Here is a 278,149-nt window from a genome sequence, read left to right as displayed (position 1 = left end):
TATCTATATGAATAATAAAAATACCTAAAAAAAAATAAAATATAAACTTCTTAAGTTTTGAATACCTAATGTGATAAAGAAATATGCGTTATAATCACTTTCTTAAATATTGAAATTATTTCATTAAATCACTTTTAATATAATATAAAATTATTCCTGCAAAAACAAAGAAAAATTAAGCAAAAATTATTGATTAGTAAGAATTCGATAAAAATAATATAGTCATTAATATATAGTCATATTATAATAATTCGATATACATATTATAATAATTAAAATTGTAATAAAAAATCAATGTTAACTAAATGTTCTGAATATCTGATGTTAATACATCAAAAATACTCTACGATATTTGATATGCAACATATATACATATGTAAAAGAGAGAAATGAAAAATCAATCTTTTATTAAATATGTTCCTTTTAATTATGCATAAAAAGAAGAAGAAGAGAGGGAAAATATACTATGATTAATTAAATTACTTGTAGCAATCATGTAAAAAGCAAAAATTTTATAATTATATATACATTAATTTCCTGCATGTCTACCTTTTTAACAGCGACAACTATTTTAATCTTTGTTACGAAAAAGATTCGATGGAGAATAAAATGACGGAACAAGAATAATTTCTTTAGGATATTAATGACGATAAAAAAAGTCTTATTTTATTCATGTACGTACGTGTCAGTATGAATAACCAAGGCATTGATTATTATCACAGATGTGAGATAAATGTGACAGATTTATCTAGTAAAAACGCAATAAAATTTATATTTCACAAAGTTATATATGTAAGAAATTAATAGAATTCTATAAAAACATTTGTATTGTAAAATATTATATTATTCGCATAAGGTAGAAAGGACACGTTATGTTTTTGCTGTCAGGTTAAAAAAATATTATCCTCATCATTTTTTATCAGTAACTTCCATCATTTTCCCGAAGGCGTTAAATAAACGAGGATACAAAAAGCAAAGACGCTCAAGGCAAAAGCGTCGCGACGAGTATCGGCAAACAACAGCGAAAGGGGAAGAATTTTGAGAAACGAAAACATCTACGACGAGAGAGCCAGTAACGGTAAGTTGTTCCTCGTGTCTAAAACCAACGAGATCAAACGCATTCACGCAGCCCGGATTCGTTTGACGTCCACCGTCTGGAAAACGGGGGTGGCTGCCGCGGAATCCGCGTCTTGACGTCCCCTCGGTACGGTACCGGGTTGTTGCAATATCTCTCCCGGACGTGTAACATACAGGATAACGGTGGCTGTGCAACATTGTTGAACGCACACTCAGTTTACGCGCGCCCATGTCGACGATACCCGTCCCTTTCCATCCCGGATCGAGCGTTACTCAGTCGTGAGGAATTCTTTGATACCTACCTACCTACCTCCCGGGGAAACATTTCACCAACCATCGTTCGCGAGATTCCGCGAGATACCTCTGGGACATGTATATATATATATATATGTGTGTGTGTCTGTGTGTGTGTGTATACTACATACTACATAACTAGTGTGCTAAAACGTGCATTTACTGCATTCAAAGATCTTTACTGTAAACAGATTCAATAAACGCACATGTGCGTACTACAATCCGATTGTAACAATGGAGACTGAAATTACTATTATTTATATAATGACAAAAGTGCGCCTTTATATAACAAAAATAATAAATGACGCACGCCTATATTATTGTGTAATCAGAATAATTTTATTGTCTGAAACGGTAAATTAAATTCGATATTTACAAGAGTATAAATTCCGTAAAACTTAATATTTTTTTCCTAAAAATATTGAATCAAATTGTAAAAATTTAATAAGAAAAATTTGGCTTGTAAACTCGTATATATATTGACATATTTCCGATACAAAGATAAACTAGAAGCGTTCTTGAATGCGCAATCCCGGTTGAAAGAAGTTATTGTACGTAAGAAGGAACAGAATTACGTGTAAATTCCAAGAAGCCACGATTATCGTCCAAGTTGAAAGCGAGTCGCGATCGAAGACGATTGTCGCCAGCAGCTCTGACTTCTCGTATACGAAATGTGCGGGTATTTCACGACGGTCAGTAGCACTCTATTTACCCGGGATTCCCCTCAACGGCGCTATACTCGGGAAAAGGAATTTGTGTCGTACCCGCAGAATGACTCGACACGTAACAACCGTTCCGTATACGATGGCGGATTTATTCGCCACATACAAGGGATCTCCTTGCGCGGAAAGTTTAGGTGAACGCACGTGTCGCAATAAGGCGGATCTACCCACAAATTGAGCACCTAAATCGGCAAAATGTTCCTTCTCGCTCTCTTTTTTTCTCTCGTAGTTGCGTACACAAAAATTAAATTTGCTTTTAATTTTTTAGCGCTATAGAAATCATGACTTTCATATTTGCAAAATTTATTTTTAATTTTGCTGTCCGATTATTTCTAATTTTTAATAATTTTTCTTTTTTTATATATATTCATTTATTGTCTTTTATTTTGTTTTTTAACTTTTATTTTCGTTTTTAATTTTATTGCATGTTTGCACAGCTGCTCGAAAGTGAATATATCACGTAACATCATTGCATTTTACACGAATATTTCGAATGAGAATATATCGTATAGAATTTTAAATTCTATTGTATTATACTTCTTGTTCGATCAAAATAAGTTAGAAGGGCAGTTAGAACGGAAGATACACATGTAATTGTAAAAATATTTTGACATGGAAGCGAATTACGAAGAAGTAACGATCCTTCTTTGATCGTTCGCGATGGTTTCGCGAGTGAAACGGATTCTATCTCGTCAAATAATACCGTCCGATGTTGTTAAATCCGCCTCGACTTTATCGGGCGGTAAATTCCCCAGCGTGACAGATTTCTTAAAATATTTTCAATATCGTCGAAGCGCGCATAATGCTGCCTCTCAAGCGCCTCCAGGACAACCCGTCGCGTAAAGTTGAATTTTCCGAGGATCGACACCCCGGCGATCGAGTTCGCTCGCTTGCTCACACGGACGCTCGATAATGTATCTATCGGCGGCCCGCGTCAAAACGGTTCCCGCGAGACCTTCGAGCGAACGACGATGTCTTTGTATACGGATACTGCATTGGCTAAATTGAAAATATAGTCGTACTTAGCACAATATATTCCTTCCACCGAAAGGTGGAAAGTTTAGAACGGTAAGAATATTTGCGAGAGAATTCGCAACTTTAATTGGAAGATAAAGATTCTACTCGCCATCAGGATGCGGGAAAAAAAAACGCGAGAATTTTTTTTAAACTGCTTTTTAACTCTTTAAAAAGGAGTTAACTATTCATCCGGAATAATACGATAACTTCGCGTAAGGAGAAGATACGCATTATTCTGCTTCCCTTGGGCGAAGAAAAAGGGCAACCTGAGACTCCGAGTGCGAAGGGATTGTATTTAGAGCGACAACTGAAATGATAAATGAATTTCTGCCCTTCGCAGCGGTTCGCCTGTAAAGTGAAGGCTTAAAACGGTGGTGAATTCGGTTGTGTTGGCTGGCCTAACTGATTGCAATTATTTCCTTACAAAGCAAATTGCCTGTCACGAAATCGTGTTAGTAGAACTTACTACGTTGAATCGCATCAGGTATGCTGGAAGCACTTCGAGACGCTTCTCTCGAAATGCCGCGTGCACACCTGTCTCTGTGTCTATGTTCGCAATACTAGGTAATACCAATTTGTGACACGTAATCCTTGGTTGCTGTGCGTATCGCGTGCATACACACATATACACACGCATACAGGCATAAATACTTATGTAAACACATACACGCGGACAGAAAATAGAAAAGCAGAAAGCGCGCTTCTGTGTAGATATGTTACGTGGACGACTGTGCACGTTCATGTGTGAAACGAAGCTTTCAATTTGAGCCAGCAAAGCACACAGACCCTCGTAACGAACACGGGACGAGACTTCGTCACAGGTCGCAATTAAATCCCGAAAGTACGTCCCTATTCCTAGAATGCACGTACGCGTATGTGAACCGAAGACAATTGGAGATAAGGTGGCAAAAAATGAATATACGAGAAAATGATGAGAAAACAGCGATCGGCTTCCCTTTCTTAATTAAATGTCAAATTTTTGTTACATTACGAAACTTTCGACTGCAGATTAAACTGGAGATTTTAAAAATTGTCGCATGCAAATATATTTCAAACAAGATTAATAAAACAATTGTTTTCTTTGCATATGACAAGTAATTTTTGAAAAATTATGGCTAATGACAAATTGTTACGCTTATGTAATAAATTTAAAAAAATATTTAACATTAATAGTATTAATAGTTCAAATTAATAATTTTTCTGGTTTAATTAATTTTTCAAGTTTTCAACTCTGCAGATTTGAATTGAGTTTCCTCTGTAAGAATTTGTTTTATATATATATATATATGTATAATCTTTTTTTTTTTAATCTTCTTTTCTCCGTTTTTTCGCGGTCCAAAATCTATTTACTTTGTATGATAAATGATTAAGAAAAATAATTGCCAATATTACCAAAATATTAATTGTGTAAAATTAAAATGTTTACTTATAAGATATTCAACAAATGAATAGTTTTGATTTAATATAAACTTTTCAAACTTTTAACAATTTTCCTAGTTTAATATAAATTTTGCAAACTTTTAACTCTACAAATTTAAATTGCGAGTTTACTTTATAAAAATTTATTTCATATGTTTGATGTTTTTTAAATCTCCCTTTCTCCGTTTTTCCATGATTCAAATCTATTTGTTTGTCATTTTGATTTAGGAACGAACCACATGTGGCGCATACCGCATACGCAAATATGATCTTTCCTTTCTGGCATACGTAAACGGTGCAATTTAATTCAAAATTTAACACTTTTAATGAATACGAATCATATATTATGACTCGTTACTCGTCTTTCACTGATATTCGATACTCATCACATTCATCGTGGTTAAAATCTCTTCATAAAATAAATTATCATTAGAGAGATCCATTTTCTCTGGTTATGGGCTTCCATTTTCTTTGTTCCACAGACGCATATTCAATTCTCTATTCCCCATCTCATTTACACGTACTTCTCCATGCATTCAATCATGAATGATGGGATTTTGGGAAGATTGCCTGTCGAGTAGCTTAAGTAGTTACAAGAATTTGAGAAGTACCAGGACTGATAAGAACGTAGCGTTAATTATATTGAATGGTATTTTATGTCATACAGTTTATTTTTACTTGTACATATGTGAAATTAATTAAGCTAAATATTAATGTAATGTAAATATTAAAATGACTAAAATAATCTTATATATTTAAAGTGAAAATTACATTGTACAAATAAACATTAATTTAATTTAGTCAAACTATTAAAAAATTTTTTACTAAAATTTTGAAGAATTCATAAATGCACTGCTCAAGGAGTCTTAAAAGCTTCATATTTAAATAATCAATATCCAATATTTTGATTAATGTAAAAAATTTTAACGTGAAAACTCCTACTTTAACAAATTGGAGATGCGTTTTGTTTGAAAAGTTCCTCGAATAGTTCAAACTTGACAGTAACGACAATTTGCAATTTTTTCTGAAAAGCATTGTATGCTGTCATTACATCTAAGGATGTTAATATCGCGATTATCACGTATTCTAAGAAAGTATTTACGTTTATACATGAACGTACTCGTGACTGTCCTAAGGAAAATTAGCACTATTTCACAATGATGGTAATAATTGAGAACCATTTTAACGTCAAGTTAACATAGCGAATAATTATGATTTTCGTCTTGACTTCACTCCCAAAAGTTCCTGTTAAACCTCTTGCTTGTACTCTCTCTCTCTTGGTGTAACTATTCTATATACTATACCATCTCCGTGAAGCTTATCTTCTACAATGCATCTTTCACAAGTATAGTTATTGATGTGTTAGTGAATGCGTAGCTTAAAACGCATAATATCTTAACATTGACAAAAGCGCGTAATAATTGCATAGTATTATCCTTTCTATTGCAAGTCTACTTGATTTCTCTAATTTCGCGAATAATGTATTAAATGTATATATACTAAAAAAAACTTCTCTAAATTATTAATAATTTATAAAAAAATTAAATAGTTTATATTTGTCTTTGTGTGACAATTTTTATCTTGCAAGTTTCTATTATATATTATATATTTGATTTCCATTTATGTATAATATGTGAAATTATGAAATTTATTAATTGCATCATTTACGTATTATCCTTCGATCGTTGTAAGCATATAAACTGGAACATGCGTGATAAGAAAGTAATAACACGTTCCGTTTTTTTATTCGATAGGTGTGTACAATACTATTAATTATATCTTTATTTCGTATAAGAGTAAAGAAATAAAGATTCTGTGAAAATAATATTACAATATTTTAGCGTCAGCATCGACAAGGAAACAGTAATATAATATTGCTGAATCAACAATAGTAATGAGCTAAAACAAAAACAAAGCAAAGACACGATTCGTTACGTGCGCAAATTACATAATGTGTATAAGGCGAGTTTGAGAACAATCTATGTATTATATCCTTGTCGTTGCTAGCAATTAACACCGAACTGACTGGCGACACTATTACATAAAATCAGTAACGCGCGCGCGTTGTAAATGAATACCTGACTGTAAAGCATTTCGCGTTTCTGCAAAAAGAACTACGCAAAACGATTTCGCAACCTGTTCGCAGACTGCATCTACCAGAAGATGCGAGTTGAAAATATTTGGACCGTCGAGACGGCATCGATGGAACGGTCTTAGGCACATCCGGCTGGACAATAATTCCTCGATGAAATAATTAGCTGATATGATCTGGAGAGATAGGCTGTCCCACCGAGACAAAAAAATGTTAAGCGTTCCATTACGCGCGCGGGCTCTCTTCTGTTTAAACCATTATTTTTTATATCACCTCATAAATCGTATCTTCATCGTAGAAATTTCTTAAGAAGCATATCTCGTCCCATAAGCGAACGCGGTAAGATCGGACCGGAGACATTAAGTGATACCTATGCTCAGCACACACACACACATATACATCACCACAACACACACACAAATACACCATCAAAGTTCTTATCTATTAATTATCATTTATAGTTCTATACTCTATATTAAAACGTGTCACGCGCATAGAAAATATTAAAGAAACTTGATAGAGTAATACAAACAACGATTGTTAAATGCAGATTCGGCCGGATCTCGAGATATATGCATCGTGTTTCTGTAAATATATTTTATATATTAAAATAATTTATCAATTATATATATCCTTCTTTTTGCGCGCAAAGTAAATTTAAATATACTTTATTTTCCACTGCGGCTGTAATATCGCACAATTTTTGAATTTAATTTACATAATTTTTTTCGTTGAAGAAAAAAAGAAAATATTTATTTTCCATTTATCTGTCTCAGAGTTTTGTCTCTTAACTACAGAACTTCTTTACGAGACAGATCTATCGCAGCGGGCGTGATCTCGATATAGACAGTTAACGCGAATTAAGATTCAACGCGCATGCCTCCGAAGTAAAGTACGATCATATACTCCAACATGAGCCACCCAACCACGTTGAAACCTGATGCCCTTACTAAAATCCGTGGCTAATTTCAAACGATCCCTTTACTTTATACCCGCGTCTGTTCGCTACTATCGTGGTCATCTAAAATTTCAGAAGTCCCGCAACGCAAAAACATGGATTAGGAAGTCCCCACAAAGCTACGCGTATAAATGTGAAAATCCAAAGAGTCTAGAAATTGTTAACATTATTATTAACAAATTTATTATACAAATTTTATAAAAAACGATGACATATCTCTGAAAATACATATATAGTAAGAATATAATATGTATTATTCTGAAAATACCGAAAATACATATAACAGAAATAAAATGAGAAAGATAATTTTACTTAAACAAATTTATATAACTTTTAATAATTTTTTAATTATTTTTCATTGGATAATTAGATTTATACAAATATTTCATACATTTACCGCAAATTCTAATTAATTTTGATCCACACTAGGCGTTGCTAATATTTTATCGAAATTATGTATGTAATTTAACTTGTGCAGCGCCAGAACTAGAAAGTTATCTTGGGATCCATTTCGATAAAGCTGAAATGCCATTAAAGAGACAATGTCACGAGAAATTGGAGAAATATCAGAAACGCGATAGATATTGACAGAACAAAACGTTTTAGGAGAATTCTAAAACCATGTTTCAATGCTGTCATATTTGAAAACGTGACGAGTTTTACGCATCGTTATGATCGCGAGCAATATCGCCTAATAGGAAGAGCCAATAACGGACTAGAATGTTAACGACGATATAGGAGTAACGTTCGTTAATTATTTACAAGTTTACCGATGCATCGAGTGCAGCGCAGCGTGAGGTAAAATTGACGCGGCACGGAAGTATATAATTAGCGAATATCTAGCACGGGCCAATTTCTTCGTTATGAAACGATGTTTTATCGATCCAGGAAGTGGGTGTCATAAAAAGCCACATGCGCTAAAAAAAGTATCCGCAAACTCTAAAGACGAGCATCGCGTTCGAATAATAATTTTCATCATATGCTTTACACGAAAAACGCGTAAGGATTTAGTATTCTTTAATTATTAAATTTCACAAATAATCCGCGAATTATCCTTATATAATTTTGCAGATATACCATATTTCAAGCAATATTTAAATAAACAATATACAAAAGATATTTACATGGTTTAAAATTTATCTTAAAATATCATTATACAGCGATAAAATGGATAATAAAATTTCTACACGTTATTATTTTTTAATATAGTAATATAAAATAATATTAAAAAAGCAGTATTTTTCAGTTCTTTAACATAAGTTATGTATGAAAGTGAAATTGATACAGCTATAGATGTCATTGCGGAATAAAAAGAAAAGTAAAAAAAATGCACAGCGTTGCAGTTTATGACGTAATGCTGAGACAGTCTTCAAAACTAAAAGGCTGTGGTAGATGCTGACAGTGTTCTAAGTAACAGATAGGTCTGAGTAATTGCTTCACTTAACGAGAAACACGTTCGATCCTTGCTCTCGTTCCCTCCGACAGAATTCAATATTAACCGTCGTGCTGTTTGATATAGTTCGGTATATTCAGCGCTACGTACATTTTGCAGGCTCTTTCGACCCCCCTCGTTTGTCTGTCGTGTGCCCTCCGTCGGCATTCAAGAGTCTTCCCTAACGATGTTCAAGAAATGCCACGGAGGGCGAGCACTTTGCGGTTGTAGCGTCGCACAATTTTTGAATATTTTACGTAACTTCCTGTATAAAAAAATGCTCATTCTTTCGATGTGTTGAGAATAACTATGCAACTAAAAATACTTTATATATATATATATATATATATATATATATATATATATATATATCATACGTTCGTCTTCGGTTTTCATAAAGTTTTCGTATTCGAGATATATTATAATATTTTAAAATTATATTCGAGATATATTATATGATCTCGTTTAATATTGCTCGAAAAGCGAACAAGAACCAAATGTCATAAACTAAACTAATAAACGGACGAATATTTTAACAATTGCTTTTTTGCATTGATCATTATAATAATGAGAGTATATAGGAGAAAAATTCGCTCATATAGTGAATCAACGAATAATAATAAAGATAAAATTCAAGAAAGTGATGAATTTTGATTTGACATGTGTTGTTAAAACACATATAAAGCGAAATATTAAATTTAAGATTCTTTACAAGTGTAGATACAAAGTAATACATGGAAGGAACTGACTTCTGATAGAACAAAAACGATTTTCGAAAACGCCTTAGTTAACTTTCTCTTTGAACATAATAAATACTAAAAGTGAAAATCACCTGGAGGACTTTGATCGGTGCTCCAAAGAGTTATTCCAAAGCTCTCTCATCTTTTTTTTCCTGTATCGTCGCTCTTCTCGACCGCGAAAGAGTCAAGAAAAGATTTTACACTCGGACAAAAGGTAGAAGGAGGTGCACCGGTTGGTACGATGGTTTTGTTGAACCAACAGAATCCCTCTGTTAGCACGGCTTCTTTTGGCTTCCGATATGTTACAAGCGAAAACATTCGTGAAACAAGAGTTTCACTCGCGTGCCATTACAACACAGTCTTATATCGAGAATCAAGATCGATGCTAGAAGGAAAAATGCATAACAATAGGGGAAAAATATATAATAATATAACTATGCAGTTGAGAACGTTATTATCCTGTTATTCACAAAGATAACTTGAATTATGATTACATCATTTAAAACTAAAATTGCGAATTTGAAATAAAATGGTAAATAGAAATGTTTGTCTAATGTCTAATACAATATAGTAGTGTACAAATACATAGATTAAAAATTCATTAATATTAAACCAACAAAGATGAAAAAGAAGTACACGATGATAAATCCACTCTACTTCTATGCAATTAATGGAGAATGTATAAAAGCTGTATTAAAAGCTCCGTGTGTGTCGTTTAAAAAATTATTTGAATAAATAATTTTTACATTTTTCCGATCTCTTTTAAACAATTTTGATGCATTTGCATTTGATAGATCATTTCTCTGACGTATATATTTTTGAAACATCTATATTAAACAAATTAGTAATCTTTATAATTAAAGCTACATATATATATTTTATACATTTCGAGAAATATATGTAAAAAATATTTGCGTTGTTAAAACACATTTGTCACAAAGCCTACTTTATTTGGAAACCAAAGTGACTTAATGTATCATAAAATATCAACGAAGCAAAAAAACCATCAAAAAAGCACAATTAATTGACATCGATCGCATCTTTGTTTATTGACCTACATACATCTATACGTGGCCAACGGCCACGTAAAATACGTTTGCACAATTCGCATCCCTGTTCACACAGCATGTTCGTGAAAATTTCAACAACGCGACGATAGGTAGGACGCGATAGATCACTGTGGAGAATCGAAACTTGTGTGTATCCTTACGCTGCACACGACCGAACGTGGAAGTGCGTGCTCGCATACAAGATTCCGAAACGCGTAGCCTAGCCGCCAGCTTGTGTGTACTCTCGAAGAAGATGGACGAGAGAGCACAGAATTACGAAGCGGAGATCAGAATATAGGACCGGGAGAAAACAGTGGCCCCGATACGAAGCGGGAGTTCAAAGCTTCGAGCCCCGCAACAACGCGTCTAATTACTTGCTTCCTCCTGGTGTACGGCACGGTGAATTTACATCTTGTTTGTTCAAGCAGCAGTAGCGGTGTAAACGCCCCCGCCGCTATCTCTGTCCAATGTAGATTGGATACTGCCTGTAAACAGGCGATTGCCTTTGAGTCGCAAAGTCCGGTTTCGATGGCAATATCTTGCGCGAAGAGGGTCGCATAGTATCTGACTTTGCTGATAATAGAATAAGTAAAAATACGCAAGATAAAGTGAAAGATTGAAATTTCAGAAAAATAAAAAAAATTTAGTTAAAAATTATTTATAATTGAATATATGAGATTTTACGAAGATAACACGGAAGATACGCAATTCAAAATTGAATGAAATTAAATTAATCAAACGAAAAAATATATGGAGATATACAGAAGAACTGTTATAATAGTTTACTAAGAATTCCCTACTTTTTAACAAACATCATATAATTTATAGCTCGAAGACTTTAATAATCGGCGTCTTAAGCGACTGCTTATAAATTCTTCACTGCACTTGATAAAAATGCGTAGTCGCGCCTTCGAAGCTCCTCGAAATTGGCTTCGTGGCCACTCTGTCCCTGGGTAGCTAAGACGAGTCTGACAACCTTCTTCTTGCTCGTATTAAAGACAGGTTTACCTCGGGCCATTTCGGTATTGAGTACCGACGTGAGACGAATAGATCTAACTCGTGAAGCGAAAGAGACATACAATCGAAGGAAGAAAATCTTTTGTCATTTTTTAAGTCGGCGAAAAAGAGCAGTCGTTATATCAGTTTAATGGATTATCAACGTGATAAAGAGCTTTATAGTTAGCACTTTGTACGTTATATACTCTCGACACAACATATACGGCTCGTTAAGAGCAATAATAAATGTTTGCTATGTGTAACATATACCATAGGGAAATATCGATAGGCGACATATACAATATGGATATTGTATGCTCTATACTTTGTATAATGCGCGTTTGTTTATTAATGAAAGTCCATTAAGTGTTTGTATGCAATAGGTGTTTATATAATTCGTATCTTGAAAACCTTTTTCGAATGGATAGCTTTTATGTCGTCGGGATATAATTGCCTCGTGGTATTATGCATTATTTGCTTTTTCAGCGAAATGGAAAATATTTCAAACACGTGAGTGATTGCAGTGAATTATTTATTAATTACTTTCTGTTAAATATTTAAATATATCGTAATAAGCATTTATTTTTAAATGTCAAAAATATATCTCCAAAATTTATATCTTCTAACTGTATTCTTTCACATCAATCATTCTTGGTAATCTAAAATTTAATTAATGTCTACAATGCAGATTGATAGATCGATGATAGTTTACAACATTTAATTGAATCATAGTTATGTTCTTCATATTCTTCGTTAAATTTAATACACATTATGTAATTCAATTTCTAATTATTTCAAAAATAATGATGTAATAACAAAAAACAAGTAATAGACGTAAGAACAAGTTAGTACAAGTCTGTATTTTTCAAATATTAATGTAAAATTGCATGAATATGCAATTATTATTATTATTAATATTATAAATATAATATGTATTCATATAAATTTAATCACGGTAACTAAAGATGTCAATACAATGTTATTAGCTTAATAAAGAATATTACAGCTAATGACTCAATATTATATGTATATATTCAAGATATCACTCTAAAATAACTAATATTTATCGCAATGATGATCACACGTGTAGCGTCTTGTCTGACAGAATCTCAACACTCCCGGCGTCTGGCAGCCATATGTCACAGTGAATATACGGATATCATTTCTCTTATATATCAGCTGACACTTTTCACACATCCTCGGCTACGTTTTACTTCGGACCTTTTCAACCTTTAAGGACATCGGACGCTCTTAGCAAATGCAACGTCGCTGTGAGATTGCGCGCTCGAGCAGCGAGTACCTCCATTTTTGCCTCTTTTTTTGCTCCTTTGACGATGCGAGGCACGTTCAAAGAAATCCTTCCCCAGCTATGCTGCAGCCTGATGCATCACACGCATTCTCGTTGTCGACATCTCGCGACCGTATTAGATGTCAGAACGTAATGTCTGATCTGCAGATCTCGGAGATCTCAGAGATATTGCATAAAAACACAAAAACTGTCGCATACATTCGTTCTCGATACATCTCGTTACGAAATACTGTTCTCCATTCAATTTGCGCGAAGAATACCTTATGGTTTTATATAATACAATACAAAGATGTACTTTAGATTGACATTCTCTCAAAAGATTCCCGAGACAGAACCAAGTAACATAAAGCCCGACTATGTATAATGTCATAATCAATGTAAAATGTTTCATCGTTTTACAAAGACATTTTTTAAATTTTGTAATGTATCTTATTCTTTATTGTGCACAATCTAAAAATTTAGCAAAAGACGAGAAGATATAACCATAACATAATTAAAATATTTTTTAATAATTTTAATCTAGCAAATCATTTCTTTAATTTATTTGTCTTTTATTCGGCTTTTTATTCTGTATCACTATTGCAATAAATTAATGATTTTTGTATAACTTTTTCAACATATTTAATGTTAATTCATTAGCTGCAATACGCTTTACGAATTAAATTATTAAATTCGAGAATTTCACATGTCCTATATGTAAGTCTAATTTATCATGAAATTTCAGAGAAATGCAAAGTTTAATGGATTAATCGAAATATATAAATGTCACTTGGCACATTTGAAATAACACATTGACACAATTATATGATACGTAAATTAGAATTAATCAGTTTAATATCACGTCTTTCCCGCAGATCCTGAACGCGGTCGCGATCACTCCACAATATTTCACGTGCGCAATACAGAAATCAATTTAAATATAATAATATCCGACATGACAATATCCTCATTATTATCTAATTCAGCAATATTCGGGAATAACAATGTGTGATGTGTGCGCGCGGGAACGAATTCGCGAAGCAGTTTTAACCCGACAAGAGTCTGCAATCGAGAATCGATCGATACAAAGTACGCGCGCACACGCGCGATTTATAGGATCCGCGTTGAATCGAAACGAGCACGATGCAGCTCCAATAATGTTATGAACGTTTATCGACACTGCGACAGTCCGTATAGCCCGACCACGATGGCTTTAACGATAACTTTTCTGATTTCCCAGTAGCAAACAGGTCGACGGGGTCTTAAATCACGCCAGAAATTGGCAAACAGTTAATACTCGATTCACCTTTTCGCCTTTGGGAGAAATGGTTAAACAACAGATGAACAAAGACAGAGAAAACAATATCCACAGTATCATGATTTTTTTGATCGACAAATGCAATCATGGTTCTTTCAATCATCGAGCTACATGGAAGCGCTGTTTACTGAAAATGTTCGACAGAAAGAGAGGAAAAGAGAGACAGAGAGAGACAGAGAGAGAGAGAGAGAGAGAAAGAAAAAAAGAGAGAAACGAATAGGAAAAAAATATTTTAAATAAAAAATGTGTTATGTGAAAAATTGCTATTATTGACACATTCGTGCAACTCTGATTGCAACGTTGGTTGTGTCAATGATCTGATTCGGTTAATTCGTTTGAACGTTAATTTATTTGTTTCTTTCGAATTGACAGTAAAACTTTCAATTTTTTGAGATGTTTACTCGATAGAATATGTTCATAAATTCAAAAGCAGAAAAGACTCATTTAAGTTTTCATTTATTATTTAAAGAATTATTTTCATATTTTATTTTACTCTTAATTTCATGCTTTGTTATGCGAAACATTTTTATATTTTTGTATTTCATATTTTCTGCAGACGCATATAATTATGTTTATCATATATATACAATATATTGTGTGTGGAATCTAGATAAAGCATTTTTAAAACTCTTAAAAATCAAGAAAAAATGTAATAACCTCTGCTTTGAAAACAGCAATTTAATTATCTATACATTGTTTAAGAAAATTACATTACTCTGGAATATTTTTTCCCATGTAATCTTTCTGTCATGTAAGATGAATCTGAATGACTTGCTATGAATGACTTCTATATTTGAAGTAAAACACGCAGTAGATGTGAACAAATTTAAAATTAATAACATTATCTGTTTAATAAGTAATTTAATAAATAATGTACGTACTAGACTTTTCAGCCAATTATACTCTTAATACAAATTTAATAACATAAGTAATAAAGTATAATATTATAATATATCCGAAGTTTTAGTACATATGTATATGTACAAGTGATATATACTTTGCATAAGTAATATTATCCATTACGATAATGTAATTCACCAGTTTTGCCGATTTTCTCCTCTGAATAATAGTAACATTGTTTATTATTATATCATACTACATCGGATTTGTTAATACATCAATTCTAATTATGTTTATTAATTAGATTCCGTAAATTATAATTTATTTATTTGCTTAATCATCAATGTAGAAATGCCATCAATCGATGAACAAAACAATATTGAATGAAAAAAAAATTTGCATAACATTGTACTTAAACATTAAGATGCTAGAAATTATATGAAAATAAAGCAACCTTTGTGAAGTTAGCACTCCATTTTCACATTTTAGATATAATTAGTTATTATTAGATTATAATTAATATAGTTCTAGTTCTTTCCCAGTTTTAAAAATTTCTGAAATTTTAGCCTTTTAATGCCCTTTAATTAGAGCACATTGTGGGGCCTTTTAAAGCTTTCACATTATCATTTCGAATAATTCTGATGAATAAATTAAATATAAAAAATAGAGATCTGAAGATATATTTATAGACATATATGTGAGATGCCAGAATTTCATAAGAGAAAACAATTATAATAATTTTTTATTTCACTCATAAAATCACTATTTGAGACATAATATTTTTGATACCTACTCTTAAAGCACTATCTAAAATTCTGAAGAAAAATGAAATAAAAAACAAATTTTACATTTTTTCTTTTGCTATAAAATTAGGACTTTCTGTATGAACATATGATTGAATAATACGGAAAATAAGTATTTAATAAAATTTCCAAGTGTTTTGAACAGCTTCGACTGTTTTCTTAGCATTTGATAAAATGGTCTCTTGATTGGTTTTTGCCTCCAAGTCTCTAATTTAAATAGCACAGTCAAGGGACTCGATCGGCAAGCTTCGTTATCGCAAAGAAACAACGTTTCCTTTTCCATCTTTCAGAGTTCTTCGCGTAATCCTCTAGTTTTCGTTCGGTAGATTTCAATGCGGAAAACGACATGCGAATGCGTCTGCAAGTTTCTTCCGCAAACTTCGTTCAGAATTGGAATTAAGACGTTATAGAAATGGATTATGGAGTTTAATTAAGTTGACTCAACGCCGGCACCACAAAATTTCACGGCTTCCTTCTCCCTCCCCCTCCCCCCGCCCCTCGGATTTGCGGATTGCCCTTTATCGTTGATTCGTCGCAGAATAGCGCATTTCTAATTTCAGAGTTTGCGTTGCATAAATTTTACGAGACCTCTAAAGCTTTCACACAATTGGCAAAGCTAAGTAATTATTGATATACTCTATAAGAATAAATGCCAGATTAACTGCTTAATTGTTTTTGTGATATCGAAAGTTTATAATTCTTCACAGACCTAATGATTAATTGTGATACCTTAATTTTTCAATTGAAATTTACACAAAACTGAATTTACTTCATAATTCAAACAATTTACTTTTTCTTTTGATAATGAAATAATTTCCTATATCCAGCTGTAACAACCGCGTGCAGCGCAGCGTTCGCTTCTCTGTAGATCCGCTCAATCTTTCGCGATTGTATCAGAATTTCAACGTTACGAGCGAAGGGGTTCGTAAATTTCCTACCTTGTTTCTCGCACGGTGAACAAAATCTGGCGTTTGGGCGAACCTAATCTAAAAACGATGGCGGTACTCAATGTAACGATCCCGGATTTTCTTTAGTTTCCCGCCGGTTTACGGTTCCTCTCTCTTTTCCTCTGCTCTTTTCCTCCCTCTCTCCCGCCGCCTCTCAAACGATTTCATCTTATATCCGGTAAGATTAGAGAACCTCTGTCCCTGACCGTTTCATTACTCATCCTATACGCGTTCCGAGATTCTACGTGTTCGTTTCGTTTGTCTCTCTCTTTTCTCATCCTATCCCTTTCCCCTCCGCATTTGTGCAACCCCACTCTTTTTATATTCTTCAGCCCACTTTGTCCCCTTTCGGGCCCTCCTTCCATTGCTGGACGACTTCGCAATATTGTAATGTGAGGCACAATACGATGCTCTCGAAAAGATGCGCCGTCATGAAGACGAGGATGCGCCAAGCGTAGAAAAAAAATTAAAAAAAGGAGCAATACATTTTGCTTTTGAAAGAAACATGCTGTACGTAGTAACGAGTATACGAGTATGTGTTTGTCATAAATGAAAAAAACATGATTAATTTTCGGAATCAAATGTAAAAATTATTTATACCATTAAAATAAATTTTATAGTGTTTCACTCAATCTCTAATTCATCAAATTAGAATTTTCCCTATATATGTATGTAGGAATGGTATTAAAACTTTTTTTTTCCTAGAAAACTATTGTCACAAATTGAATAATATACAATTATATAGAATGAAAATATACAGTATCTTTTCGCATGAATAAACAAAATAATTTGATCGAAAAAAGCGTGAAAATCATAAATGAATAGCAAGCCAACACATTTCTCATGTCAAAAGTTTTAAAATCTAAACTTATTATAATATACACAAACGCAATCGGTGATTCGATAAAGGAATGAATAAACTGAACAAAATAACGCTTACTTTTTTCCAATATTGCTTTATATAAGACTGCCTATGATAATAAAAATGTTATTCCAACCATGATAATAACTATTTGAAACGACATATGCAAGAGCATGTCCTGAATTACAGAGTTCGGTTCTGTCGACGTCTCTGAGGTGCAGTTATCGTTTGCCCGGAGAGTCCTATCTCTACTCGCGAAATCGTCTCGATCGTGTAGAATCCAGTTAGGTGTCCACATAGGCGTATACAGCTGTACAGTCTCACATGCTCCATTGGTTTCTTATTGTCACCTGCGCCGAAAGCTCATCCTGTAAATGGATCAAGTGCACGAAACATTTCTCCGATGGAACATCGATAGATACTCTTGCTCGACAGAAGCAACTCTGATCGCGGAAAATACATTTTCGCAATAGATTTCTCTTGCTGATGGAATGTGTTATATCGCACCTTTGAACGGATTGTAAAGCTGTTACAAGCTTAAATCAAAAGAAGACTGTTAAAATTGAATATCCTGCATTTTCAGAAATGTAATATCTCATATTGTATGATTATAATTCTATAAAACAGAATTATGTAGCAACACTAAATGAGTATTGAGTATATGGATTTTTTTACGTTTATTATAAATATAATTAATTATTTTAATAATTCCTAGATTTTCAGAGAATATTGAAATTGCAAAATTTAAATAGAAATACTAATTATATATTATAAGTCTATTATTTTTTACATATTTATTGTAGTATTCAACATGTGACAAATTTTTAAATGATTTCTAAGTAAAAAAAAAAACGAGATCTTGAAATGAAAAATCTCCGTCTCGCCAGTACGAATAGCTGAAATGAGAGTGAAGTAACGAGAGTAAAATATAGAGTCAAGGTATTAAAACAGTCAAGGTAACTTTTCTTTAGAATATACCGCAGAAAATTCCGCAAACACGAAGTACTTTATGGTGTATTACATGTCAGACCAGATAAAAATTCCATAACGCGTAATGGAGGGCTCGTAAATATTTATCTTTTTCTAACTCGACGATATGCTAAGTTTGCATGAGAAACGCACGCGCGGAACGTCGGATAACTCTTGACTCAACTCTGAAATGCAACAAGCTCTCGGGTCTTGATTATAATGCTCAGTGACCAGAAGTAATCTCATTAGTCGTGTCGTAAACTCATTTAGTAATTCACAAAGAATCTTTGCCTAAAATATGTACTTATGCGTATATAATCGAGTGCAAGTTGTGCTTCAAATTCGTAATTAATTAATTCTAAACAAGTTTTCGTCACAGAATTTACATGTTTCTACTCTACTCCAAATAAATTACAAATATACGTCAATATCATATGCATATTATATTTTAAAAGGATCAGATTTTAATAAAAAGAATGAAAGTTTAATTGTAGATTCGATCAAATTGTAATGTTTCTTCTCTAAAAATACATTGAAACATTAATAATCAAATTTTTAAATAATTCATCAGCTTCTTCAAAAATGAATTAATCGCGCGTAGAAAAAATGTCTACCAAGACCCTGAAGAGATATATCAAGCTCAGAGCATTATTTTGCCCTATAGGAGTGCAGTAATGACAAAATCAGCCGTAGGATTGCAATCCGGAACAAAACATTAGCGAGCGGCGAGGATTCGCGAACCGCGCGCCATATGGCGGGGGCTTTCTGTGCAGGAAACTCGCTAGGATCCGCGAAATTAGCCGCAGATACCCGAGATTCTGCTTGCATAAGCGCCGTCGCAAAAACTCAGAATTCAAGAGAAGGATAGCTTGTACAGGAGGCGAGGGAATTATAGCGACAGATTTGCAAGTGTACAATTGTACAGGGACGTATGGTGAGTTTTCGAGACTTGAGAAGCTAATAATCCTTGCGAATCCATAATAAAAATATAGTTAAACAAGTGCGTACTAAAAAAAAAAAAATAAATTCTTCAATTTTCTACAAATATTAATAAACTTGAAAAACTTATTAATATTTTTAAGTTAAACTTATCAATGTCAGTGAGACTTTTCGAGATTAATTTAGTGGTTTTTCTTTAACAAGAAATGCCTAAATAAATGAAAAGAATGTATTTCTTCTTATTTTACGCAATACATAAATTTAAAAATTGACAAATATTTTGCTTAAAATACTCTGTAAGATCTTGTAATAGTTGTGGCTCTTAAGTTTCATCTTTGAAGCTCAAGTTTCATCAATTTCCACATAAATGCGTCCCTGTCGTTGTATCTGTGAAACAGGACACGAAAGAGAAAGAGATACAAATAGCAGAGAGAGAAAGAGAGGGAGAGAGAGAGAGAGAGAGAGAGAGAGAGAGAGAGAAAGAGAAGAAGAGAAAGAGGAAAGGGTGGTGAGAAAAGAGAGGAGAAACGGGTAAGGCTCTTGCAAAACATACGCTGCTGAATCTGACACGTCCTCTGGCAGTCTGTTGGGTTTTCCAGGATGGTGAGGGGGCGTACAAATCTAGACGGTTACTTACTGACACACACAGCATTTTGCTGTCGTACCGAATTCTCTCTCTCTCTCTCTCTCTCTTTTTCTCTCGTTTGCACCCACAACTACGAGCGTAAGCTGTTTTCTCTGACTCTCTCCCTTCGGCTCACTGCCTCTCATCTCCACCCTCTCGACAGTATTGTATTGTATTGTATTAAAGCCGCGGCTCGTGTTGCGGCTTGACAAAAGCAGGCGCACGACCTACACCGGCGCATACTCAGCCTCCTCTTTCATCCCTCAGCCACCCCCTTCGTCTCGTAGTCCCCCCCTCCCCGCCTCGCTGTTCGCACACCCCGTGGCGTTGCAGAGTCCAGAACATATTGTATTATTCACAGAGTAATTTAAACCGCAAATGACAGATATCCTAAATGTCCTCCTGGTCTGTCCGATCGATCATTCGGATTCAGCCAAGCTTGGCTCCTGCCGTCTTGTCACTGCGTGACAGTCGCAACAGGCGAATTAACGCTCGCACGAGGCTTGTAGAAAATACATAGTATAATGTAAACACGTGCAAGTTGCGATAATCGAATCAATCGAATTTGATTATTAATACGCGGATAACTTTATTCGATATACATACATTGATATAACGTATCATATGTAACATGTTTCGTATCTTGTACTCTAATATTATTTTAGAAACTTGAAAACGCGTATTACTACATTATAAAAAAAAAACATATATATTCCATAAATCGTTTTTGCATCTGCGCTCGGAACATATATCCGGTTACATACAATTACATTTTTAAATAAAATAAAATGTTTAACACATAATATTTAACATCGCGATAGTAATGACAACATGATAAATTATCATACCAATCTAGATCTCACGTAAATATTATATAATTCTAACTCTGTCATACTAATGTCAAATTTTTTTAAATAAACCTCAATTTATTTTATTTATAATTACTCAAAGCACTATTTATTTTTTAAGCATACTTTGTCGCAAAATGGTCATTAGAGAGAAACTGTTCATATAAAAAAAGTTAAAAAATATGTAGAATAAAATGATATTATATTAATTATTTAATTAATATAATAAAATTATATTAAAATTATATTAAATTATATTAAGCTTAATAGATAACTTATAATCGCTTCAATATTACATTGACACGTTAAAAGTATTCATTTTCCTGCCGGTTGGTTTGCCAAACTTAGTTCCTAGTCATCACCTTCCTCATTCCTGTCCTATCATCAAGTTTCAAGATGAACCTCGACCGCGACTCCATTAAAAGTGCTTTTAACCCTTATCAGACGTATCTGACTCTGACACGTGATTCGAATTTGCCGCCTATCTGCAGCGTCTGCAAAGTTCTTTAAAGTTATAACGTAGCTCTATTAAATTTACGAAATCGTTTCGAGAAATATGCAAAGTCTGTAATGATATCTTAAACATGCAAATAGTAAGATGTAATCAAAATATATGCAAGTACAAAACAGATATACTTTTTACAAGGAATGTCATGTTTATGTTAACTTTATAAGTATGATATACTCACTGTGTATGATGTAAGTCACTGTCTTTATATTAACATTGTAAAGAATAATTTCAACAATATTATTAAAAAATTATATTTCGTAAAGATCGACATAATTTTATTTAAGTGCACCAGAACGGTTTAGACGCTAATGCAGAATATGAGTGGAAACCATAATTATCCGTAACGTATAATACGAAAGCATGGTCGTGTATAGTTTCAAAAAGCCCCTGCTTATAATTATTCTTAGTAAATCTCGTGCGCAGAAAGCGTGGCCTGGTCTGAAAGGCAACTTTTCGCGACTTTTCTGGTAGACAACGTCCATGATGCACTGCTCTCGGCTTTTACATCAAGGCGACGCGCACGCGGGCTCGAATTAACGAGAGGCTTTTCGTATCTCAGCGTTATTACAGCTCTAAGTAATGCGCCGTGCTTAAACTCGTATTTACGACAACCATGCAAAAATCTTTTGTCTTTGGGCCGGAATATTTCTCTTTACCGATCGCGCGATAGCACAGCGTCAGAAATTTTTAATTTATGTCACACTACAACACCGCACAACAAGCGCCAAACAACCAGACACTACAATTTTATTTCTATAAAATATATAAACACGATGAAAAGAAAAACATGATAATTTTTTATTGTATTCTCGAAAAGAATATTCTTCGCGACTATTTTGTTAAATATTTCGTCTCATTTAAAAATTTAATTTCTCGTAAACTTTTTTAGCTTTTTCCATAAATAAATATAACCGATATGCAGTACATGTTATAATAAAAAGTTGTCATAGATTGTATGACAAAAAAGGTATTAATTAAGTTAATGTAATTCCGTAAGAGCATAAATAAATTTTTTCTAGAGACGAGAATTTCGTTTCAAGAAAGAGCCACCGATATTTCTTCATTTCCATCAACAGCATTTACTTTCACGCTCAACTTAGAACCTCTTCTTCTCCAACGAAGAGAAAAGACGAGTCATATGTCGAAGATAATGGTGCGTTAGTGAGTGATTTGTCTCCACCCAACCATGTTTCTGTGCATTTATATTTTTTCGTCCGCTATCTCTTACAATCTTGCGTGTAATATTTGAATATTTTAATATAAGGTAAAAAAGTCGTAAAAATGAAACATTAATATAATGTAAATGTACACATCACAGTTGTGCGTATACCCACATTAATCTCGCGAAGATACCAAAATAAAAGTAAATTTGTTTATACATAAAATTTAACACAATATATATATATATATATATATATTAAATTTTATTAAAAATAGAATTAATATATACAGAAACAATAAATAAAAATTGGGACTTATATAATGTAATCAAACTGATATAATATTGTAATTAAATAAGATTCTTTACTTTTTTTATTGTGTCTATAAATTCCATTATTGAGTTTGACTAATTTGACATTTGTTAATAGAATATCACATATTTCTAAAGATCTCATATATACTTGTATTTTGTGCTCCATCACTTTCTAGTTTTTTTTTCACAATCAATTCCTAGCAACATTAAATTTATCTTGACGATAAAGTTATCATATTTGATTCTACTTTCATTAAGATAACTAAATAGATTTATTGAAACGCGTCGCTCATGTGTGAATGCCGTCTTTGTATTCTCGACGAAATATAAAAAGGTCTGCGCTCGCGTCGCGCACACGAGGCCTGAATTATTTCTCTCGTAAAGCTGAGTGAGAAGCATCCGACCAATGGACAACTCGTTCACTTATTTACCGTCGCCCCAAGCAAACTGATCGTGGAACATGTATTGAATTTTTCATACGTATCGCCCTCGTCTTTTTTCCGTCACTCGGGTTCTTTTTAAAAATTCTTGCGAGAGACCGGTAGCCTCGATTCTTCCCTGAAAGATTGAACGGCCGTTTCGCATCCACGAACGAAAGTGTTCTGTGCCCAAGATGCACGTTGTGACCCTCGTATTGCTATCAGTTTTGCTATTCCGCGCCTTGCAGTACACCCACGGATACAATATTCTAGGTATTTGTCCAAGTGTGAGTTACAGTCACCAACAACCCTTCCAAGCATTGATGAAAGCATTGGCAGCTCGTGGTCACAAGGTTACAGTAGTATCAACAATCCCTTTAAAGGTACAGAAATCTTTGTTTCGTTATATTTTTTTGCCTAACATTTTGTTAACTTGTATCTATTCACCAGTCTAGATACATACATATATATATATATATATAATACATATTACACAAATACGCGTAACTTTAAATATAAATTATCAAGTTTTAAAAAATGTCTCTTTAAATGTAATAAATGCTACAGTCTCATTTTCGAAATGTTTTATAATTTTAACTTACATTATTCACGATTAAAAAAAAATGTTGGCATTTATTATGTTTGAAATTTACATAAGAAATCTTTATCAACTTTTTTCCCAATTATCGCTGTAATTTAATTCTTATCGTCACATATAAAAAAGAATAACCATAAAACCTTATGTTTGTTGCGAAATCAAGACATGGTTTTTGAAAGTTCACGATTATTTTCTCGAAAAACTTTATAGCTTTAGCAACATTTTAGATATATTTCTCTGATCCGTTTAGACATAACCAATCTAAAATTACCATAGCTGAATCCATAAACGATGTATTATTCATTTTTCGCTCTTGGGTACATAAATCATTATTAAAATAAATTTTAACTTATGATAATAGAAAATTATCAATACAGAAGATTAGAGATAGAGAGATAAAGATATAAAAAATCGTTTTTTTTCTAATAGAAAACAAACGTCGAAATACATGTTTTTTTTCTTGTTAAAAAAAATTATTCTTATATTTTTAATATAATATATATAGTCATTAAAGTATATTTTTAAAATTTATAAACTGTTTTGGTATAATAAAGATAATTTATTCAATTTTGATTTGTTTTTGGAGAATTTACCTAATTAAAAATAGTAACTACATAATTATCGCATATATGGCATAATATAAATATACTACACATAGTAAAATATAGTATAATATAATAGTAATTACATAACTATAGCTAATTGGAATACGATCTACAGTTAAAATAATGTAATAATAATTGTTTCAAATCTATCATCTAAAAAATAAAAAATAATAAAAAAATCAACTTGCATTAATTAAAATAATAGATATTAAATATTTTTACAAAATTGAAAGAAACGTTTATTTTTTTCTTTTCTTCTCCAGAAAAAAAACCGTATTTTAGGAAAAAAAATTTTTTTTTTTATATATATATATTTCTAGAAAAAGATATTTTTTTATTCCGCTCATTTCATACTTTTTTCTACTATTATACACTTTCTTTACTCACTTTTTTTTCTGACACTGACATCCTTCTCTCAAGTCCTCTCGGATCGTTCCTCTGACATCTCACTCGTTTCCCCTATCTACCATCTCGTGTACTCTCTCTCGCTCTCTTCCCCTTTTCTATCTCTCTTTCTCTCTCTTTCTAAACTCGAGTTCAAAGTTACGCAAACTTCGTTTAGCTTCAATTTACTTCTACTAACATTTCTCTTTGCTGAATGTGTCTTCTCACGGCTTGATGGTCCTGTTTCTTTCGCGGCAAAATTAGAGATTAAATTATTCACGTAAACTGGATAAAACCTAACTAACGAAAGCATAATTGCCTTGCACACAGACTATCGCGGTACTGAATTGCTTTTTCCCTAAATTCGCAACAATTACTTATTTAATTTTTAAATGCTTTTTAATTAATTTCTTTTATAAGGTTTAAAAATAGCATCGCTATATTTGATCCTATTATATTCATGTTACTTTTATACGAAAAAATAATTGGCGCATAAAAATGCACTCTCTAGTATATTTTATATAATATTAAATATTGTTAAATTTCTTTTATATGAAATTATTCTTTCTTTTTTCAATTTTTTCATTCTTTAGAATCCTCCACCAAATTATGAGAACGTTGACTTGTCATTTTCCTATCAGAAAAAAGATTGCACAGGATTAAGGTACACGAACATATCATATTTATCAAATTTTGTTTAAATCAATAAATAGATTCTTGCAAATTTGGCAAATAATTTCGAATTTTATCTTCTATAGACATATGGGAGCCTATACGTTGCTTCATAAAAATATGTGGGAAGCGAACGAATTATGCAGGGAACAATTATTCAGTCTTGCCATCAACAAGCTTATAGCGTAAGATATTATTTAGCTATAATATATTCATAAACTGTATATATTCAATTTCTGTTTTTAATATTAAGTTACAATTGTGGGTAAAATATTCGGAGATTTCACAAACATTCTAAACAGGTCAAAGCAAGTTAGCCTCAAATTACATAAAACTCCGCGATGTAAATTATTAAAGCGTCTGACGAAACTCACAACGGCTTTAATAATCTTACTTTTTTCACTAAAAGAAATATAACTCGCGTTTGCTTGCAGGGGCAATAAAACATTCGACGCGATCATTATAGAGCAATTATGGTTCCAGTGTTATTATGCCCTCGTAAAGCACTACAATTTCCCGGTGCTGATGGGATTTTTGAGCGTAGGCAACTTGCCCTACGTAATGGATTCTGTAGGTAAGCATGCCGTGCAAGCCGAGGAGGTCGCACAGTTTTATCAGCCTAGGAATTTTATTGTTTGCAAAAGTCGCTCAGCTCGGGAATACGACACGATTGTTCTTTTTTTTACTGGGTTCGTATCCCCATGGGGTGGCACCGTCGACGAACGTCGTTACTGCACACGGAAATTGACGTAAATCGCCGGTAAAGCAGAAAGTGCGAGCAATCGGAGACCAGATCTTTGTGGAAAAGGATAGATTACTTGGTAGTGCTTTAACTTGTACCGGTCCGACCCGAGGAACTGTGGAGAAAAGGTGGCAAGGGACGACGCGACGCGCCAGTTCACCACCATTCGATTTCTTTACCTCGACGTAATTGAAGATACCCGAAAGTACTCTTTCGGATGAACGTAATAGACCGTGAAATGGATCGCTGTGACTGTTACTGAAATATTTCAATTAAAATCGACCGAGTTTCGAGAGAGTGTACTTTGCGCGTGTCGGAGTAGTAACGTTCTTCATTAATTTGACCGAATCACTGAGTGTTTCTAAAAAAATACATATTTGAACATAACATATCGAATTTCTCTCTTTTGACGAGAAAACTTATCGTAGTTATCGTAATTTTTATTTATCTGGAAAAAGTAATAAAAAGTTAGCATGTTGAGCATAATTGAAAGTAGCATAAAATTAAATACATCATACAATAAAATATTTCTAATATATATTTCTAAATATATATGTACTATATTCTTATATGTATTATATTAATAATATATATATATATATATATATATATATATATATATATATATATATATAAGGCACGTATATTTTTATATCCAAAAAATTCAATATTATATTTAAAATTTTTACACATTTTACAGTAAATGTATCTTTTTTTATATCCAAATAGATATAGTTTAACATCTTCTACATTTTTTATACACGTGATTTATATTATTGCAACAGAAATATTTTATTGTGCGATTTTTAAATAAATTTTATGTAGCTTTATTCACAAAAAATGCCACTAATGTTTATACATTTGCAGGAAATCCAGACGATCCTAATTTAAATCCAGACATGGCGTATCCATTCACGGACAAAATGACAATTATTGAGCGTACACAGAATATCCTTTACACAACGTGGACAAGATTATATTATCGGTACTGGCACTTACCGAGGGCTCAACGTATCGCTAACGAATGGGCGTCCGGTGTATCTGTTTATGATATCGATAAAAACTTCAGTCTGGTAATCTTGGGTAACAATCACGTATTCGGTTATCCGAAACCACTACTACCACATGTAATAGAAGTTCATAGTTTGCAAATTTCGGAAAAACCTGAACCCTTGCCCGAGGTAAAGATATACTGTATAAAAATATAAAAATATCTATTATATCGCGTAAATATGAGATTACACGAAAGAAAAAATTTTAGAGAATTATAACAAAAAAATAATATAGCTAAAAGTATTACGATAACAAAAAATAATAAAGCTAAAAGTATTAATTATTTTTTTTATATAATTAACGGAATTTAACTGCATACACTGTGTATACACAAAGTTATATTTATATCAATATAATGTAATCTCAGTTTTTAATATAGGTCCCAATATAGGTTCCAATAAAGGTCGCGATTCTCAATAATATATGTCCCAAAACTAAATATCAAAATCAAATATCCTTCTAATAAAAAATGTTATAATTAATTTGAAATGTCACAGTTATACTTAACAGTTTTTCTTTAGCAAGAATGTCATTAATTTTTGAGTTTTAAACAATTGAAAAAGAGAGACACTTTTCGCAAACTAAACTTTGTAGAATTAAAAGATTAACTAAACGCCTTTTTTTAAATTAATGTCTATTTGCTTTAAAAGAATTTTTAATTTGAGGTTTATAATTATAAAAATATATAATGAAAAAATGAAAACTTGCAAAAAATGATGACTTTTTTTGACATTTTTACTGAAAAAAATCGACTTCAAATTAGCCAGAAAAAATGCTGTAAAACAATATTCAATAGTATCGAAATCCATATATTTCAAATGTAAAATTGTAGACACAACTAATAGTAACAATGATTTTCTATATCGTTTTTTACTTATACTTCAAACCACTTTTAATTGCGTGAATTTACAGGGCAAAAGTAGATTATAAAATAGAACCGAGCAATTTATGGAGTTAAGTACACTCTGACGTTTCAAAATTTATCTTTTATCTAAAAGTTAGTTTTACATCGATTAAATCTTCGTCTTTCGTATAGTTCTAAATATGTCTCGGAAAGACAAAATAGATATATTGTACGAGAATAATTTCTCCCGGGGATATATATACTATTCTCACAAGTGACCAAGTAATAGTCAGTTGGCGAAAGTTTACCAACGACTCAACACAGCGACGTAAAACGTCACTACTATTTACCGCAAACCATTGTCTCCCAAGAGATAGTAAGAAAAATATTATCGAAAGAATATTTCGTTAAAAATCCTTTACATAAAAAAATCGCTTTTATATAATATTACAGTAACTCTTTGTGCTCTTCAATGTCAATCTAGGAACACATGGTCGAAAATATTTGTTTACAACAGTTATTTAATTCTAAGAGATTCAAGCCATGGACTAAATATATATGTATTGTATAAATGAATTATTTAATCAGATTGAAAATGTGTGAGAATCTACGTTTTTTTTATTTTAAAATTGAATTAATGTTGGATTTAAATAGTAGCAATAATATATTAATAATAATTTTATCTTAAATTTTTATATGTATAATAAGATATATATTTAATCTGAGATAAATTTTGTAAACATAAAAAGAATAAAAGTTACTATTAGTATTACTAATTAGTTATTAATAGAAGACACAAGTAGTTAAACGTTTTATAGCGGTCTTTTACCTTCAATGCAATTAAAGTTATCTAAGATTATCACTACGCGCGATAAGACATAAGGTAACTGCAGTTACCACGTGATTTCCGAACAATGTCGAGATGAGAAACGTGATCGCGGCAATGTATGTGTGCTCATCTTTATACAGATACACCAAAACGTATCGAAATCCATAAACACTTGTAATTAATAGGACAAAGCCTTCGGCTACACACTGCGCATATATGAAATTACCATCGCCATGTTTGCCAGAAAAGCCGGGGCAGGTTTCGCAATTAACAAAGGAAGTTGTATTATCAGTAATATCAGTCGCATTAACAGCACAATCGGTTCCATTTACGTCCTAGCATCCTAGCGTCGTAACAGTTGATAATGCAATTTTGCAAATATGAAGAATAATTGCAAATAGATATGTTTAATAAATTAATAATGCTTTTATATATATACAAAATGATATTCAATTATTCTAACCGCAACGAAATGTAGATACAGTTTATTAGGCAATAAAAAGCGAGATATATGCCGCATATATGTAATATTTTTATATTTGTTTTAGAATTTTTTTTATTCATATTTGAAATTAACTACTCTTTATTGAACAAAAAAAAAATAAGCGTAAAATCTCAATGAAAAATTAATTGTGTATTAAATACTTCAATTGTAATGAATCATGTATTAAATATTTCAATTTAACCAAATGCAGCATAGTAAAAAATATTTCTTTGTTTAATACATTTGTTACTTGTTGTTACATGTGATATAGCTACTTTAATTCAAAAAAAAGATATTGCATCTATTGTATCTATCGTATCTATGATATTTTTTAATCTATCTTATCTATTCTCGTCATTAAGATGTATCGAAATTTTCATTCTGGTACCAGGAAATCCGAGAATTTCTGGACAACGCACGGGATGGTGCCATTTATTTCTCCCTGGGTTCGAATCTACAAACTCACCAGCTACCCGCCGGGCCTTTGACCGCATTGTGCAACGCCCTAGGTTCACTCAAGCAAAGAGTTCTATTGAAACATGACGGGTACATGGCCATTCATCCGACCAACGTCAAATTTGTGAAGTGGGCGCCCCAGCAAGCGGTCCTCGGTAAGACTGCCTAAGGCTAAACTGACCACCTCTTTACTTCGTTCTCCTCGAAAGAAACGGATCAACCACCACAAAATATGCATTCACAAAGCGTTTAGATGAGGAGTATTTTATTTCGAAATTTCTCTGTGCATGCAAATCGGAAATCAATAAGATTACAAAAAGGATAGACTGTGAGAATTTACCTCACAAATCTTATTTCGATTTTTTATCTTTAGCTCCCCCTCCCTCCCCCTCTCTCTCTCTCTCTTTCTCTTTCTATCTATCGATCTATCTATCTATTTATATATATATATATATATATCTATATATCTATATATATATATATATAGATATATATAGATAATCTATATATATATATATATATAGATAGATAGATAGATAGATAGTTAATGCTTTATGAAATTTTTTCCAAGGAAAAAATAGCTTCTTGAAATAGTTTGTCGTATTTACTTGCTTATAAGTTTAATAATAAATGCTTCATCGAATTCAAAAGAAGCTATTTCTACCTTAGAAAAAATTTCACAAAGCATTAACATTGTTGTTGTAACTTTTTGATATTTATATCTATAATAATAATGCATATATTGAAATATCGTAATCGAATATGATATTAGCTTTTAGAAAAAATAAATTAAAAATAATATAATCTATTATATTTTTAATTCCATCTAATATAATTCAAAAACTTGATGTTCCAAAATTAAAAAATTAATTAATTATAGTATTTATTATTAAAATTAAGAGGAGGAATCATATCAAACTCTATTCTATATTCTTTTCTCAAAAAGTTTAAACATGTTATCGGGTTAATATAATAAACATCATTAATCAATTCAGCCATCGTCGTTAATCGCAAACGATAATCATTGAAGCCAAGTCTTACTAACTTTCTGGAATGTACTGGAACTTTTCAAGCATGAGCGAAATGCAAAATTCCAACTTAATTGTTCGATAACGATCTCGTAAGAACCTCGTATATTGCCAAAGCGCTCGACTTCTCGTTCGTTATTATACCATAAACGAGTTGGGAAACTTATACTTGAACCGCTAACGATTACACTCTTATTTCGTTAACATATACAACCACTCGGATTTGTCGTCCTTTCGTCGGGAATTAAGAAAAATTCAGCATAACGAAAACTGGAATAATGATAACGACGCCGTATCAACTGTCACTTGCAAACGTTATTCAACAAAGCTGCAGCGTTGACTTTTATGTCGGTATCATCCACAAAAGACATTTTCCTCGATTAAATGCAATATTCTTTAGACGTAATATTCTTCATAATCTTGGAATTTTTTAACGATTCAAACTTATAATTATATTCGCGGTATCGTTTGACGCGAAGCACAGAACAAGTTTCTCTTTAGATCCAGAAACACGCGACTGGATTTCAACCAAACAAAGTCTCAGCGATTGGAACGGCACAGTATCCCCGCGTTTCGAAATGATCATCAAAGCCGTCTCCCTCTCCCTCTCCCTCCCTCTCTCTCTCTCTCTCTCTCTCTCTCTCTCTCTCTCTCTCTCTTTCTCTTGATCGAGATCGAGATGACGTTACTCGAACGTTTGAATTGGACCAACGTTTGCCTTCCTCTCTCGCGACACATCAAAGAGGAAAGTAACGCGGAATATAAGAAAGGCCGATGCACACGTCGATAGCAGGACTACCTTTTGCACCTTTGGAAGAATGAAATCCGCTATTTTTGTGGAAGCCGCTTAAAGTATCGAAACAAACAAAAAAAAAGAAAAATTGCCAGCAACACCGTCGCAAGGAAAATACGACCACGAGCTCGTATAGCGGAACGAAGCGAAACGATAACTCATGACGCATGCAGCGGTGAAATTCTCGCGGGAAATTCTGACAAACAACTCCTGTTGGCAGTAACGCAACGGGCTCGATGCAAATGCACAAGCGTGCACAAAGTTTTATACACATTGATAGACAGGCAATGGTTGCCTCCACGAAAAACGTAATGTTGAAAATGCGTAAGTGAAGAAACGACGTAAGTGAAAGAAATGACGCAATCATATCAGAATATCAGAATTTTTCGAGATATAATGACTTACTTTTTTAGTATTGCGTTCAATATATCGATTTCTGCAATATTTTATTTAATCGGAAAAAAATTTTTTTATCTAATTTTATTAACAGATTTTTGTACTTAAATTTTATTTACATTCAAATAAATGATAAGATTTTATTATTTTAATTAACAGAGACTTAATTACACATTAAAAAACTCTCCCTTCCTATTTTTTTTTTAATTTTGATATATATATATATATATATATATATATATATATATATATATATATATATATATATATTGAGAGCGAATAGAGTGAATAATTATACATATATAACTGTTGCGCGCAAATTCCCAGTAAGAGGTAAAATATGTTTTTCTGATTGTGAAGTGTATCGCGTTATGTGTAATGAAAAAAAAATCTCACTCCGGTATTCGTGAATGCAAAAAAGTGCACATCGGGCAGAATTTCGTCGGAAATTCCCCACGTGCGTTGATACTCGAACGCGATCAATCGACCGTAAAGAGCGACGCGAAAAAAAATAAATATAACAATGCGGACATTTTTATGAAATCTCGCGCCGTATCTCCCGTGGTCGCTCGTGATTAACCGCTGCTAGAACTTTGTTCCACCTCTCGTAGCTCTCTTTTTTACTTTTCCCCTCCTTTTTTTTTTTTTTTCGTCACATACTTTTTTTTATACTGTCCCACATGCAATTCGCCTCACCGCTCGTAAATGCTCGGCGGCAAATAATCCGTGAAGCATCATTTTACGATACTTTATGTACTTACGCCGCTTTTATATTATATATACATATATGCAGCGCATCCCAGGGTGATGGCGTACGTGATGCAGGGCGGATTGCAGTCGTTGCAAGAGGCAGTACACTACTCCGTACCGGTAGTCGCAATTCCCTTTTTCGGGGATCAACTTTTCAACGCACGTAAAATCCTAGACGCCGGTATCGGACTGACACTGGACATCGACACCATGACCGAGAGCTCTATCGTACAAACGCTCCGAGAGATCGTCGAAAATAATACGTGAGTATGAACGTAGTTCTAACACAGAATCGCTTCGACAGTGTAATCCTTCAAAAATTAATCCCTGTAGGACTTTGTCATATTTTAATCGCTATTCTTGAATCGTATGCATATAATGATATATATATATATATATATATATATGTACCTAAAATTGAGTAACTTACAATCTACGCGATTGTTAAATTATTTTTTACGTAAACTGAAACATTATATAGTCCTTAAATTTTTCGCAGCTATGTAACAATAATATGATAACATAACTTTTAATAATATTAGTTATTTTTAAAAGTATATCAATAGCTTTTAAACTCTAATTTAAAAAGTACGATTAACTACTATATTTTGTAAAAATTCTAATTACAGATATCTGAACAATATCAAATCAATGTCCGCAATTGTGCAAGACGAACTGATAAAGCCAATGGAGAGAGCAGTGTGGAATGTAGAGCATGTATTAAAATTTCCAAATTCGAAACATTTACGGTATTATGGACGTGATATATCATGGATAGATTATTATGCAACATATCTGTATCTGAGTGGAGGTCTCGCTCTTTTATTATATATTTATTACATATTAAATATAAAAAATATTGGCACTTTTATTAAAAACAGATCAACAACTAGTTTGAAACAAAAGTTTAATTAATAACGATAATAATTAATAAACAAAAATTGATTATATGCAGACAAAAGAATTAATTTTTCAATATAAAATTACTTTTATGTAATGTTTATAATAAAATATACACATATGTAGATAAAATTTTAGTCAAATTACGTTCTTTGATTTTTTATTTAACATTATATTTATATCATTTAAAATCGCTTTCTAATATATATATATATATGTGTGTGTGTGTGTTTCAGAAGTATTTGTAAAGTTGTTTTAAATGATAGATATATAATAATGTTAAATAAAAAATCGAAAAATATAATTTGACTAATAAAATGTTATCTACATATATGTATATTCTATTATAAACATTACATAAAAGTATAATTTTGTATAATGAAAAAACAACTCTTTTTTGCATATAATCGATTTTTGTTTATTAATTATTATCGATATTAATTAAAAGCTTTCGTTTCAAATTATTTGTTTATCTGTTATATATATATACACATATATATATGTTTTTCGAATATTTTGTGAACAATTTTTATTATATTAATTATGATTAAAAAATATATTCATACATCCAAATTAAATGAATTAAACATAGATGATAATAAAATAAAAAAAAATTTACATTCTTATTCTAACATTAATTTTTGTATTATTGTGCTACATCGATAAGCAGAAAATATATTGATAAAGTTGTTTACCAACATTATTACGTACAGTCGATAAATCAGAAAGTTAGAAATCTGTAGTTACCTATATTTATAGTTACCGACAAATAATGATAAAACAAAAATACAATTATATATAAATTATTGTAATCATTCAGTTAGATCTCAAAATACAATTATATAAAATATTGTAATACAGTTAAATCTCAAAAAAAGCATACATTTTTCGATATGATTTTTGAACCTGTTTTACTTTATTTTTTCTCCTCGTTTATTTCTCTATTATTACAAAATATTATTTACTTGGTTTCAAGTTGAGATTTCTTTCAAGTGATAGTATCAAAAATACCTTTGCAATTCTTCGGTGAAAAAAAATTGTAGCTGCGTGTGCGCGAATAGTCGGTGTATCATTATATCACATAATGTAGATGAAAAATATTCAAATTTACATAAGCTGCAGTAAGTTCATCGTTCTGCATGTCACCAAACCAGCAAATCCGGAATTCGTCATCTTTTCGCCATCCCTCAAGCTGCGATTTCGACGATTCGCACATCATACTCTCGCGACACGATAATTCACTTCATACGCGGCACTTTTAATCTGACAATTGTCTTGATATTTTGTAACTAACTAAGTCTACCAAATATAATAGGTCCAAGAATCACTTCGATTCGAACTCCGATTAATTTCGACGACGATTACGCGGAGCGAATTTAAACTCCGACCAACACACTGCACTTCAACGTTCCGTTTGAATTATCTTAGTTGTTTTGAATTGTTAGCTATAATTGTTTGTCCAATCAGAAGAAAGAAATTTTTGCGCCATTTATTGTGATTGGTCAATCGCTTGATTAACCAATCAGAGCAAAGTAACCTTTGTCCTTTTCGTTCTGATTGGTTAATCAAACAAATAGAAGCATTTGCCATGCTCGTCTAATGTGGCGTCCTCTCGCTCATCCGTTTCTACACTGACGCATATTAAAGGCTGTTTCACATCGATTTAAAGAAGATAATAAAAATATAACATATAAAACATCTTAGCTGCTTAAATGGTTAATATTGATATTATTATATTATTTAATGGAATATATATGAATTATTTCATCTTTAAAATGTTTATATATATATATGTATTACATTTGCATTTACGGTGAGATAACTTTGTACAACAGCCTTTATTATGCACCAAAGTGTGATCAGGTGTGGTCAGGTGCAGGCAACCGAGAACCGAGTTTGGTAAAAGCACGCGAGTCAAAGTCGTAAATAATTCTTTCGCATTTTCAGTCAGATTTTATAATATACACGACGCTGTTAAAAATTTATTGTCTTCAGTGTAAAACAAGAGTGAAATGCGTTGGAGTTTTTATTATACATAACACAAATAGTTTCGAATAAATAATTTTAATAAATAATCTTGTTATATATTTTTGCTTACGTGCTTGAACAGTTTGTGAAAAAGATTTTTATTTTTAGCTTTTTCGTAGATGCAAACGAATATAATGTTATGAACATTTGAAGCTGTGTTATAATTGTGCCAAGTGCATGCTAAACGCGTGTGTCTGCCGGTCTTTTTGGATTTTTTATAATAATATAAGTGAGAGAATAATATACAATTTTTATACGCAATGACTACATTAAGTGGTTTTATAGAATTCTTCCAAAAAGGAAAGGTAGAGGTAGTTATTAATTAATTAAACAATTAGATATAAGATAAGCTAATCTAAAATATTGATTTCTTACATCTTGTAACAACCTATATGGGTCATAATTGTCTCTATGATATTATTTGTTGTTTGCGATATATAATACATATTACAAAATGTACTTTAAAAATACAAAAGAAATCCATTTTTATTTTTATATCATATAAATATTAGAAATATATTTGTATGTACACAATCTATATGTATTTAGATATTCATATATATTTTAATTTCAGACATTTAGACCGAAGAAGAAATTTGCTCATGGAACGTTACGTTATTCTTTACATAAACAAGCACAAGCTTCCCTTAATTCTGGTATCAATTTAAGAGCTGTTGTAAAATTACCTGCTGGAGAAGATTTAAACGATTGGATCGCTGTTCATGGTACATGAAATATTTAATAATAATATAAAGATTTGCTATTATTATATATAATAAGTTTTGTATATTGTAAAAATATTTGGAAATGCATTTGTATATTACTTATTCTCACATTATATTACATTTGATTAAAAAAATATCTTGCTTCACTACCATTTTTCATTTATATATTGAAATAATGGCAATAATAAATAATTATTTACTTTTTCTTTTTCTAGTTGTGGACTTCTTTAATAGAATAAATCTTATATATGGGACTGTATCAGAGTATTGTGATTCAGCATCATGTCCAACAATGAGTGGTGGAGCACGTTTTGAATATTTGTGGGCAGATGGTGAAAAATATAAAAAACCAACAGCATTACCAGCACCACAATATGTTACTCTTCTTATGGATTGGATTGAAGCTCAAATTAACAATGAAACAGTTTTTCCAGTATCAACAGGTTATTACATTTATCTTATATTTATAACATTGTTTAATAGTAAGTAATCTTTGTCATATAAAGAAGATATATAAAGAACATATAAAGAAGATATATAAAGAAGACATGTTTTTTTTTATTGCAGATGTGCCATTTCCTAAAACATTTATACCATTATGCAGAAAAATTTTAACACGTCTCTTTAGAGTTTTTGTTCATGTATATATCCATCATTTTGACCGTATTGTAGCGATAGGAGCAGTAAGTATTTCTTAAAGTAATTTTAGTATTTTACTACATTACATATAAATCTTTGACTAACTATGTATCACTATTATTTTAGGAAGCACATGTGAATACATGTTACAAGCATTTCTATTACTTTGTAACAGAGTTTGAATTAATTAATTCTAAAGAGTTAGAACCATTAGCTGAAATGACTGCCAAAGTTTGTAAGGATAGTGTTTCCCCTACTCAAAGCACAGTACCATCAAACAATCAAAGTAGATAGTTATTTTATATTTACTCGTCTAATAAAAACAAAACTAATTATACAATTTACGGTAAAATAGTAGAATCTCTAAGCATATACATAAGATTTAGTTATATAAGAATAGATTATATAGCTTGACATTTTTTGAATTGTACACATTTTTATGAAAATAATTTACTTCATAGATATTCTTTAATAACATTTTAAAAATGTTTTAAAATTTGTCTTAAGACAAATAACATTTTTCATTAATAAGAGCTAATTTGACAGTAGTTCAAGATACATGATATTATATTAATAGTGACATTTTATTCATCTTTATATTACTTGCAATTTAGATTAAAAATAATTATTACAATAACGCAATATATAAAAGTTTATATATCTTTAAATATTTTAAAAAATTGTCACATTAAAATAGATTTAAATTCAAAAGAAAATAGTCTTCTTTTTTCAAGAAAGTAGTTAGGCTTATCTTACAACATTTTTATTCTAATATATAAATATATATTTACAATTATATATAATTATAAACATATAACATTAACATACAACATAAGTGTTGTAATACTAAAAGAATAGGCAAACAATATTTCGCGAATTTTTCTTATTATATTTTGTATAATTCTTTTAAAAATTATAACAATTAGTAATATACTAAATCCAATAAATTATTTAGATATTGTAATTGAAGGACAAATCTCAAATATTTCTTTGCTGAGATTTAAATGTTTAACTTTCGTCAAAATTTTACATTTCTAGTCAAATTTGATTTGAATCTTATTTGAATCAAACATAATCTAATACATTCTTTTTCTTTTTTTTACTAAATATAATACTGTAACTCTTTTTATTAATTATAAAAAATTTGAAAAGTTTAATAAGATAGAAAAGTTGCAATGCATTTAATAATTAACACATTTTAAATATAGTTGCTGAATCATATATAAATCTCTCATTTAGATCTATATAATCAATTTATATATTAAAAATAGAATTAAAAGTAGCTTGCTATTATTATTCATTTATGATTATTATAAATTAAATATTTAATATTTGAAGAACCTTGTGAGCAAATTTTCGTAAATATATATAGAAAGTCGTTTCTATACTAAAGTTTATATTTTCAACATTTTTGTTACCAACTTTATGTTTATTTATATAACAAATTTATCCATCAATCAATATTTAAGAATAAAAATAACGATTTTAATATAAAATTAATGTACAAGAAAAGATGACAGAAATTTACATTATATATCTTCCTATGATCTACATATATAATAGGGATCCATCTCAGATCTGAAAAATATCATTTATGCCAAAGCTTATTATACTAATAAATAATATTAAGTATCTTTTATATTATACATTATATAAATAGATGAATGTAAATATTTTGTAATTTTAGGATTTAATCCTTAAGTACAGAAATTTAATCTCTCATACTTTATTTTCGCTAGTTTATTTGGCTTATTGTTAGACTTTTCCACTCTAGTTTGTTTCGTTAATAGTGATATTAATGTTTTATTTTGTCTTTATTTCTATATTTGTTGAGTTTGATTGAATAGAAAATTAAATATATGATATATAGTTGAAATTTATGCCTGTATTTAAGGTTTTATTTTTAGCATATTTAAAATAATGCATATTTAATATTATACATAACAATACTGTCCACATCAAATACAGTCCAAAAAAGTACAAAGATTAATTGGAATATTCCATTTTCTTTATATTTATTACTGCAAGATTCATGACAACATATATTGTATATGTATTATGTAAATAAAAAATATTATTAGTTATCTATGTTGTTTATATATATCACACTTTTTAATTAATAGAGATTAAATAAAATTACATTTAAATGAAAATTATTTTTTCTCTTCTTTATTACTAATTATTTAATATTTATTAAATTTTTAATATTTTGATTTATACTTATTAATATTTATTAATATTAATAAAACGCGATTAAAATTGTATAAATTTCAAATAAAGAAAATAAGAATTAAAATATATTTTTTATAATAAATAAGAATAAAAGACTATATAAATAAGAATTAAAATGTATTTTATTTATTAAAATATAATTTATCATATATTATTTTACAATGTACATAAATTTGTGTGCTTTGAATATAATAAATTTAGAATAAAGAAGAAAAAAAAAATATATATATATATACTGTAACTTTTATTATTAATAGTTGAAATGAAGAATGCTATAAATATGCATATTGATTTTTTACATTTAATTTTTTATAAATTATATATAATATTAAGAGATTAATCAAAATGTATTTTCGACCATTTATTTTAACCAGGTAGTATACATCAACGAACATTTGTTTCGTAAATGTATGACAAATTAAAACTACAATCTTTATTGGGCGACAGTATTAACATTATTATTAGAAATTATACTTACAACACAAATATTAATTTACATGGGTATTTTTGTCAGTTGGCAGACTTATGTGTATCATAATTTTTTACTTCTACTTGATGTGCTAAAATGACTTAAAATGATTACACCCTAAGCCAATACATAGCTCCACGAATATTATTATAATCTGGCAGATTTTCGACAGGGCCAACTGCTGCAATTACTGGACAGTGATCAAAAATATACTTCATACCAACATTTTGAATAGTTTCAGCAGTTACACTCTGAAAAGAAATACACACATTAATGTATTATGTGTTCTGAAAAGAATGAGAAAATCTTGTAAGAAAGATCTTATATCTATTTTATATTATAAACATTTTCGATATATTACACATATAAGCAAGCAAAAAAAAATATTGAATTAAATAAATTGAATAAAAATTTATGACAAGAAAATTTTTAAACATATATATAATTGAAGCTACATACATCTATTCTCGTCTCAAGTTCGTGAAGTGGAATACGGCGATTGTAACATAATATTTGACGGCCAATATCTTCACAAATAGCGGTAGTACCATCCAATTGTAAAAACATGTTAGTCTTAAGAATATTCTTTGCACGCGCTACATCTTTCTCAGTAACCGATGTGCATAATTTCATCCATTCATGTTGAACGTGTGATGTCATATCATCACATTGCATAGGATCACAAACGAAATATATACCCCAAAGTCCTGTATCCTATATAATTAAAAAATATTAATGTATTAAAATTACAATTCACACATACATTGATTGTTATAAGAACGTGTTATTTTATATATAAAACAATTAATATTTATATACAAGTACCTTGTAACATGTGTTAAAACTCTGGTAACTATGACATAAGCCATTTTCTGCACAAGCTTTAGCTAGATTGCTTGCATTATTTACACCTCCTCCTTGGCTACGATCCCACGCTCCTATAAGAGTATTGGCGACCATAAGAGGAATGTTGTCTGCTTCAGCCCATCCAGCACCTTTGAGCATAATATTTATTAATTACATTGCGTAAACTATTACAACTAGTTTATTTTGAATTATCTTAATTAAATGATTCTAAATACCCTCAACAGCAATCGCGATATGCGCAAGAGGGATCGAATCATCGCGAACTCTTATTTCAGAGCCAGTATAACGGCAGGATTTAATATAGTCTGGAATATTATCATAATCTGGTCCTGTCATTTGACCAAAATGCTTATTAGCAAGTTCGATTAATTGATTGTGATCTACACCACCAGCACCAGCTAGTACAAATCTAAAGAGAGAAAATAACTTGATTTTTGAAATATTACTGGAATTTTAAATATATAAACTAAAATTCTTGATGACAGGATTTTACCTAGGTGGTCCATAATGAGTTTTCACATAGTTGACAAGATCGTCTCGTGAAATACTTTTGATATTTTTAGTAGGCCCCAATATCGTTCGTCCCAAGGATGTACCTTGATAAGCAGCAGCATGTAAGTGATCAAATACAACCTCTTGCAAATTTGTTTCAACCTCTTGCATTTCACGTAAAATAACGCCTCGTTCTCTTTCAATCTCATTTTCACCCAGCTTAGAATTTTTAATAATATCACTGAGAATTTCAATAGCTTTTGGTACATCTTGTGACAAGCATTTTGCATAAAATACAGTTTGTTCTCGACTTGTGTAAGCATTCAAATGAGCTCCCATATTCTCTATTTCCAATTCTAAATCAGTTTGAGAACGTTTGGCAGTACCCTATAAAAAAAAAGTTTATTAGTATTAGTAGAAAACATAGTAATAGATAGTTTATTAGATATATATATATATATATATATATATATATATATATATATATATATATATATATAGTTATAATAAATTACATCTATAATTTATAAAAGTTATTTAAAACATTTATCACATATGTAATACATTGTAGTTATATTGTATCAAAACACAAATGTTCTATTTCAAATTGCAAGGTGTAAAGTTTTAAAAAATTTATTATACCACAAGCTTTATAATTACTATTCTTTATTAATAATACTAATTAATATACCTTAAAAGCCATGTGTTCCATAAAATGAGCAACACCATTGTTATCATCAGTTTCATATCGACTTCCAGAATCTATCCAAAGACCAACAGTAGCTGTCGCAGCTCCGCTATCTTCACTAGCAACTCTCATTCCATTATCTAAAGTTGTAACTCTCGTAGCTGGTTGATTGATAAGGGTTTCTTTCAGAGAAGCAGCAGTTGACTGCCATTGTTTTGGTATCTAGTTGACAAAGTTATCAACAAATTCTAAGTAATATGCAATCAATTTTAAATCAAAAATATAATAAGTAAGTGTATCACAAACATTCAGCTTTAATCATAAAGAAATTTATTAAATAATAAATCTGTACATCTAAATTGTTAATTATGACATGTCATGGATCTCAAATTTCTATGAACGTTATTTTTCTCAAGTATTTCTAAATAATTAATGACAAAATGTATATATATTGTTAAATATTCTTTTTCATAGTGCATACATGTTAAATCACACCTGTCAAAGGTATAACAAAGTCAACATTGAGTTTAGTATTATTGAGGTTAGAAATATAAGCATTCGAAAGCGTATCGAGCTTTTTCACTTTTTATTTCGTCTCGTCATAAATAATTTGTACTGTCAGACAGTCACATTATTTTCACACCATAAATGCCCTAAAACTAATATTTTACTCTTATTACGTAAGGACCTTACGAAAATGACAAATTTTTACGAATAAAAATTAAAAATAAATTGGTTGTGAAGTTAAAACCGGTATCACAATCACTATGACTGCATATCGTGAAATGTAATCGGTTTTACCTTTACAAGGCTGGTTTTATTAGTATATGTGCGCAGAGCGCTACTAATTTTTAGTAGACGAGTAGCCATTTTTCGAGCAATTTATCGAGTGAAGCCGACGAAACGGTGAAACAGGACGACCCACGAAAGGAAAATTGTAAAGATCCTATGTGTCATGAGAAGGCGCTGTATCTCGTAACTCGGTGTATAAAATCGATGTAGATACACCCGAGAACGAGTCGTCCACATAAACAATGTATGAGTAAACTGTGGTATGATCCTTACTCAGTGACCAATCGGCTCATCGCTTTTTCGAAAGCAATGCTATGTAATAGAAGATGATTGGCTGCCGCGTGGCTAGTAGCAAAATTACGCATGCGCGTGCTGAATCTTTAACAACTCATGGTTATATGCGGTTCAATATTAGTTTTGTAATCAAAGCTCAAGGTACACGTAATGAGTTTCGACTCGTTCTTCGCGGAATCGCCATATTTTACGGATCGAACAAGGAGCTTGACAACGCCATTGTGTGGATTGTGTTATTTTTTGGCAGTTCAACGTGCTTTTTCAGTAAAATAGCGAACGCCGACCGTTGTGAGTTTTTCTCTGGTCGTTGGGAGTTGGATATCACGCTGGAGCAACGAATCATTGCAAAGGGTAACGTTTATTCATCAACGCTACGACACTTCGCATCTCTCTGGTCGCGACAGAAATTCCGCGCGTCATGGCTTTGCCGACATGCACGCTTCAAGTATTTATTATTTTTATACTTGAGAGACGCATACGACTTTTACAGTTAGAAAGTCCGATACTCGCAATTCATTGTAGATATATCGCTTTTCTTGCCCCCTTCATAGAATACCGCGTTGGATGCATTGTAAAGCGCATTGCTATCATGGTGCATATAAAAATTGCTGCATAGAATCGATTTTTTTTTTCTTTACTGTTTAGGAACAAATAAGATTGTTGGAGAAAAAATTTGAAATGGATTCAAATTTTTGAAAGATCAAAATATTTTTCTTAATAAGAAAAACATCAATATTTATATATTTTCTTATTGTAGACTTAACACATAGCAATATACATAGGACATTTTCACTAATCTTATGTTATTATTATATATTTATCTTTCTAAAATTATTACTTTTAAAAACTACAATATATTTTAATAATATGTATTAAATAATAGGAGGAGTGGGAGAATATATATTATTCAGCTTACAAGTATACTCTATAAATGTTTCAAATTGTTTGCTTTATTCAGTATAAAGAAATCTTTACTCTTTTAGTTAATTAAACAATTGATCAAAATATTTGTAACATTAAAAGAAATATATTAAACCTTAATGAACATTGATACATAAAATAGAGAATTTAAATATTGTACACATATATGTGTATATAGATACATATATACATACATATATGTAATGAATATATAATTTAAATTTTTACATTCATAATATATTAGAAGAAAAATATATTTTTTATATAGAAAACAATATTGTTATGAAAAAAATAATAGAATTGAAATTGATATTACATCTATATATATATATATAATATTACATATAATCAGTTCCTTGACATATTATTAAATATAAAACTGCTGACTATTATTTTATATTATATGTTCAGAATATATTCTATATAGCTTATATATGCATACAAAACAAAAATTTTTTTATGATTATTGAAAAAATGTAAAAAATTTTTTTTTTTTGTTTTGCAGAAGTTGAATAAATGCTCAAACAGCATGTACAGCAATAGCATTGATCCATGGGAGCCTGGCTATGGGCCAGAAAGAAGAAGTCACAATTCTGATTATGATTATCGCAATGATTATGGAAGTAACAGATCACCAGAGTATTCAGAACATCGAGATGTTGATCATCGTGACAGAGATCATCGTAGTCCAGACTATAGAAATCATCGTGGAAGAGACAGAGATCGTGAAAGAGATCGTTCAAGGGATAGAAGAGATCGTAGTAGAGACGATCGAGATCGCAGTTATAGGGACCGCGAAGATCGTTACGGGAGACAAAGAGACAGAGACTCTGTAGAACGGGACAGAGATAGAGATAGGGACAGAGACAGAGATAGAGATCGTTCTAGACGTGACAGAGACCGGGATAGAGATAGGGATCGTAGGGGAAAACGGGAGGATCGGGATCGTGATCGTGACGATGATCATAGTCGAGAAAGTTTGGACTTTGAACACGATCATGGTCGTGCCTATAACTCGTCTATGGAAGGAATTCACTACAAATCACAATCGCCCAACAACACCATAATGATACGTGGGCTTGCTCAACATATTACTGAAAATGACGTAGGTTGTCAACTTTGTGGTCTACTATATATAGTGGCCACTCATTGAGTCAGCATTATAAAACATGACATCATTATTATTATGATATGTATATCACAGGTGCGGCAAGATATCCTCAATTGTGGTCTCATGCCTAAGGACATCAGATTGATTCGAAAAAAAGATACAGGTAATTATTACATTATATTAACAATTTTAATACATCCTTATGATGTAATAATCATGCATATGAACTGGACTGTTATAATATTATTATTCATTATGAGCGATTTATGATTAAAATCATACATAAAATTTCAATGAATTTCTTGCAAAAATGACTATTTATTTAATTTTAAGAATTTTTGTTTATAATATTGTAGTACCAATCATATATCTCAAAATTTTATTGATTTGACTATCGACTATTTATTTATTTTTGATAAAAGGTAAGTTACAAAAAAAATATGTGAGAGAAATTTTGAAGAGAGAATCTTATTGCTAGACTTTTGCAAAAAAAGATGCACAGTACATATATATATATATATATATATATATATATATATATATATATATATATATATATAGTGTGTATATAATTTTAAATTATATCTACCAACCAACGAAAAATATCACTTTTGTTACACTCTTTAATGAAAAAATCTTAATTGTTATACGTAAGATAATATAACTTGTAGTAATATAATTATAGGGATACATAACAATCAATTCTTCAATTAGAGTACCCTTTTACTTTCAGACGTTATATCTGAAGATGTTATTTTAATAGTAATACATCTATTTTTTTTATTTCTTTTGCAATATGAAGAAAATCCTAAAAGAAAAAATAAGTTTAGAAAATAAAAGTATACATTTTATCAAGGAAATCAATATTTGATAGACAAATTTACAAATTTTTCTTATCCTTAACTCTAAATCTCCATATTTCAAGTAGAAAGAAAATTATTTCTCATATTGCTATTAAAATAATATCTTTATTATTAAGCTTTAATTTGATTTACTACAACAGATTACGGTATATAAATAAAATTAATATGTATCCGGGATCGCGATTTTAATTATCAACATCATTTTGTTCACAAAAGTCTCTACATCGGTCTCGTTCGTTTGTGTAATAAAAGGATAAAAAAGAAAGATCAATAAATTTTGCCTCAGCTAGGTTTGACGTTTGAAAAATTCTCCGTAACGTTAAATTATATATACTACCGGTTCACACACGAAATCGATGAACTGCGGTCTCTCGCACGGGATTCGTTCTGCTGAGATATAGGTAAAATGGAAAATGAAAGCGAGCGACGAAGCGAAGAGACACACTTCGTTTGAAAGTCGGTCTGTCACAATGGTTGGTGCTGTGATTGCCTGCCCTCTCAGAGTAGAGACCCCCAGGCAAAAACGTGGATTAACTCTGGATATGTGTGTATTTGCTCTGTATAGGTGCTTCGCGAGGTTTTGCATTCGTCGAGTTTAACGCGACTCAGGAGGCCGCACGGTGGATGGAGATGAAACAGGTAGAACGAAGTTCGGTCCAGATACCCAACCGATGCGTTGTCGCACGCGTGCCACCGACTGCCCCGTGGCGGCAAGGCACGGTAACGCAGCCCTCTGGCCCTCCCCTGGCCACGGCTGTGCACCTGTAAAGCTAACTCTACCGTATCTAATTATTTATCTAGGAATCCCCCACATATTTTGCAGACTTTTTCTTAACTCGCTCGCAATATTCGCGCAATTATAAGTTTACTGAGGGATTTTTGGCCGCGTCGCGTGCTTTTACTTGTCCCTTATCATAAAAGACTTCATCAACTAACATTACGAAGAAAAGGGTCATTCCAGTCGTCTTATATCGCATTTTGATCGCGCATTGTATTCGGGCATGTGATAGATTAATTTCAAAATCATGATTTTTATGCTAATCGCGTCATCCGCTTTTCTGTCATATTATTTGTATCTTTGCTTCTTCCATTTCGCTTGATTCCTGATGCGATTATTAATAATGTTCTCGAAGTTTTTATAGAGATTATGCACGAATTTTTTTATTTACATAAAGTATTTACATATGCAAGTGATCGCGCGTCATGTTGCTTGCTTGCACTTTCTTACGGAAATTCAAATATTACAATTATTTATATGAATCGCGCATGATAAAGTAATTCGGTCTGCAAACGGTGTGGAATGGCCCACGTTAATAAGCCAACGAGGCTTTGTTCGCTCGCGACAGAAAGCTATGAAGTAAAAAACTATAATATTTCGTCAACCAAGAAGGAAGTTTACGGGAAAAACAAGAGGCCTTAGGAAGACGTTGGACGGGATAACACTGAAATTCTCTGTTTCAGGGAGTGCTGATGCTGCAGGACCAGTATCGTGCATTGATGCAATACAGTATACCGAAAGAATGTCATGTGGATAAACCGCCAGCTAAGAATACGCAGGATTGGCACTGTGTTAAGGTTTGTTTCTTGTTATATCGCTTTGTTTCTGTCTCTTCTGTAGAAATATACATATTCACGAATAACAATACATTCATTATACGTACAGTGTGGAGCACACAATTTTAAACGGCGCGAGACTTGCTTCAAATGTTCCGCTTCGCGAGCGGAGAGCGAGGAAGGCGGAGAAGGCAGTGACGAAATCAGCCCACATCCCACGAACACCGTACTTCTACGGGGATTAGACGTATTAACGACCGAGGATTCCGTTCTACAAGCGATGAAGAATCTGTCATCAATGCCGATACGCAGTATTCGCATCGGTCGCGACTCTCTTACAAATACATCTCGCGGGGTATGCTATTTGGAGATGGGCAACGTAGTAGATGCAATGTATTTGCATACTGCACTCACGAAGCAAGGACTGGTAGTCGATGGTAGAAAGGTTGAGATAACGTATTGTAAGCTTCATCAGATTAATAACGCGAACGCATGGAAGTCCAACGATACCCAACCGCAGAGATATACCCTCGATGACGTCGCCCAATTGGCCGAATACAGTGCCAATTTGTATGCCAAAACGCCTGCACAAAAGGCCCATTATCTTCAGTATTATACGCAGTACTATCAGAATCAGATAATGCAGGGTTCGGCAATCACATTGCCATCTCTGAATCAGACAGATAGAGTAAACGCGGCCGCGGCAGTGGCACAGTCCGCTATACAACAATTGCAGGCGTCCAGAAAATTAGGAGGCGATGCTGATGACGTGAAGGGACGACCGACTCCTACAGCACCATCTAGTACAACGTTAGCGAGTGGGAGAGTTCCTGCACATTCCAGCGATGGAAAAGTATACTGTGAGTTTTCTCAAGAATAATATTATTATTTAAATTTATTTTAGATAATTGAGCTCTATAAAACCTAATTGTTCATAATTATTATTTCAGCTGTACCGGACGTCAGCACTTACCATTATGACGAATCATCTGGTTACTATTATGATCCTAGTACCGGGTTATATTACGATCCGAATTCGCAATATTATTACAACAGTCATACACAACAGTTTCTTTATTGGGATGCCGAATCATTCTCTTATCAACCAGCTAAGGTAAAATCTTTAAGAAAAGATTCACATGTCATAAGTTAGTTTAAAATATTACTAATGCAAAACACATTTTCGTTTTATAGACTACTGCGAGTACGACGCAGGGCGCTGCAAGTACAATAACAGCGACGGCAAGCGGTACAGATTCCGCGAGCACGATCAGCAATCAGGCTACGACTTCATCAGCCGCTAACGTGACTCAAGAGGCGTCGAAAGAGGATGAGAATAAAAAAAAAGATACTAAGCAGGATAAAGTGAAAGTAGCAAAGAAGATAGCAAAAGATATGGAACGTTGGGCTAAAACATTAAATCAGAAAAAGGAAAACGCCAAGAATAATTGGAATTCAGAATTTGCCGGTGCGGACGGCAGTCAGGGTATCGGTGGGAGCGGTGCAGCGGACGCAGGATACGCTATTCTGGAAAAGAAAACTATTGCGACTCCTTATCACGAGGATGAGGATCAAAGTAATAATGGATTGGTAGCCGCTTACGGTGGCGGTAGCGATACGGAGGAGGAGATAGAAGATGTGCAACAGGAAGAGAAACAGCATACTGATTGGAGTAAGCTGGCATGTCTACTCTGTAAACGACAGTTTCCGAGTAAAGAGGCGTTACTCCGGCATCAACAACTGTCTGATCTGCACAAGCAAAATCTAGAAAATTGGTATCAAGTACGTGGTCTAGATCCTAACGATCCACAGCAAAGGAACAATAAATATAGAGACCGCGCTAAGGAAAGGCGGGCCAAGTATGGCGAACCCGAACCACCGCAACCCAATAAATTGAAAGAGAAATACTTGAAAACCAGAGTGGAGGAGATGTCAGTGTCTTACGAGGAACCTACGCGAGCCGGTATCGGATCAGACAACGTTGGCAATAAATTACTGCAAAAAATGGGTTGGAGTGAAGGGATGGGCTTGGGAAAATCTAATCAAGGTAGAACGAGTATTATCGAAGCCGAGAGGCGCGTCCCTACGGCTGGATTAGGAGCGAAGACTTCGTCGTATAGCGCACTACCAGGCGATACTTATAAGGATTGCGTAAAAAAGATGATGTACGCACGATATCAAGAATTGTCTGACACGTAATAGGTAAAGTATATATAACACACATTATAATAGGTTTTATATATACATAAGTATACAACGTACTCGATTTTCCATAGACACGTAATTATACACGCTCGTATTGTTATCATTCGAATATTGTAGTTACAATAATTGCACAGTGATAGGAATTCTTGAAACTGTGTATACTTTATGCAATATATATGCACTTCATACATCCTCGTATAAAGTTCTGTTTTCATATGCTTCAAACTAAGGCATATTGTACACATTTCTTTTTTTGTAATATATAAAAATACAATGTGTTGTCAAAGATTCATACATATACACACACACATATGCCATTTTTTTATTTTTATTTATGTAACAGCAGTATCACATTTGCGAAAAAAAGAGTAACTCTCTTCTTTTAAGCCTTTTAATTGTATTATTTGATTTTTTCAAAAATTGTGATTTTTATAGAAAAAAAAGAATACTCTGTTGAAATAGTCAATTATGAGTTGTTATATCATTGTTCAATGCAATAATGTTCTTTGCCAAGAATAAAATATGTACAGTTAAGTACATCATAAGTACATTGATAAAAAAATTGAATTGGCGAACGAATCTAATCATGAAAAATTCTCTTTATAGATGTAAGCAATACAGAACATCACAAGTTAAATATTTTGAAGCATAATAAAATATTCATTGATCTAACAAACGAGTTGTATGAACAGTATCACTTTAATATGAATATTTGTTATACATTATTAGAAATACTCGTACTTTTTTAATATATTCATGAAACGAAATAATATGGCTTGCTTCGCAAAAATACTATGTTAATTTCATGATGCTTCTGTGAAAAAAATACACATGACCTGTTCCTCTGTTATTCAAAATATTTCAATTTATCTTTATTAATGCAGCTTATATTTATTATATCATAATGAAATATAATAAATTCCTTCAATTTAATTATATCAAACTGAATATAAAGATATTTTTTGACATTACATTTATTCACGTATACATACATTTTTTTTTCTTTTTCTTTTTATTATAATTTTGTCATTTTTGGAGATAATGCATTTTACACTTGTCATATATATATACACATTTCTAACGTCATTCTTACAATTTATTGCCATTTTTCTAAAATTATTGAGCGGGATTCATGTATTTAATAACATCAAGGAGAATTAATAAATGTACATGCGACATATATTATTGCTCGCATATTGGAAACGGAATATTTTTTATACATGTTAAATTTTCTAACTTATGTTCTTGTCTGACTAGATTATCATTCTCATTCAAAATCTTTTTTTTTTTTTTTTTAGGAACAGTTATGATCGAGTAACACAATATGAGCAATAAAGAGTAAAGAGTATACTGAATCATAAAGTTTGTCAGAGAGTATATTAAAAGAAACAACTCGATTTAGTGGTTTTAGTGAAATTATCTACAGAAATATATATATATATATATATCAAGATATTTTTTAACATATAGTTTATAATATTTAATCACCTATATTAATATCTTTTGGGGTTATTACAAATCTTGAATACGATGAGGAAATATATTTGGAATAGAAATAGAGATATGTTCTTAATAGAGTGTGTATATATGTTATATATAATATACACTACAATAAATACTTTCACAAAAGTCAGAAAAGTAGAACACACTAGAATGTTAAAATGTTAAATATTATTTTTTTCTTTTTTTTTTTTTTTTTTTTTTTTAGAATAATACTTTAAGCTTAGTAAAACAATACAATTTTATACTCCATTATTTTAAATATTCTTATATGTAATTATTATTTTTTTTGTAATATTCACAAAATGTAGATCAATACCGGTATACAATAATACTAGTTGTCTTATTTATATCTACAGTTTCATTTCTACAGTCGTTTTCTCTTTACTATTTAATAATAATAAATTAATACATGTTTTTTATTGTTTCATAATACTTCATTGTAACGACACACATTATATAAAATTATTTTATTACTATCATCTCTTTATTTAGAGATACAAAGCAAGATATTTGATATTTTCATATTATATGATTTACAATTTATAGAAAAGCGAAGATTTGTAACAAGTTATTACTATAATCACTAGTAAATTGAATATTCGAAAAAATTCTCTAATTGAATCATATTTAAATATTTATATAATATTACATCAAACTTTGTTTTATAACAGAAGAAGGTTATTTATTTTATATCTAAAATAAATAGGAACAATCACACAGTGTACAAAAATTACTTCGTTATTATAAGATAAGAAGTATATAAAGACCAGAGAATCTCTTGAGCATGTATAAGGTAAGTATTACATATCTTAAAACCAATTATTCTGTTTCTATACTGATTATATGTCTATTATAAAATGAATTTTTGTACCATTAAATAGCTATAATTCTTTTATGATAAAAAATAAGAGATTAAATAATGAAAGTATGTTAATGTCTTTAAGTGATATTGCTTCTTATTTTGATGAATCATTTGTAAAAAAATGGCTTTTCTGATTACAGTCTTTAACCCTTATCAATTATATAACTAGATTATCTTTTATATAAACTGTTAACTAATAACGAATTACAATACTAATGCTATTAAAAAAGCATTATTATGATTATAAAAAATAATTGTCAATATTTCAAATTCTAATACACAAAATTGCAGTACTATTTTAATAATCACTAAATATTGTAAGATTTAATCATAATATGTTCTATCACAGCATACCAGCAATTATATTTGTTCATTAAATGTACTTTGTATAAGATAAAACTTTTTTGATGCTACCAGAGAAAATAACAGTATGCTATTGTAATAACTAATTGTTATAGCTAATTTATAGAAGATATGTGCAATACATATTTAGATAAAAAAAAAAAACTTATAAAAATTACACATCGGCTAAAATCCAAGAGTATAATGGTCGCAATTGATGGTTTAAAACTCTGTATTCCAAATTGCTAAGTCCATCAGTATCATACCTGCGAGCACCATTCTCTAAATTTGCAAATCTTGCAGTACTAGGAGGTTCCTTTTTATGTGTTAGCATATAATACTGCGCCACATCAGGTCCAAAGCGTGTAATCTGTCAAACAAAATCAGTATGTAAATAACTTGTATAAATCTATCTCATCACACGATTATATACTATGTTACATTGATCAAACCTGAAAACCTCTGGACTGTAAACGACTGTAAAAGTCATCATCTTCTCCACCCCAACCGTAGAAAACATTGGAAAATCCATTCACTCTTTCGAATTGTTTTCTCGTTAATGCTATTGCACCCCCAAACAAGCCTGTGTAAGGTAAATTATATCGGAAAGTATTTACACTGGAACTCATGTGTCTGGGCATTTTAGTGCACGCGTAGATATTGTCAGGATTCTGCGGTATTAGATCAACGTCTTGGAATATGAAACAGTGAAAGTCATTGATCTTGGTGGCTTCTGCGTAACCGACGTTAAAGAGCTTGGCGCGATTAAACTCGCGCATCGGACTCTGCTCGATGACGAATATCCGATAGTCCAGATTCTGTGCTTGCAAGAACGGATGTATGTAATTCATGAAGACAGCAAGCTGACTCTGCCGGTTGCGGTACGGCAATATGATGGCAACGTTGAAGAGCGGGTGACAGTTGAGAGGTTTCCATTGGCCACCCGGTAGTATCCCGAGTCGTCGTGCCATCGCTGACGGATCCTCCCGAGGATGCTGTTCCGGATAGAGCAGGGAGGACCGTCTACCGTTAACGGAGATCATGCAGGAGTTATCCCTCGGCGGGTACGATCTTTCCATCTCGTCGTAAATGTTCTCGGTCTTGATGAAGGTGTAATGGGAGGCGAAACGCGCTGGATGGAGGCAGTAGCATAATACGAGTATCGTCGTAATCGTGTAAGACAACCCGCGCGCATAATCGTAAAAGAACGCAAAGAATATTTTAAAAATATTGACGAAGCTCCTCATCCTCTTAACCTAATTTCGATCGTCGACAAACCATCAATGTATTCAATATAAGCGATTCCCAAAGGAACACGTTAGAATCGCGATTCGTGCATTTCTCTGATTTTCGTAGGAACACATGCGTGCTTGGTGGTCGACGATGTGATCTTAGAAGAGAAAAATTCGTATCTTTGAAAAAAAACTCGAGAAATACACAGACTTGACAGATAAACTGCAGACGACACGAGCAACAGACGAGATGCATCGATACACGCGCATGCGCGAATAACCAGGCGGTTGTCTCTCTCAGACGCGTGTAATATATATATATCATACAGAGTAACATTATATGAAAAATGCTAAGGAAGAGGGAAAGTAAATTATCACAGTAAATTATATTAGTTAACACTTTATTTAAACCTCTGTTAATTGTTAACTTTTTAGTATTTATATTTATATTTCAGATACTTTATATTGTCTCGAAACAATACACAAATGGACAGCTATGTAAATAAAGACCTTTACAGACAGAGAATTCTCTTTGTACGGTAATGGACCATTTCTATTTTATGTATATTCGTCAATGAACCAAAATAGCACGCGGTGCTTCGTCCGATTTCATCGCTTTAGGTATATTAAGTTGATGAAAAACATCCAGTGCGTCTTGCACAAATTTATCCATCATAGCTCGAGTATGTCCTGGTGTTGGTGCTAATCTTAATTTCTCTTCACCTTTTGGAACAGTGGGATAATTTATAGCTTGTACATAGTGCCTTTTATCATTTAATAAATGGTCTGCTATCTGACTGCATAACAATGGGTCTCCTATCTAAAAAAACATACATATTTATTATAGTTAGTAATTGTGATTTTATATATAGTATAATGAATTTTATTTATATTGACCAACTTTAATTATAGTCACAAATTACCTTTATTGGAATGATATGAGAGGGCGATGATTCGATTGGAAGACCTGCGGCAGTAAGAATAGATTTCATATAGGCCACATTGTTCTGATGATTTGTCCGTAATGACCTGCCTTCGTCCGATGCCAAAATTTCGATGGATGTCAAGGCTCCATGTAACACAGTCGGCGGTAATGAAGTAGTAAAAATAAAACCGGCAGCATAACTTCTTATCATATCTATCAACTTCGTGGAACCAACAATATAACCGCCTACATTACCGAATGCCTTTCCTAAAGTACCAGAAATAATATCCATCTTATCAAGTATACAATCTCTCTCGCCAATACCAGCACCTGAATGACCGTACAAGCCGACCGCATGAACTTCATCAATGAATGTTATCGCGCCATATTTATGCGCGATATCGCATAACTCTTCCAATGGGCAAATATCACCGGTCATGGAATGTACAGTCTCAAATGCCACAATTTTTGGCACGCATTTAGGTACTTTTGACAGAAGCTCTTCCAAATTCTTGACATCATTGTGACGGAATACATGCTTTGGCACGCCGCTGTTTCTTATCCCTTGTATCATAGAGGCGTGATTTCCGGCGTCGGAAAATATGTGACAAAGTGGCAGTCTTTTTGCTAGTGTGAATAAAGTAGAGTCATTGGCGACGAAGCAAGAAGTGAAAAGCAAACCAGCGTCCTTCTGATGCAGCAGCGCCAGTCGCTTCTCCAACATTACATGAGCCATGGAATTTCCTGAAATGTTTCTCGTACCTCCAGCTCCAGCACCAAATTTATCTAAAGCTTTTCGAACCGCATCAATTACCATGGGATGGCGTGACATTCCTAGATAATCATTAGAACACCATACGGTAATGGGTTTTTTGCCACAGGAATATTCTAAAGCTCCTGGAAAGTTTTCAGCTAAACGATTCACTTTCTTAAATATCCTGTATGAATGATCTTTTTTCTTTTGCATGATTTGTTCATGGAAAAATTCTTCATAGGGGAAATGTGTTTCTTCATTTTGATCATTATTTAAACTAATAACATCTTCTTCCATTGCAGGATTGGCTTCCTTAACAGCATTTCGTTCTCTGGACAAGAATGGGCATTGATTTTGTATAGCCTCTGGAATTGATTGAGACTCCTCCGACTCTGACAATGTACTAAATAATATTGACAATACTGGACAATGTTGCCGATAGTTCATTATCAGGGATGATCCATAGTTGCGAACATAATTTGCAGATAAACGAATCAAGAATGGGCACGGCATGGCTTTCAAAAAATCTAAAAAATACATTTATTTATATAATACATGAAATAAATGAATAATCATTAAATATGTCACACATATTCTAAAAATACCTTACAACAGTGTTCTAAATTTAAATATACTTAGATAAAATAATGTAAAAATGTAATATATATGAAATAAATGTAATAAGTATTAAACGTATTTAAAAAAATCGAGTAGCATATAGCATGATAATACAATCTTATCTCAATTCAATCACGATTCAAAATAGTCACTAGAAAATCTCTTGGGAGTTGCATAATTTGCACGCGAGAAAATGAATGAAAAAGCAGCTACGTTAGATAACTAGTAATCACGTTTGTTTAGAAAAATTAATAGAAAAAATAGCAGGCTGTAATCATGTCGGCTGTACGCGAAATGGAAAAGGAGAAAGTGACAAGATTTGCATGACACAGCATATACTGCAGGTAGTTAATACACGCATACGTTACCTTTCTTGGTATTAATGGTAAGATTGTTAATACTCTGTCGAACGTATTGTCGGATCAGCTGAAAGCAGAACGACTGAACGTTATCTTAGTAAGGTTGTGGTTAAGAAAATGATGTGAAAGGAGATCCTCGAACGAGAAAATCAACTGGTTTTCGAAACGAGTGAAAGAACAAATCTTAACATCCAAACAGCTCGGCAACTAGACTGTCACTGAGCCACTGACGCGATGACGCGTAAGTACTTGCATACAACGAACGTGTATTAACGTTTACAAAAACATCAATTCTCGATCTAATAGAATGTCGATTTCGATTTCGAAAGCCAAGGTAACTCTGACCTCGTTCCAATCGTTATGACCAATTGATTTGACTAAAAGTTCCGGTCAAACGGATCGTATATATTATATAATGATGTATTTGCATTTATTATTCGTATTTTCGCTATTAATATTTTTGAAGTAAAAGCGTCTCGATTATGTAATATATAATAATGCTCGATGTAATTATGTAATAATAATTCCTTATTCTTAATTATATACGAAATATAATGCGAGAAATTTATATTTTATAAAGATATATTATAAATTTATATTTTATAATATATAATAAACTCTATCCTATACTGGAATGGCTATATATAATAATCAAAGGAGAAGAATAATACAGAGTGGAAGGAAAGCAAATCTATCTGTATATTTTTCTTTGACTAAGAAAGGTTGAAGATAAGAAAGATAAAAAATTATTGACCAATCAGAAAACAACTAGATAAAAAAAAGAAATATAGTCCTGCTCTCTGTTACTATATGCAGATTTTCTTAACATAGAATAAGCTTCACTGATATAATATATAATTTTATCATTTTTAAATTTAGAATTAAATAATCAAGTTCTTTTATATAAAATTCGAGACTACTATAAAAGATTCATATAATCTAGTTTCTTTAATATATCATTATTTGACATTTTGCAAATATATTATTTAGTTAAGATAAAAAGGTAAGCCTATTGCATAATACAATAGGAATCATGGACCAAAGAATTTATCTATTTTAAATTCTTTGGTTCATGATAAAAACAGGAGATAAAGAGAGAGAAGATTTTCTCTTTCTATGATTGAAGACGTCTTTAAGCGGTATTTTAAAAATGTGTCCTATGAATGTCTTTTGAATGTACATATATATTTATATATTTATATATATAATATAATATATGCTGTTTGGGTGTTTAAGAGAATTTATACTAATGCAATAAAAATTATTTAAATTTAGTTTAGTTTAAAATAATTTAAAATAAAAAAGTAATAAATTATTTTTAAAATTTTCCAGCATACACATATATCTTTACAAAAGAAAATAATACAAATGATCTGCGTGAGTATTGTTATTCATACTTGCTAATCATTACTGAACTTACGACCATGTTTTTTAACAGTTAACAATAAAATGCAAATACAATTGTACTTGAAATTTTACATTTACATAATTTATTTTAACCATCAATGTTCTTATGTTAATCTTTTTCATTTAAAGAAACGTATTGTATAAAAATAGAATTTCTCATAAAAACTCTATTGAATCTTTCTTTTATTTTCATTTTAAGGATCTATCTTTTTTTTAATTGGTAAATATATAGATTAAGGATTATTTTTTTCTAATGTTGATTTTAATTGCAGCTTATTTTTTTAAATATTTTTTTATCTGCCGTATAAGTTAATATTTAATTTATGAAAAGAAATAACAAGAATGAATCTATATATATAAATTAGATATTTAATCAAATTACTTTGTCTAATAAATAACTCACAATACATCTTAAATTGATTGAAACCCACAATTTACTAATAAAAGATTACGAAATGTAAAAAAGCACATTTATAATAATAAATATATATATATACAAATATAGCGATAATAATGCCGCCAGAATTTGAAATTTAAATCGATATAAACATATAACTATAACACAACCAAAAACTTACCATGCTGATTAGTTGACAGAAAATAAACTCTCAAATAGGAAGATGATGATTAATGGTTTTCCTTCAATTCACGAAAGAACGAGATTTCTTTTAATTAATATTACTTTTAGTTTTATTTTTCAATCTTAAATTTTAATTTTTAAAATACTATTACAGTAGCTGTACGATATGCGAGAAGATTCAAACAGTTTGTGCATGAAGTTTCTTTGGTGTTTATCGACTAACTTGCTTTCCGAACGTTTCGAATCTTAATGACAGAGCGAATGGAACATGGATGAATTTTTTTCCATTTTTGCGATCTCATCATTGATACAGCAGGCATTGTCAATCGACCAATAGCATATCGTCGTTACTACTATATTCATGTCACGTTTTACAATGACATCAGCGACGTCTTGCCAAAACGATATTATAATATTCAAATCATAAAATGGCTATTCTATTTCAATTTTATTAAGGAAAATAAAAAGAAAATAATGCATGTTTTTTCGCTTATCAACTCTTCGGTTTTCTGAGATTTATTCTTCTCTCTCTCTCTCTCTCTCTCTCTCTCTCTCTCTCTCTCTCTCTCTCTCTCTCTCTCTCTCTCTCTTCTCTCTCTCTCTCTATATATATATCTAAAAATAATATTAATCAATTGCTTTAAATACGTAAAAACTAAAAAAAAGATGTTTTTGAAAATCTAATTATACACAGAGATTATGTCATCAATTGAAATAAAGATTAATTATATGTAAATATAAGATGTTGAATTTTGAAAATCAAGATATTTTTTTTGATATTTCTGTGACATTTTCTTATCAAATATATCTTTCTTAATATCAAATAAATTATTTCCGTATAAAATAAAAATAAATATTTTATATTTATATTTTATTTTATATAATTTTTATCAAAATATTAAAATATTATATATATATATATATATAAAACTTTAGTATTTTGATAAAAATTATATAAAATAAAATATAAATATAAAATATTATATATATATATATATACAAGGTGTCCGCAGTAATTCGTAAAAAATCTCTCGTGTATAGACAGAGCGGATCAAATTGAGCAAAAAGTTTTATATCATTCTGCGATTTTCCCAATAATTATTGTGAAATTAATTAAATAACGATTGATTATGTAAATATAAGATGTTGAATTTAAAAAATCAAGTTTTTTAATGTTTCTGTGACATTTTATTCTTATCAAATATATCTTTTTTAATATGTCAAATAAATTATTTCCGTATAAAATAAAAATTAATATTTTATATTTATATTTTATTTTATATAATTTTTATCAAAATACTAAAGTTTTATATATACATATATATACACAGAGTGTCCGGTAATTCGTAAAAAATCTCTCGTGTACAGATACAGTGGCTCAAACTGAGCAAAAAAGTTCTGTATCGTTTTGCAATTTTTGGAATAATTATTGAGAAATTAATTTAAAAATATCGACCAATTCGTGTGAGTATTAGTACGTGGCGAGAAAAGCTAGCCCGCTGTCATGCGGTCGCTAGGAACACAGCGAGAAGAACAACCCACTGTTACACGGTTACTACCCTAACAGCACATGTTCAAAAGATGTTTATAAGAAATTCATAGAATGTTAAAACATATTTTAATATCCTGTGAATCTCTTATAAACATCTTTGAACGTATATGTAGTGATAGGATATGCATGCAACTAGCAACCGTGTGACAGCAGGCTGGCTTTTATTGCCACGTGCTATAATACTCACACGAATTGGTCGATATTTTTTAATTACAGTTATATAACAAAAAACCGATATTTTTCATATCATTTTTTTTTGCGTTGAGAAAGGTCATAAAATTGATCAAAACTTTCATTAAAACAAGGAATTAAATTGTGACTTATCGTTCGAATAAATTATTGCGCACTAACTGCAATGTTTTGCTCTTACTCGCCAATTTTCCAATTGAATTTTATATCTTATAAAGAGCTTATATATTATATTTAATATATATAAAACTTTAGTATTTTGATAAAAATTATACAAAATAAAATATAAATAATATATAATATATTAATTTTTGTTTTATACGGTAATAATTTATTTGACATTAAGAAAGATATATTTGATAAGAATAAAATGTCACAGAAATGCCAACAACTTAATTATTAAAATTCAACATCTTATATATATTTTTACATAATCAAAATCTTTATTTCAATTGATGACATAATCTGTATTATTATATAATTAGATTTTCAAAAACATTGTTTTTAGTTGATTATATATGTATAATGTATATGCTCTCTATATTTATATTACGTTATTCATTAAATTATTAAATTATTTTTTGTTGATAAGCTTTAAATCATTTTTCTGCAGCATTATATGCCATTATTTATTGCAGTGAGAAATCAGATGAAAGTGAAAACAATTCGATATCATAATATTTTTATCGCAAAGTATATAAGAGCGTGGCAAAATCTCTTGTATAATAAAAATTCACAAATGAGTAAGCACAACGCGGAAATATTGGCAATATGTAAGATGTTCTAAGAATTTATTTGTAAATGTTTCCTTTTCGATCTGGAAATCCCAACAGAGGCAATAAAGTTATGCGATAATGAGATGTATATCGCATGTCAAAGCTTATTAGTTTTTCCTGGAAGCATTATTTTGAATGAAATACTAGAAGGTTATAAATAAATAATGGTAAATTATAAATAATAGAAATTAAAAAAAAAGGATACTTTTTCTTAGAAAACAGAGATAATGCGAATAAAATTGTCAAAATTACAAGCAAAATTTCTGTAATATAATAATTTTAATTTTACATATGAACTTTGATTTTCATTTTTACAGGCTCAACGTAGATAAGTGAAAAGATAATAAATGTGTACAGAGTTTTATTTTATAGAAGATGAAAATTTTTTAGCTAGATACATTACAAAATTAAAGTCACTAGATATGTATCTAGTAACTTTATATAAAACCATTTACTCCCTCTATATGATACATTTGAAAGATCATGGCGTCTTTTAGCTGTTATGTACAATTGGTAATTGAAATTTCTTTATCTCAATTATTAAATGTGGTAAAGAACGTGTCAGAAAAGAGAGAGAGAGAGAGAGAGAGAGAGAGAGAGAGAGAGAGAAAATCGATTATACAGAAACGTCACTATGTGGAAACGCGCCACTTCCAAATATTTCAATGCATCCGATAATTTTCATGATCACAGTGCTAATGTTGTCTTGGAAAGTGTCATTATAAATCGTAATATCAAAACTACGGTTTTATTATAATTTATTACACTCTTATTCACGTGCATTTACGCTGACTGTGTGCAGGGATACGTATAGCAAGAAAATATTTATGTATAATCGGGAAAGATATTTTTTTCAATTCAGATTATCGCTTGCAACGTGTGACGCAGAGTGATCGCGGAATTTTGTGGAAATTTAAAAAAATTCATAGCTTTGATCGCTCATCTCGCACAGATTCTCAGACTAATGCATCATCAATATCCTTGGCACGCTGGTAAAACGTAATAGTATAAATAGTGCGTGCACGATTTCGTATTCATTCAGGTTATGTTACATTACATGTTTATCGCTTGTCAAATGTATGTATGTACGCGGAAAGTGCAACAAATAGAGGAATAATGTGACCTTTGGTCAATCGTGCGTCGTGCGTGTAAACTATCTTCCTTGCTGCAGTGTTACATTACACTGCAGACGCGTCATATCGCTATGATTTATTTTCTATACAACGTAATGACGACAATGACGACTTGCTGAGCTTCATGATTTTAATAATAATGACAGATTGATAGAACATTCACAATTGAAATTCGTCATGGCAAGCGTGAGGAACGAGGTAAATTTACTGATTACAATAAATTTACTAATTGCCATTTTCCCTTCTTCAAGAAGAATAAATATAACCTCTTTTTATTACTAACATGTGTCTGTGTGCTTTGAAGTAAATAAATATTATAACTCCATAGAGTTGAGAGCACTTAAAAAAATAAAAAAATAATGTATCTGTCAATACTAATAGCAATATAAAATTTCTACATAATTTACACAACACATAATTGACAATTTTTGACAAAATGTATGAATAATATTAGATATATATATTTTTTTTATACACATATTGCTTAATAAAATATGGACAGAACAATTGATTGAATGTTACTTTGCGCCCTACATCTGCGTTGGCTCTTTAATATGCCTAATTGTTTATATAATTATATTATTTAGTAATATTTAGAGCTCCTAATTTATTTAATTACTATACTGCTTAAAGTGTCATAATATTTTTAAATAATTGTCACATTTAGGAGAATTATTATAATCATTTTTTTTATTAATTATATATTTTTCTTTTTATAGGATAAAACTATTTTAGAGGCAGAAACTATCTTTCTATTAATGAAGAAGGGTTTTCCCATCTCTCGTAATGTAAGGGCTCAATGGCTGCTGGAACATTTGGATTCTGTGATAAGCATACAGTGTCCAAGTATCAAAAATAAAGAGATACCAGAATTAGAAATAATATCAGTGTTGCCAAAAGATAAGCCTGCTTCTTGGTCTATAGATACTAGCTATCAATTTCTCTATAAAGTTGTCTCTACAACTTCAATTATATTTCTGGCGCACAAATACAGGATAGTTTTTAGTTTAGATTTAAGCCCATCACTTGCCACTGTTGTAAGTAATACAAAATTAATTACTTTTGTATAATTTTTATATGTAGTAACAATTATAGAATTAAAATAAACTGTTTTCTTTTTTGTTTTAGGATATACAAAATGGAGAGATTGTTATTGATGAAGTATGCTTGGCGACAAAGCGATGTCTTGAGGGTATAACTAAACCAGTAAGTATTTTCTTCTTGAGATTGCAAATGTATATATAAACAAATTTTTAATTTTTATTTATGTCTATAGTTCACGATACCAGGTAGCAAGCGTATTATGCAACCTGAGATTTATGTAACTGTGATAGCTCATACGCCATTCTTCACAACTCCAGCGCAACAAGTACTAGTACAAGGATGGTTGATTACTGCAGATAATGTGAATTCTCTTACGCAATATATAGAGAAACAGTTGTACCTGTTGGAAGAGAGAGTGGCGACTGTTACATCTATAGCTAATCAACAGTTGGAAAATTTAAGAGCCGAAAGTGAGCGTTTGGTTGGAAGACTTTTTGAGGAAAGTAGCAATTGCTTAAATAAAAATAACTGTAATATCTCTATAGTCTCACCAGAAGCCAGTTTTGTAAATATGCTGAGATACGGAATGCTGGCTCTAACACTCTTACCTGAGCACAGCTGTGCACGTGAGTTTATAATTTATGCGTTATCATATTTATACAATGAATTTTATATAAGTTGCGTGTATATGTAATATAATAACACATTGAAAAACGAAGAAAAAATGTAGAAAAAATTTTCAGATATGATAATAGTCACGGACGGTATCGTCGGAATCAAAAATGCTCAAACATTAGATTCCATTATACAACAATTACGCGCGACGACGGTTGCGTGTAGCTTTTTATGCGTAGGTAGTACATATGATCCACATTGCGCGGACGGTTTAGTGCCATATCAGGATCTATTGTATTTCATCGCGGCGGCTACGCTCGGTAGCTATATATCTTTCACTTCGTACCTTGTACGTAAACTTTTAATCTCTATACTTCTGCATTTCTTTCTGATTTTTAATAACAATGCAATGTTTTTATCTCTGATCAGGTACCTGCACGTGCAACAGATATGAATTTTTATCATAAACATTTTTTATGCTGGCAATTATATCGGGATGTATTTGGTGATGATACATCAGATTGTCATACTTGCTGGCGAACCGAAAATAATTGCTTTCACGGACATAAAACTGGCCAGCTCTTAAGGAAGAAACAAATCGATGACAAAGTTACTTGTACCTTAAGCAGTTTGCTATGTTGCCGTCTAAGAGAAGGATACTTGATAAAAAAAGCCAGTATACGAGATGACATTTTGGAAATTAATTTTGTTCTGCTATGGAAAACCAATGTTTTCTTGGAATATCTAGTAACATGTCCTTGGTCCACAAAATCACTATCTCTGTCTAATGTAATACAATATACCATTACTATAGAAGGTAGGCTAAAGATAACATTAACATGTCAAATTATACAATTATATACCTGGTAGGTTGAGCTATAAAATCGATTTTACAGCACCATATGAATTTTTACATGACATTACATGCCTATCGAAAAAGCCGTTGAACTCGCATTATCGTCAAAGTGTCATTTCTCGTTTTTGGACAGCATTAACGTCATTAACCGAAAGTGACAATATGTTAGCGCACTTTAGCTGGTTTCCAGGATCTGGATGGACTTGGTATAGCGTACCAGATACTATCAGAAGCGGGATGCCAGTGTTTTATTTGTCGTCTTATCCATCACCAAGTACAGTACAACTTAGGTATATTTATTTTCTTGTATAAACGATTGTAAAGGTTCATGTTTAATTATAACAAACGTCCAAAATAGAGAACACGATTACATGTTTATTATTATTTTAGTGACGCTGCCTGCCCGCAGTTTGGACAGATATGGCAACCGGTCGTCTCTTTGGATCCGCTTCAATGGGCGCGTTGGATGCATACTCAGCGCATCACGTTGATCCTAGCTTACGATAGACCTTTGCCGAGACATCTTCATCAAGCGAACCAAAGTGGTCGTTACCAATGCGTGCAAAGTCGACAAGCCGCAGCTGTGCTATACGCTATGTTGAAGAATTGGGCAACTTTTGTGCTAGTCGAAAATCATACGTATGTTCAGTTCATATATAGGGAGGCAGAAAAACCGCCAGTGTCATTTTCATTGATTCGTATTAATTGCAAAGCGCTATGTGTCGTGCTTAATATAGCGTTTGCTGGCGGTACCGAGGGTGTCGTTCGTCACAATGTAGTTGTAGATCTCGTAGACAGACTGTCTAAACTCACATTACCGAATAGACCGACGGAACAACGTGAGATTCCGTGTTGTACGATAATACATAAATCGCTCGAAAGAATTCTCGTAAGGTACGAGCGTATACCGAGCAATCTGAGTATGATAGTGTTTCCCGACGGAACTCAACCGACCTGCACTAGGACTGCGCTGGGACTGCTAGGAAGTAGTTTAACAACTACTTTATCCAGATATTTGTATCATAATCGATGGCTGTGGCATGTAAAGCGGCCGTTTGTTCAGACTATTCCAGGAATTACTTTGCCCAGATTAAATATCACTGCGATTGCGAGAATACTCTCTACAATTACAAAGTAAGTATATCTAGAGAATTAAATAAAAGATAGTGTGAAATATATCTATTGCATCTGTATCTATTTGCAGAATACGTTTGGGTGAAGGCTTTAATTTCGCATATTCAGCAGCTGGTATCACAAATATGGTGTTGGAAGTACAGATGCAGGGTTTTGGAAATGATGAAAACTTCTATCCGTGTATTATTCAATACGTTTTGTTCCCCCCTCATGTTGTGCCAAATGCAGCATTAGAGCGCGATAGTGGCACTGAAGATGATACAGAAGAAGGTAAGAGTGTTTATTACACTCAAATAATTATATGATACGAATCATATTTGTATGATAAATGGATATTTTCATTACATTAGGTGTTGGCGAGGCGGAAGTATGGACTGAAGATTCTGAGGGTTACAGTGATTTTCAGATTGTTACAGAGGTTTGGGTTGAACCTCAATGTGGCTATGTACAAATGCCTACACAGTCGACTGCCATATATATGCATCCTCTGCAATATCATCAATTACCTGATGCGGTGAGTGTATATTTATATTACAACTACTATTGATAAAAATTTTATTTTTATTCATACACATTGGCATGTTTATATCATATATTTATATTTGCATCAAAATGTAATAATTGTTTAGTTATTATATTTACTTATTAATATCTCTTTGAACATAAATGTTCAAGAAAAAACCGTTAAAGAAAGAGAGATGCATACATTTTTTTATTATTAATTTATTTGCTAATTGATATTTATTTGATACAAATTAAATTATGAGACGTTATACTTTTAATCTATTCTATAATAAAAAAGTGTATTATAAAACATTCACGATCTTGCTTAAATCGATAAGACATGGTTAATTCCGTCATGTTTCGAACACGTCTTGAAAATGATAAGATATCTGATATTCGATATTTCTGCGATATACCTGCGATACGTGATTTATGAAGCAGTAGAAATATTAAAAATTGCTAATCGTGAATGTTTATATATTATTCAGTATCTACAATCGTAAATAATATTCTGAAAAATTCTGTAATTAATATTATTTGTTGCTTGTAATTTGGATTATATTTTAATATAAACGTAACAATCTCTCCTTCATGTCACAAAACCACTTATTAAATTTAATTATTTAAATATGATGTTTGTGCATATGCATACAAGATAGATTAATATATTGTTCTGGCGATGAGGTATCTTTTAATTTTTCACACAAGTTTGAAACAGGCGATCAGTTTGAAGACTACTTTTATCCTTCTTATCTCCAGCTAACTTGATAAAGCTGCGTGTAATAACGTAAAGTGCTTTATTTTGTTAATGTTGAATCTAACAGTAAATATCGCTCGACGATAGTAAATAATTTAATTTACCCTATTTCTTAACTTAATTTGTCCCATTTTATAATATATATTTGACTTCTATGTATTATACATATATGCTATACTGACGCCCATCCACATTCTTTCGGCGGAGACACACTTTTCCCTAATCTTCCTATCTTCCGGAACATTAAAAGCGCCTACACAAAGGGAAACTTTATTTGTTTAGTAATTAGTTAAATAATCTATTAGTTTCTTAATGTTCAAGACGAATGCTATATAGATATCAGAATGTCTTTTGTAGAACGTAAAATATTGCAATTTCCATAGCTATTATAGTAAATAAAAGAGAGAAAAAAGAATAGATATCGGAATAATATTATATTATTAAAATGGAGTATATATATTATTAAAGTGTAGTAATATTGGATTCGTATAAATATGTCTTAACTTCATAGCATATAATGTAGCTTTATCTTCAATCTTATCTTTCTTTCATTTCTGATATAGAGATGCTTATAAAATGCGTATACTGCACTGTCATTTGACATGAAGGACGATACGGATAAAAATACTTATGCTTTCTACCGTCGTAAAAAACGTTTCATTGCAATTTTTTCCGTGAATTGGATTTAACAATTTATATAATAATAGAGTCATAATTTTCTGTAGAATTCTAATTATGAGGTCTATATATAATTATTTATATTTTAAAACTTTGAAAATAAAAGTCAGAATTTTTCTTTTCGCGCATGCATTTCTATTATTAATTATTCTAATTTTATATAATTATATTATTATATATAAACATAGGAAATCTTAATATTCTACAGATATGTTCGACTATAGAAATCTGTATCATATTTTCATACTACAAACATAATTGTAATATAAATTCAAACTAACTAGATAACTGTTATCTGATTCATATTCGTTACCTGAAGAGTGTTGTTAATCGCAAGATCAAACTTCAAGGTACATCAATTCTGATACGATCTAAATTATATTTTATTTCATGAAAAAAATCATATTTAGTTGATTAATGATTTTTTTTTATTATTTAGACAAAAATTTCAATATTTATAAATGACATATGTAATTTTGAATTAATGCTGATTAAATTCCTGAAATATAAATACATGATTTCATCAGTATAAAATTCATTAACTTTGCAAATTATGTGCACTTTAACGTTGCATTATAATTGATCGAATTGAATGGAAATGAAATGCAAATACTCATTTTATGAATTAAAACTACATTGATGCTATTGTGCACATATCATCTCTATATTTCTAAGAACTTGGGTCTTTTTCGAATCCGAAAGTGATGTCTGATATTCGAAAACGTCTCACTTTCATAGAGCGTTACTTTCAATTACCTTTCCCCTTGTAAACTAGAAGAAAAGCTACACGAAGGAGAGTAGTGTCTGTCTGTCGTCAAAAGTCGCTTATCGTCACATCAGGTATAACGCAAATATTTATCTATGCGCGTTGTGCAAGGACACATTTGACATTCTTCTTCATTAATTTTTTTCTATCTCTATAATTTTTATCTCTCCTCCATTGAAAGGATAATATTATCTTTTTCATTGAAAAGATAATAAAATTCAAATACGAGGTCGTATTATCTTCTTTCGTCGTGTTTGAATTTTTACATGCATCTATCAAGATCAGAAAAGATATGGGCGAGGCGAAATACATAGTCTTTAAAGTCGAAAAACTTTCTCATTTTTGACGAATCTTGCGTTTTCGGCTCATAAAAAAAAAACGAAGAGAACGATGTCTCATATATCGTTATCGTTATCGGGGTGGGGCTTCGATATCGATGAGGGTCCTCGGAACGAGTTTTTCCTATCAGTCGCCTCAGGTATATATAGGGCCCGATACGCGCCCTGCGCTCACTAGTGATCGGATTATCTTTTTCGCGTAATTTTATATCCATAACGTACATGTGTCCGGTTACTTCCATATCTGTACAGATTTCTAAGTCTCTTATCTAACCCGAATCCCCTGGTGACGATTCTTTATCGCGTTTCACACGCAGATTGGAAGTGGTTTCCGTCGCGCAACTAACAATAAGTCGTAACATGGCATAGCTTTTTGTGCGATATATTGTTTTTTAAGCCATTGTTTTATTTCAGTGAAACGAATTTTATTCTTTCGTCGCGAAGATAAAGCGCCGATACAGATTTCCGTCGGTGTGTTTCCGAAAAAAAAATTTTATTCAAATCTTCGTGTCTTGTTATCATCAGGTGACTCCGCTCAAGATTAAAGCCGGAGAACAATATGGTCGACCACCATCTCTGATGCAGACATGCGATACGCATCGTCTGAGCTTTTCCTTTTTCTTCGGATTTTCATATCCGTGTGACTCTCAGTTGGAAGTGAGGATCTAGGCAGTGAGCTAGGCCGTAAGCTCTTGATAACTTGCCAGATCTAACTCTTCCAGCTCAGAGTCACGCGGCTTCACGTCAGCGTAGGCCAATGTGTTCCCAGGTTCTTCGGGAATCTTTCGCATCAATCGTTTATCCTGGAACGTATTGGTGAACAGCGGGTATCACGGTTCAAGTGGAGAAGTGGTCTCTACGCTTTGTATGAAAGTGAGATTCAACTCCTCCAACTTATTCCTGATACTTCGGATCATCGGAATTGGCATAATTGTGTGATCGATCATCTCTCTGTCAATGAATAACTATATTTATCTACTTTTCTGTGCAAAAACACCGATGTAATTATCCGTCCACTGTGTTGATTCAGTGCTGTCAGAGATAGATGTAATTAGGAACTCTATTCTTTTTTTGTACTTACAATTTCTAGTACTTAAGCTGTGCTCGATAAATTTAAGATCAATACATATAATCGATTTTTATTTTACGTTTCGAATTTGTGTTATATTTTAAGTTGCCCGTAAAATTATGATGTTATCATATCTTTATTGTATTTTTCTTAATATATATATTTACTTAATATATAATTTTTTTTAATATATATATTTAATACATATATATTTATTATATAACATGTATGTACAACAATATTATAAACAATTAACAGAATTTTTCAGAATATTTACTTATATATATATATATATATATAAATAAGTCTTTCTCTTTTGTTTATATTTTTCTTGCATGTAATATTAAAATTATTTTAGTTTTTGTAAATCCCACATGTGTCATGTATTTATTATCACTTTTGTCCTTTTGATTAGATTGCCCGAATAGATGAAGAATGTATTAACGCTCTATTGACCTTAGAATACTTGAGCCTCTTGTGCCAAGTAACACCAGCGGAGAAAGATACCGAGATCGTGTTTGGGCAAGCTCACCAAGGAGCCAGATATCACAGCGTTATGGGTATTTCTACGGAGCGTATATCGGAATGTCCGAATTCAACCGAACCTTTGGAAACAACGCCAATTATTGACGAGAGAATACATCCAATGTACTTCTCTTTCGACACTCTGAGCATTTTATCAAAATGTCAGCAGGCAGAACTCTTGTTCTCGATGTTCGCTGATGGTTAGGCTAATTCTAGAACATTATTATATAGAATAAAAAAGAGGGAAAAAAATAATCCACTTTATCTTGTTAGATTCAGTACATGTCGACGAGGATAGGGATAGCGCGAACAGAATTCTCATGGGGAACTTTTTGGAGCATATGAAACAGTTACACAATAAAGAGCTATTGTTCACATCGGCGGAATCACAGAGATTCACTAGAATGCTTCTTAGCAGACCACGCGAGAATAATTCACCATTACCTTTTTTCATGCAAGGAGGTACAATATCAGATTTTTTAATCATTAAAATGCCAATAAATATTTTGCATTCCTTGATGTTTTTTGTGCGAGAAAATATAATGTTTCATAAATTTTAAATTTTATATCAAGAGAATTACTTTTACGCAACGTTTATCTTTTTAGAAAAAATCTATAAAGATGATGCTTCGGATATTTATCCGAGATGGAAGTGTTTCGTGAAAGGAATTAGCACGACGCATGTTATTATCACAATATTACCAGCGACTGAGAAAGATGTACGTTTGATTACGTATACAGGCGACAGTTGCACGAGTAATAATTCCGAGAAGAATTGTAATTCTGATATTTTCGATCTCGATATAAATGAAAAGATATCATCTTCTACGTCGTATTCGAAAGATACAAATTTATCCGACTTCCTGGCATTAGAACGCAGAGAATCGAAAAATTCTAGTCAATTTATCACTGCGAAAGCTAACGAAGAACATAATTTTGGGCATGCTGACAATGAAACGAGTCTTATTATACCTGTATACGTGTACGATTGTTCGCTAGCATTATTAATCGATGCGCTAGTCGGCCAATTGCAAATGCCTCAGAATAAAGACATTTATCAGGATCATACTTTTAAAATTGGCGAACAAATTTGTGAAGATTTTATTAGTCTTAAATCAGAAAGCAACACAAAGCCTTCATCTCCTGAACCAAAGAGCGAGGATTCCGACAATATTTCTAGCGGTGGGCAAGAATTTATTTATTTATTTATTTAATGGGAAAAGTCCTTTTAGTGTACAATAATATAAAAATTATAGAAGTATAAAAAATAATTTTATATAAAAATAAAAAAGAATTTGGAGAATTTTTTTAGATGTAGCATAAATGATTTAAAAAATGATTTAAAAAAATAATGAAATCTTTTTAAAAAAACTATCGACATTTTTATATTGAAAGTTATTAATATTAGTAATGAAATGTTTCTAATCAAATTAATTTTTTATGCTAGATCAACGAAGTTTGATGGAACATTGTAAATTGTTGAGTTTGGCACATTGTCATTGTTACGTCGTTGCGGTCTACAAATCACTAGCATTACAACAATCATTGAGCTATGAAGATATGGAGTCTGCTGTAGCGCAATGCGAAGAAAATCTAATCGAAATTAATATTACAAATTATTTACGGTCAGTGTGTAGACATTTAAGTATGTTACCGGAAAACAGTTTACTCGATCAATTAAAGATCTCTGCGTGCAATGGCGTTAAACCGTTACACAATTTGATTAAAAACAAATTTAAACGGATTATGGCAGTTGCATTTAGACCTGTTCCTGCGCATCCAGAATTTTATTACTGTTTACCATCGTGGATGTCAGAAAAATTGGTTCGTTTCTTTCTATATTCCTTACAATACTAATTTGCAACATTTTGTTGTTTTACGAAAATTGTATTTATTTACTTTTAGGAAGTGGCGTCGCAAAGGACAGATAGTGATGATGATTTAGATGAATTTACATGTCATTCTGAAATACCGGCTCCAAAGACAGATAATTCTTCCAACCAAGGTAATAAATACAATTTATTAATACGGAAATTTTTATTGTATCGTAAAATATTAAATATGCCTATATTATTGTTTTTAATTTGCCAGTAAGCCAGGCTGTCAATATTACATGGCCGACCACGAATCTTCATAACGAGAAACTTTCTCATTGTAACTCTAAAGATTCACTTACAAGCGATTTTGAAGAGGAAAACACGTGGAACACAAAGGATCAGCCGCTCTTCCTACATCTAAGCTGCTCGATTCGTTTCCGCTCCGAGCTTTGCAGTATACCTGTTAAACTGATGCCTACTTGTTTCACTGAGATTATCCAAAGAATAAATGACAGCAAAGAGAAAACTCTCGTTGACTTGAGTCCAGACGATCTGAAAGCCACTTTAGATATCATTTGCTTGAACCTCCCGAAAGAGGTGTTGGAAGTATCATTGGAACGTTATCCCGCATTGAGAACGACATCTTACTGCAGTGGCTCGACAGTTGGTAGCATGCCGAGCGGTACCAGTCCGGATGGAAACGCAAAAAATGAATCGATGCAGGAGAGAATGTTGCAACCGCCTCAGCATCATGCAGTAATCAGCTTAAAGGACGAGATTGAATGGCTGTTGCGAGACGAGACCGCGACGGCACTTTTGGATCATCCTTCGCCGAGCGCAGACACGTTAAGATTCATAGCGCAACATGTGTCAGATTCCGTTGGAAAATCCAGTTGTTTGATGGATAAAGTACCTTTACACTTTGTGTTTTCATCAGAGAGCAGCGCGCCCAAATTTTTGAAAGAATTAAAAAGTCTTGTACTTGATAAATATTGTATTTGTCAAGAGGCTGATTTATTTTATTTCATCAAGAAATCGGAAACAATAGTATTTGAAGCAGAAGCAGATACGTTACATGTAGACGTAGAAGAACCGGAAGTAAAAGAAGGTAAATAATTATTTATAGACAGATATCTTATTCAACAATTATGTGAAATATACATTCTGTTTTCTTTTATTAGAAAGATATTGATAATATATATTTTTCTCTTCTCTTTATATGGAAAGTTTTATATCAATTATTTTAAAACATATCTATATAAAAATTTATTTTTTAAATTATTAGTTATTATAAAGTTTATATTTATTATTTATAGACGAAACCGTTGAAAATGTGGAACAAGAAGAAATGTCAACAATGATTCAAATAAATGGCCAAGACTCTGGAGACGCACCAGGTTATTATTCTGAGTTATCTAGTCTAGCCGAAGGAAAACACGGAACAGACGATGGATACGAGGGTGACAGCAGCAATTCCGACGACGATTATCAGTGGCTGATAGAACTTGATAAGCGCAGAGATCGTTTGCCTAATTTTTGGCTAATTCTAAACGTCGAAAGCAGTCATGTTAATGTCTACTTTCATTGCAGGTTAGTAAATTAATAAAAATAAATACATGAACACGTGTAAAAGAAGAGAAAAAGAAAAACTTATAAGAAATCACAATCTTATACAGATTTTTAGAACTTTCCTCACCAGAAGTGGATTGCTATTTGCAAATACAGAAAATGTTACTCGCTCAAATCAAAGCTATATGTCGACGAGTAAATCAGTATTTACTTTTACAAAATCTTCATGATACTCGCATATGCGATCCACTATTGGAGCCAGAATCAACTGAGGATTACAATACCTGGAGAGGAGAAAATAGCGGTGAATCTGGAAATCTTTTCCAGAATCACACTTCTTCAACTTTGAACGATACACCAGGCATGTTTAGATGCCCCGTCATTTGGGAAGAACCTTTTAATTTGCATCCCCGCTTAAAGACCGGGCCTGGAAGATCTGGATTATCGAGAGGAATCAAAGCTCTGCATGGCGTTCTTAATAGGCTTTCCGTTAATAATCGAAACAACATGTTTGTATATCAGGAGAATAACGAGAATGTATTTTATCTGCGACTACATGAACAAACAAACGATGGGAAACCTCTGCAGAATAAATTGTCCGAGAGTGACGAAAAGTTGGTCGTTTCGCGCAGCAACAGCGTTGCATCCTTATCACAGGCTAAAGGTATTGGCAGTCTAACAAATGATCACATGATATCGAACGATACTCGACCTAGGGTTCGTTCGTTTGGCGAAAAAGAATCCGATATCTTGAACAGAACCGGTGATTCGATCATTCTGATGGTACATGGGATATCGGAAGCTGGTCCAGAAGTTAAGCGAGACTTGGTGCAAGTATTACAAAATCGTCTCGATGACGCGGTGTTAGAGGTACTGTCCGTGATGTTGGCGCGCAATCCGATGTGTAAATTGACACCGGCGGACGTGCATTTTATACAAAAACCATATAAATCTCCTGAATGTATAATTCAACTATCAGTGCAACCGCATTGTTTGCCATATATAAATGCTTTGGGATATTATCTGAGACAAAATATACTACAGTTTTTATATATACCAAAATACACGGATCTTGGCACTCACTATCATTTCCAGGATTACTCCTCGCTAGATGGTATTAGAAGACGAGTATCTGAATCTGACATTTTTTTGTATAATCAAAGTCATTCGAGTGGTAGTAAAGGTATAGCTTGCATCGCTTTAGCCATCACCGATGCCAAAGGAGAATCTGTAGCGGATGATTACAAATCGAACTTGCCTAAATTGTTTAGAGTCGAAAATTTCGAAAATATTGTATCAACCATCGTTTATGACCATAAAAGTGAGTTTAAACCAAACGCTGAAGCATTGATAGAATTCCGAATTTGGAAACAAGGTAGAGTCAATCTGGAATCCTTAATTCTGAAATTGTCATCTGCCGTAAAACATGGTACTTGGGACTTGGTCACAGAGTATAATTTGTTGGCTACACCATTAACGGAATCAATAGCTGCTAGTTCTTCACCAGTATTTAAAGAAACTACAGAGAAGCTAGAGAATAAAGATGCACAAACGCCTGTAAAAACGTCACAGTCACAAAAAATTGTTGATAATTTGACGATTAATCAATATGAGCTTGGCGAGGAAGGAAAGTTGAATGAAATTTATCGTACTACATTAGCGCAATGGTTTCAATTTGCATTAGAAATAGGTGTTCCTGCTGTCAAAAAGCATGAAGTAATTATTCACCACAGACATGCGATCCCTGTAATCGTGAGAGAATTACAGAATCTTATACGTTGTCAGGATCCAGACACATCTAGTAAAGTTTTCGTTTTACAAGATCGACAACCGTTCGTGAACCAAAACATTGTCTCGCATAAAGCATCCAGATGGTCTGAAGGTTTTCGAAACAGCTCAGATCAATCGACAGAAAATACGAACCAAAAGAACACGAATTCTATCTATGTACCACATGAATTTAATAAAGACGAACAAACGACTTACATCAAATGTATTTTAGTCGCAAGGAATTTTCATCAATGGAAAGCATCTTTGAGTAAAGAAATAGATCCAGAACTGCTTGCTCCTAAAGGTCAGTCATAATTAACATTTTTTAATTATATTTAATTATATTTAAGTATTTTAAATGTATCACTCTTCAGTATTAATTCTTTTATATTGTATATTATAGATCAGAAACAATTGCAAAAATTTAATCCTTTAATATCGGAATCGAATTTTGTGCCTAGACAAAGGATATTGTTAGCTGAAATATCAAGTGACAACGTAAGTATGCTTATTATAAAACAATTATGAAATAATTATAAGATTGACTAATCGAGTTTTATTTTTTCAGATAATCATTTATATGTACAACTGGTCTAAGGAGAAATCAGAAAAGTTAATAAAACAAACAACGAGTTTAGGTACGTGGCTTTCTTCTAGGTCGAGTCTATTCACCAACATAATTATGCAAAAGTTGGGTATATTTCATCACAAACTCATCCGGGAACCTCAGCAGAGAGAGCATAGTTCTCAGTTTTATCAAATCAACGACATGGAGAATCTTGCGAAATTTCCAACTCAGTTGAATACCGATAATAAAGACTGGACGCGATCAAGTCGAGCGCAATCGACGAAGAACAATGCGTTTTCCTGGACTCAAGTGGTCGGGCAAGCGATGCGCGATGCAAAACCAAATGCTCCGCATCTTCATAACACAACGGACGCGATTGTCAAAGCTGCTTATGATTTACAGGATTTGCGACATCGAGAAAAAAAGATTAAAGGTAACACTGATATATCAAGTTTGCGTTTTTAAAATAATTAAGCATTAACATAATCGATATATCTCTTTTACAGAGGATCTGGAAAAATTGTACGCAATGTGGCAGAGTCGTACATCCAACATACCAATATCGCTAAACGCTTTGAACACGTTCAAGCAACACTCTCGTCTAATACACTTTTGCCATACGCCTCTTCTCTTTTTACCAGCCTGGCGTTTACAGTCCGCCGCCACGAGAGATCATTCGTTAACGCCGCCACAAACATCTGATTTCAATTTGAATGACGGTTTGAATGTGTCGCATCAACAATCATCACAAGCGGTGCAGTCGAAACAAGAAGCAACAAACGCGATTATGATAAAGTGGCATCAAGAACTCTGCAAGTCGATGTTGTCCGAGTATAAACAATATCTGCAGATCTTGGGCTTTAATCCGATCCAAGTGGAATCACCGCATAAAATGTTCGTTCGAATTTAACGTCGCTGAATTTTAACAAATAACGTATTTCTTATCAAATATATTTTTTTTTGCAGAGACGAAGAACATGCACAACAGCAGCAGTCTTATTACCTCAAAAAGCCGATGTTGGGCGGTATTTTATTGTTCGAAATTCACTTGTCGCAACCATTTTTTATCGTAAAATTGCACATCGTCGAATACAATCGTTTGCAGACAAAGACAAGTAGCGGTATGATGAACCAAGTAAGAGAAATGTCGATTATATTTAATTATATATATAAGGCATTTAAGTGAAGAATATTTTTTTTACAGTTTGTACTAAGCTTCGTGGACATTTGCGACAAGATTCAAATCAACATGCATTTGCATTCGTTTACGTATGACTTTCATTTGCGTTGTATTCATTCTTACATTGCTGGAACTGGACTGTGGTCCTTGCAACAAGGTTATCACCTCACTCACTTTATGGATGATTTTATCAAATATTACAGTAAAGCACCGAATTACGCTAGAAACCTGATATATAGCGGTAAGCTTTTTGAGAGCATAATCGTACGTAACGCTTTGATTTATTTCGTAATGCATAATCGTAATGAGACTTATTGTTATATTTCAGACATAATAACGATACGCAATATAGCGATATCAGCACGTACGTTATATTCATACTTACTTTCACATGAGAAAGAGTACAATATGCGCGTATTCGTAATGTCCAGCGAATTCCAAGAGTCTCACGATAACGAATACGTCTTGATTAAATTACAAAGTACTCCACTCGTTAGTTATTGTGACGCTCATGATACCAGATATACCGATGACTTTGATGTAGCGCTGATCGTGTCGCGCGTGGAACAATGCCCGCAAATAGAGAGAACTGAGATCACTTTGAAATATTATCTGATGCTGACGAGTAAGAGGGAGTTGTATCCGAAAAGAGAGGTGGAGAATAATAAATTGGGTAAATTTAGAACTGTATACAGCGTGGGTAAGTCCACAACTGAATCGTATACGGAGAGCTCGATGGTTGAGTCTAGCCCGGTATCGCAGATACCGAGACCGTTTACGAGGGACAATTCTAGAACGGAAATGTGCATCGATCAGCAGGAGAGAACAGTTCTTGATTCGAATGATGTGACTATTAAAGACAATGACGTTAAAATAACGAGCTTTAATATTCATAATAATCTAGCGCCCACGCCTCCACCGGTTCCGAATTCTCCCCTAGCGCAAAACTCTAGTGTCAACTCGTCATCGTCGTCATCGCCGCACTTGGTGCAGATTCGACAGGAATCGGTCAATTATCTTGGCTACTATTCGTCGCACGAACAGCTTATGCAACAGATGATCATGTCACAGGCGAATGCTGCCCATCAGCATATAACGAACATGGTGGAGCGCGGCGCGTTGCAGTGTCGAACGCATTTACTTTGGGACAAACTTTTGGAGAATAAGTCCTCAATGACGTATAACGAGTTCAGCGAACTTTGCTCGCTAGCTCACATAGAACCTCTGCCGAATCTCGACCCAAGGCTTGGTCCGCTCGTCAATCAACCTGTCTCTTGGTATCAAACATTATCCAAAGTGTTGCAAAATAAATATCAAGAGCATCACAAACAATTTATCACGTCTGATGGAAACGTTACCCATCATCTTATATTACATCCGACTCTTCTTCAAGCATTCATGATGCTAACTATCGATCTGCATACATCGAGAGGAGTAAGCATTCTTATACAACGTATATAAACTATAAATATTATTTACAGAATGCATATTTAATGCGAAATTTAGAACATGAATAAGATGAAATGCTATCACGGAAAAATTAAATAAACTAATCTAATATTTATTTTAGGATTTATGCGCCGTTTACCGAAAATCCACAGAAATCAATATACCAATGAACATGGAAGAAGTCTATGCTCTAGTCGAAGGTTTTGTAAACGCTTGTTGCTTCCACTTGTGGATGGGCCTTTGCAGCCAGTGATAACACATTCCGGTCGTACAGTGCGACGAGGACACGCATTGTTTCTGAAATTTTTAATGTACTTATACAAAAATGACAATGGACAGTGTGTATCGTTTACTGATTTAGCGAATTACTTTCTAAATCGGCACATTAGTTATTAATATTATGGATTATTACACGACGTTGTAAATATGAAATATATATTTTCATGTTACATACATTAATTCTCATGTAGTTAATCTTGATAATAATAATAATTTATTCGGTAATACATAAAATTAAGCTATCTTAAAGGAGACTAAGAATTGTAAACGCAGTGTTATCAATTAAGTCTATTCTCAGGAAATTCAAAAGTTAGTATAATTAAGGACTCTGTGCAATAACAAAAAATGCAACTGTTTTTTTTATAAGAAATACAACATTCACTTTATTCTGCGATTCCTAATCAATAATTCCCTAACAATTTCGTAAGGAGCTCAGTAACTACATAATCAACGGTGCCTGTGTACGGTGTTTCGCCAATATTGTCCCATTCGATGTGTTTATAAAGTAACGTCTGTTCAACTGGAAACTTTATTTTTTTAGATCTCAAGAAAAAGAAATTACAGTTGTTTAACATCACATTTCGAATGATTAATATTAAAATGATATTTAATGATCATTACTATTAATTAAGAATTAATTTTAATTATTAATACTAATAGTGTACAACCATACATTTTTTTAAAGGGAAGGACAGCGTTCATATTGTTATTGAAATCCTTTAGTTAGGCTCAGTATCTCTATTCAGTTTCTCTCTCTCTCTCTCTCTCTCTCTCTTTCGTTCGCTCACGCTTTTTACTTCGTCATTTTCTCTTTCACTCACGCAGGCACTCGTCCACTTATACTCTTGCTGCTTTTTTCTGGTAAAGAAGCAGGCTACCGTTACCTCCGTTGTATCTCTATTCAAACTATCGAACCAGTTAAAACATATCGCTGACTTCAAAGAGTGCAGTATATTACATTTTTTCATCCTATATTATTTCTTGTAAACTAATGTACGTAACTATTACAGTTATGTGTGAATCTTATCCTTATCGTTATCTTATCCTTATCATAAAACTGAACTAATTTCTCCTTATCATTCCTTGTTGGGAATTATCGTTAAGCTCAGCATCTTCCTCCAAGATCCTCCTCAACAAAATAAACCCTAGCTTCGGGTATCATTGACAATTATTCTCACGTAATTACATCATAATCAATAATTATATACGTATATACATATTCGTGTATCTATATGTATATATCAAGTTAAACGAGTTTTCCATTAGATCTTGAATGAAGACCAAGCGTGTCACCAGAATGTCATCGCAATTAGACGACGCATAATCGCATGAACGCGTAATTATACAAGAGCGAGTTCTCATGACGAGTTTACTCTGAAAACAGACAGGACAACACATGTACGATAAACTGCTACGAATATACGACACAACAACATTTCAGCAAGCTTATGCAAATCCGAATCCTTCGCTGCATTCGTGAATCGCCTTGAGTAGATTCGTACGCAGTTTATCGTATGTCTCGTATACCGGCAAATCCAGTTGATTGAAACTGTAATTAGATAATATATTTTAGTCGAGTAATAGTTGCGTCATGTATATCTAATTTTAGTTTGTATGAAAATATTTAAGAAAATATGACAAAAAATATTCTCTTGTTACTCTTACCAAGTATGAGCAGACGGAAGTCTGTCCGTTGACCTATCCTCTCTGTGAATTTGAAACTTTTGTACGCCGTTCATGCCTTCTAATGCGGCGAAACCTTGCAATGGTACTTTTGACGTACCGGTAACGAATTGCAAGAATTTTGCACGATCTGCTTGATCGAAACCTCGCAGAGCACGCCAGAACCATTGAATCTACGTATTTAATAAAAAATTAATAAAAATTTAATAAAAATGACAACAAATACGATAACTCGTTCTTTTTAAAATAAAGTCGAACATAATATAGTAAAAGAAAGGAATATTGAAATGTACCTGCAAAGACGTAGCTGTGTACTTATGATACTCGGTGTTTGCTTTAAGGTCCTCGATATCTACATTAGGCAAACCGCTGATCAATAGTTCAAGTTCTTGTTCGTTAAATATGGAGATCAGTCGTTTAGGTATAATATCATAAAAACCCTCCAAGAATGCGTTTAATCTATAAAAAAAATTTCAAATATAAGCATAATAGTGATTAAATAAAAATATATTGAAGCATACAGTATCAAACTCAATTTTATTTTAGCTTTATACACTTACTGTTTACGAATTGCTCCAGTCATCTTCATTTGACATACGAGCCTGATATACTCGAGTTTGGTCTCTTCTGTAACAACTATATTACGTCCATTTGGTATTAAATCTCGCACATCATTGACACCGAATTCATTCACCTAAAAACAATGCACGTGTGATTAAATATGTAATAAAAATATAATAGCGCTAAAAATTATCAGGTTTTTTTTTTTTTACCTCTGTAGAGAATGTTAACTCGTATCCTAAATCGGATATGTTATGCTCCGTGAGATAAACGAGTCCTTTGTAAAAACTATAATCCTCGCTTTCCATGTCTGTGTGCTTTACGAGTATGCCGAGTATATGCTTGTAAAAACTACGCGTAAAGTAGCATTCTAACAATTTGTTATCATAAATAGCCTTAGCTGCAAAAATAATGAAAATAAGAAACATTGTACAATTGTCTTTTCATTAATCTATAAAGATTAAATTACAAGAACTTACCAATTACTCGACCTACAAATTTATAGTAACACAAATGATTTGGATTACAATGCGAAGATGAATTTATCATGTATGTAACTCGATCGCCAGGACTGACTGTGAACAGAGCGTACATTGGATTGAAGATTTCCCTCGAGATAATGACGTACCACTCTCTTAGTAAACCTCCAGCATCTTGTCCTTCTTCGCCTTTTATTAAAAAGATTAAAGTATGTATATTATTCGTTATACGTTTTATTTGTGAGAAAAATTCATATATGTTTTATCACATGTTTTTAAGGAAACATCCAAAAATCCTTACCTTCAAAGACAATGTAAAAGCGATTCTTCCATTCATCGGCATTTCTTCGATGAAGTTCTCTGAACGAATCTTCGAACACGTGACTTCTACGAACGTGGACCGCTAATTCCTCTCTACGTATACCTTCATCCATTCGTTCCAATTCTGTCCTGAAGTAACGTCTCTTTACATCAAAATCTAACACCCTCGTATGATCTACCAATACGGAGAACGGCCCATCCGCCAAGTGTGTAGTAGTTTGTCGTAGAATTTGATTGAGTACAGTCCTATGCGTTTCTGCGCATGAATATAAGATACGTGTTATATTAAATTGAATTTATAGCATTATTTAGAGCACATGATTTTTATTAATTAGAATCCAAACGAGATCTAACGTAGCTTGACTGTTCACGCTAAGCGAGAGGTAAGAGATAAACTTTACATTATAAATGCATTTTTTTCTCTCTTTATCGTTTAGCATTTACTAAGCATGAATAGCCAATCAGTTTCTGTTCGGACTCTATTCATCAAAAATTATTACATACCGGCAAATTTGAGGAACTTTAATTGATCTGGTGGTAATGTTTTTTGTGTAGGAGTTGGAGTTATATCCCAGGAAGCATTGGTAGGAGCTTCCGATTGAGAAGTACCTTCATTATCCGAGTATATCGGAGAGACCGGTGCCAAGTCTGGTACAACTTCTCGATTCTCGCTAGTCGTATTAAGACGACTGTCACGATCTCGAGACGTACTCGACGAAGAATGCACCAAAAAGAATGCTTCTACCGCAGGCTGCAATATTTCATACATATATAACGCAAATAATAACTCAATAACATCAATCATTAATGATATAATAAATCGATACAAGATTTTAAAGAGATGAGAAATATATTTTTACCTGTAAAACAAGGACGGCATGATGATCGGGAGTGTACTCCAATTCGAGCAAGCAAGCGCTAAGGGTTTCCCATAAGTTATCTAATACTAAACTCTCACTCAATAGTGGAAGTGCAGTTTTCTCTTCGTCTAAAGAAAAGAAAACCAAGTATAAGTATATGATATAATAATTTAATACGTTTAATGTTTATTATTTAATATGTTTTAATATTTAATACGTTTAATTTACCATTGCGAGAAGAGGACGTCTTTAAATTATCAAGATTCGAAGTATTCGCTTGCGTTGTATCCATAGGAACATCGGTATCCGCATTGTCAACGGCTGTTAAAAAGATAAAATTTTCAAGGTAAGTAGTGAAATACATAATATTATGTATACAAATCAGACAAATAAAACAAAAATAGAAAAGTACCTGTTTCTAATACATTACTTGTGCCTGCGTTCAGGACTGCATCTGATGTTTGATTAACTTGAAAAAAAAAATTCAATTTAGAAATATCGTTAATAGCACATATGTAATTTAGATATATAATTTTAGTAATTCATCACAACATAAATTATAACAATGTCATAAATATACCTGTCTTCTTGGTATTTGCTAAACGTACAGCTTCTCTTATTTGCACGATAACTTTAAGTATTCTCAAGAAGAATGCCTGACTAGATGTTTTACTGACAAGAGCAGCCATCGATGGTAATTGAAGATCACTTCCAGCTTTAACCTTGCTCGGTGCAGTGACAACTACATTTTCATTAGTAAATCTGAAAAAAAAAATTTTCATAAGCAACTTAATCTTAAAGTATAAGAATTTTTGTTACTTTTCTATTTAATTGTAAAACATATACATGTATTGCTATAAGAATGTTTTACCTGTCTAATAAAATTCCTCGTCCGTTTCCTCCACTAGTTGATGGCTGATCTTCTAAGGAATTCCTCCGACTCAATTCACGATTCAGTACCTTGAGTTCCATCATTAAATCGTTGATATGTTCGCATACCATATTTGCCAGTTCCATCGCTCCTTCCAGAAGTAATTTTAATATCTGATAAACATGCAAAAGAGAAAATTGACATCGTTATCATTAAAATTTTTATATTTAATCTATATGACATAAAGAAATATGCACATACCAATTGCCTGGTAGGGTCAGGACAATGAGACAGATTAAGTAGCAGTGCAGTAGCATCCTCGAGTCCATCCTCGGAGCAGCTCTTACTGGTCAGTACTTGTACGGCGAGCTTGAGATGTCCTTCCGGTGCGGCAACGCTTTGATCTTTTCCGACTTCCGTCTTCTTGTTCTTTGTACTTGCGTCTTGCCGCCGATAGGAATTCACTTCCGTCAAGCCAATGGAGATCAAAGACAAAAGTCGCAACAACTTATCTGTCAATTGACTGCTTCGCTTGATTACGGACCAGTTGAGCATTGAGATGAGTTGGCCGAATGCGGAAGCTTCGAATGTTGTTGTGCCATGTTCCGGCTCGCTACCCAAGTTTGTATTCGAGTGAGTCCTCGCGACCGATTTTCCTTTCTTGGACGCACACGAATCCAATTTTAGAAGCAAGTCCCAAAAATCAGGAAGATCGCTCCTTCCTATCTTGGACGCCGACTTATTCTTCGCTCCACCTTCGTCCTTGCTTATATCCTTCTCTTTACTGCTATCCTTATCATCTAATTCCTTAGATTTTATTGGCACAAAATATCCAGGGAAACTCTTAGCTAATGATATCAACAGTTCTAAAGTATGCCTGAAATTCGATCAAACAAAAATATTTTTTATCAAAAATGTAATGAAAAAGATTGTGTCTTGTAATCTCTTCTTTTAATTCAGAATCACTAACCTGCAAACAGTGGGTGCTGCCTGCGGATGAATCGCAATAATATTTCCTTGTCTTTCAGATTTCTTACCAGCATGACGTATTATATGAAATACGTTTGCTCTACAACCTAGTGCAGCATCAATACTAATATTTAGCCATGATTGTGTGTTATTTCTTTGGTCAAACATCTTTGGAGAACTGAAATATGATTTGTCAGATAATATTATTATCATCATCAATATATTACATTTTATTTTTAAAATTAATTCTCTCAAGTGATAAATCTTACCATAAATCCATGGGTGAATTTAATAATCCCTTCCTTTTAAATTTTAAGCCAAAATCTGCCATAATATCCTTATTTTCATCATTACTTCTTTCCATAATGCTCAATAATGCCTTCACTATCCATTCTCTTGTGCTACCATGATAACAAAGGTTTCTGATCACTCTGTGCAGCCTTAAAGTGTTAATTTTTGGCTCGTCAACAAATAATAACACTAGCAGGCATGCCATCGACTCGTGATCGAGTAATTGTCGACCTCTTAATCGTAAGCCAGCTCCTTGATGTGCCATGTTTGCATCACCACGAGGATTCCAAGTATTCCATTGAGTCCTCTGTGGTACTGCATGGATTGCATATCGCGTACCGCCACCACGAGCTATCAATAACATGTTTCGAGATTTTTATAATTACAGATGTTTTAATTTTTCCGCAACAAATTCTCTTTATTAATATTGACTTGTGCATAATTTAATATATTAATAATACACAAAGAGATTTACCTCTTCCAGAATTTCTCAATATGCTGGAGAGAGCTGTATTGCTTTGACTAACATGATTGAGAAATCTTTCCTGCATCATGTGTCGATTACGTGCTTCCCATTCTCTCCTTAGATTTTGAGCTTCTTGAGCTAAATCTGGTGGAAGAACAGATATTTGGGATTCTTCCATGTCAGTCAAGATCTACAGAGACAAATTACATCAACTTTAAAAATAGTAACAAAACATATTATTGTGTTAAGATAAAAAGTAAAATAAGAGTTTTCGAAGATATATGTACTAACAGCTTGTCGAAGAGAGGGTTGCAGATTTTGGAAAAAAGCGGCGGCGTCCACGGGATCCTCCGGATTCGCCGAGGCAGCTGCGTGTCGTTGCTGCTCCATACGTTGCTGTGCCAAGACTTCTTCCTGTATTGCTGGTGGTAAAGCCGCCAGGAATTCAGGATTCACTTCAACTGGTCCGCTGAGTTCCTCTACTACAGAAGCTTGTGCGCGTTGCCTCATGCGTTGAAGTCTGTGAAAATATTATTTATTATTTTTACATATTACTACTGCGAATAATACATAAACTTCGAATAAGATCATTAATTGACCTCAGTTGTTCGGCGATAACCTCGTCGCGCATATCCTCAGGCAAAGCTGCCAAAAATGACGGGTCTACACCGTCTGGCAATTGTTGCTCTTGATTGTTGGATTGCTGTTGTTGTGACTGCTGTTGCGATGATTGTTGCGACGACTGTTCCGAAGTCCCTGCCGCGGTAGTGGTTTCAGAGGACGTCGTCGAAGATGTAGGATCTTGATTAACAACATTGGCACTGCAATGATATTCATATTAATATTTTTATAATCAACGTGCACGCGTGTGCACTTACTTTCGTTCGACACGCCGTAAGTCAATATCGCTGGTTCGACATTGACCGTCGTCCGTCAAGAGCCTACGGATCCAATCCGCCGAATCACTACTCTCCCTCGACAAATCTTCACTGACCTCTTGACCGAAATCTACGACTATTGGTGCAGCGGAAATACGATTAGATGAAGATTCAGTGACATTTACAATTTCTGTGCCACTTCGGTTAGACTGTCCTGTTGGAGTAAGATGTGTAGGCGCGTCATTAGACACATGTAGGTCTAATGACGAAAAAGTATTAGTGCAACAGATATGAATAATTTAATATAAGAACTAGCCTGAACGAAAGATCTTTGGTTCGATTCTTGGAGCTCTATTCTTTCACTCACGCCAGATATTTCTGTTATTCACATATTTATGTTTAATGATTTTATGTTCTCGTATATAATATATATTAATGTATATTATAAAAATACAAATTGTATTTAATATATTTATCACGAGAACGTAAGTGAATTTAACTAATTTTATAGTTGGTAAAAAACTACGTTAAAAAACGGAAATGTGATAACAAGAGAGATAAGTACTCTTAATAAAATATGCATTACTTAATCTAATAGTAGCTTCAGATGTACACGGTCCAAGCACAGAATCGACGATACTTTCTGCCAATTCCAGTGTGGGATTTCGATTTGCCGTGCGTGGATCTCTACTGTCAGATGTCGACTGCTCCTCTGGCGGCGGTGGAGGCGGTCGCTCGTCATCTTCTTGAACCGTTATTTCCATTTCACCTGTTACATCTAGTATGTAAAAGATACATACAAACACGCATAATAGAAATTTATCATAAATAAATATAAAAAATTTCTCTTTTTGTTTTTATTGTAAAGGTGTACCGATTATGTCTTCCTCTGGTGTGCGCTCTTGCCTCGTAGTTTCCACAGCAGTCTCTTCTCCAGCTACAAGCGGTGTGGCATCGGTTCTTTGTGAAGTAGATGCAGATGGTCTCGGTTCATCTATGTGTGTCAAACTGGATGATCCAGCTAAAATATCACATAGATTGTGAAAAAAGAAGATATTACATTTTTATATCTAATGTTTTATATACATATAAAGAAAAAAAGGAAAATTATATGTATGTATATGTATACACAAAATATGTATACATACTTTACATATATTTCTGTGTTTATATTTCTAAATGTATATACTTACATTCTGCATTATTCAAACGCTCTTTTTCTTCTTTATTATCTTTATCATTTTCCTTCTCGGAGCCATGCTGTTTCTTACGTTTTTCTTTGCGTTCGGCAAGCTCAGCATTTCTATGCTTTTCCAATCCAGGTATAAGTTTGTGAACAACACCTTTTCGATAAAAAATATATTAAGATGAAAATTTGATACAATACATAATATAAAGATCACATGAATTTCTTTGTTCTTACCAACACAACAGTCTGGTTGAGAATCACCATCTAATTGTTTGCTTTCCTCAATCCACCAATGCAACGCAGTCGGTATATTATTTAAGGTTGCTGCAAGACTTGGTCCAAAGAGATATCCGGATTGATCCTAATAAAATGTTAAAAATTATTTGCATTTTTTTGGTTTATATTTAGTTGCATTTGTATATCTTATAATCATATACGTACGACATAATCGATCTGCTCTTCCTCTTGATTAGTGAATATTCCTAATCCATTATCCATTACAACAACACGTGTATCCCTGAAGCTTGATGCTAAAACTTGACTGGCGGATAAGGGGAGAGTTTGTGCAGCAGGACCCAAAAGTCTGTATCATATATTAAATACAATTAAATATATTATTTATCTTAATATATAATTTTTCGAAATACAAAAATGTATATTATATACCTCTGTAATATTACAGGTGGATTAGAACTACGTGGATTCGATAGTTGAAGATATTGATACCGTCTTTGTCGTAAAGCACGTTGAGTTCTAGAACTTGCAGTATCCAAACTTCCTTGAGATATTAACAGTGGATGAGTACTGATACCTGTGTAAAAATTGTGGTAATTTTAATTCTTATAATATATAAATGCGAGAACAAAACCGATTAAGATATAGAACATTTAAACTTCCGTATCGACATCTCTATTCTCGTTCAACCTCTATAAATTAAGATCATAAACATGCTTACATGAATGTGCACGTAACATTTTTATCCTAAACGTGTATTATTACATTATATAAGAGGGGAAAAAACCCAGAATTACAAAGATTTCGTAATCTTGGTGAATAGAGGAGTTCGATTGTAGAGCTATTTATATTTTCGCTCTTATTTACCATTGTTTTCAGAACCAGCGGGGGGTTCTTCAAATAAACCCAATGGTAACGGAAATGTGGTGTTCCATGGAAGACTAGGACGCGTATTAACTGGTGTCGACGTACTCGCGATGTCTTGATTTTCAATGTTGTGCTGTATCATTACAACATTGCCGCCATTATCGCGCTCGGAAGTCGGGAACATACGGAAAACGCTGCTTTCTCCAGTAGTATCTTCGTAAAATTCTACTCCATCGTCTTCATAATTGGACGATCCTTCCTCCTCTTCCTCTTCCTCCTCTTCATTCTCTTCGCCTACGATAATGATATAAACGAGAATAAGAGATATAAAATCTTTTTACGCCATAATTTCAATATATCAAACTGTTTTATCTTTACCATCGTCTTCCTCTTCCTCTTCTTCGTCCTCGTCATCCTGCACCTCGTCCTCATTATCATCGGATGGATTACTATCGGAATCTGAATCGGAACTCATCAAGTCCTCCTAAAATAAAAGTCATTGTAAATTCAGAAAGTAAGAGAAAAGAAATACTGTTTATGCTGAAGAAAAGTGAAAAAAGCGACGTTACTCTTACTGTGGTATCTCGAGTCGGATCGAAATCGCCCTCCGCGTCGCGCATCGCGAGACTTTCATCATCAATGTCCATTGGCCTATGCGGGCGAGAAGATGGCTCTTCCGCCACGGCCGAGCCGTCCCTGGGAAATAGTACACTACTTGATTATAAGTACTGTAGCCTTCATGAATTTCAAAGGTTACATAAACAAAAGATTTGCGAACGTGTGCAACACATAAACAAAAGAGAAATACAACCAGCAGAATACTGTATATAAACATGCTTAAATTATTTTAAAAAATATTCGTACATGTTTTTAAAATTTAATTAAAAAATTATGACATATAAAAATTATGACGTATAACCTTAATAAAATATAATTTTATACATGTGTTACAAAATAAAATATAAAATGCAATCTTTGTACGTAAAGACATTATTTTTACATAAAGATATTATTCTGCTATGTCTCTTAAACGTAAAGAAATATTGTCATTATGTATATCCTTTTAAATATTGTCTAATCGATTTTTAATGAGACATTATTTGAAATAACTGTTAAATAGATACATGTTAATTAAACATAGAGATTTTATTATAGAATTGCATGACGTTCATCAAAATCTAATTAATCATTAATTTACATGTCGCTACCTTTCCAGAAGCTGATCCATGATGTCTTCCAATGCTGCCTCATCTCCTTCCTCGTGTACTTGACTCTCGGAAGTAGGTTCCAAACTTTCCGCCGTTACGGAGATATCGTGCTCGGTATTTTCCGCATCTTCATTGGCTTCTTCGCCTACGGCATGCGTGGCCTCCGAGGTTGTGGTGCCCGTCTGTTCTCCAATCGGTTCTTCCTGAACTGTCCTATTTTTCGGCTTTGTAAATTTGTTATTTACCGCTCCTGGCATCGGTTGATTAATAATGCGCGACAGAGTCTCTAATGGCTTTAAAGCGGCGTTAATAGTACCAGCCATGTTCGGACTCGACAGATCAAGACTATGTGGAATTTTAGCCAGATCGGTGATTATACCTTTTCGCAACATAATCCGGACGATATAATTGACGTTGTTATATTGATGGGCCCTTAAAGAAGCCCTCAATTGTGTATGAGACATATTGGGCGGACAACTGTCGATCATGGTGGATATCAATCCGATTAGTAATTGAAGCTGTGCGTGCTTCTCGGAACTTTCCGGAAGCGCGAGCGTTCTTGTCAAGGCTGCTTTCACCTCCGTCACCAGAGTTGTCTGCACTTCCGGCGAATGATTACACGAAGCTATAGCGGCGATCAACATTCTCGCCATACTACTGCACGTTCGATCGCCCGAATTTTCCGGCGACATTGGTAGAAGTTTATCGAGCAAAAACGCCAAAGCTGTTGTATCCTCAGACACCATTTCACTCTGTCCACCTCTGTATGTATGTTCAGTGATGAGACTAGCTACAGCGCCATAAGATCTCACAGCCTCTGCTAATATCTTCAATATAGCAGATTTCGTCAAAATAGGTTTCTTCGCTTCTTCTGGCTCTACCTTACTATTATTACCGATATCAGTATAAATCTTTAATGGTATTATTTGCGATACTTGATCGTCGTCATCCAAGGGATCGTTGGTAGTCGTTGCATTATTTCTCAGTACATCTCGCCGCGACGAAGACGTCGATGATGATGCATTACCTATCGCCGAAGTTGTCGCCGTGTGTGATGTCTTCTTTTCAGGACTTGTAGGAGTTGCCGATCCGTCATCTGATGATACCGGCATCGGTTTAATTAATGCATTCAACATATCACGAATAACACCTACGGATACTTCTTCCACCATCGGTAATGCTGGCGAATGACTAGGAGGTAAAGCTTTGACGACAAGTCTATTATCAATATCATCTTCTGTAAAATAATAAAGAGATATAATATTAGAGAAAATAAAATCGTCAAAAGAGCATCGATATTTTAAGCTTATAAACACAAAGAGTTAAACTCACTTTTTAAACAACTTATGTCGACTCTAAGGATATTTTCGCACACTTCTCTGTACACTTCTGGATTACGGCAAACGGCGCTGCTAATCTGCCGCGTCATGAAAAGTATCTCTTTATACGCGGGAGGTATATTGCTCTGTGTGCGCGCACGAATAACCTGGAGCAGAAGCAAAAATAAATAAGCATCGATAGAGACAAATTAATATGTGTGAAATTGCGTCAGGTGAACACTTGAAATACCTTCTCCATAGCGAGACGAAGCGTACGTGGTTCTTCCAGAGTATGTCGTATCAATAATGTACATAGATTGACGCAGCCGGTAAAGCTGCACATTTGTGTCATCTCGAGGAGTAACTTGACACCACCTTCACGTGCGAACACTTCTGCATTTTTATAATCTCTTGTCAACCGTAAACACACTTTTAACACGGCGTGTAAAGCGTCCCGATCGACTGGGATTGCCAATAATTTTACACACGCACTGGAACATAAACACAATGTTCAATGTAAAAATAATGCAAAATGTGTCACAAAGTTTCTGCTTATTCGTACATAGATTTCATATATATATACATATATATATATTTTTTTTTTTTAATGTAAATTATTTCACATATATTTCACATAATTATGCATTGACAAAAAAAAGATATAAATTAATTAAAAATTTCCATATTGATTAATCGTTTAATATTTAGAAAAATTCAATATTTTGTCTAATATAATTTTTTTTCTTTTAGACATCTAATTAACTAAGCATTGCAACTAGATCTCTATATATTAATACAAATCTTATCTCTCACCGTACGATACTCGGTGCTATGCTGGGATCCAATCCTTGTATCACGGTGTTTCGTTTCTCCTCTATCGGACTCTCATCGGTATCCATGTTAGAATCGGAACCACCATCCTCTTTGTCCGTGTTGAGTTTAAAACCCATTGTGATGGGTCGTCTGTTGTCACTATCCTCGTTTACCTGCGTCATGCAGGAAAAGGTGATGAGATAACGGCGTCGACTGCATGATATCCGCACACTGGACTCGCCGGCCCAGTACGCATCGTTGATAATTCTATTGTTCATGGGCGAATAAAGGGTCCATTTGCCGGTGCTTAAGTCAAACCACTTCCACGCTCTGGTTGTGACTTTATGCATCAACTGTTTTCGTTTTGTAAGCGTAGCCACTTTCTCCAAACGGTCGATGAGCAATAACAATGGTGCTAACCATTTAGGAGTCTTCATGCTCAACACACCACTGTCCTTATTGTCTTTCACAATCTTATTTTTATGTGCGGTAAGCGGAGCCTCGCTAACAACCAGCAGACGCACGAGTTTGTCTAATATCGCACACTCCTCCACTATTTGAGCACACGGTACTCGCATCTCTTGAAACGAACCCTCGAAGAAAAGTGTGTAAAGATAAAGACGGCCGGAGAGTTTGTTCGCTTCCTCACATTCAACCAGTCGCGAACCGGCATTCTCGTCCTGACTTTCAGCAATATCAATTAGATGATCCACCAGACGACCGACTTCACGCATCAATTGTCGTAATGTATCGTCTCGCCATTCATCGCCATTTCTCTTCGTGATGGTCACCAACAGATCACAAATTCTGTATACTGTGTCAGGCATAAGGTCCAATAGATTTAGACACTGTCCCAATGCATTTTGTGTAAACTCGTCAATGTTCTCGGTAATCGTAGTCTCGCGACAGACGGTGATATCCTCAGCGCCTGTGTATATTTTGCGGGTTTCCATGTCACCAAGCGACATCGCGATGGCGTGCATTATTTGATCATCATCCGCCAATTCCAAGTCCATGATCAAACCTTGTCCGCTGACATCGCTTACGGGAGCATCGGGTCTACGTAAAGTTGCAGGATTTGTCAAAAGATAATCGGTCGCCTGTTCTACAGTCAACGTGTGCAATAACGCTTCTATACAATGAGCTCGGCTGAAACCCATGTCCATCAGTTGTCTCAGATATTCCGGATTTACATCCGCTTCCGGCTCGTCCCTACGATCGGATCCGCTGCTTCTACCAACGCCACTCGCACCACTACCGCTAGCTGTTGCACCATCTCCGCTTTCTTCCTTTTCAGTGCGTTCCTTAATAATTTTCTCACCCCGTAAAATATGTCGTAAAATAGATAGAATAGATTCTGTCATGCGAGCTCCGTAGTTTTTGAGCGGTTTCTTGCCCCACATTAGCATTACTGCTTCGAAAGCTTTCTTATGAATATCAGTAAGGTATTTTATTGGATCAAACGTTTCGCAAACCTTATAAATTCCTGTACACTTTGAAGATACTACATGTGGCGAATCCAAAATGGCCTTAGGATTAACCATTTTTTCCAACAACATCAACCAAGCATCTAGGAATTCACCGGTTCCATCTGGTAAATTCGAATGCTCCAATCCTTCGGATAACGAAAACTGACCTCCACCTGATAATGCCCAATGAAAAGTGGAGAAAAATGCATTCTGTCCATTCAATTTAACAAATTTCTGAAGCATCAAGTGATAAGGATGTCTCTTTTCATCAAAGAGCATTGGTGAAGTAAATCCCACTGAACATATGAGAAAGGTTAGCTTAAATTTGGGAATCGGTGACGGAGGTAATTTATCCCACGACAAGCCACGTGTCAGTAAACAGTTCAAAGCGGTAGCAACACTTCTCGATGCCTGTGAAGGTAGCGTAGGCGTTAGAGGCAGCTGCTGTCCTCTACGTTGTCTAACGGGAGAACCCATGCAAAGTTTAACAAGTAGACCAAATAATTCAGAGAGTGCTCGACCGAGTCTTGAAGACGCACCGAGCAATGGTTTAATATATTTCAATTGATAATTGTTCGGTCGACTCTCAGTGTTCACTACACTCGGTTTGTCATCCACTTCCATTGGCACCGGTGGTGGATCTGTACTAAGAGCTTCCATGGCCGTGGTCATTCCATTGCTTCCCATATCCGCGGACACGGTAGCGGACCAAGAAGAAGATTCGCCCTCGTTTTTTAATTCCGGCGGCATCAATTTGTCCATATCTTCTTTACCAAATTCACATCCGGCCGGGATAATATCCTCACTACATAACGCGAGCAATAATGTACTCTCCCAAACAAGAGACATATATAGCTCCGATAAACCTTTGAGCACGGTCAAGCCCAACTCGGAACCCCAGTGATTCATGGAAAGATTTCTTATATCGCTTTGACTGGTACGACAAACGTGAACAAACATTACTACGTATCCGTGAGCCGCATTCATGGCATGCAACAATGGTGTTGCAGTGTCACTTGTAAAAGCCGTTTCAAGATTTGGAGCTGATGCCAATTCATGCAATAAAACAGAGCCGCCAGGAGATTCCATATGACTGTGAAGTGGTTTCAGCAAGTTTAGCACTTCGTTTAATTGCGACAAACCTGTTTTGAGTACCAATGGTTCGTGTGCAAGATTCTGTAAAATAATATAAATGATATTCTTGTATAATTATATTAAAATACATGTAACATTGATAAAATTATATGGAAATCAAACGTACCAAGATACTTTTGCATACTGAAGCTACAGATTGAGCCGCTTGTGCGACAGGATAGTCAACAGGTAAATTGGGTAGACCAAGAATCGAAAGCAATGGTACAAGTCCCTTTTGGGCAACGAATTCTCTACAGTGATCATCGGTCGAATTGTTACTCAGTATGGCATCAACGAATTTCATAACATTATGAATATACTCGACTAAAGCGATAGGGGTTTTCTCCCTCGGTTGCGGCGGCGGTCCAGGCTGCGCAGGCGACAAAGTAGGTTGTTCTTCTCGTTGAGGATGGGAACTTGTACTCGCCTCTTCCTCATCTTCTTCTTCTTCGTCGCTACTACTTCCACCACCACCGCCTCCGCCACCGCTAGAATCTCCTACTCCGACGCCAACCGATTGACCGGACGATTGACGATTCCCAGAAGCGGTGTTCGAGGGTGAATTTTCGGATTTACTAGCAGCACGCCAACATATGTATCGTGGATCACAGCCCAATACACACAACTCTTCGAGTAACTGAAAAAAGAATGAATGAGAAATAAGTATAAGACAAAAAAAAAGTTAAAAAGATGCATTTTTGTTCGTTACAGAAAATACCTTAATAATAGCCGCAATAGCATCAACTTTTAAGCTTGGTTGGTGCCTCATCAACTCATCCATGGCATTTCCTAAATTCGAAGCTGTGTCACCTAACGGATCAGCACTTCGTCTCCGCCGCATTGCCGAGAGATAAACAGGTGATAAAAGTACTTTGAATAAACGTTCGAATGGTCGCCGTTTCACAAATGATTCAAGACCACGTTGATTTAAACACAGTGCACTGAACACATTAGGTAAAGAACCCAATACCTCTCTAGTGGCAGGAACCTAAAACAATTGAGTTTTGAAAAATTTTTCATTATCTTCAAGAATCATTTTGACCTTAATATATAATTGATTGCACTCACTTCTTTTATTAGTAAAGCATGGAGTACAACATCAGTCAAGCCATTGTCTTGCAGAGATGATAATAACGACGGTTCTTGGAAAACATATACAGTCACCACATCAGTAGCAAGCAAGAATAACGAAGGACCATAGTACTCTGAATTGCTTATAATGTGCTTCAGAGAAGATGGTAAAGTACCCTCCATAACATGTCGTATGCTATCAGAAAATGCCGGATCCTGAATCGCTTTTTTAAGAAAATTCAACATTGATTTGAGAAGTGCTGCTCGTTGTGGTAAGCATGTTTTGCCAGTTTTAGCAGCAGAATAATCTGGTTGCTGTTCAATCTTTTCGTCTGTTTTAGAACTAGTATTTTCGTCTTCCGATATCTCCATAGGATTCGACGACTCTTCCCGTTCATCGAATGTTTCCTCATGTTCACGTCGCGAAGATCCTTCTTCTGTATCCACGGATCTCTCACGCGAGGTTTGTGGAGTATCTTGATAGAGCAACGGCTCAATTTCAAATGGTTGTTCTTTTCTACATACATTAACCTCCATGTCTAAACGATTGATGAAGCTTGCTAAACCGCTGTGAGTTTGAAAACCTTGCATATCTATATTTGTTATTAAATCTATGACGCGTACTGCTCTTGTTACAAACTGCAAAAGAACAAGAAACAAGTAAATAAAATTTTAGATATTTTAAAGGTAAATGTGTACATCAAATCTTTTAATTTCTTCTAGTTATTGTGTAGCCAAAATATATATATTATATATTTTGTTCAATATTACCGTTATGTGCTCCAATTCACTTCCTGGCCAATTGATTACTTTCAAAAGACTCTCCATCATGCCACAACTAACGAGAGCTTCACCACCTGCCTCATAACTTGCAAGATGATAGAGAAAGCTAAACAAAGCTGTTGCGAGTGGCAAAGGAAATGGTTGTCCATCTGGTTGTGGCGAAGTTAACGTTGTTATACAAGTACGAACCAAGACAGGGAGAAATCCATGATATGAACTAGCTCCAGTGACATCAATAATCATGTTCAATCGCGAACCTGGTTTTCTGAAATAGAACAAAATTAATACATCATATCAGATGTAATAAAAATATATAAAATAAGATATTTATGCTTACTTAGGAAAATGTGGATTACGATCTAAATGTATGATGCTTGTAAGAGTACGTAAGGCTGCCGCTCGAATCTCAACAAGATGAGTATGTGGAAGTTCCAATAATTCAACCAGTTCCTCAAGAAGCCCAGCATGAAGGAGACTGTGCGCATTTTCTTGCAATGCGTTGCTATATACAAGCACAGATAATGCTTGTAGTCGAGCTTGAACGCATTGTAATCGTCTTCGATAATCCGAAAAACTATGCGCTAGCCTAATATGTGTCAATAGAGCCATCTAAAAATATGTTTCAAATATGTTAAAAAATACTCTCTATGAATTCTGCTTAATTATATTCACTTAGAAAAAAAAGGCTAAAGCATTCTTACTTGTCGTTCCTGGGGTACGTTGTAAACTTTCAACAGATCATTCATAATCTGTGCTGGGGTTTTTCCAAGTTTATCAACATTTTCTATATGTATATATGTTACAAGATTTGCCTGACCAACTTTTTTTGTACTAGGAAGTGATGTTCCAGTTGTCGATGGTTCCATTATAATTGGATTTTCCGCATAAAATTCAAAATGTAATGTTGTAGCACTTGTTGGAAATGCCTATAAAATAAAATGTTATGTATACAGATGGGCGAAAAAAGATGTGTGCACACATAATTTATAAATATGTATTATTTTACATATTATAGAATTATATATGCTTACCTTTTCTGGAAATTCTTTACAGCAATCTGCTAAACCAAAACCATTTTCCTTTCCTCCCCAACTCTGTAACAAAAGTAATTTGATAATTACATATTAATTTGTATCACAAATAAAAATATAAATTAAAGTTACTAACCTCTGCTAAATGATTGAGCCTGCTAAGCAAAGCTTGACGTTTGTCATTATTTAGACGTGTAATAAAATTACTGCGTTTACTAAACATATACAGAAGATTTAATACACCAAGAACTACATGCATGTCACAACTTGATAGTAAAGTAACCAAATGTTCCATGCTGTTGTACAGGTGCCGTGAGAATGAGTGCTCAATCAACAACGTCGTAAAATGAAGAACCCAGAGAAGCAGCTCTTTTGCCTGTATCATAAAAAATTAATAATCATATATAAATTATCTTACTAATATTATTTGTAATTTTACATTTTTTTCTTAAATCGGTTTATATTAATAAATAAATTGTTAAACAAACCTCTCTATTTTGAGGAAGATCACATGCTAATTCCCATGGATTATCCGGACTCCTTGCTGCAGCTTCTTCTAAAATACTGTCACTGAGATCTAGGACATCAATCCAATGAAATAATTCACATTTTCCGAAAGTCCATGCATCTATCTGCTTTAGCTCTTCTAACAGCTCTGCATGTGAGCAAGAGCGTAGTTTGCTTATAAGTGCTTGACATTCTGCGGGCTAAACATTAATAATATTATTAATATATTAATATATTGACCTGAATAAAGAGATGCAAATAGCTTTTGTATTTTAACAATTAAACAATTAAAACAATATGCAATTAATTAAAGTTTTACAAATTAAAATTATCAAAAAATTTGTTGTTTAATGAAGTTTAATAGATTTAGACAATTATTATTATTAGAATTAGAAAATTATGCAATTTTTGTCAGAAAGATTACGTAATTTTACTTAATATATAATTATACAATTAATATTATTTGTATGTATGTACTATATAAATTTGACTGAAAATATTTAAAATTATTTGAATAAAAATATATATATGCATATATGTGCATATCTATATATTTACCACTTCAGAAGTGCATTTTTTTAGTCTGCTCCGATCAATTTTCATTTTGGTATGTTATAATCTGTCCTTCCCAAATTTAAAATCTAGAATAAATTTTATAAATATTACATTATAAAGTTAACAAAAATTTTATTAATTAGAATTAGTAATTTAATTGAAAATGTGATATATCAAGTTTTTTCTCAGTATATGATAAAAGAGATTTTAGAATGATAAGCTTGTATCATTACGATTGATATAACTCATGTGATTGATAAGAAAATACAAAGAATATTAAAAATTTATGGATATAAAAAATATAAAGGAATTATTTTTTCAGCTTGTCATTAAAAAAAACTGACATATAATTATTATTGTACAATAGTATTGCAATTATAGTTATATTTAATAATAAATAAATAAATATTATAGTTAATAATTGCTTAATTTTTTAAATATAAAAAATTACAAATATTATTCACAATTAGTGTGCACTAGTACGATTCATTCATTTAAGATATTGTACAATATTTGTACAGATAATATTTTTATATATAGATTTATTAGATATATTAACAATAAATTAAATATTTGACAAATTACTAATTCCAATGAAAGCATTTTTGTATATTAAACTATTATAGTATACATTATCAGAAACAAATATGTTGAGAAACCCTATGTTTATCAATATATTACTTCCCTATATTTATCATATATAAGGTTATTTATAAGAGCGCACATGTTTGGTAGTATAATCTGCAATTTGTACATAGATGCGTATAATATAATAAAATTATATGTATATATAAAAGTTATTAAAAATACATTTAAGTCACACATCTATATACAAAATAAAAATTATAAAAATATATAAAATGCAGAATAATTTTAATATATTTATAATATATCATCAAAATGGTGTGTATATATTTGAGTCTAAACATATCTTTAAAAAATTCGAATAATCTATTCATGTAATTATCTAAAATTAAGATTGTATTACTATATGTATATCTGCAATTAATCTAAAGAGTGCACACAAAGGAAATCACAAGCTTCTATAACTACCAATAGATCTTTGTACAATCGCATTGTTCTAAAACTTTATAATTATATGTCTAACTTTATAATATTGTATATTATTTAAAACAAATTTAAATACAAAAATATGTAATTAAAAAATAAGTAATAATTGCATAGAGAGATATAAGATTACTGCTTTCTTAAATATTTGTATATACCTGTGTAAAAATAATGACCTATAACAAAAAATGATATATTGCAAAACAACAAGCATTACGTACTTACATGTAAACTATTGATGAGTGTAATTATACGATAAATTGTCAAATATTTCGCAATATAAAGCAACTTTTTTAACGAGAATTCTATTCCACTATCTAGGTCAAGTCTCTCTTTCTCTTTGTATTAAAATAATCCGTAAACCTAAATGCTTGCATTCTTCGTAATACTTATTCCACAATAATCACGCGACGTAAGGAGGAAAAACGATGCGTAGACTCGGGAAATCGAAATCACGCTTTAATCTGCGTAGTCATCAGCGAGACAAGTCGATCTAACCTATACGCGAAATTTCAAAGAACAATAAGTAAAATGACAACAGATCGAATGACAACACCCTAGCGGCGATCGGTTACACTGCCAGAGCTCTCAAGACCTGTGCGCCCTCGTAAATAAACGTCTGAAGGTGAAAAGAGACGTATGATGCTCCGTTTCGAACGCCACGACGGTTAAACGGAAGAAAGAGTTTCTCTCTCTCGAGCGAGCCAAGAGAGAAAAAAAAATCGTCGCGCGCGCGCTCGCTCGCGTACGTCGAGAGAAAGAGAGCGAAAAAAGGAAAATAAGAGAGAAAGAAAGAGAGAGAGAGAGAGCGAGCGAGAGCGACGTGTGTTGCGTGCGTGTGTCTCTATCTCTTTCTCTCTCACCTGGCGATGAGCCGTCGTAGTTCTGTGCTCCCAATTTTCCTACGCGATATCGTAGCACTGCCGCTACTACAATTGGTAGCCTCTTTCGTCGAGCTCGCGTTCCGTTCGATGCGCTTCTTCACGTCAAGAGCGTGGCGGCGCGACACGGGCATCGCGGTCGCGTTGAACCCGCGAGCCCGAGATCACTTATCGAATCACCGCTGTTGCTGCTGCAGCTATCCCTTGTTGCGATCCTCCAGCCAGCTTTTTGTCATTAACGTGCACCCGCGGTAGACTCCTCTCGCACGTTGATAGTTGTCGCGACACCGCTTCGTGACAAAGACACAGAGAATGCAGAAGCAACGGAACAGACAAGGAGACGAGGACGGGTTGATATAATAGGAGGGGGGAGGGGGAGCGAAGGGGGAAATATGATGAGAGGTAGTGGGGAGGGAAGGAGAGAATACAGAAGAGGGGCCGGCGATCGGGGATGCGCGGAACCGACGATAGCCGCCTGACACGGACGGATCACTCTCGCAGCACGGCCGTGTCAAAACAAAACTGTGAATGAACACCAGGGGGAGGAGGGGAGGCTGGTCGTCTCTTTTCCTTTTTTTTTCTATTTTTAATTATTTTTTTATCTTCCTTCCCCAAACGTTCTCGATGACGGTGCCGATCACACCGCCATTTTATCGAGGCAATCCACACGACGAATCGTCTCGTCTTCTTTAACCTTGACGAACAGACAGGGTCCAAGCACGCTACACTGGGCCCTGAGCAATCGCCGTCGATGTTTCTCGAACAATCTCGCTGACACACTCTCTCTCTCTCTCTCTCTCTCTCTCTTTCTTGCTTTCTTTCCCCCTCTCTTTCTCTCGCTCGCACGCGAGTTCACGACCTCACCGCGACACAATACTCGTCTCGCTCGACCTTATCGTCGTCCACATGCACGAGAATTCGCGACATACATGTATTATTGTGTCGAGATCACCGATGCTAGTTTAATATCGTGTTTACACATCTACATGTGCGCGCGCGCACGCACGCACGAAGCATATACACTCGCTCGTGCGTCTTCGCGTTGTTAAACACAACCTCCTCTCCGAGAATGTTCACCTTCAACGTGTTAGCTCTCGTGGGACTCCGGGAGATGCTCATACGGCGACACGCAATTGTGCATAGATCCGAGCGCTCTGGTTCTCTCACTTTTTCTAATGTTTCTTTCTTTTTTTTTTTTTTTTTTTTTTTTTTTATTTTGTTTCTTTAACAATCCGATACGCCGTAACACAAACCAATCCTCACATTGCGTGTCACTTACACTCTTCGAACGGTACACGCGATGATAATGCGCGACCGTGACGCTTCCAAATGATTTCCGTGAACGAATCGCAGAGATGCGTCGTTCAATGTGGATCGAATATAAAACTACGAACGAATCCGCTGCTGCGGCGGTCGGCGTTGAACTTATTAGAAATCAAGCTTAAATTGCCACCATAAAGCCAACCTACTACTAGCTTCGGGACAAAATTCTGACGCAATGTTTGTTCACACGTTATTGGCAATATTTTATAACAAATTTTATATTTTATTAAGAGCGCGTTCGGGGAGATGCTATTAGCGCTAACAGCGTCGTTCTATTTTTAAAGAATAACAAAGATAAAATGACACTATTAGCTAAGTGTCTCCCCAAACGCGCCCTAAGGAAAAGCCCGAGAACCATTCAAGCTTGCCTCCTTTTTAAAGGAAAGGAGAAGAGAGAAAATACTTTTAAAATTTCATATTTCATATATATAGTGCATATGCAATGGTGTACTATATATATATATATATATTTTTTTTTGTAATTGTCAAAATTTATTTTTATCCACAAAATAAATAATTTTAATAAATTAGTTCGTTCTTATTTTATACTTGTCAATGGATTCGAGGATAAGATCAACTACAGAGATATCCTCACCCATCACATAACGTGATTTCTTATGAATTTTCTGTGACATGGTATTTGTGATACCATGCAAAATGCAATGTATTTTATCTAAATAAGTATCTATCTTATTCGCGTAAAGTGGCCCATCTCCTTCATATTTTAATACATTTACATTGCTCAGTTCAATTAAACGATTTAAATATCTTGCCACATTTACTATCCCTTGAATTCTACGCATCCCTGGTAATACCACAATAGGATCAATTCCGATAGTTTTCCAAATCAAAATTAAAGACATATTTGCGTGTACGTTCATGTTTGAAAAATCTGAACAGAATCCAGCAAGCTCGTTAGGAAAATTCGTCACTGTAGAATGAACATATGTTGACACGGAAATATTCAAATATGGTTTTACGAGTCGTAATAAAGGCTCGATGAAATAAATTGGATAATTCGGATCGCAAAAAATAACAAATTGTTGATCAGAAAACTTTGGTTTTTCTGAGGGATATTTTGCCGCTTGCTTAATATTTGTTTCTTCTTGATTTAACTGAGTGGCTTTAATTGACTTTTTTTCTTGCGTTTCCCGTTGTAAACGCATCATGTGACGACTGGTTCTGCAAACAAAAACAATACATTTAATACTCAAGTATTTTACAACAATTGCTTTTATTAAAATTTAATATTTTTTTATATATAAAATTTAATTTTTAAATAATTTACCTAATTTACATCCACACAAAAAAAAAATAAGTTCTAACATAAATACCTTAATAATTCTTAGAATGATATTTACTTCTCTAATCGACATATGGGATTGTTGTGAACCATTTCCATGTCCACCTTTGGTCCAACAAGATCACGTATATTGTTCAAACCATATTTAATCATTGTTGGTCTAATTTAAAAATAAAATATGTTATATTTTTATATTGAATCACAGAATTACATGTAAATTATATTTATTTTCATACCTTTCTAATGACAAACCCCATCCGAGAACATTTACATCAGGGGGTAAATTCAGTGGCAATAACAATTCAGGCCTAAACATGCCACTGTTACCAATCTCTATCCATTTCTCCAAGCCATTGTGAAAACAGAATATTTCCATACTTGGTTCAGTATACGGATTATATGCAGGCTTGAATTGAAGCTGAGTGATGCCAAGCTTTTTGAAAAATTCATATAAAGTACCAATAAGATCACCGAGTGAAAGCCCATAATTTGCAACAACACCTTCAATTTGATGAAACTCTGCAAGATGCGTTGCATCTAAAGTCTCATTGCGAAATACTCTATCAATACTGAAGTATTTCACTGGCTTAAACTCTCCCTGCAAAATATTTTTCTTTGTGATTCATGGTTCTTAGAGAAGCAATTGATATATTTGTGTCTCTCTCTGCTCGTTTATGTATACCTCCTGCATAAGTTTATATAACATCCGTGCAGTAACAGCTGTTGTGTGAGTGCGCAGCAAATTTTTCTGCGCCTCTTCCAATTTCCAATCATATCCATAACCTTGAGATCCATATCCTCCTTTGCTATGAACAGTTTTCACACGTTCGAGATAATCCATGGGGAATTTTGTAGTAATACGTGGTTCTAAAATATGTAACTAATTTTGTATTTATATTTTCAAGAATATTATTTCATATTATGTTGTGATAAGATACCAGAGACAAAAAAGGTATCATGTGCATCACGAGCAGGATGTTGCTGCGGCTGGAACAAAGCATCAAAATTCCAGAAAGAACTTTCTACATAATTATTTGTCGGCATCTCTGTAAAGCTAAAACAAAAATATGTTTTATGACACAACAATCACTAATTTTATGTAATATTAAAATATATAATATAAAGTTAAAGCTCAAAACATAATGTTATTCTTGATAAAGTAGTTTGATGTTACTTACCCCATTTCCAGAAAAATTTTTCTGAATTCTTGACGAACTTTTAACAATGGATGCAAATGCCCAACTTGAAGCGCTGCACCGAGCGCGTCAAAATTGTACGGTTTGAAATTTTTATTTTTCCAAGTACCATTTACTAATAAATCTGATGTTAAATCTGCTTCTAATTTTTCTATTTTCGTAGAAAAGTTTGGCCCTTTTTCCAGGTGCATAATTTTAGTTACTCTATTATTTGTGAAAGAAAAAATTATGAAATATTTCATTATATTTTATATATATATATTTTTTTTAATTTGTGCACCGTTTGTTGCTACTTACATATCTTGCAAAAGTTTTCTCTTTTTATACTCAGTTTTAACATTCTCTGGGATATTTGCAATATCCTTTAAATGTATTTGTATGGTATCTACAATAGATGGAACTTTTTTGCGTACAATAGGAATGCCTCCAGTTTTATCAAGCTCGATCCATCCAGCAACCATTGCTTTGGAAAAACCTACTTTGGCATAAGGAACAGATTTCATAAGCTCTGCTTGAGATATTCCGTTATTAGGAACAGCATTGTAAACGACTGCTTCGTGACTGCCATGTTCTGTTATATGTTGTCCTTCAGCTGTCAGCTCCCATTTCTTTTTAGAGATTGGTTTAACTGTGATCAACTATCAAAAAGGAGTTATATTTAAGTAATCAAATAATCACAATATAAGTAAATTAAGCTTTGTACATTAATGCCAGTTTAATAGAATAGAAACCATTTAATAAAAACAATTTAATTTAATAAATAAAATAATTTTAAATATCTATATACTAATTTAATAATTCTATGGATTGCAAACATATTTAATTAATTAATGAGCTTATATGGATTTTATGTCGAATGTCTAAATATAAATAATTGAAGATACAAGTTCAAATAGTACGCGCATAACAATTAACGAGTGATTTCTATTATTAAAATAAATCTTACGTTGTCGATTGTTTCAAGGCTCTTGATAGCTCCTATGATCTTTTGATGATCCTCTTGAAATTTGTCCGCTAAATTCAATGAATTCGTTTCATCATGGCTGTCTAGATATTCTAAAATTTTGTCTGTCAGCTGTTTTGCCATCTTGTATCAATTAATATGTTGTCTAATCAAATTGTAATATAATTTATCGTAACCGGCGAAAACCACGTGGTATAAATTCGACATTAATAGATACTTCGATAAATCTGTTATACGGACTGTGTATTACACACCGACAATTTGTCAAAGAACAGAGGTATAGAGGTATGAAAGTAATTAGAAGGAATGAAAGGTCCCATTTTCAGTACACTTTACTTGGCGTTACAAATGTTCGAAGCCTTTGATTGGATGATACCTATTTAGTGATACAAGTCGACTTTGATTAACTTCAAAATCTAACAAACTTAACTTTATTGATTAGGTTGTAGAATAATTAACAACAATATTTTTACTATATTAAACAATTATATCGTTAATTTTCTTGTTGATTTTTATAATATTTAATTAATAATGGTTAAATGGAAAGAGAGAGAGAGAGAGAGAGAGAGAGAGAGAAAGAGAGAGAGAGAGAAAGCATCCAATCAAGATGAAGAAATCTTTATCCTGATTGGTTAAACAAATTGAAATGTTTCGATGCTAGTGCACGTTCTAGTATGAATAATATTTAATGCTCGAGCTTTATCGAGAATCGAGAATAATAGAGAGGTCGCTTCGCAAAATCTATGTTTGAACACGAAAATTGAGAGATAAGTTTATTCAAATTTTTTATTTTTCATAGAAAAATCTGTCGAAAGATTGAATTAAATTTATCTATATATGTATCTTTGTAATTTTTTATTAATAATAGTAAAAAATAATCTCAAGGTATTTTGTGAAGTGATATCCACATGTACACACACATACTTGTAATTTGTGTATTCTTACAAATCTTGAGACTTGAGAACGCAACATATACGATGTCATATCACGACTCTCTCAAATAAAAATATTGTTTTTTAAATTGATATCGATTATGTTGAAAAGTTATTACTGCCAATTTATCAGTTTTGTGCCTTTACAAAGATTGTACAAAGTCCTGCCAAAATGGAGTTGTCGTCACAAAATATTGAAATTTCAAACGATCCAGAGACCAAGGGATTTAGTTCATCAGCTGGAAATATTTGGATATATCCGGAAAATTATCCAGTCCGCGAGTATCAGTATAACATAGTTAAATCAGCTTTATATCAGAATACTTTGGTTTGTTTACCTACTGGTAAGAAAAAAAATCATTTATAATTAATATGAATTAATTATATGCAACTGCAATATATTTATAGTAATGTGTTATTATTTATGTAACATTTTTATTTTTGATTTTATTGCAGGTTTGGGAAAGACTTTTATCGCTGCTGTTGTGATGTACAATTTCTGGAGATGGTATCCATTTGGAAAGATTGTGTTTTTAGCACCAACAAAACCTCTTGTTGCTCAACAAATTGATGCATGTTATGAAGTAATGGGGATTCCAAGTATTGATATGATAGAACTGACAGGTTTTAATATTTTATTATCATTTTAAATAGGTGCTTTAAATAATATATATTTTATATTTATACTATAAATGTATCATTTAACTTACAGGTGCAGTTACTCAAAAGAGTCGTGTAATAGCTTGGAGTAAAAAGAGAATAATATTTGCCACTCCACAAGTATTTCATAATGATCTGGAGAAAGCAATTGTTCCCAGTCATTTAGTCAAATGTGTTGTTGTAGATGAAGCTCATAAAGCTTTAGGCAAACATTCATATTGTGAGGTAAAGAAACATGAAATGTCTGAATTGCAAGTTATTATATCTATAATAAACTGATAAGATGTATCATTTTTAGTGTATTAGAATATTATACACACAAAATCAGTATTTTAGGATATTAGCGCTTTCTGCTACACCTGGAAATAAAATAGATAATGTTCATGAAGTAAGTAAAATTCTATGCTGTATATAGATGTTTATTTTCATTAGAAATTGATTCTAAAAAAGTAATTATTTTATTACTCCAATTATTCTTTATTGTTCTATGTGTTTTGTTGTAGATAATACAAAATTTACGTATTTCTCATCTGGAGTTACGAGACGAGACGTCAATCGATATAATGCCATATGTTAATAAAAGGAAAGTAGATGTTATTTTGGTACCGCTTAGCCATGAATTAGCTACATTTAAAGATAGATATATTGTTATTATGGACCGCCATGTTAAGTTTCTTATGCAATGTAATATATTACGAGCTCAAACTGCAAATATATCTAAAGGAAGGGTAATTGAATTTAGTTTATAGAAATTATAATAATTTTATATTTTATTATATATAGATTTTTGAGTATTAACTTTATTTTTCAGATATTCCATTTATTAAAAGAATTCAAAGAAAAAACAGATAAATCTGGAAATTATGGACAAATTATGAAGACATTGAATATATTGTTCACTATGTATCATGCTTATGAACTTATGATCAGACATGGATTGCGTGCCTTTTGTAAATTTTTTGAAAGTATGTCATTTACATGTAATCTATAAACTATTATAATTAATTCTGTAAGACATTGTACAATTATATTTATTGAAAAATTTATCAACATAGATTAAAAAATTTTTATTTTTTTAGCTCATTCTGATAAGTTTTGGATGCACAACGAGAATCATTTGCAAGGTTTACTTCATGATATAGAATCTTATCTTGGACCGTTCCCAGAAATACTTCCTAATGGACATGTACCTGAGGTTTGTAAAATTTCCTCATAATATAATAAAACTTTATAAAACATTATTTATAAAAATATATTGTTTTAGATACCAGCAAATCTTGTATTTGGACATAATAAGTTTCACAAATTAAAAGAATTGCTTGAGCATCATTTTAAATGCAATAATGGTGATCGACAAGATACAAGAGCTATAGTTTTTGTTGAAGTTTGTATATCAATTCTTTCATTTCTTTTATATAACAATATAACATTTCTCTCTTATTTAATAATTGGAAATTACAATAAAAGCAAATGCGCATATATAGAGTATTTAATATTCCAAAAGTTTAACATATTACTCTACAAATTTAGTACAGAGACATAGTCAATGAAGTCTATATTTTACTCTTGAAATCGAAACCAATAATCAGGCCACAGATGTTTGTTGGTCAAGCTAGTCAGAAACAGAAGCAACAAATAAAAGCATTGGAGGATTTTCGAAGCAATCGTGTCAATGTACTGATTTCAACAAGTATAGGTGAGTAAAAATATAATTATTGCAATAATAAATAAAATAATGATATTAGTTATTCTATCATATTTATAAATCTTCATGGGTTTTATCTTGATATATATTAATTTTTTCGTAATGTGTGATGCAGGCGAGGAAGGATTAGATGTAGGGGAAGTAGACCTCATAATATGTTTTGATGTATCGCAACATTCTCCAATAAGACTAGTTCAAAGAATGGGTAGAACGGGACGTAAACGAGATGGTCATATAATTATTCTTGTTACAGATGGAAAGGAACACGAGGTAATTGAAAATGTTATATATGTTTTTATATTTTTATATATGCATTCTAATGTAACTAAATACTTTGCAGAATTTGAAGGCCACACTTTTTAAAAGAGATTCCTTAAATAATAAAATATTAAACACAAGCAACATATTTTCTTCCTTATATGAAAATAATCCTAGGATGATACCAAGTCAATTTACTCCCGAATGTTACAAGATGCATATTATTGCACCACCAAAGACACCAAATGTAAAGGGTAAAAGGAAAAAAAAGGGAAATGAGAAAAAAGAAATCAATAAGAAGAATGAAACATCTACTACAAAACAGAAAGAAAGTGAGTTCTTTTACGATTAATTTAATTAATTAATTTTATTCATTCTTTAGAGTCTATTAGTTACATTGCTATAAGACTAGTAGAATTGTATAATATAGTATAATATTTTTCTTATAAAAAATAAATGTTTATTTCATTACATTAATTTCACACAGCCTCATCTATAAAAAAAGATATAAATAAATCATCAATGATGAAGTTTCTTACCAATAGTAAATGCAATGAACAGACTGAGAATAATATTCTTACTCAGTCAATAATGCAATATAATAATCTGCAAAATATAAATCCTAACAATGTCAAATTGTTATCTGATGATAATGTGGGAGTCGATTTTCTGACATTATGTGCAGTAAAGAGATCAGAGGAAGAAATATCTTCCAAGACTGTACATAAAATGGATACAACTTATATTCCTATATCAAAGCCAGCTAAAGATTTGTTCAATTTTGTATTGCCTGACATAAAAGTTATTGATTGTTTCTTTATGAAATTTAAAGATATTTCAGCAATAGAATGTAAAGGTTGTGAAAATGATATATTAACACAAAGTAAAAATAATGAAGATGAAAATATTTATAATAATAATGATTGCATTGATATCGATGATAATAACTTTTGGTGTACTATCCGAAATGAGAATATTGATAACAATGAAATAAGATTTGAAGATATACTTGATGAAAGTTCTGATTCAAATAAAACAACAATTTCGTATCTAGACCAACAAATTAGAGATATTGAAATAAATTCAAGTAATCTCAAAGATTTTGCATCTAATACAAAAGATGATACTAAAGTTATGACTGATATGGAAATAGCAGTATCAAACAACATAGCAGATTTAGAATCTAGTTTATTTGAAAACATATTAGATGAGTTATCATTTAGTTCAATTGAAGATAATTTAGAAAATGAAGATATGTCACGACAAAATACAGAATCTTTAAACTCTCCAAATGTTAATGTAGAAAAAATTAACATTACCGATGAAAATATCGTTAACACTTTTTATAACAAAGATAATGTTAAATCTAAATCAAATCAATTATTATTTATGGGACCTGCAAAATCTAATCAAACAAATAAATTTACAGACGAAAAAAATTTTGTAGATGAAATACAAGATTTTGATTTTAGTGATGATATAAATGAATTTATTAGACATGAATCGAGTAGAAATGAATCTAAACGTAATTCAAAGGCAGAAGACGAAATACAAGATTTTGATTTTAGTGATGATATAAATGAATTTATTAGACATGAATCGAGTAGAAATGAATCTAAACGTAATTCAAAGGTAGAAGACGAAATACAAGATTTTGATTTTAGTGATGATATAAATGAATTTATTAGACATGAATCGAGTAGAAATGAATCTAAACGTAATTCAAAGGCAGAAGATGAAATACAAGATTTTGATTTTAGTGATGATATAAATGAATTTATTAGACATGAATCGAGTAGAAATGAGTCTAAACGTAATTCAAAGGCAGAAGAAAGTTTGTTATCTATAACTCAAGCTATTGTTGAAATAGGAAAAAAAAAAGATCTAAAAATATCACCTAAATCTTCTGTACATAAGGAAGAGTCAATAAACGAAAATAGTACTGACTGGATTTCAGTGAATATTGAGACTGAAACTAAAATCGAAAAGAAAAACACGAGTTTAAGAGTAGAAAAAAAATTATCAAATTTTTGCAACTCTACTGCGAAATCATGTACTGTCAAACAAGATTTCGATTTTCTGAACGATTCCGATGAGGACTTCATGATCACAGAGGATAATGTAAAGAAATTTAATGAACTTGAAAGCTGTTATTTTCGCGGTATGTCAAAAAACTGGGAAGATAAGAGTAATTCTTTGCCTAGTACATCAAAAAATTCGGAAAATAAAACCAACTATTTTAATAATACAACAAAATACTCGGAAACTAAAAATTGCTGTTATGATAATACGTCAAAAAATATGAAACCACGTGATACGTCAACACCAACCAGTAACAGACGTGCAGGATTGTCTTTGAAACGAAATAAGGACCAACATTTAGATAAGATTGATTTGAGTTTATTTGAAGCACCTAATAGACACATGAATAATACAAAAAATAACAGTATCTTGAAATCTAACTCGCCAAAGCAAATATTCTCAATGGATGAAATTATTGCACAAAAAATCAAACATAAACGTCGAAACAATGTTAAAAACGAATTTATAGATGACGAAGCGGAAGTAGATTCGCTCTTTGACGCCAGTTCGGATGAAAACGTTGTGGATGATGATGATCTTGCAGATTTCGTGAGCTATACACAACATCAGCAAGATCAAGTTGACATGCAGGCACATTATCTACAAACTATTAAGAGTCCGGTCAAGCAACCGGGCGCCTTTCATTTCAGAAAACCACGGTCGCCCGATTTAAACATAGAGATTTATTCGCAGCCTTTGTCACAAGTGCAAGATTCGTATCTTTATGTAAGTTATCTAATATATCGGAAATTTATTATTTATGTTAGATTAGCATGTATAATCAATCCGATTTTTATACATAAGGTAAATTAACGAAATATTTATTTAATTTTGATTTCAGGATTCATTTTGCGTTAAAGAAGATGTTGAGCCAAGTATGCTCGTCGATAATGATACGTCGATATTGGAAAGAGCTGAAAGAGAATTAAAACGAAATAGGCGAAGACGGCGAGACTGCTCAGATAAGATGAGACATGTTAAAAAGCAAAAGACAAATCATTCCGAGAGTAGTGAGGATGAAATTGAGCAACTGCGCATACAAGTGCAAGAAGATTAAGCAAAAGAAGGAATAAAAATCGAATCAAACTGTGATGCGTTAATGATAATTATACACAATAAGAAATTTATTTTTAGATATGTATAAAGCGCGTGTAAATACACTCGTTAAAGATTCATCATTATTTTTATATAGTAATGTTTTCGTAATAAAATCGTGTAGAGATTTATCTTTATAATCAGATAACAATGATTTATGAATAACAGTTTATCTCTCGTCTCTTTCTTTTGCAAAATGCATGATTTTTTTGTCCAAAATCCATGTTTTTTCCTTCATTACTTACTCTAATGATATTTTTATGATTGTCGTCATTTTTCAGATATTTGCATAATTATATCCGTTTTATCGAAGTTTTCATAGGAAAATATATTTTCTTATCTAAGTTTCATTATATACAAGGTGTATTGTAATTGTCAGATATGCAGACAAATTCTCTGATCAATTTGGAGATGATTTTCCCTCAGCGAAAATGTTGAGGCATCAATAATTTTCGAGTTAACAGCGATTGAAAAAGAAGGATTTTTTAAACTCTAAATTTTATGGAGTTAAAAAATTAATACAATTACATTCTTCAGTTAATTTCAGATTGACCTACTTTACTAAAATTTTAATTTAAGGTTTAGTTATAGAAATATGTAATAGCAAAAATTGAAGTTTCCAAAAAATTATGACTTTTTTCGAAATTTTTGCTGAGAGAAAATCGTCTCCAAATTGGTCAAAGAATTCGCCTATATAAAGAATATCTGGTAATTACGATACACCTGTTTATTTACTCATAATGAAATTATAGGGATTTACCAATAATGTTTGTTTTTTTAAATTTATCATAGATTATTTTCAATGGTATAGACTTGAGTAAAAGAATTGACATTATAATTCAAAAGTTATAAAAATATTTATTTATCTATCTTTACATCTCTTACGTTTACTGTGCAAACCATGTTTAGCTTAAAATATTAGATATACTGGTATATATATATATATATATCACTAAGATACTAATAATCCTAAGATTACAGATATTTAGAAAGTTATTCTTTTGAATCTTAACTATGGAATGCGTTGAGTCTTTTTTCAGATACAAAAAAACACTAAATCACTAAAGATAGTGAAAAAATTTGAAACGGATATATAAGGGCTAGACGCAAACGGTCTTGCGTTAGTTCCAAATTCTTGCCGAGCGAAATTACTTCACCTTTCGAGATTATTGAAAAAGCGATATTACTATACTAATAATAACGCAAGAATTTTTTTCTATAAAATTAAGTTAATAAATAAAATTAAAAAGTGTTGTGTTATAATTTAATCATTCTATAATTTCTGTGTAATATTGATAATTGAAAGTTTTAAGTATTTCTTCTTTTCAAGCAGAGAGATACCTCAAGATATCTTTGACATTTTAAAGTCTTTATTTTACAAAGTGAAAAATGCATTTTGTTATCGTTATTTTGCCTTTGATTAGTATTGCATATGCAGGAACAATGACACCACCAAATTTTAAGATATTAAACGCGCAATTAACTGTTAATGGTACGGATTCTGTGCAAAATAATAATTCTCCAACGCCTATCTATCCGACTTATCCGGAATACAAGAATATGAGCACTCGCGAAATTTCACGTGTCAAGGAGGGAAGCCAGGACAAACCTAGCCCAAAAAACACGGCGGTTGTGCCGAAAATTTTCTCATGGTCATACGAAAATATCGTTTCTAGTTTAACCCCCTTCTTCGACAGTCTGATTCTCTATGGTGGTCACGCTAGCAAATTTGTGCTGCAATTGTCGATTGCCCTTATCGTTGGTATTACTTCTGTCAGTTTGATTTGCACATACACGTCGATCTGCAAAACCATTTTCCCAGAGAAACTCGAGGTAAATTGAAATATTTTTGCAACTGTGCCAGTTATTTGCTTCAGGAATGAATAGTAATGAGAACGATATATATATAGGATTGAGAGCCATACTTGAAACAGAATTATATATTATGTATATAATAACGTTAAGCCCATCAAATAATATTTTTGGCTATTTTTTTAAGATAATATAATATTTATTTAACATACATGCAATCATTGCAAGAGTTATTTTTTTGAAATATTTAAAAATTTATATTTAAAAAAATAATGAAGCTATTAGTCGTACAACGCGTTGCATTGTTTCATTAGTGTTTTTCCAAATCTTTGATTATTTAATCGGTTTATTTTTATATTCCTTTACATTGTATTTATATTTGTCGAATTTTAATTATAAAAAATACATTATAATCATGTATTAGTGAATGAACAGATATGGTTATTTATAAAAAATGGTGAATATATATTTATTTGTGTTTATAAACTTTTTTATTTATCCTCTTAAGTAGTTATTTATATTATTCGATTTAGCTATTTCATTGTTTGTATATAGATAAAGGACTTGGCTCACAAGTATATTACGTCAGAAAACTTGGACTTCCTCACTTCGTCGATCACCAAAGCGTTTGATCGATTCAACTTTATGCAAAACGATGAGGATGATGCTCAACAAGATAGTAATTAGGCAGAAGAATAAACAAAAAAGTAATTTGATAATACGAAGACTTGTGATGCTGTTATATTTTTATGCACGGAATTTCTTTTGTTTTGTTAATAATTATTTTACATCTACGTAATATTTCTCTTTGTTATTGTCACAATTCAATCATTTCGCATTCTCTTTGTTATTGTCATAATTCAATTATTTTGCATATGTTATCTATTATATATTATTACTTGCGTCTTTAACTAGATATATAAAACGTTTCAATCTGTCAAGAGTATCTTTGTAAAGCTTATTGATTTATGTCTTTGTCTTTATTAAACGATAGTATTATTTAAAAATCTCTGTTATTCTCATTGTGTTATTCCCAGTGTTTTGCATTTGATGACGTTTGCAAAATGTTTTAATCTAATAATAAGTGATAGAGTATCTTTGTAAAGCTTATTGGGTTATGTTTTGCATTCGATAACGTTTGCAAAGTATGATATTCAATTATCGGAATTTTTCATTTACTTTTATTTTAAAAACTGCGATTGTTTTCCATGCGTTCACATGATTAGATTTTATAAAAAAACATCTATTAGATGTTAGATATGCAAAATTCTAAGAATTCTGAAGTCAGAGGAAATATAAATTTATCGTAATTTATGTTAACGTTACGTATACGTTTCTTTCTTTACTTTTTATTTCCAAATATATATATATATATATATTTTAATATATATATGTATATATATATTAAAGACATAGATCAATAACCTTTACAAAGATACTTTGATCACTTGTTATTAGATATATACATATAATAAAAAGTAAGGGAAATATTAAGGAATCTATGCATTGACAACTAATTTAACTAATTTAAACATTTTAATTAGTTCTCTTAAACAGTTTAATTAGTTTAGAGCTCGATATTTTGAATTTATATTTTGCGAATATTTAAGCGATATTATAACATTTTTTTAAACAATGATAATCATATTTTTTATACTAATTACAATTATATTTTGTTTTAATATAGAAAACAATTTTTTACATCTATTTTTAATAAAATCTTTTGAACAAGATCTATCAAATAGGAGTTCCAAAAAATCTTTTACATTTATTTCATATAAAGTCTTTTGAACAAGATCTTTTAAATAGAAATTTTAAAAATTAAAAAATCTTATAACATTGAATAAATACACGCGTTTTTAAATAATAAATTATAATATAAATAATTTATAATAGTTTTTATTATAATTATTTATATTATAAAATAAATTAAACTGTCAATAATTTATAATAAATAAACATTTTTTTCATTTATTTTTATTTACAAAAAATGTTTATTCGAGTTTTAAAAGTACATTCAGTTATATTCTGCTCTTGATATTGAGACTATCTTTTTATAATAATAATTTTTTGATTTAGTTAATATTTTTAAAAGAATCTATCTTAATGATATAAAGGCATAAAATTTTTAAAGTCATCTCCAATCCATACACAATTCTGTAAAAATTTTACATATATAAAATGTTGTCGATAGTGTGATCTTACTATTTAGCACGTGTAAATTTTTCACTCTTGAGTCATGCTCACCACTGTTTCCTTCTCCTGCCAGAGATCATTTCGCACACACACCGCTTCATACATTACCACTACTCTTCTTCGTACATGAGCTCTATAATACACTGTCAGGCGCTGACCGGTTTTAATCTTTATCGTATACTAGTCACATCGCGAGCGCGGCCGACTATTGTGAGCGTCAAAGACGAAAATCACGATAATTCATAAATTCTATACAAGACTAACAAATTCTGACAGTTCGCAATTCATCAATCATGCGGTTCAAATTAGGTAAATAATATTTTTCTTTCTAAATTTTTTTAATCTTAAAGATAATAATAAAATAACAAGATCGAAACATATACATCAGATACGACTACTAAAACTATATTTTTTAATAATTCGAATAAATTAAATGTTATGCTCAAAATTTACTGAAAAATAATAACTTGCTTTATCATTTTATTTATTTACATAATATGCATTGATATATATCAAAATTTATTTATTTTTAAGAATAATAAAAACATAATAAGAAATATAATAGAAACGTGATTATCTCAATCGTTTTGTTAAGTAAAAAACTTTAAATTGAAAGAGAAAATAATTTATGAGTGAATAATTTATAAATAAAATTGTGATAAAATTATGTGTATGCCTGATATATACTCTTAGATATTCTGATATATTCTTATTTTAAATTTATTATATTTAAACATCTCTTTTATATAATGTCATTAAAAAATAAAAATGTTCCAAGTCTATTATGAAATGATTTTAGTTATTGAATCTGTATTAAAAAATTGAATTTCTTCGAATTAATCTCTGCAAAAAATTTGGGGAAACGACAAAGGTAAACAATGCAATTATGGATTGAAGGTCAATGTTAAAATTCTCGAAATTGTTTTTCTTTTTCTTGTAGATTATAAAAAGCTAAAGATCCTGTTTGTCAAGTAAGGTTGCTGACCGCCAACAAAAATGCGGTTTCTTCGAGGTTTCCGTTCGGATTATATCTGTGTGATTATTATTATCGAATTATGCTATCCGGAAATGTTGTTAGAATTATGCATTGTGAATTATACAAAACACATTTGAAACAGGAAATTTATTATTAAATAGATAAATTTTTGTATGTGTGGAAACAATGTATTATTTTATTAACTCAAACGTTTGTATTAGAGATTATTAATGAAAAAAATTTAGAATCAGCTTTTCAGTCAAAGTCAACATAAAATATAATTATTTGTTTCATATAAGACTCTATTGCCATGTATATATATATATATATTTATTTTATATCATAAATTTATTTACTAAGTAATATAATCTTCATATCAAATATTTAATTATGTCGTTATGTATTTAATTATCTCTTTTTATATCTTTTAAGTCAATTTTCAATTTTTCATAAAGTGTATTTTAATTAAACTTTAAATATATATGTATATTTATAGATATATAATTTTATTAAATGTTATGCTCGAAATTTACTGAAGAATAATAACTTGCTTTATCATTTTATTTATTTACATATGCATTGATATACATCAAAATTTATTTATTTTTAAGGATAATAAAAACATAATAAGAAATATAAAAGAAACAGTGATTATCTCAACCGTTTTGTTAAGTAAAAAACTTTAAATTGAAAGAGAAAATAATTTATGAATAAATAATTTATAAATAAAATTGTGATAATTATGTATATGTCTGATATATACTCTTACATATTCTGATACATTCTTTCTATTGATGATGTATGATATATAAATAAAAAGAATAATTTAATTACAGAATATCTGCTGTGCCTCTTGATCATGGTAGTTTTTATAGAAAAATGTACATGCGTCGTGACGCCAGATCTTGCACCGACAAACATGTCTTCACCAATTACTCCCCAAACTGAAGATGACGAAGATTTTGTACCCTATATTGGAGAACGTTTCACTATCTTCGATTGGATGTTGTTCAGGGTATTTGAACTCATATTATCTCTTAAAAATTTATTAGTGACAATTGTCTAATTTAAATATCTAAGAAATAAGATGAAAAATATAAAAGAATGTAAAAGAAGAATATTTTAAATGTCCTTTGAAGCTCTTTCAGGTAGTTTTTAAATTTTTATTTTGCCTGACTAAACATTGCTGCTGACTTTATAATATTGCAATCTGTCTGTAACATATTTTTTTAGAATCTGGCCAAGACGAATGCAGGGAATATATTACTGTCACCAATATCCATAAAATTAGCATTAGTGCTTCTTTATGAAGGAGCTCAAGATCAAACCGCACGTGAACTTGCAGAAGTCATGCAACTTCCACTCAGTGTGTTGGCTACTCGAGAAAAGTTTAACAATATCTTAAAATCTCTTCAGGTAAGTAGTTTATAAACATATAAACATATTCTCATATTTTTTTGAAAGATATTTTATGGATAAAATATATATATAATGCATTATATGTGTATATAAAATTATGTATGCTATTTTTATTGACAGGCTCCGTCTTCTGCGTATACTTTAAATATCGGATCGCGTATTTACATTGATAATAATGTGCTGACCAGACAACGTTACGCAGCGACAGTAAAAACTTTTTACAATACTGATGTGATCAACGCCAATTTGTCCGACACGCACGCAATTGCGACTAAAGTTAATTCTTGGATCAGTAATATTACGAATGGACACATCGAAAAAATGATAGATGATGGTAGGTTTGAAGCTATCTTGATTTAGCTAAATGTTTCATATTCCAAATTTGATGATATAATCTTTGAGACATATAAAATGCTTCATATTTAATTCAAGAATTTTCTATGATTAATATTTTATAATTGGACAAATATAATATGTATGTAATAATACAAGTGTACAACTTGAATTATATTTGCAAAATAATATAGTTGCACAAAAATAAGAGACTTTGTTATTTTAATTAAAAATTATACAACTGTCTACAGAATATTATTGTCTATAAAATATTAATTTTATATTTTAGAGAAAGGTTTAGAAAACTCGGTAATGCTGATCGTGAATGGATTATTCTTCAAAGGTGCTTGGCGCCGCAAGTACTTTGCACCTGAGAATACTCGCGTTTCCAAATTTCACATTAACGCCAACGAGAGCATAAATGTACCATACATGCATACTATAGGTCGATTTTATTATGCTGAATCATCAAGACTTGACGCAAAGATTCTCCGGATTCCGTATGACGTATGTGACAGTCTGTATAACTTTTCATAATAGGCAATCATAGAAATAACGAGAAAATCAAATTTTTCAGGGCTCCAAATTTGCCATGTATATTGTACTGCCGCACATGTTGACCGGTATGAATCATGTTGTCAATCAAATTAATTCATTCACATTGGCGAGAGACGTATGGACCATGCAGGAATTGCCTCTCAATGTTTGGATCCCGAAATTCAAATTCGAATTCACAAGTCATTTGGAAAATACTTTGCGCGCGGTAATTTATTCTACGGTTCTATATAAAAAGAAAACATTATACATTACATTATAATAAGGTTGCATCAAAAATAAATTAATTGAATGATTTTTGCTATGTATAAAAATTTTTTGCATCATATTAAATTTTTATTGAAATATGTCACTACGATATAGCTGTAATTATGAATGATTATTTTATGTTTTTTCTTTTCTATAACAGCTTGGTATTCGCGATATCTTCGATGACACTGCGCTGTTGACAGGTATAGCGAAAACAAAACGGACTTCCAGACATTTACAAGTGTCTGACGTGATGCATAAAACTGGAATCGAAGTAAATGAAAATGGAACAACTGCTTACGCTGCAACAGGTATATATATTTCTATATATAATAAATTATATATATATATATATATATATATATATAATAAATTTTGTTCAAAAATATGAAATAACGTAAGTAAAAGTAACGTTCAAATATAATGTTCGTATAATGTTTTCGTATTTTTCTAAATAAATTTTATTATTAGAATTTATTTTATCAATTATAAAATAAAATTATTTTATAAAATCAATATAGATGTTAGTCATCTACATCACTGTAATATAATCAAATTTATGAAAAAAAAAAAAATATATATATATACACATACATACACAAATATACACGTTTGCATTGTACTTATTTTATTTGAATATCTAAATAATAGTTTTCTTATTCCAGGTATTTTATATTTGATTACGTATAATATATCACAAGTAAAAAATGTTGTTAAAAGAATCTTATCTACATTTAACAAGCCTTTTTCTCTCATGTTTGTTACGCTTATCTTTTTCTCCATTCTTTCACAGAGATACAAATTGGAAATAAGATAGAAGAAGGAACATTCCATGCTAATCAGCCATTTGTGTTTTACATCGAGGACGAAACCACTGGTACCATTCTTTACATAGGCATAATGCAGAATCCATTGAATGCATCCGGGACTACAGAAAAAATACAGCAAGAATTTCCATCACGATTTAGTCCAGACACAACAACAATAACTGCCAATCCCGGTAAACTATCATAAGTTTATTTATAATAATTGGAGATATGTGGGAAGAGGTGGTGGTATCTTTTATGATGGTAATGGTTACAATATAATAATAGTACGATTTAACTCTCGTGTAGAAATTTCTCTTTATCGAGTAGACTCTCTGATTAATCTTTTAGCTATGTTAAGTAAAATCAAAATGTTATAAGTACTATTAATGTTTAAGTTTTCTTTTTATTAACAGCGGTTTGGTTTTTAAGTTATACAGGGTGTTTAGCCGTAAGTCCATATTATTTTAAAAAAGTAAAAAAGATAATATAGAAAATCAGCTCTTTTTTAGAAGTGAAAGCTTTTATATAGAATGATAAAAATGTTTACTTGTATTTAAAAATACAGGTAAAATAACATTTTTACCTAGTACATTGTTTCTTTTGCTTTTTCAAAATAAAACTTGAGGTCAAAATTTAAGAATACTCTGTATAAGTAAAAAGAGTAGATTAGAAGAAGGAATTGCTGGATAAAATAATTAGTATATTTGTATTGTAGTATATAATTATATTTTGATAGATATAGTGAAAAGTGACTAAATGGATTTTCCGGTTTAAGTTCCATTTATTTAAATCCGTTAAACATATACTTAAACAACTATTTTTATTCGATTCTTTGCAAATGTAACAAAATTTCTTTTGTATATTTTTCTTTTTATAGTAAAATGGGATACTTTTTGGATAGTTTCTTAAATTGTAACGTTATTTAATATTCTGTAGATATTAATAATATACAATTATAATAAATATAGGACATACGCGATAGTAATATACGATTGTACGTATGTGACATATCGCGAATAAAATCTATTCTATTCTCAGTAGTGTAATATTAAGTTTCCGCGTTATATAATATTAAGCTTTTACAAATTTAAATGTGCCTTCATCGAATGCCAAAGTACCAAAGATATAATTTATTTATACTTAAGTGAATTTATTATAGATTTTACGCAAAACCTAGTATGCAAGCCGAAATTATTTAGATAATTTTATAAATTTATTAATATATATGTTCGTAATATTAATATATGTTCGCAAATTTGCAAAAAATGTAGAGTTTCTTCATTTATTTATGTTTTATCATTGTAAATAAAATATGTATATTATTTGCAACAGCAATTTTATTATGTACCATTTTAAGAATATTGGTAAGCATGAAATTAAATTTTCTTAATCTAACAAATCTAATAAATTCAATTAACTAATTATTAATACTGTAAAACTAATTACTGTACTGAACTATTTACTTAAGAATTAATCGGTTAATACTTTTTTCTCTTCGTTAGTTTTCTCTGTTCTATATTTGTTAGATGTAAATGACAATTAGTATCATGCATGATATTACATGGATAATATTATACGTTGGTGCTACAATTATCGATGTCATTGCTATAATCATAATCCATTATTCCACATATCCTTATCTTAATTATTGACTATTATAGTTCTATGAATTGTTAGTATTCACTTTGACTGACAGTTATCTCAATATCGCTACAAATGTTAAAATATGAGTGGACATGGGACGTCCCCAGATGACGTTGATGGAAATTCCAAGACAAATTTTCACTCATAAACTTCTATATCTCTTAGTTATATTTCAATGTATGAAATTTTTTATCACAGTTTTTAAAAATATTGTTGATGTTTTAATAAAACAGAGCGCAATATATTATTACGTGACTTTTCAATCGCGTTTCAAAACAAGACAATTGTAACATATATATAGTAATAAAATTTATGACCTCATTATTCACATTTTTGTCTAAAATAAATAATAATACATTTTTCTCGTCTAAAATGAGACATTTCATATTCCGTTCAATTATAATTTTCTGATATTTAATTTCTGTTTGCTTCTTTTTACAACTTCTATATCTTGTAAAAGTTTTTAATAAAGATCTTAAATCTCTCATCTGGTAATAAATTACATCAGTGCCTAAATAAAGTTTTCGATCAAGAGGGAGAGTATACTCCTTGTATCTCCTTTTCTCATCATTCTTCAAATTGAATGATTACATCATCCTTGAGCACCATGTGTAACTTTTTCTCATGTACAAGCAACGGCAGCGTTGAAGCGTAATAGTGTTTATCACGGTGAAAAATACACATGTAATAAAACAGGCTTCAGTGTTTGTAAAGTGGGGATGACTTCTAGCCGGAAATTTAGTTATTAACACCCGCAGACACCGTGTTTCCGTTATTGGTGCTTATCTGTTTGTCGACAGTTAATACGCGAATGTCACAGTATTGCGTGTGCCTAGTAACGTCGAGTTTCGAATTGTGAAAATGTCACTGCCCTTGTGGATTCTCTGCTGTGTTTTCACAGGTATTATTTATAAATTATTTATAAATAATGTACACATCTAAGAGACATTTAAACGATGTATTTTAAAGGAATTGTTAAAACAATGTCTTCGATGCCTTTTAAAGTTTCTTTAAGTGCGTGTATTAAAATTTGGATTTTTATTATCACATTTATTAATGCATCAATCACCAATGGATTTATCATAAATCTCATTGGCATTTTCTATCTTCAAATTTCAATTTTTCTGCAATTTTTTCGTTTACTATAATCATCTTTGGAATTATCATTGAATTTTTCTACACATTATGTCTATCACTTTAGTTTGTTCGCGAAATAATGTGATAGACATAATATGTAGAAAATAACGGAGAGAATAATGGATCAACATTCAACGTCACACAATCCTTATCTTGTACTTCATCATAAATCAAAATTACTAAACGAACAGCGTTTTTACGATTACGTAATCACTCATACAGTGGAACAACGTTTGTTAAAGTTACTCGGCGAGCTTCACGATTAGTTCTCTATCGTTATCCTCCTTTAGTATCTTGGTCATTATTTCATTCAACAAAAGATAAAAATTCTGTCAAACACTTGACTTAGTAGACGAGAGGAAAATCCTTCTCAGTACGCAGATAGAGTCACATGATAGTTGTTAGTCATTCCAGGTCTATAACTTTAATATTTTAATACCGATGATAAAATTTAGATTTATGTGTTAGATTTACAATTATTTTCAAAAGCGGTGAATACCCAGAAACTGTCCGTGGAATTTACACACGATTACCTAATCATTTATGGCTTTCATTGCTAATTAAACAAATTATTATTAAAAATATTATTTAAAAATAAAAATAAAAATATTATTGAGTAAAATATACATTTAATAATAATTAAAATTATTATTAAATGTATATTTTACTCAATAATGTGATGATAGAAAATGTGAACTGTATAAGCATTTTTATAACATGTATACAAATTTTCATTTTGTTATTAAGATGTTTTTTACAATTGTTCCAGCTGCAACCAGTACCGAAGATCGATACGGCTTTTTCAATATCGATCTCTTGCAGGTAAGGAACATTTTAGAAAAATATAACTAACAGAAAATAATATTTCACATGAATTCGGAAAAAATGAGTGACTTAAATGGAATTACATATTAAAAGTAAATTATAATAATAGAATTATAAATTGTTAATTTTTAAAATATAAGAGAAGCTATTATTAATTCAACAATTTTATGTTTGTTCCTATTCACGCTTCGATTTATTTTAATAATTACGTTATATAGAATAAAAAATAATTTAAATAATGAAAAAATTATAATTATAATTTTATGTAAAAGAAAGCATATTGTTTATATTCATAAATTTCGTAGAGAATAAACGAGGACATCGAGGGTAATCTAATACTGTCTCCCACCAGTGTGAAAATCGCCCTTACAAGTCTGGTGGAAGTTACGGGCAGTCGAACACGTCAAGAATTGGTTGCGGCTTTAAGATTACCACCGGATGAATATACTATCAGACAAAAAGCGATGAAAACTCTCATAAACTTGAAAGTATAGAACTAAAAGTTATTGATTTAAATTCATTAAGAAGTCAATACGATTTCGATGCTGAATATATGGAAGTAATCTTTATTCGCGATGAGGGAATAAAATTAACGTAGGAAATATTCTGTCCATATAGAGTAGAAAATTTACTGAAATTTATATTGATTTCAATCTCTGATCTTTTTCTTTCACTGAAAATTTGTCTCACTTTTCTCTTCAAGCATTTTACATTCATTTCAGGTTACTCTAAATGGTACAGAAATCGACGGAGCGACTCGGCTATGGATCAATCCAGCTCTTACGATATCTCCTGATCGTGTGGATCCCTTGCGTAATTATTATGGAACTGACATCCAGCAGCTAAATTTCGGGAATGCAAATGATGCGGCGAACACGATTAATACTTGGGTTCGCGAAAGTACACGAAATAACATCAAATCGATCATTCAACCTGGTATTTAAATCCTATTGAGAATAACAGACAAACCAAAATAAAGAATTTTAAGTTTTTCAATTTTGCTTAATTAGAATAACTAGATATATATTGTACATCTATATCAATACACTGTCCTAACATAAAGATATTTTATTGACATTTTATACTATTTCTAGGTACTTTTCCCGCCGATACCCAGATACTCTTAACTTCGACTTTGTACTTTAAAGGACGATGGTTAAAATCCTTTAATAAGGATGCTACACGTATACAGTGCTTTCGTGTTCCTCAACATGGTTGCAAAGGTGTTCCTATGATGGAGAACACTTCTCAGTATCGATACGCTCATATAGCTACTCTTGCTGCTAAAGTCGTGGAAATTCCGTACTCGGTAAGATCTAATCTTAACATCATCAATAAAAAAAGTCCTGGTGCTTTTATGCGAAAGAAAACTCGTCTAAGATAATCATCCTATGCATACTTATAGATTCAAAGTGCTTCAGATTTCTAAAAGTGTATCTACATTTGTATAAAAATTTATTATTGAATATTTTGTTGAACGGAAATTAGTTTATTCGAAAATTATACGATACTTTAGTTCGCATGAACATATTCTATATGAGTCATTATAAATAAATCATAGATCATTAGAGAAATATATAATTATTTTCTAAAGGAAATAAGATTTAATAAAAAAGTATGCAAGTTCTATACGTAATATTATATGGAATACAATGCATACATAAAATATATTATATGATTTTTTAAATCTTATGTCGAGGTTTCCCTCTTTAAAGAAATATATTAAATTTAAAAAAAAATTTCAAAGTTTAGATATAGCAAGACGTTTTTAAGAATATTCTGCAAAAAAACTGACTGATAAAATTGATATTTAAGGATCATGGCAGAACATCTATGCTGATATTCCTTCCATCTCATGAAGATAACGATCCGTATCTTCAAATCTTGTCGAAAGATCTTTCATATGTGCCAATCGGAACTTTGCTGAGTAGTCTCAAGGAAACTGAACTAGTACTTTCTATTCCGCGATTCAACATCGAAAGCAAATTGAATTTACGTTCCTCTTTGATGCGCGTAAGTATCAAAACATTAATTAAATTTGAATTACTATTGTTACTATTATATTAATTTCAGTTATCAACAGTTTTTTGTGATATATATAAAAATATATAATTATTGTTAGTTATAAATAATATATATATTATATCACATTGGAAGTTTTTGAGAAAAAATTAAAAATGTATATTATTTTGATTTAGATGGGTATACTAGATATTTTCGGCATGGCAGCAAATTTTACAGGAATTATATATAATGATCATTTACGGATAGGAAATATAATTCAAAATGCTAAGATAGAAGTCAACGAAGAAGGAACTGTTGCCGCTGCAGCCACACGTAATTATCGACATAACTTATAAAATTTCTTTACATATGTATATTGAAGCCTATAGATTTTCATATTAATTTTTATCTGATTACAGAATTCATGATTGTACCACTCATGGCTAACACAGCACCAGCTTTCATAGCAAACAGACCATTTATTTTTGTTATAGTAAATCAGGAAAATGAGATTATTTTTGCTGGACGTGTCTTAGATCCTTCTATGAGCAACTTTGAAAGTATTTAGAAATAAGCTCAATATTCAGCTGTGGCTGTTTTTAATATTTAAGGATATTTCAAAAGTATATAAAAAAATTATCATTTATGTATATAATATTACTTTTTATAATGCATCTGTGTTTATAGTAATGATTGTTCATTTTTTGTACTCAAATAAACAACAAATAAGTAACAGTATATTTTATACTTATATTGTAATAGTATAGAAATGGAAACATATAATATGGAGATTGTTAAAAAAACTCACCATCATCAAACGTATATAATTCACCTAAGTTGTTATTTATTTATACATCTTTGAAGATAGGGCATGTTAAATGTAAAGCTAATACATATTATCTTTAAAATATCTCATTCATTGCTCATATTTGTCCTTTATGTGATCCCAAAGTTTCTGGAAAAAGAGACAATATCTGTTATGCAATCAGTATCCCATTTTGTACATATGTATGTTAAAATGAATTAGTTTTTATTTCTATATATTAAAATAAATTAAAAATATAACATAAATTTTTTCCGAGTGTACACATTATTCAATATTACTTGCCAATTGACAAATGACATGAAATATAATTATGTATTGTTATATCAAATATTTCACGATATTTAATCTCACTTTAATTTATAAATCTCACAACCGTAAAATTCAAAGTATGACACTCAAATGTCAAACTAATTTCAAATAAAATGCAAAATAGATATAAAATACAGAGAAACGTGTATTTACCCCTTTGTTAATAGTGTCGAAAATCTTCTCGGCTGCCAAATCAAATGACCTTTCGAAAACGAAGGCGGAAGCTAAAATGACGGCTGTAAACGTAGATGTGCGTCTAAGAACTCTACTGTACAACGTGCCACCGATACCCATTTCGGATTTAGTGTTTATAACGTCTTCGCTTGAAAGACAGCACGAGATAATCGAAACAGAGGCTAATGAGATCCAAGCGGATCAAATGATTTTACATCTATACTGCAGGAGAGAAAGAGAGAGAGAGAGAGAGAGAGATTCACACTAGAAAATTTTTCGTTTTCAGATTCCAAAATATTGTTAGTTTATTACTAGAAAACAAGTTTATCTATTGGCTGCTATTGGACATCAGTCACCGTATGTTGGATATCGGATCTTATGCAATGTGAATCCTGCATAAGATTCTTTTACCTAAAGTTGTCATCCAAGTAACAGCGACGTTCTGTGGCGAGTGTTGAAATTATTTATGGCTACTCACGAGAGATCGCGTAAAATTGAAAAGCCGTCAAGAATTGTGTGTTGTATTATATACATTGTAGCATGTGAATATTTTATAACTTGTTGACATTTACGTGGGTGAATTCAGCGAAATTGAACGCAACGCAAAATATCGCAAGGTATGTATATCTAATATTACTCAGGAATAATTTTGACTAATTGTAAGTGCGCGAACACGTACATACACATACCATCGTACTCGATAATATTTACATACCATGTAGCATAGATTTATATAAGTCTATACCATGTACATACAGTCTGCAATACAACAGACATAGCATGATTTTTTTATCATTTTTCTGTTGCTTTTATTAATTTTCTATTATTTGCCAATTTAATTTAATTTATTTAATTTATTTTCCATATGTTCGTCTACGTACCAACTTATACATATATACATAATTTCTATATATATATATATATATATATATATATATATATATATATATATACATACATAATTTATTACGTATCATTCCCGGAATTAATTTTTTGATGCAATTATCGCTTATTTCATGCAAATCTATTTAAATGTGTGTGAAGCTCTCACTTCGTAGAAACTTATTATTAATTGTTGAAAGTTTTGGCTTTATTTTAATCGTTCTAGAATTCTTGATAAAAAATTAAATAAATAGTACCGGCTATTAAAAGAATGGCCCGAAAAAAAAATCAGGACAAACTGAGACGTCATTATATGTTCACGCTGCTCATTTTGTCCTTCGACGATTTTTTTAGCATTTATACTAGATTTTAAACGGTTGAGAGTGTTGTAATAATTCTAAAAAAAATTCTACACATAAAATTATTAGATTAAATTATACAAATTAAATCGCCTGAGACGTTGGACACAAATGAGATTTGTACTACTGGCGCCTCAATCTAATTTGTTTAATAAATATTTTAATAATTTTTATGCATGGAATTCTGTTCAGAAAATATAAGTAATTATACAGAACGATACAAAAAATAACACGATATTGCATTTAAAGTCGATAGAACTTTGAAATATGACAGCATCTCATCTCGGTACTTGTACATTTGCCGCTAATCTAATTTGTTTAATAAGTATATTCTAATAATTTTTATGCATAAAATTCTTTCTAGAAATTAAAAGTGGAAGATTGACACGAAATCTCATTAACGTAAAACTATTGAAATATGACCAACATTTAATTTGGCAAATTAATTTGTTTAATTAATATTCTAATAATTTTTACTCATTGAACTTTTTGTAGAACTATTATGAAACTCTCAAACGCTTAAAATCTGGCAAGAAATGTTTAAAAAAATCGTCGACAGTCAAAGTCAGATGCAGCGTGAACTTGACGTCTCACTGTCAGTCTGTTCTGAGCAATTTTTTTTATTTAATGATCAGAACTATTTGTTTAATTTGTGAGATTATACGTTTAAAATGTATTATAAATAAATATATATATATATTTTTTTGTTTTGTTTATATATTCAATGTCTTAATATAATATTGAATATGAAGTACATATTCTTTTTAATTTTTAACAATGAAAAAATGAAAATTTTATGCAAGTAAAAATTGCTTGTCTTATTTAAGTTATTCAGTTTTTTTACTACACTTTTATAAATCTAGCACTTGAGACTTAAGAAGTTCCGTGTTTTTCCTTCGTATGAATGAAAAACATTAGAAAACGTAATAAAAAACCTTTTGTAGAGGAAGTTGTATTAAAAAAATCTTGAAAAATATTCTCTTTACTTACCTGGAAAAATATTTGAAAAATCAGAGAATTTTCTGGGAATTTTTTTACAAGATTTGAGTAGACATTGATATTTTAATTGTATTTTTCTCGTCGATTTACTAATAATACACTGTTTCTTTAGAATGTCAGATGAAAATATAGAAATAAAATAGACAAAATTCGCAGATTAAATTTATATATTTTTTTATATGTATATATATATATATATATATATATATATATATATATACAACAATATTTAAAATTATTTTACAAAATCTTATACAAAGTTATTGTAACAAAATGTAAAAGATAAAAATATATATTTGTAACAATAACGGGTATCATATCATATACATATATGTATATATAATCATATTTCCGACGCTTGTATATCTGTTTGCCATACATATTTCTTTAATTCTTTTATGTATTTATCATTTTGTGTCTTTATATTCGTAAATCAAATTTTTTGCCACACATATTTCTTTAATTCTTTTATATATGTATTTATCATTGTGTCTTTTTAAATTTGTAATTAAAATTTTATTAATATATTTAGAAAAAGAAGAAAAATAATACAAAGAATTATTCTTTTTATTTTGTATAACTATTCTTTTTGATTATTTATTGAAACAGATAGGAATGACAATTTAAATATAACTTATAATATTCATATTATATTGCATTTTTATTTTTTACACGTTTCTAATTTATGTCAATAAAAAATCATAAACTGATGGAAAAAGAATTATTGTAAGAAAGATAAATGTGAGGCCCATTAGCTCAGTTGGTTAGAGCGTCGTGCTAATAACGCGAAGGTCGCGGGTTCGATCCCCCCATGGGCCACAATATTTTTTGAGTCTGATGCTTTGTAAATTACAATGATTGCAATTCAATTTTAATATTAAATTTAAAAATAAATAATTAAAATTATTAACAAGATGTATTCAAACTTTTTTTTTATTTTAATACTAGAGATGGGACTGTTAAATACCTATCATATGCTGTGGCTTAAGATATGGTTCGATTATATAATTTTATATTGATTGTTAGAATCATTGTTCCATCGATAAAATTGAATCAAATATACATAATACAAGTAAAAGAACCAATGGTCATAGCGATCTTTATATTTTCATTTTCTTCAACTCATTTACGACGCATATATATATTACTTAAATAACTACATATTTTATTTCAATATATTCATTATGTATTGCCATATACCCGTATATTTTTAAATAAACGACTACGTATTATCGTACACGGCACGTGTTATCGTACATATCTATAATATATGTTATACCTATGCCGTATAATTACATCAACAAAATATGCTTTCTCTTAATGTCCTTTGGTTCACTCGTATTTTGTGTATACTTAATATCCAAATCGCAAGGGAACCTCGCGAATCTAAAAATTTTGATTTTCAAGAAACTTTGCATACATGTAGGGGGAGTAAATAGATAAATTTAGAAATTTTCAGTTGCGGTTAAAAAAAAGATTCTAAGAGATAGTACAAATATTTCTATTATATATATATATATATATATAAAATAAAAGTGTAAAAAAATAACTTTTCAATTTAAATTTTTTTCAAAAATTATTTTTAAAAATTTTATTTATGTGATTAAATAGAGACATTTTTATTATGAAACTTTTTTTATAGATTTTTTGATAACTCAAATAATTGTCGAGATATATTGAAAAAAACAAAAAACCATGCTATGTGGGATGGTTTTATTTCTTAGAATTTTTAGCCGCAACCAAAAATTTCTAAATACATCTATTTATCTCCCTTATGTATGCAAAGTTTTATCAAAATCAGAATTTTTAGATTTATGAGATTCTTTTGTCAATAAAAACAACGATTATATTAAGTATAAATTATAAGTATGGTTTTTTTTCGCGGGATAGCACTTGTATTCGTTAAGTATTTCTTTGTTCATCGAAATATCGCGCACAAATTAAACGCTGATTCATCAAACATGTATAAGCACTAACAGGTGGCGTAATCGTGGGCTTAATCAAATTGCATAATTAAGAACTAGCTCATTGAGTCAATTTTATTTTGACTTTTCTTCTAATATTTTTCTTTTAAAATCAATTATTTTTTATTTCTAATTATTATGTAATCAAAATCAGAATGATGAATAAATACAAATTTAATAAAAATATATAAAATATTTTGTGATAATCTTAAACTAATTTCAAAAACTGTTAAAATATAATAATACAAATCAGATTATATAATTATTTATGTAATAATTAATTATATAATATTTATTTATAGAATAATAAAATTTAAATTAATTCGACAGAATAAAAATTATATTATCTATTTATGCTTCTTTTACAATTTTTATAGATGTTTTTATTAAAAGTTTTTAATTTTTTAATTCATTAATAGGTATATTTATACCTATATATTTTAATAAAATTGTTTTTTAAATCAGAATCATTTTCAAAATACAATCAATTGCTGCTACGACATATAACGAATACTCTATCAATCCCACAATAAACTTACTTATAATATAGCACAGTAAAGCTCTATAAAGCACAGTTATTAAACTTCTTTTTTTAATATCATTTACTCTTTTTGATAACATCTACAAATCTACTTTACTGGAAAAATAGGGTAACATATAATGCTATACTTACAGTTTATTTGCGGAGATCTCTGAAGCTAGAACAATACGAAACAAAAAAAACAAATTGTTGCTATTCAAATCTTTTTTGACCTCTATCACACATCTAATACATTATATTTGTATTACATACGTAATACCATGTTCTGTACATAGAATTACGATGCGACAGTTTTTTCATTAATTTTTTCCATTTTTTTCTTCTCGAGTTTCTTTTGTACGCTTGTGGTTTTTTTTTAAAAACAAGACGCCACTCTTCACGATTTATTTTTTCGCGCTTCCAGGACGTACATCCTAAATTTCAGGATTCTCCTTATTTATGTTAATTTTTGTCACACTTTGAAAAAGTTAAAGAGAGTAGAGATGGTCATCCAAGAGAACCTCATAAAAGCATATGCCAGTATAAGTTTTAGTGCTTGATGGCTCCAATATAATCTGTAATGAGTACTTGATCAATTTAGTATTTTCATAAATAAATAACAAGTTAAATATAAAACCCTTTTTACGTACAATATTTTTATATTTAAAATATAGTCCGGGTTTAAACTTTTATAAATAAAAATCTTAAGACATAATGAAATAATAAAGAAGAAGAAATTTAATCAAATAATATATATAATCTTTCAGTTCTTTATCGTGCACAAAATATTATTGAAAAGCTAACATAAAGCGAACATAATAAATTTTTAAAGTTACATTCAGAGATAAACACATGTACATATTATACATATACATATGTATAATTTCGCGTTCAAACAGTTAAAGCAGACAAAAAACTAATTAAATTTTTTTATGGTTTTTGAAATACGGCAATGCTAAGGGGATATATAAATTTCATATACCTTTGCCATTTGGCACGTGCTTGTGGCAGAGTGTCTAACGGATCCTTAATGAGATATACCCTTATTCCTTTAATATAAGTCTCGAAATAAACGTTCCAATCAATATCCCGTATATCGAAGAAGAAATTTTCGCGATCTTTGGACGTGAGTTTCGCCAACAACGCTTGCAACCGATCATTGGTAAACTTCCACTCTTGCGTGGAAAAGTAGTTTAACACATCCATAAATTTGTGAATCTTTTTATAAACTTTAAGTAACCTGCAACATACACAACCTGTGATTTGAATCACATAAATATAAAATTATTAATATAAAAGTAATAAAAGGTGAAGAACAATATTTTTCTATAATTATTCTAAGTGTTCGTTCGCGGTAAATTATTTTAAATTATGTCATGTATATTTAATTCTATTATAATATAAATTATAATATTATATAATTATAATAATTATAATAATTATTATTAATAATTTTATATCATCATATGTTATTATTATTATTATTATATAATTATATAAGTTATACATATAATTATATATATTATTATAATATTATTATATAAATTTTAAATTTTAAAAAAGAAAATATTTAAAAATATTATTTAGTTTCTTAAAAACAATATATAAAAATTTTTCAGTACATTTTTCAAAATATGAAAGCTTTTATAAATATTAACATAAATAAAATTTGTGTTTAATTTGCATTTTTTTATTCTTTTTATATAAAATCTTCGATTATGTTACCTCGGTTGCCTACCCATACAGACAGTCGCAGTGTCGACCAACAAAGCTGGCAACAAGTGGCAAAAGTACACAAAGAATAGATGAATTATCCTGTGTTTATTATTTCTGAAACTGTAATACCAAATTGCCCTAGTCGAGGGAATATCAAGACCATACTTTGCTGACATTTCTTTTAGTTCATCATAAGTTATCGGATTATCCTTAGACACGTAATTATAAATTGGAACATCGGTATGCGATTTGTTGTTCGATCTGAAACGATGATGTAACGTTTTATGATGACATCTTCATTCTTTACAAATACCTCGTAATATTTTAAAAATTTTTATTTTGCCTGTCTTTGCATACTGGAATTTAGATCACATTAAACAATCATTCACACAAAAAAAACCTAAAGCGTCAACAGCCATTAAATTGATGAGAAATCAAGTAATAATTAAATTAATTGCGTCTTAAACTGAAACTTTTTGCATACAAATGTCGAAATATTTCCCGTTGTATTTTTAAACGTCGCAATTAATTCGTGATATGCGTAATATTTGATATGCGTGATTAATATTTGATATACGTGACATTCTGTTATATCAATGAAAGATAAAAAAGATAAGAAAAGAAAAAATACAAAAGCAAAAGAAGGGAGACAAAAAATGGATAATACCTTCGTATATTTGCTACATCCCACGCACACGCGATTAGAGCGTTAACAGACAAATCGGCAGGTACCACATTTGCGTTAACCGAGCCATCGCAATGGATTGATCGCAACAATCCAGTTCCAGCACCAGCAGCAACTCCTGTCGGACCATACAGGTTGTCAATCCAACCTCGAATTGGTTCTATGTACGTTGAGATTACTAAAAATAGGAAGATCTTCAATATTATTTATAAAGTTAATTATAATATCATTTCCCGATTAATTATTTTTATTATTTAAATAATTGAATAATTAAATATAACATAAAAAAATATTCTCTTTTTAAAGAGACTATTTTGAAATTTTTTGTCAAATTTTGACTATATATTGCGTACTAAAATACTCTGATAGTTTCGAATGTTATTATGAATAAATGGTAATTTATGCTAACCAATGGCAGGACGAAAAATGCCGATTGGCAAGTCGCCAGCCTGTTTCCTAATCACATTCTCAGCAACTGCCTTCGTATAAGTATAGGTGTTTGGCCATTTTCCTAATAATCTGTAAATAGTGAGAAATAAGTTTTTCTTTTCACACATTTTGTCTTTATGAGTACTAAGAATTCAAATAAAGAAGAGTCCACGTACTGTGGAGTGATGTCTTCAGCCAACTTGTCTTCCACACATTCCATAAGCGCAATTAGTTTGTCAGAGTCCATTGGCGGGTCGTAAAACTTCTCCTCGATCATGCTTTGCGGACAGTTTGCGTACGCAGTCGACACGTGCACAAAAGACTGAGGAAATTGCATAAAATGATAATGGCGCCGTTTAAGTTAAACATACGGACACTTACATGAGCAATCGTATGTTTAACATGTCAAGAAACCCGGCTAATAATAATTTCTGACTCTGTTATTCAAATTTGTATGAATCAATCGTGTGGACACAGTAATTTTTCAGAAAAAACTTATCCAATTGAACATAATAAAAAGAGTCACATGTTTCATGCATAGATAAATTGTTGAATTATGATTTCATTGTTTTACTTCTTTCTTTGACATTAAAATACCTTTAGATTCGGGATCTCCTTGCAAAGATTCAGAACGTCTCTCGTACTTCTGACATTAATGGGTACTGCTAGTTTCAATTTCTCATCGAATCTAACAGTAGCCGCGACGTGAAAAACGATTGAAACTTCTCGAATGATAGTGCCCCGATCTTGCGAGGATATTCCCAGATTCGGTTGACTACAGTCTCCTGCTATAGCGACGATTTGATGCCGAAACTTTGGATGCTCGTCTCTAAGTTTTTTAAATAGCTATGCAAATTAGAATAATAATTGATTATTAATTATAAATGTCGTTTATTATTTTGTTAATATTAACGTTCTTAATATAGTGCTAAAACTATGTGTTAAAATTAAATTTTTTTAAATGAAAATACGAAGATTCTAAAAAGTACACTATAATTAGATAAATAAAATCAATATTAAAGAATTATGATTATTAAAAAAAAAATTATCTTTCAAAGAAATTAAATGGGGCGTTGACGTCAACGTTGAGTGTTTATTGCTGACGTGCGATGCACGTATAATAGACAATATATATATATATATATATATATATATATATATATATGTATGTATGTATATATATGTCATGCACGAATAATATAAAGATATATATTAACAATAAGATTTAGTTTGTGTGATTTGTTGCATCTAATTATTATTATTTCAATATTATGGATCAAAATCGTAATATTAATCTTTTATAATATTAAAAATTATTTTTTTTTACAATCATTAGAATCATAAATAAAATAACAAGACTCAAAAATTGAATAAGGTTTAAGACAGGACCTTCCTGCAACACCAAAGACTTACCGTGTCATCAAAGATCTCTTCGGTGCGCTGATGCACGTCTTTGCCCTTCTTTGGACGCACGAGTAAGTAGATCGAGGCTACTCCAGGACATGTCCTGAGAAGCTTCTCAATCAGCAGTTTGCCCATGAACCCGGTACCACCGGTAATAAAGATGCTCTGACCGTAGTAGAACTCCTGAATCGGCGATAGTTTCTCGTTGATCGGCGACGAATTCTCCGTTGGCGAGCATTTCGTCGGCGATTCTGGTATGCAGTTCGAGTCAACGACAGCCACCTCCTGGCCGTCGATACGATCCAAAAGCACCTCCACCATCGCTTCTCCGGGCTTGCACCTGCAACAACGAGAGCCGCGTCTATTCACCGAACCGATTGTATCTAATTCGTATTCGCAGCCTGGCGCGTTACGAACTGCGTTGTGTCGAATTTAAAAGATGACTGCCTTTTTTGCAAGCCTTTCGCCGTCCATCGGATTGATTAGCCGATTGGCATCGCGTCGCGTTTTGCTTTTCTTATTATCACCTGTACGTGGATAAGAGGAGATTCGCGAATCCCACCATCATTCATGTGACAGATAGATACGTGAGAGAAGAATAGTATCGCGATATTGTAGCTACGCAGAATCACGTTTTTTTGCATATGCTTGAAGAATATTTTTTTTATCTGATCAGATTTCAATTTGAAAATGAAATTTATCAATCGTGATATTACATATAATAAAAAAATGAACATGATTTATTCGTGACACAACATTGCGTATTCAACATTAACGATATATTTAAAGGGAGTATATTCATTTATTTTTTTAATTTTATTTTAAAAATAAAATATATTTATTTTAATTTTTTAAATATTTTTATTTTTTTTTTTATTTTTGAGAATTTTTTTTAATACATAAAGGAAGAAATAAAAGAAGAGATAAAAATATTTTTGAGCATTATTCACAAATATTATATAATGTGCTGTATATTATTACAATTTATATTCACACAGTTATTCAACATCGCAAACATTCGGTCTAGCATCACAAGAGATTTGCGATATATATTTTTTGGGAATTATCTTGAATTATTCACTTTAATTTTGTTTTTATATCACTAGACATTACAGGCGCAATATCATTGTTTTTATATCTGTTTTTATTTTTTCATTCTATCTTACTGTTATAAACGCAGGAATTTCTTATGTTATGTATTATATTTATGCTTGTTCTACACGATGTCTATGTAAAAGAAATCGTAAAAAAAGTTTAAAAAAATGTATGTCATTCATTTTGTTCTATTTATTGTCCGCGAAAAGTGTAGAATATTTTCGAAACAATTTTATTCGAGTAAAAAATTATATATTTTAGAATCATTTTTCTTATTTAGCGAATTGCTTATTTCAAAATTAATGTGATATTTTTAAGATCTTCTGATAATCTTGTTGTACATAAGTATTATATTATTTATTATAAATACACACACACAATCTTCCAGTGCTTTCAACATTTTTTATTTATGTGCTGTACAATACCACTTAAATTTCTTGAAAGGCTTTGATAGAAATCTTATTGTTTCGCTGTATAACTCTTACGCAACAAGTTATTGATATGTATTTTATTCTTCGAACGCAATACTTCGTTGGTTGAAGAAAAACAAATATTGCATAGGTGTCAACACCACAGAGAAATAATGATACCAACGTACTTCTTTGTACGGAGAACGTCCCGTTAAAAGAATACGTCGTTTTTTAAATATCGTGCCAGATGAAAAAAGCAAATATATCTTCTTTATGAAGGACATCGTTCTTCAAAGAATCTTACCAAGGACGTAACGTTTGAACATTCATGCTTTCGTCAAACGATAATATATTTATGCCATATGTACATTCTGTCTCCTCGTCGGAGCGGTATTTGCCAAGTTGCTTTTTCAAGAGCTCTTTCCAATACATACGCAAACGTGCACAAAGTCGGTTAAGTTGTTAAGTCATTACCAGTAATGCATACGCAGCTACTACGTTATCCGTAATTAGGGGCGTAACCAGTTCTTATGTTTTGGGGATGATGGACTAAAAAATATTTCTGTATCTTTGGAGACTACCGTTTCCTTTTTTATTGAAAATTATAAAATTAAAAAAAAATACATTTGAAAATATCCTCCGTTTTTCTGAACAAAAATCATATATAAAATTACTATTTTTGTAAAAATCTAATTTAAACTAACCAAAATTAACTAAAATAATGTAGTATAAGATTAACAGAAACAAACAACAAAAATAATAGCCACGGTCAATAATAACAATGTTATTCATAATAACAATTATTATTCCATCAGCAGCGGATCGATTTATTTATCGAAATTTTGCCTGCTCTTTTAAATTTTTCTTAATAAATATATAAAAATTTTTTTTAATGAACACGTAAAAATTAACTCTTGAACACCACACTATTTTGGTCACCTATTTTACATACATGTGTTAGCAAAATCTAGAATTTCTTTTTATTTATTTGTCGGAATTTGTAGTAGGAATATTTAAGTTTCTCTCTCCCAAGCCTTGAGTTATAACTTCGTCCGTTTAGAAATGACACACATTTTTGTTAACATTAACCTTGGTTAACCCATGTATAGTGTTTGAGGGTTAAATATGAGAATAATGCAGTGTCATTATTAAAAGTCACCTTTTACTATAAACATAAATAAGTGAATCATTGATATCGGTTTTATATGTATTTTTGAGTACTTACTTTTTATCTAAATTGAAATAAATATAGCGAAAACTTCTTTAAAAGTCTTTATCTCTTAATTACTAATAACAAATTTATGTGCATTATTAAATCAAAGTTTCCGCTGTACGTGGCATTGACAATACAATCAACATGTAATGAAGGATTAGATTTTATAATAAGAATTATGACTAATAATGACCAAAAATAATGCGAGGTCACAGTAGATAAATTGATTTTTTGATAAGAGGCAAATTTTAGCAGAAAACTTAAATTTCCAGTAGGTATTCATTTTTTTTAAATTTTGAGTCATTTATTTGAAATCTTAAGAGGAAACGGAGCTTCTTCATGGCCTTTACTATGGGTAATTAATTTTTGATAAACAAGCGTAGATATATTGTTAAACGTGAAAAATTAATGCGTTTGTGAAACGCAAAAAAACATCTATTCTTCGTTGCGTTTAGTAAACAAGAAGTTTTGCGCACAAAGATAGGTTTTTGCTATTAAAGCGGGACAAAAACATCATTATGTTCGTACCATTAATCTCTCGTCCAGTCAGTTCTCTTTCTCTTTCTTCAACAGTTTTTAGTTTCTTATTTTCGTGATACCGTCCACATTCATTCCTCGCGTGAATAATGCATAACCCAAGCAAGACGTTCGTTACAGCAATCATTAAAATATTTTAATTTTTTTTATTTTATTTTAAATTTTATTTTATTTTATTTTAAAAAAACTTTATTGAAATAAAAAAAATTTATTAATTATAAAAGGAAGAAGTATAAGAATAAAATAATTTAATATTTTTTTCCTTTAGTATTTTTTCAGATATTAATATCTTGTATTTTTAACAAAAAAGATTACAAATTTTTAACGAATTACTCTTTCAAGTGCCAATAAGTATTTTTTCGGATTTAAAATTTTTTTTTCACGAAAAGAGGCTGGATTTTCTCTTGGAATTAAAAATATTACAAAGTATTTATAATATGAAACATAGAGAAAATGTACCTTATAGTGTCACATGCAGTGAATTAATAATAGATAATGAGTTAAGTGTGAGAAATCACATCTTGTATCATTGCTTGTCTCATTGAAAGCGAGAAAAATCACATCATGATTATGCTCATCTTCAAAATAACAACGCAGATTTGCGTTGAGAAGAGAAAGGTAATTTGCAAAACCTTTCATGCTCGTTCTACGTCACAAACTATTTCATTTTGTAAGAGAACCGTAATCGTGACATAACAGTTACGGATTGTGCAATGTTTGGAGTGACTGAAGATTTCATATCAGCATGTTAAATTTCTTATGTCGTTCATCATTTACTCGTTGCACGTTCAATTTATTATATAAATTGTTTAAAGATTTTAATAGTGTTTTAAAGATTTTAATTTTTTTAAATAATTGTTTATTACTTATTTACAAGAAAGAAATTAAAGGAAGTATCACGAAAAGATATAAAAATAAAATACACTAATTATGAATAAACATCTAATATGCTAAATGTGCGATTAATTAATGATTAACTTAAAAGCAATGACGTTAGCAAACAAATCCATCATGGTAAAAGTAGAAAATTATTTAAATGTCGATGTTTCGTGCATGTATTTCTGCTTTTACTTTTTGCTTTTACTTAAGCACGTTTCACTTTCATTTTGTAGCAATTAACATAAAATATATTCTACTATATTATTACATAACGATATCGTTATATTTCTTGATTTTAATATTTGAGCATATTGATCAAAAATATGCTAATTAATACGAATGTGTAGCAATTATAATTAGCGAGTCAAAAGTAAGCAACCCGTCATACGAATCGTTACGCATACCAGAAGCGCGGCTTGGTGAAAGTCGATCGTGAACTTCGAGCGTTCCTTGCTATGGAATAAAATTCTGAACAGACAGTCGTCTTTAACAACGGTCGAATCGCATAGATGTAATGATGAAATGAAAAGAAAGCTTACAAGCAGACGGGAAAAGACAGGAGCGTTTAAAACGGGTGATATAGGAGAGATACCAGAAATTAAAAATTTTCTTTTTTATATTAGATATAAATAAGAAATATAAATAAGTTGAAATATATATACATATATATATATATATATATATATATATATACATAGACAGAACGATTCTCTTTGCGCTAATGTCTCCTCAAATGCATCAATAACCTGACATATATCTTTTTGGGGAATCAAACGCAAAATTTTCTGCAAAGAAATTAGTCAGCATTACTCAAACTCCGTGTTTTTCCATTTAACTACATTGTACAATAATGACCATGACGATTAATGATACAATTTAGATGCTAATTAGCTTTGTAATTCGAGGTTTAACATCTCTAAAAGGCCATAATGTTTTAGCGCGTCACTTTTTTTATTTTATTTAAAAAACATATGTATATATAAAGCTAGCGTCGAGTCTTGTCAAGTTTATTTTGCATTCACTCAATAATCGACGTCATGATCACTATCATACTATATAAACGAATGAAATATCACGGAGTGTTTGAGTTAATGACTGATTTTTTGCAAAAAATTGCGCATTAATTTTGTGAAAAAAATATGTAGATTAGTAGTGCGTCTGAAGAGGTGTTAGCATTATTGTGCAATGTAACTAACTGGAAAAACACTAACTGTAAGCTTGAGTAATGATGACTGATCTTTTTGCAAAAAATTACACATCAGATTCATGAAAAAAACACGTCAGATTAGTAATACGTTTGAGGAGACGTTATTAGTTCAAAAAGAATCGTTCTATTTTTGTTATTTATTGAAAGTTGAACAAGGACAGAGCGTCTTCTCAAACGCAGCTTAAATCTCAAAAGTTTATTTTTATATAGAAATATGAATTATACTTTTTTTTAATTATTTTTGCATGTAATAAATAATATCGCAGTCATTTTTATTCGTCTTCAAATTTATATAACGTACGTAGAATTTTCTTCAAGAGATATCAGAATTCTGCAGCATTCATATGCCTTGGCAGATCTAAACGCACAACTGGTTACATCACATCTGGAATTGAAAGAGCTCGAGCGCGAATAATTTCGCCGGATACGCGGCTCTTTACTTTCTCCGACTGGCCGGTTACAGCTATCGGACTCCGAGAATCCGGATGAGAGAAAATTCAATCTATTCTCACGTATATATGTTTACATCGGATAATGTCAGCGAATGTATAAAATGGCCTCTTGATCAAATGTTTCAGAGTTGTTATTTAAAATTATAGATTTGATACGTCGAATTAAGAATAATGCTATTCGTTATTATAATTCGTCAAAAATATAAAGAATACTTTAAAAATTTGATCCATTTTGTTTTTCGGTTAATTTTACTTTAATAAAATATTTTGAGTTTTTTTTATAAATATATTTAAAAGTGTATGTGTTAAAAATTTAATTTTTAATTTGCCATAATTTATGGTCGAAAAAAAATTTATGGTTTCCAGTACCCCAACATTTTTTTAATTCATAAACATAGCAAGCGTTAATGCGTATCTTTGCGATTTTGATACAAAACATACATATTTCTTACTTGCGTCATACTTTTTTTTTTAACTTACATTATATTAGAATTATTATATTTATAGGTAAATAATTGATACAATTTAGATGTTAAGTAGCGAATTTGAATATGTATGTATATGTACTCAATATGCAAAGGTTATAATAATAATTCTTTCATATATTTGTTATTCTGTTTCTATTTCATTTTTAAAAACATCACAGGTAATTTAGTTGCATGTAAATCTTTGTGTTTAATACAATATTATGAATGTGCAAAAATGAAATAAAATCCTATTTACTCATTAATAAAGATGATTTTTATGTGCGAAGTAAAATAACACATAATATATGCTTTAGAAGAGGATTTTAAGGAAAATTCAAAAAAATCGTTGGTAGCTATTATAATTTATAAGATAAATTTAATATAAAAAAAATATGTATAGAAACTGAATTCTGTACATTATTGACATCTAGAAATTCTTTACAATTTTTCGTCTAAAACTAGGTAGCAGTATATTCTTGCATTAATAAGCAAATGTTGTAATATTTTCTGTATTGACTTTTTAAAAATATCAGAATAGTTTATTTCTTATTTCTTATGTAAAATAAATTGTAAGTGTTTAATATGAGGAAATGAGAACAAACAAATTATTTTTCTAATGTTTTGGTTTTTATGATAATTAAATCATAAAATGAATAAACGTGATCACCTTGAATATTCTAAAATGCGTAAATGCAAATATAATATTATAATTTACTTTTTCTTTTCTGGCAATTAAAGTAACACACTTTTAGAATTAAAATGATCTTACTGTCCTTCTGAATTTTAAGACTACATTTATGTTTATGACTTTTGACGTAAGCTTGTTAATTTTTTAATTTATCTAATAATTTTCTAATAATTATTTTAATAATAACAATTTTAAAACCTATGAAATTTAATAATAACAATTTTAAAACCGACAAATTTTATTAAATCTTCCTAGCTTATGAAAATATGTATAACTATTTTAGTAATTTCTTTTGCCAGAACGTAAATTATCTTAAAAAACATCAAATTTTTTTTTATGATAAATGTGTTTATGTTTTATGATAAAATCGAAAAAATAAGACAAAACATATTTTATAAAAAAAAATATGCAAAAATACATGTATGAAAGACAATAATATAATTGAAATAATCTGATAGGTTTGTTATTCGCGAAAAAAAAATTATCATGCATATATTAATTATTGCAAATATTAGCATTTTAACTTAAAGACGACCTTATCCAACATCTGCCATTCATCGTGTCCGAGATTCGTTGCGGTACATTGATGGTGATGTTTCGATCCTCTCGTCGATTGGTCTAGCAGCTTGCTTTCCAAGTACAGAAGGAGGTCGCGCGCTTGAGAGAACAGCACCCAGTATATTTGTATAACATTTGGGCACGCGAGAGAGCGCCCAAGAAGAAAAGAAAGAGATGGAAATTCTTGTTTATTTGACCCCACCCGTTCACGTTCCTTTCCGAAAAATTTAAATGGCTTTCGTATATACAAGGTAAGAAGGAGAAGGGCGGCTTCGAGTAGGCATACTTCCGCGTCGAGGAGTGACTATTTTAATATAACTTAGGCATCGAGCTCATTATGAGCCAACGCGGAAGACTCGACATGGTGCCGGTGGTAACGGCAAGACTCAAACATTACGCAAACGCCCGAGAAAGATTCACTTGCACAACACGCAACGCGTTATTACGCTCACGTAACTGTATAAGCGGTATACAACATTGTACAATGTTGATACACGCATTACTTTTATAAACATATTGTTTTAATCGCTCATTAAAGAGCCACAAATCTTTATCTCGCGGTCACGTCCTCACGGGACGCGTGAAGGTTGCTTTCGGGATGAGACAACCACATATATACAGTATGAGCTACGTCGGTAGTCCTGGATGATACTTTCAAGGCTCTGAAGAGAAATGAGCCGTTAGTCGAGAAACGGTGGGGTACGAGACAGCTAAAAGAAATTTTAACACTTTTCATAGATGATTATTTAATATTTTACATACAAAATTCTAGATTTCTCTTTGAAGTATCAAAAATAATTTTAGAATATATATATATATATATATATATATATATATATATATATATATATATTTATTTATTTTTCAGAAACTATGTATATATAAAAATTTTGAAATGTATTCTCTAAAAAAAAAAAAACAAAAAGAACAGTAACATCTGCGCTATACTTTTTGCTTAGGAACAAGGAAAGTAAATATAGATGGGTATTTATTAAAAGAATTATATATGTAATATAATAATATAATAAAAAAAACTACTGTTATAAAATTAAAAACTGCAAAGAATAATTATTCCTTTTATGATGAAAAGATTGATCACTTAGTACGCTGATTAGAGCAATCTTCCTTTGAAATCGCGAAATTAATCGTAACAAATAAAGAAGAATACTTCAATTGTGCTTAGATAACCATAACTTAAGTATGATTAACTAACATTGTTCTGGCCTTCAAGCCTAATGCTATGATTATATGCAACAATAGCTTCGATTATTTATTTATGTTCATCTTTTATCTTGGACATGTATCACTCTTGAAATAGTCTTTGATGAGCTTTAAGCAACAATCATAATTAATAGCAACAATGTTAATACGTAATCCTAATTGGATGTTGAAAATTCTCGGCTAATAATAATGCTAATTCGTTAAATGATTAATGACTATGTTGTACACGACCATCTCAATAAATTAATTGTTCAACAGTTCCGCGTTCAGTGCTAATGCATTTCCTTAACCTTGCAAGAAACAGATACTACTTTACACGTTATTCTATGCATTCATTTATATTAAACAGTGTTACGCTCGTTTAATCTTAATGACATAAACTAATTTTGCATATATAAAATTTTTCTTATAAATATTTGTCTATAGACAAATTTTTTATATTATAAAAGATAAAGTTTCTTTTATGTGTTATAATAGTATACGCAAAATTAAACGCAGATTAAGAAGTTTTCTTATAAATGAATACTCGACATATACTATATAGAATATATAAGATATATATAATATGGATAAAAATCGATAAACTGAGAGGAAGTCAGGAAAACAAATTATTTTTAATACGCAGTATACGCAGAATTAAATGCAGATTAAGAAGTTTTCTTATAAATAAATACTCGATATATACTATATAGAATATATAAGATATATATAATATGGATAAAAATCGATAAACTGAGAGTAAGTCAGGAAAACAGATTATTTTTAATATCTAATTAGTAAATCACAGATATAAATCAGTATTAGAGTTAAAGCGTTTAAAAAATTAAATATTTCATGTTTAAAATTTTATTGCAGAAAATTAGATAAAATTTCTTGCAAAGAGAAATGGACTTAATTTATCGGTTTCTGAAAAGTGTTACTTGTTCTTTAACAATGCCCGAAAAATACTAAAAATCACGTTTTTAAGTCGAACCAGCGACATAACGGTACGGAACACGGATGCTGTAAAATGTTTGTCGGTGCCCTAACGGTGCGTTCCATTTTTCTTCTTGTACTACTGCCACATATTTGAACATGTCATACCTGATTTTTCGAACAGTTGAGTAGCATGAATGACTCGATTTAATAAAGTTTGTAAAAAAACAAAATTATTTGTGCATTTAGAAGATTGAGAAAGTACGTGAAAGTATAACCGAGTAAAAAATTATTGCGTACTGTCTCCTTAAATGTCGTGTGTTTATTTTTAAATCATACGCTGAGCTATAGAGAATTGGTATAGGCGCTAGTTAACGTGAAAAAGTTAATAGATTTGAAAACTTAAAAAAGAACGCAATATATATATATATATTTAATAAATTATTAATGAGCTTCAATGTTTTTTCTAATATTTTTAAGCGAGTAAATAAACTAAAATTCAAAGCTGCAAATTATATGTATTTTGAAAATAAACTTTGTGTTTTGGTAGTACTAGTTGTAAGTGTTATGTAAAAGTATTTAACTTTCACACGAATAATTAACATTTTTAATTCAAGAGCTTAGCACTTTGATGATTCAAGGATATTTTCACATTAATGAATTTTAATCACAGAGATATATTTTTAATTTTAATCTCTCTTTAAAACTGTAAAAAATTAGATTCATAATTAAAAGTATAAGTACAATAATTAAATGTGCAAATGTAAATAAAATTTTTACATAACTTTCTCTTAAGTTGATATATTAATTTCTTCCGCATTTCGTAATTATAGTTTAAATCATTTAAGTGATAGCAATATTTGGTACTTTTAAATTAATTTATTATTTTAATAAATGTGACATTTGAGAATCTCGCAAAGATTATTGATTCTCATCTTGATGCATTATTAATAAAAAAAAAATATATTTTTTTTATTTAAATGTCAATTTAAACAAAAAATGTGTTTAAATATCAATTTTTTATTTACTGATGCATAATAAAATGATAGAAAATAACTTAATCTGAAGCAAAAATACTTATAACGAGACGGATGTATTAATTTGTATCAAAATGTAAATTTAATTTTTATAATAATAGTTAATTGATTTTAACTGCATCGGTCTGACTACTAACAGTACAAAGTTCGTTGTGAGTAATCATCACATGAGTTTTTATTACATACTTGTATCATTATTTTAATGACATAAAAATTAAAATGTAATACGTATAGTGCGTACAATTAATAGTATGATGATGAAAATCTGAAACCACTAGGAGCAACGCAACTGGATATCTCCTTATGTAAATCATGGAAGCCGGTCGATTTCTCGTTGCATGAAAATGAGGACAAAAAATATCGTAATATGAATATGTCTTTTAAAGTAAGAGTATTATTATCGAATTATTAGATTTTGTCGCAATCGAATTATTGTATTTTGATCGTAGTCATTAAGTATACAGTACATCGATTTTGTTGCTTAAAATATAGACAATTATTTTCATGAAGAGAAAACTGATTTCTTCAAAATTAAATTCAAAATTATATTTTTATAAAAACTAAAATTCAAAACTTAATTTACTAATTTATTAAAATTCAAAACTCTTTATTTTTTTTAAACAGATAACAAATGACAAATAAATATCATATCTCATATTTCTTAATAACTGTATTATCTATTAATTTTTGTTTTCTTATATTACTAATATATAAGTATACTGTTACTAATACAGTAGTGTACACTATTTGATCTATTGAATTCTGTACAAATGTATATACCTGATTTTGTTTATAAATTTAATATTAGTAGTTATTTAATGAAGAACGAAAAGCTACTATTTTTCAAATTTTTAATGTTATAAATTTTCAATTTTAATCATCTTAACAACTATCTAATTGTAAGGTTTGGATATATTTCTTATTAAAATCGTTGCTTAATATTTTGCCATAATAGAAAAAATTTATGTCGCTTAAATTGATATTTTGTATATTATATTAATATTACAACTATACGTTAATATGTAATCGTTAATTTTATATGTAACGAATCCAATTAATTTAACTTTATAAATAACGCAAGAGATATGCGCAATTAGCACAACGATGCAATATTAAGCAATCGTCTGTAAGGAATATCTTCTTACATATGTAGGATATCGTACATTCATTTAATATGTACATATGTCATTATAATTGCAGCTATTAAAACCAAATCAAGAAGATCATTTTGATATTGACATAGGAATAGCAGAAGTAACGGATGATTTATCTCGGAATATTTATTAAACTTTAACACAAAGTTAAATTTTAACAAACTTAAAACTTCATTAAGAAAAAAATAATGTTATATATATATTTATATATATATATATATATATATATATATATATATATTTTTTTTTACATAACAGAAAATACGTAGGATAAAGAGTAAATTTAATAAAATTATAAATAAATAGTGGCAAAATAAGAAGAATCGAGTATAAGATTAAATTAAAAATTATTCAGTTGGATTAATCCATACGTATAAACGTTAATCTCATGTTACTTTCTGTAATTATTGTTTGTGATGTGTACTTGACATCAGTTTACTTGTCGTTTCTGTATCCCATAATTTTCGCGTTAAACTAACTACTGTTACAATGTCTGAGCAGCCGGAATCACCACGAGTTGTTTCCCTTACGCGAAAAGTGACACTAATCGGTTTTCGAACGAAATGTCGATTAAAAAGTCACAGTTGCAAATTCCATAAAGAAACACGAAGAAGCTGAAATACGTGACCAAACTTACATGTTGGCAAAATTCTCAAAAACGAAAAAAATTCTCTGTCATTGCATGACTTTATAAAATTAAGCATTTATATCTCGATGATGATATTTAAATAATGTGATTATTTTAAATTTGTATGTTTAATTTGCAATTAAGATGCAACTCAAGAAAATTATTAAAATGTTAAGTATGTTAATTACTTATGTCACAAGAGTATTATATTAACATCTTTATAATATAATTATTCTCATTATCTCTGAGTTGCAAATAAACTCGTAAAAGTTACGAAATCTGAAATATGTCAGTTAATCTAATAAATTTTTGCCGCGTATATTTTTGTCAATATTAGATGTAATATTTTGTCAACATTAGATGATGTAATTATATTTTATTTATTTATTTATGTTAGACTTTCAAATAAATTTTAATTTGTGTTCCTTATTTTAATTATGATATATTTACATTTTAAATTACAATCAAATGGGGACCAAATGTAATAAATTTACATTTGGTTCCCGTAACAATCTATATTTAATTGAATAAATTTTTAAAAAATTTTTAAAGTTTAAAATTTTATGTTTAAGAGACAGAGAGAGAAGGAGGAAAGAAAGAATGTGGAAATTAATGGCACGAATCGACTATCTATCAATACTAATATATATATATATTACAACTTTCTGTTTTTCAGTAATTTTTTAAAATTAATAATAAGATTAAAATTAATCAGCTAGTATCAAGAGAAAGACAGGAACAAAAGGCAACAATGTTATCTTTTAGATCATGCGTACACGATTTCAAACTTAAAAAACCACAGATTTCAATAAAAAAGTACGATATATTGGATTGGCCAAAAAGTAATGTCAATTTTTTGCAATTGATAACTTTTTTGTATTTGTCAATATAAAGCATTATTCCTAAACTGTAAAAAAAAAAAATATATATATATATATATATATATATATATGTATTTTGAAAGCTGACATTTCAACGCGTCATAAAAAAAATTGTTGCGTTTGGTTAAATTTTCTTGAATTAATCTTATTTTGAATATGAATAAAAAGAAGCTGTTTTTTCAAAAGCAATTATGCTTTTTATTTCGGCAAAGACAAAAGAGCGGTGTAAATAATAGAAAAAATTTTGTACGATTTGCATCGTGTTTTTCTCTTTGCAGAAATAAAATGCATAACTGCTCGAAAATACGCACTTGTTGTCATTTTCAAAATAAGATTATAATTTAAGAACATTTAATGAAATTATTTTTTTCATCGCGTTAAAGTGTCAGCTTTTAGAATATGTTTATATTTTATAACTTGGGAATAATGCTTTATTGAAAAAACACAAAAATATATCTATTTAAACAAAAACATTATTTATTGGTCAATCCAATACACAGAGTACATCCAGTAAAAAATAAAATGCTAATTTTAATATTTTTTGCATGTCTCATAAATGTCCACTCTAAATTTTAAATTAAAATAACTCATTTATTGTGTGTTACTTATATACAAACTAGAAATATTAAGTAAATGACATAAAATTTTACATTTATTTTTATTATTGTAACTTTAAAAGTTAATTAAGTGTGATGTAAAAATAACATACAAATTACAAACTACATAAAAGAGTAATATTTTTTACAATAACTTGTAAAAAATGTTGATAGAACTTTTAAAGTTTATGATTATTTAAGATTTATTTTACTTTTCTTAGAATGTTAAATTAATTTTGAAATATGTTGATTGTTTGAACTGTTGTTAATAAAATTCACTTACGCTTCTAACAAAATCGCTACGTCCTGTACTCTCGCGAGTAGTAGAAGTCGACTGGAGAACAACTCAGCCGAGACAGTATGATAGAACAACAAGTGATAAGTTATAACTATAGAAAAAAATGCACGACGCGAATTCATCGCATACTAAGTGCGAATGTGTTTTGCATATCAATCGATGATGTTAATCTTCCACTAACCTTAATGTCGAGAGATGATTAACAAAGGGATTCCCCAGATCACAGCGGCAACGGTAGTAAGTAGGCAGATAGGCAGGAAGCCAAGACGGATGATCGTGCTGGCTCAGGTGCTCGGCCAAATAGACAGGCAGTCAGGTAGTCAAGTAGACGTGAATACCGGGTAGGTATGTATGTAATAACTTTCTCCTCGCGCGCGTGAATCTATCAATCCTCTTTTCTGTCTCGCCGACTTTTCACGAGTAAAACAGTCCGTATTTTGTCACTCCAGTTGAACCTCACAGTGGTCCCACTTTTCCCACACCTACTTCTTCGTACCCCTTCCTGATCGAGTGCCGTATCCCTCCTTTTTGTTGCTTGTCTTCTTCCTCCACTTCCACCACATCGTTCACACAAATGACAAACTAAAGAATGAATTAAAATATAGTATATCTATATATACTAAAGATATTTTCTAGAGATAAATGGTGTCTCCTGTTTGTCTCCTGAAAACGGATATGCGCAAATGCGCACCAGAATGACTTCTTCGGTAAATCATTAATCTTGAAATAGTAGCGCGAGGTCAAGAAAGATGCCACCATTTGATTCTGATGTTTTTCACATTTTATAACGAAATATATATAGAAAATAGATAAAGAATAGGATGATAGTAAGATATGAGAGTAAGAGAAAATTTATGTTATATAATATTATAAATAACCAAAAATAGATGATATTTAATAATTAATTATTATATTTGATAGAATATTACATAGAAAATTTATTGTTTATTTAGAGACTGAAAAATTATTTTCAGTTCGATATACAGTTAAATCATTTTATTGTCTACTACAAATTCATGTTATTAAAAAATCTTCCGTGTGTAAAATTAATATATGAAATGGTTGCTACAAGTTTCAATCTGCCAAAAACCGGTTTACCTTTAAAATACAATTTATTTCTCAATGACACGATAAAGAATTTTACTTCTGAAATCTATATCTTAAATCATTATAATAAATTAAGTAATTTTTTAAATGAAGTTTGAGCTTCTAATCAGGAAATAGTCTCGGATTCAAAATCCGGTTTCTTGAAGGAAGGATGAAGATTATTACCTATAATTACCTATAAATGAAATGCGAATAAGGAAAAAAAATATTTACATTAGCAGTATCACGATATCGATTTAATAAAAATTGATCAATTAATAGCAGTTTCTTGAAGAAGACATTACTATGCAGAAGGACTGGAAACTCCCGTTCACAGAGCAGGTAGAAACATCGCATTCAAGAATTGTCAGTCGCAGATGTGGTCCCAATTATTTGGGTCTGGTACAGCTTCTTTAGAAAGATACTGAGAAGATAGAGTGCAACGGAGCAAAAAATATGGGCAAAAAAGTACACACGTGTACACGCACGCACACGCATATGCATATACACACATAAGATAATAATAAATATATAAAAAATTATATATAATATAAAATATACATTTATAAAAATATATACATGTAAAAGAAATTATACAAAATATTTAAAACTGATTCTTAAATGTCAGAAAGGATTGCTGTATGTAGTAATTGTAAATTTCCTTAAAAATATTATTGATTATCAAATCTTCTCAGATCATTCTAAAATACATAATCCATACAATAGATTTGTACATAATACGTACCAAGAATAACTGATGAATTATTTTGAATTTTTTAAGGAATCAACTGCAATAAGCATAATCAGAAGATAGGTATAAAAAGAATAGACAAGTAAAAATTTAGTACATTCTTAAGCTTTCATAAAAAGAAATTACATGTATGAATATTTTACATTTTTATTTTGCATAATGTAAAAGCACAATTAGTAATTATGTATCAAATATTTCAATGTATCATGCTTTTTCATGTAGCAACAATGCACATCACTTACATAAAGAAAATGTTATTAATGTATATGCACTTGTTATCTAAATTATACTAATAATATTTATGTATTATGTTGTCTAATAACTGTTAATTGTTAGTATAACTATAACTGCTTGCTATATTCGCCTTGAATTGGTTAATATACAAAAAAAAAGTTACAGTTATACCAGAGTATATGGTGCAAACAGCGATGCGAACCTGCGTGATAGAGTACAGCAATAAAGGATAAATGCGAAGGACATTTCATAGATGTAAAACTTTTTTTAGTTATTTTTAAGAAAAAAATATGTAACAGTTGTGGATGGTTCTATAAATCTTCATCCAAAGTCAGACTAATTAATAACCCGTATTTTTTCCCCCTTCTAATCAAACAATATATATATATATATATATATAACTGTTTGCTATATTGGCCTTGAATTGGTGAATATACAAAAAGAAAGTTACAGTTTATATATATATATATACTGATCAGTTGTTCTAATAAAGGTACATCTTTCATTGGAAATTGAATTATTAAAATAAAATTGTAGGATAATTTAACATAATTTTTTTATTTTACAAATATATAAGTTTATAATCGAATTCATACATCATTTTGTCTGTTTCAAATCGATTTCACACAGATTATAGAACGTAATAGCAAATTGTCGTTTGATATTGCTCATTGCTTAATATTCTTGTTTTATTTAATGAAGCAATGAAACCATAATTTAATAAAATGTTTGACTAATATTTTAAACATAATTATTTGATATTGAGAGAGAGAGAGAGAGAGAGAGAGAGAGAGAGAGAGAGAGAGAGAGAGAGATAATTCAAATAAAGACAATATCAATTTATTGATCTGTCTTTTTCGGTTTTATTTATTTATTTATGAGATTTGGGTGCAACATTAAAAATTTTAAATTTTATTTGGTGAATCAAAAGTTTTTGAGCAATAATTTTTGTGAATTTTTGTTACTGTATATTGTATTTGTATCATTTAAGGCCGTACAGAAAAATGGTTTGTACAAAAAAAGTGTTTTAGTTTCCTTATTAAGCCATAAAACTTTCTTGTATCATTTTCTTTTTTTTTCTTTCTTTATAGCATAATGTAATTGCAAATAATATGCATAACAACCCAAGAAGATTCTAGTTTTTTCAAATATGCATTAGTTCATTAATCATTGAAATAAATTGCACATTTTTAAATAATTATTCTTTTACTGATCAGTTTTTACCATTCTTTTTCAAGGGGATATTGTTTAATGTTATTATAATTATGTGTTATTAATTCTAATTTATTCTATTCTCTAAGCGGTGGTGTTTTGTAATAATACTCAATTTATAACGTAATCTCTATGAACACGTAAGATGTATGGATATAATTATACATGAAATGTAATACGCAAATGCTTTAATCATTTAATAACGCAATATTATTTGATCTTATCAATGTCTTACACAAGACACTATTGTAATAGCCTTTCAATCAGAATATGAACCACATTTCAGAAAATGTTTTATTTTTTTAAATACTTATTAAAACATCGTTAATAATCAGGTCCCATTTTTGTATATACATATTATTAAACAACATAAATAACAATATGAGTTCTAGAGAGATCACACAGATTACATGGAAGAACGCAGAATCAATGCATTTCTTGAATATAGATTAATATTACCATGCCTATCACCAAAATAATTCTTATAAGGCACGTTTTCCTTTTCGTTAAACGATATACTTGTTAGGCACACAAGTGTACTTGCAAAAACATGATATAGATATGGTCATGATAGATAGTGTGATCATAAAGAGATAAAATGAGATCAGTATAAAGGAAGAACTGATACCGTCTATCGTTTTAATCGGTATGCTTTTGGTGGAAACTTCAAAGAGAAATAAATGTTTAGAGATAGATTCAGAAGGCAGATTTTGAAGAGAGAATTTGAGAGAAAACTTAATTACTAACACAGATATAAGAAATTTACATATTATACAAAGTATATATGTACATAAATTTTATCGTTTACTCAATATTGCTTTTGACTAAATTTATTAATTCTAAAAAAAATTAAAATTTATGATTATGATAATGCAATAATCCTTTAAAAAATATTTATATAAAAAATGTAATATTAATTCATATATTCTTAAATATAAGCCAACTTACCGCTGTAATAGCCTCTATTAATGCTACAATACTTCGTAATTTAATTTCTTAAAATCATTAAAAATAGTTTTAAACATTGTGTCATATGTATATATGACATATAAAATCTTACAAATAGAACATATACAATGATGAATTGAAATATTAAAATGATATATTTTCTGCACACAATCATAAGCTTTATAAAAATTTTTAAAAATATAAAAATTATTTAAAAGAGCAAAAGGAGTATATATATGTATGTATGTATATAAGTCAAGAATATTACAATAAAAAAATTTTGTTTTTATTTAAAAATGAGATGAATTCTCTTTCTGCAAATCAATAAAATTTTTCAAAATTAAAAATAGTGATCAAAGCGAGTGTATATAGTATAATTATGTATGTATATAAGGTTCATATGACGAACGATATGAATTTCTCGATAAACCCCATGAGTTTTCGGTTCGCGTCCCGCTTATATTATATAGTGGGTATGAATAGTTGGAATACCAATCGCGGTGGAAGATATTTTCCAGCTGTTGTCTTATATTATCCTCATTCTGACGTCCAACGCTTTCAAATACAGTACCGATACCTGCATTCAAATATTTATGTTAAAATAAATCTTTATAGAAAAAAAAATAAAAATAAAAAACTCTACTTTTTTTAGAATATATTACACTTTTTATGTAATATTTTAATTTATAAAAATGGCACGCATAGAATTTTATTACTACTCTAATTTGTATTATTTTAATTTCATAAAAACGAAAATCGTAATAACTTACCGGCTGTGTCAATAAAATAATCACCCGACCAATTGCTCGTTCCTATGTAAGCCGCTATATCGGTGACCATATATTTATTATGATTTACTCTCGCGAACGGTATTTTATCTACGTCAGGATTTGTGGGTACGATAAATCTTTTCTGTAAAGATTAAACAAGTGGTTATGATCGCTTATTTATCATACTTATATCAATGTGTGGAGAATAAACTTACTATTTCAATTTTGACATTAGTGTAAGAGCTCGTCAAATCTTGCAATGATTTCAGAAAATATGATTCGGACGGTTTTGAATGTTTCCACCAGGAAATCAAAAGGCGCACGTCTATTTTACGTTCAATCGCTGCCGCTCTCAGCGCATTATCTATTATAGGCCAATATCTACAAAATGAACGTGAAACTGTTGAATTGATAGAAGAAACGAAATAAAAGAGAGATAATGATATCATATAAAATATATAATAATATACTACATATGATATTGATGATATTTCAATTAACATTTTAAAGATTAAATTAAAATTTAGTTTTAATAATTAAGACTAATAATTAACATTTTAAATTCTACGCATCATTTTAGTATTTTTTAAAAGTTGTGAATTACACGCACACACGTAAATATATATAATTTTTAATCTGTATACATACTTTACTTGTGCAGTATATATCGTTAATGGAAAATAATCCATCACAGAGATATAAATAAACTTTTCTGCTTTAGCGATACAGTGCAAGATCGCGTCTAAATCGTTGCTTCTGCCTTTCGGCGAAAACGGCGGAGGTGAGCTCTGCAATGTTTTAGTATTTATATTTTTCATGTTATAGAATATTCATATTTTTCATGGCTAATTCTAAAAAATAATTGCCGGATATCATAATGCATTTATTAACATTTAATATTACTAACCGCGATAAATATTTTGTATTTATTTTCCATATATGTAAAATTCATAGGATTATCGATATTTATTTTTGTGCTAAGAGAATCTGGCCACGTGGAAGGCACTTTACCATCTTCGCTTAATTTCCAATATACCTGTAAAGTAAAAAAAATTGAAAAATTATGAAAAAATATGAAAAAAATATGCTGATTATATAAAATGACTTTCAACATTCAGACACAACAAATGCAGTATTATAGCATATTAATTTCGCAAATCTCAATTTATATCCTTTCTTACATCGAATATTTTAGCATAATCATTTGCTAAACAGGAACAATTCAACGCCACTAAACCGAGTTCCTTCACTTGCGAAAGAGATCTCCAATCCATATTTGCTGAACCAACATATACATGCGTACGATCGATGAGCCATAATTTCGTATGAAGTACACCGCCGCCCAATAATCCAGCAAAATTTAAATTTCTCACCTAAATTCGAATAAAAATGTGTGATTGCGTTTATAAGTGTTGGGCAAAAAAAAACAAGAAAAAAGTAAAACCAGATTGTGTCAATCGAATCTTAATGATAACTAACAAAGTTATCTCTTACATATGTACACAGATGAGATTTTCTTATTAATTGTATATAAACTATGATTAACTGATAAAAAAAATAATCCACTTTATCAACATATGTGTTAAAAAAAATTACCAGCGCGTTAGCTTTTTTGGCTAAAATTTGTGTATCGACATTCGGGGACGAGTGAGAAGGAAGATTCTGTGCAATTTTTAACGTAATCTGTCTATCTCTTCCAGCTTCTAAAAGCGCCTGGAACACTTCTTCTCCCTGTGACGAATCGATATATTAAGCGAACAATGGTCAACAAATTGCAATTGTCTACATAATACTCTCATATTACACACTACTTACCTCCAGAGCACTGTCATCGGGAACCACATCTTCCCTCTTCATCGTCCAATAAAACGACGCAATTTCAATAGTATTCTGTGCCATTCCAATGAGATCCATCCAAGAATTATAGATGGTCTCGTGTCGTGCAGTATTATTACTGTAATTCAAGCCTATAGGTATAGTTTCCACCAAAGATATACTGCAATGATCCATACATGTAGATTCTAAATTCTGTGCAGTGGCATTTAACATGTACTTGTCCGCCGCGTGGTCCAACAATGGCAAAAGTACAACCAGGACGATCAAAATTAATATGATCGTTATCGGTATGCAACTGGGTCTGCACCAACTCTGCGCGCCCCATCTTTGACAGCAATTATATAAGTTTATTTATCATATGCGATATCACAATTTTTTTTATGTAAGCTGAAGCTTTTATATTTTAAGTAACTAATTTTTTAATGCTTTTTTTTATTTTGTAAAAAATAATTACATACAAAAGTAAGATAAAAATAAACTCTCTGCTTGTAATATTAATTTAATTATCCAACAATTAAGATTATAATTATTGAAATTATATTAATCTTTTGTAAAATTATATTGTTTTTATATAATTAAAGGAGACATCTATAAATGTTTAATATAAAAAAATATTTTTTTAAAAACGTTTGTGAAAGTATGATTTATACCATGCTATCGTTAATCTTTATGTAAAATGGAAAAATATAATACATACTTTGCATTTGCGAGATCGTCCACATCGGTTCTTAACATAAATCCAGACTGGTCCCATAATTCAAAGTCGTCGTCGCCGCCCGGAGAGTTCACGTCCAACCGTGCATTTTCGGATACGGTCTGCAGCATAGTATACATATATCACGTTTGCAGTATTGTTACACGATTTTAACAGTTCGAGAAAGCTGTTTACGGGATTTGGTACAAACAGGAAATTTGCTTTGTTGTCTCTTACTGACATTTTTACGTCGTAATCTTCAAATAGAGACGACATTGGATTTTATCTCGTTAATATGATAAAGAGCGCACGGGCTTTGTCATCATTTACGACGAGAATGCGTGACAAGAAAATCGATCCACTTGTGATTCATTATGAAAATGAGCGAACTCATTGCAAAATTAATTGGAATGTTTGTAACAACATTGTTTTCCACATTTTCCAAGGAAACGTCGAGAATAGAAAAAGATTTGTATTCAATGAGATCATCACAGTATATACAGAGTGATTTGAAATAAGTGAGAAAAATTTTTGAAGATGATTTTTTGTTGAAAATTAAAGATTTTTTATATACATATATACTCTTCTTATATCCTTTCCTGAAGAATTAAATTCCTTCGAAAAGAGAGATAAAAGGTTTATATTTTTTTATGACAGGATTAAAAAAATATTAATATCCTTTTTACTAGTGAAAAATGTCCATCAAATTTCATTTTTTAATATATTTAAAACTTGAGAAAAAAAATAAAAACTTAATTTTTACTTCCTCTTTTAGAGAAGGGTAACTTATTAGAGAATGACATATATATAGGAGTTTATATGAAAGATATCCTTTAATTTTCAACAAGGTATCACCTCAAATTTTTCGTACTTATTTACAGATTATTTTATACTATATTACATTTTTTTAAGATATAAAAATATTATTTTCTCATAATAATATATATGTCATGTTTAATCTTATATTCCTGTAGAAAAAAATTTCTAGTTTTATTTAAATATAACGTATAGTACTAAATTTCTCTTCAATAAATAAGTATGTAATAAGTTTCGCTGACATTAACATTAAATAGTAAAATTACTTTCTTAAATATCATTGAGTCCAAAAAACTTTTTTTATTATAAGTTAGGATTTTACAGAGGTAAATAGAGAAGATGTGTCAGAACAATATTGAAGCAAATCAATAAATACATAAAATTCATTTAAAATACAAAATTATAAGTAAACTTCATAAATTAGGTATATACATCCTTCTGAATTCTTGTATATATAATATAAATATAAATAATTATATTCTGAATTCTTTATATTATATAATACCATTATCATTATGGTATAAATTTTATATCTGATTCTCTAGTAATATGAGAAGACTCACCGACAATTTGTGCTTAAGTCGCGGTGCTCTGTTCTTACGATGCGGTAACAATACAACCACATCTTGGTCTTTATCTCGAGGCTCCGCATACTTCGAATAAGTTTTGTCAGCGGTTGTCCCTTTCGTTGATGACGACGTTGTCGGAGCGGTCGAACCAGCCGTGGAATATTTTGAATACGCGATATTATTCACATTATTGCTACCCCCATAGGAAACATTGTGCGTGTTATTCACCTTAACAAAAGAAAAAACAATGATATATTTTATTATTTTATTTAAGCCGAGACATTATTTATAAAAAAATACAAGAAAAAATTAAAGAGAATATCATTTATTTTAAAAAAATATTGATTTACTTATGTAAATTAAACTTCAAAGTTATAAATACGTAACAAAATTCTATTTTCTATATAATTTCAAATAGATATATATTTTACATGAATAATGTTTTAATTTATAATAAGATTTAGTAAATTTTTATAATTGAATTTATTAGCATTAATAAATAATATTTTAATAGAAGTTTCTGAAGTCGAACATTTAGAAATAACAAGTCAACTACTTGAATTTTTACAGAGAATTAATTTCAAATTAGTATGCAATTTCGCAAATATGTACAAAAATATGCAATGTCTTAATAATTTTAATGAAAATCTCCTGATAAAATATATTTATTATATATTCAAATGAAATAGAGACTTTTATGGAACAACGATTAAACGATAAAATGTTTTAGTTGAATATTAATTATTTAATATATCACATATGTATATGTGCGGATAAAATTTAATTAATTTTGTATAATTTAGCAGATCATTTTTACCTGCTAAAAAAATTAAAAAACTTCCACTCAAGAATACATACAATTAAAGAGATTTTTACGAGAATTAATTAAAACTCCATCAATTTCAAATTGTTATTGTTATATGTTTTATGAATTAAATGAATCAAATATGATAAGATAATAACGCACGTCATGCAAGAATGTAAATGTACAGACGTTGTTTCTACATTTCAAATCATTTCTATTTTTTTCATTCACAAAATGTTTCTTAATCTTTATCGCATGTTATATAGTACAAGATATAATAGATATAATTTGATGTATATGTATTATATATTTGACAATATGAAAAATAAATTAATGATGTCACACGTGCTCAGCATCAGGAGCGAAGTGTCAACATTTATTTATCGATGCTAATTGCAATTATTTTCGATTCTGTCTTCTTTTCTTGTCATCATTTTATCATATATGCTTTTCATTTTTAGTACTATTTGTTCTTGAATATTATTTACAATAATATTTTATTTATCAATTTTTAGTGTTTATAAAAATTTCGATACTATTATAATATCGCAATACACATTTTTCTGTGCAGAAGTCAACTTACTTGCACCAGGATATGGCAAGCTTGTGACGCAATTTGAAACAGACCGTCCTGCAAGTTATGACCGGTGTGCTCGGAACCTCCACCGCTCCTGCCACCACCCATTTTCCGCCCGAAGAATGACATTCTGATTGCGTCCGATGCATTCACGGTCGTCTAATGCATCAAGGCCGTGGCCAACAACTCGCGGTCGATCAAACTCGCGTGCGTGCGGAGGCCGACGTCGTCGACGGCGCCGTTTCCGTTATCTGACTTTTGCACCATGTTGAACATTCTCATCGATATCTGTCAACAGACAAGAGAAATGTCATCCGGCTTATGACTGCAGTGTGTGTATATGTGTATAGGCAACATTGATTCCGTCGCATGTTTAATATTTCACACGTTTCGAGGGTTGAGATAAACCTTAATGGAAAAAGTTGTATTTTACTGGTAATAAGGTATGTACTTAGATTCAATACATAAGCGCTGTTTTATTTTTATCGCTTGCTGCGTTTTAAAGTTAGAACCGATTTAGAGTGGCAAAAGATATGAGAAAAACAAAGGTTTCCTTCAAGTGATGTAAAATAAGAGTGTAGAAGAAAATTTTTTTCTCTCCTTGTTTCATTTTTCATTTTCACTTTTTAAATTAAAACGTGATTAGAAATGAGTAATATTTAAATAACATTTTAAAGAATATTTTCGGAAAAAATTTACAATATCAATAATAATATACAGTCGGACCTCTTATCCTACGACATTTTCGGTCCGAAATCTTCCCCTTAAATCTCTGATCCTACGACAAAAATTTGAAAGTGGGGGTATAATTCCCCTTTCGCGGTCGTAGCATGAGAGGATTTTTTGTCGTAGGATAAGAGGTTTCGTAGCATAAGAGGGTCGTAGGATAAGAAGTCCGACTGTATGTACATATATGTGTGCATTATAATTATTTAAAAATTTTTAATATATACTTTATTATATTTACTTGAAAAAAATGATATTAACAATTGTTTTTTTTATATATACTTTTATATTAAACTATTTGTTTATATTACTAAACCTTAATGCATTTTAAAATTTAATTAGAAAAAAATAGAGAAGATGAAAATAAATAACGAATTTTTCTAATAAAAAAAAAAATATCTTTAAAATTGCGTGAAAATTTTTTTTTATTGGATTAACAAATTAGCGAGTCACGCAATAACGTTTAAAACGAAAAAATCTCGCGTGTCTTTCACCATTAATTTTCATTCTCACCAAATCGAAATTAAGAAATCCTTGATATTAATCCCAATAAGTAGAACACTAATTTATAACACGCTATTTGATTCAATTAGCTTTAACCCCATTCTATCTCTTTCTTTAGGCCAAATACTAAATTATTTTTCGACTTCTAAAAAAGAAGGAGAAATTTATACGGCGCAAGTATATGTCATGAACTGAAAATAATCGATAATAAAACAATTAGATTCATTCGCTATTCAAATGATTCGTCCATTTATTCGCGATCAGTTTAAACCTGCGCTCTCTCTCTCTTTTTCTCTCTCTCTCTCTCTCTCTCTCTCTGTCTTTTTCTTTTTCTCTTTTTTTTTATCAAGATCGATTCGATCGGTCTGTCGCCGAGACGACAACGACGATCTACATTAGGGCATAGGGATGACAAACACCTTTCAGGCAAAAGAGAACGATCGAAAGGTCTTGCATGTCGCGCCAGGCACCTGCGCAGAAAATGTCCTCATGGCCTCGGTAATGTTCCCAATTGATAAAAAAAAAATGAGATTAACCCGCTCCCAATTTATATCGTTAAACGTTAAACAAAAAGAATAGTATAATTTGTATAGATTCCTCAGATTATTTTTAAGCATAATACTAAAAGAATTTCTATTATTTAATTTCTTGGATATTGCTCTCGATATATCGTTTCTTAATTATATTAACAATTAATTACAAACTAAATGTGTTGGAAAATTATATATTAAAAGATTTAAATATCTTTTCGCAATAACTTGCATCTTTTGTTTAAATGCAAAGATAAAATTATAAAAAATAATGATTACATGTTATATATTAAAATATTCATAATATATGTTTATATATAATTTGCATACATTCGACATATATTTGCATTTACAATTAGAATATTTTATTCGTGATTGGTGAATCAGAAAATAAATCATTGAAAATCAGTAAGTTTAAAAAAATTAGCTTACCTCCACTCGGAATAACATATAGATAGTCTTGTGGCTTTGTATTTATTTTGTTCTTAAATTAATACGTTTCAAAATTTAAATTATATTATTTAAGATACACAACCCGTTTATTTCATTTCACTTTATTAAAAAGCATTTCATAAGTATCAAAATTTTAAACAATAATTAAACATTTACACAACGGAAATGGTATAATATTTGCACACAATAAAAAATATTAAAAACAATCTTAATAATTCGATATATTTTAAATTTAATTATTGTACACAGGAAAAATGATACACAGATTCGCGCTTATATTATATTTCGAATACGACTCGATCGAGACGATCGCGACGCGACAAACGAGGATAAAAAATAACAAATATATGTTTGAGAAAAGAGGGAGAGATATGTGATTAGACGAAGACGTTTACATTGTCATATGTAAACGGAGGTCAATCGCGCGCTCTCCGAAACACTTTCGACGGTGACTGTGTTCGTTCGATCTGTCATCGCGCACATATGCGCGAGGAATATGTTCGGTCGTGCATGCGCGCGAAACATCCTTCGGTGCCTTCGGTGGTCGGCACGAATCCAACGAGAGTGAAATATTTCGTCGATACACGCCCCCCCCCCCCCCCATTATCGATCACGACGGAATCCGGTGCGCTCTCGCCGTAGCAACCTCGCACGTGGTGTTCTCATGCCCTTCGATTCCGAGAATATTTGCCTTTTTTTTAGTACCGTTCTATTGTCTGACTTTTTTTTATGCGTCAATCCTCTTTCTCTTCGTTTTATCCCGTTATTTCTTGATTCTGACTTGTTAGTTGGGAAAATTGTCGTGGTCAACAGTATTTTACATTTTCAGGTTGCAAGTACAATAGAATTCGTGAATTATGAATCAGTCTTTCTTTTTTTGTTACTTTCTACGGTTAATTTTTTTAGAATTCTTTTGTTCATGTTCTTCTTCCATATTCGGTGGCTAAATGTGTGCTCAGTTCGTTTTAAATCCTGAATGTGTAAGCAAGGGCAGCTAAAAAGATCAGATCTCATGGCTGAATCAAGAAGTTACCAAAATAGAGCATGCAAGTAAGATTATATTTAAACAAAATTATAGTAATATTGTGTAAAGACGCCGCATGTTTGCTGACATATTCTCTACTTTGTATAATGTATTTACAACAAAGTTAACTTAAATTTTCCACTGATTTTTCATTTAATAGACATCTAATTTATTTTCTTTCAAAATTATTATCTCCGATAAAAATATTTTATGTATTTTTTTTGTATAAATGTGATGTCTCTCTTTTCTTTTTATGTTCAATTTTTATGTAAATTGTATTCGTACAAATTAAAAAAAATAAAGCATATACAAAGCACTTTTGTTCGCGCTGAGTCATACAACTTGCACACTGAAACTCAAGAGAATCATAGATATAATTCGTACGTACCGTTTGTATTGGAGTACATGCTTTATCGGTGCAAACACGTTTCATAAAGAACACGTATTCGAAGCCTGTTTCTTCCACTACCGTCCTCTCGAGGTTGGTCGATGGACAGCAAAATATTCGAGCAGACACGTCGGTACTCGGAGAACGCAGGATTCCTTTATATTTCTTTGTATTGAATGCCGTTTCTCATTATAAAATCTATCAGAAAAATGTTGAATTCGTTCTTGAAACTAAATTGATTGCGATGATTGATAAGGAAATAAAAAAAAAATTATATGTTTGTATAATAATATAATAAAATAACTGAAATAATTGCAATATCTAAAAATAGACTTTAGCGAGTAAAATATTAAATATGTGTCAGTAGTTTCATGATCGATATAACGCAGTAACAGATAAGAAATGATGACAAATTAAAATAACAAGAATTGAACAGTTTTCGTATTTATTTAGAAAATACAATTATTTAAAGTTATTTAAATGGAACAATCAGAGTATTATCAATTAAAATCATTTTGGAGCCTTGAGCTTTAATAAGACAAGGAAAAATATTTTTTAAAAATAAGTGAAAAAAGATTCCTTAATTTAATTAGTTAATTTAATCAAGAGAAGTTGTGTTGGCACAAAGGATCGAGGCACAAAATCCTTTTACAGATTATTAGCATCGGATAGAGGAATTTTGGTCGTAAGTGGTAACAAAATATATAATCTTTAATTAAATAATATAAATAATATAATAGTTTCAGTCTCTTAAGAAACTAATGAGACAAAATGACAACAAAAAAAAAAAAAAATAAATAAATTTGAATAAGGACACATAACACACAACTTGACACATCTGCTCCGATGCACGACCGGAAACCGACTAAGGCGCGAAACGGAAGAGCATGAGCCGAACCGAGCGGAATCGACGACGTGTATAGTCGCCGCCTCGTCGCGACATCTAACGGCTCTTTAGTCAACTAGCTGCTCCCTCTCCTTGTTGCGCACGTCGTACGCCGCCATTGTTAACCTGCCTCGCTTTGCGCCGCTCCGCCGCTGCCGGAGAGACGACGACGACGAGGACGAGGACGAGGACGACGCACGGGCGTACCGTGGTGTCAGCGAACCCCATTTCGTCTCTCGCGCGAGATCGCTGGACGACAGGCGTGTTATTCGCGTAGCCAAGTGTCGCGTTCGCGTACGTCGCGAGAATCGTTTCGTTACGCTTTTGTGCATCTCGGCATCGTCGAAACACCTTGTCCAGAAGGTGGGAGCGAGACAGAAAAAAGAAAGAGAGAAAGGGAGAGAGAGAGAGAGAGAGTGAGAGAGGCGCCCTGGCCACTCGCGAAGGATCGTCCTGTACGTTCCCTTCTGTCACTTTCGTGCCGAGACCGATACGGATCGCGCGGCGGCGTCTCGACCGATGCCCCGTCGACGGATTCAACCCGGTGACGGTACAACCGTGTTATGCGTTCGTTGTTAGTGCATCATGTGATTGCTTCCCCAGGGTATTATCTACGCCACGGTGACGGATACTCCGTGTGAAGGTTAGTTGCGTCGAGTTTTGTCCTTATGTCTTTGAGGGCGATCGAGCGGTAATTGCGATCGCACGACTCCTTGCAATTTTATACACATCGTCGATTTTCCCATTGGAGTCGATCCGGTCGCAACGATCGCATTGATTAGCCTTTATCTCTAATTGATGATTGCCCACCCTTTCTTTGATTGCGTCCGTTACTAGAAATTTCTTTTATTTATGTTTTTTTCCGTAATAAAGTAATTGTGCTTTTTTTCTATATTAACAATGAAACATACAATGAAGTATACAATTCTTTCTAAATTTTAGAAAGAGAAAGAAAAGCCAGATGAATACATTAGATTTTAAAACCTATTTTTGTTATGACTTGTTTTTTTTATGTCATAACCTCAATTATATATACACATAATATATATTCATAAATTTATATATATACAATTAATCATAATAAACATGATCGTATATCGATAGAAATAAAAATTTGTAAAATTAATCAGTTATCCATCAGTAATTAGTTATCAAATAACGTGATTTAGTGAATTCATTCTATCATTGCTATAAATTAACAGTCCTACATACTTATAGATAAAGAAAAAAAATTTAATCAAAATACAGTGCACTCGAGAAAAAATAAAAATTTAATATTACTATTATTAAATATATATGACGTAATTATTTCTAAACAGCTGTTATAAGGAATTTACTGCGAATAGCGTAATGTTTTTTGAATTTTGAAATAATGTTTAAAAAAAATTTTTTTTTAGTATGTGTGTGCTGACACAACTGTTATAAGAAAAATATATAATATATAAATATCTAATTTAAATTTCGTAAATTTTTGAATATATATCTCATCAATAACTCTATGCTGTTTCTTTTTCTCTTTTATTAATTATGCTTACATTTTCTGTCTCATAAATATAATGAGTATATATCTCAAACTTCCTATAGTTTGTTTTGCCAAAGTTAACTAATTTAGAAAGTTGACATTTTCTTAAAAAAAACGTGAAGTATTAAATTTTTCGAATTAGGAGCGATTGTAAACTCTATGAAAATATAAAAAATTGCAAAAAAAAAATACATGAATAGACTTTCTTTCTTACTCGTTTAAAATTTAAAATATATTTTAATAGAAATTTAATTTTCAACATTTTATTTTACAAACAATATTATATGCATATATTTAATTAATATTAAAGTTGTGAATAAAGATGATTTAATTAAATATTTATTGAAAAGAAATCATCATTAAATTTGTAAATATAGAGAAAATGAAAAAAATTATATAAAGTATTGATTGACAAGAACAGATTTAAAAATTATAGATTTTCTTAACAGATTTAATCTTGTATATCATTGGCATACTTTTTTTTAAAATACTGTTCGTCTTTTTAAAAATAAAACAGATATACATTCACACGCGAGAAAACAAGAATTGAGTTAAAGTATGGCTTGAAAAGAGCAGGTCTAATGTCTACACAAGCGACCCATGGGGTTGATCAATTGTATCAAGCTTTGATTGGCTATTCAATCGGCTAGCGATCTTCTTCCCCCCCTTACATACGATCCTCTGCATCGTACAATCGTAGCTGTAATAAAGATACAGAAGAGAGATTAAAGTCTAACCGACGGTGCAACCGGCTCGACTTTGCGGTTGCCTTTTGTCCCATTCCGGATAGTAGCCGACAGTTTTCCCTTACCGACCTGTTCCTGAGTCATCCTCAGGGTACCCGGAGATACCTGAGATTATCAAGCAATTTCATCTTTGATTTTTTTATTACATTTATAGAACCTCGATAAGTTATAACTGAGAATATTATTTTATAATGCAGGTATAACTTATCGCTCTATCTTTAAAAGGGTCTGGAATATAAAATTGGCTTAAATATTATTTATAAGATATATTTGACATGATTTTTGCTAAATCGACATTAATAAAGTTAATTATATATCTGCCAATTTGTTATAAGAGATAAGTTATTACGTAGACAATCATTATGGTAGTAACAAGTAATTATTATTTCATTATAGTTTATTAAAAACGTATTTCATAAAAACATATTTGATAAAACGTATATCATTTTTTTAAAACTCGCCATTACATGTACTATTATTATTATAATTATTACTTATTATACTTGTTATATATATTGCATTTATTGTTTGATTGATTTAATTAATTCATATTATAATTTCTACTAAAAAATATATTTTGTTACATATATTTTTAAATTATTTAATTCCTTAAATTTTATTATAAGTATTATTTTTGTTAATATATAAATTGTTCTATGTATACAAACTAATAAAATAATGATATGAATTGTATATTACCGAGGGGTTGGTCACTGAGGTAATTTTTGTACAAGGGCTAGGTAATTCAGCGCCAATTTCAGCAAAATTTTGGCTAATCCAAGGTTATTTTTGGTAAATCTAAATAATCTTTAGCGTTAAAATAATTTAAAGTAAAATTTCTTTTTCAAAATTTCTTTTTAACTTAAGATACTATTAGGTAATCTTAAGTAATCCGAGGTATAATTTAAGCGTAATCCGTATCAAAAGGTAATTTTTGTACATTATAACTGTTAGTGACCAACTCCTCGTATATTACATAAAAATTTGAATGTCAAAGATCATCATTGATCACTCTCTAATTAGACTCTAATAGAATCATAACTGGGAAGACCACACACATTTAATGTGATAAATGATCGTTTGCTATTATTCCTAGAATTGAAAGATCGATTCAAACAGTAAATGGAGTACATTAGTAACAACGATTGTATACAAAGCAACTTTAATGATAAAATAATGTTTGTTTTTTTCCAACCACATGAATCAATTTTTTTCGTTTGTTATCAAGATACATAAGACTGTTAAATTATCGTCAATATTTGATCACGTTATAGTGATATAGTGATTCATAAAGTGAATGAAAAAATATTCTTCTTGAAATAATCGTGAGTAAGAAATTAGAGCGGTATGTATATGTGTATATGTGTTGTCTATCTGGTATTTATTTATTTTACTCTTTATTTATTCAGTATGCCAAGTTGCGACAGCCTTAGAGATCAATAACCCGATCATATTTAAGATAAATGTAACGCAAATATATTGGTGATCTCGTCGAACCAGATATAGAAACTCGTGTTGCACATGTATATAACGCAAAATATATAAATTTTGAAAAGATCAATCGGAGTATTTTATGCGATGAATGTGTGCGTTAATTTTTTATGATTCAAGACACTTTTACAAAACAATATTAAAAATATTTTATATTTATGAGACTTTCGCGTAACGTAATAGCAGCCATATATGTATATATATATATATATATATATATATATATATATTTATTTATTTATTTATTTATTTATTCATAATACTTTGAAAATAATTAATTCATAATTATAGCATATATTGTTCATTGATTTGTTTATTCGTAAAGATATAGGAGGGGTTATCGCAGATCATTATGTTGACGTCTCTGAATAGTTCTATTTTATAAAATTTGCATTAAAGTTGCATCTTTCTCGCGACATGATTTATTATACGCAATTTATTACACATGATATAAAATATATTCAAAAAAGAAGATTTGTTCATTTTAGATTTATCGCGTTACTATGATAAGTATTTAATCAATATCTAAATTGAATAATTATCGTTAACGATATATTCTTTGTCCCTTTCAGATTATAGTCTTACCTGTAATATAGGTTCTCTCACTGCTATTGAATGTCGTTTCAGCCACATAATTGCTATAAAATAGACAAGAATAATGGCGATCGCGGAATAATTCAATATTAAAAGAACATTATTGCAACATTAAAGGATAGAATTTCAGAGAGAAATAACGAAGAAATTAAATTATCGTTTTTCGGTCTATTTCAAATAGATTTATCTTAAAGATAAAAATTGCAATTGTTTTACAATATATTTAAAAAAGTTTTTTTTTCGGAAACGTCAAATAAATGTCTGTTTTTTTTTTCCAAAATTAGATCATATCAGAAATATAATGCTCAAATGAAAAATTGAATTAAGTTTATAAATTAAAGTCTAAAAATGATTTCTTTATTTTGAAATAAATGAAATTATATTATTATGACAAATAATGCCCTTGCATTTTTATCAATGATTGCATGATGAATCGTTCTTTAGCACATGCAGAAATTATAAAAATCGTAAAAGTCTAAAAAGATGCTACATATATGAGACATATAGTGAATAGAGTTACATTATCAATCCGAACCGCTTGTGTGTGTCCAATAAGATTATTAATATCAAGTATGTTAGCGCGCGATCGAGATTGAGTCTTCCAATATGAAATGTCACGATCGATACTGCGTGACAGATGCATGCGGATATGGGCTATGAGTGCTCTCGCGTCTACGGAATGCGCGAAAGAAGCATTTTACGTCGGTGTTGCATTGCTAAGTTGTAACAAAGCGGTACAGTACACGTGTACTTATTAAATATGCATCCACCGTTCTTCCCATTCACGTGGCAATACGTACGTGGACGTTCGTCGTCGCGCCTCAAACTCTACCGTCGCTCTGTTGCGGTGGGTAACCACCGGGATGCGCTTTTAGTTCTATAGCCGATCGCCGCGATTCGCTCCCATTTCGATGTGATAGACGGTGGATAGTGCGTGTCTCGCGTCGCGAAAACTCGCTGCCATTTACCCTTTTTCCACAAGATCCGCGATCGTGGCGTCGAACGAGATTTTTGGTGAACCTTTCGATTATCGATTTTTGACAATCCATGGCGAAATAGCGCGGTACATGTAGTCGACTCTCTTCTCAAACATAAGGTAAATCTAAGATTTTTGTGGAAACAGTGCGAGTAAAGAGGAAGAAAAATGTGCAGAATAATTATGTATTCTTTTTATGATAGTTGTCTTTACTATCGTGTTTCTTTAAATTCTTTGGAATATAGTGCGTAAATAGTATATGTGTATATAATTACATAATTGTTTTTATAAAATCATCCAGATTTCACGGGATCACATTATGATATAACTGTAATAGGAATTTGAAATTGATATTACAAAAAATTAGTGATATAAAAACAATTAATGTTTACTTTTTTAAACCATCGGTGATTGAAAAGACGTTTGATCTTCTTACATTTATCAATCTTTCTTCGCTTTTGAACTTTTTGTACAAATCTTTTGTATCAGTCGGATTATTAAGATTTCTAATCTACAAGTCATATAGAACGGAATTATAGTTGAATTGTTGTCAACATATTGATTTTATCGAACAATTGATCAAGTTTCGAGACACATGAGCATATAGCGTGACGTAGCGTCAGCTTTACTGACGACGAACATAAGGGAGATTTCCGTGGAACGAGAACGATTGTATGGTGAGAAAATGTTATATGTACACGACATTTGTCCCCCTTTAATTCCACGCCATGAAAAGGGATTAGTTCGTTCCTTTTTCTAAATATTAATTTTATCAAGTAAATAATTTATTTACGATGCATGATGAAGCACATTTAGAATCATACTTTCTCTATATCGCGATGACAACTTTTCACATGTCTGTATTTTAGTATTTAAATAATAGAGTTAGCTTGACAAGTCCAGTGAGTGGAAAAAAAACCATAAATTCCAGTTTTTACTGTCTCGGACTTTATACGAAATAAGCTAGTAAAAATTATAAAAATTAATAATGTGTAAAAATATTTATATAATTTTATACAAAAAGATATTTTTATTTTAATTAATAAATCATACTAATTACTATATGTAGTTTAAAGAAATTCAATATAATAATAAAGTCTTTTAATTCAAATTTATACATGAAGTTTTTAAAACAATAATTTTAAAGATGCAAATATACTTTTTATGTTAATTTTTAGATTAATAAGGAAACTGTAATAGTAACAGATATATATATATATATATATATATATATATATATATATATATAAACAAAGATAATAGCAACAGAAATAAAAATTGTTATCAATATAAATCTGGTTTGCAGTTGGCTTTCAATATCTTCTAACAAAAAATTTATTTGTTACGTCGATTCCTAATGTATTACAGATAAACCTTATTATGTTGGATAAAACTTAAATTAGAAGACACTCTCTTAATTGGTAAATATGATATTGGTATGATATAAAAAGGTTTTCTATTTATTTTATCATTTTTAATAGAAAAGATCAGTTTTTGCTAGTTTTTTGGAAAATATTGATTTTTACTACTGGCTTGGATTTTATCCAAAAAAAATGTAGAATTTTACCAACCCTGTCAAAAAATAATATTAATCATTAAATTAGAATGCGCATAGATGTTATGTAGACACAGGATTTTCGCAAATATTTTCATAGAATGGAAGTGGGCTGTTCTGATTTTAAGATATTGATTAAATAAAAAACATATTGTATTAGATTAAAGTTAAATTATGTTAGAGTTAAATCAATAAAATCAAATTAAATTTGAGCAAAGAATAATTTAGATTATGCTGCTGTAGGATTGAAATAAATGATGTGATTAATAATTAAATACTCGAACAATCTGTCAATTTAGTTCCCATCTGTTTTAAATAAAACTAATTATATTTATAGATATTTTTGCTCATTAATTTAAGAGACATTTTCTTTGTACATCTTTTCTTTTAGATTTATATATTTTACAGAGGTATTTATGTTCAAAAATTTTTTCTTTCATAGAAACTAAATTTTATTGTATCTTATATTAATTTATATTTAATAATTTGTTATTACAGCTGCCATGGCAGAAATATTATATATGTACTTTAATATTCATTCTCACTTTTTTCTATCCCTATTGTTCATAATTCGTGGTTTATAGTCGGACACGTGGTTTGTACTACTTTACGTTACTTTACGTACCGATCTACTTTTAATATTCGCGCGCGCGCGATGTCATTCGCGATTATCTCTCATCGTGATAGGTTCTCTTTTCCATTCTTTAACATTATTTTAATAACAGCATATAGATTATTATCATATAAGCTATATTTTTCCTACGCTAGATTTCACACGATTAGTTATTTTTATGGTTGTAACTAATTAGTTAAAAAGAAAAAACTTGTACACGTATTGTTGATTTACGGAGAAAATTTTATATTAAAATTACTGTGGTATATGTAATAACTGTGACCATTAGGAATCATTGTAAAGTAAACTGCTATGTAAAATTATACAAATTACATCAATTTACGCAATTTTTACAATTTTACATACATAGCACTTCAACCTGTTACAGTGATCTCTAATGGTCCACAGTTACTACATACCATAGTAATTTTTAATATAAAATTTTCTCTATACTTGACTAAATATGCAAAATTAAGCTAAAAGCTAAAAAAAGATTATAATTCACAATCATATATCATATCATATCATATCATATCATATCTCACACACATATTGTATTTCAATCGGGAGACATGGTATGTCTTATCAAAGTATAGCAAACAGTCGCGTGTTATAATTTATCAGTAACATTCACTATTTGTTTAAATCACGTATCTTTTTTTTTTTTTGATTAATTATTATAAAATGCCACATAACTTTACAATATATAATTAGAGATCTAATTTTTCAATTATATACAATGTTATTTTACATCGTATATTCAATATAATGTATATACGCGATTGGATTTATAATACAATTATATTTAATACAATTATATTTCACCTCATAACTTCTTACTGATATGATCGAAGAAAAATGAGACGCTTTTGCAAATGCTCTCCGTGCGCGCCAGAAATTCGTGCACAAGACCGCTCTGCATATTTCAACGTGCGTATAATGAAAGTATGTACGTATATTTTCCAGGATGCAGGAACCGTCGTTCCCGCGCCGAAAAGGGCTCCTCACCCCAGTGTCGGTGTTGGTGCTGCTGATACTACCATTGGTCGATCTACCCTCTGCAAACGGTGAGTCACTTATGAACGCGCGACTATATATGCGTGTGTGTATGTGTATGTGTGTGTGTGTTGTGCAAATATGTATATCTCGATCTTGCCGAGCGCGGTCACGCTCACGTCTTCGATAATGCGCGAACAATGAAGTAATAGCAAATAATTACGTCTGCTCGTCCCCATAAACACGCGTCCTTGATTGTCACTTACATAAAGCGTCTTCTTTTCATGCCGACGTATCATGATGTTCGCTGTCACTTTAAGCCTTTAAGATCTGTTGCATCAATTATGTCAAGCGCAGTGCTATCGAGTGAAGTCACCAAGTCGGTGCGATGTCAGCTGGCATCAACTTTTAACGTTGACGCTCTAAAGAAATTACTACTGCGTTTATATTGTTATATAGGCACATCGTTTTTTTTTTTTTTTCTAATTAGGTATGTGCTAAAAATACGGGGGCAACAAGAATTTTTCATAGAGTTTATAAAAGTTATTTTAACAATTCTGTTAAATTGTCCTCTACAATAAATCTATATTACTTTAAAATTTGACATTTCATAGCTTTTATTTATTGTCTTTTTGACACGAATAAATAAAATGCGATATTAATCACTGGAATTTTTTTATTAAATTTATTTGCACAAAAATAACGGCAAATTGCATGATATTTGGAAATAAACGCGTTTGATAAATACATGGAACGATATTTTTTGTTGAGAGCTGAAATAATTTGTTTTCTATCAAAATTTGATTTGTCAAAAGCGACATTTTTTTATTTCATTTTTTATAGCTGTAACGTTAAATAGGATAATTATAATTCAAATCAAGGGTTTATTAAAATTACTATAAAATTAATTTCCACGAAATAAGAGTTTTTTTTATCTCACTCATTTTCATGCGGTGTATTTCTGGAAGAGAAACGCTAAGAACCCTTTTTTCTTAATGAGTTATCGCTCAAGAACTATTCATGTCCCTCGACATTATTGTCAAGGGAAATTCGGAGTCATTTCGGTCTCAGAAATATTACCACGTGGACAACCAAATGCACCTAACACGCATTGTACGAGGAGAGAGCATATTTAAATGTAGACTCGAGAACACCCCACTTCCGTTAAGAAGTCTATTCGTCATGTTTTCCCCATGAAGTTAAGTTGTCCGCTTACGTTTTCTCGTGTCTCTCGCACGCCTCTCTGTCCGATTTGGACTCTCTTACGCGCGAGAATCGTTCGCGCCGCGCAGATGAGACTCCGCGTGCTTGTTAGCTCGTTAACGAGTCGTCTCCCCCGCTTTCTACGGCTTCGCGCCTTGCATCGGGTCTCTCTGAAAAAGAGCTGTTAACCGCGCGTTCGAGGAGAGACGCGAGACGCACAAAACCGCTGTCGCCGTCTGTCGAGCGGCTGTCCGCGCGTCCGCGGTATCTGTCGCCGCTTCTTCTCATCGAAGACGAATACGAGAAAAAGATAAAGAAAGAGAAAGAACGAAGAGGATAGAGAGCGAGATGTCCCAGCCTCTCTCTCTCTCGGCCTGCGTCGAGATAAATGATGTTCCTCCAACGAAAGATGCGTGTCTAAAACGGTCGACAGCTCTTCCTCGCCCTTCTTCCTTTTCGCCTGCGTTCCACGTTGCTGGCTGCTCCGTTCGCCGCGCGCGATACACGTGCGCACACTGACACATATAAGGTGTCCCTGGAACCTTTATTTTAAAATTGATTTTTCCTATTAGATTGAATTATAGATATATATCGAATATATGCAATATCTTCGAGTTATAAACGATCGAAGGTGAAAGTTTGTTTTTTTTTCGTGAATTAAACAAATATAAGTGACTCTCAAGAGGGTGAAAACGCTCATTTAAATTTAAGTAACTCCGTCGCTTCTCTGATGACCTCTGAATACTTTAGCGCCCTAATTAGAGATGATTAATGTTGGTTAATGTTACTTTAATGGTCTTTCCCACGAAATTCCCCCCCCCCCTGGAAAACAGCGACTACATTTTCGCCGATGCGTCCGTCATTAATATTAAGGATCGGTTCTCTGGGACACCCCGTAGACGTTGTCGCGTGTGTATCCCATTTCCCTTCGCGCACCCTCCGCCGTTCCTCCGCCCTCCCTTCCCCGGCTATTTCTGACATTCGCCACCGTTCGCGCCGCCGAGCAAGCAACCACCCCGAAATGTACGCGAGCGTTCGATCGAACGCACTAAACATCGTGCGCTAGTAAATATATACGCACTGCCGAATACTTGGACTTTAACCCTTCGGCCAAGGGCATTTATCGCTTATCCTCGTGGGGACCACGATCTATAATATCCATATTTTATAAACCCCAAAAGGACGAACAGATCGAAACGATTCCATTTCTGAAAATAGAAAGTCATTAATTCATGAAAGTCGAGTTGACATCAACTTTGAAGCCCAAATTACACATTATTTGCATTATGCAAAATAACAATGGCTATGAGGTAAAAAAATTCAATATCATATTTCAATGACAATTTATATATTACATGCTTTTATACTTTATTGATTATATTCTAACGAAATTGCAATACATAATGGTTCCCCTCTTTCTCTTACATTTTTTATGACAATAATATTACAGTACTAATGAAAGTTTCAATAATATATCTTTTTCATATTTTCCTTTGATAGAAAAAGCATTGGAATATTTTTATCTTTTTTTTTTATAAACATGAAATGTAGTTTCCATATATATCTTCATATATTTATTTTATATTATTATTATTAGGAAACTATATTTATCACAATATATGTTATTTTGCCATAATATCTTGAAAATAATAAAGACTTACTCTCTTTAGCGGGACGCATCTGGCGAAATGCCTTCAACAGATTGAAACGCCTGAAGAGCTTAACGATACTCTTCTGCCATTTAGAATCCCAAGAACGAAGGCTCTCAATCATCCACGACGCTTTGCTCTCTATCAGCTAACATTCTACTTTGTATGTCTGAAAACGTTCCCGCTAGAACGTCCATGTTCTGTTGTCTGGCAACTTTTCACTAGATCATCCTGGCGGTCGGTGACTAAGACAAACAGGCGACGAAGGCTTGGGAAATGATGAGCGAGTCGTTAATTTTTTTTTTCTAACTCGCGCATTCCGAGCGTTGCTTCTCGCTTCGCTACGCACATGCAACGCAATGCAATGCAATGGAATATGCTGGCCAGTCTCATTCTTCATTCCGACTCTCACGCTCCGACCGCAGCAATCGTGATATTGGGTCCAATAGCAATTTTCTAATCGTCCGCTCTCCTCTTAATGAAAGCCTCGACCACGTGGAGCCTCTTAATTCTCCCAATCAAGCGAGCCTTCGCCTTTGGATTCTTCACCTGGCTCGAATGAACGTAGAGTTTAATCAAGAAGGAAATAATCTGTTTCTAAAGTAGAAGCATCATTATATCTGACAAATCAACAATTAGGATATTTTCACAATTTATTATGCGTCTCATGATGCATGAAACAAAACTCATTTCTGAGATCTGACTTTAGGTTTTATCCTGCACTCAGAAGTACGTTTGTAATTATGTAATGATTTTTCTCGTATAATATATATATGTAATATCTAAAATATTAATAATACTTTTGAAAATATCAATGGCGTATATTGCAAATTAAGTTTTATGTGATTAATATTTTAGATTTTAATTTAACAGAATTTTTTAATTTAAGAACAGAGAGAGAGAGAGAGAGAGAGAGAGAGAGAGAGAGAGAGAGAGAGAGAGAGAGAGAGAGAGAGAAGTTTAATTACAAAATTATATTTAAATTTGGAATCTTTTTTTCGATAATCGATTTTATTTTTTCTTTTTTTTTAACAAAAAAATTTTACCAAAAATTTAAGAGGAATTTCAAAGAATTCAAAACTAAACACGATAGACATTCTATAAATACTAGATTTGATTTCTTGTATTACTATGTAATTCAAGTAATTGTGTATCTACAGAATTAACACATTAGAATTAATCACAAAGTGTCTTTATGAAAAGCCTCCCCTTATGTTTCAGGATCTTGCGAGTTTCCATCAAGTTGGTCGGGAGAATGGTACCAGTATGGGAAACCCACACTTACTATAAATACAACCGTTCTCGGAGATAGAACCTGCATCGAAAGAACGGATGACAAATATGTCATTTTGTAAGTACTCCCTCATCTAACAATAAATATCAGAAAATGATATTAATTTTCTTTTTGTTATCAACTGGTTTATTATTAACGACGAAAATTTTGTTTATAGCACCGACAATTGTTATCACTGTATGATTATCAACGGACGACATGAGAACGTTATTCAATATCGTGAAGGTATGTTTATTCTTCAAAATTTAGTAACATTGAGATTAAATATGAAATATAATGTTCACAGGCTTTTTACGAAACTAGTCTTTTTATAAAGTACTGAATCTTTGCTGGCCAGTTTTTTGTAAAGAAGCTAAATTTATAAAAAGCTTGTGATATTTAAGAGAGGTCTTTAAAACCAAAATTATTTTCTCTAGGATGGTGCAGCCCAGATCGAACGAGTTTGGAAGAAATGTGTAGTTTGATCACTTCGGATGATACACTCTATTCGATATTTCGCGTGAACTCCAAACCGATATCCTGTCCATTCAGCGGGTCGTCGTTCATATTCACGTATAATCGAGGTTACGGGGAGTGTCTATTGCCTATAAGTCTCGCGGAGAAATGTACGGACGAGAGTAAGCTTCTCCTCAAGTATCAGGCCTGTCCAGACGTTGAAGGGACCGAGAGTAACAGTACGTTGATCATTGTAAAAATATTACCTCGTTTGGAAAGATTTAATTTATCGCACTTAATATGTTACATCGTACTTTTCACACATATAAAAATACTTTGTTTGACAAAAATTGCTTTCGGACATTTTAAAAGTAACGACTGCAATAAGATAATTTTGATATGGAGTCTGCTCAATAATATTTTTATGATCTTTAAAAAACTTATTATTTTAATTAATTTTTTCAGTTTCATATGAATATTATTATTCTGTTCTTATGACAGTTTTAAAAAGTTAAAGTATGTATAATTAAATATTTTGAACAGACCTTTTTTATATAATATATAAAATTTTTTAAGTTTATTTTAAGTATATTATATGCATAAAGTTATTTTTATGTTTTATAAAATATATTTGATTGTTTGCAGCCGAGGAGTTACAATGTCTTGCCGTTTGGAACGATGGTCGAAATAAATATCTGATGGGAACTCTGAAAGGAAGGAGCGTTCTGAGCGATGCAAAGATGTACAGGTAAAACATGTTTTAATTTCATATAACTATTATTCTCAAGTATAATATAACGTGTTATTTTCAAGTCCATGACAGCAGCGGCTTTTCGCTGTTGCGATTTTGTCATAACATACTTCATGCATCAAGTTGCGTATTTACGTCCGTTGCACCTGTACGCCAGATGTTTGTGTACTACGGTTTTAGCATGTCACATTTTAGCATGACGTTTACGGCACTAAAAGATTATAGCTAATAAAACAGGGTGAAAAGATGATTAACTGCTTATTTGTCATCTTTCACATAGTCATATTCTTATTCTAATTTTATATATATCCCTTTTTATTCTTTCGTGAAATATATATATATATATATATATATATATATATATATATATATATATATATATATATATATGTGTGTGTGTGTGTGTGTCCGTAAATGCGCGATAACTATATAAAAAATAAGAATAAATTATAAAAATTTCTGATAAATTTGAAAAATCATCAAATAACACGCTTACAAATTCATAGGTGTTTTCTGTACGAAGAAAGGCCTCATCATCAGGGAAAGACGATTTATTTGCTTGCCCAGTCTGGCGATCCTACTTGCAATGGTTTAACCACTGTTTCTGAAGGTTCACCCACCATAAAGCTCACTAAAGGTAAATTGTGTGAAAATATCTTTTTCAAAATCAATAAAAATTTTTATTTAATTTTACATATTTCTTTGTTAACAGTCGATAAAGAACATAGTAGATGTAAATATCCGACTTGGGTAACTCAGCACCACGATTGGCATTCTCTCGACGGTACGAAAGACTATCACTTCACGAATAAGAATGCCACTCTAAAAATAAAGGCACAAGTACAAGATGCCAATGGTGAAACGTTCCATGAAGAAAAAATCGTTTGTCATAATTTAGAAAAGCTGCGTCTGAATGAAAATGTGCAGGGGAATAAAGTAAAATTGGTCGCTCATGTCACCAGCGGCTGGTAATTTTTTCAATCTTTTTTTAGTTTTTAATACATATTATATTAGTTTCGCCAATTGAATCTATTCTTACTTATAATTGCAGCGACATTGGTTACGTTTGCATGATATTCCACAAAAGAGACAGTAATATTATTGAGATACAGCAATCAGGTGAATATACTTTATGTATGCTGCATTAAATTAAAAATCGATTGCGCGATATATACGAAACATTTTTATGTTTTTTTTTTTTGAATGTAGATCAAAAAGCTATTATGCCAGACGAAGCATGCTCCATTTCCGATCCTTCCAAGATGCCGTATACGACCTTAATAAGTAAGTGCTAAGCCATGTTATATCATTGCTCATGAATATTGATATAGGATTGCGCGCCTGATAGGTACCGCGCATTCCACGTTGTTACGAGTTAGTGGGCGAATAGCAAAATGCATATGCAAATCACATCTATTTTCATTCTGCAGCTACCTTGCAGCTATCCTTGCATCAGAGAAAATGTCCTAATCCAGGACGATACGAGATCCTGGATTTTGCTCCGTCAGATATGATGTTGACTGCCATAGCTAGGCGACAGCGGCGTAGCGACTTATCGAGAACGACCAAGAGGCGAACTTGGCAGGACAATACCGAGGACACGGAGTGCAGGAGTACAGACATTCAAGTAGGCTGCACTTCATCCGATCAAACTGAAATGATAATCACCAATACATGCGAAAACGAAGAGATTGGTAAATATGAATCAGTTTTATTCAATCACGATCGCTTTTTATAATCTATAAGAGATGTGTCTATGCATTTACATAAAGCAAAAAAACTAAAGACTGATATATTTTGACAGCCTATTTTTGTCACGGAAGTTGGGAGGAGAAAGGAACGTGGTACACGATAGCCTCGCAACGGAATTCCGAATTCCCAGCCAGCCTAGGGCAAACGTTTTGTTTTTCTATGCGCCTTGAAGGTGTTAGGGAAAAAGTTTTGGGAAGAGGCGGTAGGCAGAAGCAACAAGAGCAAGAATTATGGTTATCTAGGCCAGCGCGTACTTGTCGAGAATCCAAGGATGAATATATGTATCGACTGTCAAATCAAGGTAATTATAAAGATATTTTCACAGAATTATTATAGAATAGCAAAAAATTAATAGTATAAAGATTTTTTGATCATGAATTATTTTGAAATTAAACTTGTATACAAAATTTATTTGTAACAGGAATTGTATTCGATCATGAATGAAAATAACGTTATAAGATAATGTTGCAAATATTAAACAGATAAGAAAACTGTAACGAAAAATAAATATTATTAGAATAACATTCGTTTTTATTATAATATTGAAAAAGGCGACATAATTACTTTGTCATAGCTTTGTAATGCATTATATTATATATTATGTTGAGTTTAAATGCTTGCAAACATCCTAGGTAAAGTATAAATATTCAAAGCTTATATTATGTTACAGGAGTGTGTGAAGACTTAACAAAGGCAGCTTCTAGCGCAGCATTTGCTCCATCGTTGTCCCAGCCTTTGTTTATCTTAAGCATAGCAGCTTATGCCGCTATTAATACGCTACATGTATTACTCTGGAGATGATCTGCAGCTATTATGTAAGAACTTGAGGTACTATAATAATTTCCAGCACGACTTCTCAGGTATTACGTGTTTCTGGAAGTGTATATAACTTACATACAGTTTGATAGCTACTGAACGATTGGCGAGTTGTCAGTATATAAGAAAAAACGATATCGGGTACGTGCAGCTAATAACTATTATCAATATATTATAATTTCCGTTTCGTTGAAACAGCCTAATTATGCAAATTAGTAATTATGAGTGTTCTCAACGAGATTATTTGTACATGTTCGCGAGTTTTGTACACAATTATTTTTTATAATATCGCGAATTTTGATATTTTAAATGTTTATTTTAGTATACAAAATTTGCTTTAAAGTACAAAATATAAAATGGTATTTCGTACTTCAAACAAAATTTATGTCATACATATGTATATGTCGTACATATGTATTTGGAATCTGTTTTAGCTCTGATAATATTTTTGAGATTACGAAAGTGTGTAGTTTACGCGGCAGCCTCGAATCATGACCACTTCTGAATATCTAAACTTGAAGACTCACATGTATATTCTTAAGTACCGCGCTGTAAATACGACCAGGGTATAAGTAATCGAGATATTTTAATTGAGTTATTTTCAAGTGAAAATTGAGATATGCTATGTAATTACAATTTGACAGAACTCGTATCTAATATAAAATAAAGCAAGGGACAGAGGTTTTTTTATCTCTTAGCTAGTATATACAACAGTTGTACATAATATAATTAAAATATTGTATAAAGACTGTTTTTAAAAGAGTATAACAAGTATACCATTCACAATATTGCATATTGTCACTGAAAGTGCGTACATTTTCAAGGACATTCTCGAGATTGGCCTCGCAATCGAAGATCCGCGTATGTATAATACTCGTATTACATTATTGTTCATAAATTTTTAATTTTGTGAATTGGAATAATCAAAAAACTTAAAAAAAAAAGTTTAGAAAATAGAAAAAATTATTTCATGTTTGTTTCTATAAAAATCTATTACACATCAATACAAAATTTATGAAAAATGGAACTAAATGAAATTTAAATTAAAATTACTTCCAATTATAATTCTATCAAAACAACATTTTGTTGAAAAATATAACTCTTAAAGTTGCATAGAAGAGATATTTCTCTTGACACATTTTTCTCGGAAGATTATTATCTTGTGATTCTAAAATTGATGATTTTAGTTTTTGAAAAGTTAAAGATAAAAATTATTGTTCTGTCGTATTTATAAACTTATTGAACAATGCTGTGCATCGTCAAAGATTTTTGATAGGCCTAACATATAGATGGCCGAGTGTAGTACATTTGCGGATGCATTAATAAGACACGTACTTGTCACGTGTGAATATACATAGTGCTTTTGCATTTCTGATACAGAGATAGTGGATGTCGAAATAAATCAATCGCGAATTTCGTTACCTTCTATTTATCATCGACGTCATCATACTCAATTCAGCATATATATTGAAATTCAAAATGTATGGCCTCTTCAATTTTCATCATCGTACTCGAATATCGGCAAGTTTCGATCCGCATCACACTAGATTCATATATCACGATGAGATATTTCCTTTCAAATATCGGATGATACATTTTTTTGACAGTTTAATACGTACGTAAACTCTTGCAAACATTACACGTATTGTATAAATATCAACGAGTCACGAATTGTACTTTTTTTCTATTACATTTTCGCAAATTAAGATAGTGAACAATTATCACTAACGATATTTACACATATAATCTGGCGATAAATATCTATATCGTGTAAATCAGATAATTTCGAATATAATTTGTATCTTTATTTTATTTTTCTTTATATTTCTTATAACGTATTTCAATTTGTATATGGATGCAAGATTCATTATATTTTTTTATTGAAAATTATTTCAGAGTATTTTTATTTTGTCGGCAGTGTGTATGACGATATTAATAATCATAAATTTTTAACATTTGCAAATACTGTAGCCAAATAGATAATATGGCTAGAGTAATAAGATTTAAAAATATCAATTGGTATAGAGTTGTCTGCACGACTGGAATCTAAAATTTATTGATTCGTATTAAGCAAAAATAATAACATAATCTATGCGATATTACGAACGAGGGAGAGAAAGCCAAGAATACGGTCCATCACGCGAAGCTCAATAGTTTTCTATTTTTATCAAATTACACTCTTACATACATACATATACACACACTGCAATTGTACATATATAAAGTTTTATTGATCATACGCGTATATATGTACACACAGATATATACTTGCATATATGAAACCACACGTGTTACAATAACTATAGGGGAAGCGAAGAAGGGATAGAAGAAAAAAGTACGTAGAGGAACTTGTGAATGCGCGGACATTTTAGTATGAATTTCGTCATCCATTAACTCTATAATATATTCATCATATATAGACGTAAATGTAACAGCCAAAAGAGAAACGAAACTGAACTCTAAAAACACATTTTTATTGTATATATCGTATATTTTCTAAATAATGGACTGTTCCGGAATTCAGGAGATTTGTTAAAGTAAGCGAAAGTGTATGGATTCGTATTATATTAAATATTTGAGCACTTAAATAACGAAGACAGATTCTTATTTTTATACAGATAGGATGGACTTATCGCTATGTCCTAATCTCCCCACACACACGAAACTTCACACGGTAAAAACGAAAACGTAGTCATATATACATACGAGTAGATATTTTACAAATAAGTTTTGTAATTACTGCATTTATATCGTTAGCATTTTATCTCCGAAAACAAGAAGCAATTCTCAACTAGACGCCTAGTTTATTGCCGTCGCAAACATTTTTTTATTATAATTAATAATTTTTTTTCAGCATATATATTATATTAATATTTTATTCTATTTTTTGTACAACTCTATTGTTTTATATATATATATATATATATATATATATATATACACACACACACATATATTATATATTTTGTGTGAGAGACACGAGATATCTAATAATAATGACACAGTGCAGGCCTTGTTACTTTACGCGCGTTTGAAAATGCGAAGCAGAAACGACAACCGATATGCCTTAAATATACAATTTCTAATGCCTTATGCGAATCACAAAAGTATGAACGGTCGGTTACTTTCACACACTGGAACGATTCCATGTTCGATTTCCTTTGATAAAATTCGACAGGACTGATACACATTGCGTGCGTGCGTGCGTGCATATATTAATGATATTAAATTATCACATCTCCTTACACACACAGCGTACGATCCCCCCCCCATATAGTCGATATGACTGTATTGAATTCCGGAAACAGATATTACACGATGTAACTTTAATACTTCTAAAGTAAGCTCTAATTTATAAAGTGTGGAAATGAGTAATTGAAAGTCGCGAGAAACGCTCGCGCAAAAACGAAAAAGAGAGAGAGAAAGAGAGATGATAACCCACGAGTTTTGTACATCCACATGCGCACACGTATATTTTGTTTATTGCTGTGATGAATTATGTATATTATGAATATTAGGGTGTAAGGCGGTTTGAAAATGCGGCTTTTCTTGCCATTCTAATATAATTAAAAGCATTAGTCACACTTTTCCCCTCTCCCGCTGTTCGAATGTAAGCCTCTTTGAAAAACCTTACGGAACGACGACCTATTTATCCTCGATGTATTTAATTGTACGATATTTACGGCATACTTGTAAAGCGCCTTGGATAAACGACTCGTCCAGAAGGCGATTCGCCGCAACGACAATTTCGTATTGGAAAAAAAAAAGATCCGATTTATTTTGCTACACGCGTGCGGGAATTATGCGAGAACAAACTACGCCGAGTGTATGTTTATCCTCGCGCGAAACTGACACGGTACTTACTCAACGACGCTAATATAACAGGAAGACTTTTCTTAATAAATAAAAAGATTATTGCCAACATTTTTTTGTATCGACGAAGTCTCTTCCTTCACTTTTTCGTTGCTTATAATCGATAGCGTTGTGTAATTACTATTGTCAAATTACTTTCTGTTGAATCGCAGTTTTATAATGATAAGTACGAAACAATCAGTTGGTGTCGCCGACTATAGTATTGCGATTCTATAATTTTTAACGATAATATCGATAATCCTTACGTGTCTTTGCGCATACATTTTGACATGTCATACGCAAAAATAGAACTACAATATAGGCTAATTTTCTGAGAGTAGATCTTCCTAATTTTTATATCGAATAAAATAATTGTTTTGAAAGATAGAAAAAGCAAGGTAAAATCAATTGATTTAAATGAAACTTAAAATTAAAGTATTGTTATAAGCTTAATATAAGATTGGATCATAACGTTTGATATAATTTTAACGCCACAAAAGAATTGACACATTAACTAGTATATTAAAAGCTTAAATTATTAAAGTTAAAAAAAAAAAAAAAAAAATAAACATTTGCACCAGCTTGTATATCTATGATGTGAGCAAAAAATAGATGTTTGAAAAACGAAAAATAATCGCGAAGCAAATATTTAGAGGAATGCGAAATGCAAGTAAAATAGAATTGTAATAATAGCCGGTCATATATAAAAAGGAATATATTTCTATCATCATGCACATTCTAATTTTTACACAGCTTGATTTATTCCGCGAAAGAAATAGTAACTCATTCGCTCAATCTCGGCACGTAACGACGATTCGCGTGACTGCAGCGAATTCATTTTCTTCTCGCATGCAAGATTCTGAATGATTTAAAGTCTGTTGGTTTAACAGCTACAACAATGTTGGTGTTAACCCTGTTAAATTAAACTTTCTTTTAGATAAGTTGTGTTAAACGGAGAAACGTTTTATGATTAACTAATTTGCAATTTGTGTTGGGAGAGAAAATTTCGTTTCGCTAATTTTATTAATTTATTTTAATTTTGAGTTGAATTTATTGTAATTATTGTTGAATTTCATCTGAATTAACTTTTTTATTATTGATTAAATTCTTTTTTTTTATTAATTATATTTTTTTTTCAATATCTATTATCGCAAAAGAATAATAATATATAAAGAAAATAATCAAGACTCTCAACATTAATTTTATATTTGTTAATCATTTATTTATCAAAGCTTATCAATAATTATTCATAGAAAATCTCTATATTATTTAATTGTCAGTAAGATTATATATATATAGGTATAACAAATTATTTAGCACCAGACGCTATCGCGTCTCTTAATTATGAACTAGACAATAATATTTTAAAGAGTTTATATTTTATTCCAAAATACAGATACTAGATACAAACGAAAGAAATATTTCTACCATAGAAAAACACTAAGATAAAAAACTTCAAAGGGCGTAATCGCAAACAGAATTCGCGCAGACGCGTTCTTTTGATTTTTTTTCTTCCCGATTTAGTCAGTTCAATCGCAGAGAGAGTAGCGTTACCATCAATAGTTAAATACGGAAAGTAATATCAGCATCATTCTGGTATCATCAGAATAGTGATAATCGACGTGTTGCGTGTTGGGCGAATTTTTTTCATCCAATAACAGTATTTTATCATTAACGATACTTGATTCCATATCTTTTTATTAAAAACTTCGCATAAATAAATACACACACACACATATATATATATATTTATTTATTTATTTATGCGATTTTATATATATTTTAGAGAAAAATTCAGAATATTTATAATATTTATAATACATAGGGTTAAATGGTCAAACTTAAAATATGTTAAAAATGAATAATGTCAAAATGTCTTTTTTTTGTTTTGAATATCAAAGATCATTGATATAGGCTTGTGTTTAAAGTGTCTGTTAATGACCTTCAATCATTAAAATGAAGGATAATAGTGCAAGCGTGTAAAGAAATTACAAATTTACGTTTTCTCATCGATGTAATGCTTGTCTCCGGATTGGAGGCCATCATTTTGAACAAAACATTTAATAATTAAATTTTTGATTACTATAAAGTATAAAGCAATAAAGAGGATAAACATAAATTATTTCAACATTATTCATTCATAAAGTTCTGTAACTTAAGAAGTCAATATCTCTCGAACAAAATGTTTGCGAGCATACTTTCAGAAAAAAGTTTTTTTTTTTTGTTTCGAGGTCTTAAATACATATTTTAAGTTTGATCATTTAACTCGGGACAACACCTTGTATATGAAATCATATCAGTTTATTGCGTCGTACTTTTACAAGCCGTAATTATCATAAATTTAATTTTTTTCACTGATTAATAATATCGGCATTACGTCAGAAATGCTTGCACAGAAGGTACTTTTATGTCTCATCAAGATACGGATGTCCACATCGGGCGAATCTCGTAGCGGCCGGATCCTTATCGGCCCACTTAAAGCACCGATAACATGCGCCGAGTGAACGGCTGGTGCTTCTCGTCCACCCTTCCACCCTAGTGATAGGGCGTAGGGTCGCGCGCACACTGGCCTAGTCGAAGGCAGGCACCACGTGCTGCTGCCAGACGTATAATCGATAGTGCACCGTGCTCTCTGTGCCACCGGCGGTCAATCAACCCTCGCGCGTTTGGGGCCGGCCGGATGTGCGATGCGCTTTAACGCAACGTAAGGTGTGCAACGTGTCGAGGAGAGATCGCGGTCGTCGTCTGAAATGACAACGGATGAGCGCGTTCATTCATTCGTCGTACTGACTTGCCGTAAGTCGCATTCTCACCTCAAAAATATCGAGATTACGCGCTATCACGCCGATTACACATTTTCTTTTTACTTTTTTTGTTTTATTCTTTTTTTATTTATTGCTTTTGCAATCACTTGACCTTTGAATGGCTAATGTTCCATGCATTAAATGTCATAAGCGATATATTTTATTATGAATGTAAAATTAATTCTTATACCGTGTGATAGTTTGAAAATTAGCAAGTAACTATAGTTTTCAATGTCGAATATTTAAAATTTTTAATTAAAATTTTTGTTAAAATTATGAGAATATTATATGTATATATATATATTTTAAATTATCAGGAAGTTTACAAATGAACATTAAATTCATGAAAGATTCTCGTTAAATGTGGAGATACAATATAATACAATACTTTGTGCATTATATAGACTACAATTTGTATTACAGTTCGCGTTAGAAAGGGAATTGCTACAGTTAATTAAGCTAAGCTGTCAGAGCAACAGGCCTGTAATTACTCGAATAGCATGGTGACGCTTTACTTGTTTCGAGCAATTGGGTGACACGTTTATCGTGAATCGAAGATACACGATCAGCGCTTCTCTACTCCATTGCAATTAGTACAATTAGAGTGGCATAAAATGACCGGCTTTGCAAGAGAAGCTTTTGAAATAAGAGATAATACATTAGCAATTGTAATATTTATATAATACAAAAACATTTACATAGCAATTGTGCGGGTTGCGAAATAATATTTGTCATGACCAATTTCGATATACCATAAACCAGAGAGTATTTCTTAGCAAATGTGATTTTGTGATGCAGCACTTTCTTCCGCTTTTCTTTTTAATTCACTTTGTGCCAAGGCAACAGGATAACAAATTGAATAACATACTTCGATTAGTAGTCGCTCCGAGCGACCCAGTAGGTGGGTTGCATTACGTCGATGCAGGATGTAATTAAAAGAAAAGAGTGCAGTCTCACGAAGTTATTTACTTTGCGGTAAGATAATCGCGTAGTTCCTCAAGAAACGAATGACCGAAGATATGTAAGTACCTACGTCATATTTAAACCACTACCGAGTTTAAAGTTTAACTACGTAACTGTCAATGCAAATGTAATATTGCATTTATGTAGCAAATTGATTTTCTTATACAGTTAAATCAATAGTTTCGGTAAAGGAGCGAATAAATTTTCATATTAAAAGCTATAAGAGTAGTGAAGCTAGAAAAGACTACTGTGAAATTACTAAAAGGTAAAGAGGTTTTAGAGACCTTTTAATTTAGAAAAATTACATTATGGGAACTGCAAACAATTCTTATTGATTGAAAAGTAAATATCTTTCGGTTCATGCCTTTTTCAACGATTCATTTATGATTCATATTGACATAGTATATGATATTGAGAGCGACAATATGATGTTGACAATATAACTTTATGTTCATGAAAAATTATAATATTCCTCAGAACTACCCTTTTCTCCTTTTATCCAATAAATATCTATTAAGATAAATTATATAATAATATAAATTATTAGTTATTTAAATATAAATATAAATTATTAGTTATTTACTTTAAATTATTAGGTTGAGATTCTGTGATATATGTATGCATGAACGAAATAATATTATATTGCTAGAAAAATAAATAAAAAGACAATTCAAATTATTTAATTTTCAAATTCAAGATTAATTTTGGCAAATTTGTGTACATATATATAGAGATATGAGTCTTGTTCTTTTTATTTCAATTCGATTACGGTACAAACTTCTTTTTCATTAAAATATAATATATCAGATGTACTCGCGAAAATAGTACTTGATAAGATCTTACTAATTTTTTGGAAGAATATAGACTCCGATTTTATTATTGAGCTGGACTCGCGATAACACACATTGTTTGGAGTGCAAAGCTAATTCTTAAATTAAAATATTCGTTTATCAAATTTAATAGGTAAATTTTATAGTCCTTTTAATTGCACGATATATATATTTTCGTATATATATATATATAAAACATAATTGTTTTTGTGTATGTTTAAATTAATAAATTAATAAATAAAAATACGTATAATATTTCATCAAGATAAAATTTTATTTATCATTCTCGACAAGAAGATAAATAAAGAGAAAGAAATCTAACGTTTTTCTAATGATACGAGAACTTTTCTCATCTCTCGAATTTTTTATTTAAGACTTAAATAATAAAATGGGTCATACGCATGCATTTCACAAGTTGACGCGTATTTTTCGACGCATCGAGCGACGGATCAAAACAGCGCCCGATGTAGGGCAGAACCGTCACGGGGTGAACGGCACAGCCCTCTCTCGCGTTCGGTAAGACATCGCGCATCTGCGCAAACGTCGCGAGTGTTTGCCAGCGAAGCTCAATAATTTGCTGCTAACACAGCGAAACTTCTCTTACGAGCTGTGCTTCGAACCTAACCGATCGAGATTGGAAGACGAGACGATCGCAAGCCATTAAGTCGTTACTCAAGCAACAAAGTCAATTAACCTTTAAGCAAGATACGCACGTGAACCCACAATACCTACTATTAATTTACTAATGATGCAACCATACGTCTTCGGATTTTCTCTCCATCGTATTTTTACCTCTAATACTTAGGATGATTGATTATGATGTATTATATTCCTTTAATAACGAATAATAACGAATAATAATAAATAATGATTTATTAATATTTGCTTATTAAATAGTAATTTGCTTTCTTTATTATTTATTTATTTTCTTTACATATTTGTGTGGCTTTTTTTTATTTCAAGTGCCTTGAAAAAAGTGTGTTTTGTAATACTCTGTTCTGCTGTAACTAATAATTCTAGATATCAATCATGTATTAAACTTTAGAAACTACGGGCTGATCCGTTTAATCTGTTCTATTATTAAATCCATATATTTCAAGGATATTAATCGGTTTCGCGAAAATTCCGGATTAGTCTTATCGATTGCGGTCCGTACAAACACGAGCACTTTCAAAGTCGATTCGATAAGTTGGAAGTGTAACGGGATGAAATAATTCATTACGAGAAGCGCAATCCAGGGATAACTCAGCGTGTGATCGTTGTATGTCAAACAGTTAGTTTAATCCAAAGTAATTGGATATCCCGTCGGAAAACTCTGTTGTAAGCCTACCTGTAGAGAAATGATCCGTTGCCGGGAAACGCGTATAGTCGTAAGGCGGCAAGATGACTTGTAAGAGGACTTTCTGTGCATCTCTATCGGGGATGTATATTTAAGCTTATATTCTCGATGAGAAAGGAGAGTCGCGATGATCGCTCGCAATACCGTAGTTTCTCAGCTGTTTAATTAACCAGTCGATCGTATTTTGCCATACGTGTAACGCGTGTATAAAGCTTGACCGGCACGGAAAAAAAATAAGGGGTCGCGTGTGCGAAAGGAGGAATATGTATCAGCGAGCCTATCGATCCGGCGGGTAATTATACGCGGTCGATGTTAAGAATCCCTTAGAGAGACATAATAGTATCTAATACTCTGGACATTGTACGGCACATGGTACTGGGACAAAGCAATGTCATCAGTGGCAGATTTACAACAAACGTCGAGCGCAAAAAATTGATAGAAATTGCATTAAATGATGACGGTATTAAACGAAAAACACATTTTGTCGTTATTATTTTATTTATTTAATTATTTACAATAAATAACATAAATGATATTTAATCTATACTCGATTATTATATCTGCAGAAAGAAATATTGTAAATTGTACCTATATGAGAAATAATGGTTACGTAAATATCGCAAGAACATAATAACTAAAGCGAATAAAATATCTTTATGATAATAACATCCATTCATGAATAAATTCGTTATTTGTGAATTTATTTTGCGACGCGCACGAATTGCATACAACTGGAGAAAATCGGCACTGTAAATGTCATCTCATATGATATATAGCTAGTAGAAAATATTGAAGAAAGAAAATATTGCGCGCTCATAGATATTTGGATGGCTTTGGCGAAGGTTTTCATAAAATATAAAAGAAACAAATCATCTCCCTTATAGCTAACCTGCAAAACAGACCTTTATATTTTAAAAAGAAATACGTAATAATTGTTGAAAGACATGCGCGACATAAATTTTTCATTTTTATTCGTGATATTTGCTCATAAATATTGTCAAGTATTAGTAAATTTTTCAGAATTAATATCATTTTGCATTGGTTGTTCTTTGCATAATTTTACGCCAATTTATCGCTGACCCACAATCAGTCTAAAACATATATATAAAATATTTATCGTTATTTCTTTCGTGATGTTGAAGCTTTTTCTCCTACACGCACGCATATACATACACATACATCGAATAAAAAGTACGCATTTTGTATTATGTCCCATATTTTCACGCTATACATTCTATTAAAGACGAAGCTTATTCTGAGCGCTTCGATCAAAGCTTCGGTCATCTTTAGCCTAAATACACTTTACTGTCAATAGATGATAATGCGAGGGATCATAGACGAGTAGTTTACACCTACATTCTGGCACTTAAGTGTGCTGTGTTTGTGAGCTTCTTTTTTCAAAGCTCTGTTTGTTTTTCAAAAACTGTTTGAAGAAAAAAAGTGCTAAAAAAATATATACATTCGTTACACTAAAAAGAAATGTTTACTAAGTATACATATCAATTGTATTTAAATTTTATCTTTACTGGAATGTGTTTCTTGAGAAGATAACTTCTTGGCGAAGATAGACTCTCCATCTCACTTTTTAAACTACTTCAAGTACTTATCATTATATTTTTTGCTTATCTTTACTTATCTGACGTCTACAAAATTTTGTTCAAGAGCATATACTATTAGATAATGTTAATGCAATTGAGATTTAATATCAAATAGGAATATCTACTTTAATTTGTATTACTGTGTCATTTAGTATATAAAAAGAAATGTCTTTTATTTAAAAGGTATTTCTTATTAATATGCTTTTCAAGATTATTTTCTCAATAATAAAATTGACATGATAAATTCTAATTAAAGTTCCAGTTGTGATATGTTCAGAAGTTCTGTAATATTGATGGAAAAAGTTTCAGTACAATATTGACATTATTACATTTAAAATACAGAATACTAACTTTACACATTAAGATCACATTTCTGAAGAGCTTATTTAATTTTTTTTATAAATACTAAAATTTCTAAATAAATTTTGATGCTGCAAATAAAAGACAAAAATTTTAAAATTTAATTTTGAGAATGTGAATATAATTTTGATAAAAAAAATTATAATTTCTTTACATATATAAAAGGATTTCCGAGTATAGTAGTAGTAGTTCTTTTTTAATCAGAGAGCTTCAGAATATATGTTTCAACATACTTACAAACATGAGATTTCCAACTTTGCCATAGTTTCACAAGTTTTAATACGAGTTTGAGCAAAAATATCTCGAAAGAGATAATTATTATGGTTGAAACTGATCTGCTCAAGAATTAAAAAATTATTTGATTTAAAAAAATTTGGCGTTTTAAAAAATTTTTTAAATTCCGACAAAAATTAATTTCAGACATAAATTTTAAATTTAATATCTTTCGACCAATGTACATTCTAGGAGTTTTCGTTCTTTCAATATCGCGTGCATGGGCGAATAAATAAGATTTTTTACAATTAAAATTGATTAATATGTCTAAAGGTTAAATCTTTAGATGTTATTTTCGTTATATTACTTTAACTTACAAGCTGTATTTCTCTCCTTCAATTCTAAAGTATATAAAAGTCACATGTATACAAGATGTCAAAATACCTGTTTATCTCTCATATCTTCTCTTTTTTTTAAGTTTAAAGTGGAGCGTCGAAATCAACTTCACTGTCTCTCTACTCTTCGTTAAGAAGGTTCAATGTGGGACGCCAAAGTCGATCTCTGTCTCTCCTGCCGTAGCATTTTCATCCCCTCTTTTCCTCCCTTAGTCCTCGATTGCGTATCACGATCACCCTTATCTCGCGACGAGATATTAGGACGCAAAATCGAAACGGCGAATCGACCGATGGGACACGCGCAAGAGAGAGAGAGAGAGAGAGACAGATGGAGGCAGCAACAACAACAGCGGGATTTAACTTTAACCCGCGAGGAGGAAGACGAGAAGGAGGAGCAGAAGGTGGTGGAGAAGGTGAAGCGCAGGCGTTCGCACGCTCCTGCGCATCGTTGCCGTTGCTGCTGTTGTACCGCGATGCGACAGTCATACGTGGGGCGCGAGAGCGGGTGGTGCTCTCTGTCTCTCTCTTTCTCTCTCTGTCTCTGTTTCTCTCCTTCTCTCATTCTCTCAACCCCGTTTTTGGGAAAGCCTTAGGTATTTGCGTGCGAATATCGTTTCGCGTATTTACATCCCTTACAATTAATAGCTGTACGAGACGATACACCTCCCCGCTCCTGCATGTGCATGCGCGTATAACACGTGTATACAATTCGTACGTGTGCGTATGTGTGTGTGTGTGTGTGCGTGTGTGTGCGTATGGGTGCGCGCGTACTCGTGTGAATGCTTGTTATCACTCGTGGACCAACGAACGACACAGTTCGTCGCGTCGGTTACTTTGCGCGACGCCTCCTCTCTCAGCGTCCTCCGCGAGGACTCTGAGACTTGTCAGCTGTGTATCTTAGCATCTGTGTGACAATCTAGATTCCTCGAGCTCGCGCGTATCGTAAACTCAACAACGGAGGAACGCAGGTGCGGAGATATGCATATCGACGTTGACGCGTGATCGTTTTTCCAGCGACATTGCGATAAAGGGTGAGAGTTATTGTTTTTTTTTTTTTTTTTTTTTTTTTAAACGCCGCTCTTTCGAGGGAACGAACGGGTCAGCGCGCTTTTCTCGCCGCGACGCTGACGCCTCGCGGATTCTCGCCCCTCGTGACCGCGTCGCGAACCGGTCGGTGCACCGTCCGTACGTCGAGGGGTGCATCGCAGCATGCTGCGAATGACGTTTCTCGGTCGTCGTGACGGACCGACGCGTTTGCTAGCAACAGGATTGAAACCGGTAGAAAAGGTAGGAATATATACGAGATAAAAATTCCAGGCATCATTTCGCGTCTCTTCCCAATCTTTCTTCTTCTAAAAATATTAAACAATTTTGACGTATACATGTGATATAATCTCTATTGTTATCAATGATATAAATGCAATGTGGATTATTCCTCTCGACTAATGGCAAAGTAAAATTGTGTCAAAAATGTAATAATATTTAAAATTTAATTAATATTTCCATCTTTGGTTTTATTGTCTCGGACGGTATGAAACAATTTTAATGCTTATTAATAACAGTCGAATTACGAAACGAAAATTCTAAAGCTAAAATCCAAAGCCTCGAAAGTTGATCTCACCGCGGTTACACTGGCTTCAATTCCCGGTTACTAACCGCGTGAGAGCAGCTTGTTGTTGAACACGGCGCCCGATCGAATGTAGGTCGGGACGATGCGAAACGTGCCTCGAGAGACTTTCAACGAAGCCGAGTTTTAGCTTTGTCACGATCGTTCCCTCCCCTTTCTCTAGATCAGAACTGGATATACTATTTCTTCCAAGTTTAAGACGAAGACGCCGTTCGTATAAACGTACGTTCGACGTACCCAGACGTCCGACGTTCCGACAATCTTTTCCCAAGAGTCTAACGACTCTGCAAACTTAGACGCGCACTTAGATGAATGTGAATAGTGTATATAACGTGATTCTCGTTCTTAGGATTGCATAAAGGCAAAAATGCAAAAATCAAATCGTAAATTCCGACTTTCTAGTTTATTGAAATCAATTATTTTAAATCTTAGAAACTAGATCAATAACTGTTTTAATTTTTGCACTGAAATAAATGTGACAAAATATTTTTTAACAAGAAATATTCAATTAATGAATGTAATGAAATTGTTGAGAAAGGAAATGAAATTGTTACATAATTATTAGAGAATCAGTCATATAATTGGAAAATGTTGCGGTGTCGTTTTACTTCGATGTTGTAATTATTTTCATGAACTGTTTTCTCATTTATTTTGAAAGTATCGATAAAAACTTTATACTATTCAATGTATGTGTATACATGTTTCTCTCGTGATATACCTAATTAATTAATTTTATTTTATTTTCTCTCTCTTTAATGGCATTAAAGACATATACCTGTAATAAAAAGAGACAAATTGCATACAAAATGCATGAGTTTAAAATTAATGTATTTTTGAAACGATCTATTCGATTAATTCGATTAATCGATCTGGTTCTCAGCTTTTCACTTCTCTCTCTCTCTCTCTCTCTCTCTCTCTCTCTCTCTATCTATCTCTCTATCTATCTATCCATCTATTTATCTGTCTCTATCTCTTTCTCTATCTCGATTCCCCATTTGCGTTCTCAATTGTACTTGCTTTAGTGTAAACGCATTTGACGTCCAATTTATATGCAATGCATTTCTGTTTGACGCTCGAAAAGGACTCGCTTCGAACGCATAATAATTCCTACTGCCTCTGTTCCCTGCGCGATAAATATCTTTCTCAATCCTATCCCGCTCCTTTATATACCTTCCTTTCTTATGCTCTCTCTTTATTTTCTAATAGATATTTTTTTTAATGTGAGAAATGCTTGTTTTGTTTCCATTCTCTTGTCATGATGTGATTATGTGTGTTTGAACTATAAACCGTGTTGCATCAGTCTGAAGTAGTACAATTATATTATAATTCGAATTAATTAGCAACTAGTGTATATTTGGGTATTCAAAATATTTGTACTATTAAATTCTGGTAAATATATGTGATAAATATGCCATGACAATAGTAATGGAGTAATATTTATAATAATATGCAAGATGTGTCCTATAGAAATAAAATCGGGATAAAAGGATTGTGAAATGTGCGATATAAATTCTATGATTTATAGTACTTATAATAGATAATAGATTTATATTTCCATATAAGAAAGATCTTAAAAGAAACTCATAATTTTGTATTAGAGTGTACAGTTACAATGAAAGTTGAGAACTTCTACGTAAGCTTGTTATCACTTTTAAAGTTATCTATATTTGCAAGTAAATATCGTGCAAATCAAGAATGGCTTGCAATTATAAACAGATTATTAACAATGTTGGCCAATATAAATGTGTTTTAATTTTGTTGCAAATTCTATGTCAGTTATGCATATAAAAACTGTCAGGAGATATTTAAATAATGTGCGTCATATTTTAATCTTTACATTCTATTGTTTCTTATATTCTATTGTTAGGGTTGACTAGAAAAATCTACTAAGTGAAAAAACCATAATAAATTCCGGTTTTTACTCTCCCAGACTTTATTCACTGGAATAAAGTGATAAATATACTAAAAATAATTAATATGTAACACTAAAATATATTTACATAACTTTATGCAAAACGAATTTTTTGCTTTACTTTTGCTTTAATTAATAAATTATACTAATCACTATAATTAAAAAAAAAATGAAATCAATATAATAATAAAGTTTTTTTAAATTAATATGTGAAATTTTTAAAACGAAAATTTTAGAGATATAAATGTTACTAAATTTTATATCAATACATTTTATATCAATTTTTAATTTAATAAAAAAAGTAATAGTAACAGAATAATAATAGTAACAGAATTAAATTTTTATTAATATAGATTTGGTTCACATTTAGTTCAATATCTTTTAAAAAAATTAAGTTATTTTTACGTTGACTTGGAATCTATTATAAATTTTATTTTGGATAAAATTTTAATTAGTTTAAACACTCTCTTAATTAAGAATATCAATAAAAAGGTTTTCTGTTTATTTTAACATTTTTAATAGAAAAGACTAATTTTTACCGGCTTTTTTCGGATAACATCGGTTTTAACACTGGCATGCATTATATCAAAAAAATTTGATATTTTACCAATCCTGATTATTTTCAAGTTTTGATTTAGACATTTAATAATAGTTATCTGAAAAATGTGGAAATATTTCATTTTGCAAAGACAAATATTTTCAAAAATTAAATTACAAGATCATATATCGTAAATTATTCGAAAAATAAACAGATCTTGTTTTATAAAATACATTTCATATAGTGGTTGACGCATGATATGGGTCAACCTCCGCACTCGATTCTTCATAACTCGTGTAAGCTCTCGTCTTCGAAGTACGTGAGTGCTTCCAAAGTTTCAATCTTTTTCCATGCTGTTTTAATAAAAATATTAACTGTAATTTTTTTTTAATTAACATAATTTAAAATGAAGAAACAGAATAATATTATATTTAGGATTAAAAACAATAACTTTGCAAAATTTTCTTGACATTTATAAATTGCTTGAAATTATAGACACGTATTTAATTTGTTTAGACGTAAAATAAGCTTTAAACGCGTATACGCTCTGAATGCACGCTCGAGAAAAAGTTCATGCTATTATACCAATGAATTATCGGAGTTGTATTTATGTTTGGGCGATGATAGGTGAGCGAGAATAGGATAGGTCGTTGTAACGATCGTCCATCTATCGGGTAGGAAGAATCGAAGCGTATAAAAGCATCGGAGCCGCGACCCGTTTCGATGGTAACGAATCATCGACTCACGGAAACGCGCATGTTGCTGCGCGTTTCACCGAGTGGTCAATTAACAAGATAGTTTTTTTCAATACGATATATCTCATACCTTTATATAACCATATTCGATACATGCGATTCGATGCTAGGTAAACATTAGCATTCAAATATCTGGCATATAAAACAATTAGAAGTCATTATCACGGCAACTTTTAGCACACTATTATAAAATAAAGTTAGTTATAGTTAATTGCAAGTTAAAATTCTCAAAAGAGAGAGAGAGAGAGAGAGAGGAGGACAGAAAGGAGGATAAAGGGATAAATTAAAAAGTTAAAGGGCTCAATAAAACTATGGACTATAAGTATACAATCGCAAGAGATTTAATATGAACTCGGTATCTGTAAAGTGAGTCCTACGAATTATTGACTTACTCTACTTATGCTTTAAACCCCTTCACTCTTAACTTTAACTAATGTGCACAGATACGGGTTCTAAAGGCGGTTATATCAATGTCACTCAAATTTAAACTTGACTAAGTAAATTTCCTCTCTCTCTTTCCACATTAAAGGTCACTATAGTTGTAATCTAATAAGGCACAGCAAATTACTAATTGTAAGCTAAGCTTATTTTATTCATGCTTGTTGACACAGTGACTTTAAATTATCATTCACATTGCATACATTTACGGCGGGGGGGAGGGGGGGGGTTTAACGTGAATACATAACATACACACCAAAAAACGAAGAAGATTAAAACCGACGCGTAATTTCTATAAATTTTATTTTTGTGCTATAAAATTAAAAAAAAAAAATCTGAATCTTATACGCCAATCGAATGTTCTGTATTACACGAATAAATGTCAAAGATCATTTTCGCGTGTTTCTAGTGTCACGATCTGAGCACGTCGAACTTGTAGTAATCCTAATTCCCGATCCGCAATACATCGTATTACAAGAAGTCATCGTTTTTTCTTGGTGCCAATCATCTCGCTCGAGTACCATACTTCTCTTCGGCAGGATAGATCGCCTCGGCTCAACGTAGCGGAAGCACTTGATCGTCCAAGTCGATGGCGCCAACATGCGCCGAGTTTTCCACCTGGCCGTTCTCCCCGGCCGATAGAGAGAGAGAGAGAGAGATAGATAGAGATTGTCGAGAAAACAGGCTGAGAGAGAATCGGATGAAGTTTTTTCTTTGTGACGCGAGAAGCCAAACGGTTAGGAACGAGAAGGGTATGAAGATAGAGAGAGGAGCGCACCTTTCTTCTTCTCTTTCTCTCTCTTTTCCTCTCTCGTTCTATGTAGGTTAACCAGGTCGATCGGCCTACGTTCTCTCGTACCTAGTCCTCCATCACCTCAATCTACCTTCCTCCCCGTTCGTCGTAACCTCCTCCCTCATATCTTCAACCCCGTTGTTGCCCTCTACTAGTAGCGAATTTATCGATATGCAATATAAAACGCTAACTTAGGTCCCGACTACTGCGTCCGTGTTCAAATCGTGTTTTGGTCATTTAATAATGTTACAACAATTATTATTAATTATAATATTATAATGTATTGTATAATTTATTATTCAAATTAATTATTATTAAAATTTTAATACATGGACGGACACCATTGATGTTACATATGTATAATATTTATGAAAGATTAATTTAAATGTCAAAATTTAATTAATATTATAAAACTTTTGACAAATTTCTATTAAAATATTTTATTGTTTTATTTTCAAAATATGTTTCAAAAGAAATTCTATCTTTAAAATTACATATATTTATATCTAATGTACATTTTTTCTTTCTTTTTTGTATATTGTTTATTATATATATTTTTTTATTATTTTATTTATATTATATAAATATTTTTTGATTGATACTTAAAACATAACAATTTTTTAAACGTTTGAAAATCATTTAAAAATCATTTTTGTTTATTTCAAGGAGACAAAACCATTAGAACCATTTGATTGCTCTTAGGCCTTAAAATAAATATTTGAATTTATTTAGATACTTGTAGTAATAGTTTAAAAAATTTTTTTATGATTGAAATTGTCGTGTCAACTACATACCGCTTTTAATGAATGCTGTTGTTTGTTAGCTTATTAATTTGTCACATTAATATATGTACGTATAAAATATATACATATAATCAACATTCATAAAGAGAGGTACATGAATAATTAATAGAAAGCTAATTAAAATGTAATAAATTTATTCTATTTCTGTTACCGTATAACAGTGCATATACAATGTCTAGTTAAGCTCTTGCAAAGTTAATCGATTCCATAATTCGCGGCTCCGAGATTCACGAAATATGTCCTGCTCTGACGTAATTTTCGACGCGAGAACGATCGGTCCCGATATTAATCTGCCAATTAATTGTCGCCATCTACGGAAGCTAATAGCCAGATTTGTCACGTGTGACGTGCGCTCGTGTACGCTTGCCATCCGGCAAAATCAGAGCGCCACGAGAGTGCTCGAACATAGGAAGTTCACATTTGAAAAATGGATCGCACCTCTTCCGACGAGCAAGCTAGCGCTTATCGAGATCCATTCGATCAACAAGCTCGAAAATTCAATCAGATATCTACAAGTACTGAATCCATCGCTATGGTTAACATGTTTTATATCGTGCTCCTTTCACATAAAGCTCTGATTTTGAAATAATTAGTGAGCTCTCAATCGTGATAAAAAGTGAGATGAAATATGATCTTGTATATGATTGATCTTGATATTGTTTAAATAAAATTATGGTCATTCGACGTTTACAATTAATTACAATCAAAGATATAATAATAATTTATAAAGATTAATAATAATTATAAATTCATTAAAAATTTATTATTGCGCTTTTAGTAATCAACGTAAAATTATAAGCTAACAATGACAAATTTTATTATTGAAAAATATTGCATTGTTAAATTTAAATAAATTGTCAGTAAAATTGTGACACATACTGACAGATATTGATACATTGATATGATAGAAAAAAACTCCGATTAAAAAGTCCGTTCTACTATTATCATTATCTATTATTATTTTCGATATAAAATCTTTGCAGTAATGTGTAAAATTGTATTTGAGACTCGTATAATATTGCCTTTTCATGTATAATTTCAAAAGGGGATAAATTTTAGTGAAATGCAAAAGTCAAAGTTCATACATATATATACTATTTCAATATTAGCAAATTTCATGATATATCGAAATTTTAACGGAGTATTTCAGCGTGCGAGTTTTTTTTCTCATTTACGATCTGTTTGACCAATTTGTAATTGATTCCGTATAATTAACGTACTCGAACATATAGGTATTATTACTTGTATATTAGTTTTATATTATACAATATAATTCGTATATTTTTTCGCCCTCTTTGATCGATAATTTCACTTTCGGATCACATTTTCATGCATTATGAAGTGCGTAGAAGGCAACTTAGTGTAACGAGAAATTCGCTATTCTCAGGAGAAACGTTCAGAGAAACTAGCAGTCGTACTGTAATTAATCGATGCGTTTACTCGGACTCGACTCATCATCGGACACACGAGGGTGTGATTGTGTGAATACGAGTGTTTCACGGTACGTAGTACTGTGCCGTATATGACCGTAATATCCGGAAAAGCTAATTTATCATTTATATATGACAAATGGTACAGAAAATATTTCCACGCTTTCAGCACTCGTTCTGCGTCGACCTGTTTTCAATATAAACTTAATAAATACAAAGCGAATATCAACGCGGCTCGTTAAGTGATAAAATAGTTTTATAAAATAGTTAACACAGAAGTTAACTCTTTGTGCGATCCGAAATAATTTTGACTGTTTGGCTCGAAAGAGGATTACGATAGTTTAAAGCGGACGTTTGCGATTAAATATCATTCATTTTACTAGGTTTTGAACGATAAACGATTCGCTATTTTATATCCACAATAAAAGCTTTTATATAAAACAATAGTCACTATAATTACCTCTATCCATTTTGAAACTTCGTGCAAAGTGGTTTCCGTATTGTTGCGAACGAAATATCAGGCATTTTGTTTTTCTTTCAATACCAATATTATTCGACGAAATAATTAATCTTTATTGTTTGCAGTACAAAGTTCAAAAAATATATATTTATTTTTTTAAATTTATATTCCGCAAGTGTAAAGCTTTTGCAAAAATATGTGTAGAATTGTTGTAAATCATTGTGTCAGTTCTATCTCAATATATGATTGCATCATATTTGTTTTTACGTATCATTTTCTAGTTAAATCTTTCAAAATGAATATAAACGAGTTATATTAATGAGAAAAATCCATAAATGATTGATTATAAGATAATATAATAATAAAACCGTGATTTCGAGAACTAGCCGCAAGATGGAAATTTTATTTATTTTTTAAATATAAATATTGTGGATACCTGTGCCTTTCATTCTCAATAGAGAATTAACAGATACGTCTTTCCTCTCAATTTATGAACGTAATTGGCGTTCTATCACCTCCTGATTTATGAATGCAATTTTTTTCCAAGAGGCGCCCGCGTCGTCGCCCGATTTCGTCTTCTCGAGAGTTTTATGTGCCAGATATCTCGTAAATTTCTAAGACGGAAGTGAATCGAAATTAGGGTAGAAATCAGACTCGTCGTTACAGCAAGCGAAGACTTGTAAAACGTAGAAATGAGCATAAAGCGCAAACACGTTCCATTTTATCCTCTTATTCGTCTCCTTGTTTCATCTCGTTTCACCTGATCCCTTTGTGTTTCTCTTACAGGCGTTCGGAATTTACGGAAACCTGACAAGGGACGAAGGGAGTGACAATGTTTCGACATCACAAGAGTGTTTTTCAACAGAGTAATGCGCTTTCGTGTATACTGAAGAGATTGATGGATGATATATAAGGTAATTAGTTCACGTAATAGCAACAAACACGTCCCAAACTCCATGCAAGCTAACTTTACATTTTTTCATTTATTGAATATAACCATAGTGAACATATTTCTTTAAAAAACTATAAATAATAAGGCTTTTTATTTCATAAACTGTGTTGATTAAAATTTGATAGCTGAAAGAGACTGAAATAAACTTTTTTATTTTTTTAAATCATACAGAATGTACAGTACCGGCTAAAAATATATCACCTTTAGGATTTTTGAGCATAAATTTAATTTAATTTACTTATTTACAAAATTAATTTTTCATATTATTAAAATTAAGTTTTTATATTATTTTATGAAAAATATTTTATTTGGTAAGTTGTATTTACTATCAAAACATATATTATGGTATTATAAATATCCATGCACTTTGAATAAAATTATACTCAAAAATACTAAAGGTGATATATTTTTGGCCGGTACTGTATTTATTAAAAATGAAATTACAAATGATAAAGCCTTTTTATTCCGAGTTATTTATTTAGAGAACTATGTAAATATTATGCATAATATGTGAAATTGAAGTAGATTTAAAAAAAGGTTTTTTTTGAATGCATAAACAAATATAGTGATATTTCATAAATATTTAAGCAATGTTTTAAATTTTTTTATTTTCTCTGCAGATATTAAATTAAAAAAAAAAAAACGGAAAAAGGACGATTCTATGAATCAATATAGGAATTTTTATTTTAATTTACTCAAATCGCATTGACAACTTTAATTGACTAACACTAATTATTATAACATCTTTGATATTAAAAAATTCTAAATAATTGTCAAATGATAAAAATGATATAAAGCATATTCCACGCATTTCGTGCGACGAAGCAGAGCTTCACGAAAAGAAATCTCAGAGAATTATAGTCTCTAATCGATTGTGGATTTAAATTACTACTCGCTGTACACGCGACTTCGATGTTTACTTTATCCGCGGCACATCATGCGAGAGATTGTTAATAGAAACTTTTTTCAACAGTCTGTTTCCGACATGGTAAATAGTAACGCCACGTCGAATCGCGTGTACAGTGACTGATGTGAATCTGCAATGAAAATTGCCACACGACAGCTCACACAGTTGCCTCACGCCGAACATGGAAGCTTCAGCGTTTACCGTACTTGAAGTGCGATATTGCAAGAATTTCTGAGTTTCGTGCAGGCGACAGACAGTGTGAATTTCAATATTCCCTCGTCGCACGCGTTTCGAATGCTCGAAGCTTGAATCGCAGACAGAAATTGTTATCATTCTACATTCTACAGCTTAATCAGGGCATCTTTCACGGAGACAATTTTACACAGTACAAATTACATGAAAGCTGAATCTCTTTTACATTTAACGTAAAATTGAAATATAACAACATCAATATATTTATTATTATAAAAATTGCAAATTATATATTTGTATGTGTTTTATTGTTTATTAACGAATATGAATTTGTGCATTAAAATATTTGAATAATTACAATAGTCCTTTGTATATTGTTATAAAATGTAATACATATATAATGTTACTCAATAAAAATATCGCGCACGCGTGACTTCTTATATACATTAGTATGTTCCACGATTATAAAAATTATTTTGTAATTTTTATTATAATATCACAATATTCAGGTAAATATGTAATTATTTTTATCATTAAGGATGATTAAGGAATCAATTAATATCATACTGTTCAATGTTTCATTTATGAATAAAATATACTTTTAGAGCTCCTCATACTTCTAGTTCGTTATGAATGAAATATGTAGTGGAAAACATTCGATAAATTTTATGTGTATAAAAATATTTATATAAAATTTGTTGTATACAAAAATATTGACCGTGAGCTATTATTAATATAAAATCTTATATATTATATACTATTATTTTTTTAAATATTATACTGATAAATATTTTCAAAAATTAATAAAATAATTATAATTAATGTAACCAATAATAATTATTATTCAGATTATTTCTTAATTCATGAGATACATTTTTAATTTGTAGTTAGCAATTGGTAATCATTAAATATGAAAGAGATTAATGTTTTAAGTCTTTATTCCATGATAAAATATATTTTCATTAACACGATAGTTATCATTATTTTCATGTAACACGATAGTTATTGTTGAGAAATTATTTTATTCATATGCAACCGTAAAAAATGACATAAATTATTAATATAAATCTAAAATGAGAATATCAAAAGTAGAATTAACTTTTACATGACATATATTAATTTAAAATATTTGATTTGTAATGAATAAATATATATAACTTTCATGAAAAAATCATTATTATTTCTTTAAATATTTCGTTATGTTAATATACACATATATATTGAATTATAACGTGGAAAAATGCAAACCCTCCCTTTTGTTTAATGACTAACAGTTCAATCATAATTGATTATCTTCATTTTTGTTTACTTTCTTTAATCATAAAATTGATTTATATAATAGTTATTTTTATTAATCATCGATTTGAGAACTTTAATAAATAAGTATTTGATAATGATTTTATTATTTTGTCCAATTGTGTACTCTAGCTAGATCAAAGGAAAACAAACGGAGTAAAAGGGAGAGTCAGGTCACATATGGGAGCGCTAATGTGCGATGGTGAATGTAACGATTGATAAACGGCACGCGGCACAATCAGTGGCACGTGGCAGCGGGTTGGTGAATCTCTCGACTCCCACGCGGGTCATCATCCCTGCGGCGAGCGACAGTGGGTGGATTCAGTACATCCAGCTGAGAGATTGTAAAGAGAAAACGGGTCCCGCTGGAAGAGACCAACGCGCAAGAAGGTGGACCGAGGTAGCGGCGCGGGGAGCGGCGGCGAGGGAGCAATAAAATAGCCTCGTGACGGAGGGGCTTCGCACGGCCCTGGCGCGACTGCGGCACTGTACCCCTGCGGGGGGCTCGCTGCCGAACACACCGAATCCACCGTCCACCCCGGAACACAAATCCCAAGTGCGCTTTTTTTCCTTTTTATTATCTAAAGATCTTTTTCTTATTATTTATTAAGAGAATATTATCCTTACTTCCCCTAACCATCTATAATTTTCAGCAATTTATAAAACAAAGACTATAAGCTTATATTTGGCGTTTTGCATATATATTAAAACATGTTTTAAGTAATATTCAGAAATTTTATAAGCAATTTTACTAATTTTATTGAAAATTTATAGCTGATGGTGCAAGTCTCTTTCGAAAGTTTTTTTTTGTCAGGCGCATACTTTCCGACCATCTAATAATAAATCATTTGAAATTAAAAAATCATCTTAATATTTATGAATGTTGCTGTATTTTTGTGTATTTAAAAAATAACTATTTTTTTAGTCAAATATAGTCAAAATTTTGTAGTGAAAATTGAACGGTTTTTTACACACTGCCATTTTGACTTTTTTTAGAGGGTTGGAGTGGAGTTTCCAACCAGTGAAACTCATAAATATTAAAATGAGCTTTAGTTTTATAATTTCAAATGAATGTCGAATTTTAGGAACTGTCGATATGTATGCATTAATAAAAAAATATTTTCGAAAGAGATTTGCGCAGTCAGCTAAAAATTTGTAAATTTTCAATAAAATTGCTTATAAAAATTCTGAGTATTATTTAAAACGAGTATATATACATATATGCAGCCATTTACGTTAAGCTTATAATTTTGTTTTAAATTCCCGAAAATCGCGGTTAAAAATGGGCGGTCAAAACTCCTTTAATCACGACTATTCGCTAATGACATTCGAATTAAAGCGAATCAAAACGAGAAGAAGTAAAAGGTTTTTCGTTTCCTGTTTTACTTTATCTCATCATTTTGGCGAGAATAGTGATTTAGTTACACGATGCTAAATCGCGCGTGAATCCGTTCTGTCATAGGGGTGCTCGAGGAATCGCGAGTCGGCAACCAGATGTGGCAGTTTGGGAAGTAACTCGTGTGATCAGGGGGATACATCGCAGTCGCAGCCATCGCGGGGACAACATGGGACTGACAGTAGCAGCGGTGGCGGCGGCGGCGGACGAGACGGTGACCTTCTTTCGTCCGCGATTCGACGGTTCAATTTCAAGTCGGCGGGCGGCAGCCGTAGCTGCAGGACGGTGCCGAAAGTCGTGGTCATGGGTTCCAGCACGGCGTCGGAAACAACGATCAACACGAGCACCGACAGCGCCAATACGATGCTCACTATGGTAGGAATGATGACAAACGAGCGTAAATAAAAATAGACAATAATTTTGCTAAACAACACCGTGTTATTTTGATTCACTTAAACTGTAGCTGGTATAATGTCAATATAAATATTTTACAACGTGTAGAGTTAGTGTACAAACGCCGAACAAACATTATAAATATTACATTAAACGCACACACTATTATACACATACTCTTGCGTAGATATGTTATTATAGTAAATAAAACTGAAATTATGAAATCATTAAAATTAACATTCAAATAAAAATGAAAATTTAGATTAAAAAGCTAAATCAGAATTAAAATTAAATTTATGTTTATTATTATTATTACAAAATAAATTTTATTTACTTTTGACCCACCAATTTTGATTTATAAAATGTCTATTATTTATTATTATATTGACTGTATAATATTCAGATATAGATACATGTATATAAAGCGTAACATTAAGTTTTCGATACATCAGCAATGAGCTATATTGCATGCTTTTACAAAGTTAAAATTTCACAAATTATGAACGTGTTAATACTTGATATAATGAATGTTATGATATCAAGTATTAATTAAGTGTTATAATTAATGAAGCGCGCGCATAGCGATATTGCATCGAGGAACAAAATTAGTAAACTATACATCGCTATCGATACAACATGCTTCTACGTATACTGTGTTATCCATATCGAGGAAAGTGTGTTTTCCGCGTTGGGATTTAATGGATAGCCCTTTGCGTGCTTAGTATTCATATTTCAGTATGTAGTTAAGCACGAAAGCAATGTGCGAAGCCTCATATACGTTTTTGCGCTTGGGACATAGTACTTCAAATTAATTTTAAATGAATTAACAAATGTGTCTTTATGTGTTAAACGGACGATTACCGAGAATTGGGTTTTTCCTCATAAGACACGGTCAAAGGGGATGATTCATAGATCTGGTTCGTAAAAATGTTAAAAATGAACAAACATTCTCGAAACGATTTGATATATCAAACAATTTGATTTCTAATCCTTCCTCCTTTTTTGTTTCAAAGATATTTTTCCTTAACTTCTACTTTTCATTTAATTTAGACACATTCAATAACTTTTTTGATAGAGCTATAAAAACGTAATATCTAATTTTATGCAAAAAATCTTGAATGTTGAGATGACTGTATTTTTTATTAAATACAGAAAATTTAAAATATTCTAAAATGTAGAATTAATTTATGAAATGTTTTGTTATTTGCCCTTTAAATTTAATAGTAAATTTTTTAATAAAATTACAAGCAATTTTTTAAATAAAAATATCGAAAAAGAGTATTATTTGTCGTAAAATATTAATTTACAAAAAATATCAGAAATTAATTAAAAATTAATTGTATCTACATACGTGCATTTCCTCGAATTTATTTTGCGTCAAAAATTCTATTTATTTATTTTAATCGCGCACAATTCAAAAATTAATAACACGAAATATCGCTCGAACTCTACGAGTATTTGTTCGATATGTTTCTTTTTATACTTTTACATTTATATAAAATATAAAATAATATTTGCAATCATAATATATCGTGGACACGATTTTTTATCATTCTCCAGGTGACGACGACGGACGGGGAGCAGCCAGACGACAGTTTTGACCTAATCGACGTGCCGGCTGAAATGTCGCCTCCCGCTACAGCCCCGTCACAGTCATCACCCATCCATCTCGTTGGACATTGCGATGATATAGCTACAGCCAGCCATACTTCATCACCGGCATCGCCTACGTCGCCCATCTCTGTCGCAGCACCGGCGAACCAAACTACACCGCCGTTGCCGCTTCCGACGTCGCCGTCATCATCGCTTTGCTTCGATGGAACCGAGGTCGCGGGGCCGTCGAGTCGTTGCTCCCGTTCAAAACTCGACTCGGGTCAACCGGACGGCAATCCCAAAGCGACGATTAGCAACTCCATCGGTCAGGGATACAACGCATCTAACGGCGCGGAGGGCACGTCGGCTCTTCCGCCACCCACGCCGATGATCGGGTCTCACCAGGAGACCAGATTCACCTTTGGCGGCAGCGGCAGAACCCCGCCTCTCCCGGATCTCAGAGCCGCGGATTTCTTTAGGTATGTCACTTAATCGATTTTATCTATAAACCATGAGCCCAAGCCAAATGAGATATATACATATTTAAGCGAGACGAGTGATTTAAAAATATAGAAAATATATTTAACGCGCTTTATATTTAAGTGTTTTAAGTGAACGATGTTCTGCATATAAGATAGCTACAAATAAATGCTATAAAGTGATCAAAAACTTTATTAAAAATTAAGAATTCAAAATTAGAAACATTGATATCTCCAAAGTATATCATAAAATATTTTATAAAGTTCTGTACCACATACGTACACACAAACACATATATATTCTTTTCTTATATCTTAAAATAAAAAAAAAATTAGTAAGATTTTATAGAGAAAAAACTTTATCTCTATATAAAACTATCTACCAGTTACATTACTCTTTTCATGATTTTGAATCGCTATCTCGTGCAATAATTTCTCAGTTAAAGAACTTCTTCTCTACTCCGAGCAAGAGTTAGGTTTCTTAAGGGATTCTATATGCCTTCTACTTTCGTTATCTTTTCCCTCGGGGTAAGTACAAAGTTTACGGCTAAGCTATGAATTCCGAGAGCAATTTTCGAATTGATCCCATATCCTAAATTTGATCCGATTTTGACAAATAGAATTTAAAAACAAGTATTGGTTCGGTTGTGAATTTATCAATCACTATCTCTCGCTCGATCGCGACAAAATTATTCGTATTCTATAGCCCCGTTTTATGTTTAGCACTCCCGTGAGAGGTTCCGTGGATGCGGGCCAACCTGATTCGATCGACACACGCTGTTCGATTCGAAACTTGGTGGCCGCTCAAGAGAAGCAGAACACCAGAGTGGCATATCAGATCGATTACATGACCGGCGGCAAGGTCAACTCGATTCAGGCGAATGCGCTCGAGAAGGGCATCGCCGATCACAAACGAAGCCAAAAGAGGCCCAACATCAACGTAACAACCAATCCGCTCGATATATCGCTCATAGATGCAACTCAGCCATGCAATACTCAGGGCTGTAATACCCAGCGTAGCACGAGTACGAAATCACGAGGACGATCAGCGGGTGAGTCTCTCAATAAAATCTTGTTCTTTGCAAAAGTATCAAAGGATTTCTAGTCGCATTGTTAAAGAACGCAATGTTTAGGCAAGATTCACCGAAACCGCGATGAACGTCACCACCTTTTCGTCGGTGATAAAAACAAAGATCCGAATTTTCGCCCTATCGACTTTTTGCTCCCTCGAATTTAGCGAGTGGCGCGAGTGTTCCTCTCTCTCTCTCTCTTTCTCATTCTCCCTCTTTGTCATTCCGATCTCTTTGCCCTAATTCATATCCATAGTAATTTACTTGATGAATTTGGATCCTGCTAATGAAGATCGATCGCTCGCTCGTGGCTATCATTACAAATTGAAAGGCGGAAAACTGGCAACCTCGGTTAACATTGACCATGAATCGTTGATTTTATTCTTTAGGTGTATGTTACTTAGCCGAGGCTGTCGATCGCTAACCAGAGTTACTTAACCAAGGCTATCGACTGACTCTGCAGTCGGGTTCTTTAAAATATAATAATTCCAGTTAGTAATTCGCTGTCTCTAGATTGCGAGAGGGAAGGTATTATAGTCTATGATATACATAGTCTTATCTACAGTATAGGAAGACCCTGGAAAATTATTAACTGACAAAATTGATACGGACTTCTTTTTTATATCATCATGTAAAATTTAATAAAACCTATTAAATTTGATTAAATTATTAAAATGTTACATGTATTAATTGTATTATTATTATAATTGTCTTATTTATCTGAAAGTATAAATTATTTTACTTTATTTTACCTTTTCTTTTTCGCTGTCAAGATTACGAGAAGTTTCAAAGACCTCGCACGAATGGAAGAGGTAAATAATTTGACTAATCAAAGTTAGAGCGTCAATCGATATCGGTGTAAGTCAATTTCGTGCGTGTAGATGTACGCCATGTGCGTGTGTATGCGTGTATATATATTATATATGCATGAGGGAGAGGAAACGTGAGGAGACGAGAGAAATGGACGATAGCTTTAAGGAAATGAATTGATGTTCTTTTCTTTCAGAATCTCATCCACTCGTTTCAGCCATTCATTCATGGGTCAGGCTCTTTTTCCCGTTTTGCGCAATAGGTATTACATAGTCCGGCGAATAGACGATATAGTCATTTCCGTATCCACACAGGGCGGCCGTCGAAAGCGCACGAAGGTTTGTACAATGACTCCGACGATGACGACGATAATTGACGACGGCGACGACGACGACAATGATGATGATGTGCGATCCTTTCGACGGCCGTTCTTTTTGGTGTTACGTGGATACAATACGGTAACACACATATGCGACTATATGCGAATGCGCTTGGGCTTCTTCTCCTTTGTTCTCCATCTCTTATTTTCGCTGAGTCTCTATCCTTTTCCTGCGTTGTCGATCACGCTTGCGTCTCTTTCGCGCGAATTTTAGATAACGACAACGAGCGGCGACAACGACAACGACGACGACGACGCTTATCGGCCTCGTGAGAGAGGCAAGAGGGGCGAAAAGGGGGGGAAAAAAGGAGCATGACAATATTACGTCTTTGACGAAACTCGTCCTCCCGAGACCTGGTTCTTTTGAGACGCGATGTCGACGTTCTTAATGTTGCCACTCGTTGTCCTGCGAATTCTGCAGTGGTAATCGATGATGCCGTAGCCGAGAGAACTAACGTCGCCGTTGCTCTGATCGCTAATTGAAAATCCGTTGCGTGTATAAAACACATCGATCTTAGTGTGATTTTAGTGTGAATTTAGTCGCCATCCTGTATAGGACCGTTCACATACATATTAAAATTAAAAGAGATTTAAATAATCCTTTTTTTCTAAAAACAACAATAAAAAAAGAATCTATTAAATCTCCATTAACTTTATTTAATATCTATGGAAGCGGTCTACATAAAGGAGGAGATAGGAACATGAAATACATGCATTTATTATGCTGTTATTTCATAAAATTAATGCGTAATTTTTTTATGTTTATTAAATTTACATCTTGAATTTTATACATCTTTAATGGTGTATACATATATTCGCGAATTGTATTACATTATCTATAATCTATATTATTTAAAATTTATATATTTAAAAAAAATTTTAAATTATATCTCACTCTTGACATTTAAAATTTCTACCTCTTCCATATCTCTGCTTTCCTCTATATGTATTACAAAATGTGAATTTTGTCGTTATAGATAGTCGTTATAGATAAATAAATAGATGTAGATTCGTCAATGATAGAGTAACGTTACCGCGATGTTGATTCTATTCAGTATAATTAGTTGAGATCTCAATTTTTAATGTTATAGAGATAGAAAAATGCTTAAGCATTTATCATTCTCAATACAAAAGATTCTAATCTGACTGAATGCAATTAGGATCAGTTTTCACGAGTTTGGCTTTAATTGAAAAAAAAAAAAAAAAAAAAAAAAACATTTAATATGTACATAAAGTACAATTATTAGACATTTTATCTATGTATTAAAAGAGTATATAATATATTGTTTTATAATTAATCTATTTTATATTTAATGACGTGTGTGAAATATATAATATAAAGTATATTATATATTTAAGTATTTTCTCTTTAAATTTCAATTAATATCACTTTTAGAGTACTGTTGAGGAAGAGCTCGAGAGAATTAATCTTAATTTCATCTCGTTCGATCAGAATCATGTGAATCGAGCACGCAAGATGAGATCCTTTATGTGTCTGTAGCATCGAAATCTGAAAACTCATCGGATTTAAAACGTTAATCCATACGCGATATCGATTTTTGCAACGCGACCGGCTACGTCGCATCGTTTAATCGCGTGAAAGAGAAAACTTGAGAATGCCGCTTGCGATTCCTACTATCGAATCACGCTTTGTCGTTACCTGTTTGTTTCTATTCACTAGTATACACAGATACACACATACAGTCACACCATGATGTCCGTGGGATCGCCGTCCTCGCTACCACAATCCTCGTTATTATTCCGTCCGCCAGTGTCGGATGGAATCTCGGTAATTGCAATTGCGCGAGTTCGCAGATTGCAGAACTTTTGTTTAAACGAGGAGTTTGTCTGTCTTAAAGATCCTTGTCGACCCTTCAGGCTGGGTTAGAAATTACTATACCGAGAACAATCTCGAATGAAAAAAGTTTATGAACCACAACTAACCGTCTACATAGTAGGATCATGTTGTGATTATTATTGTTAGGATTGAGATTTTAAATTTAATTTATCTCGAAAAGTAATTGCAAAAGTGTAAGCTAATGAATATCCATTTATAGATTCACGGGTAAATCATTCGACCAGTAATTTTTTTTTTTTCACATTTCAAGCTTTATCATTTTAAATGGTATATTTAATAAAATATCTTATCTGAATTGTAGATTTTATTATTCCAAAAAAGTAATTATTGTAATTTGTATGAAAATGTCCCTCTTGCACTTCTAAAAGAAAATTGTGTAATCGATTCTGAAAACAAACTGGCTTTCCTTAACGAAAACTTAATTGGATTGGTTATATATTGAAATACGAACAGAACAACCAAGCTTAAACTTTGATTCCAAACTCATCAAAAAATTGAAATGAGAAGTAAACACGTATTACGATGCATTATATATGTATATTGTGAAAGAGGGTATAATGTATTTAAAATTCAGCGCTTTTCGATTATACCAAGTTCCGATATTAATTCCGATTCTTTTCTCAAGCGAGCCGCGGATTAATATTTCTTGTCAAAATCACAGAATAAACTTCGCTTTTATTTCTCATTTTCAATCGTTTACATGTGGGAAACTATTTATATTTCGACATGTCTTTTGAGGGAATATTGATTCTCTACACTTTGACAAAAGACTTCTTAGATGGAAGTTATAGCGATCGATTTGACATACTTTATACAAATGTCAAATAAATGTACTAGATAAAATGGCGTAAAATATAGTATATATAAATGCTAAACAGAAATCGTTTTAATTTAATTTTAATTAACTTTTACCGCGAAAAGGTTACTATCCCTCTTATTCTTTATCCAATTACAACCATGGAAAATATTTTGGGATATTAATCTCTGACCCAGTCTATACAATCGCCAAACAAATACTCGATATATCGAAACTTCTCCGCTACAATTGATGTCAGCCCTATCGAGAGTCTATTATTGGAAATGAAATATTATCATCAATGATAATATACACGAGTGACGGCGGTTCCGTCGGGATACAATGGCGGATATGTCACCAGGCACGCATCTGGCATAGACGCACCCTCTCGGCGATCTTGCCGAGGAGGGGAACCAAAAAAAGGGCGAGCCTAAGAATGTCAAAAACGCGTTCCGTGCCGCGTTAGAATAGAATGAGGAGGATCGCGAGGGAACGGGGCCGGTGACGAGAGGATGATCTCTTCCTCTCCTCCGCTGGTCCTCGTGACCCGCAAAATCAACAGGCTTGAGTAGAGGATAACGGATGGTGAATTTTTCATACCCGAAAGGCGGAAGCGCCGGCGGCGCCGGTAAACGATCGACCCAGGCGACAATCGTCGTACAACAACCGTCTTTATCGCTGGACGCGCCCGCGGCGACGATTCTTCTACACCCGGACACGGATGTCAGACGACGCGAGGAGAACATGCGGCAGTTGTTAGACGTTGCCAACACTCTTACCCTGCAGGAGATACACGACTTCGAGATGAGGTGAGCGAATGATATTGACCGCCGTTGCGGCATTTGCGGTTTCTTATCGACGGTCGCCATAAAACGACATGGTCGATCTCGATGATATAGGCTTCATAAAAATTGGGGATGTCCAAGGGGATGTAACTAATGGACGACGTTTGGCGAAATATAGCTGGTCTTTACCTTGAAGTTCCTAATGTGGTTATATCTCTTGACATACAGATAAAGTTTTCAAAAAAGAACTAATGGTGTTTTCCGAAATATAACTGACACGCTTCATCGTTAATTTTTCGCGATATAATACTATTATTCTGAATCTTTCTGAATCTTTCGTCACATAATTACTAACTAGTATTATCTTTGAAATAAAACATTTTGGTGATAATATTTTTAATAATATATTAAAAGACATTAAAGCGAGACGTTAGAAAAAATATTAAAAATATTGAGATATTAAAATAAATTAGATAAATTAAATTTAAATAAACAACACTTTATATTTTTAATGTAATATCTCTAATAAATTAATCAATAGTTAGATATGAAAGAAAAGTTTAATAAAAATATTAATTAGATAAGGAATATAAATATTATCTAGATAAGGAAAGAGCTCTTTCAGATATATTTTATATAATTCGATATGTTTTCGATTACGGTAAAAAGAAAGTTTCTTCTGAAATCTTGTCGAAAGTTTTAACCGGAAATATTGAATATTTATAGACTTACATAGGATGTTTCAGAAGGAAAAATCTATACTTTGGAAAAACATCAAGTACTATGAATAAAAAGTATGTTGAATAGAAATGTATTCAATTATGGACAGTTTAGAATTGTGCTTATTTAAATTTAAAGGTATGTGTAATATTTGTAAATGATTATTAATATATTTAAGAAAAATTTTTATGTTTTAAATAATAATATTAAGACAAAAATTAACCATGCTTCTTAAATATTCTAATTATGTTCTCTAAAATTCCAAGATTTTTAATCTTAATGGATATTCTTCGTAGTTTATTTATCACATATATTTATTAGCTTTTTGCTCAAAATTATTAAAGTGGCTGAAAGAATTTGAAAAAATTACAAAAGAATTATTTAAAAATATATATTATTTTGAAGACATTTCATAAAGATCGCCTACACCGTATTTTGTTGTGGTATTGATTTTTCTTTCTGTGGACCATCCTGTATATGTTCAATATTTCAGTAGTAGTAGCAATCGTGTTATCCTTTATCGCAGATATGGAAGTCCCCATCATAGCCGGTCGCAATCAGTGAAGGCCCCCGGCAGTCGTTCTTCCGGTCGACCGAATTATCTGTGTCTTCCGCAACAGAGATCGCGAGTGGCGAGTATGCCCAACACCGGCGTGGAGGAGGAATACTACAGATTACGACATTTCAGTATCACGGGCAAAGGAGTGGTGAATCGAGGCGATTCTCTCAAGAGCCGCAGATCGCGTTCTAATAACAGCGTCGCATCCAGCAATTCCAGGTAAGTTTGATTAACGCGCGATTAAGGCGATCTAGATCCCTCTCCTAGACGGAAATATTCTTATTATACAAATTTTTAAATATTATTTCTCCCCATTTAAATAAAATATAGAAATCAAACTTAAATCTCAAATTTCTATATTTATCTTAAGCTACTCGTTATTGAATAGTCATATTAACTAACGTCAATAAAATCGACTCCGTATCTTTGAGTGTCTTTCACCATCTTTTTCAAGAAGTAACGTTCGTTATCGTTGTAAACTTATTTTCTTTATATTCACGCGATATGAAGGGATTTCAAGAGAAAATTGACAAGAATGTATTTTTATTAACGGAGTGTCGATAGCTGTAGCAATATCGACAGTTCCACTTATTACTTCACGGTTGGTCGACGATATCTGTGATTGTACCGCTTCGTCTGCTTTGCTCGGAAGGAGCACGCCGTAGAATATCTCCGACTTCTATCTCCGGTTCACCCTCTTCTTGTCGTAGAAGCGGACCGGGCCGTCGCTCTAGATCGAACGCGTGAGTTTACGTGTGGCGTTGATGTGACGTAGACACGCGCGTTGGACCTTAGAGCGTGGTCCTCAAACACCACGCAAATATAATAAATCAAGAGGACATGGTATTTCAAATGAATACTATGCAATTTACGTAAACATTTGAAAGATATAAAATATTATTTCATATCTCTCTTTTTTTCTGAAGAAACTGGGTTAACATATTTATATTTCAAATCTTACATCTCTTACGTGAAATATTACATTATATATTATATATTATTATATAATATAATATTATATTATATTATAATATATCGAATATGTTGCAACTTGTATTTTGTATTTGAAACTCTGTTTATATGGTAAATAATTTATATGTAACATATTGATATAACATGTTTAATGAAATTAGAATATTGTAAAAGGAATTTAATTTTAAACCTCATTTTCTCACAAGGATATTTATTATGCTTTTTACAAATAATATTTGCAATTAATAATAACTCTATAAATAATTATATTAATAATTAATAATGATAATTCTTTTAATAATACAACTTTTTTAATGAAATACTTTTGATTTGTGTGATCCTCGTAAAGTTTGCTTTAAAACACATAATAATGCATAATATAATGTATTATATATTAAATATACTCGTATAATAAATATATACAAATATAATAGAGAGTCCAATATCGAAATAAATTAAAGAAATGCAGGATATTAGTGATTGAGATAACTAGTCTTATCGTTATGATTGTTGATTTTATTACTCAGTTTCTGCTGACTAAAGTGCGAAACGTTGAATATTCATGGGCGATTGAATAAACCTATTACGATTCTTTCTCCCTTTCAAGATACAATCGTATTGAATTTGATATCGATATATTAAATGAAAAGTAAAACATTTTTATTACGATACAATGTAAAGAATATTGTTTAAAGTTTATACTTGCAATATCAATATATTGTATAAGAATATATACAAAATATTTTCTAAAATTTAATTGCAGAAGCATATTCCGTGACGAAATCGGAGTTGACCTTTCCTCTGTGCAAAATTTAAACCGGAGCACGTAATTATAGATATGTTTAACATTAAAGGCTAAAAGACTTTAGTATATTAAACCGTCGAGCTATAGAGTCCTAGTTCTCAGTTAATTTCAAGTTAGGTTTAGCAAAATCTTAATTTAAGACTCCGTTGCTTAAAATATTTGACACTAAAAATCCCGAGATTACTACATGAGAAGGCGACAGATACAGCCGAAAAAGGAAATTTCCACCAAGATAAAATCATCTTATATCCTCGTAAGACGTGTCTTCCAAGTTTGACGCAAAATCTTACGAGACACCTCGTACGATCATATAAGTATAATGTTTTTATTATTTATTTAGGACACATCACAGAGGAAAGGTTTGTTATATAGATATATTGAAACAAAAATGGTGGTTTGTTACTCAACAATTCATATATAATAAAGGCTAAAAGGCTTTAGCTGCTTTAAATTAAGCCCTGAGCTGCAGAGTCTTATATCTCAGGCATCTACTAGAATAGTAAATTCTACTAAATGGACGCTACATTTCTCATATATTGTTTATTTAAAAAAGAATATAGAAATACTCTATATAAGAGAAAAAGAGAGATAGAAAAAGAAAAAAGTGTGTATATATATATGAAAAAAATATGTGCAATACAAGAATTTCTATAGATTATTTGCCTCAAAAAGAGATGGTTTTTCTCTTTATTTGTTTTGGATTACTTGTGCCATAAAACTAAATATAATAACATTTATATATATTGTTTTCGTCTATTCATAAATGTTTTTTTTACAAGAGACAATTTGTCTGATAATGCTGCGTCAAGTGGCAACTCTATTTCTCTCTCTCATATTAGTTTACTTTATGTCTTAACATGCGCTCTTTCATTTTATTTTAAATATTAAAAAATATGATAAATTGAATAAAAAATGTAATAAAAATTTTAATCCGTTTTTTAAGTAATACATTTAAAGAATGTTTACTATATTTGACTATATTTTCATTACAATGCGAATCACTTTTTATCGCAATCTTTTCTGAAAATCTTTTCTTAAAATGCATAGTCAAGTAGTTTTTCAAATTCATTTTTTATTAATGATAATGATCATTTTTTTAACATGAAATGTTATACGCATGCGAAAAAGCATACTTATGTAAAAATATTGCGATTTCCATATTTTCTTTACAATATTATTTATTTATTATAAAATGTGTACATTCACATGAACATATGTGAAGGATAAAAAAGATATAAAAGCACTTTTTTAATTTTTCAAGTAAAACACAGTTTGTATTTTTACGCGGTTATAACATTAATGTAATTTTAAAAAGTTGTAATATTCCCAGGTTAAATCTGCGTGACAACCATTCTATTTTTTTCTAACGCTTAAATAACCCATGCAACTTTTTCAAAATTGTCGCTTGGAAAATCTACAAAACAAGAATGCTACTTTTTTTTATTTTCCTAGTAAATTGATCCCTATTTATCTCGACATATATATATATAATACATAAATCGACGGTACAGCCATGTCCCATGCTAATCTCGATACGCGCCTAGCCTTTCTTCTATTCGGCGCAGCACGGAGCACCTGACTGCCTCGTACCCGGGATCGGCACGGAATTCGGCAGCGGGCTCGTTGGCGAGCTCGAGGGAGAGCAGCGCGTCCCAAGGTCCGGCCCCGTATCGCGTCCTTATGCTAGGCGCCCCCGCCGTCGGCAAAAGCTCGTTGGTGTCTCAATTTATGACTTCCGAGTACCTGCACGCCTACGATACTTCGATCGGTGAGTCGACCGCGTTGCGGCCGTAAAAACCTAACCACGGCCTTCTCTCCCCACAGTCACGATGTATGATCGATCGATCGAGAATGCGACACGCGATCTTCGTCGTGGACGAAAGAATCATGAAAGTCAATTGAATGAATCGGAACGAAAACAAGCAGAGCATGTTACTCTCTATCCGGTATGAAGTGTGATGCAATTATTTCACCCGGACGGACACGGAAAAATCGTGCGTTCGCGTGCGTCTGCACAATGGTTCGTGCGGAATGGTCCAGGCACGCGATATTTCCGGGTCCCCGAACATATTTGATCCGTATGTACGCGAGCGGTATCAAATCCGATTTGAATGCACATATTTGTTTATTTTGGATCTCGTTCAAAAGTTTATACACAAAAATTTCACAGCAAAGTAAATAAATAAATAAAATTAATCTTTAGTCTTTTTAAATAAATTTTGCAATTCTCATATTTGTAATTGCAACAATTAAAATTGTCATAGGTAATATCGGAAGTAATATGAGAAATTTTAGGATTATTCGATTATTGTTGGATAATCAAGGTTGTTTCGAAATCAATGAGAAAACCTGAATTTGATCCGATTTGTATTTTATAAATAATATCTGCACATTTCTAGTATTTGAAATAAATTAAAAGCAAAAAAACATTTCACAGAGTGATTATTCGTTCGAGGCTTTCATATTTTTATAAAATTAGTTTGACTTCCAATTTAATTTATCAACTAATTATTCAGCTATTATTATTTTTTATATTTGAGAAATATATATCAAGTTTTACTATTAATATAATAATTATTTTTAGTTACTATATTTTTTAATTTGTTGAAGAAATTTTACTTGTTTATAATATTTTAAAATTTATATATGTTTTTTCAAAAACCAAACTATATTTTTGATACTTTATTTATTGCAGACGACGAGTCTGGTGAAAAGACTGTCAGCGTGCTATTGGCCGGTGAGGAATCGGAATTGACTTTTATCGATCATTCCTGCGCCGAGATGACGGTGAGTGTTAGTGTTAGAAATTATCAGGTTATCATATACTATAATTATCAGATATGGACTGTGTATATTCGTAATTTTTCACATTTTTTGTGAGACAAAAATCAGAATATATCATGCGAATTAGTATTGCGTATTGCAATAATGTTAAAAATGTTCATTTTGATATAACCCGTAATATGAATTTCTATTCAATAAAAATTTCAATAAATTTCTTATGCTAAATACGAAAAGAGAGGAAAAGGAGATAAAAGTATATCGACACATACATACATATACACATACAGACACACACACACACACACATACATACATACAGTTGACGAGGGATAAAATAGTAAAACGGGTTCTTCAGCAGAATTTTCCTCAGTCAATTGATCACTGATATGCGCGGTAACGTCGCTAATTTTTCCGTGCCCCTAAACTAATCATTTCTGCCGCAAACTCGCGATCTCTCGCCAGCTCGTCTCTTCTCATTTTCGTCGAACAAACGGATAGGGGATCGCGCGCCTTGAATCTTCTCGACGAAGTACTCTCACGACAGGGACGACGTAATCGAGTTAACATGGGGACGGGGAGGCTTGAAAGGGAAGCTACATGGGAGAGGTACGCGGAGTGTGTGCTTTTGTACCGCGAGAATTAAATTAAAATCCATTTTCCATGGCAGGGGCGAGCTGACGCGCTACCGCGGCGTGTCAATGTGGGGGAACCTCGGTCGCGATGTACATACGTAGAGTCGTGGAGGCTACGTTTTGGACGGGAGGAAGGGATGAATGAGGAGGGTTGGAAAAGGAGGGGAAAGGGGGGGAGAACCGCCGCCACGCTTCGCCAGACAATTTCAATCGAATTTACCCTTTAATTAAAACATACGTTCGCAACCGTTCGCAGTAACGTATATAGCGCGATTGACGTATATTCGCGCGATCGCGACCGATCTCGCGTGTGTCGGCGAAACGATAAACGATTGCTACATATCGGTAAGGGTGCGGTGGTGGTCGAACTTGTAGTTCTGAGTTTTCCGAATTCCGCCGAATTCCGGTAACCGAAGGCCGTGCCCGGTACGACTTGCGCGCCGCTGTTATTCTTGGTATTACCGAAAGTCAAGGCTGATCGCTAATCACGTTAAGCTCCGAGGCCGAGATCCTGATTTCCGCTGATAGTCCCGGAATTGTATTAGGCCGGGCTATTAAGTTAATGCGTATTTATTACGCAGAGATAAGCTCGCGGCGATTGCAATTTCTCACACGAATGAGGTAAAAAAAGCCACAAATTTTTTAAAGAAAAGATCATTAAGATTGCGTCAAATATTTGATAATAAAATAATATATGTCCTTAATTAAAAAAATGAATTACTTAAGTTTCTATTTATTCCATTCCATATTTCTAAAAATGAGTGATTTTATAATATAACTCGTGCGCTAGGATCCGATATAATAATTTCAGATTACGAGACTTATATCTGATATTCTATACATTGAATCAATTTTTATCAATCCATCCTTCAATAAATTTAAAATAATTTTATCTTTTATCCTGGCAAAAATATCGAACAATCGATAATCCTTGTATAATAATCAATAAAGAATAGATTTTGATTATTTAAATTGAAGAAATAAAATATATTATAAATAAAATATATATTCGAAACATCTTTACTTGAAATTGACCACTAAAATATTGTAGAAAGAAAGAGCGCCCTATAAAATTTTTCTTTAAAAAATTAATTCTACATTTTAATCAAAGAATCCGTAGATGAATAGTTATAGCGATAATTACAGAGCAGTCTATGTCATTTGTATTAAACACTCAACTAGAAATTGTTCTTTTGTAAAATATGACAAGTAAATAAAGTAGTAATAATACCTATGAAGATTATCAAAAAACGAGAATATATATATTAGTGAAATAATATCGCGTGCAAGGCTATAATTTATAAGCAGTTTGCAGTTTACAGGCAATTCACAGTTACATTCATTATTCATAATAGTAAGCATACATAATATTAAGCAATTCATAATATTAACTATATGGCTGCTTTAAACATGCGGTTACTTCTCGACAATAACTCAAAATACATAATATTACAATTTATGTCATATAGTACGCTGCTAATTTTAAATTTAATAAATCAATTTTATTGTTCAAATAACTCTAATTTCAAAAAAATTTTATTTTAACTTGCAATCTAGTTACCATAATGATTGATATTGAAGATGACAAAAGTGCAAAAAAAGCACATCTCCAAATTTTCATTAAAAGAGATTGCTTAAATTAAATAAATCCGTAAATGAGAGCTATGATAATTTGAAGATATTTTGCATATTTAAAGATACATCTCAGCTTTCACTTCACAAACTCGCAGATAATACTTGAAGAGAGAAAGAGTTGAGAAAGTGAAAAAAAAATTAGAAAACTCTGTGAAAGAAGCTTATGCGTGATCAAAATTTAAGGAAACATTGACTATAAATTCGAAACAACGAAAAAGAAAGAAAGAAGAAGAAAAAAGGAAAAGAGAGGAGAAGGAAGTTTAGAGTATTCCCGTATTTATTTCACAGTTATGTGAATTCGTTAGCGAAATTTGCCAACAAAGTTAAACGTAAATGGGTCAGCGCTTGACCCTACGTTGTGGTTTTAGAGTCGAACCTCCGCATGCTTTATTTCATCAACGTAAATACGTTAACGAATGATGTGTCCGAGACTATCGATATTCTCTTTTATGCGTAGTTTCTCAGCAAATCGTTGCAATTGCATTTTTTATCGCACGCGTCGGAACTTGTAAAATAAACGAGATGAACACGCATTGATTTTCTGTATACTATTAATATAGTTCTTTTTTTATAACTTTATAAAATGCAATTAGTAAATTAAAAATTGTACTGTAATTTCGTAAATGTTAAAAAAGAAAAAAATATCTGAAAAGTCTAAATCTTTCTTTTAACTGATTAATTTTTTTTCGGAAAAAGAATTAGAGAAGTCATAATACGAAAATATCTGTATATAAAAGAATATATGATACTTATTGTTAATAAAAATAATCTGTAAAATTAAATAGTCAATATATCTTCAAATGATTTATAAAAAAAATAACCATAAAATATATACAGGAATGTTAAGACAAATTAATTATATACGAGGGGAAAAAAAATAGGTTGAATTAAAAAGTTCCATGATGTTCTTTTTTCAAAATAGTGTCACGATTACGTGACCGACATTACTTTTCAGATTAACGGCGCGGATATGTTGTGCGAAAACTGTCATTTAGAGCAATGTTATCCAAGCTCGTGGTCTCTGTCTGGCATCCAAATGCGGCGTGACAGTCCGATTTGCGGTCTGTGTGTAACCGGCCAAGTAAGAGTTATCGCGTGACGAGCTAACTGTGAGCTACCGCGTGAACCTCAAGGGGTAAGAAAAAGGACCTGAGGGTGTAACGAAGCGTTCCTCGTTCTCGCCTGTTTTCGTTCACCCAGGCGTGCTTCGAGTCATTGACGAGCATCGAGCCATACCGCGCGTTCGACCGTTAAAAGCGGTCGATCCCGTAGATATATTCGATATCACGAGACGCGCCGCGCCTTTGATACGGTTCAAGGTAATTCTTTCGTATAATCGTTCGAAAAATCGCAGAACTCGCTCTCGTTGCGATCTTAACCTTTAACGGTTGGCTGCGTTAATATGGTTTAGCGCTAACCCCGATTAACCTCCTTAATCGAACATATACCGGGCTTCTATTTTTGCTAATAAAAAAAAAAACAGCAATTGGATTTATTTATATTTTCAACGTGCCTGTGAAAGATTTTAATAATCTCGTGTATATTTTAGGATCACTATTTTACGAATCATTTAAGGGTGTTTTTATAAATATTTTAAATTACATATTCTAACAAATGTTGTTTGCGTTTATACAAGAAGAAAGATTTAGATAAATGTTACGTCACTTTTTTTATCTCTGTTTACATTAAACCAATATTTAAAGAGATACGACAGAAAGAGATACGGCAAATTACTAGGTAGATTTAGGTAGCCAGCATAATCACTTCAAGCTAATCTGAACATTATTCTCTCCGTTTTGCTTTTGCAAAGCTTCACGGAAATATAATTTACTCCCTAACAGTAATTTGAAACAAGCCTCTCTTCCGTTTCTAAACTAGGTCTCGTTTCAGCTAGACTTCGTTATGAGTACCAATTATAGAATACAGCGAAAAATATCGCCCAGAGATTATTATTTATAGCCTATAACATTCTGAGTGGGTGTCGCAATAATGCTGAGATTGCAATTATACGTTCCAGAAACTTTTTTATGTCATTCGAGTGGAAAAGGATAACCAGAAAAATACAATTGCGCTTTAAAAAAGAAAATCTTTTAAACGAAAAAATAGACGTCGCGTTTTAAACCACTCGACTTTTCTTATAGCACCGTAATAGTGTGTTAACGATCCTGAGTTTAATTAAAACGATATGATTTACGCATCAATAATTAAGCGCTACTATCTCTTTTCTCGGATAATATAGAATAATGTTTATTTGAAAATAAATATTTTTTCGATACCTTAATTAGATGAGAGTCAACTAATTTTATTTTCTCTCTAGTACTGAAAAGTGCAAAAGCTAATATTTTTGAAGAGAGAATATAATAAATGAAAATACAAGAATTGTGTGTGAAGAATTAACATCCTTTACTTATTTATTGACTGCAAAAATTCGATCTGCCTAGCTTTAAGGTATCGAGTTGTTCAGTATCTATGCTAAGCTTCAAGGTATCAAGTTATTCAGTATCTATGAATAACGAACTGACTTCTCGATCCTTTTTCTTTAATTCTTTCCAGTCTAATGATTTCAATTGAAAATATCTATATTTTAAAATATCTATATTATACGCATATATATATATATAATATATATATATTGTGTGTGTATATGTAAAACATATTATATACAAAACATACAAATAAAAATAAAAATGTTCTTATAAATCGTTGTGTAAAATCATATATATATGTATATACATATATGATTTTACGTAACGACTTATAAGAATATTTTCATTTTTCAGTTTATCAATATAAATAATAAGAATATTGAGTTATTACATTAAAAACATTCGGAAATCTTAGATTACAATTTTATAACATAAAACAGATTACAATTTTATAACACAAAACAGATTTTATTTTCACTTTCACATTATTATTTGATTTTTGTTCCATACTTTATCTATAAACACGTAACAATGAATCTGTATATATTCCTTTTGTAAAAGTTTTGCCTGTAGCACAATGGCAAACTTTTCAAGCTTGCTTTTATAATATTTCTATAGAAATTTTCCTTTATAATATTCATATAAAAGAAATATGTTTTCTTTATAATATATTTAACCAAAAAAGTCTTAAGTTAAAAAGAAATGAAAAAATTTTTTTTTATTTATATGCCCAACAGAAAGATTTAATGAAAAGTATAATGCATGTGAGCTCTCATTAGATTTCAAGAAGTTTAATAGAAAAAATGCCTGAAATATTTCGGAGGAATATATTATCTAGAAAAAATAATGCACGTATTTTAACTAAAACTAAATACAATAACCGATAAAAAGATTAAATTTCAAAAACTTCTTACAATAAAAGAAAAAAATATATATATATATATATACAAAAGTATAAAAATATTTTTCTTTTAACTTGTAAATTATATATAATTTAACTAATATGAGATTAACATGAGATTAATCTCTCAAAATATTAATCAATTTCTTTAGAAATTATCAAAGTTGGTTGATATGAAATCATCATTTTATGCATAACAAATGATGAATCAACTTGATAAATTGGAAATAGATTGCTAGACTTTATTATATTATCATAAATGTTTAATATTTCCGTCATGATTAATGCTTGAAACTAACTATATTGCGTGTGCATATACATATAGTAAGTCTTTAAAAAAAATATGCTTTTTTTATATAATATTAGAACAATATTTTATACATATTTTAAGGTAAAAAATAAACAAAAATTTATATCAAAATAAAAAAGATTTTAAAATTACTTTTCTGCTAGAAATATGATACAACTAAAATGTCACTGACTGAATTTTATGTGAGATTAATTCAAAGATTACTGACACGAAACGATTGTAACGTATATAATGATCAATTAATGAGCTTCATAAATTGGAGATTGTCAAGCTCGACATTAGTATTAATGTATCTCTGTTATGATTAATGTTTGCAGGCAGAGAATTGCATCGCGACATACGAACCGCACGCGTACTGCGTCGTTTATTCTACGACTGATCGAGCGTCAGTGCGTGTCGCCGAGGAGGTTCTTCAATCCTTATGGAGGAGCGATCACATGTCCGCGAGGGCGGTCATTCTCGTAGGGAACAAGGTCGACCTGGTTCGCAGTCGACTGGTATCGACCGAAGGTACGGCATTTTTTCTAAGTCTGACCCCAATAATTGACGTTCCCCTTGCGACATCGTTTGTTCGGATGGTTGCGAGGACACGCGAGAATGGAAATTCGTACATGTATTCAACAAACGAGAAGTCTATTTATCATTGAGGTAGCATTTAACGCGAAACGTTGATATAAAGCGATCGCAGATAACGCAATGTATGTATCTAAATGTACTGACGCAACATCTCGCTATGCCTCGATGCAAATTCTCTGAGGGCAGCGGAGCGAAGGAAAACCATTTAACTCCCTAGCGAACACGTTAGTGCATATAAATATACTATACTGTTAAACGTGATTAAATTAGTAAGATATTCCTCGAAATTATGTTTACTTTCTATACAATAAATCATCATTTATTACATATTGTTATATAATATACAGGGTGATTCAAAACAACTTGATGTCCTTAAAATGACATATTCTTGAGCAAATTCTGAGACGATTTTTCCTTTTACAAAATTTTGTTTGAAGCTTAGTTTTTGAGTTATAATTGAAAATAGCTATTTACGAGCCAAGTACAACGGGCAAGCAGGGACGGCGCAACGCGTCATGAGACAAATGACTCCTCTAGAAGGTTAATAATATTGTATAATTTCGTATAGAATGCAATAATAATTCAATAAACTTCAAACGATAATATTCTGTAATGATAATTAATTATTGTGTAATATTATTAACCGTCTAGAGGAGTCTCATGACAATGAATATATTATTTTAAGGACATCAGGTTGTTTTGAATCACCCTGTATATATATTGTACACATTTATATTTATAAATGCAATTTATGTTAGTAAAAGAAAGAAAAAAAGAGGCCTAGAATGAGCGTTCATCCTCTTTAGCTTTTTAATAAATGATTTCAATGAAACGCGGCAGTAATTGTACGTGGCTTATCTCCTTAAATATTTTCTTCCAAAATTGTAGGTTTACATTTAATTATGCTGGAAATAATTCACCGAAAACATGCACTAAAAAAATAATGAAAGCAATCTTCACTCTCTTTAATTGATCTTAAAGCCACATGTACTATATTGAGACTACCGTTATACAAATTTGTGTTTTAATTTTTTAGAAAGTATATAGTTTACGAGAAAAGTACATAACATTCTGCAGATAAACTATTAGAAATTAATACTTTGTCATTCAATTTATTTATACTTATTCAAAAATTATAAAGATGTGTATGATAAGTATTTAAAGTATTTTATGCACTAATTTAAAGATAAATAGAGATAAATAAAAGATAAATCGATTCTGCCGTTACAGAGGGTAAATCCATGGCGACGTCTTACGATTGCAAGTTCATCGAGACATCCGTCGGCATCAATCATAATGTCGACGAGCTTCTAGTCGGCCTGCTCACGCAAATTCGTCTGAAGCTAGAGAATCCCGAGAGGACTAGAGAAATGTTTCGGAAAAGATCGCGGAAAAATCGCAGCAAGTCGCCGCTGGGCTCGTGCTCGGAGAACAACTCGCCTAAAAAGTACCGCGGTAGTCGGACCAGCACCAGCCTGAAAGTGCGCAATTTGCTCGACAAGGTCTGGGCACGCGATAGTAAATCGAAAAGTTGCGAGAATCTTCACGTTCTATAAAACTCGAGGATCGATCGTTTCGATCCAGAAGAATAATCCAGCAAGTCTGGCAAGTTGCAGCAGACTTCCATTGAAACGTTTTACGCTTCGGAATTGTCTTCGAGTACGAGGGGGGGTCAACAAGGTCGACTCTTGTCGAAGAGAAGTATCGACCGCTCGATATTCCTGACTTCGCGGGAGAAGAGGAGACACGTGCGTATCGCTTTGTAGCGACCTTTCCGGCCGCGTTTCTCGACGTCGTGTGTTGTTAGCCCTCTGTGGACAAGGAAGTCTTTTGTTGCTTCTGTGAGACGAAGCACGCGCAGAATCCGATTTCAAAACTAATCTAAGGAAATCATTTTTATTTCCTTCTCGTGACTTTGAGAGCCTTAACAGTAATCTCGATTACGATATCTTAGTTTGTATTTTATGTCGTGATGTTTCCGTTACGTCCTGATCCGTTCCCGTTACGCTCTGAAAACTACACTTGTCAACTTCGATTTTCTTCCATTTTTGTGATTTAATCAAATTTTTGAAGGAAATTGATTTTTCTTTCTCTTTCTCTCTCTCTCTCTCTCACTCTCTCTCTCTCTCTCTTTCTCTCTTTCTCTCTCTTTGAATTTTTCACAGCTGTTATAAATTCCGAGGGCCAGTGAGAAACATCCCTAATAGTGAAGTCTGGTAAGTGTACAATCTTAATTACCGTAAAATGTAAATATAGGCCACAGGGGATTGTGTTCTAAGTGCGTTTTCTGCGAGAAGCGTCGTTACCGCAAAGAGTACGTTCGCGCGCGAGAGAAAGTCGTAAAATAAAATACCCGTAAAGTAAAGTGAAAGGCGACACCAAAAGGCAGCAATCAGCGTAGATTACTACGGACGGACGGACTCGTTATCGGTCGCGCATAATCCTGGGACTATTACGGGAAAGGAATCTCATCGATTTTTATCGCACCCGCTCGACGGAACGACACAATCGATGATGGTTTCCTTTGTCGCAGCATAAATGTAAGCGACAAAGAAGCGTTGCGCAAAATAAAAAAATAATTTGCTAAAGGTAAAGGTACGCTAGTACGATATTGCTTTACTACTTGCACGTTGAAAAAATAACGCGAGTGCGATTATATTTACATTGCTATCTATTTTGCATTTTAATTTTGTATATACGAGATCGAATTTTTGATCGACCCGAAGCGGAAATCGGCGATTTTGTCGGCAATGGTCTGTTGACTTTTCGCGCTCAACAATCTTGACTGAAGGCGGACTGAAGTCCGACGTAGACAAATTTCGAAATAGATAGCAATACGGATAGAAAGATAGCTTCCCATTTGGGTTTCTAATCTTTCGCAAAGCAGTGATTTTTAAATCTTTTTCACTGATAATACGACGGTATCGCGCGAGGAAATCACGACACGTTCAACCTTTAAATTGGAGAACAATTTAAAGTTATATATCACAGTAAAGAGAAAATCTACTTTTCAGTTCAATTAAGAAAGAAGAAATAAGAGATTATTGGATAAAATTGGAAATTTGAGACTTAAAAGATATAATTTTATTTCCTTTTTGTACAGCTGGAATCCTTTTGCATTAAATATGACACTTTATATAATTTTGCGCTTTTTTTGTCAGAATGTATATAAAAAATTCTTATTTACATTTATTTAATTTATTGTGTAATTTCTAAATATATATGTTGCAGCATATTAGAGAGAGTAAAAAATATAATTGATATTTCATTTTTATATTTTTTAAATACCTACTGTATACAAGATTTGTAAAACTTCTACATATTCACAATTTATTATTAGTAGAATAAATCTGGAAAAATCACTATTTTAAAAAATATGATTGCGTAGAATGTTGTGTATTTTTAAATATTGAGACTATTGTTCTACATTTAAGATTTATGAGAAACATTCGCAGTTATTTTTTAAACTTTTTTTCTATTCTATTAAAAAAAAAAAAAAAACTCATTCATTTCAGAATAATTCTATTTTATATTTATTGTATTGTAAGTTATTTTACTTAATTCAAGATATTGAAGTAGTTTTTACAATTTTTCTTTATCGATTAAAGACCGGGACACAGCTATTAAAGGAAAATTGAACATATCTCTGATCATCGTATATTTAGGTCAAAGGAAATTAGCATATATAAGATATAGAAGGAATCCAATTCTAATCAGAGTTACAAATCCGGAAAGATTTGATTCTAATAATGGTCATAAATCATTATCAAAGCATCTAAGGAATGAGATCAAATGCAACGAATAACATAAGCGTCGATTTACATGTCATATAGCTGGAAATCTTTTAATCTTTCGATAGGTCCGAGAGAGAATATCTATTAAATATGATATAACAAATATGAGATCTGTTATCTGAAAAAAATTTATTTCGCCTTAAAAGCGCGATTTTTTTATTATATTTTTATAATGTAAGAACTTGAATCATTTTTTCAATATATTAAGTGATCGATCGCGAAATGCGAAAATGTGCAACTGTGTCGGATGGTTGAACGATACAACATTTCACAACGCGTCGTGAAATACGCGAAAGATAAGGTTCGCCCGACCACACATCGCGATTGCCATTCCCTGAATTAAAGAGCCCTGATATCAGCAATAAAACGCAAAAGTAATACGACGATGTCAGCGGGCAAATCGAATTTGCCGCCGTAAAAGGTCGTCTTGTGCGACAAGCAATTAATTTCCTAACGATCTCGATGTTCGACCGACCGACGTCGGAACTCACAGCGTGGAAAAGATCGTCCCATGCTGAGTACTTACGTGTTCGTGAACCGAATTTGAAAATGAGAAATCTTCTGACGGAAGACTGCCACACGGATATCATCAGTTCCATTAGCGTTTCGTGTGTATGTAAATGAAGGCTCGTGTAGGAGATACTAAATTCGGATCATCGATATAAATTACACAAGACATATTTAAGATCGCGAATTTTTTCCCGATCGCAAAAATTTTGGCAGATTCTCATACTTATGTTTTTTTCTCTCTATTACATTTTAAATTTAAATTATATGACAAAAATTAAACTCCACATAAAAGTTTGAATTTATTGGACAAAGATAAGATGTAGTGGTTAATATTGCAGCTTTGTTATATAAAAAAAAATAAAAGATTTAATATTAGATATTAAAAGCTATATGCATAATTGAAATGAGACACTCTGATATTTTGACAGATAAAAAATCATTTATTAATTTTTCTGTTTTACCTTTAATGCCTATGGTTCAGGCAAACATACGCAATATGTTATTACTTTTTTCCGCATTCCGCGTAAATCCTCTGGCGTCGTTGCCCACTTCAATTAGCTAAATTACACGAAGATGTAAGGTGCGCCTAGCTACCGAGCCGCATATATATCGTGTAATCCGTCGCGCTGAATTCTCGCAACTGCATAATTCACTATGCTCCATTTTACAATCTTGCGACTACTCGACCTCTACGTATGTTTGTGTGCATGTATGTGTACGCTCTTTAACGCTCTCTCCATTTACAATATATTATTCTGAATTCGTTTTCACTCTTATCTTATGTTTTCCTCTTTATCCCTCCTTCGCTTCTTCCCGCGCTGTGATTCTATACACGTGACCATACACATAACGAAACAAAAGCTTAAAAGTTTTGCTGAAAATGAAACTCGTAGGAAAACGTTTGCAAAATAATACGACGGAACGAGATCATGGATTTGCTTGACGTCGCAAGTTTATAATAAGAAAGAAATCAAGTAGCATGTCGCGTTTCAGAAATATAATTTCGATTTAGATTGCTTTTCTTATAAGATATAGCTTGAATTGCGATGCGGAGAATAATAGATTTGTAATACCTATAATTACGTGTACTTGTTACATATATTTTTTTCTATAATTCTATATTGGATTTTTAGCTTTTACCATTTTTATTTTTGTATTGCACGCATTTTGTTATTATTCTATGACTGATAAAATACAATATAAGATGAAACATTTTTTCCAACGTATTTTTTAACGTCACTATTCTTCACATGAAGTATAGGTATACCTAACATCTTTTTAAACATTTAGTAATAATATTTTTTTGCGATAAGTAAATGCAATTACGGCTGAAAATTATACACTTTCATGTCGTGCACGCATACATACACATCATATACAGTTTAGAAATAACAAATTATTAAATTGACGTAACGAAAACATATGGGAAAATGAATTTTGTGATACAAATAATGATAATATAAATATAATGCAAATAATCATATATAATGATATAACACAATTTATTGGTTTTTGATTTGGCGTACTAATAGAATGCTGGAAAGGTTTAAAATTATTTTTTCTGTTTACTATTAAAAAAATTATATAAACATATTTAGATAATGTATAATATAGCAATATCTAATTTTATTAAATTTATTTAAAACATTATCTAATTCATCAAGATATATAGACAATGCTAAGAATTCATGCAATTTCTCTTCTTTTTATTTGACTAAATTTTTTTTTAAGTCACGAAAATGTGAAGAATATACAAATTAATATGAATTGTTTATTCTTACTGATATGTATATTATTGCATTATTTGTTGATATTATAGTATTATTTATATTACCTAATTTTAAATATATTCGAAAACTGGCTTTTTATTAAAAAAAAAACTTTCTTCTGAAGTTGTCAAAAAGAAAGATCAAAAACCGAATAATAAATGAATCTTTCCACAAAAGATACTTCATCGGATTTCCTAACACAAAATGAAGATGAGGAATTCCAAAGTGCATTCCAAGTTTACGATCTCTAAATTCTAAAACTATTATTATTATTAGTCATTGTACTTACTCGTGGAAAAGCGACCTAAATGTCTGCGGGCAGCAGTCACAGTTGCGAGAAATTCAGACATTACAAACTTTTACTTCGTTTTTCAGCTTAACCGCTATAAAACTAACTATAAACTATATTTTCGCGCCAAAAATAGAAACTTTTCACAATAGCGTATTTTCGATGCAATAAACGGCAATATATCAAGTTGTATATATATAGATGTTTATTCAAAACATCCATATTCTCTAAAAAAAATTCTTAAATTCATTAAAACTTTTTGACGAGCGCGCACGATACCATATTTTAGATACTGCAAACGATAAAATTATGTAAAGCTATGAATGATAATGTAAATGTAAAATAAAAATTAACAATTCATTATTGTTATAACATTGAATATTTTCCAAGTTTTTTCAAGTACGATATTGCAAAAACAACATTTATGAGACAATTCTATTCAACGGTATCGGAACGACTATAAAAGTCGGTCGATCCATAATCGAAAAAGAAAACCATGTTCATGTCACCATCGACACCGGGGAATTTGGGGCCAATTTGTCGATCGTCTTTGTTTTTTCATTGATTGGCAGACGGTCGTTTGTAACTTTTGACATGTAATACTCGCGGATAACTTTCTTGTTTATGACTAGTTAGACACGCAATTTCTGCGGTGTTATTTTGAGCTGAGCACAAAGTGCGCATTTCATTCGACGTATTAACATGTAAATTAACAATTGAAGACACGCTTGCAAAAAACGGTCAGAACATTCATTAAAAATAAAAAAATGAGTTTATGAATAAATGGAACACAATTCTCTTTTTTTCTTTCTCTCTCGATATTACATATTTTATATTTTTTAAAAACTGTTTTAAATTTTAGAAATTAGATGCTTTTTAAATGTGTCTTCCATTAAAAATACCAGTTATTGAAAAAACATATGTATTCAAAAACGTTTGCAGTATGCTATAATAATAAATAAATTATTAAATATTATCTTCGATAGTAATATCGAAAGAAACCGGAAATGAACCGGATGATGATAAAAGTTTATCCATAATTAAAAGGATCTGTTGTTAAAAGAATCAGGAAGTTAGAATCGCTTCTTCGATGACGAGGTGTGATAATACACCATTGTCAACTTCTCGGCAATTTAACAACTATAGTAATATCAAGTAAGGTGCGCGTAGCTAGCTTAGGGCAAGTTAATAATTTAATATGAGCGCGTTATCTTGTGACTTACAGTTCATAACAGCGCAATATATCGCTCGTCGTATCACACTCGGATCCTCTTCTAGAATCGTCGTGATAGTTAAAGGAATCGATGACAGTTTTATATTCGTTTTTTCTTGCTCCGTTTGCTCGCCAACACCAGAACGAATTCAAGAGAGTGGCGATCGATTGCACGTATTATCAACTGCGCGCGAGTACGTCGGTTCCTCATAACTTAACCACGGCGGCTAGCCGTGGCTTTATCTTCACAATGATCTTTTTAGCTCGTAGTTGCGTAATAATTGTAAAATTAATATTCGTAATTTTAGTCTCTCGCGAAAATTCATTGCCGAGCGTTTGCCCAACATCGTTCAATGGGATTTTTCCACGACACATTTTTTATCGAATAAAGGAATGCAAAACATAATAGCTGAATCGAAAAAAAATATTTATCGCATGTTGTCGCGAAGAGGTAGTCAAAATATCGAAAAATATATTTCAAACACAGAAGAAATTTGTCGAAAATATGGTTAAAATACCAATTGCTCTCTGGGCAATTTAAAGTGGTATAAAATGCAAGATACTATTTTATATTTCAAAAATCAAATATTTATGTCAAAGACACGTATTTGATATACTGCACTACACTGGGCGATACAGAGTATCTTTTTTACATTATTGTGATTAAAAAAGAGAGAGAGAAAGATAAATCTTTTAGAATCTCTGCGTTTTATACGTTCATGCATACCTACATATACATAAGAATGTATATTCTTTACTACGCATTTTTTTACTTCGCTCGTTTAAAAATGCAAATATGAGGATTTCATACGAGGAGGATTTCCGACCGACATTACACGTTGCGTGTAGGAATTTGTTCAATCATACGCTGATCTTAATTCCTTAAGGCAGTATCTTTTTGCCAAGATACAAATAAACCAAGAAAAAAATAAACGATTAATATAAATTACTCTTTATTGATCAATAGAGATAAAATATCAAGAAGAACTTATCCAAATACGTTGACTAATTGCGCTGGATTTGAATTGGAGCGTCATGAGAGAACGATTGGATCGATACTAATTCATTGATCTTTGATAGAATCTTAGACTTACAGTAAATTTAGAGATGTACGTCTTAACAAAGTTAATGTTCGCAATTTATGCGCGTGTAAAATTTACGTCGGCAGATTGTTTATCTCGTATCTAGAGAGTCGTAGCTCGATTTTATCCTGCCAGATTAAAGGTGAAATACTCGAAAGTCTCTCTCGAAACCTTTGTTCCGACTAACAGGGATTAAAACTCATTGAAACTGATGCAATATCTCCGATGAATTTAATTTTCAATGCAGTATGCGGTCGAGTAAAATGATTTCCGTGTTTACGCGTGATAATGGAAATACGATAGTTGATACGAGACGTATTTTGCTGCGGGCGCTGCACGAGAAGCTAATTATTCGTCGAAGTAACATCGGTTTCAATTCCTGCCCGCTAGCGACATATTAACATGCTTACGTGTAGTGTGCGTACAATTTACGATTGGCACACGATAGCTCGTTAGCGAACTCCGATTGTCGATTTAGGACGTACGTACATCTCTCTCCCTCTCTCTCTCTCTCTCTCTCTCTCTCTCTCTCTCTCTCTCTCATGTTCTCTCTCGTAGAGCAGAGAAGAGAATCGTGGCACGTTGCCGAAACTATTGATTGCCATTTGCCATTGGGATATCGTCGTGTATTAAGAGACGGTGAGTGGATCAAATAGCATGTACACCTTATTAATTCGAAGCCCCGCGCACGAGAGCGACTCATATATATACACACGCGATACATATTTATTTTTGTAAAATGCGAGAGAACTCGCACGATACACACACGCATATATATATATATATATATATATACGCATATATTTCCTTCCTACGTCGTTACGACGCGTTATCTTGATGTCTTTTCGCATTTATTCGCATCTCAGATGCGTTTTTATACTGGATTTTGCATAGTCGAGTTTATTTTCATCTAACCCGCGATCTACTGTGCTTTTCCATAAAGAACGATAAATCGTGCGGTTATTTAACCAGATAAAACGGAAATATAATCGCGACTAGCTTGAGAGAAAAGTTCACGTTTGCCAGTATTTATATTTAAAGTTTTCCGATCAAATTACGATTGCTTATACGCAAAGCGTTGCGTTCGCGAATAAGTTTTTCTTTTATTTTTATTTTTTTTTTTCCTAGCTAGTTGGAATAATTGCCGACACACACACAAGGTTATAAATGTTTGAGAAAAAATTTGAGTAACATGATATGTGAATTCTTGACCGAGACGCATAACTAAATCAACTTCAACTTTTAAAACTATTCGCTATTATATAACTCGATATAACGGTATAAATTTTTGTGACTACAAAGTCAATTTGCTGATTCGAAAAGAGAGAAGCATTTGGAGAGATTTACTATTGGGGTAAATTTCAAAGCGCGGATTCGCGGGATTTTGCGTAACGTCCGTATATGGATCGGTGCATTAATACGTGTTTTGTTTCGTCATCGGATTTCATCAATGCTACCAGCAATTTCCGATAGGAAATGCCGATGGTATCGCAACCGACGTGGTCATTAATCGGTATCGTCATTAAGCTCTACACGGCTTAATGTTTAATGTTGGCGTTATTTTAGGTAGATTGAAGGATAGCCGTTCTTATACCATCGAGCTGATATGTTTATACTAAGCTGTATATTAAACGAGATATATAAGTGTGATGGGGAATATAATGGAATATTCGTGATAAATTATCGAAGGCAATGGCTGTTTTGCTATAATATTGCATTGATGAGAAAATTACAATATTGTAAAGCAATAATAGAATGTAGCGTACGAGAATTTCCCGAGAGAATGGCATTTAAGCGGGAGAAAAGGGATCTGTGTAATAAAGGAGATAATTAGAGAGCACATATGAGTGAAGCGCTGAAGTGATTTAACGTGTGCGACGAAAATTCGTTAAATGCGTATCGCTCAATTCCAACGGCGATTTATTATCTACGTGATATTATGGATACTTTGAAGCGGAAACGTGCGTTGCATATCACTGCGAAATATGCGAGATAGATTTTGAATCTTACTCTCAACGTTATTAAATTAAATAAAAAGAAAATTGGTAAAATAAGAAAAAAAGATTTTTAAAAAAGCGTAAATTTTTTAAAATTAATTTACGATAGGATGCATGTAAGAAATTTTGAAATAATTTCAAGTAACTCGAGTAAATTGTGACGAACTTTATATTAAATGATGTTAAATTTAGAAATATTTCAATGCGTTTCTTTTTTAATATTCTCCGGAGAATTGAGAAGAATTAAATCATTTTACTAACGATTGCGAAGAAAGGAAAATCGCACTTTTGTGAAAATGCGCAATAGTGAGACCACGGTGCGCGGGGCTTATATATAAATAGAGCACGTTTTGACGAAGTAAGCGAATTAATCGAGTAATATGTCCAAAATGCGCATGACTGATTGTTAAAAGTCGACCTTGGGCACACGCTAGGATATCACTTGAGATACGCCGATTCGCCGCGATATCCACAAGAGATATTTGCGCGACCGTCGTCGTTAAAGTGCCAGTGATTATGAGGTCAGCGATGTTCACTCTCGACGTACCTGTACGTATGTAAACATGTAACTTTCGTTACGTCATTATCGCATACGATAAAGAATCGAAAGAATTCGTATGAAAGCGTTTTTAGTGAAAGCGAGCTGAGTCATTTTGAGGATAATTAATGAACATAGAAAAAAATGCTGATGAAAACAGATGATATTTAATGAAATATAAATTAGAGTATGTGTTAATTCACGAATTAGATATACTATTTAAAATTAGTTTATTGGATCTCTTTACATTTGGGCAATTTCAAAATTAAAAAATTATTTATATGAATATATAGTTATATATTCAACAGTGTAAGATATTTATAATTATATATATTGTTTTCCTTATGTTTATGTTATTTCTTTTTGTCTTATATTTTCTTATGTATTAATGTAAAAACGAAGCTCTGTAACAAGCTAATTTCTTTTATTTAAATAAAAAGTTTATTTTTAAACCTTACGATTCAGCTCGTTTTAATCATACTGAACAGTACTCTGTGAGAGAATATATGAGCATGATAAAATATCCCGAAATATCTCGAAACCAGTTTTCAGACGATGCTGTACGAAATTTTAATGAAGATTTAGTCAGAAGAAACGGAAAAATGGAAAAAAATTTTATAAGAGGCAATTGTTTCTTATAAAATTTATAAATAAATTACAAATAAAAAGCAGTTCTTGACGTAAGGATCGCTCATCCGCAGGAGAAACAATAATCGAGAATAATCGTGGTTCCCAAGTACAATATAATAAGACAAAAAGTCATGATAATGTCAAACGTCAAAATAATGAGAATATGATTACAAAAAGTCACTTTTTAATCATAATTTGATCATTTTCTTGTCATTTTAACGTACTTTAACATTATCATGATTGTCTGTTCTGCCTGGATTCTTGTTCTATTATTTTATAAAGATTATAGATATTGCTAAATGATTTCAATTTTAATTCAAAATATGATGATAAATGATGATACTAAAATTAAGATTACAAATGAAGGAAATGCGTTTTCGTCATATAAAACTGAGCGTGAAAGAATATTAATTTCAATAAATCAATTTTTATGCTATTAATATTATTATTAGTACTATTAATATTACTATTAATATTAGTATTAATATATTATTATTAATATTATTATAATTAATGAAAACATATGAGAAATAATATCTTCTAATATTCTTCTAATATTCATAAAATATATTCACTGATATAAGAAACAGGGATAACGATGTGTTTGGAAAATAAAGCACTTAACAAGGTAATCGTAAACGATGATTTTCCGTCCATCTTGAAACGCACGATTTTAACGAGGACGATCGCAATACGAACGATCACGTTTCAGCGAAATTGTACATAAGCATTGTATGTGTATGTATTCGATGTATTCTTTTTATCGACTTCTCCACCAGATGATATCCCGGCAAAGTGCCGCGCATCAAGGTACGACGACAAAAAATATAATTGCCACGCATGATGGCCCTTGCATCGCGATATCGTTTCACACGGCTTTATCTCGGGAAATAAGTATTTCATGTACATACGTAGGACGATGATATTTTACCACGCTAATTAAATGCAAATATCTTTCTGATTTTTTTAAATTTCATACAGACTGAGTCAACTAATTACGCGATCTGGAAGAACATATTTTCTAATTTTTACTAAAAAAATTATTAAGTGGTCATTATATGTATATAATGCATATCCATAAATGATGTTATTAATATAAGCGTCCTTTGAAGAAATATAATAATGTTATTGAACAATTTTAGTTCAGTAAAAATTATGCAGAAGTTATTTGAAACTATATAAGGAGACGATATATATAACCTGCGATTTTGTATATTTTAATATCTAATGTTTTATAATTGTAGCTATCTTTATATGTTACTTCTGTCGAGCAATAGCATTTAAAGTTATAGTTTACATTCAAATAATATTTTGCGAAATGAAGCAAAGAATATTTCTCGTTAAATCGAAAACTTTATATAACAATTGCATAATAAATTAATATTTTGTGATAATCTAGTTTGAAAAAATTAATATAAATCTATTGTGATTGCATTAATTATAATGGATTTTCAATAGCTATTTCTATAGTTAAAATTTAATGTTAGCTAAATATATTTTTAATTTGATACGTGTTTCTCTTTCTTCAAATTATATAAGCATATAAAACAATAATACTCTTCAGACATTAATTTCATTTTATAAAACAAAGACTTTCACTAATCGAGATTATAAAGAGTTACTTATATATGTGTGTGCATAATCAGAATGGAATAAAATTGTAATTATTCATTATAAATAAATGTAAACATTGTTAAGTGCTGTTTCAATCATACGCATATTTATAGCTGTCGGTAATTATGTATAATTATGATAATTATCATCGTCCTCGTTCTGCGTACTATGCATGAATGATTGGCGAAATTTATGTCCATAAAATCCTTCCCATTCGCCTTTGGCGAAGTCGGGAATAACATTATAGTCGATAGGGGACGATTGAAGACGCAAGGGACGTCACGTGCACGAATTACCTATAGATTTAGGTTTAGGACGCTGATTGCCAGGTACGTGCCTTATATTAATCCAAAACGCCACAGAGACAAACTGATATATTTATTTGGCGCGTACCTGAGCACTGACGAATACATTGCGGACCATAGCCTAGCGATTAGGCAATTTCACAAACAAATCGATGTTATATATTCGTACCTGTATATGTAAGTGAAGTAAAAAAGAAAAAAAAAAAAGAAAAAAATAACAATGCGACATCAGCCTCAGAGTCGGCCGAGAATTTTCTTGTCTCTTTCTATGAATGTATCGTACTTATACCAACATTTCGACAACGTAGCGATTAACTATAATAGTATAATTATATTTATAATTTTACTAGTATAATATCGATCAAGTGGGAAAACGGCGTCCGTATTTTGTCGTTTCTCGCTTAAGGCAATGATTTCCAATGTTGCATTTACGTTTTTTAAAAAACAAAATAAAAAATTCGTGGAATTTTCCTTGAATTTTCACGAATTTTTCTATTTACGCGAACAATCTCACTTTTCATGAAATAACTTATGCAAATATTCATCATAGTACTTTTTTTATACTCTACTCAACTAGTCATTGCTATTTGAGAGTATTTCCTTACGGTTTTTGCCGCTGAGAAGCAAAATACTGCTTTTTGAAAAACGCTGACTTAAAACCACTTTAGACATGCAGCTAAAAGAAATTCTTATGTCAGATGTGTCGGAAAGTTTTTGAGCTCGATAAAGCTCGATAAAATACCATTGACACGCCATCCCTATCATTCTCGTGATTCACTTTTGAAATCGATTCGTGGACATATTGTCTTATCGTGTGTTAATGATAAATACGTGAGAAAAGTTCTGGGCATACAATAAAACAAATTATAAAAGCGCCGAACATCACGATCAATTATGATAATGTACGAATGAAATCGTCGACAGAATTTGTAAGCGAATTGATAGATGTCCAAATCCAAGTATCATGAAATAATTAATGTTCATACTTATTTAATGTTCAATGTTTACCATGCAATGTAATTTATATATATATGTAAGATATAAAAAGAATTTTCACATATAGAAAATCAAAAGTAGTAGATAGTATATATCATATAAAGGAGAACATAATTTTGTTTGTTATAGAATTTAACAGAAAATATTGTGAAATATCTAAAAATGTATATCCTCCCCCTCTTCTACACTTTATTAAACAAAAAAAAAGTTTTAGATTATTTTTTTTATAAAAATTAATATTTTTTTATGATTAAGTTTTATAAATCTATTACAAGATTTTTTGCTCTTGATTTCTAAAAAGAAATTTTTGTTTTAACTGAAAAAACTATAAAGTTTTCTGTATACAAATATACACATATATTAACATCTAAATTTATTATTATTAATTAATAATAAATTCCTAAATTTAAATATATATACTCTTAATTATTTTTATGTGCATTAAAATTATTTCTGAATAAATTAAAATTTTCTTTCTGCCATGTGTGTGCGTGTCCAATTTAGATGTAACTTTCTATGACTTACCATCTTCTTGTTCTCTCATATACATCCGGTCGAGATGTCCACGAATCGGACGCATTCAGAAATTCCATTGAAACCTGTCATCCTTTCTGTCTTCGACGTCGAAACGACGAATCGAATTCAAAGTCTGTAAAGAACACACGCATTTACAAAATATTGCATGAAAAAAACGATTATTCGTTCAGTGATAGAAATAAAAAAAAAAAATTTTCTGATGATGCTCCGTTATTGCATATTTTATTGAATATTAGAGAGAAACGCGAATAGTTTAATATATTCGGACACCAAAGTGGAAGGCGTCCACACGTGATTCCATTGGCGACGATATAAATAATTCGACGTATTAGTTTCTTACGATGTTTTTATCCCATGTATTATATAGAGATCTTTATATATATACATATATACATATACACATATACATGTATGTCGTACTCGCGATATCGTCGACACTCGATCGTAGAAACGATCGTAAATTGCGCATACACACTCGCACATGCACGAAATATACCCCCTCTTATAGCGTGTAACGTGACATACATTTATGTGAATTTTGTCATTTTATTAAGAACACAAACATATATATTATATATATATTTGCCGTATATTAATAAATTAAAATTAACTTATTATAATACTGCATACAGTATAATTCTCGCGCTTGGCGTTTTATTTCACGAGATACCGAACTTTTTCAGATTATCACGACCCAGTAAAAGATGTAATTGTAAAATGTTATCAATAAAAAATTTTGCCTAATATATTTGAGAATAATTCTATCACTAAACATTAAATACATTCCTTTATTTATATTATTAAAAAAATAACTTAAATATTTATTTCATCTGAATGTTCATTATTATATCTTTCATTATTATAAATACATTACAATAAAGAAAACATTATATCTAATATAATCATAGTAGAGAAAAAAATTAGGCATGAGAAAATCTGAAGATCGGAGACTCAATTGATAACATCACAATGATAAGCATACACTCTCTCTCTCTCTCTCTCTCTCTCTCTCTCTCTCTCTCTCTCTCTCTCTCTCTTTCTCTCTCTTTCTCTCTCTAACTCAAGTTAAATTACACAAAATATAATTTTAATATACTATTTTAAATAATTATGAAATTTTACGAAAGTAATATAATAAATAGATAAAAAATATTGTAATTCGAGAAAATATTCGTGAAAATGAACAGAATAGTTTACTAATATAATACTACAAAAGATGATTTTCAGTAATAAAAAAAGTAATATTGACTTAGCTATGAATATGTAATCAATAATAATAATAATGATAATAGTAATAGTATTGACTCAGCTGTGCATATATACATTATGAAACAAAGATACACACCTAAGGATGATTGTGCGTCAATCGCTGCATTTCGGCGAGAAAAGATAACGACGTGATATATGCAAACAGATTTCACTTAAACCCGCGCATAGGAGCGAATGATACCGAAATTCTGATATCGATATTTATTACATTACGTTCGACACTTTACCGAGAGGTACTCGTGATAATTTTTCGCGTGCGAAATTTAGTTTTAAATAGCAACAATATCGCGAAATGTATTACAATTCGAATGTGACTCCGCGATTTGCGACACGTTCAGTGAATGACCATACGAAATCTATAGAGGAATCTTGCGATTCTCGAAATATTAGAGGAGTGAAGTAATCGCACGAATTAGATAATTTCATTTAGTTGCACTTTTTGCATTTCATAAAAAAACATACATATTTAATGTTTTCGGAAGAAAAACGGAAATAAATATATATAGGAAGTGCAATTAAATAAAATTACCATTATAAAAGTCGAAATACTTTAGTAAAATAAATAGTCGAAATAATAAATAATTATTAAAAAATGTAATTAATTAGCTGGGAATATTTTACCATAAAATAATGGTGCCTTTTTCTTGAAAAAAGAGAGAACCAGAGTAAACAAATTTCTTATGTTACTAAAGCCATCTTTGCTCTTTTGCTTGGAATAATATTGACACGTAATAAATAAACTACGTAATAAATAAACGTGAATAAAATGAAAAAAAGAAACGAAATTATTCAACGAAATAAATATATATATGTATGTATGTACATACAACGTACAATCCCTCGACGCTCGACGGTTTATCGATGGCAGCACCTGTCAAATGGCACGAATAGAGTGCGTTTGAAAATTCTATGGAATATAATATTGACCACTCAGGACAATTTAATACCAGAGAGAAACCTGAGAGGCGCTGTGCTCCATATTTTTCTTGAGACGGTTTTTCACTGCCGTACAGTGGCGCTAACTGGATCCATTTTATAGCTGGCAGAACTAAAGGCTGGAACCACTTTTCGGTGCCATGGTAAAACGACCGATTGGTTCGTGTCCGTGCTAGATCCACAATTCTGGATCTCAAAAGTATGAAACATTATAGATTTATATTAGTATGTTTTATTATATATTATTAATTGCGCGTAGTCTTTTCCACTTGAGTATATATATATATATATATATATATATAATATATATTAATTAAATAATTTTATTAAAATTATTAAAAAGTTATATTTTATATATATATATATTTATATTTATATTAGATATATATAAATATATATTATTTATATATATTTTAAATTAGAAATTATATTTTATATATATGTAAACATATACGAAATATAAATTTTTAATAATTTCAATAAAAATATCTTAATTAAAAATTAATTAATAAAATATATACGTATGTATATATATGTACTCTATAAACGTATATGTATTATATACGCGCATATATATTTATATTATATATTACTCTATTATATATACTAAAGTGAAAAAGACTACATGCAATTGATAATATAATAAAACATACTAATATAAATCCATAATTTCATATTTTTGAGATCTACAACATATTTGTGGATCTAGCACAGACACGAACCAATCGGTCGTTTTACCATAACACCGAAAAGTGGTTCCAGCTATATAGTTGTGCCAGCTATAAAATAGATTCAGTTAGCGCCACTGTACCGCGAAGAAAAAGCAATAAAAACATGGGGCATGGCGCCTCTCAGGTCTTAGGTTTCTCTCTGTTATAAATAAAGAACATAGATGTTATAAGTAGTTTTAATCAAGTGTGGAAATATATTATTTTCATTGCGTGATCCAAATTTGCTATGTAAATTGCGTCCATGTCCTAACGATGTATTGTTACCCGTAACGGTAAAGGATAATGCTCATTCGCAAAAGTACGAAGTGATGATTTCTCAACTGATTGATTCGTGAATGTAACCTACGAAAACATCACTTCCAGATGCTCTGCATAAGCTACGGGAGAAAGCGCGGTATTTCGTTGCTGTTTAATGTGGTACCGAGAGTTCTCTATTCCCGTCGAAGCGACAGAAGCACGAGTACCTCCTTAGACAAGGTCGTCAAGTCTAATGGTGACTCTTTGGATGGTGAGTGATCTCTTCGTTTCATCGCATTACCGATGAAAAAGTCATTGATAGTACAAGGTCACATCTAAAATTTGTAGTTTTCTTCAAAGTTCTTAAGCTAAAAAAAAAAAATTTACTTATATAAATAATCAAGTTATTAGTGTCTTTTATTTCCCCAAAACGATTTTATTGATCTACAAAAATTATAGATTTTATTATATACTTTTTTGCAAAAATATATAGGCTGTCCCCAATTTAAATGGCCAAACTTCGGGAGTGTGCAGGGGGCTAAAAAACTAAGACAAAAAGTTCTTAAGAGATTTGTTCGCTTTTGCAATTTTTTGAAAATTATAAAAAATGCAATCTCTCATTATCAGTTGCTCCCAAAGTTTTGCCATTTAAATTGGGGACACTCTATATATTAATTATAATTAAATAAATATTAATAATACTTGTATTAAGGAATTATTTTTGTATTTAAGAATTATTATTGGAATTGCATATATCAATTACATGAAAAATAATATAATAATCTTTCTAACTTAATTATTATATCATAATTAATTATAAATTCTTGCTATTGTAATTAGATTTTATACCTGCTTTAAAATCTTTACATTGAAACTACTGTAGAACTGTCCAATTTTTTATTTCATGCAAGCTGTTAAAATCCAAAAAATTTATTATAAATGTTTTTAAATAGGGGATATTGACAATAGCGCATGGGATACCAATTCTCATTGGAAATTGTTAACACCAAGAGGCTTTCGATTTTATCTTCCTGGAAGTGTAGGACCTGCTTGGTTAGATGCTACAACCACTGCCCAGACTAAGACTTACTTTGATTCATCTAATGAAGAAGAGTTTATAGAATCTTTAAATGACAAAAATGGATATCAAGAAAACAAGAGAAACTGGAAAGTCGTGCAACCAATGTTAGATTATATAGCACAGGAATGTCCAGTTCTCTTACGAAAAAGCATAGAGGAACTATTTCCAGAATGTTTGGATGTGACGTCATCGCAACTCACCATTATAACTATTAGTCAAAAGGCAAATCTTAAGTCAATGAGATGGCGTAAAGAAGCAGAGACAGAAAAACTTGCCAAATATGTGAGCCAAATATATATTGTATAATATGTAATGTATGACGTTTTATTTGTATAAATGTTAAAAATAGAAAATATTAATGAAATATATATATATGATATGAGTCTGTTAGTTTGTTCTAGCAGCCTGGAATGTATGTACCAAGCTCAAAATGGCTGGTTATTGGGCAGACTTTATTAACCCCTTTAGTGGACAACCCCATTTGAGTGAACGAAAGAGTGTCAACTTATATGAAACCGATGAAAGATTTCGCTGTATAGGATTTAAAGTAAAACAAAGAAACAATTGCAAGATTATTACGTTTGATAATAGTCTACAAAATTTTATTGGTATGTAAACTTCTGTACTTTTTGTAGTTTTATAATAATCTCTTCTACAAAGATTTTATAATATTCAGTTTACATTGTTGCATTTAAATTTTCTCTTTTGAATTTTAGGAAGTCTTTATACTACAGCACCGCCAAACATTGAGTTTTTAGAACAAATAATCAATAGTGATGACGAGGATCAATGAAAATATGTACATACATATATGTACAGAATATATACAAAAAGTTTAGTTTATTTCTATTGATAGATCCTCTACTCTTAAAATTGTGAAAATTATTGCGCATCTACATATGCATGAACGATTGAAAAATAATATAACAGAACAAACAATAATTCATTGATTTTGTATTTATCAATATATTCTACCATATAGGTATGTTGATGTATTCTTAATGAATGTGCTAGTGGAATGCGCCTTATGTCTTCTGTTTTTAAATCACGTCTTTTTAAAAAGATTAATTAAACTTTTAAATTATAGCTTTCATTGGTCTTATTTAGAAAAATCCTATCAATAATAATGGAGAGATATGATAATCTATTTTTTTTATTTATATATAATAAATTTATTTATATATCTGGATAAATTTACAGAACTGCTTATAAAACTGTGTTATTCCTATCACATATTCTCTTTAAGATAATGAATATTATATAAAATATATTTTAGTTGTAAGCTTGTATATATATTCAACACAAGAAAACAACATGTGACCATCTGATATTGTTTTGTGTTAATGTGTAAATTTTCATGTTAGGAAATCAGAATTATATACGTATCACATTTTTCATTCAGCTACTAAGTGAGAATATGCGGGCTATATAATTGAGATTTGGTCACAATACAAATTAGAGTAATTAATAATGACTAAATAATCACAAGATTATAATTGTACATTACAAGTCTATAAGAAAATCTTTTATCAAACATCCCAGAGGTTTAGTCACTAAAAAAACAACTAAAAACATCAACGAAACTGTAAGTTCATAAACTCTAACATTTATATGTATATATATAGATATATATTCCTAAGCTTTGTCCCTTAATTCAATAAGTATATAAAGTATATAATGCTAATTAAAACGATGCGATCGCAAGTGCACGCTTCATAATTGCAACGACAACAAGGAACGGTAGAAGTATGTCAGGTCACAATTCGTCTTAAAATATAGTCAAAATAATGACTTATAGATCATAGGTAACTTGGTACCACCGGCGGAACAAGCAATAATTCGCACGTATGCGTTACTTGAATCTTAACTGTTATATAAGAAAGACTTATTGCATAAGTTAATGGATACTATTCACACAATGCTTTACGAGGTATTACAGTATATAAAAATAAATTTCCTTATACTTCATATACAGATCCGATTGTACCAATGTTACTTAACACTAAACATTTAACATTAAATAATTTTTATTTTCATTTGTTATAAATAGAATCTAGAGAGAAAACGACTATATGATTAGCTTTAAAACCAGTTAATTAAAATTGTTAAGATGTGTCTATAAATTCGTTTGCATACTCGTTTAACATATTCATAATTTGTATGTCACAATATAATGACATATTTCTATATATAAATTATTTTGCGCTACAAAGAAAAAAAAATATTAACTATCCCAATTTTATTTATATTAAAAAAAACTGCTCCTTGATACGTGATGTGCAATCACACGAAAATAACTATTAAAAAAATTAGATACTATTAATACGGGATTGAAATAGAAATAAATTAGCCCTCAGTCGACTTCTAACTTTCGAAACGAACCGCATATTCCGCCGAGCTCTTCGTTATTATCCGCGTGACAATCTTTCGGTGAAATCTCAATGTACATGTTGTCGAGAGCCTTGAGTTGATTTTTCTTCTCTTTCAGCTCCCTTTTGAATTCAGCTGAAAAGTAGATATTGTGAACAAAGTAGAAGTAAAAAGTCAAATAACATATAAAAACTTTTATTAAAAGAAAAATTCAGAAAAAGGACAGAAATATTTATTACCGATCATTTCCGAGAGTGGAACTTCCCCTCCGTATTCCTTCGGCAGTATCTTCGGATCTATCGCATCTCTCAAATCCTCCACATCCTTGTGTATCTGCCAATATTAGTTATTTGTCAGTCGTGTAAATTTACACACAGAATCGTCAACATAATTTGTAGTACTTACTATAACGCGAGACTTGAGCTTATCATTAAGCAGCGAGATGGCAAACTCAATGATCTTCGCTACGCTGCCGGGAATATTGATCAAGTGCGTCTCCTTGTGACGCATCGGGGTGCTGTTCTGTATGCATCTCAACATGTTACGAATGTCCGTGAAGGACCAGGCGCTGAGGTGGCTCATGGTTAATCCGGACTCGTCGTTGAGATGTGTATAACCATGGATCTGATTTTCTTCGTCGTCCATCAGAGTCTCCACCACCATACTGTGGACTCGCGCCATGTGTACCGATGAGAATTTGCAAGGATCGAAACGTCCTTAAAAATAGAAAAATAAAGTAAAAATATCTAATATATTTGGAGAACATTCTCATAAATTATAAAGCAGAAAAATGCTATATATTAATAATAATTTAAAAGACGATATGTCAGGATTGTGAATTTAAAAAAACGAAATATAATATGATTATACAATCATCAATATTGTAAACCAAATTTAAGTCTAAAGTTTAAAAATCTTTGATGAAATAAAAAGAATTTATATAATTAATACAATTTGAGATAATTAATTCAAATAGAAAGCGAGTTAAAAAATATAAGTGAGATCAATAAACAGAACCATTTCTTTTAACTTGATATCACTGGAATCTATGCCAATTATTTTGTATTAATTTAAACTGTTGCTTTTTTCTACATATCAATCTGATTTGAAATACACAAATTGAAGTAAACAGTTTAAATTAATACAAAACAGTTCGCACAAGCTCCAGTGATATCTAGCTAAAAGAAATATAAAAGAAAAATTAAAATGTCTTTTTATAATAGATAACGTTGACTTTAAAATCAGTTTATTTGAATAATGCATAATTAAACTGTTTAATCTAAAAAAATATAAGTAAGATCAATAAACAGAACTATTTCTTTTAACTTGATATCACTGGAATCTATGCCAATTATTTTGTATTAATTTAAACTGTTTACATTTATTTGTATCCTTGCAAATGTTGTTTAATCTAAAAGAAATATGAGATGCCAACAAACAAATTAAATTTGGTTCTATTTGTTGATCTCTCTTATATTTCTTTTAGATTAAACAGTTTAATTATGCATTATTTAAACTGATTTTAAAATCAACGTTATCTATTATAGAAAAGTATTTTAATTTTTAAAATATTTAATTGGATTTTAAACTAATCTTTGGACTTTTGCATTTTTAAGGATCGTTACCTGCACACGACAGTATCATTTTTCGACCGTGTCGATCTCGTTTCGGCAAAGGTACCAGGTACCCGCTGTCGATGATGGCCTCGAGGTCCGGATCATCGATGTCGAGTTTCTGGAACCAGTCGGGATAAAGTTGTCTGATGGTGAGATAGCGTTCGAGCATCTCCTGGGCCATCGGTAGACTAAACTTCTTCGTTCTGAGGAATCTCAATAGGAAAAGTGAATCGGTCCTACACTTTTTAATCGCTGGATGCTTCTGGATCCAATGACGGAATTGCTCCAAAGCCTGTTCCCTCGTATTGTCATCCTCGCGAAGCTCTAGTCTGGCTGTTTTCAGCGTCTCCGCGTCCAACGTGCTCTTGTACTCGTCATACTCTTCGTGTTGTCCCTCCGTCACCATTGTCTGAAAAGTAATTCGAGCTTGACATTCTATCCCGATGGATCCTGTGTCCCGATCGAGCAACGTTATCCCGGTGCTATATCATTTGAAAAAGAGGGAGAGTCATAAGATACATTCAAACAAAAATTTAAATTGATCAAACTAGGTGAATATTAATTTTTTATTATTAGGATAGCGGCAATTAGTTCTTATTTAATTTATAAGACTGAACAAAACAAGATAATATATAATTATCATTAAAAATATAAAAAAATCATATTAGTTAAGAACGTCAAATTAGGATTCTTGGTCAAATTTATTACTTGCTAGGAACTGTTAATATGATATGGAGCGTAAAGAGAAAGCAGACAGAGCATCAAGATATTACAGTGTATAGTCTGTAATAGAGAATTATAAAGTATAGCAAAGATATAACCGGGATTAAAAATTTATATAAAGCGTTCAATTTTTGATATTAAAAATTTGTACGACGATACACAAGTAATATTTTCTCTTTAAATTCATTCTTATATTTGTATTTAAATTCCACAAGTAAAATACATATTTAATTATTAATAAAATGTTAGTGTTTGTTAATGTTTCTAATTGTAAGTTTTAGTTTCTATAAAATGAAAGAAAAAATATATTAATATTATATTAAATATATATTAAAATTTTTTCTACACTTTCCATATTTAAATTAAACTTTTATATATTGCGATAATTTTAATATTTAATATTTAGTTGAATAATTAAATATTTAGTTAACAATTTTGTGTAAAAAAATAATTTTAATGCAAGCGCATATCTTTGCTATATCACGCATTTTTAAAATTAATAATACCGAGATTTTTCATTTCGTCATTTATTTGAATAATTAAATATTTAGTTAACAATTTTGTGTAAAAAAATAATTTTAATGCAAGCGCATATCTTTGCTATATCACGCATTTTTAAAATTAATAATACCGAGATTTTTCATTTCGTCATTTATTTTGAAAAATTATGTTCAATGATCTCACAATAAGAGAGATTATTTTTATAATTCCATACATATATACGGTGCTTAAACAACTTGCGGAATGAAAGTGAGACATCGAGAGGAAGTAGTATAAGAGGCCTCAACCGCTGTACGCAACGAGAACACACATACATTTCGCGATGTACCCAACTTTCTATCCCATCGCGACATTCGAAGCGCAATACCGTAAACGTATAGGAACGCAATATTGTTTCAGTTCGAAAGTAGGTACGCAAATTAATCCAATACTTTTATCCATTATAAAATAATTTAGATTTAAATATTAAAATTTAAATAATGTGATCTTGAGTCGCTATTAACGTTTGAAAAACGCTGTATAAAATAATAATGCAAACAACAGTTATAAAATATATATATAACTATGAAGGAGCACATATTTGGTATTAATATAAGATTTTGTTTGCACTTCAATTTTAAAAATTGCTACTAAAGTCGCTAAAATGATTTATTCTATATATTAAAAGTTCTTAATAAAGGTATTACGAATTATAAAATATATAAGAAATGGTATCACAAATTTCGTGATGGAAACTTTGGTATATGAAATTCTGAATACATTTAACCACATTCCGATTAAGAGCCTGACAAATTTTTTTCTCGTTGGAATTAAAAAACTCTTCTAAATATAACGTTGAATGTTGACGTAAGAATATTAAAAATAGAATTACTTTAATTATTTGTGTATATATGCTCTTATTATAATAATAAATAAATTTTAATTCTTGTTTAAAAAGCATCGAATTAATTTGCTCACTTAATATATCAAAAGAATAGTAGTCTTAAAATATCATTATTGCAAGAGATCTCTACTGGCAATGGAAAAGACAACGTAGGTAGTATGTGAGAAAATTATCGCGCAAACTCGATGAACGGGTTACATTGATCCACTTTTACCAGTCGCGTTCGCCAAACGCTTTTGTCTCTCCGCGAAAAAATCTATAAATCATATATCTAAAAGGTTTAATTCGATTTTTCGATTAATCAATTTAATATTTCCGGTTTCTTGTTCTTTTTTTACGTGCACTTTTTTTCTTATCCTCATTTTCTCGTCACATGTCCTTCTTTTAATTCTGCATAAAATTAATTATACTTTTGATAGACTTTTATCTAATTTGTCGAAAAGTAAACATTCATTTGTCTTTTAAAAAATGTTTTGTAACAGATATTTTTAATAATATATTTAAATACTTAAAAATACCCGTTTTTAATTATTATATTACGTAACATTTATTTAGAACCGCATGTCATTATTCATGTGTAATTCCATATATAAGAGAAGATTTTAATTAATAGTGTAAGATATTTTACTTACACGCACTTGACAGATTAATTCTTAATACTTGATTAATATTATTCGATTTACTTTTTTAATTCCTTCCTTCTCCGAGATGATTTCCTTTCTCTTCTTCTCTTCACGTTTCTTTAAGAAATTTTTTTTAAACGTTGTTGGAGTCTATCGAGTCGAAAGCATCTAGTCAATGAGAATGTCAACGTTGCACTATTTTGATTCCACTTGGTGACTCGGTTTGGAGAACACGTCTAGGTATCCGCGACGCGGAACAAAAGTCTGACTTAACGCACAGTACCAAAGGAGAAAAAGACGTTGACTGTCGAGCGATGTACACCAAAGTAACCCGGCTGCTCGATCGGCTGGTCAATTTAAGGCGGGATTGTCGTGGTGGTGCTGTCTCTCCAACGTGAACGGACTCTCAGGACCTTCACCTACATCTTGTCGACGTTCTCCATGTCTCGCTCACACTCACGCAACATCCGCAAGATATATGTTCGCCTATTATACACTGCACAAGTATGTTGGTACTTTTAAAATATAAAAAACAGAATATAATAGTATCAATTTGTATTATCAATATATTGATATTGAAGAAAAATCTTTAATATATATATAAATATATACACACACATACATGCACACACACACACACATATATATATATAAGAATCAAGTATCTGCATTTATTGATTTTTTTATGGATAAATAACTAATCAATTTAAATGAATTTTAATGAGAAAATTAGAATTTACGTTTTTTTAAATTTATTAATAATTTTATACATAAATATTGAATTTTAATTTTTAAATAAAATTGCAATTAAGACAAATTCAACTATGTTGTCTCTTTTAATGTTGTGTATGTGATATAAATTTTGAATAAGTTATAATATTCCGTGCTTCCATCTTAATTCATGGTAAAATCATCATTACCAATAGGTGTGTGTTCTAATAAAATTTATGAAAAGTTTTAATTTAAAATTAGTAAAAAAACTTTTCATATTTTCAAAAATTCTTGCTTCAATTTTGTAAATATATGTGTAAGACAAATTAATATTTTATAAATAATAATTGTTAATATATTCTGTTGATAAAAATAATAATTTTTTTCTAAAAGGAATTCTTATTAAACGTATAATTTCAGGAACTCATTTGCAATAGTCATTAACGTAAGAACATTCCATGACAGTTAACGTTCTGTCATATAATATCTACATCTAAAGCTAAGCCGGCTGTTACTCATTTGCATCGTCAAATGCAAATTGTCAAATGCAATAACTAGTATTTATGTAATGCTGAATTTAATCATACATCTGTCCTACATCAAATATAATTTTAAAATTAAAAAAAAGAAAACATAATATGTTAAACTGCTATAACTTAGACAATAAATATAAAAATTGATATTTTATATAAGCTCCTGTATTTTTATATATATATATGCAGTCTATTTACATAAAGAGAGTATCTCTACACAAATATATTTACACCTACTCAAAAATATTTAAAAATAATTCATATTTCATGAACATTAATTTCTGTTATATTCTTATATGGATATGTTGTAAAAGTCTGAATTTTGCTAATATACTTTCAATAGTTGGTCATGATTCATGTATATACGAATTAAAGTATCGTATTACTTTCCTTGGCATAAAAAGCACCAAAGAAGCTCACTATTCTCGAGTGCCAACACTGCTAAAGGATTCACTTTCTTTTCGTAATCTTTCATTTTGCTTTCACTCGCTCATTCGAGCGAAGATTGCCGAGCATTCTGATGAATATCACGGTTGTTTTTTTTTATTTCACATCCAGTAACATCCAAATCTATACCATTGCTCTTTGCACAACACGATCAATTTCATCGGAAAATTGATAAACTGGATGCAATTTTTTCTACTACATTTTTCTCGTATTTTTTAAATGTGCAATACAAAATATAGTGAATATTTCTCTTACATTTCGTATATTGAATCACAACAGAAAATATACAGAAAAAGAGAGAAAGAGAAAAAATCTCAACTGAAAATGACGTAATATTATAATTTAATGTACACTTCGCAGAGACACGCTCCTTCAATATTTCTTTAAAAAATTATATTTGAGGATTTATTTAAGAAATAAATTTATTTGAGCGTATAGAAGATAAATTATCTTATAAATATTATAAAGCCAATATTTTTTTAAATTATACATAAAGATATATAACATAAAATTAGTCATCTTGTGAAACAAATAAAAGTTTATGTAAATATAAAGATAATGACATAAAATTAGTTACCTTGTGAGACAAATAAAAGTTTGTATAAATAATAATTCATAGATTATTACCGTTAAGTAATTTCTTTTAGATTTCGAGTGTGACGTAATCACACATCACATATTTATAATGACCACGGAAAATGAAACGATTTGACTTGTAGACATTATTAGTTACTTAGCATACGAAGAGTCTTGTCGAGCATTTTTAAAAGAGATTCATGTTCTCTACATTTAAAAAATAACGGCTTATTTATTCAATGTTTCGAACTTCTTATTGGATATTGAGATTTGGCTTTGGAATAGCAAAGCAAATTTTACTGTTCATGTTTGCATTCGCGATTGCCGAGTACGTCAAGAAATGTTAAAAGAAATGCTATAAGAACTTTGGCCTCTATAGGCTAAAACTTATGATTATACAACAGGTTTAAGATTGTCATTGTTTTTTTTCTTCCATACAAGATACGCCTCATTATTCAATTTGTTAAATACGAGACGAAAATCAAGTCTGTGTCTGCTGCTCAGTTTTACCAGCTTACTATTTTAGTATATAATGGAAATGCATTCGATTTGGCATTTGATTAATAAAAACAAAGATAAAGATTCTAAACTCAAATATAAAAAGGAATTCTATCTAGAAAATGTGATTATAATATTATTTTTTTATAATTCTTTTTTGTGAAAAACATGAAAAAAATATGGATGTCTAGAAAGCGAAGAAAGCTTCTCTCATCAGCTCAGTTAGGCCTATTCGGATAATCAGGCGCTTTATTCCGCCTTTTATTCCGTGAAATTTAACCGCAAATGCTACAACCGGACGTACCGCATGCCTGCTTACCGTTATGGCTGCGTAAATTATTGCGTAATATCCATCGCTGGCACACAACAACGTTTCTTGACGTTGCGTCGGTGAAAGTCACATACGTTTATAATATATATCAAGGCATACGCCTTTCTATTTCTCTTTGCATTTTTAGATATTAGAATTCGACAAATCTTTCTCGGAGTTCCCTTTGCTTTGCGATGTTACTGATGTGTGGACTGAAAAAATGATTCGTGTCGTTAGCATGTGAACACAACGTGAGTCACTAAGCTTATAAAATAAATTGCATATTGCAAGTAAAATTTGTCAAATAATCATTGAAAGCTATATTAACATCAAAATTATACGGATCATTTGTATCACTGAAAAAATATTACAAATATTACAATAAGTTACTTTAAATTATAAAGTTAAATTAACTACTTATATGTAATTTAAATATAATTTATTTCAAAATTATAAATCTTTCGAGAATTGTGAATCTTCGTATTTCATATTAAAAAAAATTCCTTAAGAGAATTCTTAAGAATTACCAAAATATATTTGAATTATATGTCCTTTGTAAAGCTCTTCAACAACAACGAATCTAAGAAAGTAGAAATCTTGACGGGATTGTTTTATGGCCGTAACGAAACTTCGAGGCCAATTATGTGTAGACTCTTAAATGAGGCTCGTGAATCAATGCGTATCCATCAATCTAGCGGTGCAGTTTATATGCAATTTATTGTGCCTATCGTGCGAAAAATAGGATAAAGAGAGAAAATTTGTAGCATGTAATGTTTTTAGATATACTTGTACACTGATGAACAGTACAGATAAAATAATTAGCGATAATAAACATGACTGAAAATAATATGTTTATACTAGAATATTTATAGAAAAGCGCCTTATTTTATACACTTAAAAAATATTTATTTTTTACGAATATCATTTTATACGTGTAATAATTAAAATAGTTTTTAAGATTTTACTCATCTCTAATAATTTTACTAATAAAGTAAAAAAATATTGTTTCTTTTTTTTTTAACAAATTGAATAAACAACGACGATTTGATATTTTATCATTTTGAGAATTTGATATTTTATTATTTGATATTTTATCACTTATTTTATCATATCCAGGATACTTTCGTAAAAATGATTATAAATTTGTATATATTTGTGTGCAAATGCAAAATACTATGAAATTTTGCTCACGTTAATATGATTATTATTGAACATATAATCGTCATACAAGTTTGAAAGTTTCGTATCGTCTGAGTGGCTAACAACACGTTCCGAGACTTCCAAGAACGCTTCAGTCGCTGCACTTTCTCCGACGACCCTAAAACTGACGCTCATTGAAACGAAAGTGCAACAACCTCAGTTCGATCTCAGTGGAATAGTCTTGAGTTATTAATATAATATCTAGAAATCTAGAATATATGTTAAATTAGTGATGCAGCTTGATATTTAGATTATCATTTTTTTAATAACTAAAATAATGAATGCATTTACAGCTAAAGTTTTTTTAAGATTAAATTTCTTTAGGATTTATCATTATTTTAATTATTAAAAAAGTGATAATATACATATCAGAATGATTTAAAGATGAAACATTTAAATGTAATAGTAAATATCTAAATATTACTATTAAACATTATCAAATCTGAAAAGTTAAATTTCTTTTCAACAGTTATACTTAATTAGAAATTTCCTGACACATTTGTTGTTATGGTTTCCTATATAATAACCCGCTATTTAGTAAAGAATCTTGCAATCGCGCTATGAATCACAATCGTAATTATAATAAGTCAGATTTGGGAGCTTTGGGAAAATTAAAATGAAAATTATTTCCCTTGAGAAAAAAATGAATATAATTTCTCTCTCATTTTATAATATACATATATATTTATATATATATATATAAAGTAAAAAGCTGTGTACACACGCCTCTACCGATGCTACATCTATGTATAAATGTACAGATGCGCGAATACGCTCGCATAAACACCCGATTCATATTAATTCGTTTAACGAAACTTTAAGTACAAAGCGTGTCAATCGCGGAACTTCCGCGTTGCTACACTATTATTTATCAGAACATTTATCTATGCGTTTTCGTTTTATGTTATCATTGTAAACGAACTTATATAAACAATCTGACAAAAAAATCAATTCAGTCGTATAAAAAATGTGTGCCCACTAATATCATGGTGATCACGAGCAATTTTCTTGCATTTTTTATAATTGATTTCTTACGCTGTGTTGGCACTGTTATTCGTAAAAACATTAGCAACAAATCTACAATATTAAATTATTGAAAAAAAATTTTATATTGTTAATATTTAGAATAATTGTGAACTTGTTGTTGAGTGTAGATTTGAATAGAATATACTTGCTTAGAAAAATATTGTATAAAAAATTACTTGGAGAATTTTATTAACAAAAAGAATGTTTAATGGCAAATATTTTGCGGCATAAATATGAATCTTTATTCGCGCGAAACGAATTGACAAAATCGTGTCACCCATATAGCTATGCATATACAATATTTCTTGCATATAATACATCAATCACGATATTAACAATATCAATGGAAAATTTGCATGGCTTTCGATTGTTATTCATGCCGAATAATATTCAATTTTGGCAATCAATAATCTATTTTCGCAAGTCTTATTTCATGTTTGATCAACTTTTCGTTGTGATCTACTTTAAATCCGGACAATACTTTTGCCCAGTGATCATCTGAGAATAACATTATCAAAAGTTAGGTCCCTGTTCTCGCGTTGGACACCGGATTTTTTGAATGGATTCCACGGAAGCCTTTTAACTACGTGCGCTGTAGTGACGGATCCCGCCGGGCTCGGCTGGCCGGAAGACACCCCAGAAGAGCTACTTGCTGAAACGCTCCCCTTATCGTGGTGATTGTTGGGTTTCCCTGGTTTCTAAAATATTTATATAATGTTTCTTATACTTTCTCATATTTATTTAAATGACTTGTAGGAACAGCGTTTCAATTGTTTCGATGAAGAAAAAAATAATATTATGGCAAATAGAAAAGCTCATTTTTTGATTGAATAGCACCGTTGTGTGCAATGTTCTTAAACATATTTTTTTCTATTCTCTATTTTCTTGATAATTAAAGTATCGCACATAGCACGTACGTATTATTATGTATGTTCTTTATTAGAGCGATACTAATTATAGATTTTATCATTCACCTTTAAATAATTTCTATCCATTGGTGTGACCAATTTCAAATTTATAAAGTCACCGCATTGTTTTATCATCCGCACAACTTGTTCATGAGATGCCCATTTGACATCTTTATCGCCAATGCCAACTATGAAGTCGCCCTCTTTCATTCCGCCTACCTAAAATAAAAAATAGTTCTTTCGTTATCGCTGTCATAATTATCATTAAAAAAGAAAGCAAATTAAAAATAATTGTACTATTAGATTATTTATTTAATTAATTATAACTGACAAAAATTTGTTAATAAATATACTCTTACATCAGCCAACGAATTATGATCGACGGCAGCTATTATCACCGGAGCATCGCCGCGTACACTAAATCCAAAACCTTCGCCGTCAGGACCTCTTTGAAGCTGCACCAATCGCGGCGCAGTCCAGTGTCGTTTGGCTGAAAATATTGCTACAGGTCCTAATGATCTGAAAAGATCATCCACTCCATGCTGTCCGAAATCCGGATGAGTAATGCTAAGATGAAATTTCGTGGAAGCTGGTATTTGCAAATAGAAAATGATAAAATTAAAAATTTTTACTTTCAGATTATCTTTTTTCTTATCTGTTTTTTATCGAAATGCAGAAAACAAAATTAAATTATAGTAATTGATATATTTTTCGAATTTGTTCGAAAAATATCATACCAATTATATCTGGCGGATCCAACAGTTCTCGAAAATCATCTTCGTTGCCGAATCTGTTATAGCTGTCGAGTGTCGCTTCGTGTGCTTTCTTCAAAACCCTCGCTAACGCTTGTTTACCCTTTAGATCGCGACACATTCTCTGCAGTCGTTGACTCTCGTCGTGTAAAACGAGAGCTTCTCTAAGATGAGCTTTACCTGTAATGAGAAATTTTTTTCAAGATCTATTCTTTGTACTTATAAAAAATTGTTAATATTTAAAATAAATAAAAAATATTGAAAATATAAAAAAATTAGATATATCAATATTAGATATATCAATTTAAATGACAAAATAAATAAATAAAGGTAAGTGCTAAACAAAATAGTGAGAGTCTAATACCCAGTAATTTTCTTTCGTTGTCATCTCTGGGAACAATTATGTCCAATTGAGTCTTCCCATCGCTCTTTTGAATATGCTCTAATGTGAGCCTTGTTTCTACACGAAACTCAACGATCGGTCTGTCTAATAGACCAACCGCGAGATGTTTATGAGCAAGGGCGAGATAATGCTCGCGCTTCACCAGTATCAGTGAAATCCAAGTCTCTGGGACATAGTCACGAACCGGCTCACGCGATATTAAACCGTGAACGTCATTGTATATTGCTGCAACCTAGATTAATTATCTCGATGAGTCATTCATATTTATCGTACTGATAATCACGAGACGGAGACAACTAATTGTAGGAAATTTTGTTTACCTGAGCAGCCTCTTGTGCAAGGTCCAAGCAAACATCGATGTTTCTACCGTCTTTCGATTGAAGCTCCAATTTTTCGAAGAGACACTCTCTTGCTTGAGCCTAAAAACATGAGAACACAAAATGAATTAATTGTTAATATCCAAAATATGATACATAGAATAAAAGATTCTTTACTACAAAATAATATATAATTTTTTATTTAAATTTTGTAAGAATAATTTTACAAATAATAAAAATATATATACAAATATATTAAAAATAAAATAAGTTATTGAAAATTCTCTGCAAATATATATATAATGTATAATAATTTAAATATATATGTATGATTAAAAATAGATAAAACAAATAAGATAAGAAAAGAATTTTAGTTACAAATAGAAACAAGTGGCTGATTACAATAATAAAAATTTACCAGCATCAGTTGTACGAGCATCTCCAACATATCTGGACCCAAATCCATACTCGGTGCATTCGTAAAATTTTCGTGAATGTATCGGAAAGTGCCCGCTGCTCGCAGGAAAGCATCAACCGCCTGATCGAGTCCTCGAGCGGACAAGCGATCCTGTTTAGCAGCCAATTGTGTGTAAAGTGCGCCGGCATTAAAGAGAATCGAAGCCTTCTCGAAGGCGACAGTTCGCTGACAACTCGGCACTCCTGTTAACGAATCAAACCATTCGAAGTAGATGCCAAGGCTTCTATCAGGTGGAAAGAATCGCCTTTCTATGAAGTAGAGCTGATTGTAATAACGCAGGAGCAACGCAATGCCTGCCGAGTCTCTAGTCGGTGTCCTTGTAGCCTATGAGTGTGCAGATTAAAATTTTTAAATATTTATGTATAATATACTATCAATTAAAATTAAATCACATTTTAAGATAATATTCAAACCATTATGATATATTAAAATTAGAGGTGAACAATCAAAAAATTCTCAGACAATCAAACAGTCTCCAGTAGAATTTTTATATTATAAATAAAATAAGATATATTTTTATTTTTTATATTTCTTACTAATTTAATTCAAATTATTATTATATAAGAAAAGAAATATATTATTTACTTACCTGTCTAGTTTCCATTAAATCTGCTATAGCTTCTTCGTAGTTTTCGCCATCTTCGCTATAATGCTCCAAGATAAAGTCCTACACGAGAAAAAAAGATTGTTTACGTGGGGTAATCGATACTTCGTGACACGTGCATGTAAAACATGGAGAATCGCAGCACGTGACCAAGAATATTAAATCGATATCTTCATAGCAACTACGAGACTTTTCCAGTTATTGTGTGTTTGCGCATTTCTTCTTAAGAAACGTGCTTACGAATTTTCTTCTCGTATTAATAATTTCTTTTTAAAGTTTGAACTAACAAAAAAAAAACAAAAATGGTAAAAATCACCCTTGAATTAATACGAAAACGCTCGGAACACAACGAGGGAGAAATATCGACGTTGGAAGAGATAGCTTTACACCAAGAAAATATCGATAAAATCCAACTGATAGATCGACATTGCCGGTATCTTAAAATCCTTTTATTACAGAATAATCTTATATCAAAGATAGAGAATCTGAGTATGCTGAAGAGATTGGAATACTTGAACTTAGCTCTCAATAATATCGAGGTTATCGAGAATCTGGAGGGTTTAGAGAGCTTAAAGAAATTGGATCTCACTGTCAATTTCATCGGCAATTTACAGAGCGTAAAAAGTCTCAGGTATATCTTTTATAAATGATATTCATCGTCAATATATATTGGATTGAAAATTATATATATGGAAAAATAATAAATAATATATTTAATATTATTCTCTCTCAGACCTATATATATATATATATCAATAAATAAAAATTTATAATAAAATATATAATAAATATATATGTATAAATTTCGATAAAATTAAATATAAAATATCTTTTATTCTAAATGTTTATTCTCTAAGAATTAAATAACAAACAAATAATTAATATTCCAAATATATTGCCAACTCGATATGAATATTTCGTATTTTTCTTAGGTGCAACGAAAATCTGGAGCAGCTGATTTTAATGGGAAACCCATGCGTGGATTATGAATATTACAGACAATATATTGTGGCGACTTTGCCACAATTGCGAGAACTTGATATGCAAGAGATTGAAAGATCAGAACGTATCAAGGCATTACAGATTTACGCTCGAACGCGAGACGATGTTATCGAGAGTTATCAACGTTACGAGAAAGCCAGGATAGTCGAAAAGACACGTCGCATTGCTGCACTTGAAACGACAGAGATAAAGACGGTAATTTTTTTTCAGATGACATGTATGAGTAATAGGTGTCGTGACGACAATTCCATTGCTGAGCTAGTATATAATTTAGTAAGCATACAAATCAGTTATATTGTTCAGTAATTATTTAAATATTATTGAAGTGTATTCTACTAGCATTTAATCAAGATCGTGGTACTTATCATAAATCTTCATGTTAATTTACTAAGGAAACTTTTTAGAATAGTCCAATTTGAATTACAAAAGGCTTTAAAGAAGGTTACAGAATTTTTTTATTTTTTTAGTTGAGCTATATATTCGAGTAAACATTTTTCAAATAGTCTATTAGCACGTAAGCAGTTGTACTGTAGACTCATTTAAACAAGAAAATTGCAAATAAGAGCGAATAATATCTCCTTTAGAATACTGTAGGAGAGAAACAGGAAAATATAAAAAACGAACGAAGCGAGAACATAAATACCGAAATGGATGACGAACGTTTCTGGAAACAGACTAGTCATCATACACCGGAAGATAGAATCGCCATCGCTGAACGATCCTTAAAAAAACGAGAGATGAAAAATCGTTCTTCGGATAAGACCAATGATCGTCCAAAACGTGTTATAAAATTATTCGCCCCAGATGGAAGAGCTTATAATATAAATCAAGCAAAAGTGTCATTTAAGCTAAACGACGAGGATGACCCCAATTTTGTTGTTCTCGAAGTTTCTGTTTACAGGTAGTCATTGACGTAATACAATATGCATTGTGTTAAATAACCATATGTATTATATTCAAGCAATAGATAATTAGGTGAATAAGTGTAGAAAAATACACATTATGGCAATTAATTTCGTAAAAAATTTATCAGCGCATTTCAAGATTAAATAATTAATTTCTAACACATCCATTCTTCAAATAATTATTAACATAATGTTGTCTGCTTTTTAACAAATTTATTAAAATTTATTAAGAAGTTCAATCTATTCTTATTGTTTTTTTTTTTCAAATTCGTAGGCACTTAGATACTTCTTACGTCGACGTCGACGTAAACCCGACTTACGTGCGAGTTACCATAAAAGGAAAGATTCTGCAGTTGACTCTACCTTGCGAGGTATCGGTTGAGAAAAGTAATGTTCGACGGAATACGACCACAGGAAACTTGGTGATCAATATGGCTCGCTTAATCCCGTGCAAAACAATCGTAAAAAAGGATGAATCAGTGAAAAAGAAAGAATCCAAACGTGAAAGAAAGATTCTTACAGTTCGGCCGCCTGTAATATCTCGGCGAGCTCTCCTCGAGATCGGTCCATCTACGGATATTTACGATTTTCTGATGGTAACGAAAGATTCCGCGAAACGGGCTCAAACGAATGAGAAGGCTCTCGCGAAGGAAGAGAAGAACCTTGAAAATTTCGAAGACAATCCGAACGTACCGCCTCTCGAGTAAAAAAGAACAATGGGAATGATTATGACGATCGAAAAATCGCACTCACGAAGATCCTGAAAATTGATCATCGCGTTGAATCGGGACTTACCTTGAACGGATCTTGAAAGTCGATATCTTTGGTTTCTTTCAGTCCCAATGGTATCATCGGCATAATAGGCTCAACGCTGAAAGACAAAACAATTTAATGTCATATCATCTTTGTTCATATGTCATTAAAGCTCACACAGTTCTCGCCAAACTTACCCGTCGACATTTTGATATAACTCCACCGAGCTGTTTAATTCGGCGAGCTGTTCCTTCAACAATTGCAGATTTGAATTGACGAAGCTTAGTTCCAAAGCGACGGTCTCCTTTAGTTTTCTGTTTGTAGTTGCCCTGAAATGAGATTAAAAGTAAATGTAAATGCGTTATCTATTTTTAGTTGTACAGCAAAATCTCATTTTATATCACATTTTTATTTATGTGATCATAAACCGTAATTTATGACTTTCAGTTTTGCACTAGTGCCTCTTTTATAGGAGTTCTAAAATCATTGAATGCCTCTTAGTGGCGATCTTTTTTTCTTAACAAAAATATCAAGACATCAATAATTTCCAAGTTATAAAAAAATTTTTTAAACTCCGTAAACTAAACTTTTGGAGTTAAAAAATTAATAAAATAATTTTTAATTAACTTCATAAAGTTTACTTTAATAGAATTATTTAATTAAAAAATATATGATGGAAAAAAATTGGAAATTTACAAAAACTTTTTTCAACATTTTTTGTTAAGAAAAAATTTACTCCAAATTGTGTTTAGAGAATCTGTTAGTAAAAAGACATTCTACGATTGTATGAGACAGCCTTTAAAATCAGATAAATCATGGAATGTATTTTACATTTATATTATATTCACAATTACACTAATATAATAGTTATATTTATACAATTATAAAACTACATATATTTTAACTATTAAATATAAGTTTAATATAAGTTCTTAAAAAGATATATGTATGTAAAAACACTCACTTGAAAAGATTCTCAGCGCCTGCTCGTAGTCGCAGCTCTTTGTTGATTTCTTGGTTGAGCTTACTCCGCTTGTTTTGCAGCTTTCCTCTGCAGGTCGCTACCCTCGGATCTGAACCCTGCGAACCATGAAACGAATAGTTAGCGATGCCTTCGACGTATCATATATGGGCCCGTAATCACATAATCCGTAAGGATCGCTGCAACGATAAAGACGAGTTCCGCTAATTCATCTTGATCAACCTAGCTCTGCCCAGCGATTATCTAGTCTTTTTTCAGATCAGAGTTTAAACCATATTATAAGTGGGAATAAAACATTTTTTTGTTAGATCTGTATTAAAATATACGAAGCAAATTCCATAAAAATTCTTTCTAAAGATTTTGTTCCAATCTATCGAGAGTATGTCATTTAGCGGTTCTAATATTAATTAATGTTAATATATGCTAATTCAGTCAACTATATCTTTCTGTTTATATTACACGCAAAAACATGATATAAAAAAGAAGGCAAAAAGTCAATCCGTGGTTAATTAATTCATATTATAAATGGAGCAGCACATCTTCATTCGAATGTACAATACTTGCTTGCCACATTTAAATTAATATTCAACATTTTAAATAAAATTCAACATTTAACTAATTTAATTTCCTACTTAACACACACACACATATAAAAAAATATTATTAAATACAATTTATAATTCCACATTTATGATAATTATTTATAGTTAAAAAAATAGATTATGAGATGATCATGCTCTTGATACCATCCAGTGCGACACCTTTTAAGAGAAGTTATTTCAGACTATGCACAACATATCATTATATATATCATTAACATCCATTTGATAATTAATATCCAGTTATCACAAAATTTTAATGTACATATTATATATATTTCTCTCTTATGCCAAGATTTGAAACTATGTGTATACCAAAGATAAATGCATAAACACACACAAAGTTACAGAAAGAAACGCTTAGTAAATATAAAATGCTTAAGAATGCCAAAATAATCAATCTGCTGTTGTACAAAGCAAAAGAAAAAAAAAGAAAAAATACGGTACGACTGTTAATACGCAGAGATTACACGTCGAAAGAAGCCGCGTTGACCTCGAGATCGCCGTGTGCAGCGGACTGTCAAGTTCGACTTCCTTTGCTCCTTACCCCGAACCGGAAGCATCTCCTCATGATAGCGTCCGGCGTAGTGATTTTCGCGTTTCGCGCACTCCGCACCGTGCCACCGCTATCTTTTCTTCTGTCGGTCGCTCTTCTCCCGTCTTTTTCGTCCCTCGTAGTCTCGCCCGGAACGACCATCTTCGCGTCCGAGGACGTGATTGCACGATCTCTCGGCAACGGGCAGTAGTGCACCCACTTCAGCATGATCGCGAATGCGCTAATTTATTCGATAATCTCGATCGTACCATCGGAACTGTCTTGAGAATGTTCTAAGATGCGGGCAAAGGTACGATTTCCTAGTGGCCGTCTATTATTACATCAACGAAAGTGGGATAAATGAAGAAGATGAAACATCCAGAAAATCTAACGTATGAAGTTTTAATTGATGTGTACATTTGTAATCCTCGCACATCATTATTATAGAATCTTGTAATAACGTCAAATAATTATATTTTAAGTTTATATATTTTGATATGGAGGTAATTTTTTCCTTTTGTGGAAATTTGCAGTAAAATATTACTGCCATATTTTTTTTTATACAGTTAATTAAAAAGCTTGCAAAATAAATTTTTTACTAATGTAGTAAAGCAAATATCAATTCCTTAAATAATGTAAAGTTATTTTAACAGAATTTTTTATTGACATTGAGTTGTAAATATGTTCTAATTATATAGTTTCTTTTCTTATATTCTATATAATTTCTTGGAAAATATTAAAAATTAAAAAGCAATTAATTAGCAATTAAAAATGATCAATTTTTATGGAAAAAATTCGGTATCACATTATTAATTTGAAAGAAAACGAATATTACTTCTATATCGCCTATACACGTAGAAAAATATCTGAAAAAAACTACAATTTTTTTCAGAAATTGTCATCGAAATATAGCCTGCATTTATCATTTTGCAGAATTCGATTATTATACGGAAGATTGACGTCATAAAATGTCTTGATGTAATTTAGAATACAAACATCTATTTATTTTGAATTTACGATTTTTCAGAGACACAAAATAAAAAACTATAACTAGCATCAATATTACTGTATTGTATTACTTACGTTTATGAAAGATAAAATAATTTGATTAAATAATGTGTTTATTTTTCAATTCTTTTTTTAATTTTCTCTCATTTTAGCTAATTAATTTTTTAATTAATTTTCTTCTAATTTAAATGAATGTGATACTAATGTTCACTTGAGCATATGAAGCTTGCTATCATTATATAAAAATTCAATAAAAATGTGGTTTATCACAAATGTTACAGAATTATTGTGTCGCATTTTTTTTAAGTGCGAATGATTTGTCAAAACGATACGGCACGATGTTCGATCTCTAGTCGTGTCTTATCGTTTTAAATAAAATATCGGCTCTCTCTTCTCTCTCTCTCTCTCTCTTTGAAAAGATGTATTATACGATGACACAGCTAATGTTCACATAGTGAAATTTCCGCGAAAAGAAGGTTCCGCGTTAAGTTTAAGATTAATGCAATTCGAATTGTTGTTTCGAATCGAAAACGTGGAAATAAATTCTGCTAATATTTAAAATTTTTGATAATACTCTTGTTCGCTAATTCAACACAAATTACAAAATAGTTATAGATCGCCAAGAAAATATTATGGAGAAGTAGGTTATTCAGTTATGTATTTCTGAGATATGTACATAACTAATGTAACTATCTAGCAGATCATAATTCTCTAAAATTGATCTAGTTTCATATACTAAAAAATATATTGAAAAATATATAATATGTGTGTATGAATAAAATATTTCTTTTCAATTAAAGCATTTTAAAATATTTAATTTATATAATATATTAATATAATTTAATATAATTTAATTAAAAACATATTTTTTTCTAAAATCTACATCAAGAGTCGTTAAGAGTTCTAAATTAATCTTTATATATTTTTAAATTTATTTTTTAACGTTGAAAAACTTTTCTTGCTTACATCTTCAATTATCTAAAATTCTAAGAATTATCTAATAATAAGTATAAAATGCAAGAATGATATATAATTATTAGTCTTTAATTAAACGCCATTAAATGATAGAAGAGTCAACGATTCTTGGTGGAATTATGAAATCCAAAAAAAAATAGGGAGTAGGATCATAAAGTGTAAGCGGTTAGCCTTTAGATGTAACGGCGGACTAGGTGTTCGCGTTACCGTAATTCCGTTCCACTCTACTTAATAAGCCATCTCGCTAACGCGATAAGCGCGATTCGAAGGTAACGATGGGTTATCCATAACTGTCGTTTGAGCCAACCAATATAAAATCCAAAAGGCGCGTCCTGAACACTCCATTACCTTTGGAGTTTCGGAGTTACGAATTGTGTGCGTAATAGCGTATCGCGACTTCATTATAATTTCATAACGTTGTGCATTACCAAGTAGAATCGTCAGTTACGCGGATTCTTTCTTACATAATAAAAAAATGCAGTAAATACTTGTTAATGTTTGTATATTTAGACGTCGCGTAAAAAAAATCATTTTTTTTCTCTATAAAATTCTCTACATAAAAATAGAGCGAGATATTGTCTTGCGATCTTTCTTTTTTTATAATCCTTTGATTGTATCAAAGTAAACTTAAAAGCGTAAACATTTGTTATATTTGTTACATAAACTGTGCAGATTACTCAAATATTTTTTTTGTATATGTGTATATGTTGATCAATTCGTGAACTGACTTTTTCTTAATGCAATTATAGCAATTTGTTCAACCGCTGGAGAGCAACGGCACACGTTATACTTTATAAAGAAAAAATATGGTGTAAATAGGATATACAAGAGTTAACTCGGTCAATTAGAAAAGTTGCGAGATTATTATTTCTCGTTCTACAGGAAATTGTTGAACATTGAGTTTTTCATGACATAAATATCGATAGTTTAAATATCAACGTGTCGATCGCAAAATGCATAGTATATATATAACGCATGCATTCGTTTTACACACACACATATATATATAGAAAGAGAGAGAGAGAGTCTCACTGCACTTAACATTTTTTATATATATGTACAATATATTAGAAAAGTTTATAATTTATATACGCATTTTTTTCATACTTTGAACCACAAAAATAAACATACAATCTAAAATACATATATAAATTAAGGTAAATAATAATCTTTTTAAATATACATATTTAAAGTTTAATTTAAAGTTTAAAGTTTCCAATATTATATACATATGTATTTTATAGCCTGAAAATTTTATATTATAGATTTTATTTTATATTAAATAAATAAAGTTTTTTCTTTATAGAGAAAATAAAAGAGAAAAAAATAGAGATAAACATCTGAACAGATTTTGAATCAGATATTAGATATTATAATATGATAAATAAAATTAAGTCTGTTTACGTTTATTCTTATGATTCTGATCAACTAATTTCGATTATATCAAAAATCGATCTCGCTAAACGTATTCATATTAAAAAAAAAAGAAAATTTAATCACGAAAGGAATCTGTTCCATCGAATCTTCCTTGAGAAAGAATTGATCGCTAATTCGAACAATCAGAAGGAAATGCGTGAGTTTTGAGACACTGGGTATGCCGCACCGCGGATGCATACGCGACGTTAACGACTTTGCCGGATGTTATCGCGCACTAAATCTACCGTAACTCGCGCGTTATTAAACCTCGCGGCCCAGTAGCTGGTCGGTCGCGTAACTGTTTGCCAAGCGAATCGAAGACGAGGCCGATCGGAATTGGTATCGATGGACTATATAAATCGACATTGAGCGTTTGTGTGTAAAAAACAATTTCCATCATGAAATAGCTGAATCGTCAGAAATCTGCACGTATTACACGCGGAATGTTCAATTAATTTTAGGAGTCCGTGTGTAGAATATTTAATTAAATCATTATTACCATGATATAATAATAATAAATATCAAATATTTCTTCTTAGATTACATATGAAATAATAATTTAGATATTCTATCTCCAAGTAAAAATAATCACTAGCAACAATTAATGTAGATAAATTTTATAAATACTGAATATATATAATAACTTTTACTATATACATTATTAAAATAAGAAATAATTTTATTACTACATCATTAAATAATACTATTTATTTATCATATTATACTAAGTTATTATAAATGAATAATTTCTAGATTATGATAGTACAATAAATTAAGTAATAATATGACTGTGAATATATAAGATATAAGAATTACTATTTTAAATTACAATTTAAATTAATTAATACATATAATGTATGAATAAATCGTAGCATGTAAAACCATCAATACTATATAATGTATGTTATTATAATGTGCAAAAATAGAACAAAAAATTTAATTTAAATATTAAATCTTTAATTTTCTAAAACTGTAGCGTCCTCGTTCTCATTCTTTCAAGACAACAGCCCTGCGTATGGCTTAATTCATTATTACATAATACCGCCCATGTTCGACGCGTAGGTTGCGCACAAACACCCAATGTTCTGAATTTGTCAACGCTTGATTTATACGACCTCGATAAACAGCCTTGTCCAGTGAATTTATGAAATAAAGAAGTGTTATATTCAAAGAATGTACGTTTAAAATATTTTATACGCGAATGTACGTTAACGTGCCTCTTTTATTACTTATTTGTTATGCACTATGCATGTCGAGAAAATGAAATGGCATTTAACGATCATACTCTTTAATGGTAATCTACGTAATTTGTGGTGCAGCAATGTCGGCGATTAGCAAATAAATTTATCATAGAAAGCAGTATATTTGAGAATCGTGAATGATGTTATGATATATTATCTCCATCACGCAGACGATCACACGGTCAAACGGCATCACGGTGTGTTTACGCTTAACCACCGTAATTTTTAACGGAACTACACGGGAATTTAACGTAGCGTTTCTTTCCCAACAGTTACAAATGCATCTGTCACGGGAAAATATGAATGAATATTTGAAATTTGTAAATTATACTATAATTATTACTATGTTATGTGAATAAGTTTTACCCACGTCGATCGTCGCGATTAAACAGTTCACACTTAATTGTGATGACTATTAACGGGACTATTATGGCAAAACGTATTCGGCCATCTATTCTCCCTTATCTTTGTTGCAACTCGTCGACTCGTGGCCGGCCACTGTCGTATCTTCCCGGCGACTAATCGCGAAAGGTGAGGTCGCCGGAATATGGGTCCCGCGGACGCACTCCGACGCTCGGTGAAAGGAGAGAAACTCTGTAAATAATATAGTGGGGATGGATAACGATGACTTTTTTTTCCCTGTCTCGCCGCGATCCTCCTTGTACGCATTCACGGTCATGTATATATATGTACGCATGATTTCGACGAAACGCGCGCCTGTAAAAGAGGCGCCGATATAGGTGATAATAAGGCTCTTCTCTCTCGAGAAGGTCGCATATAGTTATCAGTCGCGATACCTCGATATACGGAATTTCCATGTGGTCGATGTCCCGCATTCTCGTTTGCTAATGTGATTTTAAGTTTATTTTTAAACGACCGTCTCTTTTCTCTCCCCGGCTTTTCTCAGCCAACACATAGGCATCTATAGGCACTGCTATATACGAGTTACTCGTTTGTAAAATAATGTAAATAAAGATAATTTAGAAAGCCAAAAATCGGCTTACGTCATTTGTGAAGGTAAATAATATGTAATATGTTACGCATATACAGTAAGACGCAAAATAAACTATTTAGCATTTTAATATAAATTTTTTTCCATTTATGTACGTCATTTTTCCGTTACTATTTATTATTAAAAAAAAAATTTTTTTATCATTTCCGTATATTACTTTGATAAATAATATTGTATTGTTTGCTTATGTAAAATCTTCTTTACATAAAACATAATTTTTTTAGAAAAATAAATAAAAAAACATTTGCGTCATTATTGAATTATTTCACTGTGTACGCAAAATATCTAAAATATAATCTCCATAGAAAATTTTCGAGTAATTCGCGAGCAAACTTCGACATTATCAAAATCTTAAAATAATCAATTTAATCAAGAATTTGATAATAGATAAGCGTAAATTTTATATGCACTTAATTTTAACGATAAGTAATATTGATCGCAATTAATAATATTACAATTATTGATATTAATTTCATTATTCGTGAGAAAGATAGTAGGAAAATTAAATAAAAACCACAACATTGGACATAAATGAGAGAGAGGGAATCCCGAAGGAAGCCACAGGATACTAGTGCAATCCCGCTTGTGGTCCAGGTATACTCGGAGTGCAAGAAGATGCTGGGACCACGCAGAAGGAGCTCGGTAACGGTATCCGCGAATAATCCCCACCCTTTCGAATACCATAGACGTAGTCGAACGGATCCAGAAGAAGACGAACGGGAAATAAGATACGTCGTCCACATTTTACGCGGCCTCGTAACACGCACCTGTCGCCGACGTCGCGTACCGCAGCGGGAAACGAGCGATTATACATCGTAATTCTGAGGTTTACGCCTATCGACCTCACGTCGCCGCTTTATTCAATTTTATCATTCCCGATGCAGTCATATGTGGCTACGAATTTTTTCCGTATAATACATATATAATTAAATTATCATATTAAAGGATCATCAATTGCTGTGAAAATATTACATGAGGCACATAAAGTATGGTAATAGTGACTTATGGTAAACTTGCTAAAATTTATGAATTCACGTTACATGAACTTACTTTGAGAAAATAAACGTTCAAACAGGATATATTTATTACGCATAATCTCGACGGTATATGTTAATATATACAACACTTATTTGATAATATAATTTAAAATTTCTTTTTATAAGAATAATTTCGCTGTGTTTTACTCTTAAGATATTAAAAAAAAAAAAACAGTAATTGTACGAGCTTTAGTATCACAGGAGAAAGTCGAAAGCATGATCAGGTATGACGTTGCTGAAATGCCGCATTTTCCGACAAAGTCGCGACTGGTATAATGTTACAGGCAGAGCTAGATTCCGCAGTGGTTTTCCCTGGCCGCATACTGCTGCACGAATAACTACTTTTACCACATGTATGGTAGGAATGTCTAATTGTGCACGCGTTTCTGATTGGGACCCACTTTCCTCTTCCGGTAACGAGAGCACAATTTGCGGAGCAAAGCTTCGTGGAGAGCTCAAGTTGCATTTTATGATATATTAATTATATATTAATACGAAAATTATAAAGTTAATATCCGTTTTTAATGTTGCGATTTAATCAAGTTTCTTAAAGAAGATAAATTGTCGGACTTTCCGGTATGTTTAAAGTTTTTATAAATTCAAGACCTTGGACTCTACATACATATATAATAAAATTTATGGTCTGATAAACAATAAAATTTTACAACTGTCAATTATCGCATTTACTTGTCAGCGTTCTTCCTTCGTTATTCCTAATGACTAGACATCCCGATTTTCGAGGACATGTCACATTTCTTGAGATGTCTCCGTACATCGATTCACCTCATAGTTCTACTTTCATATTTGCAATACTTGATTAAAAAGTTGCATTTGCTTCACTTTGTTCATTATTAAAATTTGTTAATATATCAAAATAATATCGATTAACAAATAATATTTCTTTATTAGTTCTGTCCTCCTGTGGAAAATTGCAAATATAATTTTTTTCCAGATTTCTATGATCGCACGCGGATAAGTCTTATTTCAAGTATAAGGAATACCCGTCAGTCTACGGTGAGACGGCAGAGTATTGAGATACCTGCTCGTTCAGTTCGCTAATCTGCGAGCAAGGGCGTCGCCCTTCGTGCTCGTCTTAACGTGGCGTAACAGAAGCCGATACTGAGCAGAGCACGCAGCAGGAAACGCAACCAAGTACATCCGACAAGCGCCGCGTCGCTGCTCCGCGTCGAGGCGTTTCACGCGCATTTTTAGTCGGTCGATGACTCCGAAGTTGTATTAAACACCGGCTATACGCTGTAATTGAAATTACGTAGTGCTGGAAATGCCCGGCTGGTTGAGTGCACGGTTTACTTCGCCGCCTCGGAGTGTATCGAGATCACGGTGGAAAGAATACAGGGTGTATCGTCAATAATAATGCATATCGCATGGCAATATTCGCGAATCGAGGGTCTAATATTTTCATCAATATAATATGTTCAATAACAAATAAATCATTATTACTCTATATATACCTATACTATTTATACTTATTAATAATTATGAATAATCCTTAAACGAACCATCGATTATTTCGCCACTAATTAGTATCCAAACTTTGAATTGTAAAAGAGTAAATGTAAAAAATAATTGATTAATCTGATTCCGGATCGGTCTTAAGAATTCGAGTATAAAAGAGGAGAAAAAGAAGATAATTTATCACGGAAGAGGGAGAACAGATATGATCATTCCGATTTACATTTCGATCTAATTAAAAATGACATATCTCAGGTAAATTCAAGGTTGTCGCGTCCTTCGTGATCATCGCATGCTCGACATATTACCACACGAGAAGGAGCCAAGGGAGAAAGGTAATGTATGGCGAAAGAGTGTGCGTGTGTATATGTGTAGTGCGTTCGGAGAATTGTATGGAGGATGCACTGAGCGCGCATTTAATTCGCTAGTGGTAAAGGTTGGTTCTGTTAGATCCCGCGTGTTCCGCAACTCGTCCTAATTCGTACCATTGTTATTCGCATATAATTTAATTTAAATTATACGCGACCGAGAGTATAAACAGTTTGACGTTTTATGCGAATCAGCTGATTATAACAAATTAAATAAACCTAAGAAGTTTATTCTCTAAAATTATTTTTGTAAAAATAGAGATTCTGTTTTATAAAAGTATATTTATAAAAATTTATAAAAGAGACAAAAATAAAGATTATAAATTGTAAAACTATTAAATATTATGAACTCTCAAAATGATGAGTTCGAGCGAATGCTGTTATATAAGCTTTTTTATTTTTGAAAAACATATATTTAAAGTGTTTTTGTATAGATACGAGTTTTATTCAATCAAATCAAATCATTACTGTTTATCATAAAGCCTTGATTGGAATTTTTTCCTAACGAGCATTTATTTTGCTTCATTGTAAAAGACTGCATTCCACTTTCTCTCTCGGAGTGTACAACAATTAATGACTCCAATTGTCACGAATGTTAGAATTGTTTACCCTGCGAACCACTCGCGTGCTTTCAAATCCACAAGATGTTTAGCGAGTTTTGATAAGGTTTTATTTTGTGAAAGTTATAGATTTCTAATATATATTTTCAGAATTAGATTTACAATTTTTTAATTCTTATAATTTATGGAAAATAATAATAAATTTGAAAACTCCATTACTACAATATTGATTCCGAAGAATATATAAATATGTTCAACTTTACACAAATATTAATCTTTTTCATATCACATTAATTTAAATATTTTTTGCGAGGATTAAGAGTCTTTCAAACTGCAATTACAAATGTCAAAGAACGTCAAAAAGACATCTAGAAGATTCTAGATCTTGGAGATTAATCTTCTAGACGTCCGTAGCAGTTTTACGCAACGATGATTATTACCTGAAGTTTTATATCCGGAAGTATCAGCATCGTTCGCGCGTCCGTTCGCCAGGGCGAACCGCGATTATCCGAGTTCACTGTTCGATCCGTGTCCTTGCTTTCCCGATCCGCGCACTTTCTCGCGTATCCCTTCGCGAGATAGGAGCGACACGCGACTGCCTCTTCGTCGTCGTCGTGCTCGTCAGATACCTCTGGAACGTTGCCGCGGGGGTTTCCGTGGAGTGCTCGCGGTCGCGTCGTTCGCACGGTCGACCGGAAGTGCGAGCGGCTCTTCTCGAGTACCGATATTCGGCGAATATTTAATCCGCGAGATACTCCGACGATTCACGAACGCTCTCGTGAAAATCAAACAATGAAAATCGCGCACTGTCTACGCGCTAATAATTGCGATATCCTGAAGAGCGTTACCGAACGAAAGCACGACGGTATTTTTTTTTTTTTTGCGTTGTAGCGTTCGGAAAACTAGTGGAGAACAGTACGTCGTGTTGAAGAACGGAATATTGGACATGGAAAACGGACACTTGTCGTCGCAAGAACGAGGTTGTGGAAGTCCCAAAATATTTCCGAATTTCAAAGCGCGTTAGAATTCAACGATGCGATCGACGTG

General features: G+C 31.4%; 20 protein-coding genes, 1 long non-coding RNA gene and 1 other non-coding gene across 39 annotated transcripts; 13 read left to right on the top strand and 9 right to left on the bottom strand.

Annotated features, from left to right (window-relative positions):
* Positions 1 to 23,564: 23,564 nt before the first annotated feature.
* LOC140667928 (UDP-glucosyltransferase 2) lies at positions 23,565 to 34,228 on the top strand. 2 transcript variants are annotated; one of them, XM_072896308.1, is made up of 8 exons: positions 23,565 to 24,022; positions 25,820 to 25,890; positions 25,985 to 26,083; positions 26,333 to 26,472; positions 27,508 to 27,713; positions 30,242 to 30,461; positions 33,317 to 33,536; positions 33,903 to 34,228. In XM_072896308.1, exons 1-8 carry the CDS (start codon positions 23,834 to 23,836, stop codon positions 34,186 to 34,188), a joined length of 1,431 nt encoding a protein of 476 aa, XP_072752409.1. In that variant the 5' UTR covers positions 23,565 to 23,833; the 3' UTR covers positions 34,189 to 34,228. The 2 variants fall into 2 exon arrangements, with proteins under 2 accessions (XP_072752409.1, XP_072752408.1); XM_072896307.1 differs by having other exon boundaries at positions 23,566 to 24,022; positions 27,508 to 27,821.
* Positions 34,229 to 36,015: 1,787 nt separating this feature from the next.
* Mob3 (MOB kinase activator 3) lies at positions 36,016 to 38,134 on the top strand. Of its 5 annotated transcripts, none has more exons than XM_072895712.1 (6): positions 36,016 to 36,095; positions 36,310 to 36,512; positions 36,776 to 36,926; positions 37,142 to 37,369; positions 37,494 to 37,609; positions 37,692 to 38,134. In XM_072895712.1, exons 2-6 carry the CDS (start codon positions 36,462 to 36,464, stop codon positions 37,857 to 37,859), a joined length of 714 nt encoding a protein of 237 aa, XP_072751813.1. In that variant the 5' UTR covers positions 36,016 to 36,095; positions 36,310 to 36,461; the 3' UTR covers positions 37,860 to 38,134. The 5 variants fall into 5 exon arrangements, with proteins under 5 accessions (XP_072751813.1, XP_072751811.1, XP_072751812.1 ...); XM_072895711.1 differs by having other exon boundaries at positions 36,028 to 36,189; XM_072895713.1 differs by having other exon boundaries at positions 36,055 to 36,072.
* A 2,095-nt stretch (positions 38,135 to 40,229) lies between these two features.
* Uqcr-c1 (Ubiquinol-cytochrome c reductase core protein 1) lies at positions 40,230 to 43,274 on the bottom strand. Its single transcript, XM_072896326.1, has 7 exons — positions 43,115 to 43,274; positions 42,317 to 42,535; positions 41,627 to 42,012; positions 41,349 to 41,542; positions 41,092 to 41,261; positions 40,726 to 40,980; positions 40,230 to 40,517 (listed from the first exon to the last, which is right to left on the bottom strand). The coding sequence occupies exons 1-7, from the start codon at positions 43,181 to 43,183 to the stop codon at positions 40,377 to 40,379; spliced, it is 1,434 nt and encodes a 477-aa protein (XP_072752427.1). The 5' UTR covers positions 43,184 to 43,274; the 3' UTR covers positions 40,230 to 40,376.
* A 270-nt stretch (positions 43,275 to 43,544) lies between these two features.
* On the top strand, positions 43,545 to 53,133 carry LOC140667502 (RNA-binding protein 5). 2 transcript variants are annotated; one of them, XM_072895525.1, is made up of 9 exons: positions 43,545 to 43,750; positions 44,826 to 45,425; positions 45,525 to 45,594; positions 46,860 to 46,933; positions 47,756 to 47,869; positions 47,958 to 48,708; positions 48,799 to 48,962; positions 49,043 to 50,050; positions 51,352 to 53,133. In XM_072895525.1, the coding sequence occupies exons 2-8, from the start codon at positions 44,850 to 44,852 to the stop codon at positions 50,045 to 50,047; spliced, it is 2,754 nt and encodes a 917-aa protein (XP_072751626.1). In that variant the 5' UTR covers positions 43,545 to 43,750; positions 44,826 to 44,849; the 3' UTR covers positions 50,048 to 50,050; positions 51,352 to 53,133. The 2 variants fall into 2 exon arrangements, with proteins under 2 accessions (XP_072751626.1, XP_072751625.1); XM_072895524.1 differs by having other exon boundaries at positions 49,043 to 51,445.
* LOC140667504 (beta-1,4-N-acetylgalactosaminyltransferase bre-4) lies at positions 52,936 to 54,248 on the bottom strand. Its single transcript, XM_072895527.1, has 2 exons — positions 53,213 to 54,248; positions 52,936 to 53,130 (listed from the first exon to the last, which is right to left on the bottom strand). Exons 1-2 carry the CDS (start codon positions 54,005 to 54,007, stop codon positions 52,936 to 52,938), a joined length of 990 nt encoding a protein of 329 aa, XP_072751628.1. The 5' UTR covers positions 54,008 to 54,248.
* Positions 54,249 to 54,408: 160 nt separating this feature from the next.
* Alas (5-aminolevulinate synthase) lies at positions 54,409 to 58,870 on the bottom strand. Its single transcript, XM_072895526.1, has 4 exons — positions 58,634 to 58,870; positions 56,658 to 56,715; positions 54,916 to 56,198; positions 54,409 to 54,812 (listed from the first exon to the last, which is right to left on the bottom strand). The coding sequence occupies exons 1-4, from the start codon at positions 58,634 to 58,636 to the stop codon at positions 54,564 to 54,566; spliced, it is 1,593 nt and encodes a 530-aa protein (XP_072751627.1). The 5' UTR covers positions 58,637 to 58,870; the 3' UTR covers positions 54,409 to 54,563.
* A 2,919-nt stretch (positions 58,871 to 61,789) lies between these two features.
* Positions 61,790 to 79,578, top strand: LOC140668048 (KICSTOR complex protein SZT2). Its single transcript, XM_072896601.1, has 25 exons — positions 61,790 to 62,483; positions 63,005 to 63,322; positions 63,414 to 63,491; positions 63,562 to 63,955; positions 64,073 to 64,293; positions 64,374 to 64,761; positions 64,841 to 65,090; positions 65,191 to 65,934; positions 66,005 to 66,204; positions 66,285 to 66,448; positions 70,462 to 70,771; positions 70,845 to 71,033; positions 71,178 to 71,753; positions 72,019 to 72,395; positions 72,477 to 72,576; positions 72,663 to 73,496; positions 73,705 to 73,978; positions 74,065 to 76,031; positions 76,131 to 76,225; positions 76,296 to 76,728; positions 76,802 to 77,189; positions 77,262 to 77,430; positions 77,500 to 77,716; positions 77,804 to 78,909; positions 79,046 to 79,578. Exons 1-25 carry the CDS (start codon positions 62,463 to 62,465, stop codon positions 79,175 to 79,177), a joined length of 9,945 nt encoding a protein of 3,314 aa, XP_072752702.1. The 5' UTR covers positions 61,790 to 62,462; the 3' UTR covers positions 79,178 to 79,578.
* On the bottom strand, positions 79,558 to 101,782 carry Huwe1 (HECT, UBA and WWE domain containing E3 ubiquitin protein ligase 1). Of its 5 annotated transcripts, none has more exons than XM_072896596.1 (44): positions 100,694 to 101,782; positions 98,766 to 98,848; positions 98,189 to 98,407; positions 97,837 to 98,076; positions 97,701 to 97,763; positions 97,371 to 97,595; positions 97,007 to 97,278; positions 96,658 to 96,934; positions 95,884 to 96,525; positions 95,534 to 95,803; positions 94,943 to 95,452; positions 92,213 to 94,857; positions 91,650 to 91,890; positions 91,413 to 91,566; positions 90,081 to 91,317; positions 89,442 to 89,583; positions 89,251 to 89,356; positions 88,873 to 89,166; positions 88,438 to 88,582; positions 88,213 to 88,354; positions 88,006 to 88,132; positions 87,776 to 87,925; positions 87,457 to 87,603; positions 87,169 to 87,360; positions 86,583 to 86,841; positions 86,304 to 86,525; positions 85,996 to 86,224; positions 85,714 to 85,894; positions 85,217 to 85,589; positions 84,949 to 85,125; positions 84,240 to 84,855; positions 83,979 to 84,151; positions 83,688 to 83,869; positions 83,520 to 83,576; positions 83,336 to 83,428; positions 83,108 to 83,235; positions 82,752 to 82,998; positions 82,228 to 82,503; positions 81,927 to 82,115; positions 81,660 to 81,847; positions 81,447 to 81,580; positions 81,180 to 81,345; positions 80,869 to 81,059; positions 79,558 to 80,752 (listed from the first exon to the last, which is right to left on the bottom strand). In XM_072896596.1, the coding sequence occupies exons 2-44, from the start codon at positions 98,808 to 98,810 to the stop codon at positions 80,650 to 80,652; spliced, it is 12,669 nt and encodes a 4,222-aa protein (XP_072752697.1). In that variant the 5' UTR covers positions 98,811 to 98,848; positions 100,694 to 101,782; the 3' UTR covers positions 79,558 to 80,649. The 5 variants fall into 5 exon arrangements, with proteins under 5 accessions (XP_072752697.1, XP_072752701.1, XP_072752698.1 ...); XM_072896600.1 differs by having other exon boundaries at positions 88,978 to 89,166; XM_072896597.1 differs by having other exon boundaries at positions 89,448 to 89,583.
* A 655-nt stretch (positions 101,783 to 102,437) lies between these two features.
* Alpha-phers (phenylalanine--tRNA ligase alpha subunit) lies at positions 102,438 to 105,810 on the bottom strand. 2 transcript variants are annotated; one of them, XM_072896602.1, is made up of 8 exons: positions 105,480 to 105,810; positions 104,831 to 105,171; positions 104,516 to 104,737; positions 104,276 to 104,391; positions 104,020 to 104,204; positions 103,574 to 103,935; positions 103,396 to 103,497; positions 102,438 to 103,216 (listed from the first exon to the last, which is right to left on the bottom strand). In XM_072896602.1, exons 1-8 carry the CDS (start codon positions 105,618 to 105,620, stop codon positions 102,562 to 102,564), a joined length of 2,124 nt encoding a protein of 707 aa, XP_072752703.1. In that variant the 5' UTR covers positions 105,621 to 105,810; the 3' UTR covers positions 102,438 to 102,561. The 2 variants fall into 2 exon arrangements, with proteins under 2 accessions (XP_072752703.1, XP_072752704.1); XM_072896603.1 differs by having other exon boundaries at positions 103,083 to 103,216; positions 103,369 to 103,497; positions 105,480 to 105,807.
* A 403-nt stretch (positions 105,811 to 106,213) lies between these two features.
* On the top strand, positions 106,214 to 112,364 carry Fancm (FA complementation group M). The gene is made up of 13 exons (XM_072896564.1): positions 106,214 to 106,773; positions 106,886 to 107,053; positions 107,142 to 107,314; positions 107,388 to 107,477; positions 107,593 to 107,817; positions 107,901 to 108,054; positions 108,169 to 108,284; positions 108,354 to 108,473; positions 108,620 to 108,785; positions 108,910 to 109,064; positions 109,135 to 109,384; positions 109,540 to 111,860; positions 111,976 to 112,364. Exons 1-13 carry the CDS (start codon positions 106,602 to 106,604, stop codon positions 112,189 to 112,191), a joined length of 4,326 nt encoding a protein of 1,441 aa, XP_072752665.1. The 5' UTR covers positions 106,214 to 106,601; the 3' UTR covers positions 112,192 to 112,364.
* A 945-nt stretch (positions 112,365 to 113,309) lies between these two features.
* LOC140667856 (uncharacterized) lies at positions 113,310 to 114,911 on the top strand. Its single transcript, XM_072896146.1, has 2 exons — positions 113,310 to 114,062; positions 114,597 to 114,911. The coding sequence occupies exons 1-2, from the start codon at positions 113,619 to 113,621 to the stop codon at positions 114,726 to 114,728; spliced, it is 576 nt and encodes a 191-aa protein (XP_072752247.1). The 5' UTR covers positions 113,310 to 113,618; the 3' UTR covers positions 114,729 to 114,911.
* Positions 114,912 to 116,393: 1,482 nt separating this feature from the next.
* Positions 116,394 to 126,889, top strand: LOC140668035 (uncharacterized). The gene is made up of 15 exons (XM_072896565.1): positions 116,394 to 116,546; positions 118,050 to 118,228; positions 118,447 to 118,629; positions 118,753 to 118,966; positions 119,255 to 119,472; positions 119,543 to 119,728; positions 119,930 to 120,080; positions 120,563 to 120,769; positions 124,129 to 124,181; positions 124,490 to 124,672; positions 124,907 to 125,120; positions 125,279 to 125,493; positions 126,000 to 126,197; positions 126,383 to 126,521; positions 126,608 to 126,889. Exons 1-15 carry the CDS (start codon positions 116,531 to 116,533, stop codon positions 126,754 to 126,756), a joined length of 2,505 nt encoding a protein of 834 aa, XP_072752666.1. The 5' UTR covers positions 116,394 to 116,530; the 3' UTR covers positions 126,757 to 126,889.
* Positions 126,890 to 127,012: 123 nt separating this feature from the next.
* Ox (ubiquinol-cytochrome C reductase complex subunit oxen) lies at positions 127,013 to 127,730 on the bottom strand. The gene is made up of 2 exons (XM_072896573.1): positions 127,477 to 127,730; positions 127,013 to 127,143 (listed from the first exon to the last, which is right to left on the bottom strand). Exons 1-2 carry the CDS (start codon positions 127,615 to 127,617, stop codon positions 127,105 to 127,107), a joined length of 180 nt encoding a protein of 59 aa, XP_072752674.1. The 5' UTR covers positions 127,618 to 127,730; the 3' UTR covers positions 127,013 to 127,104.
* Positions 127,731 to 130,379: 2,649 nt separating this feature from the next.
* Positions 130,380 to 151,137, bottom strand: LOC140668038 (fatty acyl-CoA reductase wat). Its single transcript, XM_072896572.1, has 9 exons — positions 150,873 to 151,137; positions 136,465 to 136,795; positions 135,649 to 135,897; positions 135,228 to 135,373; positions 135,032 to 135,141; positions 134,605 to 134,800; positions 133,947 to 134,198; positions 133,204 to 133,461; positions 130,380 to 132,796 (listed from the first exon to the last, which is right to left on the bottom strand). Exons 2-9 carry the CDS (start codon positions 136,774 to 136,776, stop codon positions 132,694 to 132,696), a joined length of 1,626 nt encoding a protein of 541 aa, XP_072752673.1. The 5' UTR covers positions 136,777 to 136,795; positions 150,873 to 151,137; the 3' UTR covers positions 130,380 to 132,693.
* Positions 130,483 to 130,556, top strand: Trnai-aau (transfer RNA isoleucine (anticodon AAU)). The gene has a single exon. It is a non-coding gene; the product is annotated as a tRNA-Ile (tRNA).
* Positions 151,138 to 153,301: 2,164 nt separating the features above from the next.
* Positions 153,302 to 161,127, bottom strand: LOC140668036 (5'-3' exonuclease PLD3). Its single transcript, XM_072896566.1, has 11 exons — positions 160,996 to 161,127; positions 159,602 to 159,835; positions 158,226 to 158,344; positions 157,508 to 157,853; positions 157,289 to 157,423; positions 156,874 to 157,065; positions 156,600 to 156,728; positions 156,341 to 156,480; positions 155,908 to 156,073; positions 155,693 to 155,834; positions 153,302 to 155,499 (listed from the first exon to the last, which is right to left on the bottom strand). Exons 1-11 carry the CDS (start codon positions 161,116 to 161,118, stop codon positions 155,300 to 155,302), a joined length of 1,926 nt encoding a protein of 641 aa, XP_072752667.1. The 5' UTR covers positions 161,119 to 161,127; the 3' UTR covers positions 153,302 to 155,299.
* Positions 161,128 to 161,272: 145 nt separating this feature from the next.
* Positions 161,273 to 185,817, top strand: LOC140668037 (uncharacterized). 4 transcript variants are annotated; one of them, XM_072896569.1, is made up of 13 exons: positions 161,273 to 161,432; positions 173,964 to 174,064; positions 178,067 to 178,196; positions 178,297 to 178,364; positions 178,556 to 178,813; positions 179,220 to 179,322; positions 179,832 to 179,962; positions 180,038 to 180,293; positions 180,377 to 180,444; positions 180,535 to 180,609; positions 180,756 to 181,019; positions 181,130 to 181,378; positions 181,748 to 185,817. In XM_072896569.1, exons 1-13 carry the CDS (start codon positions 161,359 to 161,361, stop codon positions 181,876 to 181,878), a joined length of 1,908 nt encoding a protein of 635 aa, XP_072752670.1. In that variant the 5' UTR covers positions 161,273 to 161,358; the 3' UTR covers positions 181,879 to 185,817. The 4 variants fall into 4 exon arrangements, with proteins under 4 accessions (XP_072752670.1, XP_072752669.1, XP_072752671.1 ...); XM_072896568.1 differs by lacking the exon at positions 161,273 to 161,432 and adding an exon at positions 164,112 to 164,252; XM_072896570.1 differs by lacking the exon at positions 161,273 to 161,432 and adding an exon at positions 165,455 to 166,143.
* An 8,917-nt stretch (positions 185,818 to 194,734) lies between these two features.
* Positions 194,735 to 207,806, top strand: LOC140667386 (uncharacterized). Its single transcript, XR_012046998.1, has 3 exons — positions 194,735 to 194,840; positions 203,790 to 203,917; positions 206,483 to 207,806. It is a non-coding gene; the product is annotated as an uncharacterized lncRNA (long non-coding RNA).
* Positions 207,807 to 207,816: 10 nt separating this feature from the next.
* Positions 207,817 to 244,247, top strand: LOC140667385 (uncharacterized). Of its 3 annotated transcripts, none has more exons than XM_072895268.1 (10): positions 207,817 to 208,121; positions 209,700 to 210,211; positions 210,935 to 211,263; positions 212,288 to 212,353; positions 215,732 to 215,933; positions 217,156 to 217,407; positions 220,510 to 220,733; positions 221,661 to 221,752; positions 227,971 to 228,163; positions 229,460 to 244,247. In XM_072895268.1, the coding sequence occupies exons 1-10, from the start codon at positions 208,050 to 208,052 to the stop codon at positions 229,783 to 229,785; spliced, it is 2,268 nt and encodes a 755-aa protein (XP_072751369.1). In that variant the 5' UTR covers positions 207,817 to 208,049; the 3' UTR covers positions 229,786 to 244,247. The 3 variants fall into 3 exon arrangements, with proteins under 3 accessions (XP_072751369.1, XP_072751367.1, XP_072751368.1); XM_072895266.1 differs by having other exon boundaries at positions 207,928 to 208,121; positions 220,531 to 220,733; XM_072895267.1 differs by lacking the exon at positions 212,288 to 212,353 and having other exon boundaries at positions 207,928 to 208,121.
* Positions 244,248 to 246,545: 2,298 nt separating this feature from the next.
* LOC140667424 (cobalamin trafficking protein CblD) lies at positions 246,546 to 249,322 on the top strand. Of its 2 annotated transcripts, none has more exons than XM_072895351.1 (5): positions 246,546 to 246,711; positions 246,803 to 246,947; positions 247,630 to 248,039; positions 248,149 to 248,365; positions 248,474 to 249,322. In XM_072895351.1, exons 2-5 carry the CDS (start codon positions 246,803 to 246,805, stop codon positions 248,548 to 248,550), a joined length of 849 nt encoding a protein of 282 aa, XP_072751452.1. In that variant the 5' UTR covers positions 246,546 to 246,711; the 3' UTR covers positions 248,551 to 249,322. The 2 variants fall into 2 exon arrangements, with proteins under 2 accessions (XP_072751452.1, XP_072751451.1); XM_072895350.1 differs by having other exon boundaries at positions 246,546 to 246,737.
* A 547-nt stretch (positions 249,323 to 249,869) lies between these two features.
* Positions 249,870 to 268,493, bottom strand: LOC140667425 (rhophilin-2-like). The gene is made up of 15 exons (XM_072895352.1): positions 268,025 to 268,493; positions 266,861 to 266,976; positions 266,094 to 266,225; positions 265,939 to 266,014; positions 263,222 to 263,299; positions 262,573 to 262,956; positions 262,158 to 262,256; positions 261,799 to 262,069; positions 261,420 to 261,614; positions 261,042 to 261,271; positions 260,749 to 260,901; positions 251,753 to 252,152; positions 250,533 to 250,843; positions 250,367 to 250,460; positions 249,870 to 250,262 (listed from the first exon to the last, which is right to left on the bottom strand). The coding sequence occupies exons 1-15, from the start codon at positions 268,238 to 268,240 to the stop codon at positions 250,111 to 250,113; spliced, it is 2,907 nt and encodes a 968-aa protein (XP_072751453.1). The 5' UTR covers positions 268,241 to 268,493; the 3' UTR covers positions 249,870 to 250,110.
* Positions 263,539 to 266,109, top strand: Tilb (touch insensitive larva B). The gene is made up of 4 exons (XM_072895349.1): positions 263,539 to 263,867; positions 264,169 to 264,433; positions 264,823 to 265,139; positions 265,418 to 266,109. Exons 1-4 carry the CDS (start codon positions 263,539 to 263,541, stop codon positions 265,848 to 265,850), a joined length of 1,344 nt encoding a protein of 447 aa, XP_072751450.1. The 3' UTR covers positions 265,851 to 266,109.
* Positions 268,494 to 278,149: the final 9,656 nt, after the last annotated feature.

The sequence above is a fragment of the Anoplolepis gracilipes genome, chromosome 7 (assembly GCF_047496725.1).
Source record: "Anoplolepis gracilipes chromosome 7, ASM4749672v1, whole genome shotgun sequence".
Taxonomy (NCBI): domain Eukaryota; kingdom Metazoa; phylum Arthropoda; class Insecta; order Hymenoptera; family Formicidae; genus Anoplolepis; species Anoplolepis gracilipes.
The sequence above is the reverse complement of the archived record's forward strand: the minus strand, read 5'-3'. Positions and strand labels throughout refer to the sequence as shown.

Coding starts and splice junctions, on each gene's coding strand:
- LOC140667928 (XM_072896307.1), top strand. CDS start 23,834: ATGCACGTTGTGACCCTCGTATTGCTATCAGTTTTGCTATTCCGCGCC. Junction 27,822..30,241: donor AACCTGAACCCTTGCCCGAG/GTAAAGATATAC, acceptor TTCTGGTACCAG/GAAATCCGAGAATTTCTGGA. Junction 30,462..33,316: donor GCCCCAGCAAGCGGTCCTCG/GTAAGACTGCCT, acceptor ACATATATGCAG/CGCATCCCAGGGTGATGGCG.
- Mob3 (XM_072895712.1), top strand. CDS start 36,462: ATGACTACATTAAGTGGTTTTATAGAATTCTTCCAAAAAGGAAAGGTA. Junction 36,513..36,775: donor TCCAAAAAGGAAAGGTAGAG/GTAGTTATTAAT, acceptor TTTTAATTTCAG/ACATTTAGACCGAAGAAGAA. Junction 37,610..37,691: donor GTATTGTAGCGATAGGAGCA/GTAAGTATTTCT, acceptor CTATTATTTTAG/GAAGCACATGTGAATACATG.
- Uqcr-c1 (XM_072896326.1), bottom strand. CDS start 43,183: ATGGCTACTCGTCTACTAAAAATTAGTAGCGCTCTGCGCACATATACT. Junction 42,536..43,114: donor ATAAAACCAGCCTTGTAAAG/GTAAAACCGATT, acceptor TTTGTCAACTAG/ATACCAAAACAATGGCAGTC. Junction 42,013..42,316: donor TGGAACACATGGCTTTTAAG/GTATATTAATTA, acceptor TTTTTTTTATAG/GGTACTGCCAAACGTTCTCA.
- LOC140667502 (XM_072895525.1), top strand. CDS start 44,850: ATGTACAGCAATAGCATTGATCCATGGGAGCCTGGCTATGGGCCAGAA. Junction 47,870..47,957: donor AGGATTGGCACTGTGTTAAG/GTTTGTTTCTTG, acceptor TTATACGTACAG/TGTGGAGCACACAATTTTAA. Junction 48,963..49,042: donor TCTCTTATCAACCAGCTAAG/GTAAAATCTTTA, acceptor TTCGTTTTATAG/ACTACTGCGAGTACGACGCA.
- LOC140667504 (XM_072895527.1), bottom strand. CDS start 54,007: ATGAGGAGCTTCGTCAATATTTTTAAAATATTCTTTGCGTTCTTTTAC. Junction 53,131..53,212: donor TACAGTCCAGAGGTTTTCAG/GTTTGATCAATG, acceptor TTTGTTTGACAG/ATTACACGCTTTGGACCTGA.
- Alas (XM_072895526.1), bottom strand. Junction 56,199..56,657: donor TACCATTAATACCAAGAAAG/GTAACGTATGCG, acceptor TGTATTTTTTAG/ATTTTTTGAAAGCCATGCCG. Junction 54,813..54,915: donor CTCATATCATTCCAATAAAG/GTAATTTGTGAC, acceptor ATGTTTTTTTAG/ATAGGAGACCCATTGTTATG.
- LOC140668048 (XM_072896601.1), top strand. CDS start 62,463: ATGGCAAGCGTGAGGAACGAG. Junction 72,396..72,476: donor CGTGGATGTCAGAAAAATTG/GTTCGTTTCTTT, acceptor ATTTACTTTTAG/GAAGTGGCGTCGCAAAGGAC. Junction 73,979..74,064: donor AATGTCTACTTTCATTGCAG/GTTAGTAAATTA, acceptor AATCTTATACAG/ATTTTTAGAACTTTCCTCAC.
- Huwe1 (XM_072896596.1), bottom strand. CDS start 98,810: ATGAAAATTGATCGGAGCAGACTAAAAAAATGCACTTCTGAAGTG. Junction 91,318..91,412: donor CGACATAAGTTGTTTAAAAA/GTGAGTTTAACT, acceptor ATTATTTTACAG/AAGATGATATTGATAATAGA. Junction 80,753..80,868: donor CTTCCGTCTGCTCATACTTG/GTAAGAGTAACA, acceptor ATCTAATTACAG/TTTCAATCAACTGGATTTGC.
- Alpha-phers (XM_072896602.1), bottom strand. CDS start 105,620: ATGGCAAAACAGCTGACAGACAAAATTTTAGAATATCTAGACAGCCAT. Junction 104,738..104,830: donor AGAAAACTTTTGCAAGATAT/GTAAGTAGCAAC, acceptor CACAAATAATAG/AGTAACTAAAATTATGCACC. Junction 103,217..103,395: donor CCCATATGTCGATTAGAGAA/GTAAATATCATT, acceptor TTTTGTTTGCAG/AACCAGTCGTCACATGATGC.
- Fancm (XM_072896564.1), top strand. CDS start 106,602: ATGGAGTTGTCGTCACAAAATATTGAAATTTCAAACGATCCAGAGACC. Junction 108,285..108,353: donor CTAATGGACATGTACCTGAG/GTTTGTAAAATT, acceptor ATATTGTTTTAG/ATACCAGCAAATCTTGTATT. Junction 109,065..109,134: donor CAGATGGAAAGGAACACGAG/GTAATTGAAAAT, acceptor AATACTTTGCAG/AATTTGAAGGCCACACTTTT.
- LOC140667856 (XM_072896146.1), top strand. CDS start 113,619: ATGCATTTTGTTATCGTTATTTTGCCTTTGATTAGTATTGCATATGCA. Junction 114,063..114,596: donor TTTTCCCAGAGAAACTCGAG/GTAAATTGAAAT, acceptor GTTTGTATATAG/ATAAAGGACTTGGCTCACAA.
- LOC140668035 (XM_072896565.1), top strand. Junction 118,967..119,254: donor CGAAAAAATGATAGATGATG/GTAGGTTTGAAG, acceptor TTTATATTTTAG/AGAAAGGTTTAGAAAACTCG. Junction 124,182..124,489: donor TCAATATCGATCTCTTGCAG/GTAAGGAACATT, acceptor TAAATTTCGTAG/AGAATAAACGAGGACATCGA.
- Ox (XM_072896573.1), bottom strand. CDS start 127,617: ATGGGTATCGGTGGCACGTTGTACAGTAGAGTTCTTAGACGCACATCT. Junction 127,144..127,476: donor TCGACACTATTAACAAAGGG/GTAAATACACGT, acceptor CTCTTTTTCCAG/AAACTTTGGGATCACATAAA.
- LOC140668038 (XM_072896572.1), bottom strand. CDS start 136,776: ATGGTGGAGGTGCTTTTGGATCGTATCGACGGCCAGGAGGTGGCTGTC. Junction 135,374..135,648: donor AGGAGATCCCGAATCTAAAG/GTATTTTAATGT, acceptor CAATTTCCTCAG/TCTTTTGTGCACGTGTCGAC. Junction 134,199..134,604: donor GATGTAGCAAATATACGAAG/GTATTATCCATT, acceptor TCATCGTTTCAG/ATCGAACAACAAATCGCATA.
- LOC140668036 (XM_072896566.1), bottom strand. CDS start 161,118: ATGTCATTCTTCGGGCGGAAAATGGGTGGTGGCAGGAGCGGTGGAGGT. Junction 157,854..158,225: donor GACGATCTCGCAAATGCAAA/GTATGTATTATA, acceptor TTGCTGTCAAAG/ATGGGGCGCGCAGAGTTGGT. Junction 157,424..157,507: donor CCGATGACAGTGCTCTGGAG/GTAAGTAGTGTG, acceptor GATTCGTCACAG/GGAGAAGAAGTGTTCCAGGC.
- LOC140668037 (XM_072896569.1), top strand. CDS start 161,359: ATGTTTAATATTTCACACGTTTCGAGGGTTGAGATAAACCTTAATGGA. Junction 181,020..181,129: donor ATGCGAAAACGAAGAGATTG/GTAAATATGAAT, acceptor ATATTTTGACAG/CCTATTTTTGTCACGGAAGT. Junction 181,379..181,747: donor GTATCGACTGTCAAATCAAG/GTAATTATAAAG, acceptor ATTATGTTACAG/GAGTGTGTGAAGACTTAACA.
- LOC140667385 (XM_072895268.1), top strand. CDS start 208,050: ATGGGTTCCAGCACGGCGTCGGAAACAACGATCAACACGAGCACCGAC. Junction 211,264..212,287: donor ATCACGAGGACGATCAGCGG/GTGAGTCTCTCA, acceptor CTTTTCTTTCAG/AATCTCATCCACTCGTTTCA. Junction 220,734..221,660: donor CGCCTACGATACTTCGATCG/GTGAGTCGACCG, acceptor TATTTATTGCAG/ACGACGAGTCTGGTGAAAAG.
- LOC140667424 (XM_072895351.1), top strand. CDS start 246,803: ATGCTCTGCATAAGCTACGGGAGAAAGCGCGGTATTTCGTTGCTGTTT. Junction 246,948..247,629: donor TAATGGTGACTCTTTGGATG/GTGAGTGATCTC, acceptor GTTTTTAAATAG/GGGATATTGACAATAGCGCA. Junction 248,040..248,148: donor CAGAAAAACTTGCCAAATAT/GTGAGCCAAATA, acceptor TGAGTCTGTTAG/TTTGTTCTAGCAGCCTGGAA.
- Tilb (XM_072895349.1), top strand. CDS start 263,539: ATGGTAAAAATCACCCTTGAATTAATACGAAAACGCTCGGAACACAAC. Junction 263,868..264,168: donor CAGAGCGTAAAAAGTCTCAG/GTATATCTTTTA, acceptor TATTTTTCTTAG/GTGCAACGAAAATCTGGAGC. Junction 264,434..264,822: donor AAACGACAGAGATAAAGACG/GTAATTTTTTTT, acceptor TATCTCCTTTAG/AATACTGTAGGAGAGAAACA.
- LOC140667425 (XM_072895352.1), bottom strand. CDS start 268,240: ATGCTGAAGTGGGTGCACTACTGCCCGTTGCCGAGAGATCGTGCAATC. Junction 252,153..260,748: donor TGGATAGAAATTATTTAAAG/GTGAATGATAAA, acceptor ATTACTTTTCAG/ACAATGGTGACGGAGGGACA. Junction 250,844..251,752: donor AATGATACTGTCGTGTGCAG/GTAACGATCCTT, acceptor TCTATTTTTAAG/GACGTTTCGATCCTTGCAAA.